This window comes from Denticeps clupeoides, chromosome 11 (genome assembly GCF_900700375.1).
Source record: "Denticeps clupeoides chromosome 11, fDenClu1.1, whole genome shotgun sequence".
In the NCBI taxonomy this organism is placed as follows: Eukaryota; Metazoa; Chordata; class Actinopteri; order Clupeiformes; family Denticipitidae; genus Denticeps; species Denticeps clupeoides.
Window position 1 is genome coordinate 10,609,539 of NC_041717.1, and position 228,318 is coordinate 10,837,856.

The window sequence follows — 228,318 nt, forward strand, 5'->3', positions numbered from 1 at the left end:
TGCAACTCGCCCCTTTTACTGGGGCCCAATCAACGAACCAACCCCAGCTGCCCCCTCCCATCCCCTGCCAGGGTCCCTATCATCTTCTGATCAAATATTAATGCCTGATACTCTGCTTGCTCACTAATCCAAACCCAATTAATATTATCTGTCAATTATTTACAGATCCTGAGGTGCGCCGGCAGGTCCCCAGGGACGACATCGACCAAGGTTCGGAATGCATAATTGACTTCCTCTTTCACCCGAACCACCGACGCACCCCCCCCCACCACCACCACCACCACCACCGTCGCCGATCCCTGCTCTTTCTTCTGTCTCCCCCCACATCACCCCACCCTTTTTCATTTACTTTCATTTGTCACCCGCTTTTTATCTCTGCTTTCCTTTTTTGTTTATGTGTCTCTTTTAAGTCTAAATGGTGGCCTTTTTGGTGTCTTCACATGGGAGCAAATAGGGGGGAGCTTTGCAAAGACATCAATGCGGGCTGCTGTCTGCAGAAGTGAGACACAAGCTCCAGGATAATAGACGCAAAAGGCGGCCGGCTAAAGGCTAACAGAATGTTCTGGGCTTTTAAACACCTAAATAGCGCAGAGGAGCTAGAAGCCGCGGCTGTTGAAAGGATGCGTACTGGGGTTTTCGTTTGCTTTGTCTCGGGCGAAGGCGAAGACGCAGGGGTGTGAAGTTCTTCTTTCAGACGAAATTCAGAAGATGTCAAACCAGTCATAAGGCAGGAATTTTTTTTTATTCTTCTGTCCATTTTAAACTTCAAAGCTGATTAATGGTTTACTTAGAAAAATTTGATGTGGAACAGTGGGGATATTGTGTTTGTTATACAAATAATATTGGCCTAATGTTAGCATTTTATCAGTGTTTTTGCTCTTTCTCAGTGTAAAAAACAGTACAAGAATGGGAGAAAGCGAAAGAACAAATGGCCTTTGGCTTCTTTTCAGCCATAGAGGGAATTCTTCTCTTTTTGTAGAATAAAAATGCAGCACTCACAAGAAAGGGAAAAAAGGATGAGAGATCTTTTCTTTTTTAAAATTCGGTTTCTTTTTATTGTACGTCTGCCATAGCTCGCAATTTCTTCGTTCAATCCCATTCTGATCTGACCTCCAGAAACTCCTAATAATGGAGAAGTTAAAATTGCATTACACTCCATTCTCGTACTCTGAATCATCTATTTCACTCCGCATTTACCAAAACCAGTCCATTTCAAAGAAGCCAAGGATGAACGTTCTTCCATTGCTTCTTTCCGGTTTTAGATATAAAAGAAGGGAAATTCATGGATATTTCTGTGCTTGCGTGTTTATATACGCCAAGGCGAGATTGCGCCCTCTCTATTTTTGTCCCCTCACTGAATCTACATAAAGGTCTGCCTTATTATTTTGCGTGCAAGGCCTCATATCTTGTTTGGGGGAGAAGGGAGTGGTGATCTGATATGGAAATATGTTGTTTGATTCAAAGTGATCGTTTTAATGAGCTGCTTTTCCTGTGACTTTTTTCCCCCTCTCAATTAAAACAAAGCCCCATTAGTCCCTCCCCCTCTCTCCCTCTCTCACGTTCAGACTTTTCACATTTTCATTTCCTCATTGACACAAATTCACGGCTCCTGTATGTTTAGAGTCCTTTAAAGTTGGCAGCTGCTGCATATTTTGGCATGAACTTAATATTACATGCAGTCGTTGTCGTTTGCAGACGTGACATTTGAATCCGACCCTTTTTAATGTGTCGCGTTGTCATTTTGACTCGTATAAATTTCTCCACTGCTTCCAGTCACTAGGACATTTAAATCTCCGACCTCTAACAAAGACAAGGCCAGGGTGGAAAAAGGCAGATGAAATGGCAGGAAAGTTTTCATCTCCCACCGCTTGCATCTCTTCGACTGGGTGTTTGTTGGAATGCTGAGGCTGCGGTGGCATTGGCTGCTTTTTTTCGGGGGGGGGGGGGGGGGGGGTGTAGTGACAGACAGTTGTCACCTGGAAGTTGTGTGTGTGTATAGATAGCAGGGTGGTGAATTTGTGAACAAGGGCAGCAACATGTCTGCCTTCAGGGACGACACATCAGTGCTGATTCGGCACCAGGCCTCACGCTCACGCAAAGCCCCAGAGAGCCTCCGGGACACACCGGAAAACAAACAAGACAAACCTGGCTGAGGTGGCTGGAACACCCACCACCGATGGAGCATCGCGCTGTTTTGACTCTACCTGCTCGCCTCTTTGATGAAGCCATTATAGGCGGATTCAATTTGCAGCGAGGAACAGCTGGTTGCACATATGTTGAGGGGACTGGCTCTGGCTGAAGGATCCGAATTCAGATGGGACGCGCAGACAGGAGTTCTGGTAACTGTAGAGTGAAAATACAGCATGGGGGTAACAATTACAGGAAGAAGCAAAAGTCACTTATCCCTATATAACACAGGGAAACCTCAAAAGACATGAACCCGCCTTTACATTAGAGGGCATGTGTGGTTTACTGTCTACTTTTTCCATTTTTTTTCAATTAATTTTTACTTTAAAGAAAATTCTTGAATTTTTTTTTACTTTTTATTAAACTCTAGAAAATGTTACTTTGTTCTCCACAACATGATATAAAAATCTGTCATTCTAGTTTTACTTTCATATGGATAATTTACAGCATTTATCAGTCGCCCTTATCCAGAGCGACTTACCATGTTCATGGAAATGCATAACTAAAATATCAAAATATGTGCAAAAATGTGTTGATTAAGCCAGATTCCTGTTACAAAAATGATAGTAGGACATCAGAGCCATAACAAATCTTGTAATTTTTGTATGTATTTTAAATACAAATACTTCTGCAGATTTAGTAAAGTAGAAGTGTTAGGGAGTGTCTCTTTGCCTGCCACTGATGATTACAGAGACTAAAGTCATATGACTTATGTATCTTTATTTCTTCCATGCTTAAACAGAGTACAGACAAGGAGGCAGGGAACTTTATTTTATTTGTTTTCTGAAGAGCTTTAAGAGCTGTGCCCAGCATTTTATACCACCTGTGTGTCCGACAGGGCCGCCCCGAGGTCCAGTGAGGGCTGCCCCGGCAGCTGCCCTTCTTCACGCCTGTTTGTCGGGCTCTCTCGGCCGGTCTCGTGTGTGCTGAACTTGAAGCAGAGAAAGAGAGAGAGAGGGAGAGAGAGGAGGGGGTGCGGAGGGAAATGGGATGCTTCCTGCCCTTTAATTGGCCAGTGGCTTCATTAAGGGAACCCGTGAAACCTGTTTAATAGGCTGACATCAGCCCTGGTGCAGTTTACAGCCCGGGAGACTGGGGGTTCCTCCTCCACGTCTCCCGACTCGTGTCCTATTCCCCAATGTCATGTCCTATTCTCTTTCTCTCCCTTCATTTTTTCTTTTTTTTTTTTCGGAATTTCTTTGTCCTTATTACTAAGGTTAACTTTTCCACTCCGGCTTCACAAACTACATCAACTGGACCTTGTTTCCTAGTGGTAAGGGATTCAGGAATTAATTAGGGAACACTTCCAGTTCTCTTGCGACAAAAAATTCCAGGATTATCAGAATCTAGAGCAAAACAGACGATGCCATGGTTTCCTCAATCAGAATTATCGGGCAGTATGTGGTGTAGCAGGTAAGGATGTGGACCACACACTGCTTCCCGGGCGCCTGTCATGGCTGCCCACTGGTTAAAAGCAGAAGACACATTTCTTTGTGTGCACCGTGTGATGTGCTTGGTGTGTATCACAATGACAAAAACAATCACATTCTCACTTGCAGATAATTAATACCATTCGCTAATTGACTGATTCATATGTTCATTCACTTGTGAGCGGCACTGCTGTTGTTTTTGCTAAAATTGTTGTTTTCTGTAGATACAGATGATCGTGTCTTATTTTTGCCTGAAGACCCCAGAGGGATCCGTTCTCTTGCCGGTTCTCTCGCATCAAAAGCCTGTGTTCTGCTACCGTCAACCCAGAATTGGTGCTTCCCCTCCTGACATCACTGAATAAAATATCCCCTCATCTTCCTCCACGCAGGGCCAGCGAGAGGATAATCACTCCTCTTCTCCTTCATTTAATCTCTCTTTCCTCCTCTTTTTGCCTTGCTTCTTTTTTTAAAGATGGGGGGGATGATGGAAGAGACGGTAATGTGCATACCTGCTGCCTGGGCTCCGGATCACAGGTCACTCATTTAATGGGGAAGTTCAAACACTTCTCCGAGCGGATAGGAGCAGGAAGCTGTCATTAACGGAGCGCCGGAATGTTTCAGTTCAAGAAAAGGGACTTCCTCATGTAAAGCTGCCTTTTAAAAAGGGGCTGGCAGTAAAATTCAAATGATGCCATCATTGTAATTCTTCTATGGGATGGAAATGTACACAGGCAGCAGCTCACAGCACTGCTGCATGATTTCAGATCCTTTTAACTTCGGAGAATCTGAACTTCATTGAGTTCAGTTTAGTCAAATTTTATCAAATTTTTTTTAATCATAGACACGGTACAGATGTAAATCCCTGTTGCATTTTAATAAATCAGCTTTGCAATGTCAGTGTAATTTGGATACTGAAAAGCCATGCTGTCAGTGACCATGATTTTTTTCACCGTAAATACATACATTTTCCAAAGAGATTTGATGTATTCATGGTAATAATCCATGTGTAATAACCTCTCATTCATGGTATTCTTTCATTACTTTATCATTCATCATGTTGCCATGCAACATACCAGCAAATGACAGCACTTTTTTCATTTAAGTAGTGAACTCATTTAAAGTGTAACCCCAATAATTTTACTGTGGCTAAGAATGTGGTACGGTCAATCAGAATTTAGAACCAGAACTAATACTTTAAAAAAATGTAATCTTCATAAACGTATTAGGAGGATGAAATGCAATTCTGTTCAATAAGCCTGAGCTGTGGTTGGTGTCTCAGCGTCTGACAGCATCAGCACCACAAAGCCATTGTGTTTTCCAGTTTCATGCATAATTGTGGCCAGTTCAGCCTGACACACAGAGACGTGCACTCTGGGGGGATAAAAGCATGTGACACCTGGACCCCGCTCGGCTCCGCGAGCTCAGATTTTCAGACCACCGCCGTGATTCGCAGCCATCCCTCCTTCCATCCCTTCTCCGCCATCCCTCCCTTTCCTCCAGTTTATCTAAACAAGTCCGACTAATCCCAACTATCAGGGGATCCTCTGTCAAAATGTGCTGCAGGGCCCTAAGGCAAGCAGATCCAGTGAGCAGAGCGAGCGAGCGAGCGAGCCGCTCAGCCCCGGCCTCCAGTGACACATGCAGGGCGAGAGACAGAGGGAGTGAGAGAGGGAGAGATTAGCATAATGCCTTTTGGCGGTGAGATGCGGCTGCCGGACTAACAGAGCAGGATTGCGGCTCGCCGGGCGAAAGAGAGACAGAAATAGGAATAGAGGGGGAAAGATCCCCTCAAACACAGTGGACGGGGCAGTGGTTGACCGTAGCTGCATTTGTGAGCGACGGTAGTGGAGCGTGCTGCAGCTCTGGCCTCTAACTGGGTTCCCAGAGCCCGAGTGAAATCCCTCTCCACTGAATATTCATGGCCTGGACCCTCGGCGATGCCCAGACCTGGTCGGCCCCACCCACCTCCCTTCGGTGCTGGGATCAGTGTTACTAGTGACTCAAAAAAAAAAAAGCTTGGGTTGGGATGGGAGGGGGTCTGATGAATGGCTGATGGCTGGTCTACTTTATTCTCCTAAATTACCAGCTTTTCCGTCCACTTTGCCATGAATTAAATTGGTTGCTCGGAGCATCACATGATCTTTACCTAACCACAGGACAAATGCTTAAGTAATGCTTAATGGGCTGCAGTTATTATACATGTAATTATACTACGGAAAACGCTATTGTTGCGGTTGTTGCCCGTGGATAAAGGGGGCGTGCATTTTGTTCAAGATCTTTAAATGGTTTAAATTAATACCAAAAGAATATCTGTGATAAAAATTTACCCAAATGTTTATATCAACATTACATACTGTGACCCCAGAGACACAATGAGTAAAGATTGCAGGGAATCACTTAGGGGTCAATATTGGACAAATATTGGATTTCTATAATATTTTGTAAATATTTTTGGAAAGATCACTCATTAGATAGAACAGCTTTTTCGCCAGTTTTGCTTTGTTTTTCTCCCTGATTTTAGTAGTGTAATAGTTGGACAATTTAACCCCCAACTTGTCCAAAAAATTCACAGAAAGGCACACAAAAATACGGCCGCTCTTTTTCCAAGTCACCACGCACTAAGCATGGTGTTCCTTTATTGGTGTAAGCTCAAAGGCGTCATTATTGCCACCTCAACAAATACCAACACCAACGCAAATAGTAGTACGCCTGCACATCCCTACTTCCACGAAGGTGTAGCCATATCTGCATCCCACAGCAGACCGCAGCTCCGTACACTGGGAGTGGCGTCCTGGTGTGCTGGGGACGGGGCTGCGTGGATGGCGAGGGCCTCATTATCCGGGCTGGGAGCTCTGGGAGCGCTGGCCTCTGTCAGCAGCTTCTACGCCCCGGGTGGCTCGGCTTCCAAACAGCACAGCTGCTGCTCCAGGGCTTCCCATCCCTCTCAGCCACGGTCAAGAGCCAGTCGCCGAGTCACTTTCAGAAGTGGATCGGGTTTGGACACCAGGACTTTGAGTGTCCATCCAAAGCATTAGGCCATTCGTTTTCTACCGAGAAGCTCTGAATAATTCCCCTTCGTTCTTCCTTTCTTAAATTTAGCTTTTTTTGTTGTTGTTTACTTTACTTCTGTTTTTTCATCTGTACACACTGTCAACTTTTTCTCCCTTTTTAATATTAATGGGCTGACTCCCTCTCTGTGTCAATTAATCCTTAATATTCTTCAGAGCTCACTGAAACAAATGAGGTCCTTGTGTTTGTTATTGCCTCTAATGGGGACATAATGTGTTGCAGTCGGCCTCCTTAATAATGAAGTATCAGCAGTGCTGGCTTTCTTTTATTACGGCTTTTCATCATTGAGCACTCATTTAAAGACGCGAGTTGGAATGGTAGATGCAGGAGAATAATGCGCGGGTAGAAGTAGGTTAGCACGATGGAGAGGAGAACAGGCGAACCGAAAATGCTGCATTCACTGCTCGGCGCTTACAATGGCAATGTTGATATGGAAACTAATAACAGCCAATAAGTACGTCATTTTACAAGTGATTTTGGAATATTCTGGATTGTGAAATTTATTAAGAAAACTTCACTTTTACTTTATTTTCATTATTTACAGTTGAATTATTTGTACTTTACAGAAACATAGTTTGTTAACTTACCACCCAAAATATCCAGCCCCCCTGAACACAAAGTCAAAACGGCAACGGCAAGACTCGATTTTTATTCTGCACACACAAGCAGTATCAACAGCCTTGTTGTTCTTAACAAAGTGGCCAGTGAACACATATATTGAAAACGCTTTACATTAACTCTATCATGGATGTGTGAAAGAAAACGATTCTTCCCAACGGCCCTCGCTCCCCCTGACTGTGATATGATCCTATCCGGAGTCAATAAAGGGGGATTTCTTCACTGTATCTTCGCTCAGCGCCGCTGTCAGTCACTCGCGCGGCCGATGCCTGTGCCCAATTATGTTTGAAGGCTGGGCCATGGGGGCTGTATGTGATCAATGGACTCGCCGGCGCCGTCGATATGGGTGCGAGAACGAGACCTATTGATCACCGAATGCTTATAGACAGGCACGGGCGTTAGCCGGATAATGTCAGCAAGGAGGCGGAGCGGCGAGGGGGGAGGCAGGTGCGCGTCAGTAGCAGTATTGCAGGCTCCCAAAGCCCCAGGGAGAGGGATGTGGAACTGCCCTCACTCCCACTGCACAACAGAAGGGGCAAGCAGCAGAGCCCAAGAGAGAAAGAATCCTGCCCACTAAAAATGTGAAAGAAAAAAAAAGGAGCAGAATACGGCTTCAATGGCAATTAAAAGTCTGGCCCAGACATAAGGCATTTGGCCCTTAAAGGCGTCATACCAGTTTTATTTATTTGATCTACTTGTATTTTGCTTTTCCCCCTGTTTAATTACTTTAGTTTTTATTGTTTTTGCAGTCTTCAACTGCAATTTTTTAAAGTCTGTGTTTAGCCTTTTGTTTATTCTTTGTATTGTGAAGCATTTTGGAATACCTAGATTGTTAAAATGGGCTATATAAATAATGATTGATTGATTGATTGATGAAGATTTGACAGCCAAGCCTGAGACTTGAACCCTGGGACACAAACGCATACACACATGCAACATTCCATACAAGCACAATCACACTTTTACATGTTCATACAATACCCAAGTCCTTAGGTGTGATAACTGCATGTCTTATTTTAGTGTTTGTAAGAGTAGAAGATAAAGACTTATCATATTGTTTCATCAGTTTTATGTGTATGTTTGGCAAATTATCTGACTATTTGGGGCTGAGACAATCAGATATCTTTTTGTTTTATTTTAACTGGATAGACAGCCAAATTGCCCCTCCTCCATTTCTGTTTCGCATTTTGTACCCAGCATCCCTCAGCTACAGCCAGGATAATGATGGACGATTATTACTCTGAGATTGCCTTTATGATGTATGCACTCGTTAAAACTGAGCGCCTGGTTTTTTTCTTGACTAACCTCTCTGCATTTCAGACGTGAAACTAATAATATCTCAGTTAAATTTAAATGGGTGGATCGTCTAACAACTCTAACAAATGCTTAGAACCAGCAAATCATTACAGCATACCCCTAAACCAAAGTCTAACATGCATTTCAAATGAGTGATTTTCAGAGTCTGTGCCTTTAAGAGATTGATTTGATCATCCGTGCAATTGTCCATCAAAAGACACACAATTTGAAAGTTTCGCATTCATCATGTTTACTACGCTCATTCAGTACATTGTATGCTAATCTGCTAAACGTCCTCCATTTTTACAAGGGCCAGAGCAGCAGCACACCTGTTTGTTTACAGAATGGTTACATCCTTCTGCATGAATGACTGCGTTAGTTGTTTGGAATTCATATGGGAGATGTGTGTGTGTGTTGAATATGCATGTGCCTGTTTCAACACACGTCAGGTCTGAAGTTGCACCATCTGAGAGCCCCAGCGTGGCACCCCGGCCAGCGCAGGCCAGGAAATGCGGTGTAGTCGCCACACGCCAAACTAACCACCACCACCACCACCACCACCAGGCATTGTTAGTGTCTGCACCGACGCCGCGCTTGTAGACGGATCTGAGATTAATCTTGCACGTTTCCTGTTTCATACCGAATAGCAAATCTTTTCCCCCCGCCAGCCACCAAAACCCTTTCAGAAAAATTAATTAGCTGCTTGTCATCTAAAGCTGAACTCTGGGAATTGGGGAAGTGGAGGTGGCTGGGTGGGGGTTTGTCATGAAGACGTGCAGCAGACAGCAGCACAATAGAAGGAGGTGGGGGTGGGACCCCCACAATAGGGAGGAGGGGCTGACAGACACGGGGCAGAAGGTTAGAAGGTGGTGCTGGTATTGGAGATGATGGGGCTGGTGTGGGTGTGTCACTGGAGGGGGACAGGGGGTGGTGGTGGTGTGTGTGTATGTGTGTGTGTGTGTGTGTGTGTGGAGGGGGGGTGTTTGGTAGATACGTCTGTGTGTGTGTGTGTGTGTGTGTGTGTGTGTGTGTGTGTGTCGGGATGTGCAGGTGCTTCTTCAAAATTAAGCTGCGACCTGGGAGATTTCCTCCTCATCCAAACCACCCTCATCTATCTATCTATCTATCTATCTATCTATCTATCTATCTATCTATCTATCTATCTATCTATCTATCTATCTATCTATCTATCTAAAATGATAGTTGGTACTTTGTTGGGCTGAACTTGGTTCTTTTCGTTTTTGTCCCGTTGACAGGTGCCTTGTGTGGACCTGGCATGGACCCCCGCATGCAGTGTCGGCCGTGCCCAGTCCGCAGGCTGGTACCCCGGCGCTGCCCCGCGCCCAGCCCTGCTGTTTGCTGGTGCGCTCTTTGTTGTGTGGCTGTGTTCCACTGGCCTGGGGGCTCATGGGTAACAGATGAGTCTAAGGCAGCGTGGCCCTGCCAGCCCCTGGGGCTCCCGCCACCCCGTCTCTTTCACTCGCTTTCTCCCGTCTGACTCGCTCTCTCTCTTTTTCGCTCTCTCGTTTTTTCCGCTGCTCCCCTCTTTCACTGTTACCCATATGGTCCGGCAAGCGCTAACTCCCCGGAGGCCTGTTAGCACCACACAGCCCCAGCCCCTGCTCCCCACCCGTAACCCCCCCACCCAAATCCTGCTCCCTCGACTCTTCCTCTCGCTTACCAGAGAGGGGGTGTGCACCCCCTTCACTTAACCCACACATCCCTCAGGCGCTCTCCACTTCTTCTTTCACCTCTTTCACTTCTTCTTTCTCTACTTTTCATTTTTTTATGGAATATCACTGTCCTGGAAAATTGTCTACCAGTTACATTCTTTCTTTCTTGTCCTCCTTCACTTAATTGATCTCAATTCGTCCCTCCCTTCGTCTCAGCCTTGTCTCTAATGTCTGCAGGCTCTGGCCCATAATGTGGTGTGGTGCAGTTAATACATGGATTTATTGGTCCCATTAGATGTATGAATTATCCCTTTTTGTGGAGAGCTCAGGAAACTCTTCAGACCGATAAATGAGTTCGGCTGCCCTCCTCTCCTCTGGCCGAGCAGACAGGTAGTGTGATCAGGTCTCACTTTTACACGGCTGTCCATCACAGCGGCCCAGCAGAGTCTTTTAAAAGACTGCTGTCTTTTTACTGGTGATTCAGCCTCACCAGACACTGTGTGTGTGTGTGTGTGTGTGTGTGTGTGTGTGTGTGTGTGTGTGTGTGTGTGTGTGTGTGTGTGCGTAGTGTACTTGTGAAAGTTCACAACCAAATGAATTACAGCTCATGAGTTATGGATGAAACTTGGGGGTTTTGGTGGTTATTTGAAACTTGCAACATCACATTTAAATAATTATAATAATAATATGATGTCTATAATAACAGCAATAGAGGATATGTAGTAAAAGCAATACTTTTATGTACTGTGTACCAAACCATGTTTTGCAGAATTACCTTAGTATTTATCCTGAAGTTAAGCCAAATAATAGCTGTGCTGAAGGTGCACTGAACTGACCACTAGCGCCCTCTATTGATGATCTTCCATACCTCCAGTAACAATCCATCTATCTATCTATCTATCTATCTATCTATCTATCTATCTATCTATCTATCTATCTATCTATCTATCTATCTATCTATCTATCTATCTATCTATCTATCTATCTATCTATCTATCTATCTGTCTGTCTGTACTGTTCTAATTGTATTTATTATTGTTGCACTATTGGTATGTGGTTCTCTGCTTTATGTGAACCACTCAAAAGTATCATATGGATGTTGAAGTGTAACTTGAAAGCACAGACTTAAAAACTCCTGCCTGAGGTTAGAGCCGACGGCAGACAGACAGGCCCTGACTCTCTGTGAGTGGGTAAGACGCTCTGTCTGCCTCACTAAGCCTGTCTGTTTCCTGCATTCAGGACCCACTTCATGTCTGTGAAATATACAATGTCATTAAAATGTGGGAATGTGACCTTTCTGTTTGAGATGCAGTAAAAAATCACTCCAGAATGTGTAAATTTGGCCGCGCCGGCGCGTTTCCCACTGGTATGTAACGGCTTTCTTTCCGACAAAGGGACGAATCACTCACATGACACTCAGCTGGACCTTTAATTATGTGCTTGTGCACACATGTGTATGTGTGTGTATGTGTGTGAGAGCAGGAAGTGTGCAGCACGGACCCTGAAAAGGGCCTCACGGCGGGGGGCCACAGGGCCTGTGATAAATCTGCTGCTGCCTCTGCCGACAGGGGCCGCGGCGGCCGTGCATCAAAGGCAAGCGGCTTTCTGTCGACCTGCTGTCAGAAAGGTGAATTATTTATCATCCCGTGCCTCTTCCAATCTGTTCAGGCGCCAGGAACGGGAACGCATGTTAGAACAAACACAAGTTGAGATTTGTTTCGGCCCTGTTTGGTTTGCGGGGACCGTATGGAGGCTTGCTGGGAGCTGGACGCAGCAGCGCTGGCTGGTCAGTGTGGTGTGGAGGTCAGATGCACCAACACTGCAGCCTGTGGACTCAATTTAGACTTAAAAGGGCCACTTAAATCCCCACAGACCATTGGTGACCAGGAGTATCACATTTACAGAACAGCATTAAAAGATACTGTAATTTATTCTGCATTTAATTGATCATAATTTATCATAAATATTTGAATGAACAGTTCAATCTAAATGTGTCAGATGTGATAAATACTGTCTATAAATACTATCACAATACTCATATTCATATTTATATATAACTATATACAAGAAGGACCTGCTTGGTCGTTATTTGTATCTTGAAGAAGAGACTCTAACTACTCTTTTTGTTGGAGTGTTGTTGTTGTTTTTATAACCAAGAATTATGTTTAATGATGATTTTATGAACAAAGGTTAAAATGGGAGGGCCTAATAATTGCCCACTCTCACATCATTAAAGGTTGTGTTTCCTTCTTGTTTTAACTACTTATCTGTGTTAATCCCGAGGACTCCCTTGGCATTACACTTACAAAGCGAACAAGCCCCACACCTTGTGCCAGGTTGAAAATAGTGCCCTTTGTCTTTAAATGACTTTGTCTTGGATTCTTCAGAGGCCTCAAAATCAAGTCAAAAGCAAGTCATAAGTCATAATTGCCAATAAGATGTGCACCTAGAGTGAACCGTAAAGAACAGGTTTTTGCACGCGCTTGCGGTGTAGGTCTCACATCTCCTACAGCATGGAAGAGGCAGGAGCCGGGCTGAAGGTGTGTCCTGCAGCTGTGTCTGGGGGGTATCTTATTTCTTATTGATATGATGGGGTTTGATTGTGCTTTGACAGGTGTCTCCCAGATTTTGGCTCCTGTGCCATCAAATGAGCTGTCATATGGCGGGGGTTTGGTTCTGGCCCAGGTCTTATGGCGGGAGCTGTCACCAGGTTCAGGCGCGTGCATCTCGCCTCCGTCTCGATGCAAAAGCTGTCAAGTGTTTGTTTAAGCTGCCTGTGTCTCGCGGTGAGGCTTTTCATACATGTATGCATGCTGTCACACGCCTGCTTCTGATGCTATATTACATATTTCATTGAAAGGGAGATAGAACTGTCTCTTCTTCTTCTTCTTCTTCTTCCTCACACGTTTCATATGTGGAAGCCATCATATTTTCCTGTTTGCTGAGATGTGGGCATGATAGTTTGATCTTTTTTCTCGGATGGTTATGAATAATTTTTGGTGTGTGTGTGTGTGAGGCTATAAGAGCTGTCACAGAGCTGAAGTGTTAACCTGAGCATGATCTCTCCAAACACTGCCATGGCAGAAGTCCGGTGCCCTGGGAACCCATGAGTCTGCCACTTTGAAACGCAATCTCCCCGGGCCCCAGTGTTGTGTCTCTGAGTGGCGTGTCACACCCCCCCACACTCGTCCTGTCATCAAGTGGCTTATCGTCTGTTTCCCGCTCTCCGGTCTGCTCTCCTCTCTGCTCCTCAGCCCTCCTCTCTGTTCTCCATATGTGTTCGGGGATCCATTGAAAGGTACAGCTGGCCGGGGCGGGTCCGCCAAAGCCGGCCTCTCCTCTGAGCTGCAGCTCTGCAGGGGGTGGGGCTCTGGATTGCACTGAAAGAAAAAAGGAAGAGAAAAACTCTATTAAAAAAAGTGAACAGTAAAAAGTAAATATCTATCTATCTATCTATCTATCCGTCATGCTAGGATGTAAAAAAAAATCATATACATTTAAGCAAATATGGACTGAACAATAGTATAATTAGCTTTGTAGCTTTTCTAAAAGTTGCTGCTTTCAGATTTTCCATTTTGTGTGTGTCTGTGTGCATGTGTGTGAGAATGTGTGTTTTGAATGGATTATTGTTTTACTGAGTGAAATCAGGTGCTGTTTCACAAGCTCTTCAGCACCATTAAATGTGCCGGACCGGTTCTCTCTGCTTCCCACTTGTCCACCACTCCTTCTTTCCCTCTCTCTCTCTGTTTTTTCCCTTCTCTCATCCCATTGCATTTGCAAGGTGTGATATTGCTTTAATTGAGCAGAAACATGTGGAGAGATCATGAATATCTCCTGGGATTAAGGAGAAAAACTGATTTGTTTTTTCTTGATCCTTTTCTCGCTCTCCCTCTCTCTTTTTTTTTGTCTGCCGGACCCTGGGCCTGTGTTGTGGAGTACCAGGGTCTGCTGGGAATGAATGTAGTTGGTGTGACCTCTGCCCCCGAGAGCTGTTGACATGGAAGGCAGCCAAGAAAGGTCTTACAGAACGCTTTTGTTAATCTCATTCATGGCTCCCTGCGATCGGTGAGGCAGGGGGAAGTTGGCAGCCCAGAGCCATGGAATGCGGAGCGTTTTTCCCTCTTTTTTTTTTTTTAATTCCCATGCTTTTGGAGGAAGCGGCAGGCCCTCAACCAGCAAGACTCCTTTAGCCCGGACCTCTTTCCACTCAGCTCAATCGACGCTGACAGTTTCCTGGCTTCGGCTTGCCAGCTGGCATGGCAGAGGAGCGCGGCCAGGACAAGCGGGGTCTGCGAGGGGAGCAGAGGCGATGGTCTGCGGTTCGCAGCCTCTCCTTCTCTGGCCTCGCTGAGTACCAATCAGCAGCAGTGCCGGTGCGGCCCCGCTTCGCCCGGCAGTTGGTCCGCAGAGTACCACCACCGCAGCCCCATTCACACAACTGCTTCTTTAAATGTGTGTGTGTGTGTGCGTGTGCGTCTGTGTCTGTGTTTATTTCCCTAACCCCTCTAGCACAACAGCTGCACTCTGTTACTCAAATAGCGGCCCTAACGTACAGCCGGTGTCACTTCTACACTGAACACGGCACGCTGCGAAATGACAGCAAACCCCGACTCACTGCCAACGTTCACACTGCATTCAGAATAATGCATTTTAACCCTTGTTCTCATGTCATACATCATATTATATGCTTTTCAACATATGTAGCATGTCACTGAATTATTCCTTAATTATTATAAACCAATCACTTTTTTTGTTTTTTTTTTAATCCGGTTACTGTTTTTTTATCCACGTAAATTTTAGACTTTGATTATAATATGAATACTAATAAAATAAATGCCCATTCATTTGCACTTCTGTTACTATTTTTTTCGTTGAGTACATTATATTCTTATACACATACATTTCTTATACATATACATGTTCATTTGTGTTACTTTCCTGTCAGCACATATGCAAGGATTCCATCTTGCACTGTGGTCTTACTAATATGTTGTCTGATGAAAATAAGAACCTACTTGACTTGACTTGACCTCATATGTTGTTTAAAATAACAAAAAATTGCCAGAACCAGGCCTGAATCTTTATAACCTCATGGTGATAAGACATTTTATGGATTTGTAGCTGCCAGGCTGCTTTGAAATGAGATGCCTTACTTCCTTACTTGCTTCTCAGATGTGCAGTGTATCAGTGTCTTACAGCCTGAAAATATAGTGGTACATGTTAATATAACAAACAATGTTTGCAACATTGCTGATAACAACAGTTCAGTTTGAGCAAAGTACAGTGAATGCATTAATTTAGGGATTAATGCATGTGATTGGTGCATTCAATACCCAATGCAGAGAATCTTCACAGACACCCAACGCATTTGTTTCTCATTAGGCAAGCACATGATAACAAAACTCCTAGAAGAATATCATTGTCTCCTAAAGAGGAAAATGAGGTCATTCTGGCCCAATCCTTTGCTATACTAGGCAGGAAGGTCACGGTCAGAGTGGGTGCACGGGACCTTAGCCACGCTGAGGGAAGGGGCAGCGTCCGTGGAAAACAAATCAGGACAGAGGAGCACAGCTCTCAGTTGTACCTAATGACAGCTGGCAGGGGGTTGAGTGGTGATTTTCAGGGCTGAAAAGAAAAAGAAAGAGAGACAAGGCCTGTATGTGTTTAACACATGTTCTCACACACAGAGAGCATCCAGACTGCCTCTGTCAACATCCACCTTAAGTATCAAGGAAATGCAGATGACTTGTCTTTCAAATGGAAATTTACCTAATGGCAGGCTTTAAACATATACAGTCACAGGCAAGAACGCCTTGTTGGTTTGAATAATAGCTATGAATAGGCCAAACCTCGTAAAAGAAATGCCAGAATGAGTACGAATCCACAACCTACCAACTCCCACCCCCTCTGCCAGCTCAGTGAGCCGAGTCTGTTGCACACTGGGACTGGGGGAAGTACCTGCCGTCGATCCACAATGGAGACCCCTGGATTTGGGGCCCTCCTCTTGTGATCGACTTGGCAGGGAAGCCTTCACAGTCTGTTTGGCACAGTGGGCCCTGCTCACGCCCCCCCAGTTCCTGCCACAGCGCTGGACTGAGCTGTCTGCACCCAAACGTGGGGGAAATTCAATGAATAAAACAATATTATTTTACCTCAGTAAACCATTTGTTGAGTTTGAGACTTCTCTCCTCATCTGGTCTTTTCTTATGCTGTTCCTCTGCCCACGCCATACTGTATCTCAGCTGAGCACTAAAACATATGTGAATGGGAGCTGTATAGTCAATACTGTATGTGTCAATCTATTGCAATGGGGTCTCATAAAACAAGAAATAACGCTTTTAAACATGCCGACAACTCAGTATAGCCAAAGGACTAGAAAGCCAACAAACACCTCTTGAGACCTGAAGACGACGCTTCACAATGTCAATTTAAAGGAAAGCAAACGGACTAGAAACCATGAACAGGTGTAAACGCTTGAGCAGCGAAGAGCTAAATATAACAGAATGCACACTGCCAGGGCTGCGCTGTGATGACACAGAGGCATATGAAGCAGAAGACTAGATGGGAGAGCAGTGAGGTTGAAGACGCTGATTTTGAGCTATGAAATATGTATGTTTACGTACGGATGAGATATGAAACGCCCATAAATTGCACAGCCTAGAAAAATTCACACTGTATTGGATATTTGGTTGGACCATCTTTAGATTTTATTACAGCATTTGCTGTTCCATTGTTTTAATAAGTTGTTTTAATAAAAATGTCATTTTAGATTTATTAATGTAGCTTAGTAGCGTGTTTATTCAGCATTTTGTGGAAATCAATTGTCTTCACCATAGTGCTGCAGAATGGGGCTGAACCCAGACCTGACCAACTGAACAAGGTAAATCTGGACTTGTCAGACCATCTGACCTTTGTCCATTGCTCCAGAGTACAACCTTCATAATTCCTAATAAACTGAAGCATTATTTTTCGATCAGACTCATTAACAATTGATTGTTACATAAATTGCATGACATAAATGAATCACCGGGATCTCCCTGAACTCATGCAGCTGGGTGCAACATGCACTTCGTATTCCGACCCTAACTCTGATTGTGTCCCAGCACAGGCGTCTTATCATGGCATATGCAACTTGTTCCATATTTAATCAGCATTCAATTTATTGCCACGCTGAACCTGTAGCAGTACTTTTAACCAAAAAGCCATACATTATCGATTTGAATCAATATTTTAGTAATTTCAGTACAATTTAATTCAGTTTAGCATCTAATCAGTAGTGCAAGTAGTAGAATGAATACTTCAAAAAAAATTATTGACATCAGCAGACAGTGAAATGTTTCTTGTGACCAAACTGTAGTGCTACTGGGAGCCTTGGGTGTTTTTCTTGCCTTTTAGCTGAACATTATGCACTTCACGACACTCCAAATCTCACTTGGGTGTGTGAGTGAGAAGACCTGTTCTCTGTTCATGCCGTCAAAGGGATATTCCCAAAATCTGCTCTGAGTTAACACCGGGCCTTTTTGGCCAGTGATTTACCTGCAGTCCTCCTCTTTAATATCTTCCATCTGTATAACAATGGCCCCGAGAGACCGGCCTAAAACAAGATGTGAGTTATAAAGGTAAGGTCTGTAATGTCCTGGCTCTGGGCTTCTAAGAGACCTGGGGAGACTCCCCACTTCACATCTTCAGAACATCAACTCCAAAACAAGTTCTTTGAGCTTGCACCGAGAATACAGCATCCCTCTGCCAAATGTTGCTTTCTTTCAAGTTTCCTTCTGAGGTTTCTTGCTGTTGTTGCCCATGAAATCCTTGAGGGTACTTTGCAGGCAATGTAAAAGTAAAAAGGAAGAAAAAAATTGTCACTGACAAAAAAAAAATCTTCCCTGATTTCCCTGGACTTTGCATTGCTATTAAAAATATTTTTAAGAAATGAGACACCTATCCCTATTTTCCCAATTCAATTTAACATTAAAAAGCATTTGATTTTCTCAGGTGCTGCATTCACAGTGTTATTCTTAGCTTAAGTTGACACCAGTGAAAATGCAATTATGCCTAAGAGTCTTGTTAATGTTGCCATTTAAAAAAGCAATAAAATGGCATTTCCTGCATTTTGCTCAGTGAATGTTGGATTGCCAGTCATAAAACAGGATGAAAATAAGACTTTTAATTTGTTTCCCCTTATTTTTCAAGTATTCTCAAACCAAACAGAGAAAAAATGATTTGATTGTTGCAGTAGGTGTGTAAATTTTAGTAATTTGTGACATTGAACGTCGTCATAATGGCGTCTTTGACCTGACTGGCCTCCTCCATATTCCCAACTCAATATCTTCTCGAAATGGGCAGAGACAGACAACCAATCCTTTTGGACAGCATATAAATCCCGTCTTTTGTCTCCGTTCCCGTGCCGGCGCTGCTTTATGAAGTCCTCCCGCTGCAGGATGCCGTTAGACTTTCACACTAAATAAACTTATATGTTTATATGAGACGGCTCACCACGGAGGAGCCAGTGGGGCATGTTACCATGTTTGGGGACCGCCTCTCAGGGTGTACGGCCTGCAGGGCAGTAAAATTGTCGGGGGGCCAGAAGCGGTGGCCACGAAGGCAAATGGCGAAGTCAAGGCGCTATAAGAGCTGTAAGAGGATCTCAGTTGTAACGTTTTTTGGACGCTAGCGGGATGTTCCCCTCCATTTTTACAGCCTCCTGTGATCGTCCGCCCACCCCCCGACCCGCCCCCCCAGCTGAAATTCAGATGTAAACCTTTGAACCTGGTGTGTCCCCGTCACTCAGGCTGCTTAATGGCCGACCGAGGCACGAGTTCCTGCCCAGCACCCTGCGACCCCCCTCTGCCCCCAGCCTGCGCTACCATCCAGCCTTCAGCCAGTATTTCCCCTCCTTTATTTAACCTCCGACCCCATCCAGCCCAGCAAGCACCAGAGTTCTGAGGGAAAAGGGGAAGTGTTGGGTTACAAATTAAATATGTGCGTGTCATAAGCCATAAATCCCCGGGCCTGCTGGCCTGGCGCTACTGAAGCGGCATGTGGCACTGAGTGTTTGGTAATAAAGTTTTAAAGCCGCACTTCCATCACTGTCTTTCAGGAAAGAGGACGGAGAGGAGAGAGCTGCTCCACAGAAGCGACCAGGATGTATACCATGTGTCAGGAGGAAACGGGCTGGATATATGCAGCCGTGTCAGGCTGAGAGCTGGAGCCTCATGGCGTAGTCTGTCTCTGTCAGTGGCCCTGTAACACCAGCAGATAGAGCGGCCAGACAGAAGCTGTTGTCTGCCTTTTTTCATTCTTTCCTTTTTTCTTTTTTTTTTTTTTTTTTTTGTTGCCTCTGTCTGCGCTGAGTGTGCTGGTTTGAGAGTCGAAAATTAGTGTCCCTCTGGAGATTCATTTTGAAGTGTCTGAACAAATAATTAACAGATGTTGCCGGCTGAAACAAGTCATCTTACCACTCGACACCAACACTACATCATACTGTATACTTGCTTTATGAAACATCGTTTGAACATTATAATGAAGTTCCTTCTGCCCAGTAGTGCAGAAGTTTCTAAAACTCCCAAAGATTTTTCTTTTTCTTTTTTGGGACTAGCTAGCTGGCTAAATGATATGTAATCACATGGAAATTCCATGTTAACCCTTAATATGTATATTTGAAAAATGACACAGAAAATGCCTCTAAACAAACAGAATGCAATGTTATAACTTTATTATAATGAAATGGAAATATAAGGGAGCCAGAACTGGCACATGGCATAGCCCCATAGCAAATCGTGATTAGACCAAATCGTAGCCACATTTTTTACTTTTTTATTGTAAAAATAATTATATTTTAATGGGATATTACGAGACACAGCAACATTTTCTTTTTCACATATTTCTCAAATGCATATATACTTTATGTTATTATAATAAAAAAAAGTTAAAATTGGTCAAATACAATAATTACAATAATTAAAACACACCATTAAAAAAACGATAAAGCAGAGCTTGAACTTAAGAAAGGTTCAACAGTCAAACAAGGTGAAAGTGGAGGGTAAAATCCACAGTGGTTCTCAAACCTTAAATTTTTCAGTGAGATTAAGATTATTCATTTGTCGCTCATTGTGTTGAAGATTGTGTGTTAGTGTTGATATTTAAAAAGTGATGGACATGGACTGACTGCCATAGAAATACGAATGTATGTTATTCCCTCTGGTTAGAAGGGAGCATTTAGCAGGCTGCAGCAGGTAATGTGACATTCTGACCATTAACATTTTAATAAGAAATTAAATTTAAAGAGATGTGTTCGTTTCTCAGCCAATGGAAATTCATGAATAATTCTACCTGCAGGGTTATGCATAGTTAATAAATCATAGCTCTGCCGTTTATTTACAACTTTAAGCTTCAGTCGGGAAACGTTTTTCCACACAGTGACTGTCATGTGAGTCACTAGACAAGCCACAGCAGCTGCAGAGATGTTCCACCCACATTTCAGCAGCAGATCAATTAATTCAAAAAGGTGAGTCATGTTGCGTCACCCCGGCTACCCAGGCCAAGCTTCCTGCTGCCACAGAGCGCTCAGAGATCCACAGTAATGAAGGAGGATAGGACACCCCCCCCCAACCCAACGGGGTCAGGCCACTCGGGTTAGAGTGTGATCCTCCCCAACAGGTGACACAGTAGGGCCGGCAGAGATGGACAGGGTGAGAACAGCTTGCTGTCTCCATGGTGACCTGACAGAATATTGCATGACCGCAGTAGAACAGCTTCCTGCATTGCCTCTTATAAACCTGGCCTGCTTTTTAAAAAAACGTGTTATCTGTTTTTAACATTTTGTTAAAAAAATCTCTGAAAGGGTGTGTATATATTTCTATATACAGGAGTTGGTTATGTGTGTGTGTGTGTGTGTACACCATGCATACATTGGTGTATAAATCCATTTGAGCCCTGCAGGCTGCTGAGTGACAGTGTGTGGGTGTGAGGTGTCCCACCTGTGACAGTGTTAAGTGTTTGTTGGGGGTGCGGAGCCCCCGGCGGAAGCGCTGTCAGTGCCGTAATGGGATCGCAGGGCAGATATCCCCAGTGGGAGCGCACCAGCGCAGGCAGTGAGGACTGATACAGGCGGACTTATGTTTCTCCACGGCCAAGGGCAGAGGAAGAAGGCTGAAACCCAAAACTGCGCCCACGTCTTTTTTAACCCTTAAGGACCCATATGGTGACACAGGTGTCACAAACCCTTCAAATGTTTTGCAAAGTTCTTTATGCAGCTCCATATTTGATGTTAACTCCCTCGGTGACATATACTGAACTTCCTGGGGTAGTCATGGTATAATTTTTGTCATCATTGCATACCTGGATGGCAAACGCATTTTAAAACACTTGTTCATTGCTTCCAAAGGTCAGGACTCCGCCCATTTGACATCTGTGATACATTCATAACATCCCACACTTAACCTGTTCTAACTGCTAATATTTACAAATGGACAAAGAACCAGGAAACCTCAAGGCTATCGTGCATCCAGCAGGTTTCTTGAGACTAAATAGCAACCTGCAGGACAGGATAAATGCATTGAAATGACTTTTCAAGAGGTCCACACACATCAGTAATTAAATAGTATTCAGTTCACTGTGCTATAATCCTCTATAATTTCCCTTGGCATATATGTGTTTGGGCATTTGTGGGTTAACCACACCCATGTTGCTAGACATTGGTCGAAATGTTTGCTATAATAATTTTTTTTCCCAAAAAGCTGTGCTGTAGTTTGTTTCTCCTTTGGAGGAATTTTTCTCTCAGGTTACATTTCAGGTTAAGGGAATCCCAGGGCTTTCAGATGCATGAAACAGATATGAGAGTGCTCTGCTTTTTATGTCTAAACTGTGTTTTTTCAGTGAAGTAAATCCACAGAAGGCTTTGCATCTAATCCCATTGTCCAGGTAATTTGCAAAAGTCCACCCCATATCTTCATAACAAATATCCTGCCTTTAATCCATTGCTTGAGAGACTTGCCCCCCTAAATATTAGGAGGATAAAAGTGAAAATAGGATTAGTGTGTAATCCCTCTGGATTGTTTGCGTCTCCCAGCCACGGGGAGCTCTCGTCAGGCAGCTTGTTGTTGTCTGGCACCACCGCTGGTGTCAGAGAGAAAGAGACAAAATAGAAGAAGCAGCAGGGAAAAAGAGAAACATTAACATATGGGAAAATTACATACATAGTCGGGAGGAAAGGGACGCCCAGATCATACCCATACTTGCACGTGTATCTGTATCTGCAAGAGTGTGTGTGTGTGTGTGTGTGTGTGTGTGTGTGTGGACTGCTGTCGGGTAATGAGAGTGCAGCTGAAGCGGACACGATGGCGGACAACTGAAGGCTGCAATTAAGGACAGAGGTAGCTTCAGTCAGCCACTTTGGATCTTTTAAATGTAAATACAGCAGTCGCCTCTCAAAGCGCCATGTGAGAAGCCCAAAATTAAAGCCCCCTCACTAATGAGAGAGCTGTGATATCCTCATAGCAAAACTGGGCTGAGTGGGTTTTTTTTAATCCCCTTACAATGTGACACTATTACTCCATGGCTGTGTTACACTTTTCTCTTTTCATCAACTTGGAACATCACTTGAAAATGGTGTTGGTAAGTGTTATATCAGGGAAAAAGTTATCACCAGCTGGCCATCTTTTCATTGTTATTATCATTGTCAGATTATGACCAATGGACAATTTCAGACCAAATCAATGGCAATGCTTGACAATGGGACCAGTTTTGACATAGAAACATTATATCAGTTGCACAGTGACACTATAGTAGAAGTTGTGGTGTTAGCAGGCACCCAAATCTACAGGGCCTGTAGTGCTCATGAGATCAAGCTGTAGCATGATCGCACACTGTCAGCAGTGCCTCGATCAGCAGGCTTGAAGCCCTTCAGTGCTTTCTCAGAACACTCAGAAGAAGGCCCTTCAGCACTCAGCTACACCGATAAGGAGGTCATCATTCCAGCCCACCCAATGAACTCCAGCATTACTGCTGTCTTGTTTGTTTAGCATTGGCCAGTTCGTCTGTGTGTGTGTGTGTGTGTGTGTTATTTTTTCTGAAAAAGCAGAGATAAAAGATACTAAATGAATAATAAATGTTTCAGTGGTCAGTAAATGTCAAGTGTTTCCTCAGCGTTCTAATGTTCTAGCACTTTTCCCCTCAAAGGCTCAGTTTAGCAACATAAGCCAGTTTTTTTGTTTGTGTGTGTATTTTGTTGTCTTGCAGTATTTATAGGGGTCACAGACCTAAAGCCTTAGGCCTTCAGACCGCAGAGGCTCAGTAAAGAAGTTAGCCCTCATCTCCTTTTCCCCATTCTGTGACTTTAATGTATTATAAAAAAATCCCTTCTGTCATATCTCTGTATGAATTTGAAACATATGGATGAATTTTCTTACTTGTTTTTCTTCCACCCTTTTTTACTTGTTTTCTTCCACCCTTGGAGAAGAACAGGGAGAGGAAGCTGCTTGCCTTAGGTCTACATTTCATTCGGCTCGGCCACTGAAAAACACAAAACGCATCTCTGCCAAGGACGACTGCTGGAAAAAAAGAAAAAGGAAAAGCTGGCCGGTGCTGCAGCACCTTGTGAATTCACCCCCCACCCCTCTCCACATCCAACAGTTTAATCCCATAATCCCACGGTGGGCCTCCCATCTACCTAGGATGAGGAGAAATCTTAATCCCTTCCCTCTTCCCGGCTCTGTGACTGATGCAAGGAGGCTGCGGTTCTGTGCAACTCCGAGGCCCGCCGCGCCCCTCAGGATCGCATCTCATAAAGAAGCTGTCTGTCCCGCCGCTTCCGTCACCTCGCTTGACTCTGAGGAGCCGCCACACAGCGAGAATGCACATCGTTGGGTGCTTGAGCATTGTGAAGGCATTAGCAGCGACACCGGTCAACTGTAACAACCGCAGGCTGACACGATAACCCGAAAAATCCCAATTCTGGATTTCTCTGTCCTGTTCTGAATGGCATTACGTGTGCTCTTCATTTAACCGAAAACACCAGTATACATGCTTTTCATATAATACATGCATGCTTCTTTACAGGTCTGGGCCCAGCCATGGTAAAAAATGACAAGGTATTAGAAAAGCTCATAAACAAACAGCAGTTTCGCTGCATCCTTCCTGCAATTCAGCAATTTTTAGAAAAGTTATTTATAATGAGCACATTTTCAAGCATGCAAAGTGAATTTCAATTAGCTAACGACACACCTAAAGACACAAAACCCCAAAAAAAGTAAAGCATATTTGAATAGGTGTCTATAGCATATAATACTTTAAATGTACATCTAAAGCACGTTTCAGGTGAATCCACAGAGTTGTGTTAGTTATGCAAGGACAGAGCTCAGGTAGGAAATAAGACATTCACAGGTCAATGTGCTCATGCCCCTGATGTGAGCCGCATCCCCCCATCAGCAGCGGCTGTAATGCCACCAGACAGGTAACAGTTGTCGGCCTCCAGCAGGTTAGCAGTGGACCCAGCCAATGACCCACTGCTGTCGGGCGAGGTCTCAGGGATGAAGGGGTTTGGAGATCAGGGGCGGCTGGATTGGCTGACAACATGCTTGCCTGACCCCTAAAGGCAGTAGCATCCACTGGGTCTTTTTGTTGCATGATGGGATATTTTTTGAGGAGCTGTTTCGTACCGATGGTTTAAAGGAATGCTGCGGGTCTGCCCCTTCCCATTCCCGGGCCAGTGGAGCGTAGAGGGATATCAAAGCGCAGCCGACAGGGGGTGGTCCCGGTCACAGCTCCAGACTGCCACGCGGGGGGTAGGGGGTCCTGAGCGCATCACATGGTCTATTTACCGCTCTAATGGGGGCGCAGGGCCTGAAGACTGCTCAGCCTCTGCAGCTTCCCAGCCACATGTTGAGCATGGCATGAGCTCTCCTGGCTGAACTGGTGGAGGGAGAGGGGTTTGCAGTGGGACAAGTATGATATCTGACGAGGTCCATGACAGGGAAATGCTGCAGGATGACAGGCTGAGTTCTGGGTTCTGTTTCCTTTTTTTGTTTGTTTGTTTGTTTGTTTTTTCTTTCTTTTTTTTTGATCCACGAGGCCAAAAAAGTTTGATTGAGCTTTTGCCTGCCTTGCAGAAATATAAAGTGCAACTGAATGCAACTTTAAAAGATGCTAATGAACTATGCTTAATTGGTTTAAGAAGGGGGAAAAAGCAATGAAGATATTAACTGGAAAGCCAATTTTACTCACCCAAGCAACACTTGGTGTGGAGGCACGTAGGAGGACATTAAAAAGAAAGACAGCCCAGGATAAGTCTTCCAAGGCTATTTTTACACAAGCAAACCTTAAACAAAATAATGACAGTGGTTACTAAGTAAATTGTGTCCATTTCATAATGTCTCACAAAATGATTGACACATGAGTGCATTAATTGGTGCCAGAGCCTTTTATATTCAGTCGACATGAGAGTAAAACACCCACAATATGCAGTACAAGAACACGCTTGTACATGTTTAGATACCATGGTGGCAGTGGTGGTAGTAGCCTACAACTCACAAATTGTGTCCCTGAGCAAGACCAGTGTTTCTCTGGATAAGGGCGTCTGAAAAATGCTGCAAATGTAAATGTACCTATCACAAATATTTTAACCTACTAAACCATCTGCCTCTTTGGACCCCTGCTACAATATTGTACACACATAGGTTTTTGTTTTTTTTTATGAATTTACCAAAACTTCAAGTAAACTTTTGTTATGTTGTCATTATGGGGTGTTGTGGTAGATTTCTGAGGAAAAATGCATACATAACAAAACGTGGAAAATTTTTTAAATGTTGATATTTACTGGACGGCCCCCAGTACTAAAAGGAAAGAATACTGAGTCCAATTATTATATGGCTCCTCCCATTTTAATCTCTTCTTTTAGAAACATCATTAAAGGTTGTGTTCTGGATGACAGGAGTAACTACAAGGCAAAACAAAAATGGTAGTTAGTTTTCCTTCAAGATACAGATAATTGCCAAGCAGCTCTGTTCATCTGTTTATGGAAATCATGACTGAGCGGATAGCACCAGTTCATAAATAGTGTCCTCTTGGATGTGTATCGATATGATACGTAACACGACACATGGGTCACAATATGATACTGTACATGTTGACTGGTCTGGTGCTTGTAGAGGACTGAGCTGAAATGGAAAATAAAATGTAATATAAAAAAAAACTGCATATGCGCACACACACTCGTTATCATCAACTGTGCAAATTTAAGAAAATAAAACAGACAGTATGATGTTAATAAACTCAACTCAAATATTATTTGAACTCGAGTTCAGCAACTTTAGTTTTTCATGCAGTACGTGGCTGGCTGCAGTGCAAAGTTTGAAAAAGCTTCTCATTCTTCTAACCCTGTCCAGCAATCGGTCCACTGATGGTAGCTTTAATGCGCACTGTGAAGCTAAATTCATGGTGTGAGTAAAGATTTTAAAATGTGGCGTACGCAAAACTCAGCTAAGAAAATGCAGCACAGCACCACCTGGTGGACAAAATTTGTTTACATAAATATCAATATTTGATGTGAAAGTGAAAGTGAAGCGATTGTCATTGTGAGACACTGCAGCACAGCAAACGGTGATACAAAACTAATCGTGTCCTCTGCATTTAACCATCACCCTTGGTGAGCAGTGGGCAGCCATGACAGGCGCCTGGGGAGCAGTGTGTGGGGACGGTGCTTTGCTCCTGGGCGGATGGGGATTCGAACCGGCAACCTTCTGATTACGGGGCTGCTTCTTTAAACGCTAGGCCACCACTGCCCCAATATTGATGTCCCTGTAATGATACACTATAACCACGTAAAAAATATTGCGATACATTGAATATCAATATTTTCTAACACCCCTAGTGCCCTGAGTCTCCTGCAGACCCCTGTCCACATTTCACAGACATACCACAGTTTGAGAACCACGGAGACACAGTGGCATAGAAGCAGGAACCTCAGAAAAACTGACAAATAAAATAATTCACAGTTAATTGCACTGCGTGGATGCACTCTGTGGGCACACTTTGCCCCAAATAATTGGGTGCAAATATGCAGCGTCTAACAAAGTCTGTTTGTGTGCAGGTTTGCTTCATACATACAAACAAGCATTTTGTCTTCTACTGTACGTCAAAACAAGCAAGGCATTTAAGTGGACCTTGTTTTTTCCTATTACTTCAGCCATTCAGAAACATTTGCGCCGCTGTTTTCCCATTTATTTAGACCATCGTTGTCTCTTATGTTCCCCTGCTGAGCTCGATTTTTTTTTCTTACTGTTTATTTCAGTGACATGACGAAAACAATATACGGCGTGGCTTTCAGAGCTGTAGTGGTTACTGAAGTATGCTACTGAAGTCCCATCAGACATGCTCAGATTAAAGTGAGGGTGAGAAAGTGCTTCCTGGCTTTCGGAGAGCTGGTCCGTCGATACAATGAAGGAGGCTCTCAAGCCCTCGCTCGCCCGCTCTCTTGCAGATATAATATGAGATTCTCGTCGATATTATTGAGACGTGCCGCATGAACGCAGACCTCTTTTTCCCATTTCTTTTAACCTGTTAATGTGTATTGATTTGTGCTCTGTAGAGAGAGACCGAATGTGGACCACGCTTTAGGGCTCTTCTGACAGACGGACGGACCTGACTCTGAGGCACTCAAGAGCCGGTGCTTTTTCCGTCAAGGCTTATGAGTCTGAATGCAGGGTGGTGGTGGTGGAAGGGGGTGGGGTTGGGCCGCATCTGAGGGTGTGTAGGGGAGGGTTTATTATGTGTTCTTTAGTCAGCTTCTATGGAAGTAAATGAAAAAAATTCCATACTGGAACAGGAGCATCTGAGTTCCCTGCAATCTCCTCTAGCGCTAGAATATCATATGATGTTTCATTCTGAAGGATTCTGTCTGTGCATGCCATGGTGGGTAGCTGGTTATTATGGTATTAATCTTTGGCATTGCGCTGATTTCTGGTCTTATGAAGTAAGGCGAAACTTCCAATAAGGGCACCAGTACTGCTGTGTCCCTTTTTTCTACTCTTTAATCCATTTAGAATGAAATCCAAAATAAAAGCCTACTTAATTGTTTCTTGGTAAGATTTTTTTTTAATTTTCACTTTGTGAATTTCGCGTGGGTTTTAACTTAATTGAGCATTATCAAAAATGTCTTAACAGGCAAGTTATTAGGCTGGCAGTATCCTAGTGGGTAAGACACTCGCTATGAACCAGAAGACCCAGGTTCAAATCCCACTTACTACCATTGTGTCCCTGAGCAAGACACTTAACCCTAAGTTGCTCCAGGGGGGGACTGTCCCTGTAACTACTGATTGTAAGTCGCTCTGATAAATGGCAAAAGTGTAAATGTAAATTGGCACCTTATTGCTCCTTCGTTCATAGTGGATTACCACCAGTGTTATTCCTAATTACTGATCTATACTGGTTACATACACAGAATCTCATCTTAATGAGCATCTTGGATGACTCCTAGCAGGTTATTGTAGACAAATGTATTTTAAGCCATGCAGGGAACAAGAAAAAACAAAAACAAGATGATGTAATTTATCACATAATAGTTAGAGTAAATATGCAAATAGAATGCTGGGTTTCATGTCCAGGTGTGTGGAGTGCATGGCAGTTGAAGTAAAGCTACGATTATGTGAGATGAGATGATGAGAGTTTAGCAGACTTTAACTTGTGTAGCATCAAACACAGGAGACATGGGCCAAAATGAACCAGGTAAACAAGTTTTTAGAGAAATTTAAATAATAAAACACACATTTAAATAGACCTGGATAAAAATATTTAAAGTTATATATATATATACATATGTGAAGTCATCTTCTTTTTGACGAGCACTAAAAACTTGAGTCCTCTCACATGCTTGTCTCCTGCATGGGCATTGTGTTTGCAACTCAGTGCTGTGCTGTCGTGAGGGGAAAAAATTCTGTCTTGTTTTTGTCTTCTTCTCTTGTCAGCTTGTATTCCTTCTCACTATCTGAGGCCTATATGAGATTCCTGTCTGGAATCCTGTTGGACATGAAAGGCGGCCTGATGGGACGGCAGATCGCAGGGAGGAGAGAATTCCCGGGGGTGCGTTGGGTAGATGGAACTGGAGTACCTTGCAGGACAGGAATATCAGTGGCATGCAGCATGGTGGGTGGGGGTGGGTATACATTCACTGTATGAAATAGGAATGTCGATCACTTTTTAAAAATCCCATGTGTGGATGATTTACGTTGAGGAAAGCTCTTTTCAACATTAAAAGGTGGTATCACCATTAAAGTGCTTTGACAGTAAAGAATTCACTGTGTAAGTAATTTTGTGTAGACTGTAGGACAAAAACATGGAAAAAACAGGGCCTAGCTCATTTCCTTCTTTCCCCCCAAATCATTAGCTATTGCATAAATGGCTAGACTGACCTTACAGCAGAATTACACTGAATAGGCGAGTCAAAACAGACTCAGGTCAATCGTCTTCAAAATGATATCCTACACCCGATATTCACTGTGGGTTTTTCATCTCTAATTCTCTAGCACACAAGCAGCGGTAGAAACGATAAGCCTGGGAAACGGAGCAATTGTCATGCCGCTTTGTGTTCCCCTCTGTAGAGCGGCTATGTGGCACTTAAGTGGTGTCACTCAGAAGAGGCTCGGAGCCGGTTTTGTCTCTCCCTCTCCTTCCTCTCACCTGTCAGTCATGTCAGGGCATTGGCAGCCCGAGGGTGACCCCCGCCCACTCGCCCTGTCACCTCTAACGTGTGGACAGAGCTCATTTTCGAGCGAGGCGGCCACCCGCCGCCCCTGACATCTCTGCCGGCTGCATGGCTCATTAGAAACAGCTTGGCTGTGGAGCATACAGTGCTAATCGAGCGGGCTCTGCAGGGGGCGCGCCGGCCCGACCCTTGCATTGCTCACGTAACGGCTAACACGTCGAAGGATGGGACTGATAAATCACAGCACACACACACACACACACACTTTTAACCGGGCTATCGTCCATGCGCCAATTTCTGCCTTTATTTCAAAGCTGAAAATGGTTCATATTAAAACTTATCACAGGGGGTGGGGAGCGTATCCGTGTCCTCCCTATGGAAAACGAGGCGCTGTGTGGATAAAGATACACGAGTGGGAGAAAGCTCTGGAGAGAAACGTATCCGGTAGTCCTACGGAAATGTCAAATGTCCTTGTACTACATAGGAAAAAAGCAGGCAGACAGTGCGGCATGCGGTTTTTTTGTTTGTCCTTGAGTGTTAATTGTAAAGAGGAGGAAAGATAACTGCAGGGAAGCCACGTTTGATGTTCGCACTTCACCACCTGAAAGTAGGATATGAATAATTAAACCATGATTCGGAAAGAAAAGATGACGATTATTTTGTGCTGCGCGATCGTGCAATTTTGTTTCTCTGAGCGCTCACCCTGCATGTGCGAGTGAGGAGTCGGATGGAGCTGTGAAATTTCATTTGAATATTCATGAGGATGTGTGACCCGGGGCAAGATGTACACCGAGTGCTATCCCAGAGATCCCTGCTGAGTCTTGAGGCGGATCAGATCATGTTTCTCCACCTAACAGGCTGCGGCCAGAGTCGGTGTGTGATGCTCCGAGTCACTGCTGCCGAGGAGCTGCGCACGACCACTGGTGCATCTGCCATTTTCCCCCCACGTGTCGTGTGCGCAGTGGCGTTACAATTGCCACACAAAATGTTGAAATAAATGGGCTTCGTCAGGGCCTCGCTTGTGTACTGTAAAAAGATCACATTTCCTCCAAAAGTATTCTTAAACACATTTTGTGAGAGTATGAAAAAAAGTCTACAGCTGTACTTCATTGACTTCTTATAAAATATTTAATGTATGGATTGTATACTTCAGCATGCACGCAGGAATTTAATAACTTAAGATATTTTACTTCAGGACCACAGACAGCTCCTCTAATGCAGACACTTCTACTAATGAAGTAACAATATGCGTTCAGTGTCTGTTAAAAAATAAAGCTTGGCTCTTTATAACCATGCATTGTTATTACTATTAGTATTATGTACTATAACTATGAATAGAGTGAATGCATTCTTTCAATAATAATTAATCTGTAAATAAGTAGTCGGGAGATAGTTAAGTAGTTAATCCATAACTGGCTGCCTAAAAAAAAGAGGCTATATTTCTTACTTGTGTGGATGAATCAGAAACATAAAGAAACATAAAGAAACATAATGTCACGTGATCCCGCTCACGTGATCAGGACAAAGCGGAAACAAGGTGACGTGACTCTTTCAAACAGGACAAGATGGCCGCTCCCAGGTCACTCAGTCATTGAATATCTTTTCTGGATGACCCAGCTCCTACTCAACTCTTACCAAGTAAGATTGTTCCTTACCCTGGCTGTTTTTTCCTGTCCTACCTCCCTGCCTGCTTTTTTTGTGTGTGTGTTTTTTTTCCCGTTTTGAGTTTTTTTACATGAGTGTTGACATCTGTGGATGTCGGATGAGTTTACACTCACAGATTAACATCGTGGAAACTCAGCAGCCTCCTTGTGTTGTCTCCACACCGGGGTTTTCATTCCACGTACAGGTGCTCCCTGTACTGTCTTGTCTTGTTTTCGTGACATATAAAGCATATGAAATTGAAAAAGTGAAAGTGAAGTGATTGTGAAACACTGCAGCACGGCACGCAGTGCTGTGACACAGCGAAATGTGTCCTCTGCTTTTAACCATCAGCCATGACAGGCGCACGGGGAGCAGTGTGTGGGGACTGTTCTTTGCTCAGTGGCACCTTGGAGGATTGGTATTCGAACCGGCAACCTTCTGATTATGGGTCTGTTTCCTGGCCTGCTGGGCCACCACTGCACCACCATGTTATGCCCATCCATATATTTTAGTATACAAAATGGTTTCTAGACCCAACAACAGGTGAGAGAGACATTTAGGTGTTCATTTGTTTTAAGTGTGGCAAACTCCTATACACAGAGAGATAGTAATAAACAAGGCAAAGGTTTACTTTACTTTACTTTACTTTACTTTACTTTACTTTACTTTACTTTACTTTACTTTACTTTACTTTACTTGGCAGACACTTTTATCCAAAGCAACTTACAAGAGGAAGACACCAGATTTATTCTGCTATGGCCATAGGACGACCAATGAACCATCCAGATGTAAAACAGAGTGTCAGTGGTAACTGTATTTATAAGAAGCATAGAGTAATAAACTGAGTGGGATCAAAAAGCTTTAATCATATTCATCCAAGAACTCTGCTCTGACATCACAATGTGTCAACACTGAAACTGATAAAGTGGCACTGACTGTACTGTGTATTTCTGTAATGAGTGTAAAATACACGATTATAGCTGCAACTGTAATATCCATAAGTTGCATACATGTTGTGTGGAGATAATAAGTCACTTAAGATAAAAGGACTAGTGCAGTTAGTTCATCCTTATCTAGAAAACAAGCTCCCATAACAGGAGACCTGCAGTCAGCGTGACGTCCGAACTCAAAATGAAGGGCCGGGAACACGCAGGGTCGGGCGCTGTAAGCGCTTCTGTGGGTGTATCGGCGAACTTGGTGTTAAGTAGAGCCTCCATCCCTGCCGCTACATGAAAATGCTACGGGAAGACCATTATCTCCGGCCTCGCAGAGGGCCTGGTTTACTCAGTGTGTCGCCCCAGTGCCCTGGCTTCATTTTCCCTGCCAGCAGGTGTGCTCTCTGGGTTATAATAGGCTTTACATGTGTAATTAACACATGGCAGGACTGCCAGGCTCCAGAGCTCTGGCTGTGAGTAGCCACGCCAACAAGGAGAACAGGTTGGGCTCTCATTCGCACTCTCACATTTTCCCTCGTTTTTTTTTTTTTTTTCCCTTCTCCTCTCTTCCTTTCTCTGCTTCATCTGAACACTCACACACACACACACACACACACACATGGACACTTTTTTTATTCACTCACACTGCAATGCATGCACTCACCATACCCCCCCCCACAGACACTTTTTGTTTCTCTTTCCCCTGAACCCCTCTTTTTTTGGACTGGGGCATATGTTCTCTTTTTTTCTTTTTCAAGCCCTTGTCTCCACTTCTCTCTTTTTTTTATAATACTCTTGTCCTTTTTATAATACTCTTGTCCAACTTGCACACTCTCACCTCTTACACTGTCCCGCCTCTTTCCCTGTTGGTGGCTCTGCAGGTCCAATTTTGTCAAAAAAATAATTGCAAATGAGTGCAAATGACATTCAGGGGTGTCCATTTAGCCAATTTGACTTTGTTGAAAATAGACTTCGCACCAGTGAGGAGTGGAAAATGGTTGTCCTATATGTTAATTATTTAGCGGAGAAACCAGATCAGTTTTTAACCCACTCATACAAACACCACTGATCCACTAAATTAATAGATAAAGTGAATTGCATATAAAATAGTCAGGTATGAAGAAATTGTTTATTTTAAATTCATATATTGGCAATGAAATGCAAAAAAAAAAAAAAAAAGATGGTTGACAGCCCCACCCAAAGAACCAAAAGCCGTACATCAAATGCACCTACGGACAGTGTGGAGGAAAAGAGGAGGAAAATGTGATCACTGAAATTGGGCCCTGCATCTTCACTTCTCGATCAACCTTGGCTAATACATGCTCCACAGAGTCTTACGCCTCTGCATAGAGCGCATGTGTATTAATTGTGGTGTGAGAAAAAAAATCAATGCTCTCAAGTATCTCTGTATTGATTTTCAAAAGTGCAGTAGCCAATTTTTAATTAATACTTCACTGGCTCAATGTGAACCATTCATTTAGGATCCCCAATTATGTAAAATTTTATATTTGTAAATGCTGAACTTTCATTGATTTAATTTTTTGCAAATGTCTTTATACTTTTTATACAATTAGATTTTAAAAGGCATTAATCACCTTTCATAGAGTATGACAAAATATGACAATTCTTGCCAATACACAGAACTAAAGTTCCATCAACTGTATCCTTTGTTTATTGTAATTCTTTCTTTCTTTTTTTTAATGAGATGGTAGTGAGAAGTTAGTTGCATTCCGACACCCCTCCCAGGCTAGTAGTAAACAAACGTCTTTTCTAGTAAAAATCCATTAGACCTGAATAATATCATGCTATTAAGCTTGATGGCATTTTTTTGTCTTAGCTCTGTTAAAATGCAGTCCTCGGTGTGTTTAATGGCTCCTGAGTTAAAGCTAACGTTCGAAAGAGCAGGTGCAGACAAAAAGCTCCTCTAGAGAGAAAGAGACTGAGGTGAAAGCAGTTGGGGAGATTTCGGCACGATACCGGAGCGCATGTACATAAGTTACCACCGCCGCCTGCTGCGCGTCCCCTCTAATGCCTTCCAAGCCCCACTCACGGATACGGTAATTACCATAGATACGGTAATTAAGAATTAAGGGGAGAGAAAGGCTGTGGATTAATCGAGGCCGACATGCGCTGTAATTAGAGCTATAGTCACACATTGTGATTTTATGAATGAGTGACTTTGCCAGGTTTTAACGCCTCTTCATTAGAATCCACAAGCCACTAGCTGTTATTTGCATGCGCCTATGCGAAGCAGACAATATGTTTCTGGTCATTTTTCCTGTCCAAACAGCAGATTTTCTCTCCAGGCCCTCAGACTGGGCCACTGTTAATTAGGGGTGTCCAAGGCAAGGAAGGCAGCGGGTGGAGGGTGGGAATCCAATTATTTCTCTTTTTTTGGCCCCAAACCTTTTTCACCCGTGCACAGTTTGCTGCTGGGGAAACTACGTGCACAGCAATGGCAGGTATTGCCCTGGTGAATGCGCTGGAAGGTAGATGAGGCTGTGCTCTAATTTAACATTTGGCTTTCAGAAATAAATAAATAGGGGGGAGAAAGGGTGTGAGAAGAAACCAGTGTGGTGGAAAGCAGAGAGCAGCTTTGCCCTGCTTTTGGCCGCCTCATTATGGCGCCTTCCACAGTGAAATCTCTGCTAATAAACTGGAAAGTAAACAGAGGTGTGCGTCAATGAGTCTCTCTTTTTTTACTTTTTTTTTTGTAACCCCCTCTTAACAGACAGCGTCCCGCCTTTGATCTGTGAAACGCTGGAATTGTTGTCCTCCACTCTGCTGGGATTAAACTGGAAAGATGCTGCAAGGCAGTGAGACTCAGGGACCCTTAAGAGGATATCAATCTGTCCTCTAAAAAGGGCATCTGACAGAGCTGCCACACTAACAAACAGACCTTCCATTAAAATTCCCCTTCCCTTGGTGTTAAACTGCTGCCGGATGCTTCCAGCCTTATTACTCCAGCACTGAGATCCCTGCACTTGTTACCATTCGACTGTAGAGCAGGAAGAGCAGTTTTACCGCTTATGTCACAGTTCTGGTGCTGGAGAACATGGTTTTGATACATTCCCATGACATATTAAAAAAGGGTAATTTATTTACAACATTTAACATAACACATTTGAAACAATGGACAGAACACAATGCATACAATAACCTGGCAACAAGCAAGGCAAATATATACAATCAGGAACAGGTGCACACAATCAGGAATCGGGGGAAGAACATTCACAATATCTCCAGTACCCAACCAGGTCCAACCACGACAGCTTCCCAAACACCAACATCATTAAAACCACTTAATTTATTTTCAGTACAATCATCGGGTGATACCTGCTTGGATCTCCCTAACAAATTGACCTAACTACATATTACCATTTGAAGCTACTCCCATGACAAAATACTAACTCACTGTCTGCAGTGTTATGGAGAAATTTATAATCTACAATATAACTAGTCAGAAACAACTTATGGGAATCCAATGCTGACAATGGCTTCCTTATTGGTTCCTTTGAAGTTTTTTCCTGTTATTGCTCACTGTCACTTTTGGCTGGCTCACTACGGGCCTTGAACACATTAGGCGTTTTTTGCCAATTTGCTTTGTATAAAGCACTTAAGAAATAAAGATTGAATGATTGGTTGATTAATTGATGATTGAGGGATTGGAAATAGGCAGCAAATGACTCTAAATGGCTCTGTAAAGGATGACATTGTGATGAAAGATGATAGCATTTTTTAAAACAGCAGGTGTGGTGTTTTAAGTATGCAGTGGTCAGTACATCCAAAATTCCTGTAAGGGTGGTCAGCAGGTGAAAAGCAACAGAACAATTTGGCTTCTGTTTTTAATTTTGATTCATTTGTTTTTTTATGTTTTTATATTATCCTTCAATTGTGTTTAAAGTTTTCTTTATATTACTGTAAAGTACAGTAGTATTCCAAATAAACTATACAATAATCATATGAATTCAATAAAATAATAACATTAACTTTACTTTACTTTACTTTATTTTGCAGATGCTTTTATCCAAACGACTTACAAGAGGAAGACACCAGCAATTCTCGTTCGATTTCTATAGATTTTGAGTTTACAAAACTAAGAGCCCTGATAAGGCCTAACTTGTCAGAAAAAGAACATGCTCAGAAATTGTTAAGTGCTAGACGAAGAAAAAAAATTATATAAAAGTGTATATATATAACAAATAATATGGTGACATGGGTGTATTTTGGCTGATTGAAGATGAGGCGGGCTGCCATATTTTGGACCATCTGGAGTGGTTTTATGGTGACTGCAGAGACTCCAGCCAGGAGAGAGTTACATTAGTCGAGTTTAGAGAAAGAACGCCCTGGACCTGTAACAAAGTAATAACAAATTAATTCATGGTTATATAATAATAGCAACACCTTATTAATTGAATCTATACACAACATAAAGATACCCAACTGAAAAATACCAAATTAGTTACATAAAAATTTATTCATTTGTAATTTTTTTTAAACATTGTTCTCTGACATTAATATTGACTAACGTAAGTGGCGTGTAAACATTTTGTTAAAAATATAGCCCCTCCCATAAAAACCCACAATGCAGACAGGCTGCTGTTTAAGTGCTACAGTATTTGGACTCAAGCTGAGAGAATGTAACCCTAATGGATACAAGCAGAAAACACACACACACACCCTTGAACACTATTCAACATGCTTTTATCTTTGCTAAAGGTAGGCAATTACTCCCTTCCTAAAAGTTTTCTCCACTTCAGTTTTGAGGCCGGAGGGGGCTCGGAGTGAGGGAGGTTTTCCTAACACATCCAGACAGGCTTGTTTGCTGCAGGCAGCATTTGTTTTCCTCCCAGATTCTAATAAACAAAACAGGAACACGTGGGGAGCAGGTCCAGGGCGTTTCTTCAGGCTGGCTCAGTGCCCTCGGAATCACAGCAGCGAAAGACAAGAGCATCTTTCACACCACTGCCGTGTCGCAGGGGTCAGAGTTCACACGGACATGATTTATGGGACCCACCTCTGTCCGGAAGTCCAGTAGTGCTTACCGTCACTCTTCTTCCCTCTATTCCTCTCCTCCGTTCTCAACACATCGTTTGTCATCATCCCACAGCCATTGCACTAAAGCTGACTTCAAAGGTACTTGGGTGGGGGGGAGGTCACATTGGGCCCGGGCACCTCCCTGTCTGTCAGAGAGGTAACAGGGTCCAATAGAGGCTTTAATCAGAATCACGTTTCCGCATTGATTCCTGGAAGACTTTGTGAGAAGCCTGGACGTACACAGTGCCTGTAAAACTGTATCCATTGTTAGGACGGCTAGAGAAGGGGGTCATGGCAAACAGACCTCTGAAGATGCAGCTGTGGATTCACAGAAGCTGCACAGACTGTGAGATGAAACCTTCCATTGTGACAGCTCAATGGTTTATGGAAGGATTTGAATACTAAAACTATTAATACAAAAGGGTGGGGTTTGTCAAAGCCAATTGGCACATACCGTTTATTCTGATTTTGGGCTTAATTTTCACAACAGGCGACACAACTCCTCATCCAGGCAATGGTCATCTCTAAACTTGACTATTGTAACTCTCTCCTGGCTGGAGCTTCTGCAGTCACCATAAAACCACTCCAGATGATCCAAAATATGGCAGCCCGTCTCATCTTCAATCAGCCAAAACACACCCATGTCACGCCTCTTCTCACCTCTACCCACTGGCTCCCAGTAGCTGCTCTCATTGACTTTAAATCCTTGATGCTCGCCTATAGGGCTGTAAATGGAAGGGCTCCTTCTTGTATCAACATGCTAATAGTTAGCTACACTCCTGCACGTCCTTTCAGATCTTCAAAAGAAATGAGACTTCGATCCCAATTTTTCTCTATTCTCTTTTGTTGTCCCTGGCTGGTGGAACAACTTACCCTGCTCCATTCGACTAGCTGAGCCACCTTTAAGAAACATTTGAAAACCCACTTGTTTAAAAATTATTTCAAATGAGTCTAACAGTAACACACCAACAATGACAATCATTTCAACAAAGTCATGCACACACACTAAAAAAAAACACCTAACAATTTCCTAGCATGTTCTATTATTGACAAGTTAGGCCTTATCAGGCCTTATTAGTTTTTTAACCGAATGAGAATTACTGGTGTCTTCCTCTTGTAAGTCGCTTTGGATAAAAGCATCTGCCAAGTAAAGTAAAGTAAAGTAAATAAGAAATAAAGATGGAACATGTTTGGTATGATACAACTCTTCTCTCAACTTGATGCCTTGATAAGTACACAATGACAATGAACCAACACTCCAATGCAAACAGAACATCAACTTTAAACCAGGGCTTGAAAATGGGAACTTTAATGCCATTAACTTCCATTCACATCTGACTTTCTGAACAGAATTTCCAAATTGTCCCTGAGGCACCAGCAGTTGAAAGTAATCGAGATGAGGTCCAGGAGGAATTGATCTCTATCCTAACCCTATTGGATGCTCGCTCCACTGTTTTTACTGTTTTCAAATCACAGAACAACACACAACAATGAATGGCAACGACTATAGGTTAGGATCTTTGTAGTTTCAAATGCAGCCATAAAAACTCAATAGGCTCAACCACATTAGTTCATCAGCATTTCATTCACCTGTCAGATTCGTATTTACACAGTAAAAACACATTTCTAAATAATAGACCATAGTATGTATAAACCAATCACAGACCATAGGAACCAGTCTATTGCTCACCCATGGTTTTGGTGTTACAGCAATTTTACTGGTCATCCTTTTAGTGGACATTGTGAAGGTTATGAGGGACTCTCTTACAATGTTGTGAGTGTTTTCAGCATCCTCTGTTTTCTCTCCCATTCTTCTGTAAACATCTCAAGACCACCCCACTTTCAGGAACAACGAAACTGAGATGGCCACCCACAAAAGCCTCCACTCACTCAAAACCATTCAACTGGTAATGGCCAATGTCGGCTCCAGCGCCATTTTGCCCATACCTGGGGGTCTGTCCACCTCTAACTGTGACTCTGTAATAACGGGGGGCTTGTTTTTGCCTGAGGCTTCCGCTTTCAGGTGGTCGACACCCTCCATCAGTCTTCTTTCAAGAATCCATTATGACTTTCATCTTTGACAATCATTTACCAGAGAAGCCTCAGCTATTTATACCAGGCTTGTGTTTTTGGGGCTGAATTCAGTCTACTGTATGTACAACAATACCATTCTCCCATCAAGGCCCGTCTCTCGTGGTCCTCTAAAGGGCATGCAGGCAGTGCAGCCGAGAGTGGCTTACTGGTTTGAGGCCATATCTGTTCTCTCCCTGCTGCTGAAGTAGCCTCTTAATTACATGATCAAAGCCCCCAGGAAAGGCGCTAAGTGTTTGGGAGCCACAGAGGCGAGCTTTGCCCTTTGATCAATCAGATGCTATGATATCCCATGCCGGCCATCGCCAGATTAAGAAGGACAGAGAGATTTCCTTTTGAACGTATCTTTCTTTATCTCATAAATAAAACGCCTTGCGCTTGGCTGCCATATGAGAGAATCAGAGTGCATGGGGCTGTTTGAAGTAAAGGGAGAGACTAAATTTTATGAATTGACCAAAGCACAGAGGGGAAAGTCTAAATTGTCCCTGTTTGCTCAGGTCGGGAACGGATTCCTAATTTGGGCAAATTCAAGAAGCATTTGAATTTTAAGCGTTCTTCACTGTCTGTCAAGGACTGCTGGGTGGCCATGTAACGTAACTTCAAATAAGCTCCTTAGGCAGGTGTACACTGTGTTTACTATCTGAATTCAGGCTTTCTGGCTATGTTTGTGTGTCTTATTAAATCTCTAGGCATAGGGGACACTCTCCTGATAAAAATGTACATTTTATACCCAGGTATAGAGTACGCTTTGATGGCACCTCTTCAATGTACTGATTCCTCCCCACCACTCCACAATTTTTAAATACAATGCACTGGGTGTCATGCTTAAAACCTTTTTAGGATTCTTAATCCCCCATCATAGCCGAACTTTCTGAGTGCTCCGGGTCCATGTTCTTGGTTTTTATTATGCGTGTTTTATGCCCTGATTGTATTCACCTGTTGTAATGTGTATAAATGTTCATAGCCCTGGTCCGGTCACTGTATTTTATCCTGTTCCGTGAGTCTGTGTGCCATGTTTTAATTAAACCCCATGTTCGTGAGTCAAGAGATTGTGCTCAGACATCCTCAAATGTCCTCCTCATGGCTTTCTCCTTTACAGATAGTAGGACCTCACGTTTTTTCATTGAAAATCATCTGGTTTTAACACTTGGTAATCTCAGCCCGCACTGTGCCCATGGTTCACACGCCTCTCTTTAAAAAAAAGTCTCTTGAGAACCCACCCTAATTTGATCTGAAATCAGCCAGCCAACATCCTGGCCGACTGCCCATGGTCTGAAGAGTTCTTAACATACTAACATATGGGACGGATAAAGACGATGTTTCTTGTGGTAGGCTGCGGTGTTGACACGTCCAAGGACTGCTGGTGTTAAGCTACAGCAGAGAAGATCCTCGTGCTTTTAACGTTTCCTCAAGATTCTCAGAATATCTCAGCCCAATCCTGCTTTCTGGGCCCCCTAGACCATTTAAACTGGAGCTATAGAGCGTCAGTGGGAAATGAGTCGGAGCCATGTCTTTCTCTGTCTTTTTATTCTCATGCAAGCCTCTGCAGGCTTCTGGATTTCAACACATATCTAAACACATATCACTGGGCTGCAGTTTAGAGCCGAGGAGACACAGATCGTTCTTTCTCCAGTCTCCAAGCGCAGATTCACGCATGCCAAGCCAAGTCACGTTTTTTTTACCCCTCCCTTGTCTAGTGGCACAGCCGTGCAGAGGTCATTTGTTCCTAGCTGCGCATTTAGCATAGCTGGGCCAAGCTCACTGACCATGCACAGCGCGACAGGATGACAGGATGTGACAACACAGGGAGAGCGGAGCAGCACAAGAGAGGAATGAAACATGCACCATTACCCAAGCACATTGTATTCTGCTGGCACATTCACTATATTCAGCCAAACAAAATATTGCTAAGTGTTGCGTATCGGTGCGGAATAATGCCCTGTTCTGTTATTTTTTCTTTTTTTTTCACTGGCAGCTCATAAGCCTTCGTATTAGTGGCAGGAGGAGTGAATTGGCTTGAAGGGACAGTAAAGTCCCAAGAGAAAGAAAATAGTTTTTGAAGGATGAGGGTGGGGGTGTAAGGGAAGTGAGACTGATGTAAGACAACCATGAGGTCAGGGACAAGCAATACTTAAGAAGAAAATGAAATTGTGAATTAGACAGGATGACTTCTGCTCCCAATTCTGAAAACAATAAAAATGATTAGCAATACAATGTGCCATACTGGGAGCAGTGGTGGCCTAGTGGTTAAGGAAGCAGACCCATAATCAGAAGGTTGCCGGTTCGAATCCCAAACCGGCAAGGTGCCATTGAGCACCGTCCCCACACACTGCTCCCTGGGCGCATGTCATGGCTGCGCACTGCTCACTAAGGTGTGGGTGTAAGTACTTGCCTATGAAGTTCAAATCCCACTTACCATTGTGTCGCTCAGCAAGACACTTAACCTAAAGTTGCTCCATGTAACTACTGATTGAATTATAACTTATAAGTTGCTCTGGATAAGGGCATCAGATAAATGCTGTAAATGTAAAACAATAATGTTGATGGGTTAAATGCAGGGTACACATTTTGTTGTGTGCATTGTGTTCTGTGCTGCAGTGTAACACAATGACAATCATTTCACTTTCATTGAGAAACAACTGTAACCAGAAGGCAGAAGCAAATTCTTACAGGGTGCTAGGTGCCCAAAATTCAATGTTCAATGCAACAACAACAAAACAAAAAGACTTACAAAAAGACAAAAATGACTTATTAGCCATAATTAATTGAATAAAGACTTCTATAAGGACTTTTTAAATTACATTAAAGATCATTTAAATAAATTACTACTACAATTTACTAATTTACTACTACTACTGGGTGATTTCAGCTAAACCCCACAAAATCTTTAAAGCACCATAAAATTTATAAAGCAATTAAATTTAATTTAATACCAAGCTGAACTGTTTTCAAATTTCATTTGCAAATAGTTTGCTTTGATTTAATTTGTTTGACCAAATGCTTTTTTAAATTTAACTTTCGCTTTTTATGTATATATTCTTTATCATTAAGTGTATTGTGGATTCAGATATTATTATATTGTATTTGATGAATGTACAATAATATACATGTAATACTGTATTTTACTTGAAAACAATAATTTTATAAACATATTTATTCTCTTACATATTTTCAATCTATATATATATATGTATTGATATACTTTTTTTTTTTTCTTCAAAAAATAGCTTAAAATAGCTCAGCAAATAATTGGCTCACTGCATAACTGTTGTGTCTTTTTAAAGACTTAATTAAAGTTTAGCCAACATTTCTGTATGGCATTTTTGTATTTGTACTTCGGTGCCTTTTCTGATTCTAATAAGCATCGAAACCTATGTGAACTCCCACTGTTTTTCCTCTTTCTTCTCTCTGCTCCTCATGTCTGTCCTGGGTCCCTTTCTGGCCCCGTGCTCCGGAGTGGGCTGGTGGAGCTGAATCGTTCATACATGAATGGTCAGAGTGCTCATGGTCATTATCTGACCCAAGTCTCCCCGCTGCCACACCAATTAGTGTTGACCCAGAATGAATATCAGGGAAGAGGCATACATCCATCCAAAACCTCTTCAGTGCTGTCCCAGCTGCACTCACAAAAACAGGCACAGAAACAATGGAGTTGCACCAAATCGCGATGTATTAACAGTGTTGTAACACAAATGTTAACGGTAATATTGTAAAACATTCAATGGGCAACTCAAAGCTTTTGGTCACACAACAGACTATTTTCTTGAATGGAAAATCTCTCCATAAAGGGTAATGTTCTGATTTGTTTTTAATGCTAATGCTAAAAGTTACAAACAATGTACATATATTACTAATTACATAATTACATAATTTTAATTAACCCACAGGTTTTAGAATTAGGACAATGTTGCACCATAGTTCTCCAAAAGGTTGTACATATGCTTATAAAGCAAGGAAAGTATCTAATCTGCAATGACAAATTTAATAATCAGGAACACATCATTTTTAAAACGTGAACCAAATTAAAAAAAAAAAAATAGTTTTGAAATAACAGTCAACATTTTCATTCCTTGCAGCAGCTGTGACAGAGGATACTGTTTGCAGATTTCCGTTTTGTCACAAAGTCCCAAATATGTATTGTTTTTCATGAGCATGTAACTCCGGTATGAATCCGGCCATCCCACCGCAGCCAAGAACCCCGGCCACAGATGTTTTAAAGGACATAGCCTCTGCATTATTCATTGAAGTGAGCAGCAAAAGCATTAAACCACAGCCACATATTCCCTACCAATCTAAAAAGGCAGGCCCAAATTAACAGATCAAACCACATATTCAACACCCGGTTTCATGAGAAGCATTTCCAGCAGCCCTGTGCCATGGGTGGGAGTCCTGGACATGATGGAGCCCAGTGATGAAGAGCAGCGAGGCCCGGGCATTTAAAAGCATCTGTGGGAGCCTGGAAAGCTCCCAGTCCAGGTAATGAGGTTGAGTCATCTCACGCCCGAGCCATGCTCTGATTTGTAAAGGTAATGATCTAATCTCCAGCCATTAGGGGTCGACGGGATGTAACCTTTTAATGTCTGGCCAGGTGGTTTGGCAGAGCTTGTTCTCAATTAAACAGCCCTGGCGCTGGGGAGCTTTAGGATAATGAGAGGGCTTTAAAACCAGCCATACCTGTGCCGCACTGGTGGCACTTTATTTTAGGAATAAAACACGAGGGGGAAGAGGCGCTGTGGGTTTTTAGTGCCGCCTGGTCTCTGTTCATTCTACACATGCAGGCATGGGTGCACCACATTTTAATAATCTGATTCATTTTTATATGTTAAAATGAGCATTATAATGTAATACAGAACCTTTAAAACTACATGTTGTGCTAAATATTCACTAAACAGAACTTATTCAGATACAAGCAAATTGTGTTGTGTATAGAGGATTCTCAGAACATGATTAAAGATATTCCGTGGCATTGTGCAGTATGCGCGTAAAATGTCAGTTTTTATTAAAATTGAAAAATTTAAATTGTCTGCTGTGCTCATTTGCATGCACATATTACCAATACCTTTACATTTACATTAGCAGATGGTACATGACCTGCAGTCCATCATTACTTTAATTTAATTGTTAATAAAATTAATAGCAAAAAAAAACAAAACACACACACACACACAAGCAGAGCATCAATACACCGACAGGCAGATAGGAAGAGCCTCTGACCATGGCATGTGACAGTGTGTAATGAAGGCCAATGCCTCTGTGTCACATTGCACTCCATCTCGTGATGACCCTGAAACAGACCTGCTCTCAGATCTGCCAACACTCCCCATGCAAGGTAGGTCCTCTGGCCTCCTCAGGCAGAAAATAGACATTGTTTTGTCTCAGTGTCATTATTTTTTGTGTTGCTGGCCTTGTGCATGTTTCCTGACAGTTGGTGCATGAGCAATAATTTACTTTTGTAGCATGTTTTTTAAAAGTATTGTAATATTCTACTCCTCTACCCAAACATTACATATTTAACTATATCCAAATTCTAGATTTTTTTATAGTTTTAATTGCATGTTACGAAATCATGCAAATCTCTACATTAATTGTAAATCTCACTTCCTAAATTAAGAATATATTTGACTACTACTTATTACAGACAATTCCTGTTTTTTGGACAGCCATGTTTAAATATATTGAAGTAGCTTGTTTTAGCATAAAGAAATAAATAATCCTGCTGAGAACGGAGCACCACAGTAACCTCATTTAAATGTCACGCTCGTGTGGCGCGGCCATGTCAGTCATTATGCGATTTGAGATCTGATATGAATATTCAGGCTGAGCTGTTAATTGAAGGGGAACACGTGTTTGCTGGGCGTAACAGGCCTGCGCTGCCCGGGGCCCTGAGTCCATCTGAATACGTCCCAGCGCCTCTCAAGCCACGCAGCCTCTCAGGCCAGTTCCCCGTGCTGGATCCTCAGGGAGAACAGGGAACGCAGTGAGAAGAGTGTTGAGGAGAGGAGAAGGAGGAGGAACATCATAATTAACTGGGAACCAGAGACAGGCAGCCTGCGAGATGCTTATTATGCTGTTTAATGTAAATGGAACTGATACCCATGCCATCTGCAGACACAATTATGCAGCGTTCTACAGGTACCATGCTGACAACGATGTTCTCCATGCCCTGATGGAGGAACATGCGGCTTACGTATGCAGAACGAGGCTGTTATATTAGGGAGATGTGGTGGCATAGGGAAGGAAGGAACACGTGTGTGTGTGTGTGTGTGTGGAAAAAAAGAAGGCCAGAATGCCCCTAAAAACCCCTCAGTATCCCTCACTCCTGCACCATCCAATCCTCTCACGGATCACCCGCTCTGCAGCCCTATTAATTGGCTGTCAAAAATGTGCCGAATTAACGGATTAACGACCTGGGATTTGAATGCTAAAGTTGGGAGATGACCGGCAAGGGGAGGGCAAGGTTTGGGGAGGGGCCCCCCCGCCCCCTGCGACTCCCCGTGCCCCTCCTGTGCCTCTCCGAGTAGTGTTGTTACAGATATGCATCCAGGACATTTGAGCGGATTGCATTTCATTAGTTTGATTTGAGCGGACAGCCCTAAGCTGCTGAAGGCCTCTCTGCTGACAGCTAATTACAGGAATCAGACTTGTCCACTGATAGAGAACAATGGGGTGGGATGAGCCGGGCTCGCCAAGGGGGCTAACTGGGGGATCTTCTATATGCATCTGCGGCGCGTGTTTACATTTACCGCTATGTATGTCCGTGCGGCAAATATTTTATTTCTGAAGGTTGCGACATTTTTCAGGTAATTGTTGTAGCTGGGGCTCGACAGCACAGCGACACAACCCTCTGGAGGCAAGAAGGGAAGTTTTTATACTTCTGAAACATGCGCCAAACGTACAAATCTATACAAACAGACAGACAGGAAGACAGACAGACAGAAGAGGGGGTCGTGTCAACATTATCCACCCAACGCCGTAACCTGGAGACATCCCCCACGAGCCTCTCCAGCAGAAGCGCTCCTGACTGCCCTGCCTGTCTCCATGACTCTCAACCATCTTTAAATAATCAACATTAAAACGTCCAGCTCCACTCATGTGAATGCTCTTCCCCCCTTAAAATGAAATTAAATGGATTACCGCGACCGTCAGTAAATCCAGCGACGCATTACGCTCGCTACATTTGAACGGCAAGCGTATCGTGTCAGAACAATTGGATTAGGGCGCGTTTCTGCTCAGCATCCGCTTTTGTTGTGACTTTTTAGAAGTCCTTATCTGTAGGTTTTTTCATACTTCTTCATCTTCTTCTTGGAGGGATGTTCAGAGCACAAAACATCTTTTGTTTCTTCTTACTTCCTTCCCCAGCAAATAAAGGATGTTTTGAACAGATTGGTGAGAAACTGGTTGCACCCCCCAGGCCTTGTCTTTTGGCCTTGTTGGGCCGGTGCTTTTTTATTTTTTTGAGACGTGTTGTCACTTTGTGTCCAGGTTATGTGATGGCCTGTCACTAAAACACGAATTTGGGGGATGAGGACACTTCCAGATTTCCAGGTACTCCTCTCCACGTTCCCCTGGTCCCTGTCTGTAGCGGTGGGTGGAGGCTTCAGGGTCTCAGTGACTGCGGTGATTGAGGTGACGCTGCGTTCGTTTCTGTCACCTCTGTGTCACATTGACTCAGCGGTCGGTGACCGCTGAACCTTGTTGCCGGGGAGCCCTAGACGAGCACTGGCACGCAGGGCCATTGTCCGGGGAGGTCAGCGGCTTGGCGACGCACTGAATGACAGGGCAGCAGCGGGGATTGTTAGTGAGATTTCTCCCGGCCGGGACACCCTGTCAGGGGCAGCGCCATGGCACCCATGTCACCCGGGGCCTGCAGCGGTGCACGTCGGGACAGCGGCTGACAGGTGAGCTGCAAAGTGGCTCCCTGGCCTTCTAATTGTACCCCCTGGTCCTTTAGTGAGTGGCCGCCAACGGTAATGGGCTGACTGGGCCCTGGTCCTCCCCAGCTGCCCTGGTCCGTCCGTCCCAGCCGCCTTCTCCCCCCACCCCGCTCCCAGCACAATCAGACTCCAGCACCCGTCTCCCGAACGGCAGGTGGAGATGACGGACAGTCCGCCCCTGACAAAACAGAGGCAGAGGGAGTGGTGGGATGCAGAATTGGGGTTATCGCTGCTATTAAGCAGCACTTTTTAACAATAGAAAAAGTTGGTAGTGGCCCTTTAGGACAGCCAATTGACACTAACGGACCATATAACACGTTAAAAATACAACCTGTCCAAGTGGTGGCCCCCCAGATCCTGTCGTCGGCTTCATCCTGGATGATTTTCTCTGTGTCAGATCCCTGGCCTTTTATCGCCGTGCGCTAAACCTGGCAAGTCATGATTGCATGTAATTGTCAAAAGGACCATTAATGAATTCCCTCATGTATTTAGGTGTATCGGCAAACTATAACTTCACTGTCTGCGCCTACAGTATGCATTATCTGATATGAAGCGCATAGTAAACATTTTTGTTATGTCATCTGATGTTTGGATTCAACTTTGAAACTACATAGTAATGAAAATTATTTTGCTGCCGTTCTCAAGATAAAAAAATCGTGTTTGCCACATTCTGTGGTATGTGAGAATTTGTGAGGGTAAGTTTTGACTGGCAGCCCAGAACATCTGGCCGTGGTAATATTTGTTCCTCGTGTGTGAAATTGCACAAGTTTAGACAGGTTGGCTAAGGGAGGAAAGATGTGGCTGGTTTGGTATTGGATTCAAGTGGAAAATATCTGGAAAACAGTGTGCTGTAGTTGTGTGCAAATAAAACAAAGATTTAATAAGACACCACAAAAAGTTTCATGAAGTATGGGCATGCTTAATACAGCAAAAGGTACATTTTATTTTGCCAATTAATTTAAAACAGGGGACATGTGTGTGTGTGTGTGTGTGTGTGTGTGTGTGATGGCTGGTATTGGCAGATGCCTGCAGTGATCCCAGCTCTGTTCCTTCACTAGTCTCACCAGCCTTGGCATGGCCTCAAGAGCTCTCTATCATACAAACACACACACATACACATACACACACACACACATATACAAACAAACACAGTTTCTTCCACACATATACCTCATAGACCCTCATTGCTATGTCTCACACACACTTATTCTCATGTGTGAACAAAGCATGCCAATACATTTAAACTAAAGCTTGTCTTTCTTTCTCTATCTCTCTCTCTCTCTCTCTATCTTTCACACACACACAAACAACTCTGTCATCCATACACACACTCGAACTCTCCATATACATGTTTGCTCAAACAGCCAGAAACACACAGGCACATACATTCATGAATACTCTATATTCTACATACAAACACACACACACACACACACACACACACACACACACACATTCACACCAAGCCCTGGGGCTTTAATTAGACAGCCTGGCAACACACCACAGCGATGGGCCACGCCCACATCACAACACCCCTCATCTCCCATGATGGCAAACAAGGGGAGCACAGGAAGGCCGACATCCTTCAGTTCTGCTACAGGAGAGGAAGAGCACACACACACACACACACACACAGTCGCAAGCTGGCTGAAAAGAGCCACGTTTTGCTGTAGCTCTTTTCTGCTCTGCCGGCCCCTACGCTCAACCACTGCCCTGCAAGCCTGGCAGAACACACACTACCTTTGCCAACCCCACACTGCCATCCAGAGGCCAACTGCGATACTGAGACGGGTTCTGTGTGGGTTTCAAGTGTGCTGGGTGAGGGAGAAGGGCCGATCACTATAATCACAAATTGCTATGCTTTCATGTTTACATTTACTGCAAAGAGTCATGGTGAGAACAAGCATGGGGGGAATATCGCGATGACACAGCCTGGGCAGGGACCGGGCTTCCAAACAATTTCCGGTGGAGGCTGATCCTTGGTGCAGTCGATGGTAATTGACACGTTTGCCACACGTTCATTAGGTAGCCGTGAAAGTGTTACAAAGCCCCTCTCGCCGCACCATGGGGGGTCTGATTGTGGGCAGTCTGCCCAGGCACGTGTGCACAGCAGGAAAAAGATGGAGAGGAGGATGAGGAGGGGCTGCAGAGGTGAGGAAGGGTAGAGATTTTCGATAGGTCTCCCTCTCCCCCGCACTGCCTGGCCTGCAGCCACTCCTGGTCCGGCTTGATCAATCGGCTGATGCTGCTGCCGCTAGGGAACGTTTTTATTGAAGACCTGCAAGGGAAGGAAATGTGTGTGTGTGTGTGTGTGTGTGTGTGTGTATGAAATTGATCCAAAAAAATAGAGAAGATAAACCACTCACAACTGAATCCCCGTACGACAGCCTTTGAGTTCTCATATTACCGCACACAAGAACGAGGTTTCCCAGCCACTGAGATTACAGGCCACCCTCTGCCGCTCCCATGATGCATTGCCCGGGCCTAGCTTGAATTCACAGCACATCCAGGGCTTCACGTGTCTGGCAGAAGCCCAAGGGAGCAGTGTGTGTGGAGACAGGTGCTCTGGCGTGCAAGGGGGTCAGGGAGTCCTCCCACGGTGAGACCTGGTGAGCTGTTGTTTAGTGCCAGAGATAATCCTGCTTCATCATTTTCACCGACAAAGAACAGCTGATGTCTGCCTCGGCCCCCCCTTTACACCCAATTAGCCTCATTAACAGCTCACCTGCACTCTGAACGAGGCTGCTGCTACCTGGGGAGTGCAGGTAAAAATACTTCTCACACACACGTCTAGATGTGTACGTGGGAATACGGTATTGTGGTATATTGTTATATATTTGCATCAGGCATTACATTAAACCAACCTACCTGATAATGTAGGCTTATGGAATTATGGCTTGTTTTCTTCCCAAGGTACATTCAGTATTCTCCTGAATAAATATCCTATAAACATCCTCATATTTATACTGGTATAATACTGCCACTGATCCCAGCACACATAAACACACTGGGAATGCAACCAGGGTGTCATCCAGAAGACCACGCTCACCGTTAATAAGGATACGTCGCTACTCCTAAAGTATCACTCACACCACTACCAGTAACATACTCGCCTGTGTCCCTGAGCAAGACACAAAAAGTGACATGATTGTCATTGTGAAACACAGCGCAGCACATGGTGACACAACGAAACGTGCCCTCTGCTTTGTGTGGGGACGGTGCTTTGCTCACTGGCACCTCTGCATTTTTGGGATTGGAACCGGCAACCATTTGATTACGTGTCAGTTTCCTTAGCCGCTAGGCCAACACTGCCCTACTTAACCCTTAGTGTCTCCAGGGTGGACTGTCCCTGTAACTACTGATAAATAGACATAAGTGATGAAGAAGTGAAACAAATGATGGTATCATCGAAGTTTGAGTTTCCCTCTAGGAAATAGTTTCACATTCATGTCATTCATGTGCTCAAATATCATTATAACGGCAGCATTAGATTAGATAAAAAAGGCAGCATTAGATCATTCACCCACTTGCTCACCGGCTGCCGGAGCCACCCCAGGGTATTCAATGCAGAGTGCAAACCAACACCATTCACTCAGACAAAAGTGATGTGTATGTGGGAATACAGTATTGTTATATATTATTATATATTTGTTATATATTTTCAACAGCCATTACATGAAACCAATCTACCTGATGGAATTATGGCTTGTTTTCTTACCAAGGTACATTTAGCCACTATGTATTCTCCTGATGAAATATCCTCATATTTATACTGGTATAATACTACCACTGATCCCAGCACACATAAATACACTGGGAATGCAACCAGGGTCTCATGCTGTTGGATGGTTGGAGGAAACCAGATCACCTGGAGAAAACCCACATAATCGTGGGGAGAACATGCAGACTTCCAAAGGTTTAGAGGAACTTGATGTACATAAATACAGTGCTGGCTTATTTTTACTATTAGTTGGTAAAATATGACAATATCACTCTTGCCCTTAAATGATCTGAATGCACAAACTAAACATTAATATGTTTCTTACAGGAAACATCTTTTTCCAAATGTAATAAACCCATCTCCATTATAACAAATGTTCACGCATTTTTTACTCTGGCTAACACTGCAGCAAATACATGGGGTGCACTGTCGGCTGGCGTGGGAGGCTCAGAAGGTTGGTGCTTAGGCTGGGGCCGTGCAGTAGCGTGAGAAGGGGGAGCAGGCGTATCTGCGTTCACGAGCGGGATGGGAGCTGCAGGGTATCTCCGTGATGGGAGGTTGCCGTGAGGCCGGTAGGGACGAAGTGGCACCCACCCCAGAGTACTGGAACAAAGGTGGGGGGTTTCGGGAGCGGATGCAATGTCAGAGTCGGGGCTGGAGTCGTAGTCGTGGGCAGAAAAAGTGGTCGTAACGTCGAGGGCAAACAAGAAGCATCAATCCAAAATTCGGCATGTGAGTTCGCGTTTGTTCTTGCTTTCCTCCACTGTTTTATGCTGACTGCTGCCCTTGGCATCAAGACCTTCCGGGCCGGTGAGGCCAAGGTTGCCCTGGCGCCCTCCGGTGGCCCCGGTGGCCCCCTTTTTACCTTACATAAGTAGCCACCAACAAGGAAGGGCTGCTGGGTTGCTGTCACCAAGAGATGAGAAATGAACTGCCCCGTCAACACTTTCTTGTTCTCTTATTTTCATTTTTGATATGCCAATACAGCAGTGACAGGGCATGTACTGCATGAGACAGATAGAGGGAGGGATGGAGGGAGGGATGGACGCATGTGAGCTTTTAGCCCAGCTGGTATAGCTGGGCCTCGTCAGCAGTCTTAGACGCGGCTTCGCCAAATCTCATGACTCCCTTGATGCAGCCTCGGTGTCTAAGGATCACGGGGGTTAGTCTGGGTCTCTCCGCCCCCTCCCCCTCCCTCTCCGTACAACTATTCGGTCGCCTCAGCGAAGTCTTCAGCATGGCACAGCAAGTTGAGATTTTCTCATCGTTTGTCACAATTAGCTGTCTCAGCACATCACAGGTCCCAGTGCTAAATAAAGCAGACATTTTATTACTCTGATTTTTTTCTGCTAAAAGAAAAGAGCTGTGTCCTTAATTGTAGACTTATTAATCTTTGACTGTTTTCTTTTTTTATTATTATTTTTTTTTTACAATACAGGCTTATTAAAGGGTATAATGATGTGCCTTGGTTAGCATCCACCACATTTCCTTTGATGCCGTTTAAGTAATAATTCCTAACAGTTTTTCCAGCATGAATCATGTCATAAGAGAAACATTCCTTCCAAACCCCAATCACAAGACCAACTGCCAAGACCAACACTGTCCAACATGAAACAGGGGAATTCGTACTTGCAAACTTTTGTTCTATATCATTCTGTCAGTGCAGAATGTGCATGGATACATGGAATTAATGGTCTCCTCCATTATTATAAAACTCAAAATCTGTTAAAATGCACATACTACCATTTTATATAGTTATATTTATATTGCATTGCATTATTATAATATTATTATTGTCATTAGCGTATTTAAGTTTTAGTTTGAAAAAAAAATATTGTGTAATGTTACATGTGTATATATATAACATGTGTGCAATACATGTGTGTTTATAAAAAAAAATATTTATTTTAATATTGTACCATTGGGTCTGTGTGAAACAGTATTTCAATACACGGCATACTGTGTATACTGTTGTACTGCCAATAAGTCTCTCTTGAATTTTGAATCTTCTAGATTTTTAACTTCAAGAACATGTAGTTTCTTACTTTAATATGTTTGTGTGTGGCATGGGGGATGAGTACAGTGCACCCAGCTGCTGTGTGTCACACTCGGTTAGTGAGTCGGAAATCTCCCGTGGGGCCATCACACCAAGCCTTTTATCATCATTATGACAACAAGATCCAGACGAACTGTGTGTGTTGCTGTAAAGGCAAGTTTGGTGTTGGTTATTTGTCAGTGTGTCATGCATTATGTGGCTAAGGACTATAAAGAGCAAAATGTGATGCAAAGCTTGGCAGGCACTGATGAGGTCTGCAATGACTAGACCCCATCAACTTATAAGAGTTCATCAAACCTGTGTATGTGTTTTAATATTTATTTCCTGTGTGGGGTCTCAGACTGTGAGACTCTCACTTCATAAAGATGGAGATGAACACTGAGCCTTATTCAGGGCCAATTCAGATGACGCATTTTTTTGTATGCACATTTAAATTATGTTCAATAATGGCTGCTAAGAGCAACCTGTTACATCCTGTCTGAACGTCTTTCCTTCATAGAGATTCATAGTTTTAAATATGCATTATTGCAAGCTTTAGTCTTTACATTTAATCATGATCATGTGATCAGTTTTTAATTCAATCGACAGTATAATAATATATACAGTTCATAAATACACGTGTATTAATTCAAATGCTAAACTGTGCATGTGCACCTGGCATTTTTTGCTCATCTATTTATATGATAAGATACTATCATGCTATCATGCTAAATCATGTTAGATTTAAATTTATGAAATGTATCAGACGCCCTTATCCAGAGCATCTTACAAATCAGTAGGGACAGTCCACATGGAGCTATTCAGGGTTAAGTGTATTGCAATGATAGTAAGTGTGGATTGAACCTGTGACTTTGTGGTTACCCACTAGGCTACAACCACCTTTTAGAATAATTTTTTTTGTTTCATCATTGTCATCCATTGATCATCAAACTTTTACCTCTTGGTGGCTTTGAGGTCCTGTTTAGTTTCTTTCTATTCCATTAAAGGTTCTGGCCACCTCTCTTTATCCACCGTGTGTCTCCATTCATTCTTGTTTTCTGTACTGAGCATGGACACTGTCTGTCTGCTTATCGGAAATGATTTTAGCACCATCAAATATACCTTCAGCCGTCATTTCATACACACAAAAACTTCCTGGGTGAGGAACTACAGGAACTTCTGAAATGCTCCAGCGAGGCCTGCCACAGCGGGATGCAGAATCTCACTGTAGATGCTCCTGAGGTTCCAGGCTTCATAAGGATCCACAATGTTTGCTGTCACCATGATCGGCACTGCTAACGCTACTGGCGGCATTACCACTGTGACCGTTCTCATTATCACCACCTTCCTTTACAGCTGCAACGGCGGACGTCAAAAAAATCCTCCCCTCCCTCTTCCCCTTCCACACTCCACTCTCTTCCTCTCCACCGTCTTTCTCCTACCAACAGCTCTCAAGCATTTTTTCCGCTGTCACAGTGCTGAAGGATTTTCTTTTCTCGCCTTTCATTGTTGCCTTTTCTTCTCCTTTGTTCTTTTTTTTTTTTTTTGTCTCATCCAGTTCTTCGGGCTGCCTTAACGCAGCCCGGCGCTGGTGTGTTGGGGGGTCAGCAAGGCAGTCGGTGCTGAGACGAGAGCCCTGGCGAGGGAGAGGCTTTTTCTCCGGGCCTTAATTGAGACATACTGTCAAAGTGACAAACACATTTGCATGGAGTGTGTTTCTGTTTTTGGAGGCCCACGCGCTGTTAATCAGCTTTCCATCACGGCGCCGGAGCGAAGCTGTCCCCTCTCTGCCTCGTCTCCCAAACCATGACAGATTTACCACTGGTGGGGGTGGGGTGGGGAACGGGAGGGGTGGGGGGGGGGTTGTCTGGGTTGTGTAGGGGAGGGGCCGCCTCGGGCATCGCTCTCTTTAACGCTTTTCCTCTCCGTATCCGTTTTTTTTTTTTTTTTTTTTTTTTTTGAAGCCTCCTTCTCCATGCTTTCCGCTCGCCTGTCCATGCTTGAGTTGAAATCCATGAGTGGAACATCAGCATTTACTTCTGAGGCACAGGTTTAGCAGTTTTCCTCGTCTGGCAGAAGCTAACTGTGCTTTCTGTCCACTGTTTTTTTTTTTTATGTGAATCTTTATCTGCTTAAGACTCTGTGTCAGCAGATTTAGCAATTTGTCACTTCATTAAATTTTGTTCTATGACCTTAAAATTTCCCCTATTTTAACAAGAATCTGTTTTTTCTCTCTACATCTTTAACTGGAGATTGGATCTAGTCCTCATATCACCATGGGCCAACCCAACCCCAAGCTCCACACCAGTGTAGGAGTATGTACGATCAGTTTTCCGACTGTGGGAACTGTACTATTCGGTGTGTTGTCACAAATCAGGTACCGATCAGAATTTTCAGCCTGAACGGTGAATCATGTGACCCTGTCGCTCCGTTCGTGTTCCAAACATGGAGTACGGCAGAATACCTGCTGCCACCGACACACTGGAGATTGATTTCCAGCATCAATACAGTAACATCTTTTTTTGAGCGATTGTTGACCTAATTGGACCACGTTAAAGGAAGAGTCATGTGAACAAACCTCAGATCTGTACAGAGAACCAGAATTGAGCATTAAGGCCTGCAGTGTGAATGTGGTCTGAGATTACACCTTCAGCTTTTCACGCTTTCTCACCATGTCAAGTCAGGACAGGGGTTTCTGAGAGCCCTCCTTTTAACAAAGGAAAAGCCCTAATAATGTAAATGAAATGATTCACGTTAGGTGGCCGCCCCCGCTGCTTAAACGCATTAGCAACATTTGATTTTAAGAAATGGACGAATTCGGGCTCTGTTCCCACTGGCTGCTGGCATGAGTCACATCCCCGCAGACTGACCATAAGCAGGGAGAATATGCATTCATGAATTCCAATGAAATGCAAAGTCTAAGAGCCATTTGTTCAATAGAGCTCTTAAGGAAGTATGATTAGAAATGTGAGTGATACATTATGTGTTATAAATAGCTTCTTTTTTTTTCTCAAGGCCTGCTGTGTTTTCAATATGTATGAGCCTCTTTCATGTCTGAAGGCCAGTCTCTTTGTCTGTCTCAGCAGGTGAGATTTAGGGTCAGTCTTCAGTAAGACTCTATGAGGAGATGGAACGGGCTTGTTTAAGGATTCAGTTTATTGTGATCTGGGCAGGGGGCATCCTTTTCCAAAAGAGCTCTGACATTTCCGGTGCTTTATCTGGGTAATCTGCATGGCATTACAAAAAAAAATGTCATTTTTAAAAGGTCAGTTTAATGTTAATGTTCCTGACATAAGAATATTAGAATTGCCACAGAGGGACAGGAACTACCAATAATATTCTCACATCATACATATAAATCTCAATGCTCCTGCCACTTCTCACACCAGAGGTTAGACCCCGTAAGTAAAACAGTAGACTTTCCTGCTCCCTTCCCCATGTATACACATTCATAGACACATGCAGATGGTCAAGATAAATAAAGTCTGTCCCATTGGACCTCATGTAGACAACCTACCTCCTTTAGATTAGCACAGTTTTAAGATTCACGGTGTTCACAGCCATTTATCCTGTTGTGCTTTTGTCTGAATGTGTTGTGTGTCCTGTTTGTACTGTCTGTATCACCTTTTTTGTCCATCCGGCTGTTATTCTGTCTCTACATATGTGCATGGCTGAGATGACGATAAAGCTCCACTTGACTTGTCTTGATAATAGGACGTTAACAATTGCTGTGCTTCTGTTGCAATACCTCTGTGATAAAATGTGATTTGTTTGAGTTGAAGATTCATGGCTGTCTTGACTGGAATGAAGTGAGGGCCACTTTTGTTAAAGAAATGAAAGAACAATAAAAAATACTGGTCCCGCTAAGTGATGTCACACAGTAGAGGGGCGGAGGCGCTTGCAGCAGTGTGACAAGCAGCCCGGCGCATCTCGGCCCTCCAGCCCGAGCTTTAATTAAACAGCCTTTCATTCCCCCCGCGCCTCCCCTGCTTTTTTTATGTTCCAGGAGGTCCTTAATGAAGCGGTCTCCTCCACTGATCCTGCTGACTGCCAGGCCCCTGCCTCCCTCTCGCTGGCGCGGAGCCATGTGGCCGTGCTCTGTCAGCTCGCCAGGCCTAATTAGCTCTGTTGTTCTTTTGCCTCCGCGAGTTTTGTCCCCTCTCAAGTTCAGACAATCCGCGTTTGCCTCAATCCCATGCCGGCCTTGTCTGTCCTGCCCCCGACCCCGCTCTGACCTCCGCGCCGAACCCCACGCTCCTCCCCTTGGATGCCTCCATCCCAGCGTCTCTCATAACGGAGCATAGAGTCGGACAGCAGTCATGACCCGGGTCGTCACCGCTGAGCCCGGGTGTGTGATGAGGTCTTACCTGCGGGTTTCGCCGTGTCGCAAAAACTATTCTGGACGTGCTTGGAAACGTCCGTTCTGCTTGATCAATCCCAGCTCACTTTTGGGAACGGCTGTTTAGAGATTCCAAGATGTATTAGCATGAGTATTAATATGTGTGTGTGCGTGCGTGTGTGTGTGTGTGTGTGTGGTTCCTATGGTCTCAGGGACGCACTCCTGCAGGTGTAATTCCATTACTGTCTTTAATTAGCGTCCTTCCTCTTCATGAGCGTTACCTTGGGGAGCACAGTGGCGTCCTATTCAAACAGCCCTGCCGCGTCTGCCAGCCCTGCAAATAAAAACTATTCATTAAGAGGTAAATGCGCGCTCGAGCCTCTCCAAGTGCCTTTTTTCAGCTTTCTTCTGTGATTAAAGACCCGAATGTCAAACGGTTCAGTTACACTGAGTTCTGTGAAATGTTTGGAGGTGTTTAATGTTTCCCCCTCTCTTTTCCTGCCCACAGCTTTCAGACAGACAGCATGAATCGAGAGGCTACGGGGTTACTGCAGATCAGACAAATTGCAATGGAGCCGTTTCCCCCCTCTGCAGCGCTCACACCCACTGTGCCAATTTAGCATCTGAAAAGCAGCGAGATACACAATTACATGCGAGGCTGACCCCAAACTATTAGACCAAAATTGTGTCTGCTGTATTTATATATATTCAAATTTATAACAAGACATCTCCATATGCACAGAGAAAAAGAGTGGCTTAGAATTTTTCTTTTGTTTAATAGACAGAATATGACAGAACGGACAACCAGCTGAACCAAGAGGCACCGTTTTTGCAGTCGGTTCTGTTTAATTATGTTCTGTTCTTCCCCATACACTGACCATTTTGGCAACACATCTATGCTCTCACAAGTGCAAAAAAAGATCAAAAAGTGCAAAAGGATTGGAAAACTATTGAGAAAAGGACAGACTTTTAATGTTTCGCTCAATTGAGAGGGCTAGATAATTACCGAACAGATTTTCTTAGTTTGAAGTGTTTATTGTAAAAAGAAATATATAATACTTATCTATTAATATTACACAACTAATACTGCAAAGCATTATATTGTACACTTTTGTTAATAAGGTTTGTGGTGGCAACATTTAGTATTTCATGAGGACTGTTCACAATTTATCCATAGCATTTATCTAGTATTTATCTATAATACAATTTGCAAGCATGATCAATTGATCAATGAAAGCAACTCACTGAATATTAATAATACAATTTCACTCACTCTAAATGTAATGTCTTCTGTTCAGTATAGTAAGAATAATGACTTATCAAATTTTGTTTTCAACATACTTTTACACAGAACTTCTTAGTCATTTGTGTTTACTGTCTGACTAAAGCTTTTTATTATAATAAGCTTTGAACAAGGAGACTACAGTTTGAAATTACTATTAGGCAGGCATAGCAGATATTTAAACTTGTAGTCCGCTAATAGCAGTTGTCATGACAACAGAGCAAATTATACATCTGTTTACTGCAAATATATTTAGCATAAGTTGTTTATTTATAACACGCCGTTCTCCTCAATGTTCTCAGTGAAAGAAATAGGCTCATGGTTCCCCCTAGTGGTGAAAAGGGAACAGAGCAGATATTAGCATGGCCTTATAGAGATGAAGCACAAACAATTAAAACAAACGAGCATAATACTGTAACTTTGGCTGTGTGCCGTTTTTTTTTCCGAAGCAGAGCAACAACACCGGCATTGAGACAGAGCGCCTCAAAACCGAGCCTCTCCGCTGATTCCTCATTTACAGACAGTCACCACGTCGCTCTCTGTGCTACACACACTCTTTCAAATAAATAGATCAGTTAAAATACTTCAGTTATCCCGGGGCCCGCCTCAGCGGCGAATGCAAAAAGCTATTTCCATGAGCCTGTCAGCATTGACAGCGCCATGGAAACCAAACTCTAATCATGGAGCAGTGCGTCAACGGGACGACCGGAGAACACCGAGAATGACATTTGCAAACACCACACAGTCGCCCATCTTTTTTTTTTTTTTTTGCTACATCTTTTTTCCCCCTCGCCTCGGTTCTTCACTCTCACACATGCAAGCTTTCGTGCTCACATTGTTTTCGTCACTACCTCCTGGCAACAGGATCATTTCCATCTCTTAGTGTCAATTAAAAGAGTGAACTATCTGCATTTGTCAACATATCATTTCTGGGCCGGCGTGATGCCCCACTGATTTGTCGGCGATTTCTGACACCGCGGAGGGAGCAGGAGACAGTGATCTCCCTCATTAGAGAGAGAGAGCCGCAGCCATCATGGCTGACATGATACTTACCAGGGAACAGCCTTCGCCTGTCAGGCCTGTCACACATGCCACAGCCCCCCGCCACCCACCCATACCCACCCCCCCACTCCACGTAGACACACAGAGCAGCCCTCTCGTCTACTGCACCCCTATATCCAGCCACCAACGGGGAGTTCTGGGAAGGGAACAGGTGCGATAGGTGTTTAGTTGAAGTCTGTACAAGCGTTGTGTGTTGAGGATTTGTTAGAGTGAGACCTTGTGTACTGTGTAAAAATGAATCTATACTGTTGTGTGAGCATTCAGAATCATTGACCATAACAATTACATTCACCACAGTTCCATAAATGAAGTAAATACAATGAAAATGCATACACTTGTGTTGTATATAACTTATTTTCGTACCCTTTCATGATTTCATTCTCCTTATAAAATCGTGTGATTGGTCACTTGTTACATTTAGTAAAAAAAAAAAAAAAAGAAACTGATCTCCGGTAGGTGAGAACCTCATTAAAATAAATATAAAGTATTATAAAGTATAATAATAACATTAACAAAACATTAGAGAGCAAGAAAATTCATTTAATTCATTCTTTTATTTATTTATATTGTTATAACATTGTTGAAAATAGCATTAACACATCCTGGTTCATAGTTCAGTAATTGTGAATTTTTAAAAGAATTGACCACCTCCTAAAACGTTTTTCCAAAATAATACTAAGCAGACCAAATATATGGAAACACACCTACAGCATTTAATATTACACTGTCTAGATGGTCTAATATTTGAAAATGAGAACAAACCAAGAGACCATATTGTGCTTAGGACAGTCTAACATGAAATGGGGCTGCACATTTGGAATAAATATGCAGCTGCTCTCCACACGGTCATGAAGAACTGGCAGGAATGTTGTCTTACTCCTCCGTTTCATTTCCATGAAATGAAAATACTAACCAATGACTTCAGTCATTCATACCCCCACATTACAGCGATGGTCTCATGCATACCAGTGTTATTCACATCATCATTATTAAGAGTGGATTTTCAAACTATTTTAACCTTGTTACATTCTCACTGCACATTCTAATTGAAACATCTTTAAAGACAGGATATAAATATTTACAGCCAGGCTGTGAACATAAAAAAGCACAGAAAAATAGAAATTCCATTTAGCATCCTAAGAAATTTTATTTCCATTTAGAACTAAACTAATGCATATGAGGTAATTGCATAAGCACTAGCTTATAATTATTTAGAATGATTTATTTTTTTAAATAAAATACATTCGACTGTGATTAGAAATTTATCCAGTGTTAAGACTGCATTAAAGTTGTCTTCACTTTAACACCCTGCAAGAGCAAATTCTGAAAATATATACAGATTTTTTTTAGCAAGGCACAAGCGATTTCAGTTGTGTCATGACATGAAAGAAGCATATTCCTATACAGAGTTGAATAAGAGTAGCGAATATTATTTAAATGTCACTTTCAATGAGCTGCTCATAGCACTGTCTAAAGTCCCCTCATTAATAAAAAATATATATACAAGGTGCTTTTGCATCCATTAATTCATTGTCTCTGGAAAAACACACGTTGCCTATATAATTCTGGTACACCGAAGAAATGCATGATGCTGACAGAGACCAAAGGAGAGAAAAATGAAATGAGAACATTGAAGTGACTCCATTTTCATGACAATCTGAATCTTAACATAATGCAGCGATGACAATATGTTGAGAGAAGGAGACATTCAAAACCATAAAAGTATTGATAAGTATTGGTTGTTAGATAGTTAACGATGAAAGATTAGCTCCTGTTCAGGTGGATCTAAAAGTTTCTTGCAAGTTCATTCAAATGATGATTGAAATAACAGCATTCGAACATTCAAGTAACCATCAGTATAAAAACGAACCAAAAATTCTTTACACAGTAGGACGTCACAGTTTGAGACAGATTTCCTGAAGACATCATATGAACACAGTGGGCCATCTGGAGTTCTGTCATCTCTCCAGGCAGACAGGGACTCTCTTGTGGGGATTCTACCCAGCGGGAGGGAAAGGGAAGCTGTCCTTCAGTCCATGTCCAGCTGCTTCCCCATCAGCCAAACGAACCCTCGTGAAACCGAGGAAGTAGCCCATTCTAGCTCAAATACAACAGCTTCCACTCTCCTTCTTTCCTCTGAAAGCCCAGGGTCCAATCAGCACAGGTCCCAGGCGGTACCTCAGTATTCAAATTAGCCGCTCCTCTGGTGGCACTTTCAAAACGCTTCCCATCTCCATTCGGGCCCCCGCCACCTCCTGGGAGCTGGGGCTGTAGGTGCCTTCTGACTGGCGCTTCCTTCGAGTCGTAAGCACCGTGCAGACGAGCCCCACTCCTGCCAAGATGGCCCCAATGCAGACCAGTGGGATGAGCACCACCACCCATGGCATGCGGTCTTTGTGCATCTCTTTCTGTTGGGCAGGGAAAGGAGGGGAATCTGTTGACTACATTCACGTGACCAGCATGACAACAGTTGAGAGTAACTTACATTCAGCTCACAGTGTTTTCCACTGAAGCCAGACGAACACACACACCGGTACTTGTTGACGTCATTCACACAGGTGGCTCCATTCCGACAGGGACCAGATGCGCACTCGTCGATGTCCACCTCACACCTGAAGAGAAGAAAAGTGAGTGAAGTGATTGTCATTGTGATACACAAAGCAGCACACAGTGCACACAGTGAAATTTGTCCTCGGCATTTAACCCATCACCCTTAGTGAGCAGTGGGCAGCCATGACAGGCGGCCGGGGAGCAGTGTGTGGGGACGGTGCTTTGCTCAGTGGCACCTCAGTGGCACCTTGGCGGATCGGGATTCGAACCTTCTGATTACGGGGCCACTTGCTTAACCGCTAGGTCACCACTGCCCTGGCTTGAATCCTCAGGAGGATTACCTAAAATACAAATGAGTCACTTAACTAACATAGTAGGCAAGTCCTACCTGGATCCGGTGAAGCCACGTTTACAGGTGCAGTTAGCCCCCCACGGTCCATCCGTACAGATGCCTCCGTTAGCACACTGTACGTCCACCTCACACCGCCAGGGGGGGAAACTCCACCTGAATCATAAAAACACGAGATGCGTTATAAAACCCTGGCACCGCATATGCGTCATCGTCATCATAATAATGGACTGCCACTCACTGGCAGAATGGACCAGAAAATCCAGACGGGCACACGCAGCTGTAGCTGCCCACACCGTCCAGGCATGAGCCCCCGTTCTCGCACGCGTGCTCCCGGCACTCGTCCACATCCTCCCGGCAGTCCGTCCCTCCGTAGCCCTGGGCGCAGTCACACCGATACCCAGCCGGCATGTCCCTGCAGGTACCGTGCGCGCAGGGCCTGGAGGCGCATTCGTCTGTGTCGTTTTGGCAGAGCTCCCCCTCCCAGCCAGGGGCGCAGGCACAGCTGAAGGCGTGGAAGAGATCCAGGCAGGTGCCATTGTTCATGCAAGGCATGGAGAGGCACACAGGGGAACCGCTGCAACCCATCTGGGGCGCCACGCCACCCTGTCTGGTAAAGCGCGCTGACTGAGGAGGCTCGTCGTCCTCCAGCAGCGACAGGTAGACTCCGCCCACCCTCACCTCTCCCAGGCAGCCAGTGAAGTTCTCTGCCAGCCACACGGTGGAGTCATTGAAGATATCCAGACTTCCGGCAGCCATTAGGCTGCGCCCAGCCTTCTGTCCGTCCACGGTAAGCTTCCAGCTTGACAAATCCCCACGCGGTTCATCCATGAAGACTTCAACATGGTGCCAGTCCCCATCTGAAAGCTGCACCTCACTGATAAAGGCCAGAATCTCCAGACTGTTGCCACTGCGGAGCTTTACCAACAGGCTAGAGTTCATCAGGGCCAGGCAGAAGAGTTCATTCCCATTAGTTGCCCGAAGTAGAACACCATTTTCCTCTCGAGTACGTAGATCCATAGTCACTGCTGTCACCGGGTTGGACAGTGTGCCATTCGCCCGGAACTGAAGGGCATTGTCTCTGAATGTGGCATTGGTGAGACCTGAGAGAAGAAAGCACAGGGGTGTGATTGTCACCAGAACATTCTGCCGTATCTACATGAATGATTGGCAGGAGCAAAGAGAAGAGAACTCACACTCATATCCATCAGCCAGGTCCACACAGCGGCTGCCCATTACACACGGGTTGCTCTTGCACCACACCAGTGCCTGACAGGTCCTCCCCGTGTAGTTAAAAGGACACTTGCAAGTGAAATCATTCCAAGTAACGCTGCATTCACCGCCATTTTGACAGGGATTACTCTGGATTAGAAGTGTATAAAACATCAAATTCAGCAGAATTTTTGGAACTTCTTGTTCTATTAACCAGGATGAAATGAACCATTTATGATGTGAAATATACAATATAATTATACCTTGCACATTTCATCAGAGAGACAGTTTGGCTGTATGGAGTAAACCGTGTTTGGTAGGTAGCTCGGGTCTGTTTTTCTCACGCTTTGGTTCTGGTAAATGAAAAGCTGCTTGTGGTCCAGACGGATGTCCTGCAGGCAGCCTTTAAAGAATCCTCCCCAAGGAGAGAGATCCTCTCGTTGGGGAAGACCTCCTACGAAGGCCATGTCTCCTGCTTCCACAGCAATGGAGGAAGGAGACATGGTTTGAAATTCTGCTTCTTCATCATTGAAGAACACAAATCTGTCTTTCACTGCAACCGTGTGGAAAAGTTTCTCCCCAGTAGAGACGTCAGTCGAGCCTTTTCTGATGGATGAGTGGAGATTGACATGCAACTTGCTGTCCTGCAGGTAGACACTGAAGTAGACCACCTCCTTCCTCCTCAGCTGAAAGATAAGCCCTGAGGGCTTTATGGAGCGCAAGAAGAAAGACACATTAAAATCTCCTCCATGGGACTGGGTGATAGGAAATGAAGCAAAGCTCATGTCCAGTTCATGGCTGAAAGTCCATGAGGGAAACTCTGCAATGGAAGAAAGTATAGACCCATTAGCTCCAGTTTTACAATAGTCTGAGTCTTAATAGTTTCAATGAACTTTACCTTCAGAACAGCTGTTGCCATGGAAAGGTCTGAAGCAGTGACACCTGTAGTCTGACCACAAATCCACACAGAAACCCTGCTGGGAACAAGGATCTGGCTGGCACCACTCCGTCTTATTGCATCCAATCTGGAAGTCTGGTACCTGGTCCTGAGAAATGCTCTGAGGCAAGATGGGAGCAAAATCTATCAGCAGGTCCTCCATGCATCCAATGAATCCCTTCTTAGATACCGTGTTGTTGAGGTACTCTGGTTGGACACCACCAATTAGAACCTGTTGGAGGTCATCCATGTGGAAGACCAGCAGGTGATTGTGACCACTGTCCTCCTCCCAGTGACTACTGTTCGCATCGTTTCCTACGGACAGCAACAATTTATCTTCCATGGTAACAAAGGCCTGATGCCAGAGTCCATCATTGACAGGTTGGGAAATTTTAGCTTCCAGCTTCTGGTCTCCTGTTTGTGCACTGGCTCTAAGTTCTCCATTTACTATCTCCAAAGACAAGAAGTGGTTAGCTGTGCCTCGGTAGAAGAGAATGAGGTCGGAAAGAGTAGTCCTGAAGCGGAGCTGGACATTAGGACCAGTCACCTCCAAATCTCGGCGGGTTCTGTTGATGCGAGGAAGCTCAACGAGCACAAAACCCGGTTTGGAGAAAGAAAAAGTTGTGGGTGTGCTGCAAAACTCCCCATGGAAACCTGCAGGGCACGTGCAGACGTATTCATGCTGCTCTCCGCTGAGGTGGGGTATACAGGTGGCTCCGTTGTCACACAGGTGATCCTCACAGCCAGTCAGCTGGGTGTTGCAGTCAGGACCACCCCATGGCAACCGGCCTGGTGCCTCCTTCGGACAGAGGCAGGTGTAGCTGTGGACACCATCCTCACACGTGGCGCCATTTTTACAGGGATCGCTTTCACACTCGTCAATGTCAATGTCACAGAGCACCCCTTCAGAAGAAATGAGAACAAAACACAAGAGATTGTTTGTATTTATAACATATATAACCCTTATCCAAAGCAACTTACAATCAGTAGTTACAGGGACAGTCCATCTGGAGACACTCAGGTCTCACTCAGGAATGCAACGTTAGTATGTGGGGTTTGAACCTATGACTTTGGGGCTTATGGTTAATAGGCCATTACCACCCTAAATATATTTGAGACCGATTTGGACAAAACAGACAACCTCCGAGGGAACATTTTTGCCGACTCACCGTGATGAGTTCCCAAGCAGCAAACTCACATCCACAAATAGACAACCCCCAAACACCTCTGATAGGTCATTTTGGCTTCTGTGGATTCTGTGGCAACATTTGAGCCACAGAATCCTACTCTGATTGGTTGACAACATCTAATCATAATGACCCAAATGCAAGGGCCAGCGCGTTCTTAATAATTGGGTTAATCTTGCATGGAGATTAATACACGGCAGTTATGAACCATTACTAGAAGATCACCTGTATTGACTGATGCTGTAGTTATTGGTACAATTATGTGTACAGGAGGCAATTAAACATACAAATTACATAAAACTGAAAATGATTACTTGTTTTGGTTGAGTGCACTGATCAGGGAACAACGGACAAAAAACTTTATTATTACACTGTACTTATGATTCAGTTATTTATAGAAATATTGCAAGAACAAAAACATTTCACTAAATTCAAAAATCAAGCAAATAACTGTAATCTTGTAAAGTTTATTCTAGAAGAATTCTCTAGAAGAATCTTCTTTAGAAGAATTTAGACACTCCCACACCATCACACATCCAGCCTGTGACCTGCACTGCCTGCCAAAGGAAAACAAAGGCCATTCGATACCTGCCAGCACCAGCAACCCACAGCAGATGACATCCAGCCGCGGCATTCTTCTCAAGCTATCGTCCACGGTCTCGAATTCAGACAGAAGCGCAAATCGCAGCAGGAAGACCGAGTCCAAAGGAGAGGAACATCTCGTCCTGCGTTTGTTTCTTAAGTGCCTCTCTTTCCCTCACCCACCCTCATGTGCAGAAACATATACACACACTCCCCGTTCCTCTCCATACCAGACAAGCAGGAGTGATTAGCGATGAGCCCAGCCAGCTCCCCCTCCACAAAGTAGCCTAAGCTGGGCAAGTAATCTACAGGAGGGTGCCCTCCCCTCACAGCTGTCTTCTGTCACCGCTGACACCAGGAATGTTTGTCTTCAGAAAGCACTCGATAGATGGCTGATGGCAAAAAGCAGTTACTGAAGATGTGATATTTGCAATGGATGGGGCTGATGGCTGGATTCCAGAGGGGTGTGCTCATGAAATGGAATAAGATAGAATGACATGGAAAATGTCATCTATCAATTTCATGTTTGTTGATCATACTGCAGAAATATGGAGAAATACTGAAAAATGCTTTTTTAATGTGATTGATAGAGTTGCCGATTTTCCTGGAATTACACCAGTAGAAGTTAGGATAAAGGGGAAGGGGGATGTATCAGATTGGGCCATATTTATTGACTACACTCCGTTAGCTTGATAATAGTAGCTTGATAATCATTTAAAAGTATTCGTATTGGAACAAAACTTCTGTTGTTGTGGTGATTTTATTCATTTAACAGAGATGCTATTGAATGACATATGGCCAACTATGCCCAACCTTAAGGAAACTATTCCATACCTATTCCACAGGCTCTTGTTTCCTTCTGGCTCCTTTGACTTAAGAAGCTTTTGCATAATCTGCTCCGCGTTTTGTAAATTTCACAAAGAGAATGAGTGGCACCCTGAAGTAGGCCAGTGGGCATATGGCAGTGGAGAAGATTTATGGCCCAGTGGGACAGACTGAGACAAAGGTGTTTCCAGACTGGGATTGATATTAGCCAAAGTTAAGATTTGTAAAAATGTATGGTTTACCAAACACGCTATGCATGTAGAATGTCTATTACATAAGAAAAAGGGCTAGTGCTTTAAAAGGTTAGACATACTTTTATGCACTGAATATGTCCCGTTTATTCATAATAAATTAGTTTTTTCAATCATTGCTCAGTATTAGTTTCCAATTAGAGATGGAACTAATGAATTTTCCTTAGTTTCATTAGAGCCCTTTTTGTTGAATGTTCATTTAATTACTCAGTTTACCTGTGAAACCAGGATGACACACACACTGGTATGCACTGATGAGGTCCTCACAAACTCCACCATTCTGACATGGATCAGACTCACAGTCATCTATGTTCACAGAGCAGTTTTCTCCTGTAAGAAATATTACACCATCTGATAATTAACAAGTAATTGCATTACCTTAAAATTGCATGTCGGTGTATATGTAGGCTTTTCTCATGAACTGAATGTGAACAAGGCGGTCGTTCTAACCTGTGAACCCCGGCAGGCAGTGACAGAGAAATCCTGCTGCATTTGCGTAGATGAACTCACTGTCCAGCTCTGGCAGGACACCGTAGTGTCTCTCGTCTGAGCGCTGGAAACACTGTCCACCATTCTCACATGGCTGCAGCTGACATTCATCTACATCAACCTGGCAGTTTTCACCCTCATAGCCTGCCATACAAACACTTTTTACAACAAGTTCAGTGTGTCTTACATTTAGTTGGATCAGTCCTAAGTCAGGCATCACAGATAATTTTTTAACCAATTATTTTTTTAATTGCTCACCAATTCGCAAAAACTAGATGATCAATGGGGTAATGAGTTGAAGAAATAACAAATGGTAAAAACATTGTATGGACCAGCAAAACCTAGAAATGTCAGTCTATCCACATAATTAATACACATTAAGAGTCAAATCCAAAAGAAAAGTCAAAAATCCAAAAAGAAAAAAGTATATCTTTAAAAGAATTAGAATTAATTGCCATGTGTAACCTGCTGATATATTTGCATATAGATCATTACACTGCAGAGTGGCCAGTGTGATTCATTATTTTGTTGGAGTGTAATACACAATCTGTACACTAGAGGGAAGTGTGGCATCATTATTCAACACAATTCAACATCTTCAACAGGTTGTACTACTGTGTCATATCACAGTGATCGTGTCACTGTCCTTTCAATTCTACATAAGAATTGTTACAGCAATTAGAAATGTACTCTTAATAAATTGACTCCTCTGTCAATTCAAAATTGCCCTGGGTAATTGGGACAGGCTGTAGATGAGTTAGGGTTACTTTTTAATACCTGGCCAGCAGAGGCAGGAGTATTGGTTGATGCCCTCCACACAGGTCGCATTATTATGGCATGGCAGGGATGCACACTCAAGGATGTCCTCCTCACATACGTCACCAGCAAACCCCGTGCCGCTGCAGTCACACTCAAACCTGAGAAGTCCAGACAGATTCCCCCATTTCAATACACCTATATCTTAAACAATTCTTGATGATAATGAAAAACCTATTAATGTAGTGCTTGAAAAGTACTTGACTTTTTTGAGCAGCAGTTTCACAGTTTTATTCAGTCCTGATCAACAGTGGTACATAAAAGAAAAAAACCTTGAGTAATCATAGATCTTAGGAAATCTTAGGATCATAAAAAAGTTGGCAGGACATCTGAAATGGCAAGGAACCATGTACGCTAAAGGTTTTGCAATTGCCTCCAGTAATAATCCAGAGCTGACATGTTGAGTGTCCATGTATTTCAATTAGCTTCCTATAAAGTGATGAAGGGGATCGCTCATAATAACTATGGTGGTGAACCTTCTCTCAAACCTTGCCAGACAAATGCCCCCCCAACGGGTTCATTGTAAAAGAATGTGAAGTATGTGGACAGTTCAATAATATGATGAGAATGGTGAGTCAGGATTTGGTTAAAAATTTCTCTTTCCCAGACATCATCTTTGTTCTCTGTTCTTCTGATTTCCTTTTTCTGATTGGTTATTTGTGTTTTCAAAGTTTGACATACCTATTTGGCAGATCAAGGCAGATCCCATGGTGGAGGCAGGGGGCACTAGCACACTCATCGATGTCCACCTCACAGTTGATGCCCTCGTAACCCGCCATACACTCACAGACATACAGTCCCACATAGTCGTAGCAGGCGGCTCCATTCTGACACGGCTCAGCTTCACACTCGTCTATCTCCAGTTCACAGTTCACGCCTTAAACACAATCAAATCATTAGACAAGCTAGGAAATATGTTGAACATTTAAAAAATATATAGATTTACTGAAGAGTACACATAATCATGTATTAAAGCATTGAAATAATGAAAGTGAAGTGATTGTCACATGTGATACACAGCAGCACAGCACACGGTGACACAATGAAATGTGTCCTCTGCTTTTAACCATCACCCTTGGTGAGCAGTGGGCAGCCATGACAGGCGCCCGGGGAGCAGTGTGTGGGGACGGTGCTTTGCTCAGTGGCACCTCAGTGGCACATGGCGGCTCGGGATTTGAACCGGCAACCCTCTGAACCGGCAACCCTCCGCTTCCTTAACCACTAGGCCACCACTGGCCCAAATGTTATTATATTATATTATATTATATTATATAAGCGTTAATCTCCTACTCTCAAAATTATCAATAACCATCGAGAAGTGCAGACATTCATCAGAAAGACATCTTGTAATCTCAAGATTGCTATCTTCAATTTCATGAAGTCGGAAGACAGAGATGTGACATTAAGACTTCTTAGTGACAGACCCAAATATGAAAATATGTAATCCGTCCCTGATTACAGTAAATTTGCTGCATCGTGTAAAACGTTAAGTCAAACAGTAAATCAGTTCAAACAAACTATTATTTTAAAGAAACTAAGATCACCTTAACATAACAACAATTACTGAAAGCAGCAATGGTCATGTTGAGATCTCAAGGGAAAATTGTTCTCGGAATAACTAGATTAAAAAAAGATTCTACTTTTGTAGAAGTAAGCATTCCTTCCAAAAGCAAAACAGCCAACCTGGGACAACTCAGTTATGCCAATAGCAAATTTCTCACTGTTTATTATTTTATATACATGCACATGCGATATGTAACACCCGCTTAACTCGTTTTATGAAGTAGCATAATTTAATCATGTTGCTTTTGTCTACATTTCTATTTCTAATCACTCTTTTTATTTAATGAGTGAGGCACCTTACCTTTAAAACCCCGTGGACACTGGCACACGTATTTGTCTTTGCCATTAATGCAGGTGGCGTTGTTCTCGCACGGTAAGGACGCACACTCGTTGATGTCAATCTCGCAGTTGTAGCCCTGGAAACCGGGCACACAATAGCACTCATACAGCCCCATGCCATCGCGACAGATGGCCCCATTCCTGCAGGGCATTGACAGACACTCGTCAATGTCCTCTTCGCAGTGGTTGCCCTGGTAGCCAGGGGGACACAGGCACTGATACCCATGGCCCGCCCACTCGCAGGTGGCACCATTGAAGCACGGGTCGTCTCCGCAGTGCCTCACATGCTCCTGGCAGTTCTCGCCCCCAAAGCCACTGGGACAATAGCAGGTGTAGCTGTTCACTCCATGCACACAGTAGGTCCTGACTCCCATACAGGGGTTGCTGTCACACTCGTCTATGTCCTCCTCACAGTCGGGCCCCGCGAAGCCCTGGGGGCAAGTGCACTCGTACTCCTCACTACCCAAGGTGGTGACACAGTTGGGGCACTTGGCATAAGCACAGGCGTCGAAGAGCTCGGTGCAGTTCTTGCCCACATACCTCACTGGGTCGGTAGGGCAGAGGCAGACATAATCGCCCATGGTGTCAATGCAGCTACCTCCATTTTGACAAGGGGTAGACAAGCACTTCTCAGCTGACACTGTACACAGGATTCCTGTAAGACAAAAAGATATAAAAAAGACACATTGTCATCATGGTCAGTGTGTGAAATATATTAAGCAGCAAATGAGCATTTTGTACTTGTTGTTGGCATTGAAAACGGTTAAAATGGGCAAGTGTAAAGATTTGAGAGACTTTGACAAGGACTAGCATTTCTTGTGGGGTTCCAGTGGTCAGGACCTACCAAAGTAGGGCCAACCAGTGAACTGGCAACTGGCCTGTGCTGTCTGATTCGAAAGAAGAGCTACGGTAGCTCAATATTTTCTATATTGGAGTGGTGGCCTAGCGGGTAAGGAAACGGACCCGTAAACAGAAGGTTGCCGGTTTGAGTCTCGAACTGCCAAAATACAAAGTACCATCCCTTTCATGGCTGCCCACTGTGATAGGTTAAATGCTGAGGGACACATTTCATTGTGTCACCATGTGCTGTGCTGTGTTTCACAATGACTTTCACTTCATATGCATGTGCATAGTTGCGGAGTGGTCAGGGTTCCCATGCTGACTCATGTCCTCTGCTAAAGCTCCTACATCAGATCTGGACCATGGGGCAATGGAAGAAGGTGACCTGGACTGATAAATCCTGTTTGATTTTGCATTATGTGGATGGCCAAATGTGATTGATCTGTTTTCCTGCAACTGGGATGCACTATGGTAGAGGATAATATGTCCTGCCACACTGCAAGAATGGTTATAGATGGGTTTGAGGAAGACCTAAACAACTCTGAGGTGCAGACTTGGCCTCCAGATTGAAATCCAATCCAACTTGTAGGATGTGCTGGAAAAACAAGTCCGATCCATGGATCTATCTCACAACTTACACGACTGCTACTGGCTGCTTGATACCTAGATACCACAGCATAAGGTCTAGAAGTGTCCATGAATTGAGGTGTTACGGCTGCTGTGGCAGCAAAGCGAATCTACTGAATATTAAGCATGCGGGGCTGTTACAGATAATCAGTCACTCTGTTTTGAGCCAAGACTCTTAAATGTCTTTTTTTGCTTTAAATAAAACAGATAATAAATCCTTTTTGTGTAGAGTATTCAGAATAATCCCAACCTCATATCTGTTAATCAGCCACACAGAGATAAGCCACAACTAAGCCTGAAGGGGCAGGTGGAAAGATTTTAGATTTCTCAACTATGAGAATTTATTGAATGAGAAGTTATTTTTTTATTTTTTTAAATAAAACTAACATTACAATTTAGAATTAGAACACTTTTGACACATCCCAAGAAGATGTCTATCCTAAAAAAAAAAGTAGTCAATCTTGTGAAAGATGGATAAAAGCTTGACCCTATCTTAACCCTAAACCTGCATATGGTCTTAAGGAGGTAACCGTCTTATATTCACTTACTTAACTACGTACACCAGATGCTCCATCAATGGCAACAGTCACTTACACTGACCACGTCTTACTACTAGCTGTGTCAGACTACTATTCACAACTGCAAAGGTGCACCTCCTTCTTTGTGATAGAGATGCTGCCAAACTGACTTATATCCTATTATATTAAATCCAAATCAACTCAGTTATTGCCTCGACCCTGCCAAATTGAAAAACCAAAGAATAAGTAATATGGCATGAAAGAGAGGGTCTTCTAAAAGCCTTACCCAAGAGAATGGTCAATATGTGGCAGGCGTTCAGGTTCATGTTCAATATTCTGTATAGCTCTCCAATGAACTGAGTAAAGTGTGTCATCAGGGCAGTGATTTACTGTACATGACACATCCTCTAATCCCGATTCATCTGGATGAGACCTGAGAGAGGTGTTAAGACACCTGAAGGTAGGCATTTGCCTTTGTTTGTTTTGGATTTTTGCAGATGGTTGATTCACTATTGTTGACCAAATTTATGGGAATTCACGTCCAGTAATAATCTATAATTAAACTATAGTTTTGCACAAAATGACATGCACATTTGGGCCACATACAATGATAAAAGGGCAAAATATTTTAAACAAACAAGACATCCAAAATCCCACTTAGATTAAATATCTCAGGTGGTCTGTAAGTGAAAGTGAAGTGAAAGTGTTTAGTTGTCACATCTGACACACCACAGCACAGCAGTATGCAGTATGTGGGGACGGTGCTTTGCTCAGTGGCACCTCAGTGGCACTACCTGTTGCACCTGGGACATAATGGGTTCATGACACTAGAATGCACAGTTATATATTACATTAATGAGCATAACTATTGTAAATCCACTTCAGTTAGGTTTTACTGAGCTGGAATATTGTTAAAAATATCATTCCACTTATGTTATCAGTGTTACTATCATGGATATCAATCAATATATGACTTTATAGATGCCCACAGTACCTGGTCTCACCCCACAATACCTGAGTGAACATTTAATTATTTACGATTCTACACGTCCCCTGCTTTCGAAGAGTGCGGGGTCACTACGAGTACCCAAATTAAAGGAGGTCACAGCTGGGACCAGATCCTTCTCTTATTAATCTCAGTTGTGGTATGACTAGCCTGTCAGTGTTTGGGACTCAGACACAGTCTCAGTGTTTAAATATAAACTAAAACATATCTGTACACTCTGGCCATCTGTTAATTGACACAGTGTCAATAATTAAATCCACTTTATTACAAAGTCAAGCACAGGCAGTGTTCAATTCACCTTAGTTAGGCTGTCCTGGTTAGGGTACCGGGCCACTATTACACTAATACCACCACCATTATACGTATTTCTGTAACAGTTGTGCAATGCCAGCATTTGCTTGTTCTGCTTCTCTTTGTTCTCTCTGAGGCACTGAATTGCCCAGTGCCCAATTGAAGTGCCCAGACGACCTCCAGAGTCCAATGAAGAGACCATCAGAGGGATCCTAGTCCCTAGCAATGAACTGCTGACGAGACAACTCTGAAACGTACCAGAGGTTCACCACAGCCACCACCACCATAACAACTAAAGCTTTGGGGATCTTCAAATAGCCCAGTTGCATCATAATGAACATGACACTGGACTAAAACCTACTCTACACTGTCCAGTACCTCCAAACATGGACAGACGCTGTACACTAAACTTTGTATGCGGTATACTAGACTTTTCCACCACTACATCTTTTGGACTTTTTTTCTTTTCTTGGACAAATCATCACCAGCCCTGCACTGACACCAATTGCTGGCTCACTCTACCCTGGAAGAGGTCCCTCTCTGTATCACTCCTTCCCAACATTTCTTCCTTTCTTTTTTCTCTCTCCTAGAGTTTTTTTGTGTGGAGTTTTTCGTTGTGTGCAGAAGGGTCAACTGTAGGGCCTGTCAAAACCCATTGAGACATACTGTGTGTGATTATGGGCTATATAAGAAATAAATGTTGATGTTGTTAATCATTTAAACCATGCACAAACCTTTATAATTCACATTTTACACCGAATTCATTCACAGTGTGAAGGCCTCTGTCTTAATTGCTGAACTGTTTTTTACTTATTTATGTCACCTCTTGTCAAAGTGTGTTCCCAAACTGTATGTAAACTATTCACTATTCTTGTGAAACTGGTCCTCATCACCCCAGTTCTTCAATTTTATTGCAAGTCATATCATGACTGAATAACACCATTCTTTTACATTGTCAGTCAATCTTGAGGTTTTTCTCAGAATACATTAATGTGTAACATCTGAGTGAATCCAAGTTGAAGATCACTCCATTCTGGAATTAAGGGGACCAAATCTTGCCTGTTGTTAACTCTGTTTGTCCTTGTGACAAAACCCTTTAGCCTTTAACCTCAGATTACAAGAACCACTTAACTTGAAAAAAATGAAAGGATTACAAACCAGGAGGCCTAAAATGGTCACCGAAAGTAAGAGATGAGCCTCAGCCTCTTAAAGCAAAGAATCATGAAAAGCACACTTTTACTGCAGTTGGATATGACATAACACGTACCAAGACAAAATTAATTCAATATGAATTCATAAAGTAGAAAAATGTAAGGTATTTACTGCTGCATCAAAAAAAATACATGCTTTTTGATATTTTGTATTTGTTTTAAATAATTGGTTCACAGTCTATAATGCATCCTCTTTGTCTAGTGGAACACCAAAAAAATATTAGTTGTGGTAAAAGTAGTGGTAGCAGTGGTAGATGTTGTTTATTATTTTACCTTTAATTAATTACCCTTTTCATAAAATGTTTTAATCTTCTTAGGTTTCTGTGATTTTTGAGAATATACTTCATGCAATCTGTTTGTCATTAATTGATCAATTTGGTTTGATCAAATTGAGGTCATAGAGCTGGTTAGTAAAAACTTGAAGACTCTGATCCTTTGTCTCGGATAATTGAAAAATTACAACCCAGAACCAAGTATTCTGAATACATTGCTTTTTATCTACTGTAACAATACATTGAATACATATCCATGTATTAAGTTTTCAGACAACACTGAGTTTTTGTTATCAGTCGCTGGTGTTTTCTGTAAAATGAGGTATTATTTTTACACAGCTCAACATCTCCAGTCTGATATCATCCAGACTCTGAAGGTGAGGCAGTCAGGCCAACACATTCTTCTGTTGTGTTGTCAGCATTTGTGTGCAGCAGTTCATAGATCATAGATGTGTACAATTCGATGCTGTAGTGTGTGTGAGCAGACAAGCCGTGATTCAAGCTCAAAAGCAACAAAAATCAGTTTTACGATCTACAGGTTTACACTTTCCCTGACTTACTACACAGTTTACACAGCGCAACTTTCTACATCTAAGCAGACGTTTTAATGTTACTAATAACACTGCTGAAAACACTGCTTTGTATTTAGAATACTCGTTTGTTGTATTATGGATTATATTTGGTGCAAAATAACTGCAACAACAGCACACCCACACTACACAACTCACACACAAACTGCACCTGCTTGCATTTAAATACTGACTGGAACATGCATCTGGACTTCTGGACAGTCCCTCTGGAGACACTCAGGGTTAAGTGTCTTGCACAGGGACACAATGGTAGTAAGTGGGGTTTGAACCTGTGACTTTGTGGTCATCTGGTCATAGACGAGTGTCTTACACACTAGACTACCCCCTTAATGGTGACAAATAAATATGACAAATAAAACTGTTTAAAATGAGTTAAAAGTGAGTTTTACTGGTGACCAGCATTTCAGCCACTGGTCTGGCTGATCACTAGCAAAATCAACAGTGGTTCATACAATTTTATTCAGCATGGTGGTAAATTGAAACACATTATTATTTATTGTGACAGCATAATTAATCAGCATAATTAAAAACAGGGTTCTATAAAGAGCACCTCTGCACTTGTTCTTATCATGAATATGAAATATAAGCATAATTTGGTGATGTTTATCATGTCATACTGAAATGTTAATTAACTTATGATCATTAATATTGTCATTTTTTGTATTTTTGTTGTTCAGAAAGAAACCATTGAAGGTTCAAGAGCCTTGCCATGAATGTTGGTTACAGAAACCTGAAAATGAAAAATGAGAAGCCTTTTGCCATCCTGCTCAGAGCCACAACAAAGAGCAGCATGGCCAGGCGTTTGGCTTGTTACCATGGCAATGATAAACTATGCCCCCCTGTATGGAGCCCGCCATGTAGCCTGCCATGTGCCCACACAAAGCTCTCTCCCACCCCAGGAAAAAATAGGTCAGAGCTTTATTAGGGTGGAGCCCACCGGTAATACCATATATTTCCCCAGTCATGCATATTAAAATCTATTTTAATAACAATCATAAGCAATAGTACAGTACCGCATGTCCATCAAGATTTTAGCATATTATTTTTATGCATTACAATATGTGAGAACAACATAAAAATGTAAGTTTTTTACTATTAATCTTTGCTTATCTTTTAAAAAAGAGAGAAAAAAATTTGCATGGTCCTGCTCAGAAGACACTATTGTCCACAATCAAAGAGTCGGTGTGAAAGGCACTGAGACGTTTCTATAGCTTAGAGATTTTCTGCTTACCAGCCACTCCAAACAACCTGACTGCCAGCTGGCCACACTTGTCCACCACCATCCCCTAATACCCAATTACAGCAGCGCGTCCATCCCGTGCTGCCACACTCTTTCACACATGGCGGGGTCTGAAAGGTCTCAAAGCAAGCCTTCTGCTCCAACCTCGTGTGCCCAAACGCCTCGGAGTGCTTGGTTACACTTGGAACACCCACGTTTAGCTTCAACACAAGCATGCACTATGCATACATATCTTTTTTCTTTGTAAAGAGCAACAAACGTGCATGCGGTCAGCTCCTTAGCTTCCTTAGCAAAGTATTTAGTATAATGAGCATTGCAGTAATATAAAACTATTGCAGTATTCAGGTAACTGTCATTCATGTTATACTACAAACACATACTATTGCATGCATAAAAATGAAGGCATACCCCATTTGAACATCATCATCGTCAGGAGCAAAGTTCTGTGGTACTTTGACAATGTTTGCCCAAGATCCATGGCCCAGAAAGTGACCTGAGAGCCCCTTGTATTGAACAGCAGTCATTCCACAGGGTCCTTCTTCAGCATCCTGGGCTGCCTGGTCCTTCTCAGTGGAGCAAGATGGTGCTGGTGGTGGTGGTGGTGGGGCACAGACACTTCATGCTGAGACAGTGTGAGTAGACTAGGGCTCTCTGATCCTCTGGGGGTAGAACAATCACAGAGGAGGCGGGAGGCTAGAAAATGAGGGGAGGTTTCAGTCTCCCTGACAACGTCATTCTACAGTACATCTGTTGCTTTCTTGTTCATTCATTCACTTTCAGACCCTTTTTATCTTTATCTTCTTTCTTCTGTTTTTTGTTTAAGATGTACATGGCTCCTCCCCCTTTGCTGGTCTCTTCATTTCTCTTATTTAGATTTATCATATTTAATACTTTATCCTCCATGTCTTTCTTCTTTCTCTTTCAGGCTTTCACATTGACATTCTGGATCAAAGGTATTGTGGAATAATTTATTTTGCACAAATGGAAAAAAACTCAGTACATACAGTATATAAATATTATTTCTGACTGTTCTGACATGCTTATCCTTTAAAATATTTAAATTCTGTGGACCTACACAAAATATTAACAAAGAGCAAGGATGTGAGACGTGAAAAACTCACACATGACACTTCAGTTTATGCAAAATCTTGTATCTGATAAAAAAAATGTGTCTGGGTGTGGGTTGGCAGACATGGGTCTTAGTGACTTGCTAGGTCCTTTTCTGAATACGCAGCTTATCCCCCCACCGCCTCCTAACACCTCACGGCTCTCCGGGGCCGTCCAGCAGCCGCACAACCCGTCAGACCCCATCCCGGCTTAGCCGCAGCCTGCTGGGATTGGAATGACAAGAGTTTAATTAAATGCTTGGCACGAACCCATGACACAAAGACAGGTATCCTCCATTCACCCAGCACCACGGAACCAACCTCGGTGGCCGAAGACTGCTGCACATTCCTGTGTCAGAATGATCAAGTCTCTATTGGAATCTTTAAGCAGATTTTTAACTGGTGCTTAATGATCTGAAAATAAGTTGAGGGACGTTTTGTTAAAAACATATAAATAAAATAGACAGACGACCCGGATTATCTGTCCGCGCTGTCCAACATGAGCTTCATATCCATTCCATACAGCAGTATGAGACACAGCCTTCTGTGTCTCTGTCTAGGTTTCAAAAATTAATCCCTCATAATCTCAGGGCCATGTGGGCAAACAAAGAGGACGTGAGCAGGAAGGTTGAACTCACACCTTGTCCGCACTGCTCCTAAGGCCATGGGAGCAGTGATGATCAGATATCCCGAAGTGTCACTTACTGTCACATTGTATGGAAATCACTGCAAAAGCCCTCCTTCCTTCCTACTGACTTTGTTCTGTCCCTGTCTCACCTGGGCGTCACATTTGGCATTATATAACTTCCTTGAAAAATTGACTGCATGTGACCGATTTGGAAACTGCGTGAGCAGGAAAGGAGCGGCACTAATAGGCTAATTGGGTGCGTCTGTCAGCTTTAGGACTCCCACAGGAGAGGGAGGAGCACAAGGAGCAATGCTGACCAGCAGCCACCTGTATTTTAATAATTTTATGTAATACAGAGTTGTAACCCATCCAGCATTGTTATATAAAGAAAGTAATCAGGCATGAACCTGCTCACTGTGAGGCAGTGTGGGGGAAGAGGAAAAATTACACTTTTCTAGTTTCTAGATGACAGACAAATTTCTGTTTTGAGTCATTGGCACCACAGTGGTTCAGTTGCGTGACCTGACAGGGTCAGCGTGAGTTTAAATTAGGGCATGGGCGAGGGAGTCCAAAAACTGGAGATGAATGGTCATTCGTCGAGTTTAGGGATTCACAGAGTGCCAAGAGCCACAAGACTGCCCACATTTCCAAACTGCTGAAAACAGGACTTAGTTGAACGGCCGAGGAATGTTTTATATCACACTTTACACACAGACACACATCCACAGACACACACATAACTGAAGAAAACAATCCTCATAATTTTTTTTTGATAGGGGTGTTAATTCCTTGCTGACCTTCCCTAATATCCGGCAATTACATTTATATTAACCTGTACCCCCCTGGCATGTCTTCTGTGAGTTTTAGCTCATTCAGAGGCTTAGTGACAAACTTCAACATATTTACAAACTCAGTTTGAATATGGCGAACAGTAATATAGAACAGTAGTATAAAACAATATTTGATTCAGCCACAGACTGATTGGGAAAAGAAAGCCACTCTATGACCCCGACAATCAGTTGCTGTTTACTGAAATCCTCTTCTATTTCCCAGAATGATGACCACGTGACTGCAGCGAGACATAATGGTGCTAATCTGATTAAGTCAACACAAAAACTCAGACCTGATTTAGGAAGGGAGCAAGTTCCCTACCCCAGTGTCCTATGCTCAGAACAGCCAATGAATCAAGCAATGAATGCTGGCTATGGTCTTTAAGACACTGTTTAATTACTAGTACCAGTCTGCAGAACCTTTATGAACCATAAGATTCTGGGGGTTAAACTAACAAATACCTACCTCTGTGTCATCCTGTATACTGTGTTATTTCTGTTGTATACCACATTAAATAAATATGTGAGGTGTAAGTCTGTAGTAGATGTAAAGGGCTATGGGCCTGTTGATCAATCTAAGGAATAAAAAATGTTGACATATAATATGTATATTACCAGTCTCTGTGTTCATCGTCATGCCATCTTATCAGGCAAGTGTGTCAGACGATCAGAGGAGCAGGGCGGTCAATCCACTGTGGAAAGCATTAGACAAGGACCTGAGAGTCTTTGTAATCCGATTCTCTGTAGTTCAATCTGCTTAGAGTGAAGAGGCCGATGTCTTACCAAACCCCAGCAGTTCTTCACTGGGGAACAGGGGGGAGGTAGAATGGAGCAATGAAACTGCAGTCTTTACACTGAATCTACAGTAAGGGCAAAGCACAAAAAGCCACATGATCCAGATAATTAATAAAATAGCACTGTTTGGTATAATGTAAATACTTAATTATTAAATTACATTAAAAATAATGAAAATAATAATTATTCACAATAGCCAAAAAATAAAAACAGTTATGTAATATTCATGTAAAAGGTTGTCTGTTTGGCGAGAATAGCTCCATATAATTTAATTCCATTTTCACATGGTAATCTAATAATTGGCCACCCTTGCACCCAACAGCCTGGGATTGACTCCAGCGGTTTTATGAACACATATAAAGTATATGAAGTATAATCTCATTACAAACACTGTAGGGTACAGAGCTTGAATTTAAATGCACTGTTTCATCAAGGCGAGTAATAATGGGTGATCAGGAATTGAAGCACAATGCAGACCTGTTACTCCGTGATGTAGCAGAAAGAATTTTCCACTTTCCATTCAGAGTGGAGCTGCTGAAAGGATCGAGGTCACTTGAAGGGCAGAAGAACAGTGCTTTTGCTTTCTGAAATAAGTGTGGATCACTGTATGTATTGTGTTGTTTTTGTTCTTGCACCTTTATATAAATGTGTCGTTTTTCTGAAGAGACAACTGAGGATATTTTTGTCATGTTTGCTGAATTCTGTGAAACAGACAGGGGTCCAATTTTCTGGACCTGTACTCAAGAAGCCGGAAGCAGTGCATGACTCAGACGGGAGGATAATGATTTTTTATGCCTCTTAAGACCCAGTCTGCCAACAACACAGATGAACTCCTTCTCTTGGGCAATCTTAGGAGCTGGGTAATATGAAGGTAACACTCAAGACTCCTAGTAAGGCCTTGGACCCCCAGAAATATTTCAATTTTAACCATTTACCTCCACGCATTAGCCACAGGGTGACCTCCCCACATGCTGGAAAGTAATAAAAAGGGTTGAGCAACTCTAAAGGGACTGATCCAGGTTCGCCCCCCTTGGAAGGTTGAGTTAATGGCAAAATATTGCATTCCATTCAGCTTTTAAGTTTGTGTCTGTACATATGTTCTGTAATAACGCACAAACAGACATGCATGAAATGTCTGGGATTTTCTTTAAGGGGACAAATATTTGTTATACACCCTGAGGAGCAGATCATATGAAATAAGTCTTGCTGACCTATATGACCACAGTAAGATACTGATCAGCATTCAACCCTGAGTCCTGCATAACATTTTCACTTCTGGACAATGTCAGGAAAAAGGTCTGTTGTCCTTGTGTACTTTTAAAATCAGGTTGTAATGACTTCATATGCAACATATAATGCTGACATGGACATGATGCATACCGGTAAGGCAGAGTGGCCAAGGTGGCCAATGTTTGATGTTTATTCAGACCATGTGGGTGCCTCACCCTGCTGTTTGTGATGTAATGTAACATCTGAGTCCTGAAGTGTTTTAGCACAAAACCTATGAATCAAGAGTAACAGAATTTTGCCACCCCTAATGTAGAGGGTCCTTAATTCAGATACAGTGGGGACCATAGGCCTCATAGATGGTAAACCTGGATAAGAGTAGGAGTCTGTTGGTGGCACCTCCTCTGCTTTTTATGGCAAGGCCGTTTTATTTTTGTTAGTATGGTTTTGTCAGCTTGATTCTGTTTTCTGAAGTCAACAGAAAAACTCAGACCTGATTCAGGAAGGGAGCAAGTTCCTTACCCCAGTGTCTTATGCTCAGAACAGCCATGGCTACGATCTTTAAGACACTGTTTAATTACCAGTACCAGTTTTATCTGCAGAACCTTTATGAACCATAAGATTCTGGAGGTTACACTAACAAATACCTACCTCTGTGTCATCCTGTATACTGTGTTAATTGTTGTTTTTTTGTGTGAAAAAGGGTCCCACAGAGGCTGCTAACATATAGTGATAGTTTTCTACTATTTTTATGCTACTACCTTTCATCTCCATGTCCATCTAGCACTCATCCAGGTTCTCACCCAGTCGAGAGACATGAAGGGTACATGACTCGGGGATGCTAAACTGTTCCCTGGAGTGCTTCTATTTAATCATTGAATGTGGTCGCATCAGGCCTGCAGCCACTCCGGAAGATGTGCAGAATGTCAGTTTCTTTTAGGGGAACATGACAGAAAAGTGAATGTAGATTCAACAAGCAACATCATGTGCTGGAAAATTGAAATCAAAGCTATCATAAAGTATAGAAAACCGCTGTCACCATTTCTGGTGTTAACTACACTTGCATAGTTTCTTTGCTAAAAACCTTTATGTTATGATGAGAGCTGTTTGTCAAGATTTTACTACCTCCTGTTTTGACCTGTAACAGGATTTCAATACCATTGCTAAGAAGGGATCACTGTGACTGACGTACACACACACACACACACACACACACACACAAACAGACACACACAGCCTAGTCAATTATTAAACAAACATGATACTATCAGAGAGATCAGAGTGAGGCTGCAGACTGTCCATTTCATGAGAGCCGTGCAGTAAGCCTCAAGCCGTTTCCTTTCCCAATGGAACATTTTCGGGATGTATTCGTGCTCTGAACGTTTTATGGACGACCACCTGGATCTCCTCACCTGCCTCTAGTCTCCATGCTGGATCTTGAATGCCCATGGATCCAGGTAAAGACAGTTTTATCATATCGATGACCTTCAGAAGAAATAAACAGGAAGGAAAGTTCAAGTGTTTTTTGTGTTTATTGTTAAGTGTTTGGCTGCATGTAATTACATTCCTCAATCCTCAATCCAGTCCTCAGAAAGTTTTCAAAAGAAAATATATTAAATATAAGAACACTGAAACACTACAAAATGTTTAAAGCATATTGTAAGTCCATAGTCTGTGACGTAAAGGGTGTGATTAAAGTAAATGGTGACACTTCTGTACAATGTCCAATTTCATGCATTCTTGTTTATTTATTTGTTTGTTTGTTTCCTTGGCTCGTGCGTCACTAAAAAGCTTTACGTGCCAGGCCGCCAGAGAAGGAAACCCAATGAGCCTTAACAAACACAGCCAGCCGCAGATGAGAGTGACACTCAATAACCCTAACAAACACTGTATCCACGCAGAAAGACTAAAAGAGGGTCACTTCGATGAAAACATTGTCAAATTCAATGTATTTATGTGCATTTTTACTCTTCTCATTATAACATGCCACACAGCCAGTCAACCAGACAACCATGAGCTCGCTGGAGAAAGTGGGCGCAGACTTCAAGAACCGGAAGATGTTCCTAGGCACATGATCGCAGCGGAACACAATCCTCGCCCAGTTTACTGTACAGAAAGTATCCAGACCGCCTGCCCTATATACGACACGGCCAGTATCCTGACTGGGGGCCCTCTGAACGACACGGACAGCATCCAGACGGCGCATCAGGCCTATGACACAGACAGCAATCAAACAGCCCACCTCACGTATGACACGGCCAGCAACCAGACAATCAACCCCTCTTCTGACACAGACAGCAACCACACCATACACCCAGGCCGGGGCGGAGGCCCGTGCCAGGCGGACGATGACACGCCAACCACCAGCGGATCCGGGGACCAGCCCCACGCCTCGGATGACCCCCCCCCATACAGCCCACCGGACCCTAAGATGACATACTTCATGTACCCACCCCAGCCACCACACTACTCCGGACAGTCGGTCATCGCCTGCCAGCCGCCGCCCACTCCATCTGGGTTCTACCAGCCCCAGTTCATGCCCTCACCCAGTTACTCACCCTATGCCATAGTAAGAAAAATGTTACACTTACTCTGAATACGAGTAAGTGTAACGTTTTACACACACATTCACTTCATGTAGTTCTGTATCCATTTGCACTCACTGGATACTTTATTTTTAGACAAATTTTTCCTTTACTCCTGGCCAAATGTGTTACACACACACTTACGCGTACAAGTTACGGACTGTACAGTGGCCTGTGGCAGGATATTATATGCATGCGGGATCTAAATTGGAGGATATCAGACACAGCACCTGAAAAACATCCAGCAAGCAGCTGAGGTCTCTATGGTCTCTAGCGCTACACACACAATATGAACATATATTGTAGGTATAAACTGTCATAAACTCTTCATTGGGATCCCAGTGGCATTTCAGTAAGTCAGGTAATAATACATCCTCTCATCTTGTAGTACATGAACAGTCCTCCTCTGGGGGAGGAACAGCCTCCAGTTCCAAAAGACTACCTGGTGGAGTCTCTGCTGGTAACCATCTTCTGCTGCTTGATGAGTGGTCTTATTGCCGTGATGTATTCTTATGAGGTGGGCATTGGCAAAACAAATGATCAGATCTAGGCTGTTAAACAATTTATTCGTATTTTATTATTTTAATTATTTAGCATAAGCACGCTCAAATGAAAAGAAAACCTAATTAATGCTTCAGTAAAATGACCTGACATGAACGTCTCTGCCTGTGCAGACGCGAGCGGCGCTGTCCCGAGGAGACATCAGAGAGGCGGAGAGGGCATCACAGAAGGCCCGTTTCCTGGTGATGTTCAGTCTGATGTTTGGTGTGTTTGTGTGTATGGGATGGATCATATATGCAGTGATTGCTCTCTGTGTGTAGAAAGAATATTTCTGTGCAGATTCAACGCAGTAAAAATGTTTTTAAAAGGACAAGAATCACAGTGGAAACTTTGACTCCAAAAAGGCCTTAAAATTAAATATTAAGAAAACAAGTGGGGGAAAACCTCATTTAATGCTCCTTTTTCATATATATATATATATATATATATATAAAATGCATGCTATATTTATTAATTGTATTTATTGAAGTATTACTTCAAATTGTATTTATTGAAGTATGACACTAGTATTACATCACCCACAAAGATACCGCCAATCAGTAATGTGAGAACAAGCAGCGGAGAAATGCTACTTGCACAAGGACACTCTTTATACAACACAATGTAAATATGTTCTGCGTGTAACTGTCTCTATATTTGTGAAGGAAAATATTGCACCAAATGTGAACAAACCAAAATAAATATGTAGTAATTTTAAGGGGGACTGCAAAAAAAAAAAAAAAGAAGACCAAAAGAATCCTCACATGAATAAAGAATATTTTATTACATTCCATTAAGCTTTGATTCTGTCAGCATGGCTTCAATACAGGCAATGAACACACAAACAGCCCAAGGCAGAGGGGAGGGAGAGAAAAAAGAAGAAAGCACATACACTGGTGTGACCAACAGAGGGCGCCACCTTTACAGCAGTGCAGTGGGGTTTGGGCTCCACCTCCGGTGTGGCACTTTGGTCTGACAACATTCATAAACCTGACTAAGCATTGGGCACTGAGAGGAGAAAAAAAAAAAATTCATGAACACACTGAGCCGACACCCCTGACATTTTTTATTTACTTCATTTCATTAGCTGACAGAGTGCAACCAATTTACACAGGTTAAAATAAATGCAGATTCTTCATATGATCGAGGTGTTGCTGGAATTAAGTGGGGATAGCCTGCGGCACGAGTCAGTGGGTACCATTTTTGTGTCTGTTGTATAAAGGAGAATTCTGCTCTACTTCTGTCTCAACAGTCAAGGTCTTCATAGTTGCAACAGAAGTCTATGCATAGTAGACAGAGAACAGGCAATTTTTATACAAACAAAAGGCAAGAAAAAGGACAGAAGGAGTGGTGGAATGTACTGATATTAAAAACAAAATGACAATGGGGTTTCAAACACGCTGAATTGGGTCAACTGTAAATGAATAGAATGCGTGGTTTACTGTTACGTATTCAGTTCCAGTTCTCCGTCTGGATTTAACTGGATAGCTAAATTCTCCAAACAGGTGCCATCAGTGTTTGTCTGCAACTTAAGCCAACAGTCTACTAAAAAACCCTCACTGCAACTAGTCCATGCCATTTTATCTTAGAAATCCATAGAGAGACCAAAACAATCTTATTATTTAAATAATCTGATTATAATCTGATTCAGTGTGTTAGTAAAGGTAGCAGGGACGAAGCACACTTAGGTGTTTCCGTGAAACACAAACATCATGCTGCCTCAGAACATGGATGGAAAACTAAGGGTGGAGAGAAAAATGTTACCTGTAGTTTAATGCCATATCGTGTTAAAAGGGAAGACTGAGTCATGAACCATTAAAAGTGGATCACTGGCCTCAGATCAGTTTTAAATTATGCATCATTTACTGGCACATGGAGAGTGAATGTGTGGGGTGTGACTGACTGTAGTCAAGTGATGCAGTGGATGTTGCTTTCCATCTGTTTTTTTGGCAACTCATCATGTTTATGTCACTGGTCAAATGAAGAATTTCTGCTGAAATAAATGAGCAAATGAACACTGACGGTTGCCCCGGCAGCAATGAAGATTTTCATCTGTCACTTTTAAGATTCCCCATTGGTTCTCAGTGCCAGGAGATTATTGGAGGGTGGAATAAAAATAAATACCAGTCAGGCGAGTGACCACAGTCACAAAAACAAATTGATCTTTTGGAAGGCATAAGAAATGGTCAAATACTTCTTCCTGACATCTTTGTTAAATAAATAAAATCATAAGATAAAAAAAATGTTCAAACCTTTAGGTTATCTTGGAGTATTTTTTTTTATGTAAACATAAGCTGTTACCATCAGTGGTCAGGTACAAACGTGTACATGGCTGGCTGAGTAGGTTCGTGTTAATGTGGCAGACACGGTGTGTGAATGCGTGTGTATTGCTACACACGTATACCTGAAAAGGGGTATACTAACTATGCAATTGTATGGCGCTTGTGTGTGTGCAATTTAGCTAAGTAGTTCCAGGTACGTGACAGGCACCTTCCCTTTCTGGTTTCCTCTCTCCCCAACGAGCCAATCAGAGTCCATGCCTGGGACGGTGTAGACAGTGATGAGCTGAAAGAATTGAGAGAAGTGAAGAGGCCTGCTGGAACATGAACAATAGTGAACTTCTAGAGCAGGTTAGCAGTAGTACCCAACCTGGCGTCTGCACAATTTCATCGGCGCTGAGGTTACCAAAATCATTTAAAACATAAACATTTATAAAATCCCAATAACACACCCAACAGGATAATCAAAACTGTATAATCCTGTAGGCTAAACAAACTCTTGAAAAAGAACAAAATTCATTTTTGCATATAGAAGTTTGTAATTAATCACTTTATACTTTCAATGCATGTATGTGGGAAAGAATAGGGGTTGGGGGGAGTTAAAGAGCAACCATGTGCCTGGCCTGCTCCAAACGGCCCCGCCTCACCTCGTCAGCCAGCAGCGAGAGTTCGCTGGTGTCCGCCGCATCGTAGTCGTACAGCACCTTGGCTTTCCGGGTGCCGCTGGCAGGAGGCTGCACCTCCTCAATCTGCAGCACCTCCGGTTCCAAGGGAATGCCTGGGCTCACGGCAGGAGCGGGGGCGTTGGCCGAGGAAGTTGCGGAGGGGCTCACCGAAAAGGCATTGGGAAACCTAAGGAAACAAAAGACACACTGCTTACCACAGCAAGACTGTGGTAAACACTGTATATACTCTTGAACTACTGTACCACTAAGCTATACAATAAAATTGATTTCAGGTGAATCTTCCATCCACTCCCCCATTCAATATATTTCTATCACCACCCAGCTTTTCTCTTTTAATCAGTTCCATGCCAATGAGAGAACTGTGTGCTTTAAAGGTCCCCATCATGAAAATTATTTTTACATTAATACAGTTCCCCTGGACTGTCTATGGTCCTGCGGAAGCTAGGAATGGCGATAGGTGTAAAGAGTCTTTTGGCCATTCTGTTTCACCATTCAGAGAGCGGCAGCTCAGACAGTCGGAGCTGGAAGCTTGAAGGGGAAAGGTTAACTCTTTTGCTTTGTCCGTGCAGAGAATTTACAACCCCTCCCCTAAAACAGTATCTCCACTAGAGGTGTGAACCTTCACTGGTCTCACAATTTGATTTGATTCGATTACGATTATCAATGCCTCGTGATCGATGCATCCCATAAATTTTCTACATTGTCACATGATGTTTTCAAATACTGATGTGTTGAAATACTGAACTGCCGGAATTCTGTTTGCACACCAACTCAAACCAGTTACAACCTGAAGCCACAAATGCCAAAAAAGCACCTGGTTCAGACAACCTTGGCATTAGGTGAGCTCTAACTGAACACCGATCGTGGGCTCAGAGCGAGTTATACATGTGGTTTTCTAAACTCCCAGTAAAACTATAATGTCATGTTTTAGATCTCTGAACACTCAGAGACTGTTAAGATCCATTCCTGTTTCGTTTATGTGTTTCCGCTTTGATACAATTGGTCCCACGAAAATACATCACGGCATGCAGCAGTTCAACGCATTTCAACTTTAATTGCAGTGCGAGAATGTGGCTTCGTACCCGGAGCGGTGCTGTACTCAGATCAGGCAGCCACATTCACTACCAGCACTACTTTTTAAGTAGAATTTTTCATGTCACCGCTGGAAAATCATCAAGCAACGTATGGGCAGTGGTGGCCTAGCGGTTAAGGAAGCGGCCCCGTAATCAGAGCTGCCAAGGTGCCACTGAGGTGCCACTGAGCAAAGCACTGTCCCCACACACTGCTCCCCGGGCGCTTGTCATGGCTGCCCGCTGCTCACTCAGGGTGATGGGTAAACATGCAGAGGACAAATTTCACTGTGTGCACCGTGTGCTGTGCGGCTGTGTATCACATGTGACAATCACTTCACTTTAATGATATAATCTATTATGTTCTGCACTGCATCGATGCAGAATAGTCCATATTTTCATCACGAAGCATCAATTAATTTTAACCGCCCTAATCTCCACCAAATTTGTATTTTTCTGGAAAACGCTGAGACAACGTGGTGTTTGGTGAATGGTGTTGATGACATAATTTATGACGAATGCCCCTCATTACTATAGGCTGCGCTCCTCCTAGTTCCGCATCTTTCCTACTCCAAAATGGCCCATCTGGGGGAAAATTCATTGTGGGACCTGCTAAAAGTGGCTCTAATTCTGCACCAAGTCTGAATTTCGGAAAGAGACTTCAGATACAGTATTAGGGGACCACTAAGATCTACATAAATGCAAAAAAAAATAGTAGAAATTAATGTCAGGGGACCTTTAATGCATATAGGTACACATCAGTACAGATTAAGTCATAAACATAAATTGCTTATAATTAACATTTTATGTATGACTCAAACTTTGTGATAAGTGCACGTTGTTCAGTGTATCAAAAATCATCATGCAACCCAATCAGTATTTACAAAAGGTCAAGTGATTGAAGAAAATTGATTTAAAAAATGTAACTATTAATGCTACTGAAAACCCTCATTACTTTTTTTTTTACTTACACGTCTCCATTAGAACTGAAGGCATGGGGAATAAGGTAAAAACAACAGTATTAAGTTCCAGCCATCAATAACTCTGCAGATGTCATTGGACCGGACATGGCCACTGCTCACCTTCTCAGCTCCTTCTGAAGATCCTGCATGTACTGGTGGCACTGGTTGTAGTAAACGGCTTGTGCCTCGACAAACTCGTGCAAACAGCGCAAGTGGTTTACCTGGAATTCAGTACAAATTAATTCCAACTACACACAAATACATACATAAATAATGGTATTCTTTGAATATTGCCATGGTAAAATCTGGGAAAATGTAACAGAACCTCAAAAACAATGGCCAATATTTTCAGTGTGGGGATTGTGAACTAGCGTAAGGTAAGGGGTCCTCAGAATTTACATAAATAAACAGAAAAATTAAGGAAGAAACAGTCATTAATGGTGTTTGTGAATGTGACATATTAAAGGACATGGGTTTACATGGGAAGTAACATGTCTGAGATCATTTGGCTCATTTGGCTCGTCCCATTACATATAAATGTAATTAAAGAGTGTTGTTCTGAGTGACAGAAATAATTACCAAAAAAAAGGAATAGTTTGTTTCTCTCTCCAAACTACAGATAAGTGTCAAGCGGTTCTTGTTTTTTCTATTCATATAAATCCTGAGGACACATTTGTCTTTACATTGGCAAACAAGTCCCATGCTTAGTGCCAGTTCAAAAATAATGCCCAATGACTGAAATATATCTAAAGGCAATGAAGTTTAGTTTGGTATAAGCATCCTGTCTTTATCAAGAACATGTCCAAGACCAGCAGTTGCTGCTGGACGGCCAAGCGAAATAAGCAGCTCCTCAAATGGACTTGTGAAAGGATGGCCCAATTAAATAAGAAATGTGAAAGAATGGAAATCCAATTATACAAGTTATTTTAAAGTAAAATGAATGCAGACCTTGCTGAGTGTGCAGTAAGGGTGTCATGACATGGAAATGAATTGCCCTGAATTTCAAATAATCATTGATTTAGCCAAATTGCACTCCTGAAGTAAGTTCTAAGTATTATGTTCCTTTTTACAACCCCATACTAATGATTTCACAGAAGACGGGTGTAAATATTGCATCTACTTGTTATTGCATTGAGAAACTCTGCATTACATTGACTTTTGTACTTTTGAAATATTGGTCAACATAGGATAAATACTGGTTCATTATATGATCATGTGTTAGTAACGAATCCCGCCCAGCACTACATTCACTGACAATGACAAAGAAACAGACAAAGGAATCTCTTGTTCCCATGAAGTCCATTGTTTGGAGGTATATTCTGTATAGGTGACACCTCCAGTGTTCTCCACACTCACATGTGTACTGCTGATCCCTTCCAGCAGGAGCCGTGTGACCTCCGCTTGTCTGTCGAACTCCGTCTGCGCCACCCGTAGTTCCTGCTCCGCCTGAGACACACCGCAGTTCAACAGGCCTTGAGAAGTCTTTCCTCCGGCATTATGTCTTTCATTTGTCACATGAGCGTGTACAGACAGCAATACAGGAGGACGTTATACTCACTTTGTCTACCTCATCGCTCCAAAGCTGAGAGGAAAACATGGCAGCACAAGGGAAGGGAGAGAAGACATATTTGGGTGTGAACAGTGGAGACAAACATTCAATGCACAAGGACATGGAAGATATCACAGAATCATAATGAATATGATGAGTGAACATTCACATGAGTCCCAGGATAGGGCAAGGCTAAGGGATTAACACAAAATACCTTGGTAATGTAAAAAGCAAGAATACATAACTATGACTACGATTATATTTTATCAACATTTTTGCAGAGTTGTATTAAAACTCAACATGCAAAAAAGGTCATGACAGTTCCACAAAGCAACTGGGTCCAGGTAATTATGATGACAAAGGAGCATTCTGTGCTGAAAACAGACCAATCAGCACACAGCAAGAACTATAAAGTGAAGTTTGAATGCTCCCACCCAACAAGGGTTATGATATCATCTGAAAGATTTACATCTTTTAATGGGGTAAATGTAAAGTAGATGGACAGAGATTAGCAGAGAAAGGATCAGTATCAAATTATTTGACGCCACACAATTGGTAGCAAAAGGGGATAAAAAAAAAGACAAGGAAGCAAGAACAAACAAGGTACATATTTAAACTGTATTATTCATCCAATCATATGATTAGCTCTGATACGGACTTCAAGATTCAAAATGTTCAGGACACCATATGTCCCCCCCATCCAACAAAAAGTAAAAACAGAATTGAACATGCTTTGCTCAACATGTATAACGTTGCTTACCATGGAGACTGAGGTTATAGGTCAAAGTACAATGGAGTCATTTTGTGAATAATATGTCAACAGAAGAGTAGTAGATATTTTACAGATATTTTTAAGACTGCTATAGAGAACATAATAATTGTGTTTTCCCCAAATACTTAAATACATAACAGAGAGGAACCTGGAGAGACAGAAAGACTCCTCACCCACCAGGAGAGGTTATCAGTGCCGGCGTGCCACTGTGATCAGTGTGTGTCTGGGTCGGTGGGAGCACACTTACTACAACGTGTGCAACTGTTCCAGCCAGTACACGAAACTGCGTTCCCAAGCAGAACTTTGCATCAATGACTTATTGTGGCTGGGAGGCGGCACACAGGGGCGTTTATCACATGCTGGCCATCGCACAGTATGATTACTGTCCTCAGAAAGAACCATGTCATGAGAGGAGATGCCACAAGGTCATGAGATTTGTTTTGGCCATAAGCTCTTGAGCTGTTGCAGAATTCATTTAACAGTGTTATATTCATAAAATCCCATTTACAGTTAATCCAGGGGATTCTGTCCCTGTAACGTCTAATGATAAGATACTCTGCATAAAGGAATCGTGTATGCAATTATCCATCTCTCTGTACTGTGCTAAACAATATCTTCAGTCAAGACCACCTAAACCGAGAACAAGACATTACTGAGACCGGTGGGTTTCAATAGCAAGACACTGCCGAGACCTGAGGGTACAGAGACCAAGACCGAGAACAAAAACAGGGCTAGAACAGACATCACATAACTCAGATCAGCTGCAGAGAAGAAAGGCGGTGCTGTAAAGTGTCATTACTTGTTAAATATTATTCGTGTTATATTTTTCAATTATATCTTCTGTCTCATTTAAAATCTTCCACATTTGTGATATTTACGAGGCCTGATATAGAGTGTTATATACTCAATAGGGTTGTAGTAGCCTAGTGGGTAACACACTCGCCTATGAACCAGAAGACCCGGGTTCGAATCCCACTTACTACCATTGTGTCCCTGAGCAAGACACTTAACCCTAAATTGCTCCAGGGAGATTGTCCCTGTAACTACTGATTGTAAGTCGCTCTGGATAAGGGCGTCTGATAAATGCTGTAAATGTAAATGTCAATAACACTCTCCTATAGAGAACACTCAATCCTCTCCTATAATCATTTTATCAGACTTCATAAAGGAAAAGAGATGGGATGTCCTGGATTGATGTTCATATCAATCAGTCTCTGTAACATGATCCTTTGCTTTGAATTGACCACAACGGACATTTGGCTCTCAAATGTTCACTGACACTCTTAAATGGGGCAATGGGGCAGTGGTGGCCTAGCAGTTAAGGAAGCCCCGTAATCAGAAGGTTGCATGTTCGAATCCCGAAGTGCCGAGGTGCCAGTGCCACTGAGCAAAGCACCGTCCCCCCACATTACTTCCCGGGCACCTCTCATGGCTGCCCACTCCTCACTAAGGGTGATGGGTTAAATGCAGAGGACACATTTCATTGTGTGCACCGTGTGCTGTGCTGTGCTGTGTATGACAATGACAATCACTTCACTTCATTAAATACATTTTCTTCTAGCAAATTCATCAAATTAACATTAGTAAGACAGTGCTGGTTCATTGATATACTTAATAACTTAAAGGGTAGTGTATGGAGACCCTAAAATACCATGAACTGCACACAACTTACTCTAAATTGATCTCTTCATGATGGAGAGGACTCAGCTAATCAAGTTTTAATTTTCATTTTGGAATGTCATACAAGGAAAATATTGCTGATTTGCACATAGATATGGGATTCTAATCAGCCGGACTCATTTTCTGTGCATACTGAAAGATAACAGGCTCAGCCGACAGAAGGACAGACTTTGGTCATGTTATTGAATTAATCCAGAAACAATTACAAGGTCTGGGGAAAATTCATGGTTATCGATGAATGTTCACAAAGTGCAGAGAAAACGTCCTCAAAAAAAAGAAGAAGTTAGAATCATATTAACTGATTGAGACAAACATTGCCATACAGCCAGGCAAAAATGGGAAATAGAAAACCAAATAATTATAATTATTAACAAAATAATTATAATAAACAAAAATAATTTTGATGATGCCCATGATGCCACCCTGGGTCACGGCCCATGTCAAAAAATGACTTTGTGGACATCTCCAGACATTTCTTTGCCAACTTTGCTAAGATGTGATGTGTTTGGACTGTAATGTGCAGACAGTGTCCATTGAGAAAATGTTACAAAGTTTTTAAAACAGATGCATCTGACTGATTGCATTTGAATTTAGGAACATAATAAAAAATGATGCTGTTCTGTTAGAATGCGCAGTTTTCTCTTTCGTGGATCGAGACCACAAAAAAATGGTCTTGAGACCAGTCTCAAGAACTACAAGACTAGTCAAGGTCTGGTTAAGTTGGGTAGAAATTGGAAAAGATTGCCAAGTCCCTGCTCTCTTCACTTTTCCTTGATTCTGAGTCTGCTTAGTGAATCTTGGCTCTGACTGCAGTATTTTTTTGGTGGCTAGAGATGTACATGTATTGGGAGCACAACTGAATTATACCAATGGCTGGATTAAAGTAGATTAAAAATGAAGCGGAATGGTGTTACATGAGGTGCAGTATCTCAGCACTCCCAGAATACTTTTTAGCTAATTACAATACAAGGTGGGAACAAACAGAGCTTTGGTAGCGAATTCAATACATTTACTGCACACAGTGACAAGCACAATGGCTGCGATCAGGGAATCAAATTCTAACCGCCGGTTTCATTGTTTTGTGGCACAGCGTGCAGGTCTGAGAAATTAAGGACAGGGTGTGTTCACAGTGCAGCAATCGCCTCCTTACCGCAGATGCACTGGCAGACAGGACATAATTACGTGGTCTGGTGTCCTGAAAGTCTGGCACGACCTGAAGGCAAAGGAAAACACAGTGTAACTTAGCACATAGAGTGAAAAGCAGAAACGCTGCAACACTGCGTTCATGTTCCTGTAACTTCATATAGGCCGAATACACTGGTCCCTTTACCAAAGGACCTGAATACAGAATTTTGCATTTCAAACTTCCTGGACCACATAAAAGCAAAACTTTTAACAACAGAAATGTAAGAAAATCCACCACAATGTCAAGCTGATTAAGCGTCAGTCCACTTTCAATGAATATTTATAATTGTTATCAAATGTATTTGGGAAATAAAATGTTATTGCAAGAAAACAAACATAAGTTTATGTACGAGTTTAATGGAAATAACCTCCACACACCTTTAAAGTGAAACACACAGCTGATATGTCTTGTTAAAAAACGAATAAATAATGTCTTACAACAGGCAATGAAATATTGAAAACCAGTTAGTTTCATATTTACAAATGCTTGTAAATATGGTTGTTTTTTATTTCAAATTAAGGATGGTCTCAAACTGCGTGCATTTGCAAGGAGTGAGCACAAGATAAAGCATAATCTAGATATTTTAAAGCAGAATGGTGCTAATGGAGAAATCAAAATAATCGGATTTCCAAAGGTGCATGAAAGACATTCCCAGCAACTCATGCATATAGGAAATGAGGTTAAAATCAAAATCAGGTTTGATCATATTTTACTGCACAACTGGAAATAATCAAATCTGATCCTTGAGCATCTTTGAGTGGAGAAATAAATGAGTAAAAAACATATATAATTCATGCTAAAAATGGACTTCCACGTGGATCTCAGACATGGTTTTCATGGGCACATGTTATATAAAATCTATTTTTTAGTGTTTTTATCACATTCCGGATTTCTCTGTGACATGGACTGGTCAGCTGATGTAACAACCAGCTGGAAATAAAACTATTACACTAATGGGTTTTACAGGCATTACAATTTAATGACGACCACGTCATAATTTATTCATTTTGGCTTACCACTCCTTGTGACATGCAAAAAATGGAATTGTACAGGGGTACAGAACACAAAAAAAAGAAGAAAAAATGTTAAATATGTATTGAAATTTCAACCGATACTCACTTCTCCCTCACACTGTAAAGATTAGAGCAGAAATATGAGTTAGGAAGTATTAAACAGAAGCCTCTTTTATGATCACATAAGCGAGCAAATGAGTGGAACTGTAAAGGAGGACACGGAGGAAGGACACCGGGGGACAAAGGACAAAAACTCACTGCAGCTTTGGCCTCTGCTGCCTTCGCTTTCTTCAGACGGGCTTTGCAGGCATCCAGGTCCAGGCGGCGGTTCTCCAGAAGTCGTCTCTCTTTCTGTGAAGGGCAATGGGAAATAAAAAAAACATAATCAAATAACCAATCATGCTTCTGAGCTAGTAGGATGGCAACTAGACCATTCACCAAATTTCTAACTGATGAACTGATGGGGCAGTGGTGGCCTAGCGGTTAAGGAATCAGAAGGTTTCCGGTTCGAATCCCGATCCGCCAAGGCGCCGGTCATGGCTGCCCACTGCTCACTCAGGGTGATGGGATAAATGCAGAGGACAAATTTTACTGTGTGCACCGTGTGCTGTGCTGCTGTGTATCACATGTGACAATCACTTCACTTTAAACCTGCCTATCTAGGCCAGAGCCTCAGAGAGGCTAGACAATATCCCAGCAATCACTGTGAGGAAGTCTGGAAATGGCTACCAATCCACTAAAACACATCAATCCAGACATTCCAACTGAACTTTGAATGTCTGGGTCATGATAATAATAAAAATTTGCTCTGAATGTTTTTTTTTTTCACGAGAGCGTACCATGTTTCAAGTGTCTGCATTTTGGTTTGATTTTCCAAGGAGTCACCCTTATCATTAAAACTGATCATATGTTTCCTCAAATATATGAAAAAGTGAAAACTGTGCAAAACACTTACATTCATGGCCAAGGCAAAAAATCTATACTAGTAGATGGTGCCAAATATGGCATTAAATCTATTAAATATTTGGTTTGCCTTGCAGAAAAAGGTGATATTATTATATTCCAATCAATACAGTATTTTGGGGTTGGGCTATACTTTTAATGCACTCTACATAACCCACAGGTGATAAGAATCTGAACTCACTGATATGGTCCGCCAGTCCCCTTCCAGAAAGATCCTGAGCGGCGTGAGGTAGCTGATGGCCGAAGTGTGCAGGAGCTCTTGCTCCGCCCCTCCCAGCCTCCTCTGGCACTCACCCACTTTGATCAGGGTGCTCCCTGCAGAGCGGTACCACAGAAACAAGCGCAACCAGGGTAAGAATAAGATGGGCGTCACGAACATGGATCCATTTATCACACCCCATTTTTTACAGATGCATCCAGCACCTCATAACCTCTTCTCCCAGCAGTGTTTAAAACAGATTGCTGGCCTCTGCTGTTTTCCTCAGACCTGCAAATGAATAATTAGCGAGTGGTCTAAATATAGACAGGCAACACTCTCTCATGTGAATTGGGGGAGGAAAGAGTTGAGAGCAAACCTGTTTATTCTCCACATGCTGCCCGTGCAGCGATAGCAGAGCAGTGTAACGGCAGTCATCAGACCTGATGCGAGGAAGTCGCTGCTGCCCATAAGATCAATGATTAACCATGTGCCGCCACATTAGTGAGGCCATCTGTGATTTCACAGAGCAGCAGTTTATGTATGATAACTGCGCACAGGCTGCTGCTGGAGTAATATGAGTTGAGGTAATTAAAGCAGGAAGAGAAGCTAGAGCGGAAATTAAAATGTCACATTTCCCATCGGGAAATACTTATATACATACATACATACATAAAATATGTATGCATCTATGCTTCAATCAGTCAAAAAGTGTGGTTGGTTGGTCACAATACTTGTGAAATCCAAGCTATAGCTTGTATCCCAACAAAATCATCCAAACTGACATAAATAAATAAATACATTTATGACAAAATCAGAGCACCTTTTGAATAGCACTAAATGCATAATATTACTGTATTAATGTCTAGAAAAGTATTAATCTTACATTCATGGTCTAGAACAAAAAAAAAAGAAAATAATGGCAAATATGATATTTTATACTATTTTGTACTATTATTCTTGAAAAAAGGGTGGGGTGGTCTTATTTTTGGGTCAAATTCGAGAGAACTGTTTGCCACTCAATCACAGTTTTGCAGTAGTTAATTTCTCACAATGATAGAGGGAATACAGTAATACCACATATAATGTAGTGAATGGTCTGGTTTCCTGAAATGAAAAGAAGATAGGTAGAATTTCCACTGCATTCTCTCAATAACAATTCAATCTGTGCACCCTGAGGCTTTCCGGCACTTCAGATGCCTTTCAGTTTAACAAACCATGGACCTCATACTACACTTTGGCTGATACTGAAGTCCTCACTAAAAGCAGGGAAAGGGAAAGGCCACTAATGACCCATTAATAGATGCAGAGTGCACATCGGGTCGAACATGAGGGAAACGGTTGACATATCCACAATGATATTTAGAGCATTTAACCAAAAAAAAGAAATAGACAAGATCGTGACAGGAACAGAACATTGTCTGACATCATCTAACACCTATGAAGTTATATACAGTCACAGTTATTTATTTAATTCTGTGTATATGCATTGCCTATGACTGTCTAATTAAGTCCAGTATCTAGGCTACCAATTCAACCCAATTAATGAACCATTCGGCTTTGGAATAAATCAGCCACAGGAGACTGCAACCAATACAACCCAGCAGCACTAAATGACATCTGACCTCCAAATAGAGAACAATTGATCCTACACTATGCCGGTGAAGGGGGTGGAACAAGATTAAAAAAAAAAAAAAAAAAAGCCCAGAGAGACATACTATATCTAACAAAAACAGGCATATTTAGTGACTGAAAATTTGAGGAATGTGAAGCGGATAAATGCAGTTTAACATTTTTCAAGAACAGTTTGAAAAACATGACAAAGACAAGAGGCATTGACTTGGACATCAAATTCTCAACATCTCAATACATTTGTGAATCCATTGGATTTGCGTGGAAAACAAGTCCGATTCATGAAGATTCACAACTTCCAGGGCTTAAAAGATCTGTTGCTAACATATTGGTGATGGAAACCACAGCACACCTTCAAGGGTCTTGTGGGTTCAAAGCAATTTTCCTTTATGGAGGTTTGATATGCATTATTAATAATATTGGGTGGTTTCAATCTTGTGGTTGATCAGGGTAGCTATGGCAGTATATTTTGCTCTAAAGTGTTCTTTCAAGGAAGATGCAAATTTGTAAAGAATAGAACTTTCTATCAATATGATCAACTTTTTCAAATTCTGGATACAAATTGTAGGTAAAGACTGTAATGACAGACTACAGAACAGAGTTATGTCACGGTATGGGTTCTCAGTCAGAGGGGGTAAAAGAAAGTTGTGTTCATTGATAAAACCACAGGTAAGATTTGTGGACATAACAAGCAGCACACTGATCTGATTTAAGCCAGTGTCACTCTCACCATATGGAGTTCCGGGGCCAAAGTCCTTGGCTGCTTCTTGCATGTACTGACCCAGCAACTCCCCATTAGTGGGTTTGAGAGGGACCTTTCTGTCAAGCTTCTCATAAAGGAACTCCTCGATTCTGGCACCTAGGAGAAGAAGGAAAGAAAAATCTCCAGGGTGAAGATGAAGAAATCTATGGAGTCATGGAGCCAGGAGCACAAACAGATATAGATGTTGTATATCAAAACAGACATCATAGTGGTCACACAAATTTCACTAATGTACAGAGAAAATATAATGACGCTCGACCAGAGCATCATGAGAAAAGGGACATGAAGGTCAGGGGCATTCTTAAAGGTTATTCACCATTCTGGAGAGACACTGAGTAATGAGAGTCTTTATTTATACAGTCCACTGCCTTGCATAATGAAAAGGACTAAGACATGGTCCACAATGTCTCTCAGATGGTTAGCAAATAATTAAGTATTTCAGCCACTGAGTAGTCCAAAGACTTGCCAGATTTTGCCACACAAAATTATTTATAGCATGTAATTAAAAAGCTACATTCATGTTACATGTTAAAATATATAATGAAATGAAAAAAAGAGACTAGTTGAAGCATCTTACATGTCTTAAAACAGTAGATACCATTTTGATTTGCAGACTTTTTTTTGTCTGTGACTGCCATTATTAGCTATTTAATCTTGTGATTAATCTTGTATGTCAGTGGTTACAATGGCATGCACACAACTGAAGGAACAAATTATCATAAAGAAGTTTTAGTTTAGTAGTCAGATTTCTAATCAAAGTAAATTCAAAATAAACAAATAAATCTATTTAAACAAATGCACTTTCATTTAATATTTTTTTTGCCTGTTATATATATATATATATATATATTATACATGTTATTAACATTGACCATATTACTGTACTTACAACACATTTCATTATTTTCTATGCATTCATTTGCTTTGACAACAAAAAAGTAACAGGGTATAAGTGTAGTATTTGCTCACAGGAGTGAAAATTAACTACAACTGCCCAACTTTGCACATCCCACACATCCATGCATGGTTAAGGAAGTCACATTTTCAGAAGATATAACATTTTTAGTATAGACAGCAGACAAACTAGTGGAAATTGTCTGAGTAATAAACTTCTTATCAAGTTCACAAACAAGTTGGCACTTTCTTTTGTTTGCATTTCGGAAAATCCACATGATGCAAACTGATTCAATCAAAATGTTCCCCATGCACCTTGACTTTATCATGTAAACATCAACGCTTCCTAAAATGATTGTAAAGAACAAAATGTACTTTAAACAGGTCTTACAGGTCTATTTTTTATATTATAGTTTCCTGGCTTAATTTTAGTTTTACTCTAGCTTTTGCATCCAACTGTCATTTTAGTCACGTCCATACTCACTTTAGTCAAGTTTTAGTTGACTAAACGTCGGACCATTTTAGTCAGAATTATCCATTAATATTTTTTTGTAATACAATTCTATTTATACATACATTACAGGTAGCTAGTAAAAGAGACAAAAAACTACATTTTCTTTTAGTCAAACCAATTTCATAATTAAAACAAGGTTATCTAATTATAATTTTATTGTTAACTTATAGACAACTACATCTATCAGACACAGAAGACGCTCTTATTTGTTCCATGCTTTTCAACCACACATTGCATTTGGTCTGCACATGGTGGGAGACCAACTGTGTTTTATTGTTGTTTAAGCAAAAACATAATTAATATTTTCTACTCTCCTGTGAATATGTGCGAGATTTCAATAAAATATCGGTGTGAGCTCAGCACTCTGATGCACTCCGTTAAAAAAAAGCCTCGTGAACCTGCCAATTATTGGCCCTGTAGGTGCACTGCTGTGGCTTTATAGGAAATTTACTTATCGTTATTATTACTACTTAATAGGCTTTGTTACACAGGTAAATTTATGTGGTCTTTATCTTTTCATATTAAGACACCTTTGTTTATGCTGCTGCCTGGATGGATGGCACCCTTAGCATTTGCCTATGAAATCCATCTTATTTGCTTCTTAAATTCATTTTTTTCCATTTTAATTCTTCTAAATTCCATGTTTTCCATTATAAATGTATTTATTCACCTAAAAGCTGAGTGATTATGGAGTGGAAAAAATAACAAATGCAATATGACAAATGACATTTAAATCACTGTGCTTTTGTAAACCACTTACATGTAAATATTACACATTCTTCTTTTTGTAAAATAAAAGTGCTTAACCTCAACATAAAAAACATATCAAATAAATAAACTTTGGGGAGACCAGGAATAAAAAATAAAATTTGTGCCCACTTGCATAATTAACTGGAAGCATGATAATATAAAGTCACGTTTTGAATAAGCTGATTTGTTTGTATGACCAAAAGTTTGCAGAGTTTGTGCAAGGGGTCCAGATTCTGCAGTGACGGCCTCTTCACCATCGCTAACCGGGCGTTTACGTTAAATTAGTGTGTGAAAGTGACGCCAGAAACGGCAATTATCCGCGTTTTACGACAGATCTCATTTTATTTCCGTGTTGCAGAAGGGAGGTGACATTGACTGGTCTTATTTCAACTCAACTCGAGTACCGAGTCATACATTTCGTTGGCAAAAACATCGCTATACAGGTCTAAGCAGGGAAGCAAAATCACTCCTTCCATTCCCCTCCATCTGCCTGTATAAAAGGTAACTAAAGTTTCATTCCCTCCATGACTCATCAAATCAGGAGGTTCGATGCCAGGCTAGAATTCAAGCCATGCAGACCATCTGGCTCTTGAGAATACCCCTTTCGCAAAATGCACCCAGCAATTTCCCATTTTGCATGGTACATTTAACACAACAATGTTATGTGTGTGTGAAATGTGTGTTTCTTCCAAAAAAACTGAAGCTTCGTTGTGCATTTCAGAGGCCTTAACAACAAGCACAATATTCAATTATACTCGGTTTTTATTAGGCATAATATAGATTGTATAAGATAGACTAAAAAAATTGAGGCTAAATTCTTCTGAACATAAACGCACTTCATTGTAACAACCATTATGATACTGGGAAAGAGTATGCTGGTTCAGACATCAAAAGATCAGCCTTCAGAAGCTGCTTGTTTTTTATTTAATTTATACTTTATTAATCCTGAGGGAAATTGCTTCTCTGCTTTTAACCATCACCCTTGGTGAGCAGTGGGCAGCCATGACTGGCTCCCGGGGAGCAGTGTGTGGGGACGGTGCTTTGCTCAGTGGCACCTCGGCGGCTCGGGATTCGAACTGGCAACCTTCTGATTAACCGCTAGGCCACCACTGCCCAAGCAGGTGATTGCAGGCGCTTGTTCGCTGTGTATCCTCTTTCTAACACACCAACTCCACACAAATGTGGTCATGAACGTGGTCAGGGATGTCCACTGCAAGAAGGCTCAGGCGCAGGAATACTTACCAGTCTGATCAACTGAAGCATGGTGGGGGTCAGAAAGACAGGTTAGAGCCCACTGCTCTATAACGTTGCCATGCTGTTAGACTGAAAACCATCTTAACAGTAACAGTCCAACTCTGTCTGAAACTAGAACTATAAAATACATAGACATGATATCTGAGATTTAGATGTCAGTGCAATGTTTGAATATTAAACATGTACTATATTAAAAAAGAATCTCAAATTCACTCCAAATTGCACTGCAAAATTGTAATAATCCTTTTCTTCTAGCCTTATAATAATAGTACCAATGCTTTTCGCCCCTGTTGGTTCATCATATCTTCAACTAAAAACCTTTCAAATGTAAACGGTTCAAGTGAAGGCGCAGCCTAAACCTGGGACTGGCTCAGATTTTCCTTTCATATTGTTTAAGACTATAATACAACACAATAGATTTCAAAGGATTATCTTACAGTATTAGTCCAGTATTAATTTCAGTGGATGCTTACTTCAGTGGAAGTAACTTCATAATACACCGTTTCATAGTAAATATGTCCCTGACCAATGTAAGCCTGCAGAAACAGTTCAATGCTCTTTGTTTTGTTTGCTGTATAACATGGAAACTGGCTGGGCAAGTTCAAGTCGGCCGAAGACTTACTTGGATTTGGCTGCAGCAGGTACTCTGTCTGTCGGAAGATTTTCTCAGTCCAGTTCCTTGTACAGTCCGCTCTGGCCAGCAGGTTTTCGAAGTGGGCGTCCAACTCGGTCTTTTCTGCCTGGCCTAAGTTCTCTTGCGTGAACTACAACACAGATAAGAGCGAGTGAATCAACAGCAATTTCACAATTGGCCTCACGAGTATGACGAAGGGAAAAAAAAACTCCAAATAGCTGCTAAACTTTCAAAGGATAAACAGAGAGAAACAAACTAATAAACAAAACCTTAATGCTAGGCCATATGCTGCGTTTCAAATTCATATTAATATTTCTACAAATGCATAATTCAAATTCATCGTTTGAATCTTGGATCATGACAAATGGAATACATTTTCAAGGGGTGCTTAAAGTCAAATAGCTTACTTTTTACACTACATTATGCGAAATCTGTCATTGCTCTTTACTTGTGAATTAAGTAAACTATTAATAACTATTTCTTGACATGTTTTCTACACGCACAGCTCTGTCCTGAGTCTGCCTCTGACAAGCAAAACAACACAGACGTTATCATCCCTACATACAATATGAACCATATTAACAGCAATAGTAAATATATGTCAAGACCAGAAATATTTTAGTAGAAGTTATTAAGTCGGATTGTCATAAAAATGGGCAGGGCAACGAAGCATTTTGTAAACCTCCTCTCATGTCTACTGCAGCACATTTAGCAGGTAAACACGACACCTACGAACACGGCAAGCCCCGCCCATGACGTCATCTTTCTTCTGAACTTATACAAACACCAGCTGCTATTACCAGAAATCGGACTTGGCCAGGTTTCTAACTAAACTTTGCCTGTTCTCAAAGCCATTATTCAATAGCAAACATGTTTCACCCAATGGGAATTGTTTGCCTCAATATTTGTGAGCTCATTTTAAATGAACATCAGACCAATGAAAGACATTCTTCTGTTAGCAGGTGTCGTGCCAAAAGTGACCTAAAAATGATTCGATTAAGCAAGAGCTCTTTTACAAAATACTAGTAATAATAACCATAATAAATACATACATTTACATTTAGTACTTAAGTACATTTGAAGGCAAATACCTTTGTACTCAAGAGTTAATAAAAAAAAACAACAGTTTTACCTTGTGTATCTCCACTGTGTACAGATATACATAAACAATTTAATTAATTAATCAATTTTTTGGTGATTAATTCATTATTATGCGGTTATTCAAACAACTTACAAAGGAGAATTTATGTATCTTTTTATGTCATTATTTATTTATTGGCTTTAATGGATCTCACTTCTCTGCTCATCTCGTTACATTATCTCTCACACACACACACACACACACACACACACACACACCGTTATGTTCCATCACGACAGGATATTCTGCCTCGTCTGGGAAAAACCACCGGGGGTGTCGAGAGAGAACGTGAACGGCGAGTAAACGTGCACTTCAGACGGCGCGACGGTGCAGGGAAGCCCCCTGCCCGGACCGGGGAGATAACCCCTACCTGCACGGCCCTGGAGAAGAACGCCCCGGCGTCCGAAGCCAGCTTCTTCACGCTAAAATCCATGACGTCGGCGGAGGCGAGCGGCGTGTCCGGCGCATCTGTGGCGGCGGCGGGTCTGGGTGCGCGCAGGCTGCCGTCATCGCGGTCATCGACGCTCGACTAACTCGGCCTGGATTTAAAGGGCGACGCCCTGTTTCAGACAGTGTTCAACTCGACATCATTTGAACGACAAAAAAAACGATCTTCCACATTTAAATATTAGTTTTTAATATGTGATTATTTGTCCTTGGAATATAACTATTAAAATATTACGATGACCATAATGTTTGGTATGGCAACTGCAAAACTTTTGACAACAGAGGATGGTGAAAAGTGAAAGTGAAGTCATTGTGAGACACTGCAGCACAGCACACGATGACAGAACGAAATGTGTCCTCTGTTTTTAACTATCACCCTTGGTGGGCAGCCATGACAGGCGCCCGGGGAGCAGTGTGTGGGGATGGTACTTTGATCAGTGGCACCTCAGTGGCACCTTGGGGGTTCGGGATGTCCGTTTCCTTACCCGCTAGGCCACCGCTGCCCCGAAGACAGCTGAGAACATCATTGGGATGCCTCTTCCACAAGGCCTGCAGGAGTATGCGGGACCCCTCACGTGGACTTTTTACTCTCCTGCCCTCCAGAAGAATATACTACAGCATCAGTGCATTTATCTGCTTACTCTCTTCCATATTCCTTTATTCATTCATGACGTTGCATCATTATCCATATAGCCATCCATATGTTGGTCAGCGAATTTACATAACTCTTTGGGTGTAGGCATCAAAGTGGGGTGATAAATGGGAATGATTATTCAGGGCTGGGTGTGGGGCCTCAAAGCCTAAAATACAGCTTGGATCAAAAGGAATGGAACCCACTGAGACTGCATAGATGCAGGGCCCAGGGTCTTGTGTAAACCCCTGTTAATCGGAACCCAGCTGCAACGCTACTAAGGATACATCAATTATGGATAGTCAATGAGAGATTGAGAGTGTATATTTGTATATTGTCTCACATAAAAAAATTTAAGTATCAATTGTTATTGGTACAGGTAAAAGTCAACTGTGTTTGTAATATTTCATATGAAAAAATACAGTTCTGTGAGACTTTAGTATATGAGTCTATTCTAAATAAACCACTGGAACACCACATCATGGACGTTGTTGTTACAAGAACAATGCATAAGGTAAATGAATCGGGGCTTGTGGACATGCGCAGCAAATGTATTTCATCGCCTTACAATCAGTAGTTACAGGGACAGTCCCCCCCTGGAGCAACTTAGGGTTAAGTGTCTTGCTCAGGGACACAATGGTAGTAAGTGGGATTTGAACCTGGGTCTCCTGGTTCACAGGCGAGTGTCTTACCCACTAGGCTACTACCACCCTAGTCATTGCACAGGCTGCAAAAAAAGCCCCTACAAACATGACAGAAAGCTAATTGTATGTGTTTCGTTCAGATTCATGGCTGGAAAAAAAATATTGTCTCTCTGTTTGAATTAATAAAAAAAAAAAACATCAAAACCACTTTTCTCCACTTTACCACTTTTTTTTTTTTAAACCTTTCTTTGGCAGCACCCCCCTTGTTATTTAGAGAATGTCTGATGCATTATACATTCATGCTTCTGTATCAAATGTGCATTTAAAAGGTATTAAACTGTTTGTGAGCCTGTCGTTTGCGTAAAAGCAGGATTCGCTTTAATTAGAGACTACTTGAGAGAGAATACCTTGGACCTTTAGGAATCTTGCAGCCAGACTGAACTAAATATTTGTGCCTGCAGTCCCTGTTTAGCAAGCAGTCCCTATTCCCTCCAAGCAAGAACACAGCCTGGTTCCCCACACAATGCAGGGCCAAGTATCTCTTTTGATGTTCTCTCTTGTGTTTGGCCAAATTTTGCCTTCTTCCATTTCTCCTTCAACAGTTCCTTCAGCTCCCACCAAGAAGAGTGGCTGTATTAAAGTGAGTCACTGCAAATGCATCATGATGGACGGCTCTGGGGTCATAGATCTGGCGACGCTCGGAGACCCAGACGGCTTTTTGGAACGCTTCAAGCCCCTGCTATCTGAGGGCATGCCAGCTTCTGCCGAGGTGCTACTGTCCTTCAGCCCCTGTCTCCCCTTCTCTGAGCCAGAGGATTTCAGCGCGACAGACTGCTCCGCTGTGGCCGCCTGTCTGAATGTCAGGTAGGATGCTGCCTCTGACAATAGCTGAAGAATATATATTAATTCTAGACAGACATTGCCAGAAAACAGATTACAAATTGTCAGTGATTACTCTATAGGAAACAAAATATTACAACTGAATAACAGAACAATTGTTAAAATGTTAAATGTTTGCTCAAATTGAAATCCTTTCTTATTTACATGTAGTGTAAATTAAATTGCACTGAATGTCAAAAACCAGCTTTTGATGGTTAGAATGACTGGCAGGGCAGAAATTTTATTATTCCATGGACCTTCTACATTGTCCGAAATATAGTAGACTTGTGCTGACCAACATGACCAGTGTCCAAAATTAAATTTCCAGTAAGAGTAAAATGACTTTGTTTCTCATATACCAGCTGGGTTTGGATCATGGTCCTCAATCATTTTACAATTACCACAACCTCTGCAAATGTTTTGCTCGGATTTGCTGTAGCATAGGTCTATTTAACCAACATAAACTGTATTTTATTCCTAACATGAATGTTATTTATTGTTGACTGTCATCCACTGTCAATTCTGCAACCAAATACACAACAAGTGAGGATAATCTCACAGATGCTCAGTGTTTCACTAAGAGTACCACGGTTTAAGATCCAAGGTTCTACCTGTTCTGGGTCTCATATATATTATTTCTGCATGCATGTTTTCCTTAGCATAGCATGATCACGATTGGTCACATGAAGGGAGGTGTTGAACTATCCTGTCTTTCCAGAATTCATGAAGATAAAAGGTACATCAGCAACTATATTAACTACGGGAGACATGTTGACAATAAATTCCACTACAACAGCAGCATGAAAACACTGTCCGTGTCCTACTCAGGTAAGAGACAGTTTTCCATAAAGGGTCATTCAAAAGAGTACAAAGGTACTTTACCGAATTACACAAGTATTTATAAAAATACCAAGGTACATTACAGTGTAAAGAATTGCGTTATATATACATAATCACGTGTGATATGATCTCGATAAAGAATATATTTTTAAAAACAAGGGTTACTTCTTTGTATTTCAACGTAGATTTACTTTTGAAGGACCTCAGCTTCATGTCTCAGTTTTAGCATACAGTCGACCTCTGACCGTGGTTCACTACCAGTGCAGCACCAACCAGTCCCTCACCTACAGCCAAAACTTTGACCAAGACCCACCCCTGCAAATCTGGGTTCAGAGCCCCTGCGCGTGTCCTAATGCCTGCGCTGTTGTGGATGTGGGACCTGGAACCATCTTTCTCATCATCCTCTGCCTCAGTGCCACTGCTTACTTTATCTTAGGTATAAACTGTACACTGTCACAAGTGAAAAGTTGAATTCATTTTGCCAGGAATGAAACCTTATTAAAGTCTGATGCACGTGAAACCTGATGCGCTGTTCCTCCACACAGGTTCATGCGCCCTGAGGCCCTTCAGAACAAGCAGTGGTGTTCAGATCGCCCCCGAGGACAGCATGTGGTGCATGTTGTGTTACTTCTTCACTGAGCAACAGGGGAGCCAGCGGAAGAGATACTACTCCATAAGGGATGATACCCTCTGAAGTCATTATCTGTATTTTTTTTTAAATGTGGTTTGAATATCTGAACTGGACACACTCATAAACAAACTGTTAACAAATCCAATAATCTTGTAGAAGATTATGTTATTATTATTAATGCATGAAATTACTGGTCCAATAAGGGTGTTTTATTGGTGCGTGTATTGCATAAGCTGTACCTGTAAAAGAACAGTGCTGATCTCAGAAAGTATCAAGATATGACGCACCTTCACCATATTTATGTATAAAGCACTTTAACACAAAGAAAAAATAAAAATAAAATACAATTACCAGGAACAAAACAGACATGAACAAAAAAAAATGTTAAAAATTAAGAACAAAAGCAAAACAGAATAAAATAAAACATGCAGCAATTTGAATTAAACGTGGGGTTGAATAAAACAGAGAATATTTAAGACAACATATTAAAAGAGTTAAGAAAGGACTGCATAAGAAGCCACATAAAATACTGCATAAGAACACAGTACAAGAACCACGTCACACTGGGTTAAAAGCCAGGTTGTAAAAGTGAGTTTTTAAACGAGATTTAAACACAGTGATTGACACTGATTGGTAGGTCATTCCATAGACATGGGGCGGCTACTGCAAAGGCCCTGTCACCTTTGCAGTGGGAATTAGGTTATGGGAAAAGATATTAGGTTAGAATAGAATTTATTTCTAGCCACATTCACCACCCTCTGATAACGCTGCCAGTGTTGGACCATTTCAAGGGAAACCTAAATTTTCGCTCAGCACTCCTACACTCTCGTCTGACAGCGCGAGTGGAGGTATTTAACCATAGTTCAGATTTTGGCCTAGACTGTTCAGGTTTAAGTGGTTCTACCTGGTCCAAAGCATCTTGGCAGGCGGAGTTAAATCGGAGTAATACTTCCTCTGGGTTGCCAGACAGTGAGGGTTGGTTACAAGTAAAAGAGCAGTTGAGCAGTAGAGGAGGGTTTTAAAACCCAGCGGAGCAGAGCAGAAACACGTGGCTTTACGGGTTGCACAGCAGGATTAAATTGAAATAAAACAGGTTTATGATCGGAGAACCCCACATCTCCAATTTCCAGGTTACCACAATAATAACACACGTGTTAAAACAAGGTCCGTTCCGAGTGGGCCCATTTACAGATTGTTCTAGATTTTAAAAAAAATAAATAAATAAAATTAAAACATAAATAAAAGTCTGTATGTTGACCATTCACAAATATTATAAATTTTCACAAATTATTTTAATGTTATTATCATGGTACCCTATTCATAGAGGTGAAATATACAAGGAAAGTCTAATACATTACTTGGACAAATATATATGAAAAAAACCACACACACCCTATATTTCATTTTTAACATTTTAATATTGAAAAAATATTCCCCTACACATTGTAAAATACATAGAATTTGTTAAAATTATAGAAATTTGCATCTTTAAGTTACAACTAAAATGAATGTTAGCTTATGCATTGGAAACAAGTGTTTTGTGCATTTCCTCGTCAGAGATATCAGAAGGTTAATTTTGTTTTGGCTGAAGTGCTGCTGAAATGTATATCATTATGTAGCCTGAGGCAAAGAACCTGCTGCAGTAAAAATGAATTCAATTGAGGATTGCAATCTTTACACACGTCATATTAAATCCACAGAGACACACGCACACTCTCAGGATCAATAGAAACCTGCTGATGGTTCTAAATTCATGATTAAACGAGGGGGGTTGTGTCCATAACAGCACAGTACAAGTCACAAGTACAAAAAAATGATAATACCTGCAGGAAACCAATTACTAACTCATTGTAAAACAAGAAACATGAAGAATACACCATGAACTGACAATTACATTCAAACTGTCATACTTAGAAAAGAAATTAACAAAAAAAAATCCAGCCTGCTGGTTTGTCATATGGCATCAAAAGTGTAATTGAGTATGGAAAAGAAAAGAAAAGGTCTCAACCACATTCAGATTTACAGCAGGGGCCGAACATGCTTCTAGTTGGCATGATAATCCATCCTCACCACAAGTGCTGAATGTCACTGAACAGAGCATAGCTTTTATTTCATGTTCAAATCTTAAACATTTTGACCCTAAACTCTTCTACAAATTAAAAAAAAATTCAAAAAAAGCCACTGCCACAGATTTCCCAAAAGGTTAAGGTGGACCAGCCACCGGTCTTATTCCATGGAAAGCAGTAAAGAGGCCACTGGGTGTGAGGGTTGGGGGTAACTGTGTGGGACATATAGTGCTGTCACCCCCAGCCTCCACACAATTCAATCTAGGACAGGAACCTTAAAAATTCTGTTGCCCTATAATGTCTGCAAGGCGAAGGAGCCAGTCAATCAATTTAAAAAAAAAAAAAAAAAAAAAAAGAAGGAGTCGTATGTTCTCCCCTCATGGCAACTGAACCCGCCAGCGCTCCAGGAAAATCAGTATGGAGGCTCATAACCATGGCAACCACTTCATGCTCATCACTGCGCTTATGCACAGGTGAGATCAGTGCTGTCCCAGACGTATACAGGCAGGTCATAGGCCAGCAATGCACATGTTAGCAACCATTATTTGACCCTGAGAAAATGTCTCTTTATGCAGGATGCATCCAGTTGCAACTGTGACCTTTCACGTGCATGAGTTTAGAGGTGAAGCAAATGCTACATTATAAAAAAATGAAAAGGGCTAAGCGGTTTATGGAAAATGTGTAAACAGAAAAAAAAACATCTGACTTTACAATGCACCTCCGTTACTGTGCTTATTCAAAAACAGTGGTAATCAGCTTAGTGCACAGTGTCAAGGAGTGCTTCTTTAAAAATTGTGCTCAAAAAAATTATATCCCTGGAAAGGTGTGAATCTAATTAAGCTTGTGATATTAGTAGAGCAACTAAATAGTTTGTATTGTAGTGGTCATGACCTTCCTTTCCCCCTCATTAGCTGGGGCCTGGTCCGGGCCTAATGACTCTCAATTACCACAGGTTCATACACACCAGCAGTCACCCTGCACAGAGAATGAACACACTCAGGTTAACATATCACAGTGTGTGTGTGTGTGTGTGTGTGTGTATATATATATTTATATGTTGTGCACTCAAGTTAACCAACAAGACACACACACACATATGGATTTTATCTGTAAGCTTGTAAGGTATTTTAAAATGGAACAAATGACAGAATACATGCCAATGTACTCTGTATTCTGTACCAGCTGGAAAGCTGGCAAGACAACATTAAATCTTGCATTGATGTTAATCGATTTCTTCCTCAAATGTTAGCTGCTTTGCCTCACGTTTCTCAAGTTAAACTATTGAACTGAATAGGTCTTGAGAAGGGAACACCTAGTGGCCCAATCACAGATGTTGGACAGATGTTGTGGTATTGATGTGCTATGCATGGTTCCTTGCCAGTTTGACCAATGAACCTGGTAAACGTGCAGTTATTTTTTTTATCAGTAAATGTGTCTCCTGTGCCTAACCTGTTGTCCAGATGGACGCCACTCAGAGCTGTAGTCCCATCCCTGCTTACGAGCAACCTGAGGTTGCTGTCTGTTCAGGGTGAGAGGAAGGCAGACAAAGAAGGAAGGAGAGTGTCAGAGCGACAGACAGATTGAGCAGATACTCAAGGTTTACATTAACGCTGAGCCTCTGCTCTGCTTTTTTCTTTTACCCGCTTACCTTCATTGTTGCGGTCAGCAAAATTCTGACTCTGGACAATCTTCTCCACGATGTCGTCAGCATCAATGCGCGTGTCGTTCACCCAGGATGGGTGGCTTTCAACAGAATCCTGTTTCCTCCTGATGCACGCATACACACAGCAGAGAGCGTTCAGAATTCAGAATTCTTTTCAAAGTAATCAGATCTTGGGAAGGGGTTTACCTAGGGGGTCTGTTGGTTGGCAGAACAGGGCGTGGGGGTCTCTCTGCACTCCTCTCCCCCTCTGAGGGGATGTCTACACTCAGCCCACCGGATGCGCTGCTGCCAGTGGAGGTGTTCCTGCGGTGGGTTAGATCGGAGAGACTGGACGAGCAGGAGTGTTCTGTGCTGTAGCCTGAGGAACACACACATATTACCAACAAATACATTTTGAATGGTAAAAGTCATTGGTGATGAATGCAACAGCATATCAGTGGCCAGAAAAGCTCACTGAGATCCTCATTATTACCCACCTATTTTTCTTTCTTAATCCACTAAATACAAACAAACATTACATTAAATAAAAAAATGCAAACAAATTTGACATGGAACCCAAAATAATGCATATAAAAAACATTGATAGAAAAAGACCTGATAGCTTGCTGTGCTGGCTGGTGTAGCTGGAATTGCGGGAGTGGCCGCTGCGGAACGTCTCATCCGGGCTGGACTGGCTCAGGTCAGGGTCCTCAGTCAAGCCTGTGACACAGTCCCAACAATTATAGTCTTCTAAAGCTGACAAATATGCATTGCCTGTTACATGTAGTGTATATCCAGAGCAATTGGTATAGTGTATTTCTCAACATTCTCAACATGTAGGTGGTAGTAGCCTAGTGGGTAAGACACTCGCCTGTGAACCAGAAGACCCGGGTTCAAATCCCACTTACTACCATTGTGTCCCTGAGCAAGACACTTAACCTTAAGTTGCTCCAGGGGGACTGTCCCTGTAAATACTGATTGTAAGTCGCTCTGGATAAGGGCGTCTGATAAATACTGTAAATGTAAAACATTTTTAGCAGACTCCCTTATTCAGAATTACAATTTTTTTCTCTTGCTCAGGTGGGTTTGATCAAGTGACTTTATATTTACAGAGTGACTTACAATCAATATTACAGGGACAGTCCCCCTGGAGCAGCTCAGGGTTAAGTGTCTTGCTCAGGGACAAAAAGTGGGGGTTGAGCCCAGGTCTTCTAATTCATAAGCAAGCGTGTTAAGCATAGGCTACTACCACCCATTGTGTGTGGTCCTCTGGATCATAGGCAAGGCCACTTCCACCCAGAAAAAAAAAAGTTGACTGCTGCAGATACCTGCAGTGAGCACAGAAGGCCTTGGCTTGATGAGATGAGGTTGAGATCCTTCTCCCATGCCTTCCCCTTTACAGTCCAGCTGCAGGGATGGGTCTTGGCCAGGCACTGAGATGGACTTGGCTGTGCTTGATGGCCTGAGGCAATAATATATTTAATGTAATATTTAAATGTAATTTTTCAGTATAGTTCAGTATAGTTGCATATACACCACCACATGGGATATTTTAACCATTTATAATGATTTGCAGTAGGAAGCAGCCATATAATTTCAAAGAAAGTTTTGCAATTCCGACCACTAGAGGGAGCGAAGACTAACTAAAAGCGTAAATAATATGGCACATACGTTTTAAAACATGGATCTCCAGACCGGAGGGTCATTCCTATGGTCACCTGTTGAATGCAAGGCAACATTAAGGCAATATTCAGTAAGATTGTTTAAATGCAACACACATCAATACTATTCTCACTTTTAGAATGGAGTTATCTTGTCGGGTGTTCTTGGTGTCGTAGCCCTCCAGGAGAAAGCAGCGCGATATGAAGCCTGAACCAGCAAACTCCGCCAGGTTAAGATCAGCAAAGCCCAGCTAGAAACAAACAAATAAGGAAAAACCTGCAGTTAACAAATAAACATAGAAAATGTCACAGACTAAAAATTACAAAACTGATTGGCTGAGTCAAATACTACAGGAAAATACTTAAACACTGTGGCCTGCCTTTCACTTCAACATGAGATTATGTTCTGTGCTTTTTGGTGACTATAGGTTCAAGATAAATGCTGTAAATGTAATTAAATTGCTATTAGAAAAGCAAAAATGTAATAACTACAACCATAAGCATGGTTAACCACGATAATAATATACTATGTGTGGCTAGTTTGTGAAATAATTACACTACAAGTCAAAAGCTGACACCTAATAATTTTATGGGTTTCTCATTTTAAAATCCTCAAAAGCCTCAACATCTTGGATTCTGTCAACTACTGGCTTCAACAACAGGGACTATTGGGACGAGTAGGTGTGTCTGGACATTTTAGACCAGTGGCAGAATCACATAGAAAGTGGTTTATTGCAGGTGTAATGATCCTGAAATTCAGGCGCAACTGGGGATGAGGAGACATTTAATGGGTGACAATTGGGGGCACCAACAGTGTTAAACTAATTAGAATTGTAGGGAAGTCAATGACTCAAAAGGAACACACTCTTCCTCTTGGATACCACTCTGGAAAGTCTATTTTTTTTTTACATCCTCTTTGTCTTGCCAGTGCAACCCCTGCTTCCTGCTTTCCTGTATGCAGTGAAAGCAAACAGAGCTCTTGTGAAATATGCATAGTGCAACACCGGACTTCCCTGCCCATTTTCAGTCGGCTTCCTTTCTAATCAGCCGCTTTATTTACAGTAGGAGTAAGAGAAGAGTTGGAACTGACGTAAGAGTGTGATGGGGCAGTTACTAATCAGGTCCGGTTCATTTCCTTCAGATTTTCTTGCTAATTCGTTTACTTAAGGAAGTCGCCTCCTCTGGTGTTGTAGTATATTTAGCTTAAGGAACTCCGAACTTAGATTGTTGGAAAAACAAAAGGAAGAGTTTTTTTTGGCAGCACATGGATGTTCCCAGTAAAAGCATATGGTCTACATAGTGTAACTGTCACCATGATGTTATCAGACACTGCCACACTTTTGAACTGTTCACAAAAGCACCAACCTCTACTGCAGTTATGTGACAGTTTTCTATGAAATATTAATTGTGTTTGAAAGAGAACATTTGTTTAATCCTGTCTAGTAGGTTTAAGATATGATTATGAGGTGAATATAAAGAATTTCACAAGTCTAATGCTGGAAGGAGTTTGGGTGCCGTTTCGTATACAACATACATCCCAAAACCAGGATTCTACACTTCTAGTTAAAGGCATAGTTAGACATTATAATACTTAATTCATTACATTCTGTTTTCAATTGTGTGTCTTCTTCTGCATTTGCTAATTCCAATAGCCGTATTTTTTCATTTACCACATTTATCAGCATTGTGAAATTTATTATTGGTATTCAACTGTAGGTCCGACGTGGGGCTGACATCAGGTGATGCTCTTGTGTTTGTATCACTTCATGTTATGCCAGGCTATGGGTGTGTGCTGCAAAAATTCCCACTTACCTTTGAATACGCTTTTCCTCCCTTGAGTTCCTGTGATGAAAACAGGAAAAGAACAAATGAAACAGGAGCATGCAGAAACGAGGAGAGGTGGTGCGCAGGGTCAATAGGCACACTTGCTTGGCAGAGGGCACATGAGCAGTTTCAGGGTGTATGCAATAATAACAAGGAAGCGTGACAGCAAAAAAAAAAAAAAAAAAAAAAAAAAAAAAAAAAGCATCAATAAAGCTATGGAGATAACAGGAGATGGCTGTCACCCCCTGACCCATCAGCACCAACAGTGGCATGTTTATCCAGCTTGAACACTACAGCTTCTAAGATAATTTTAGTCTTTAGAGAGAAAGTGAGGTAGGACATTAGACATTACTTTTCAAAACAGATGGGAAAGGACAAAAAAAAAAAAAAAAAAAAAAGTTTTACGTTCACCATTTAGACCCTTTAGTCATGAGCGGCCAGCATGTCAGCTAATAGTCAACTCATTAAATCAGATGAATTGGGCCGATCATTGGCATTTTGAGGTACAATGTTTTCTATCTGCACAATTCTAGACAATTCAAGACAACTGCATTAAACGTTGATGTTCAACAGCAGTTCATTAATTAGTTTGAATCAAATTGCTATACTGCAACAAGGAAAATACACTAAAGCCCCAAGGCATCACATGCTGGCCAATTAAAAGCACAGGTTGACCCATCTTAACCCGGTCAGGAATGACACGCAGGGAAATGATGGAAATGATAAATAAAACACTGACAAGACATGACAAACGCATGGTAGTGCAAGTGTCACAAACAATTCTGCAAACTTTAGTTTGTCCCAATTTACCACCCTCAACAACGGTAATACATTCCAAACCTATTCGTTTACGATATTGTTGTGAAAAATGTGTCACTGTCAATATCAGGCCATTGAACAAAGTAAGACACAGAAAATCCAATGTGACCGGTATATCACAAGAAAAGGGTGGTAGAAGCCTAGTGGGTAAGACACTCGCCTGTGAACCAGAAGACCCAGGTTCAAATTCCGCTTACTACCATTGTGTCCCTGAGCAAGACACTTAACCTTAAGTTGCTCCAGGGGGGACTGTCCCTGTAAATACTGATTGTAAGTTGCTCTGGATAAGGGCGTCTGATAAATGCTGTAAATGTAAAAAAAATGGTAGATCACCCATAATACCCCCATAAAGCTTGGTATGTGTAAAATATACAAATACCACAGACTGCGATGGAGCCACAGACAAGCTTACCTTTCGAACAGACACCCTACAGATACACGGGTCCAGAATCCCTGTGCTGGGGTTGGCACTCATCTTGCAGACAAAGGAGAACCTTTTCTTCCAGCGAACACAGTTCTGCTGCACCTCCTCTCTATATCACATGGAAACAGGGTGGCGGGTTCAGTCAGAGGATAAAACACATGGACATGCTGCACATCTTCATCAAAGAGGAACCGGCAAGGACATAAAGCTGTCAAAACCCATATTAATTTTGGTTTACTCAAGAATTGGAAATCACAACTGAAATCGTAAAACAGGCAGGAAGATTTGCAGCAGAGCATAACAAATGTCACATGTAGGAAGAGTTATCGTTTCGGCACTTTTGATAGCCCTCCTGGTTATCACGGTTTCTATCAGAACTCCCCAAAACATCTGCCACTTTGAGTCACCGCATTCAAAACTCCTACACGGATTACTTCACCACTCACAATAACATCATTGAAGCGACCATGAGGCCAAGTTAAAATTAAGACAATACAGAGAAGCGAAAAAAAAAAAAAAAAAAAAAATTCAAATAGACTGTGTTGTAAATTACTATGCCATCTGAAATTAAGTTCACCAAGTCTGTTGCCTTAAGTTTCATTGGGTTCAACTACATCATTTCTAACTTAAGGACTTTCTCATTCGTTTTCTTACTTTCTATTCAAATCCAAACATTCTATTCAAATCCACGCTTATTTCCTAGGCACAGAAGGCCACTGATATTTGTTAACAATAAATTAACAATAAGATTAACATAGTAAAACTCAATCCTCAGTCTTTGCAATTACTAATAAAACATTCCATTAAATTAGAATAAAATATCCATGATTATGCAGGCACAATTGTAGCCCTTTAAATGTTTCTAAAACTAGATTAGAAATTGTGCCTGACTACATGGGTGTGTGCAGGACAAATCATGAATTGTCCAGATTTTATGATAGAAAAGGGGGGGGGGGGGGGGGGGGGGGGGGGGGGTTGCTGAATATGCATGAGGGTGTCACCATCTGCTATGCAAATAAACATCTACAGTCGTGCCCAAAAGGTTTGAGAATGACACAAATACTGGTTTTCACCAAGTTTGCTGCTTTGTGTTTTATATTTATATATATATTACACATGTGGACAAAATTGTTGGTACCCTTCAGTCAATGAAAGAAAAACTCAAAATGGTCCCAAAAATAACTTGAATCTGACAAAAGTAATAATAAATAAAAATTCTATGAAATTTAACTAATAAAAGTCAGACATTGCTTTTCAACTATGCTTCAACAGAATTATTTTAAAAAATAAACTCATGCAACAGGCCTGGACAAAAACGATGGTACCCCTAGAAAAGACTGAAAATAATGTGACCAAAGGGACATGTTAATCCAAGGTGTGTCCACTAATTAGCATCACAGGTGTCTACAATCTTGTTATCAGTCAGTGGACCTATATATAGGCCTCCAGGTAGTCACTGTGTTGTTTGGTGACATGGTGTGTACCACACTCAACATGGACCAGAGGAAGCGAAGGAAAGAGTTGTCTCAGGAGATTAGAAAGAAAATTATAGACAAGCATGTCAAAGGTAAAGGCTATAATACCATCTCGAAGCAGCTTGATGTTCCTGTGACTACAGTTGCACATATTATTCAGAAATTTAAGATCCATGGGACTGTAGCCAACCTCCCTGGACGTGGCCGCAGGAGGAAAATTGATGACAAAATCAAAGAGACGGATAATACGAATGGTAACAAAAGAGTCCACAAAAACTTCTAAAGAGATCCAAGGTGAACTTCAAGCTCAAGGAACATCAGTGTCAGATCGCACCATAGGTCGTTGTTTGAGCCAAAGTGGACATCATGGGAGACGGCCAAGGAGGACACCCTTGTTGAAAACAAATCATAAAAAAGCCAGACTGGAATTTGCCAAACTAACCACAAAGATTCTGGGAGAATGTCCTATGGACAGATGAGACGAAAAAATGAACTTTTTGCCAAGACACATCAGCTCTATGTTCACAGACGGAAAAATGAAGCATATCAAGAAAAGAACACCGTCCCTTCTGTGAAACATGGAGGAGGCTCTGTTATGTTCTGGGGCTGCTTTGCTGCATCTGGCACAGGGTGTCTTGAATCTGTGCAGGGTACAATGAAATCTCAAGACTATAAAGGGATTCTAGAGAGAAATGTGCTGGACAGTGTCGGAAAGCTTGGTCTCAGTTGCAGGTCAACAGGACAATGACCCAAATCACACAGCTAAAAACACCCAAGAATGGCTAAGAGGAAAACATTGGACTATTCTAAAGTGGCCTTCTATGAGCCCTGACCTCAATCCTATTGAGCATCTTTGGAAAGAGCTGAAACATGCCGTCTGGAAAAGGCACCCTTCAAACCTGAGACAACTGGAGCAGTTTGCTCATGAGGAGTGGGCCAGTGTGGGGCAGTGGTGGCCTAGCAGTTAAGGAAGCGGCCCTGTAATCAGAAGGTTGCTGGTTCGATTCCCGATCCACCAAGGTGCCACTGAGCAAAGCACCGTCCCCACACACTGCTCCTCACTCAGGGTGACGGGTTAAATGCAGAGGACAAATTTCAGTGTGCATCGTGTGCTGTGCTTCTGTGTATCACATGTGACAATCACTTCACTTTTAAATACCTGCTGAGAAGTGCAGAAGTCTCATTGACCATTACAGGAATCGTTTGATTGTAGTGATTGCCTCAAAAGGTTGTGCAACAAAATATTAAGTTAGGGGTTCAATCATTTTTGTCCAGGCCTGTTTCATGAGTTTATTTTTTTAAATAATTCTGTTGAAGCATGGTTGAAAATCAATGTCTGACTTTCATTGGTTAAATTTCATAGAATTTTTATTTATTATTACTTTTGTCAGATTCAAGTTATTTCTGTGACCATTGTGAGTTTTTCTTTCATTGACTGAAGGGTACCAACAATTTTGTCCACGTGTGTGTGTGTGTGTGTGTGTGTGTGTGTGTATATATATATATATATATATATATATATATTGGTCAGTTGATTCTGTGGTGTATTGAAGTATTTGCAAGAACTTTACACATTTCAAAGACTATTACATCAAGTTTGCAAGGAGTCAATATCTGCAGTGTTTGGGCCTTTTTTTTTCCTTCAAGAACTCTGCAATTCACTGTCAATGCTGTCAATCAGCTTCTGGGCCAAATCTTGAATCCTCCTCCATAATCAGTGCTTGGAGTTTGTGGGTTTTGTTTATCTTCCCGCCTCTTGAGGATTGTTCTCAATTGGATTAAGGTCCAAGGAGTTTCCTGGCCAGGGACCCCAAATTTCTATGTTTTGTTCCCCGAGCCACTTAGTTCTCACTTTGGCCTTATGGCGCGGTGCTCCATCATGCTGGAAAAGGCATCGTTCTGCACCAAACTGTTCTTGAATGGTTGGGAGAAGTTGCTGTCGGAGGATGTTTTGGTACCATTATTCATGGCTGTGTTCTTGGGCAAAATTGTGAGTGAGCCCACTCCATTGGATAAGAAGCAGCCCCACACATGAATGCTCTCAGGATGCTTTACTGTTGGCACGAGACAGGACTGATAGGTAGCGCTCACCTTTTCTTCTACAGACAATCAATTTTCCAGATGCACCAAACAATTGATAAGGGGCTTCATCAGAGAAAATGACTTTACCCCAGTCCTCAGCAGCTCCAGTCTCTGTACTTTTTGCAGAATGTCAGTCTTTTTGTGTTTTTCTTGGAGGGAAAAGGCTTCTTTGCTGCCCTTCTTGACACCTTGTGTGCAGAGGCACTCACACCTGCCTGCTGCCATTACTGAGTGAGCTCTGCACTGGTGGCTCCCCCATGCACGTTTCCTTGCAGGTAACCATGGTTAACAGAGGAGGACCAATGATTTCAAGCATCACCCTCGTTTTAAAAGCATCCAGTCTGCTATTCTAACTCAACCAGCAAGACATGATCTCCAGTCCTGTGTTCAACATCCTCTCCTGAAAACAGGTTAGCATCACTGAAATTATCTAAACACTCTTCATAACATTCTAGAGTATATGCTAAATGGAATAATAAAACTTTGTGAAATCCTGTTTGTGTCACTCATAACTTGGCCATGACTGGACAACAGCACAAAAAACATCTTGCATTAGAACAGTGTTTGACTCTGCTAGAACATACAAACTGGGAAATACTGCATGAATCAGGAAAAGGCCATTAGTCTTTGAGGCGAATTTAGTCCTCCAGGGGAAGGACCCTAAGGGACAATTAGCGGGGTTTTATAATAGATACTTTTATTTTGAAACAAGAGAAGTCCAGACAAGGCGGAGTAAAGTGTGTGCTTTACAATCCAAAATGCTTTTCTAATAGTATACCTCTGAAACCAAATTAAGATTTTTATAGTACTTCCCAGTTGAAATGACAGGATGGCCCAATGCCAGGAAGGGCATCTGTTCTTGATCCTCTGCCATGCCAGACCAGTGGCACCACAATAACAGAGCAGCTGCAGGTTAGTAGGGGTGCAACGACACACAAAGAGCAATCATACTCCAAATTAATGATAATCAAATACACAGACGCCCCCAGACTGCTTCTTGACTACTTCCCCTAGACTACACGACAAATACGCTAGAAAATTTCATTTATTCGGGCCATATTTGCAGATGGGATTCTAACATTTTTTCTTCTAAACAGAGATTAAATCATAAAATCAACTTAAAAATGTGAAAATTAATAGTTAAAAATTAAAGGGTGTGATTGGTGTGGAAAGTAGCTGATTTCTGCTATTTCTTTTGAGAAAGTGACAGGCCAACCTTGCTAAGAGCCAGAGAAACCAACAGGATATTTTAAAAGCAGGTTATTTGGTCTAATATTAGCTTATCTGTGCTTTATTTCAGATCTAATTTGTCTACAGTTTGGAGAAGGAGCCTCCCGCCCCGAACGAACATCAACTACACGCCCCAACAAAAGGCAGACTGCTGTCTGGCTGGTATGTGGAACTAAATCCAGACAGGAGTATCATGTCACACTTTCCTGAGGCTTATCGGACCCGCTAAAAGGCTAATCGCAGTGCCTCAGTTCTCCAGCTCGCACCCCCAACCTCTTAATTCGTCCAACACATTCCACAACCCGCCTGCCTTTGTTGGGTCACTGAGGTAACCACAAGCGCGTTGTGTCCATGGCAACACTCAACAAAAACAAGAGCCAGCAAAGCAGAGATAACGGAACATAGAAGGTCGTTCTACAAAGTATAAGGAATGCTCAAATTATCAACTAAAACAAAGAGAACACATTGGAATTTTTTCAGAAATAAATGAAAAATGTTTTTATTGGGTAGTAGCATGGTGGGTGACACACTACAGAAGACCACAAAGTCACAAGTTCAATCCCCACTTACTACCATTGTGTCCCTGAGCAAGACACGTAACCCTGAGTGTCTCGAGGGGGACTGTCCCTGTGACTACTGATTGTAAGGAGCTCTGGATAAGGGCGTCTGATAAATGCAAGCAGTCAAAATTAGATCACAGTCCATTTTGGCCAAAATATTTGAACTTGTTTCCAAGCATTAACCTGAACCACATCCAAAACAGTTTCAAAATAGTCAAAAACATGTTGAACCCCTGGTGGTGCAGCCTAGTCTCTGAGTAGTCAAACTAACACACAAAGACAAATAATATATTAGTTGGAACAAATAGATTCACCAAATAAATTCTCACTGTGAGTTCTTTTCACCTTTAAACTAAGGTCTTGTCCCATTTATCCTTCCATGGTGTCAAAATGGCAAGCTGGCAGTGGAGGGACAATGTGCAACGGGGGGCATCGACATCTTTTTGAAGGTTTTGGTTTAACCTTTTGTGTCTATCTTTGTATGTGGCATGGATGTGCCTGCATGGTCTCACAGAGAAACAAATGGATAAATTGATTTATTATGAGGATGACTGAACAAGGCTACTTCATGTTCTCCAATGGCAAGGAAACCCTGCCAGAACACTTGAGACGTCAGGTTGAACCACCCCCGATCACGGAGGCTCAGGGACAGCATGTCCAATCGAGTTACACAAAGCACGAGGCTCTCAGGACTCCCCACCACGTCCACCGCGGTTTCGGATGACGCAGCCAGTTAACTATGTGCCCTGGCAGCATCCTTATCTCCAGCTTTGTCCAGAGTGGTGCTGCTAATGTCCTCTCCCCAAACCCAGCGGTGGGCCTCTGCCAGACCAAGCCACCCGTAATACAAACCTCACCAAAAACAGCAGGCTCCAAACGCAGCCCATGTGGTTACCCTACAGCACCGTCACATACCATCACCCTGGAAAACATCAATTGAGGCTGACTGTTCAAAATGATGATCGGAGATCAAAGTGATTGAAGCGCTGACAGATCAGTTTAGCAGTAACAATATTCCTACCATTAACCATACTGATGAAATGCCTAAATGAATAGCAACATGGGCTGTCTGATCACCCCTCCCATGGTCCATTGTGCCCTTCAATAAGCTCATATTCCTCCTGCAGCTATAACTTAGCATGACAATGCGTAGTGAGACAGATGGTCTTCATACTCACTATTCAACAGTTTACTTCTCCAGCCCACGTCTGTGCTTAATGTAGACCAGGAACATTTAATGTTCTCCAAAAGATTAGGTTGCAACCTCATATGAATCATGAATCCCCTGCTCTAGGGTTCTTCTGGCCCTCCAGCCATCCTCTACCTGTGAATCCGGTGAAAAGCTTCAATAACCAATCCAATCAAAACCATTAAGTGCCTGGGAGAGTTGAAAACAGAATGCTGCAGGCCACCCAACTTTGAAGTAGTATCAAAAACAGGAATCAGCAGATAGTTCCCTGAATCGTCATCGGGATGAACCCGGTTCCCTTCCAACAGGAAAAGCGACGAGCAAGTGGGAGGCCAGCTGCGTACAGACATCAGGGCACAATACCACGTCTGGCCCCCGAGTCCCGCGGCGGCACGGGGCCAAATCTGATTTCAAACAGGAAGCATATTTAATCAGCCTCTGCCGCTCAACATCAAAAGCGCACACCAGACAGTCCATTAGGGCTCTCGTGTTCTAGGAATTAAACAAACACATATGGGCACTAAAGTAAAAACGTATGTGGAGAGGTCAGAGAATTTTTACAGAGACAACCCCAAACTGCATTGTTGGTGCTGATTGGTGTTGTGTTCTCAAAAGTAGTTATGAACGTGACGGGAGATGGGATGAGGTGATTCCTGGAAACAAATAATCTTAAAAGTCTCATATTTGTGTCCTCCTCCTTCCACCATGAAGCCGGAAATTGGAACAAGGCTTGCAATAATGGTTTATTGATTAGATGAAATGTGGAAGCGCATCCGGCATTAAAATTCTGCCACGCCAATCATGCGGACAACCCGATTGGCTGGTATTAGGACCCCCTAATTTTCAACAATGTATGTGATTTTTGGATCCAAGTTATGAATATAAACGGGGGTTTTTTGCGTAAACTGTCGTACACCTCAGGGTTGTGTTGTCCTAAAAGTGCGGCGCCAGAAAACACAGAGCTCGCTGCAACCTGGAGAAGATGGATCTGAGAGAAGAACAGGGCCACAGGCAAGTATCCCCCTTCCCAACTATCACTACATTATTAAAAGTTTGTCTTTTAAAAAAAAAAAAAAAAAAAAAAAAAACTGGTTCGAATTAGTTGCAGAGGAGGCGTGATTGAGAAAATCTGCAGAATTGACGACGCAGCCGGCTATGCGTGCTCCTTCCTGTGCCAAATCAATGCAGGATAAAGGCTCCCACACACGGCAACAAAAGGACCTTTGGTTATAGCCTCTTCCGACCGCTCTAAACGGGCTTGTTCTTACTCAACGGAGCGCATTCCACATGCACAGTTACATAACTAACAAAATCACCCCCAAACACGGGGGGGGGTGTGACCCCAGCCCTCCCCAGATAGCCTTCACAATTTCTGCAGGCCCCTTGTTCTCTCTGTGATCTAGACGTGCAGATACTAGCACCAAACGCGGAGAGGACGCCGGCCAGAGAGTTATGTAACGTAAGCTCCACAAAGAAACAAAAAGTCATGTTACCCAAGGGTGAAGAATGGCCCTGGGTGAGATTACGGGAAAGGGCCATGATAATCCCTCTGACGTGAGCAAACAACTCGCCCTGAAAGATGACGGTCCAAATTATCAGAAAAAGATGACCCGATTAGGATTGTAGACTGTCTGTTATGACATACTTGTTCGATTCATGCCTTTAGAAAGATTAGCAGCAGATGGAAGGAGACGGCAGAGAGTCGTAGATCTTTCTACACGCGACAACAGTAAACCACTGGCGTTTCCTTCTGCTGTAGTCGTCCCTTCATGAGAAAGAAAGACCAACCAACCTCATCAAGAAACGGCTCCATAAATCTGCAAATTAGATGCTGATTTTGAGAAGCCATAACAGCGTCATGCCCCTCAAACGGGTCACATGATGGGAAAGGGAAGAGGACATGAAAATGTTCCTTTAAAAAAAGGTTTACTCACTGCTTACGGCCCATCAAACCCACGTTCGCATTCTCTTCATTCCCTACGGGCTGGATCATTTTCACAGTTACGCCGAGTCCAAGACCATGCGCGAGTGTGTGAGATGTTCGAGAAGGTCGTACATACAAGCACTACATCTACTTCTAGCCAAGGTCAAGCAACACCAAGAACTACGTTTGGTATGTTGACCTAAACCAACCGGCAAATCGCACCTCTCCTGCAAAACCACGAGGAAAACGTCCAAAATATTTCATTTTGTTTAAAGCTGTCGAAAATGCAGTGTAGACATCGGTGTAAACTGTACTTGCTGATCTATAATGGCGAGCGTACTGTGAGTTACTGTAATAAGGGGTTTGTGGCTGACATGTTAATTAGAGGTTGCAGATATAGCCGTGCACAGCGACGACTCATTACAACTCATTAAATATTTTTTTTAAACGTCCTAGCATGCCCGTGTGGTCTATAATCCTCTTTTGGTGCTAAAATGGTCACAGGGTTTGGTTGTACTAAAAAAAAAAAATGTAAAAATTGTACAGCTTGTTTTTTGGCCCTGAACTAACAGGGTCGGGCAGATTAAACTTCAGTGTGGCTTTTCTGTCCTTAAAATTCGTAATAAAATACATAGTGGATTTATGAAACCATTTTAACAAGCAGGGTGTGCAGGATGTAAAATCCATTCTTAGACGCATCTCAGCGTGGTGGAGGACCGTTCTGAGTTTATTCACAATCATCAGCCATGGCTGAGCGAGGAATCTGGCTGGTGTTACAGGCAGATGTTTAGTCTCGTGTTAATAACTGATTCATTATTGCAGCCAAGACAATTTTAATCAAAATCACATAGTGAGGTTTATTACATACTTAAATTACTCCAAATCGTATGGGCTGCGTGGCTAATAACTTCTAGTGTCTTCCAGGCAGTCTTTCTCTTCACTTCGGACCCCAGAAAAGTCCCACAATCGACAGTTCTTCCATTTCTGTCCAGCACCCGGCTTCCTGGGTCTTTTATTAGTTTTAAAAAAGGTACCAGAACACATGACCTTACATGTAATGTATATCTTTAGGAATCTCTATCTTTCCCATCTTCCGGTTTAAACAGTCTTAATTTTATGCTTAAGATCTTACAGCTTGCAACTAAGGAACCCACAAATCTCCTCCTTGAAAATGTGTGGTTGAATCCAGCCCTTCCCCCAACCCTTTCTCTCCTTTCCATCTCAGCTCAAAGCAGAGTGAAGACAACACAAAAGCTGTTTATGCGATTCAGGAGGTGTGTGTGGCAATGAGGGGTAAAAGGAGCGAGAGCGGGAGTGTGTGTGTGTGTGTGTGACTTGAATGGGAAAGCCAAGTGGAGGACGAATGATAAGAGCGCAGAAACCAAACTCGGAGAGGAAAACGGTGAAAACGTCCATTTGCTTCTGTAACCTGTTCAGCATACAGGCTAAAGCAATGGTGATCATGCACACAAGCGCAGGAGATTTGTCAGGGTCACCAGCCGCGCAGCCAGAGAGCGGCATCGGTACGGATGGTCCCGTCCTACAGGTCATTCAGCGAGGTCTGTCACGTCCTTCGTTCTAAAAAGGACGTGCTGATCGTGATCCAGGACAGGGAAGGAAGGCCAGGATGGTGCACCTCCCCTCAAAGTCCTGACACGTCTCCATGAACAAAAAAAACTGATAGAACGTTTTTCCTTTTCATGTTGCTGCTTCTATTAATGGGTGATTGTAAAAGGTGACAGTGACAGTGTCTCAGTAGGGTTAGATATCGTAGACCAGAACTGTAGATACACACACATACACAGAGAGAAAGTCTGTTGCTACGCCACCTCGTGCTTTTTGGCAACCGGGACCTACTGACCCGTGCAGGAGGATGGATCCAGCACAGCAGGGTCTCAAGCAGATGATGCCCAACCGGCGCTGGAGTCACATTCCGTTCGTGCAAGCGCTGCATTAAGCGTTAAAGAGATGGGGCTGAGCGGAAGCGGGCACCCCGTACAGAAAACAGCGCAAGTCGACATGGTCGTAGTCACCTGGAGGACGATGTGGCGAAGTCTCCGCCATCCAGGAGCCGGATCTTGCAGAACAGGAGCCCATTGACAAAAGGCACAGCTGTCAGCTCCTCCAGTGCAAAATGTGTGTGGAACTTGAATTTCTTCTTTTTGACTAAGAACGCCATGTGTCCCGACCGTCAGCCTCTTTCGCCGATCCACGAGAGAAAGAAAGAAAGAAAGAAAGAAATCCCCACGACCACTCGGGACGGTTTAACATGCAACAACCTGCAAGAAGCATTTTCATCATTTCAATCAGTCCGGCAAAAACAGAAAAATGAATGAAACATTAAGAAATAAACGAATTTAAGAGACATAAATATGTTCTGAATGGGAAAATAACAGTTAATGGGGGGAGAAAGATGGGAAATCTCGGCTAGTGTTCGAAGAGAAAACGAAAAGTAGTTTGATGAGAGATTGACGACGGAAGGGAACGGCCGGCCGCGGACATACTTACACGCACCGCCGGGGTCATTTCGCCCGTGCGGAGCCGCGCAGACAAACGCCGCCGCCGCGAATTTCTACTGCCGTCCGGGTCATTTCGAGTCCTTCTTCTCCGCCACACACACACACACACACACACCACAAAAACGCAAAAGCGATTAATTAAAACTAAAAAAATTAACTCTTGAACAAAGGATTGTGCCTGACGAACACTGTCCACAGTGATGTTCCGACCAAAAGAAATAAATGAATAAATAAAAAAATCAAACACTGTGATGGTTACGTTAAATAAATCTTACTGGGGTTTTCACCGCATCATGAAGCAGCCAGCGGTTTTTAAAACATATATAAATCTGACCGCTGCGTAGCCTGCGTGGCGTCGTGGGGACGCGAAACGGCCATTCCGGCGAACGCCGCCTGCCTGCCCGCCCGTCGCCCCGCTGCTCTGGAGCCGGGAGAGATGAAACTCGGCGGCCTTCCCTAAGCTCCGCCCACACGCCGCGTCACCGCGGCCGCGTCACCGTACGGAGGGCCGCGCGTGCCACAATCCGCGTGCAATTTAACGCGGCGAACACGTGAGAGAGGTGCGTGGTTATCTAACAAGTATCGTTCATCTGATTGTTCGTCAGCTCTTGTCCAATGTAAGCCCGGACAGTCAGACGTTGTAACGAGTCTCCGTTGCAACGCTGCTATTTTGTTTCAGCGAGCGCCATCTAGCGGCTCTTAGACGTACAAATCCTGGTTAAAAAACGGTGTCCAAGAGGATTAAAATAGTTATTTATATGAATAGCAACATATTTGTTGCAATGTTTATTAATTCGTAGCAAACCAATAAGCAAAAGCAGCATGAAGGCATCACTTCTGTGAGGTGGGAGTTTTTTTTTTTTGTACCTCAGATTAAGACAAGGCAGATTTAAGGACAGAAATTAGTGTTTTTATGGAGACGTCATCAAAAGTCATGCCATATATTTATTATTTGGCTCATTTCTTGATTTATGACAATTATTCACATTTCTGTTTTTTCAGGAAGAAGAAAAAAGCAGCCATTAAAAGAGAGCCATTAAAAGCAGCCATTAAAAGAGAGATAATACAGTTTAACAAATTTTATCTTTGGCCAGATCAATCCTGAGAATTACATTTGTAATATAATACAGATACATCTTTACGTTCTGCTGCCTGTACCTGGACCTGAGATTGCTGGAATCGATGGATCATCTTGAGCAAGTCGTTCTGGGCAACGTGCAGTTTGGTGACTTCGCTGTTCCTGAAACGGTTTGGCTGAGTTAAGGGCGACACAGTTCTTCAGCTCCTGAGGTTTGACTGAGCCTTAGGCCTAGGCTGTCAGAACCTGCGTAATTAATCAGAGTAGACATCCGTCTCTGGAGTTAAGAATTCCACCATGCCTTCTTCAATTCCACCATGCCTTCTTGTGTTTGTGCTACACAGACATATTCTCTGAAGAAATGCATCCTGTCATTTTAACAGTCATCCTGTACCTGCTTAAAACTAATGAATGAAAACGTTCATTAGGTAAGCATCTCTTTTCACACATCCCTTTTATTGTACAAAGAATTTTCACCATATTGCCTCAATGAGCTTAAGGTTTTAAGAGGGGCACTAGAAAAATTACAATAAAATTCTACTCATTGCCAGCCAGTTCTTGAGTTGTATCAGATGTGGTTGAAGGATCTAGGCTGTGCAGGGTTGGTGACCCCTGCTATTTAGGTACATCACAGCCATGTTGCATTGTGGGACAGCAGTGATATGTTGTGAGGCTCTTGTGACTGCTCCATTATATGTCTATGTTTATATGTCTATATGTCTTCCCTTCTAAGCTGTAGAAGGGAAGAGATAGAGAAATAGACCGAGAAAGAAAGGGGACTCTGAATATATATAATGCTTTTCACAAACCCAATGCCACTTTACATACAGGAGAACAAACACTGAAAACAAAAGTTTGGTCAACAGAACGTTTTCAGCTGTGACTTGAAGGTGGGGGCAGAGGAGCAAGACAGTTCCAGAGCAGCGGGACCATGTTGCCGAAGGACCTGCCCCCAAAGAGTGTTTAGAGCTAGGAGCTGAGGAAGGTAGGGATGGACCAGGTTACATCTGAAAACCAGAATATCGATTTTTTTCCTAGATTAAGCCAGTAAGTAGTGAAGGAGGGAAGAAGCAGTCTGAATAACTTTTAAAACCAATTTATTTGCTAGGATGCAGAACATATGACAGAAATCATATGGCCAAGTGGATCCTGTCCTGAATGATTTTCATTATCTGCCCATATTTAATTTCTTGTTGAGATATGTGAAACACCTTATGTCTCTAGTATCTAATATAGTCTGTAAATGGCATAAAATAAAATGAAAACAACATTCACAGCATTGAGTAAAACATGATACAGTTTAAATGTTTGCATCTTGGTCTGTGGCCTGCTCAAACCATAAGTCTTCATCAAAGAAGTTCAATTTCTCAATTATCTCCTAACTGTACATAAATCACAATGCTTTTTTTCTTATGGAAGAAACGGACAGAAAAAAAACTATAAATAAGGAAACACTGATTATAGTTGAGCACCATTGTTTACAAGCCTTAAAATTCAAGAGATCATCGTTCGGTGTCAGCCTTTACAGTTGTCATTTACAATTGAAAAATATAACTAAATACATAATGTCAATCACACATGACTTTATAAGCATACACAAGTACACCCATACAAGTCAAGCAACTCACAAACCCCCATATCCTCATTTACACATTCACATTATACAGTGCTACACTTTATTGTGCATCTTCCCTTTGTTGCGGAGGGTTTATTTTTTCCTCACCACCCTCAGCGCTTGTCCCTGGGTTTGAGTTGTTGGAACTCTGCAGAAACTTTCTCAGGTCCTTAAGTGCTGGTCTGAACATCTGAATGAGAGCAAGGAGTGCAGCCTGTGTCCCTTCTAGTGCCTGGGCCTGCCTTTCCTGGGCACAGGCCTGAGCCTCCTGGGATCGACGGATCATCTGGAGCAGGTCATTCTGGTTCTCCATGTGCTGAGCAATCTCACGGATGTGCAGGTTGGTGACTCTCTGCTCCTGAAGTAGTTTGGCCGAGTTAAGGGCAATGCGGTTCTTCAGCTCCTGAGGTTTGACTGAGCACTCAGCCTGAGCGGTCAGAACCTCCACCGGGGTTTCAGTCGTTACAGTAACGGGCGTCTCTGCAGTGCAGTATTCCACCATGCCTTCTTCAAGTGTGTGGTAGGTGGTTTCAGCTATGGACACACACAATGGTCAAGTTAATATTTTCAAAACGTCAAGATATTGTGATAAGAAATGCATGCAGTAAGTGCATACCTTCGTACCAATCTCATATATTCCACAGGTTTAAGGCATAGCGAAACATTTAAATTTGTTTTTCTCATTGATGTATCTGTGCAACAATAAGGCATGCAATGATGAAATCTGTAAATTGGGGCAGTGGTGGCCTAGTGGGTAAGGAAAAGGACCCGTAATTAGAAGCTTGCCAATTCAAATCCTGAGCAAGGTACCATCCCCACACACTGCTCCGCGGGGGCCCGTCACCAAGGGCGATGTGTTAAATACAGAGGACACATTTTGTTGCATCACCATGTGTGCTGCTGCAGTGTTTCACGACTTTCATGTAAATGGCAATGGTAAATCATTTCAAGTTTTGCCACCTTTAGTAAGACCTATAACCTGTACAATTTAACCTGTTAGGGAAAAATACCAAAAGGGCAAAAAGTGTCCAAATAATATAGTTTAACACTGATGTAATCACCTTTTATATCCTGTATACATTGGACAGTGAAGGATTCACTGGGTGAGTCTCTTAAAATCCTGATAATTATTGAATGTTGGATCATTTTGTAAAGAGCTCAAGTTGATAATGTGATTTATAAAACAAATGTTAAAAAAAAAAAATTTACACACAGATTTTATGCATGTTAATTTTTTTACACGAAGCGTGCGAGAGGGTGCGAAAAAATTTAATGTGGCACAACATAAAAAATACGAATGCAATCAAATCCTTGTTGTTGAACATGACTCAAATTATAACCATTCCCTCATTCCCCTACTTTTTATTTTAATAAGTAATCAATGATTCAAATGGGTTAAAAGTCTGAAAATGTTTGATCATTTTGTAAAGGCCTCAAGTTCATAAAGCGATTTATGAAAAAAAATCAGAAAAAAATATTGATGTATTGAGGATTTTTATATCAGTTTTCGTGCTTGTACATTTTTGCAAGCAAAAAAGGGCGAGAGGGTAGCCCTGAGGAACGGGGCACAGGGGTTAAACATACTTGTTGCCTTGTATGTCTTATGATCTAGTCTAGTATTGAAACAAGAACACTTAACGATCTGACATACCCATATCTCCTGCTAATCCCACCATGTAGTATGAGGAAGGGTTCAGTGAATGGAAAAGTAAATGGCCCTATATTTTCTACAAAGGCCTACTGCATGTCCGTCAGTACCCAATCTGTGCTGGCTGCTCAATATGTTCTCTACACAGATGGGATTCTACAGATGTAGTACAATAATGTCTTCTTCTGGCTGTAATCCTGTGTGTAACATACAATTGTATGTTTTTACATTTACATTTACAGCATTTATCAGACGCCCTTATCCAGAGCGACTTACAATCAGTAGTTACAGGGACAGTCCCCCCCTGGAGCAATTTAGGGTTAAGTGTCTTGCTCAGGGACACAATGGTAGTAAGTGGGATTCGAACCCGGGTCTTCTGGTTCATAGGCGAGTGTGTTACCCACTAGACTACTACCACCTGCATGCATTTTTACAAGATCCCGTTCCTTACAAATACAGCCCCTACCTCCTTCAGCTATCAAATTTACCACAATTATTGTAACCGTTGTAAGCATAGTTAAAGAAAAAACATTACCTTCCAAGGTTTTTACTTCACAAGCTGCAGGAGAAGCTGCCTGAATATCTGCTGAAGCACACAAAATAAATCACACTAAATAAAATGATCTTTTGCAGCATTGCATCACATAACACACGCCCATCATTTCAGTATATAAGAATTAAACGGGAAACAGCTGGAGGGTTTACAGGAGTCGTGATTAACAAGCCCTGACGTTGGGTTACGCTGCTTAAACCCCACGGCATTCACAGCGCACAGCGAGCCGGCCGCAGCGCCTGACGCTAACGTAAATGGCTTACTTTGCGTCAGAGTCACCGTAGTAGCCGAGCTCATCTGCACGGGAACCGCGATCTCGGCGCCGGCCTCGCCGGCGGGCAGGCTGATGATGGTCGCTTCTCCCAGGAGGTTGCAGATGCGCTGCTGCATGGAGGTCAGGATGACCGGGACCGTGGGACAGTCCGCGGCCCCCTCCATCGCAGCCCGCGCTTGGGCCACTTTTCGCCGGACCTCGGTCTTTAGGTCGGACCATTTCTTCTTAACCTCGGCGAGTTCGCGCTGACAGGTAGTCACGGCGTTCACTCGTTTCAGGATCTCGACCCACGCGTTGTTTTTAGTGATGTGCGTTACGCCGGCGTTGAAGTGGTTCACTAAAATGTGCTTTTGTTTTTCCATCTCTTCTACTATGATTTCCACTTCTCGTTCCGAGAAATTCATTTTCCTCTTTTTTGCCTGTGACGCCATGGTATTTGAAGCTAGTTGTTTTATAAAAGAATAAAACTGCGTAATATACGCAAAAATAGTAAGTTTTTCGCAATTGAACTGCGCAACGTAATGGCTTCTAGAATCGACTTCTTCCTCCTGCAGCAACGTTTGCGTCCGTAATGGCTGAAATCCCGCCTTCAAGCATTCGTTGCTGTGATTGGCTGAGCCAGATGGCTGGCGCTATCAAACAGCATTAGGATTCGCTGGCTTTGCAGTCTCTCAAACACTGTGTGGGCGGTACAGATTTGCGTAGACATTGCGCCGCTTTTTGGCCGGTGTTGTACCGAATCCTGTGACCCGTCGAATTCCGTGACGTTAGATGGCGCTGTGCCGCGTAAGACCGTGAACAACGTCAAAAAATAATACACGATAATTGTTAGATGAATTTAATTATTGTGTAGAATGAGAGCAATAAATAACTAAGTGAAACACGCAGCCTTGTTAGTAGCCTAGTGGGTAACACACTTGCCTATGAACCAGAAGACTACGGAGTCACAGGTTCAAATCCCACTTACTACCATAGTGTCCCTGAGCAAGACACTTAACCCTAAGTTGCTCCAGGGAGACTGTCCCTGTAACTACTGATTGTAAGTCGCTCTGGATAAGGGCGTCTGATAAATGCTGTAAATGTAAATGTAAATGTTGTTATTATCCAGGAGCGCTCATTAACGAGGTTAAATGGAGAACTTCTTTCATCCTCTAATACCTATAACTACAACATTTGCCATTCTAATCATGAACGAGAACCAGGGACAAGACGTCACATTTTTTTTACAGGCGCTGTCAGGTATTGTGGCCGTGCTGTAAGTAGGATCCTAAACATCTTTCGCGGCACAGCGCCATCTAGGGTCACGGAATTCGACGGGTCACAGAATTCGGTACAACACCGGTTCCTCTTCGCTGGAGCTCTGGAATAACGTTCAGTTGAAGTTCCAGTGGACGTCGCCACTAGACAGGATACAGTGATGTGATTGCCTTTTTTGCCTGATATGGTGGTGCATTTGCATTTATGGCATTTAGCCTTTTCCAGAGCCACTGCAGTTACAGGGAGCAACTCAGGATTAAGTATCTTGCTCAGGGACACAGTATGTGCATTTTGAATTTGTGACCTTTTGTGTCTACTTGTTCATCTATGAGTGTGTTACCTGCTAAGCGACCACCCATTTAATTCCCACAAAACTGCTTAATTGGGTTTATTGGCTCTTTCTGGATTTAACTTCTACAGGATCTTTATATAATTTGCCTTTTTTAATCTGTTCTTGTGGACATACAGACATCCATTTACAAAGTTTTTGTTTCTATATTGTTTTTCTTTTATTTTACTTTTTGTTAAATGATTCAATGCTTTATAAGTAAAATGTACCTTATTTTTATTCTTATTTGCTTTATGGAACTATTTAGAAAATGAGAAATTGTGTTTTGTTTTAAACATAAGCCTAGGTAAGTCACTAAGATGGAGACCATCCAGTTTGTACTAGAGGGGGAACTAGATCTTACTTACATTTCTGAATACTCTCCTGAAAGATCCAATCCTGTCAGAATTTTTTTTTGTCTTGATGAGAATGACTTGACCTTGAAAGTAGCTATATACATAGATACAACCGCTCCAGCACTTGTTTGCGCGGCCTCACACTTCTGCCAACTGGGAAACCTTATTGGTCTATTGCAAATAAAATTTTTACGATGACATTCCCATCTACATACTTTAATCAGCCAGTTCAACATTAGTTGTTGAGGAATCAGAGTGAAATTGTACATCCAAAGCTGCAAAAGGCACATACTGCAACAAAACAAATTATTAGCTCCAAAAAAATATTTAAATATCTGTATATTAATTTCAGGTTAAATCTTCATTGGTTAATATGTAACTCATTTCAGAAAACCCATGTATCTTTTTTTATATATAGCATTCAAAATAGTACATTTGTGTGAAAACCTCCTGATACATTTCAGAACATTAACATGCTGTAATGTTCTTGAACAGAACATTGTGATAATGAAAAAAGGCCACTGGGTCATTTGATCAAGGGGGAAATGCTGTCTTCCTGTTCTTCATCCTGGTAGGCTAATTGCCATTTGAATATTATATTCTGAGCTTGCAAGCAAATGTTGGCCTTCAATGGCCATTTATATTTGGACAGAGCAGGTTGACAAATGCATGTCAGAGTACAGAACACACTGACATTTACAGTGAAAGCATGATTTAAAGTCATCTATCTGTGTTGTTGTAGAACACAAAGTAGTGACCAGCACACATGAAGTGTACTGCTCTCTTCAGAGTGTCACAGGATCATGGGGAGCAGTCAGATTTATTACGGCTCTTGGGACTGCCAGTACCCAACAGACTATTTTTATCTGATGATTAATATAGGCCTTAGAATGCAATTACTACATCAAATATCAGGTAAAACTATATAATTACTTTCTTGAGTGTTTTAAAGTTTGTCACTAAATTATGTACTTTTTTTTTATTTAAATATGCTGTTAAGTGTAGTATCATTTCAGATTTTTAGAAAATGTGTCCCTTTGTTTTTTTTTTTTTTTGTATGAAGTGGTTTGAAGGATTTTTTCCGATATTTAAAAGGGGAGTCGGTATCTGTTGTTATCTTTTTTTTTTTCCCCGGAGTGCTTTAAAAGAACTGATGTTCTATTGCTGTGTGTGGCAGCGTCACTGCTGACGTCCAGGTGAATTGGACGTCGCGGAATTGGAATGCACCACTGTCTCGTGGAACCTGACCTCACAATGATAGATGTTCGCTGCGGTTAATATAAACCCTTTCACCAAAACATGTTTATCTTTTGTTGATTTAAAGGGATTAAAGCGAGGCTGTGCAAGAAGGCTGGATCAGCAGTTAAACTCAGTAAATCATTTAAATGTTTTCTATCTTTTCAAAAGTACAATCCCCCACGACAGACATAAGTTTCTTTCCATTTTCAACTGACCGCACATAAATTCCAACTTGCATTTGCAGCATGTGACATGATCCAAGTAGCAACGTTATTAGTTAATATGCATTGGAAATCTACTGGATTAAGATTTTGTTGGCAGTAACGTTGACTTGATTTGACACATAGCACATCTGACTGGCCATGTGAAGTTTCTGGCCCTAGCCCTCTGCTCGTCCACCTGTGTGGCACCTCACTACTGCATGGCTATTATTAGATCCGGAAAGCTCCAGGATCAAATGTCCCTGATTTATCGAGGACGACATCAGGCCTAACCCGTGACAGGGGCGATAAATTATTCAGAGGACCCCTCCATGCTTTTGTACCTGTCTCTGTTGCTGATGTGCTTTCATTCTTTGTGGGGATAGTTGCACAACCCATAAATTAACAACATTCACCGTGCAGAACGTGACACTGAGATGCACTGATTTAAATGTACCTAAACATAATATCGCTTCTATGTGCTGGAAGATACCAGAAACACAAATTGTGATGTAATATAAAACGTAAACGTCGGCACAGCAAGTACAGAACAAAATGGGCGTTTCTTATGCAGTGATCGAAACGCCCGTGACCCAACCCGACCGGTCTGGGGGCTGGACCAAGCCGTTGATTGGCCCGAAAGAGTGTGACGTTGGCAGTGACGCGCATGTGCGTATTACGTCAAGGCGCGGCTCCTCGGCCAATGAAAAAGTACAACCGCCGGGCGGAGCGCAATAAGTAGGCGGGGCTTCTGCTGGTTCATAGAACGTGCCGCTTCCCTACCGGCATCTCAGAGTCGGTCTGACCGGCGCGGTGGAACGTCTCCGCGGCTTATTTATTTATTTATTGGAACAGTCTCCCGCGGTTTTAGTTGAAAATGTTGTGCCTGTGTCTTTATGTGCCGGTTCAGAACCCGGATCCCGTCGAGGTCGAATATTTTGAGTCGAACGGACTACCGTCGGAGCTGAAGTCCCTCTTCAAGATCAGCGTGTTCCTTCCTTCTCAGGAGTTTTCTACGTATCAAAAATGGAGATCGGTAAGATAGATTTTATAACTTCATTATATTAGATATGTATATTTTTGTTTTGATGTCACTTGACATTTTGAGTAAAGATGTTTCTCCCATTTTTACATTTTTTACGTCTGACTCATATCGGTTTCCTGTAAAGAGATCTTTTTTTCTTTTTTTCTTTTTTTTTTCTTGTCTCGAGCCCGCGCGCGCGCTCCCCCACTGGCCAAAGAAGGAATAGCCTTCGGCCAATCCTCTGTTAGTCAGCGTCGTCATCGCCTTATGTCGTAATAATGATGACTGGGGTTCGTGGACTAGTGTTAAAATTAACCTGTATCGTGCCAAACACTTTTGTGAAGAATCCTCCCTTCACCCCTCCACACACACACACACACACACACACACACACAACTACAGTATCTGGGGAAATGTGTCTTGGAAGCATCCTGTGTGCCAGACTTCCAGGTCAATGTTATGTCTTCCTACCTGCAGTGATGCACAACCCACCAATCATCGGTGTGCCATGGTGCATTGAAGTTCTGCTTGCTCTGTTCTGATTTGGGTTTCAAGGGTCTTAATCGGCCTAGGTGACTGGGGAAGCCACTTGTGATTTGGGGTGTGTGGGATGGTTTTGTCAGGTCCTTGGTTAGGGATTTATGCCCTAGTTTATGAGGTATGGCCGTGATTCCACCTGAAAGCGATCCGTGGTCATAAGTGCTTCCTGCGTGTGTAGCATTACGAGCCAGTTATTTTGTGTCTGTGGCATTAGGGTACAGACTGTATGGCATTTTGGTCATTTAATCCCGTTGCCCCATTTTTACATGGGGTGTTCCATCTGTAGGAATTCCATATGTGATTTTACATGGTCTTTACCTAACAACATTTCTCCCTACAGAAAACGGTGAAAAGGGAAACCAAGGATCTGGATGGACAGTTAGATTTTGAAGAGTTTGTACACTACTTGCAAGATCATGAAAAAGACCTGAAGCTTGTCTTCAAGACCCTGGACAGGAAAAATGCTGGTAAGATGAGAGAGGCCTTTTTAGGACCATTTGACTTACCTTTATATGCATATTTAATCATAACTTTTTAAAAATACATGAATGTAATGTGTGATGTTTTCTCTGTGACTCCTTAATCAGGTTCTATTGATGCAAAGGAAATCATGGAGTCACTGCGAGATCTTGGTGTTCACATCACACAGCAGCAAGCTGAGAAAGTGCTTAAAAGGTGGGTACTGTCTGGATTACCAGGCCTGATATTGCATGAAATGTCATGGACAGATGCAATGCTAAATCAAATAAAAACTGAAATAAAATGCAACTAACCCGATTGTATTTTTAAAAAAATAATAAAAACTGATTGTGCTGTTGCTTGCTGGTGAGAGGTTAAGACTTCCAGGGGAAAAGAGGTGTCTGGGTACTGTCTGAATTTGTTTGCCTTTCTTGCTCTTGCTTATTTCAGGCAGAAGGGACCAATCACTGGGTCCCTGCTGCTTTGTAAGTAATATCCTTGCCATTTGTTTTGTTTGCTTCCCTTTCCTCATAGAGCACTAATAACAAGTTGGTTAATTTAAATGCATGAGATGCGCTTGACCTGGTTTAAATTTGTTTTCTTCTTATATCTGATGTTTTTTTTTTTTTTTTTTATGCATTGTACATGCAAGTTTGTTTGAATAGGCCTTATGTATTTTAGCCTAGACAAGAATGGCACGATGACCATTGACTACAAGGAGTGGAAGAACCACCCATCGCTGAAGCCTGCAGAAAGCCTCCCTGAAATTATTCTCTACTGGAAACACTCCACGGTAAGACACCCCTTGATATTTTGGCAATTCTGTTGGCATAGTGAATGGATGTTGACTAGCAGTACATGAATCGCGCAAGTTCATTTATTCATTCTGAAGCTATGGAAGTAGAACACCCGGCAGGTTAATTCTTGCTATTAACTGCTAAGCCTATTAGTGCATGCCAATACGCTGCCCAGACTGTCTGCCCTTAGCTGTCTATTAATAAGATGTGCCCGCACGTAGATGGCTAGGCCAAATGTCAAGCCGCTTCTGTGCCTCAGTTTGGATCAGCCCCGCTTATGTAATATGATTTTTAGCATTTTGCACTTTTGTGCATCTGGGCCAGAGCTTTTATTACTGAGGGAAGTTGCTACTGCGTGAGTATGGCACATAGTTATATCTCTTTACGTTGAAGGTTTTGGCCCCACTACCCACTAACCTACATAAGCGCTTGTATAACCTTCCATTTTTATTAAAGGGAACGCCTCAGCCTAAGGCTTACTCCTTCACCTTTGGGACATTTAGTCTTATAAACACATTGCACATCTCTGGCTGAGCTGGTGTGGACCCATAATGATCACCCAGCACAAACTAGATCAAACTAGATCTTTTGTCCCGTGTCCAACTTCTGAATTCCCACATCAAAGTGCGTGCAGCCAGCTGGACTATGATAACCACCTTTGGTCCACTTAGCTGCTGTTCTCATGCTGAGTTGATAAAGGCCCACATGTCTTGATTTTTAATCACTTGAATAAAAAGGAAATGTATGAAATCCCAAAAAAACGAATTGCCGTTTTGTTCTAGATCTTTGATGTGGGTGAGAACCTCATGGTGCCTGATGAGTTTACCTCAGAGGAGAAACTGACTGGCGTGTGGTGGAGACATCTGGTTGCTGGTGGAGGTGCGGGAGCTGTGTCTCGGACGTTTACTGCACCTCTAGACCGACTTAAAGTGCTCATGCAGGTGAGGCTCTAAAGCTTCAGCTTTCCCTTTCGCTCCCACTCTGCTGTCTGTCTGGTCCTGTTATGCAACCTAGATTCTTGACTTTGACATTTTCAAGATTAACTGATTGCCTAACTTCTAATGTTGAAGGAACATTCCCCATTAAAAATTAACTGTCCTTGTTGCAAGAAATATTACTTAAGACCATTCATTGGTTTCAGCAGATAAATAAGTTAATGAGTATGTGGCCCAGAGATTTCCTACAGCCCACGGCGCTTCTTTCAGTTTACCCAGCCAATCATAAACGCTGTGCACTATGATTGGCTCCTATGCAAGATGTAATTGTGGGTATATCTAGTGACGAGTGAGGTAGCAGACTTTAGATCTGTGTCATTACAACACACTTACGTCAGAGCCCTTATTTGTTCAGGGTGGGTCAAGTAGGTTTGTGGACTGACCAAAAGTACTACCTTATGAAATATTCAACTTTGCTCTTGTGGTGCCAATGCACACCTTGTCCTGGGTACTGAACAGAAGATTGGAATTTGAATATCTATGTGTAATCATAAACAATTTAACAAATTAATGATTCCTTTTTTATTTTTCCTTCATTTTGTCAGGTCCATGGTTCATGCAGCAGCAACATGTGCATCATGAGTGGCCTTACTCAGATGATTAAAGAAGGTGGAATGAGGTCATTGTGGAGAGGAAATGGCATCAATGTAATCAAGATTGCCCCCGAGTCTGCTCTCAAGTTCATGGCCTATGAGCAGGTATTGCACATAAAGGACCATTCAAATGTATTTTTATATAATATCTGCTAGTTTAAGACAGATTTAATGAATAAAATTGTCGTCTCATCTATCTCCATTAACAGATCAAACGTCTAATGGGTAGTAGACAGGAGAACCTGGGGATCATGGAGCGCTTTGTTGCTGGCTCTTTGGCAGGTGTCATTGCTCAAAGCTCTATTTATCCAATGGAAGTAAGTACATGCTCTACCCAAACTTGATCTCTACGATTACTGACCTACACTGAACTTGAAGTATAGGATTATTTTTGTTTGTCTAATTGTCTTCTCGTCTCTAGGTTCTGAAAACTCGATTGGCTTTGAGAACGACTGGGCAATACAAGGGTATCTCGGATTGTGCAAAACAGATCTTCTTGAAGGAAGGCATGGCTGCCTTTTACAAAGGATATGTGCCAAACATGCTGGGCATCATACCTTATGCTGGCATTGATCTGGCTGTGTATGAGGTGAGTGTTTAACCCAGTGATGTGCAGTTAATTTGCCTCGCCTTTTATATACGTGTCTGAAGTGTTGACCATTTACTACCTCTCACTGCAGACATTGAAGAACACCTGGCTGCAACGCTATGGCACAAGCAGGACAGACCCTGGCGTCTTTGTTCTCCTGGCCTGTGGAACCATATCTAGCACCTGCGGCCAACTGGCCAGCTATCCCTTAGCATTGGTCCGCACTCGTATGCAGGCACAAGGTGAGTTCCTCCGAATGAGAAACCCATTCAGGTTACCTAACATGCACTGAGCACACCAATAACGATAATTAATCCTCTTTCTACAGCCACGTTGGAAGGCAACACCAAAGCAACCATGTCTGGCCTCTTCAAACAAATAGTCCAGACAGAGGGCCCTTCTGGTCTGTACAGAGGTCTGACTCCTAACTTTCTGAAGGTCATCCCAGCAGTCAGCATCAGCTACGTTGTGTATGAGCACATTAAATCAACGTTGGGGGTGCAGTCGCGATGAAGTGAAGAGACATTTCATAAAGATGTCCACATTTCACACAAAGTGTAGAAAAATGCAAGTAGTGTCTATTTCAGGCTTTCAGGCCTGAAGGACAGATGAGCCATTCTCATTCTGTGAATGTCCAAGGGCTTATGACATGGTGACCAATGGAAATGCACAAAGCGCATGTATGGGTATGAGTGTGGGCATAGAAAGTGGGGCTGATACCTCCATTTTAACTAATGTTGCTGCTGTTATTTATGAGGTTTATTACTATTTTTAATAATGTTGTGACTATGGTACTGTATGGAAAGACTTTGTCAAGGTTGACTTGAGGGACCAGGTGTATTGCTGTATGTTTTGTCTTTTTGTGTGTTAACACTGATCTGTTTAGGAGTAGCACTTGGGCGGTGGCTACGGTTCTGTCTCACAGGGGGGAAAAAAACTGAATGTTCTCCACGCTTCACACGTTGCCGCCAGCCAAAGGGGTGTCAATCTGCATTAGGGCTTTTAAAGCAAGAAGAGTATTTATGTGGACCATATTTGATCAAATGCATTTCTGCTGGCCCCATTCTTGGTGTGTACATGTAATGTAGCATCGAATAATTTCCCCAGAGGGAGATTATGTGATTTTGTAGACCTGTATACGAACCTGTTATCTGGCATTAACACACCTTTTTTTTTTAAATATTCTGCTGCTTTAAAATTTTAGAAATGCAGATTGAGCTTGTGAAGCTTTTGCCCCTTTTTCCGTATGCTGCTCCATGATGACAGAACTTATTTAAGAATGTAAAACATATTTATTATGTCAGTGTTTTATATGATGTTTAAACTAATGTTCTGTTGTCACAGTCCCCAATGTGGGGGGGCACATATCAGTTAGCCCCTCTCATTCTGCTGTTCTTAAAATATATTATAATGGTATTGCATTGTTTGTTAGTTCTGGGGGGTTCTGCCTCTTTTATGAACAAACTTCATGCTTAGAGCTTCATATACTCAATTTTTTTTTTTTTTAGCCTGAAACTGTTTAATTTACCTGGGATGGCTTAAAGTTGTGAAATGTCAGTATAATTAAAAATGAATGCACTTTAAAGGCTTTAGTCACTTTTAAATGTTCTGATCTAATTGACTTGTGAATTAGATTTATAGCACAGGGTATTTCACTGAAGCTCATTTTTTGGTGGACTATGTTTGTTCCACAACTTAAAGCATCAAGTATTTTGCATTACATGGTTCTGACAGTTCATTGGTGAAAACATACAATGCTGTAAAGTGAAATTAAAATAAATAAAAGATTATTATTTTTGTGTCAAAGTTCATTTTGGTCTTAGGTCTAATGTGAATGTGTTACAATTTCATTTGAGGCAATGCAATTTTAAGAGGTTAACAAAACTATTTAGAACAAGTGAGTGAAGCTAGAGATTTCACTAAAGACCATATTGGTTCATTTTTAAGGTATATACATAACAGGCCAAAAGTTTGGACACACCTTCTCATTCAATGTGTTTTTCTTTATTTTCATGACATTTACATTGATAGATCCTCACTGAAGGCATCAAAACTATGAATGAACACATGTGGAGTTATGTACTTAACAAAAAGTGGAGACCTGGTCTCCACAGTGACTGGACCTACATTTACAGCATTTATCAGATGCCCTTATCCAGAGTGATTTACAATCTGGGTTAAGTGTCTTGCTCAGGGACACAATGAGTAAGTGGGATTTGAACCTGGGTCTTCGGGTTCATAGGCGAGTGTGTTACCCACTTAATGGAGATGGTTTGGGGTGAGCTGGACCGCAGAGTGAAGGCAAAGGGGCCAACAAGTGCTAAACACCTCTGGGAACTCCTTCAAGACTGTTGGAAATCGAGAGAATGCCAAGACTGTGCAAAGCAGTAATCAGGCTATTTTGAAGAAACTAGAATATAAAACATGTTTTCAGGTATTTCACCTTTTTTTGTTCAGTACATAGCTCCACCATGTGTTCATTCATAGTCTCAAGCAAAGCCGAACAATATGAAATGTGTAGCATAGAGCGGCGCAACGCCAAAACAACAACAAGAAGAATAAAAATCTGGTTTGCACGCTGGAAGCGCGCCGTTTGAGGGGGGACGCCGCCCTCTGCAGTCCTCGGCCGCGCCGGCTAACAGGAGGGGAGCGGGCTTAGCTGCGTCCTTTCAGCGCGTCACAAGCAGCCACGAGACGATGAAGAGTTTCGCGCCTTATATTTACGGCAAAAAAAAAAATGAAATAAAAATAACTTTCGTTGCGCGTTCAACAAATGCACGCTGTAATAAATCTTTTTTTTTTTTTTTTTTTTAAATTAGCCAGACTTTAGCCGAACGGCTAGGCTACGGCGGTCGGTTCGACGTCGAGATTCTCCCGGAAATTGGCCGGACCTGCCGCGACAATGTGCCAGAGAGTATTCCGGGCCGGCTGCGCGGTCCGGGCCGGGCACGTCGCGGTCACCTGGGTCGTGAGCTGGACCCTGTTCCTGCACGACACGGGTAAGCGGCCACGGTGGCGCGGCGGCCGACGCCTCGTGGGCGGAAGCGCGCTGACGGTGACGGCGGCGTGCGCTGCTTCTGCCCTTTTTGAAAGATCTGCGGAGGTGCGAGGAGAAGGGGGAGCTCGCCCGGCCGGCGGGGTTCGCCCTGCTGGTGCTGCTGTCCGTGCTGCTGTACTTCGCCGCTTCCCTCATGGACCCGGGCTTCGTTCGCGCAGACTGCGAGCTGACGGTAAACGTACAAGCGACGTGCGGTTTTCCCGCGTTAACGCCAGAGCTTGTGTCTGAAATGCGGACGAGGCTGCTTTTAATGGCTCCAGCCCTTCCAGGTCAAGTGGTTGAAATGAGAGTCTGGAACGAGTTAAAATGATTCCCACATGTGACTGATTTCAGGCAACCTCTGATGGCCATGCAGAGCTGGAGGACATGATGCCCGGAGCTTCTACGTCATGCCAGCTTCGGAGGTGTGGATACTGTTTACTCCTGGTATGGCGGTATTCATCATTTCCCAACTTTTACACATCCGGTAGCTGACCAACGCCTTTTCCAAAACAGGTCCATTTCAATTGAAAGTGAAGTGATTGTCATTGTGAAACACTGCAGCAGTGAAACGTGTCCTCTGCTTTTAACCATCACCCTGAGTGAGCAGTGGGCAGCCAAGGGTGGTAGTAGCCTAGTGGGTAACACACTCGCCTATGAACCAGAAGACCCGGGTTCGAATCCCACTTACTACCATTGTGTCCCTGAGCAAGACACTTAACCCTAAGTTGTTTCAGGGGGACTGTCCCTGTAACTGCTGATTGTAAGTCGCTCTGGATAAGGGCGTCTGATAAATGCTGTAAATGTAAATGACAGGCGCCCGGGGAGCAGTGTGTGGGGACGGTGCTGTGCTCAGCGGCACCTTGGCGGTTCGGGATTTGAACTGGCAAACTTCTGATTACGGCTCTGTTTCCTTACCCTCTAGACCACCACTTCCTCATGCTAATGGCACATTTATATATATTTATATATTTCTGTAAAATAAATATATAAATTGATCTCTGTCCTCATTTTCATGTAGCAGCCAATGAGGGCCAAGCACTGTCGGGTGTGCAAGCATTGTGTGAGACGGTATGACCACCACTGCCCTTGGATAGGGAACTGTGTTGGTGAGAGAAATCACCGATGGTTCCTCCTCTACCTTGTTGCCCAGCTCCTGGCGCTGCTCTGGGCTGTGCAGACGTCTTGGTAAGCACGCTGGTCTCTCTCATGCTGTTAACGTGCAAAGATCTCAGTGCTCATGAAAATAACCGATCTTGTTCGGTAGGTCAGGCATCATCTTTGCACCGACATGGAAGTTGTGGTTGACACAAAATGTATTTCTCTTGGCGGCTCTGGCCTTCACTGGAGTCTTCTCAGGTGTGGTGATTCTCCTGCTTGGCTCCCATCTGTACCTGGCCTCCATCAGCACCACCACCTGGGAGTTCATGTCCCGCCACCGTATTTCATACTTGAAAAACTTTGATATGGATGAAAACCCTTTTGACAGGGGAGTCATGTGTAACCTGTGGAACTTTTTTTGTGTTTGTCGTACTGTGACTTGGGAGAAGGTTCATTCCAGATTTAGTAGAAACTCATTGTGACTGCAGACACACTACATACAGCATAACATTAAAACTTTTGAGTATATGCAGATATACAATCACAGAATACAAAACAATGTTTGCTCGTGGTGAACCTTTTAAGAATCTTGTTATAAAATGAGTAAATGTTAACTTTCATTGTGGACTTTCCCTTTACCACAATGTCTGCTGAAAATGAATTTTACAATTTCTTTGCTGAACTTGGAATTTCCCTGCAGATGCTGCTTATGCTTTGAAACATCATGGTTTGTAAATACATGTTTATACATAATAAAAATAACACACAATATTTCCTTTGTTTTTGTGTTCATTGATCTGCCTGATATTTAAAGTATGTTATAAGACGTTGGGAATTGGGAAGCAAAGAAATACTATAAAAATAAAATCGTTCAAGCTGTTGTGGTGATGTTTTGTCGCCATTTTAATGCAGGAAGAAACCAACGATAATCTTGGAAACTGCGCAGTTCCATCACAAGGCTGATTATTCTTTTCCTTTTCTTAATCAACGCCGTCGGTCACTCCGCCGCTCCTCGAACGCCCCTCCCCCTTCATTGCTCCACGCCCCCCTCCGCCAATCGGAGCGCGAGCGCCAGGGCGCTCCGCCAATCCGGGAGGCAGATCGCGACGCGGGGGCGGGGCCACGCCCCGGTCCGCGTCCCCGCGGAGGAGGGAGCGCGTGAGCGAGCTCGTGCGCGTTCGCGTCCCCCCCCCACCTCGCTTCTAAACCGTGTGGCGGAGCGCGGCGCGACGCTTCTGTTCCCTGTTACTCTAGCGGAGGGAGGACCACCGCGGCGCAGCGTAGCAAAAGCGAGATCGCTCGTACTCTCTGACCCAAACGCAGCGAGCAGCAGCCATGTCGGCCTCGGCGGCTAAAGTGAGTAAAAAGGAGCTGAACTCGAACCACGACGGAGCGGAGGAGACCTCTGGTAAGGAATGGCGGCCTCGTGTGCATTCGCCATTTTCGCTTTCTTTCCCCCACTCTTCCCCTCCCCACGTCGCGGCGGACGGCCGTGCTGCGTTTAGGCGAGGCGACGGGCGATTTCACACGTCGCGGGCGGACGCGATCGGCCGGCGCCACCGCCGCCCGGTCGGATGCTGCGAGCGCGTCTAAAGTGGTGGGAGAAGCGCCGGTGGCGGCGGCCATGTTGCTACGCTAGTTAGCCTAGCCAGCCAGCCACAATGCTCGGTTGACTTACGTTTAACCTACGCGTGTGCTCCACCGAGACGTCCTCTGCACACAGGCGCGATACGCGCGTTTAGTTTGGCGCGAAGGTGCGGACAGAAGCGGGCGCTGGCGCGTTCAGCGGTTAGCCCGGTCGGCGCTGGCCGCGGCCACTTTATTGTTGTTTTTGCCCCGCCGCCATGATGTCGCGAGCTAGCGTGCTGCGCTGTTGTCAGCGACCGAGCCGAGCGACATGATGGACGCTCTGCGCGGGAGAGCGACGCCGGCTCCTCTTTTTTTTTTTTTTTTCTTTTTTTTTCCGGGGGGGACGAGTTCGGTCGGGCCGCGTAAGGTGGACGTTGGGGGACCGGCTCGCCCGCGGCTACGCGCTGCGCGTCGCGGCTAGTTTGCGGCGCCGAGCGGGCACACGTTTAAACCACGCCGCCCTCCCGAGCAGCAGGAAGCCGCAGAAGTGGAGATGCGCGTTGCAGACACCTGTACCGCAATACGCTTCTGAACAATTTGATAAATATATGTATGTTATTATTTTATTTTTTGTGAATTTAATTTATTTTTTGCAATTTAATGCTATCAAGTTGGTGGCTCTAGTGCGGTAGCATGTATGTACATATATAGTGTGCGTCTATATAATGTATATATTTATTGCGTTTTTTTTTCTTTACTCGTTATTATGGTTGATACAAACAGACCACTGCTGTCATCTAAAACTTTGAAATAAAATATATATATAATGTGTGTATGTATGTAAGTTTTGTTGTTAATTTAGTTGTTAATTGTCAGCTAATTGAAATATGAATGTCTCTTGTGTGTACAGAAAAAGAGCAACAGGAAGCTATTGAACACATCGACGAAGTACAGAATGAAATTGACAGGTATTGCGGTTGTGTACCTTTTTGGTCATGCTCACAAATGTGTCCCACTAGCTTAAACAATTTTTTTTTTTTTTTTTTTATTCAGACTGAATGAGCAAGCAAGTGAGGAAATATTAAAAGTTGAACAGAAATACAACAAACTTCGCCAGCCATTCTTTCAGAAGAGGTCAGAACTGATCGCCAAAATCCCAAACTTCTGGGTCACAACATTTGTCAACCACCCACAAGGTGAGACGGTATAATATATATATGTGTGTGTGTGTGTGTGTGTGTGTTTTTTTACGTTGTCATGTTAATGTAATAAACTTTCTTACCCCCCACTCAGTCTCTGCTCTTCTTGGAGAGGAAGATGAGGAAGCACTTCACTATCTGACCAGGGTGGAAGTGACCGAGTTTGAAGATATCAAGTCAGGATACAGAATAGATTTTGTAAGAGATATTTTAATCATGTAGGGATTTGTTTAATTACATTTTCTCTGTAGAGCTCATGTATTATAAGCATGTTTAGGTATTTGCTTGTGGTTTGTTGTACCAAGCCAACCAAGATACCTCTGGTTGGCTTTGACATGTCCAGATTTATTTATTTTGTTAATTTTTTTTTTGGTCCTAGTACTTTGATGAAAACCAGTACTTTGAGAACAAAGTTCTGTCCAAAGAATTTCACCTGAATGAAAGCGGAGACCCTACTTCAAAGTCAACAGAAATCAAATGGAAATCAGGAAAGGTGAGACCACTCTTTGGGACTTTGGGAATTGTTATGATTGTGGAATTGAAATTGTATGTCAGCTAGTTATATTGTATTTGTCCGATTTGAAACGAAGGATAATAAATCCAGTTAACTTTTTTTAATCAAAATTCGTTGGTTATGGGGAATTATTCTAATGTCTCTTCTTTCTGTCAAGGACCTCACAAATCGCCCCAGCCAGACACAGAGCAAAGCTGGAAGAAAGAGGCAACATGAAGAGCCAGAGAGCTTTTTCACCTGGTTCACAGATCACTCTGATTCAGGAGCAGATGAGTTGGGAGAGGTCATCAAGGATGACATCTGGCCTAACCCATTACAGTACTACCTGGTGAGAAAATAATGACGAGAGCTTTAGTTAAAATAGTAATTTTCATAGATGGGAGTGTATAAACTTTTTTTTTTTAATGGTCAAAGTTTGCGTGATTTGTGTATTCTTGCAGCATTGTGTCATATTGTAACATTTACTCACCTACTTTTAAGGTGCCCGATATGGACGATGAAGGTGAGGGTGAAGATGACGACGATGACGAAGAGGGGCTTGAAGACATAGATGAGGAAGGTGAAGATGATGGTGAGGAAGATGATGAGGATGAAGATGGAGATGAAGGAGAGGTATTACATTTGCCCCAATTAGCCAGTTACTAGTTACTAGCTAGTGTTTATTATAACAAGACGCTGACTTTTTGTTTTTCCCTTCGCTTCAGGATGATGATGGGGAAGATGACTAAACATGAAAGGATGTATCGCTCCTGCACCAACTCCTCTGTTTTTTTTTTTTTTTTTCTCCCTCAAACCATCATTTTCTCCAAAAAAAATTTCTTTTACCCCTTTAGTGGAGGGGGGCGCAAGATGCTTTTGGTTTTTGTATTATTTTGTGCTCCTCTTCGTCCCTGTTCAAGAGCCTCTCCTGACCGTGCCATGTTTAAGTTGCCCCCCTGACGGACTCTCATAATAAACTGACTGCAAAATCCTGCCTATGTGGCATTCACCATCTCAGTTCCAAATGTATTTTGAGGTAAATGATGAACCTAGTATCCGCACGCCACCTGGAGTAGACATGAAACTAATAGCAATTTATATATATGTACAAATATGTATGATTTTTCTTCCTGTTAAAGGTTGTGTGACAGATGAACAAAAGCCATGGTGCAGTGACCTGCTAGTTTTAGCAACCTTACACAGTTGTTATTATTTTTTGCGCAGTATGACATTGGCACCCTTATAATGTTTTTTCCCCATGTGGTTTAACATACAGTAATTTCCAGCTCATTCCTGTCACCTTATAACACTGTTTTTGAGCTAAACTTGGGTGGGATGGGGTCGTTGAAGGCTATTGTTGGGGGAATGGGTTTGACATCATTATTTGAAGCTTTTGTTTTGATTTTTAACTGTTTTACAGACATCCACGAGATTTGAAATGGCATTTTTTTGATACAGAAAATAAAACTTAAAACGGAAAAAAAAATGATCATGCTTGTAAATGTTGCCCCCCCCCCCCAGTACAATCTCAGTAGGATCTGATGGAATTTACTCCGCTTTCCACAGGTGAAAGGGTTCAACCTTGAAGCTGTTCCGTTACTTTGGTAAAATAAAACTAAATGTGGACACAAATGTTTGTGAGTCTTCAAACGTTGGCCATTAGTTGCCCGCAGTATGTCTGTGATGTGTTGCTAAGTGGTTCTGAAGTCGCTTGTTTGAATAGTGTGTGTGTGTGTGTATGAAACGTACAGCGTAGAACTACTGAGAACGTCGGTCTCGGAACATCACTCTAAATATCATTCCGCCTGAACGGGCTGTATTAATGTATTTTACAGCCACGAACACGCTTTAAATCATGCACTTAGATTGCGAAAAGGAAAACTTTAGCGTCTTTTATTGGAGGGCGTGATATAGTCTTTTTAACAGTCGGTGAAGGCAGCGCGGTTCTCTCAACCCTGGAATGACTTCGGCCTGAGGAGAAGGGACGCGGCGAAGTCCTCCTGCAGGAGACGCTCAGCGACCAAGGCGACGAACGTCTTCTCAGAGTCTTCGAACTCCGCTTTAGTGACCGTGCTCGGCCACTCGCTCGGCTGAAACGCCCAACCTGGAAGACAAAGAAAGGCGAGACGACATGAGCCTTCCGCCGGACGCCGCGCTCGGATCCAGGCGGAGGTCCGTACCGAGGTGCGCCTTGCAGCGCGGACAGGTGGCCACGGTCCACGCGTAGCCGGGGAACCAGGTGAAGTGCGCGTCCGCCGGCCAGTGCTTCAGCACGTCCGCCCGCCTGAACGTCACGACGTGGAAGCGGCGTCCCCGCGGGTTCTCGAACAGCTGCACGGTGACCCGCCTGTCGCCGGCCGCGGTGTCGTTGCGGTGGGACAGCGCCAAGCGGCTGGGCACCGCGCTGGCGTCCGACTCGAGCGCCACCTCGTGCCCGCAGGCCCTGCACAGCAGGAAGCCCGTCTCGGCCGCCGGGGCCCCGCACGCCGACGCGGTCTGCAGGCCGCGCAGCGCCACGAGCAGGAAGAGCTGCAGCCGCCTCACGCCGGCCATCGTCGCGCTATCATCGGAACACCATCCGGCCTCTGTCCCACAGCCGCCGGACACGAGGTTTAAATGTACACAGATGCGAGATAAGCGTCGTTTACGTGACGTGCACTCCGTGGGAAGGAGCCTGTTGGGACGCGTGCGAAGTTCTGTAAAGGCGCCCCCTGTAGGTCGGAGGAAGCATGCCGCTCAAACGCTTCCCATCATTTGTTGACGAAAGCAGGAGAATCGGATCGTATTTAGTCAGCCAATATTATGTGGCATAGTCATATGAAACCTTATTTTATTGATCAGGAGAAATAAATGACTGGAAATACATTCAAGTTGCAATTGGGGTCAAAAAAACCAAACACACTTCTCTAATAAAAATAAGCCATTTATTATGACCAGGAGTCATATACAAAATTCTATGTTTACTGTCACTACGGTTTTATGACCTGTTACATATAGCAAGTGATGAAGAACTGTACGTTGAAATAGTACGTTGGTAACGACATAACTTGCATATGTAATTTCATAATTCCATGCCAATTGCATCACTGACTGCAGCTTAAAACATTTCTGTGATTAAAAATCTACAGAAACAAAATGGGTCTTCAGTGTGCTTCTGAATTTAAATCCCTGTATCATATAAAATCATATAAACACACATGCAGATATAAATAAAAAATTATGATCTCCAGAAGCCTGGGTCCAGATGACCTTTGGGAGGCAGGATTCTTTTACTTCTCAAGGAGTCCTGAGAAGAAAATTTGATGCATTATAATACCTGCCATATTAGATGCATGCAATATTTCAACCCTAATGGTCGTCAGGTTTACAGTTAAGCAATTCTTTTGAACTCTTACCTCCAGAAACTGCTTTAGCCTTATGACTGCACCCATTTGGTCAGTGCTGGTAATGGCTTCAATCCTGAAACAGGTCACAAATTTTCAGTTCCAGAACTCTAAGCATTAGATTGAAATCAGGTTCTGTGAAAAAGTTTGATGAGTAAAACTTTAGCATTTAATGAAAACAGTCTTTATATTCACATTGAATTGAAGTAAATAGCTCAGGCATCCAAAGAACATACACCTGTACTTCCCAAATATGGATAAGGCTGTATCAAGTATTTAACTGTGCAGTTTTATTGTATGATTAGAACAGCCTTATTCAGTGACAGGCCAGATGTTACCTTGGGAAATAATCTTCCTTAAGGAGAAAAAGCAGTTTCCAGAACTGGCCCTGGTACTGATTCATGAGGGCATAGCCACATACCTAAAGAATAATCGATTAGACAGGTAAAACAACCATTTGCTCTATAAAACCAATGTTCTTATAATCCAGATTCTAAAATGGTTAAAAATTACCTCAAGGAAATCAAATAGCAGTGTAGCAGTGACCTCAGCCAGGGGCTCCATGTTCAACATTTGGGCTAACCAGCGCCATGCATGGTTTAACGAATGAGGATGAGGCTGCGTAATAACAGGAGAAACTACATGAAATGTTAAACAATACTAGGCAACGCTTTATAGTATTAAAAATACTGTTGGGAACGAGTGATGCATACCACTTGTTTATTGCCATGGGGCCATCTCAGCTGGATGATGGCGGCATACAATCTGATCATGCCTGACATCCTTTTTAGGAAACTATCCTGCGCTTCAACACCAGCGGCATCCACACGATATCCCAGTTTCCTAAAAAAATCAAACAAGATTTAGCAAACACACACCTAGTTTCACAGAATCAAAATATATGTAATGTCCTCAGCTTTTAGTGTGTGGGGATGGTACTTGGGGGTTCGGGATTCAAACCAGCAACCTTCTGATTACGGATCTGCTTCCTTACACTCTAGGCCACCACTGCCGACCAATAGAGTGCTGCTTCCCTCCATGCGAAATTAGATTTCTCACCTTTGGTAGTCCTCCAGTAAAGTGCCTTCTTTCATGGCCGGATAATATGGCACCGAATAAGGACACTTCTTATGGAGGTGAGCCAGAAAAAGCTCACCCACCTTTGGGTGGAGTTCCCATATCCCAGATGCAACTACGGCAATGGGAAATGCAGCTTCGTGATGGGATGCCACTTCTTCCTCACCTTGTTTCTGAAAAATATTTCAGATCAGTCATAACCGTTTTGTATTGCATCATTATTATAATATTTTGACCGACAGTTTTGCCAACTTGCCAGTTTTGTACAGTTAAATCTGAAGCAAGAAGACACTCACCACAAATTTCTCTGCCAGTTTGTAGCTCACATAGTTCAAGGCTTGAGGGTGCTGGGATACACTTATTGACCTGCCACCAGACACCAAAGGTCTGCCTGACAAAAGCTTGTCAAGCTTGTCAAACACTTCCCTCAGTTTTGATCCTAGTGGTAAAAAAATGCATCCCAATCTGCTCATGGAACAACTGAGTCATGAGCAATAACATATTATTCTAATTTATAAATTATTAAATCAAATACTCTCCAGTAGCTCTACCTGATGTACTGGATATCTGACTGACTGGGATAGTAGCAGCTTTCTGGAGCTCCATCCTCAATTTCTTTGTCTGGAACCAGAAATGACAATACGCAGGATAAAAAAATGCCTATACCATCCAAGTGAAAAGAAAGAAACAAAACAAAAAAAGAAAGAAAACCTGCATGTCCTTAGTGTTGTTAATGTCTTCAATGAACTGTGCACACTGGTTGGAAGCATCCTGTAAATCCTTGTAAAACTTCATGGTGCAGTCATCAGCGTTGGTTTGCAATCCTGTTAAGATCCCATGTTACACAGCAAAAAAATCAGCCCGTTAAGGTTAAGCAGAGGTATCTCACTTGTGAATTTAACAAACATATTAACTATTGAAAAACCAGTGTGTTGTAGACACTATTCCGATCATACCCTGCTTCTTGGCTTTAGCTTTAGAAAGAGCCGCGCTCTTCTTCTGCGCCTCCTGTTGGGCCTGCATCTCTGCTTGTTTACGTCGCTCCTCCTCCTCCATCTGCTCCTTCTTCCTCCTCTCCTCAGCCTGTGCCTTCTCCTCCTGCAGTGCCCTCACGAGTGACCTCATTTCCTGTAGAGCTCGTTCCACCACAGACATGTCCTCCATGCTTGGGAAATCACCCTGCATGTAGCAACAGACACCACCGGGGCCCAGTCCATCAGACACCATTTTCGCCACAGTTGAGATCAGTCAATGTTCTAACCAGCATAATCAAAACATGGGAATGTATACCACAGGTCAATATTAATGTCTCTATAACAGTGAAATATCAATATATTAAAATATCACTGCTATAAGGAGGCATTTCACTTGGTTTAAAATTGCATTTAACTGACATATCTATTAAATTAAGATATTACTTGAGTCACTGCATTCATCCTCTCCACTTGTTACCACCCAGTTCTTGAGTTGAATCAGGTCGGTGGGACACGGAAAGATCTAACCTGGGGGATGACTACAGACTACAACCCCAACTTACCCCAACGGTGGCTCGCACCACTTCAGACACCTGAGAACATAGCTGGTTTCCCCGGGTGATGTAGGAGGCGTGGTCAGTAGTGGGTGCAGTCTGTGTGGAGGTGGCTGGTTCCAGGAGCTGGTTGAGCTGCAGAACCTCCTCCTGGATGGCGTTCAGTGTGCGCAGCCGCTCCCGGCCGTCAGCCTGTCGTTGCCGCTCTAGCTCAGCCTCCCGCAGGCGTTGCTGCTCTGCCTCTCGCATGCGCAGATTTAGGATCTGACCAAGAGACAATTTAAAAAAAAAAAAGTGGTTTGAGTGTTCAAGTTGGTTGAATAGGATTATGAGAATTATGAGAAAGAAGGTGACACCTTAATTCTTTTTTGTTGTTCTTCTTTTAGTTTCTCCTGACGACCAAGGCTTTCCTGGGTCCTACATAACAGGAAGAGAATTCAATCCAATGCATAGGTAAAAATGCAAATGAGAGAGCTATTTCGAAATATTTAAAATGAAATAAGACAATTCCACATAGATTCATATTGAGTTGGTTGGCATATGCATACTCCTTCTCAATCATGTCCATCATGCTTTGGTGTTCTTGTCTCTGTTTCAACTCCATTAACTCTTCATATCGCTTCAGCTGCTCTGATTCTCGACTAGCTACTGCAGCCATCATGCGTACTTGGAGCTCCTGCCTTAGGTTCAGCTGTGCCTGTGAATGAACAGGATGGAAGGATCAGAAAGATTCGTAAGACAAGAGTTAGTTATACTGGTTAGTAGGTCTTATAATGAAAACCGGGAGGCTAAAAAAAAAAAAAAAAAAAAAGTAGCCCAGTATTGTGTAAAATCTACAAAACCTTGGCTTGAGCACGTTGATTCTCCTCACACATGCGGATGAAGCCAGCCATTTGTGTTGCTTTTGGGGATAGCAGGGAAATGGTGGGAGGAGGAGAAGAGGCTGGCACTGGGCTGAAGTCAACATTTGGCTCCGGTGCATTATTTTTATCATCTTCTTTCTGCTCTCCACAAAGAAAATCATAAACGATAATTGGACCGGTGGTTCAGTTGTCCTGCCGAACGCGATCCCATAATGTAATGTGCACTTTGCTGAGCCCAATTTGCACGACACTTTGGTGACTTTGAAGCATGAAAAAAAGAATTTGCTTTGATGTGGAAACAGCTCCTGTACAGATTCCGATTAAGCTGATTGAAGAGATCCGTGCGCTCCGATTGTAAACTTTCATTGGTTTGTAAATCCTGCTGTAGGAGTTTCTGTGCGGTAAACATTAATAATTTCTAAACGTGTTGAAATGCATGAGATTTGAGAGCCCTGATCAATGTAATCAGTCTACTAGGAAATCGGGCAGTGACAAAAGATTCCCTTTCCTTGCGATTAAATGCGTTATTTTTCCCCCCAAATTAATTAATCGCAATATATAAAGACAAGTAAATAACATTTAAATGAACAGCATCATAGAAAAACAAAACCCAATCCTGACCGATGTGTCATTCCCTGTACTGGAACTTGGCGGAGGGGGGGTACACGGAGAAGCTGGAGACTCAAGGCTTTGTGGTACGGCGTGGAAGCCAAGCGATGCCTCCGACTGCGCAGGGCTTGCATCACGAGTAGGGGAAGGCAGGGAGAGGTTCTGACGGGAAACACGACTGCTCAGCCGCTTCAGGATGATTTCTGACTGAGGTGAAAGGCTGGGAGACACATTGCAGCCTGCCAAAGGATCCTGGAGAGAAGGGTGGCGTTTATTAACGATGTTCTTCTTATAAATATCTGTAATAATACCCAACGCATACTCATTTCACTCTGCTCCACAGCTACTAGTGGAACAAACTTATTTACATTATTTCTGTTTGTCCTATATAACATTTAAACTACTAAATAACATCTCAGTTGTACACTGTATGTCGTTTATGAGACAACAGCTGAGCGTGAATAAATCTTGAGAAAGGTTTAAGCGAAGCTTCATGGGCATAAGTTCGCGCCAAGGAGGAGACTTTGAGGTGGGAGCTTCAGTTTAAAAAGAACTAGTTCTGCACGGGCCATGTACGCGACTGTGACGAGTTCTTCATTGAAGGAAACTAAATAGAACGTAGCCAGCGAGTCAACCAGAGATTTACTTCGATTTCTTCAGCAGTTTGTCTGTTTTAACTCCTTCCTTTAAGCGCGTTATCGTTCTCTTCTCTCCTTGCTGATATTAATACCGCATTGCAATGTTTACTGGGCAAATCCACCGTGACAACGCTAACGCGGCATGAAAGCTGAATAAGTTCTTCCCGGACGAACTCCTACCTCTCCCTTTTCGGCCCAATCCTTGTAATACTTCAGCTGTCCCTTCGACGAATTCTTCAGCGCTTCGATCGTCTGGAATCGTAAACTCTCAACAGCCATGACGGCTCATCAGGATCTGCTGACTGAGAAGGATCTGGCTGCAGCCACTGTGGAGCTCCACAGCAGACTCGGAGCGGGCAGCTTGTCACGTGAGGAAGTTTGTGCGCGCGGCGTCACAAGGAACCCGGAAGTACTTTCGACGGGGACCTACGGAAGTTTTTCCCCTTCCGTTGTGAGGTTTTATGCCGTTTTATGGCATTTTCGACTATTTTGACGCTACAATGAAAAAGGCCAATTCTACGTGGGAGTACTCCCATGGGCTTCTGCGTGGGCCTGGTTTTAATTGATTTTGTCAGTAATAGGTGACTGTGGACATTACATGTTAGCTGCTAAATTTCACTGACACGCCACGGTTTTTTGTAAATCATATAATTTTCTGAAATTCATGTGTTTGAAGTATTTTAATGGAAAACAAAAATAACAAGTTTTCTGGTGCCTACAAAATATATATATTTTATTGTATGTACACCTTGATTGATAATTTCCCTCACAATCAATAAAGTAAGAAGAACACACAATGTGCTCGAATCTATAATCTTAAAAACATTGCAGACAGCATTTGATAAATTGTGGGAGGTCATTTCAAGTGTGAGATGTGTACAGAGAACTTGTTAGAAGGGGATCCCCAAACACATTGGTATAAGAGGACGTCAGGTAGTGAACGTGATTTTGCAGACTGCGGTTTGAGCTGTCAGATTGATCCAGTTTGCCCTTCATGTCCTGCAGTTTACTCTGCAATCGTCGCTCCATCTTCATGAAAGAAAAAAAAAAGAGCCGATAAGAAAACTTTACAGTAAAGCTAGTTAAGTCACACAGCGCTATTGCATTGTAAAAAAGTGCTCCCTCCCCCATTATCCAGCAATCAACCATTGTGTTTTCAGAAACTGACACACCTTAACTCCTGGATTATAGTTTCTCATTCAAATGTGCATATGTGGTGGTGAACGTATGATAGCCTCACAACATCAGCCCCATACCATAGTGCATTTTATGTCATATTCCTCTATAGTAGTCTATTGGATATAAATAAGGTGTAAAAAATCTATTTAACCTCCTCTTTGCTCCGTCGTAGTTGGTTATATTCAGTCTTTGCCAAACTCAACTGGGTCTCTAGATCAAGGACCTTGGACTGCATGGTTCGCTCTTTGGACAATGACCGCTCCCTGCACTGGTCTATCTGTAAGTTGCATATGAAGGATTAATTCAAGCATACTTTTCTTACTTTTAAGTTTTAACAGTAAAACTGACATGTCTTCTGATCACTCTGACCTGTCTCTTGGTTTCCTCCCGACTGTTTTCAACTTGTTTGGAGAAGACATCACACTCCTTAGACCGTTCCTCCAATCGTAACTGAATGCTGTGCCTCCTCTCCTCATTTCTAGCAGAAACTTCTGCCAGGTCTCTGTTTCGAATGTTTGCTTCCTCCAATTTTCTGCCCACAGAAAAGAGAGATTTAGGAGAACAAAATGGAACCTGAAATCATGGGCTATGTGCTGGCAGTAGGAAGATCAATTCAAACATACAATTATAAGCACATTAGTGTCATATAATTGGTATAAGTTAGATGTCAGTTCCAGGTCTGACTGCTCCTTCTGACAACACAAATGACAGAACCAGTGAACAATCATTGTTGCTGTCAAGCAGATACTAACCCAATATTCAGGTCTGTGCTCGGCAAAATGTTTGAGATATCGTCTAATTTGTTGAATTGATCACTTATCATTCCGGTAAACCACTTTGAATAAAAGTATTTCGTTGTGGAATACAGGTAAAGGCTGTAGCCGGACCGACCTCTCAGCACTCTCAACTGAGTGTCTCAGCTGCTTATTCTCCTCCAGCAGTTGCAGGTGCTTGTCATGTAGGGTCTCGAAACGAACACTATGGTGTTCCGCCTGTGCAAATCACAAAACCGTGAGACCAACAAAACTATACAGAGGATGAGTGATTGTACAGAACTTCATTGTTCAAATGAGAATGTGCGGAACCTTGTTTCTAAGCTCCAGTATGGTTTTGTGCTGCTCAGTGTTTCTATTCTCCAGTGTTTGCAGCTGCTCCCGCGCCTCTTTCAGATGCATATCAGATTGTTTCAGTGCTTCTGGCAACGGCTCCAGATCCTTGAGACGACCCATGAGCTCTTTATGCACCTTCTCCACCTCCCTGTCAAGTTTAGCCTGGGCACTCTGGGTCTCCTTCTCTGACAGCTTCAGTTTCAAAGAATACTCTTCAGATTCCAAACGTGTCTTCTGTAACTAATGTTGAGTCAGGGTTGAAGAACAACCATGCACTTAATTTAAAATATTTAAGAACAGTGAGTAGAGTCTGTACTTTTAATTTGAAATACCTGACTTTTGTAACCTTCTACTAGTTTTTCAAAATCTCTAACAGTGGTCTTCAGCTGCTGGGCCTCAGAATGAGATAGGTTCAATCGTTCTTCTGTTGTAGACAGCACCATCTAAAGAAAAATACATTAACAAAATATATACTTGAAATCTCATTACCCACTGGGTATACCATGTGTTTCATGGTGCCACTTCCAAGCCTGGGTAAATGGGGAGGGTTGCATCAGGAACATTAGGCATTAAATGTTTCACCTTAAGTCTCTGGCTTTCAAGTCTGGTGGAAGAATTCTCAGAGGTGATTCGGTGCAGCCTCTCCAGCAGCTCCTCTTTCTCTATTCTGGCTTTATCCTCAACACGTAGCAACTCGTCCATCATCTCAGTTACTCTGCTATATATAAACACAATACAGACAGGTCACTGTTAATAACATCCAAATTCCCAACCCTGAACACCTGCTCTAGAGAACTGAACTGGAACATTGACATGGATATTTGTCTTCTTCGTGGCTCACTTACTTCTTCAGAACAGTGATCTCCACCTCCAGCTGGCTCTTCTCCTTAACCTCTCTGGTATATCGTGAATGTAAGCCTTCAGACCTGAAAAGGGCTTCTGCCAACTGTGCTTCCTTGAAGAATGGGACAATAATCGATATATTTTCAGTGTCAGATAAAAAACCTCCGTTTGGATGCACGAACAAGCAGATTCGAGCATACCTTCTCCACCAGCTGGGCAGATAGCTGCCCTGCAGTACCCTCACTACGCTCAGCACGCAGCTTCTGGGCATGGCTGGCCTGCTTCAGGGCCTCCTTGTCTACATCACACTGTTTCTGAAGCTCCTGGATCTGTTCCTGCAAGCCTCGGATCTCCTCCTCTTGCTGCTTCAGCTGTTCCTCCATGGTCTAAGGAAAGATGCCATGCCAAAAGGGTGAATAAGAAGAGGTGCAGGCACTTCTACTAAAGTAACCAGTAAGCTCATTTTGGTGTGAGAGAGAAATGCTAATATTTAAATAGCTTACTAGAAGCTGAACACCCAGGCGACCATTTTCTGCCTCTTTTTTATGAAGCTGGGTCTGTAGACATGCCCGGGTAGACTCCTGCAATTTGGAAAGCTCTCCAGTAGTTTTTGTATGGGCCTATAATGAAGAATAATAAGACAACAAGGATGACGCAAGGAAGACTATGAAGATGTAGCGTAACAGAAAGGAAAGTGGATACTGAACCTTTTCTGTCTCCATATACACCCCTAGCTGACTAGACTCCTTGGCTTTGCTGCTCAGCTTATTTTCAAGTCGCTAAATGACAACAAGAGGGAGAAGGCAGATTGGAGCAAACACAACCATTCAGGAAACTCAGTTTAGTAGCAAAAAAGTTAAAAATAACACATGGGCTGCCCATTGCTATCCCTATTTGTATATGAAGAATGTGCCCACCAATTTCTCAGCCTCGGAAAAAGCCAGTCTCTTCAGCAGGGCTTCCCTTTCTTCCGAGAGCCTGAGCGCATCTGTCTGACAATTCAAGCATAGCACAATACTGTATGCATACAGAGCAGTAATTAAATAAAGGATATCCTCCCACAAAAGTATCTTAATTAATTAAAGTCTCTTAATTAGTCAATTAAAGAATCTTTACTCAGCAATACCAGGTTCATATGGGTGTAGTGACCATACCTGATGGCCATGATGTTCTCTCAGGAGGTGACGGAGAATGTGAATGGTGTTCTCGAACATCTCCAGTTTCTTTGTAAGCACACGGTGCTGACGCCGAAGTAAGGTGGTGTCAGATTGTGACATCTTCTTATCCTACAAGAGAAAGTAGCAATTAATACCAATTACTCCGTTATTACCTGATCCATTTTAAAATTAAAGAATGAGATCAAGCTGTAATATTGTGGGGAAAACAAAGAGTGTGTGTGTGTGTGTGTGTGTGTGTGTGTGTGTGTGTGTGTCTGTGTATATATATTATATTTGCCCACCTTTGTTATTTTGCCCATAGTGTCTATCAGAATAGATACTTGTTTGGCTGCACCTGCCCCGTCAATCTCAGCTTCCACCAGCTTTTTCAGTAGTGTGTCTATGTCATTATGACCTGCCCTGTAGAAGACAGACGATTAGAACATAACCTAGACCCAACATGTCCAGTTGTACAAGAACATCACCAAGCTGTATGATCAGAAAGTGTGCCATTTTTACCTCCGCTGCCTAGTCTCTTCATGCATCCTGCCAAGCGTGTTTCTAAGGTCCAGATTCTTGTGTTTAGATATTTTCAGCTCTTTACTGGCCTCCGTTATCTTTTCTTCCTGTACATCGATCAAGTGCTGACAGGAACTAAGTTGATCTGTTTGCCGTTCAATAAGCTGCTGCCTCTCTTTCAACTTCCCCTTAAAAAAAAACAATAAATCATGAATGGTCCTTTCCCTTTATTGTATGGAGCTCCAAAGTGTTCAAAATTATATAAATAAATACAACATAATGAAATGATAAAAAAACATTAATAAATAAGAGAATGATATATAATAGCAACATACAATTGTGAAATAATTCCTGTGCTTTTATGTTGTGGCTTACTGCATTGGAGAACATATTGAAGCAAGAGGTCTAAATCGAAACTTCATGTGCTTTTGCTTATGTCTGAGCAAAGGAACAGCCAATCACACAACTATCACCTCCCTGTATCTCTTGATTAATTGACAAAGTCATTCTGCTGAAAAGTTACATTATGGAGAAAAAAAAGGCCATCGGAAAAACGCCATTTTTAAAAAACTGCTGAAATGAAATAAAAGACCTCTGCAATAATCTGTGTTGTTGGGTAAAATAATGACCATGAAATAACATTTGACAATAATAAGTACATTTATATAGCAGAATGGAAAGTATTTCACATTAATGAGCTGTATATCAAAATGTGTTCAATTATTTCACAATTTTATGTTGCTGTTATATATCAATCATTCTCTTATTTATTCATATGGTTATATATTTCAATATGTTGGGTTAGTTCCATATTATTGTGCAGACATGTACAAATGATTTAAGTCTTCTATGTGCATTTTTGTTTCAGATGACCAAGCTCACCTCTTTCTTCAGTGAGCCTGCGTCTGCCATAAGTGTTTCGACCTGCTGCTCATATTTATTGGAACCAACGTGCCTTCCCTCTTCCTCCTCGCCTTCATCATTTGATAGGTCTGCTAACCTAAGCGGAGGTGAGGATTCAGCCTCTGGCACTGACGTGATCTCCAAACAGTGAGATGGTGACTGAGACAACATAACATCTTAATTAATAAATACACAGAGAATGAAATAGAATGCAAAGGCAGCAGTTCATTGCACGAATAAATGGGGCACATCAAATAGGCCCAATAAGAAGTAAATAGCAAAGCATGTGTGTCAAACCTCCCACTTGTGGAAATCACGGCGGCCCGATGCCCTCCCTGGTGGAACCCAGGGAACTCTGGCTCTAACCGTGGCAGTGTCACGAAGAATCTTCCTTTCTCGTCCATTCTGCAGATTCTGATTGAGGGTGAAGAGCATTAAGTAATTCCACATGGCCCTGTCATTTCTGCTCTAGATGTTCAATCGTCGTGGCTTTTAATAAGGAAGTTTTGTATTTTTTTACCGGTTGCGCCTTGGAAACGGAGCAGCTCTGGCTCTTCTTCAGGTGGACATGGACCGAGGTCGACTCCGGTACGTGCACATGGATGGGTGGCGAACACTCGCGTGTTTTCATCTTTTATCAACAGCTTGAAAAAAAATTAACTCCGCTGAATTAAACCTCGGATCTGAATTAAAGTGAACGTTGACGGGCTACGCTAACATTAGCAACGCGCAATTAGCTAGCTCCCATCAGGTGACGGCTCCTGACTTCCAGTTATTTATCGGCCAAACGGCTTAGCACGCGCCACCCGATCAAATGCGACCAGTATCTATAGCGAGCGCAAAACAAATGCTACGTCTCCCAAAGCTTTACGAGTGCGTCGCGTCGTGAGAACGATTTGTTGTGTTGTTAGAAGTGGTCGTCTCTTCCCAAGCCGGCGTGGCTTCGCGCTGATTGGCTGGTTTCAAATGTTGCTCACGTGGCTGCTAGTCGTCGCCATGGCAGCGGAATCATAAGAAAAACCGGTGACACTAAATTTGTCATTCAAAACAGTGCAGAAAAACATATTACGTATTGAATAATAGTATAAATAACGCATATTAAAATCATTATTAAAAATATTACATTTGGTTTAAATAAATGTTTGGTTCCTTCTGACCATCATTACAGTTTAGCAAGTGACAATAACAAGTACAAATAAATTAACTCAAGAGCATAATGAAAAAGATTTATACTTTCAACATTTCCAAAATACATTAAAAATGAAATTACTTTACAGAGCAATTGTAATATGAGCGACACGTTTTTCATTTACTTATTGCATTTTATTGTTTTATGTAAACAAAATGTGTAAACATGTTTTGAATAATTTAAACCAGAGTTTAAATATTAAATTCTCATTTCTCCTCACCAAATGAATCTCAAAATGAAATGGACACCACACAACTTGTATGAATTACATTCCATGACTTCTTTATTTTAAGTTCACTCTCTTGGTGAAATCATAAATTAGAACTTTGGAGAAATGTTGAAAGGTAAAGGTGAATTAAAGTTACATACCAGACATTTGCCATTCTGGTGAATCACCACAAAAAAATGTACAGTGCTAAAGTTGTTGCAGAAATATAACAAAACAAAAAAAAATATGATATTTCAATCTCATATTAACATAAGATTACCCCCAATGTCATCTCAATGTTTTATTGCAAATTCTTCCCCCCAGTTTTCAGGCATGTTTATCAGTTTGAAGCCTTGCTGATATTTATTGCATTCTCCATACGTCGGTACCAGTACCTCGCCTTGGTGTTTTCCATCATGTCGTCAAAGGCCTGCAGGCCTTCCATTACTCTCAGAACCCCAAACACTGCCTGTAAACAAAGTGTATTGTAAAGTCTACTTTAGATGTATAGTATTGAACAGGTTGTTAATTTAATAATTACCCATTCAGACCTTGAGGACCATGGTTTAAAGAACCCTGATGTATAGTATTATAATTAAATATTTTTAAAAAAAGTCAAATTATTATTAAATTTTTACCAGGTCTGCAAGATTGGGCTGGTCACCTCCCATGAACTTCCTAGTCTTGCCAATTGCTGCCAACCAATCATTCACAGCTTTGTAAAGATCTTGCCTCACATCATCCTGCAGGTTGTGTCTATGTAAGAAAACATGACAGCAAAGTGTAAATCAAAGGTTGTGCCTATATGAAACACTCATTAATCTGTCAATGTAAAACATCTTTTAAATAATCATCACAGCACCAACTATAAGTGGCATCACCCACCTACTTTTCAGTCTCTTTGAGATGAGCCACATGGCAGCGGCTCCAACATACTTCGCAAAAAAGCCCTCAAGCATACCAAACTTGCCCTCTCGGACAATGTAGTCAAAGGAGGCCAAAGCCTCTGTTGGGGTGCGATACACGTTGGGGGAGATAAGGTGCACAAGCCAGTCATCGGCCCACTGCCGCCACTTAATCTCCTCTCTGTGAACAAAATCAAATATGCATGCTCGGTTATGCCAGAAAGGACACCAAATCTGCAGTAGATCAGGTGCAACCAGATGAAAATGTAGACCAGTTTGTCAGTGTTGCATACGTGCACTTTACGTCAGTATGTAACTTTGTCTAATCGTTCTAATGTAGCACCAGGTTCCAGAGAAACGTTATTTAGTTTCACTATGTACTGTTTAACTGATAAAACTTCAACTTTAAAATGTGTAAACTCACACAGTACCATGTGACATAGTTAATTGATTGCAAAGTGTGCAGATTTTTAAAATCATTTGGCAGCCATCGCTATTCCAGCCCTCAATGTCGTCTTGACTTGCTAAGAATTAAAACTCTTGAATCCAGCATGACCCTTCAGTTATTTTATTTAATTCAAGGCATAGTACTTATGCATTCCTTCTTAATAAAAGCAAAGCATGCCCACTGACCGAGTGCAATCCATTCACTTACTTCCTGGACTCCTTCCCCGGATACAGCTGCATAGAGTCCGCTTCATTCAGCATCACCCAGTACTTGTTGCAATACTCCACGACTTCTTTCCCACTCTCGTTCTTAGACTTCAGCTCTGGATAGTAGGAGATGATTTCGGGTATTGTTTTCTCTCTGTGCAAACAGAGGCAACAACTCGTTAAGAAATCTGTTAGCGAGGCTCTTTAAGAGCTGCAAGTCGTGTGCATATTTATATTTTTTATACCCACTTGCTGATCATGAAAGTCTTCAAAGCGCTAATAATCACAGATGAATCATTCAGTTGCTAACGGGAGAAAAACATTGTTACAAAGTCCAACACAGTGTAAAAAAAAAAAAAGGAAAGGAGGGAAAACTTTTCTTTACCATTGTGCCGTCCACCATCAGGATGGGCACTTTTCTGTACGTGGACCACTTAATCTCCTTCCGCATAACAGGATTGACCTCCACAATCTCGTATGGAAGTCGGTGGTAGTCCAGAAAGGCTCGTACCTTGCTACAGAACGGACAGGTCTTGTACTGGTAGAGGGTCAGCGTCACACCGTTGGTTGATGTTGCCTGATAAATAAAATGCGTTTCTATCACAGACTTCACTAGAACATCACGCCTGATCATTTTTCATCCTATTAGATAAATGTAACCGCACATATTCTCACAACCAGCTGAGAATACTGCATATCCTGGGCAGTAACCCCCCTGATCACCAGAAGTGTAAAGGTCAGGAAAAATAAAAGCAGGTTGCAATCCTCAGGACAACCTGCTAGTCTACAACAAAGCAGGGACCAGTGGGTCAGACATCCATAAACCGCGAAGGGGTCTTCGCGTAAAAGGTACCCTGGACTCCTCCTCGGCGAGGTGACGCTGCCAGGTGAGTTTGGCCGTCTGGTACAAGCCGAGACCGCCACCGAGCAGGAAGGCACATCCCACAGCCCGGCCGCTGCTCAGCTGCGCTGCAAGGGAAGTTCTGGAGCGGAACCCCGCCGGGCCGGTCCCGTATGTGCGTTCGGCTCGTTTCAGCAGAGCCCTGGGAACCAGCGCACTCGGGTCACTTCGCCGGCAGGACGGCGTCTCGAACACCCGCCTGCCGACCTTACTGAGCGCTCTGACACAGGCGGCTGCCATCTTGGTTTTTACATAAAGTCCACAAGGCAGCGTGAACGCGCTCTGCAGAGGCTGCGCTGATAATCTCGATCCTGATTGGCAGAAAGAGCGTCGTGTGCGCGCTACGTCACGAAGGCGGGCGTGGATTCAGCGGACCGCAGCAATCGGGCGGAACCACGCCCACTTCTGCTCCGGTCTGCGGTCGATCTTCTGCTTCGTATTTTTATTTGTATTTTTTTAAAAACGAAAAATCATAGTAAAATATCTATTTTTCGATGATTTGTCAGCCAACACTATGTAATAGCTACTTCTTGCCTCATATAGGAGACTCCTGCTACACCCTTTTTAATCAGGTGCAGCCGATCTTATGCAGAAAGGTCCTGTCTAAATGTGGGTACGATTTGAGAACCTCGCTTTATCTGAACCTGCTGTGAACAGTAGGTGGCATTCTCCCCTTCTCCTTAAGCATTTTCCATAACCGAAACATTTCCACCTACACCAAGCCAAAATTGTCCCAATAAATGCAATTTGTAAGTAAGATTGTAAGATTGTTAATATTATTTCTGAATGCTGTCTTCTTGCTTACAGGCATAATTTACTCATAAATTCTGATGCTTTTTTGTAAATAGCCTTACTATTCAATAACGAGTATGTTCATATATAACAGGGCCTAGAAAAGAGGACCCTGCCCTCTTCTTTGCCTGTTTTTATTAAGAACGTGCCAGCTACTCTCAACAAGGAAACTTGGTTTTCCTTGAAAGACTTTTTTTGGAAAATTCCTTCAGTACCAAATGGAAGGGAGCCCTCTATTGTCTCAGCAGGTCACCTTGCGGACAAATAAACACAGGTGACTGTGCAGGAAAAGAACAATCCATATACCTCTTGGGTCTTTGATTTATTACTGTCTAAGGAAACATGCTGGGTCGTCATGATGGGACTCCGTATCATCTGACCATGTAAACAAATGTAGCGGCAGACTCTCACTTCCGTTTATGACCAGAACAGCACGGATGTGCGTCATTCTCTTTCTGATTTTCCTGTCACCATCAGCTTTTTTCACAACAGGAGCAGAATGAAAAAAGATGAATATTCACTAAAAGCATTGATGTTTTTTTTTAATCATGGTATTTTTGCTCATATCAATGTCTGAATAATGACTAATGGTACTGCAAGGACTCTTCCTGCATTCACTCCTCTGGCTGCGTGGACTCCCCCCCACAGGCCGACTGGCGACAATAAACCTTCTCTGATGTTTTCTGACCCGGTTTGTTCCCGTCTTTAGCACAAAGATTTCTGAAAGGCTCCAGCTTTACCGCAACCCTGCATTTGTAACTATTTGCAGTTTTTCCGTTAAGGCGAGGCTTAGCTAAGTGGCCCTAACTATTTGACAGGCCATGCACTTATACATTATACGAATATAGCATGTCCCACATTCCGACCAGAAGGCGATGTCTGCGGAGAAGTCCTGCTCAAATTCCTGCATGTGCAATGCTACTGGAATTCATCCCGTCTAGAGGAATCTGTGAACTATTTGTGACTTTTGTGCCAGGGAAGACATTTATCTGGCCACAGAGCCAGCAAAAATACCAGACTAGTAAGCTTGTGTGAGTGTAAATTGTGCATTGTCTACATCATAATACATACTGAATAGTGATTTATCTTCTGTGCATCATTATTAAGCATCTTTATTAAATTCATTTATAAGGCTCACTGCATGTTACAGTTTTAAAAGTATCTTGTTTTCACAAGTCTGTACAGTTCTGATATTTGGAGTAGACTTTTCTTAACAGGTCTGAGATTCTCTTTTAGCCTGGACCCTCAGGCAGACTGAAGTAAAATTCGGCTTTGTTCTTTTCCAGTACCACCCTGTCCTGTCTTTGTCTGTAGGATGGAAAGTGCTCCCAATTGATCCAGTTGTTGGATTATTATGTACACAAAGATTGTTGTGCAGCTTCCTGTTCCTCCCATTTAGATCCTGCTTCTTGTATAACGCTATTTTACATTCCATGTCCAGGTGATTCCATGTCCAGGTGATATGCACAACTTTTCTGAACAATAATATAATTTCTTCAGCACAACTAACACTTTAACATTTATCTACATTTACATTTACAGCCTTTATCAGACGCCCTTATCCAGAGCGACTTAGAATCAGTAGTTACAGGGACAGTCCTGGGTCTTCTGGTTCATAGACGAGTGTGTTACCCACTAGGCTACTACCACCCATTCTACTACTACCAACCATTATCACATTGTCACAGTCACACCGGGCCCACAGAAGGTGCACAAATGACAGAGGAGACCGTCACCCAGAAACGGAAAGAGATGGGGTCAACATAAGAGCCAGGCGGCCATCTTGAACGCTGCCCACTCTTTGTGAAATAATTTCACAATGTGAATAATTTCACATTCACGCCCCATCCTGAGAATGCCACGAATGATGCCAGCGTTCTCTTCCGGCCCTGACGGTTCTACCGCCTCAGCCCCTGACACACCGGATGTCCCCGGATTTGACCCACACCCTCGAACGCTGATTAGCGTTTAAATCCTGCTGCCTTTAAATTCTCCCCAGCCCTGGTAAACCCAGACTGTGCCCCTTCCCAAGTGTTCTCCCCACGCTTCAGTGCCATACTGCCCTCACCCCCATTCTCCCTCTTTGCCCGCTGCTGTGTCCTCTCCCTGTCCCCTTGTGTCCAGTGTCTTTCCCAACAAGCGCTATGTCGGCTAGTGCGCCATCGGACTCCCGCGATGACACTCATACAACAAATTACTATGACTTTATTAAACTGAATTTTTGTTTGTTTCAAAGCATCATGATAGTGGCCTTGTTTACTAATATCAGGTCAAGTACATCATCAGAATTTACATAAATAAATAGCTCTAAACAAAAAAGGACTGTTTTTTAGTTATCTGAAGACAAACTTCAATGGTGTTTTCATAAGCAAAGATTAAATGGTGAGAGCCCATGGTGACAAATGACAGCCATCACACATCCTGCTTCCTCATTCTGGACTGCAGGCACCTCAAGCAATTTTCCCCACAACATTAAACACCTGTCACAAGGTCTGTTATGGCTGCATAACACTTCTAAAATACCCAGCTCACTGTTCAAGAGAGCTTTAAAAACATAACTGTAAAACATTCTTTTTTATTCTAATAGTCTTTGGAGAGGTTTGTCACAACGTCTGAGATGCTGTCTCATTTTCATCCCGGACCTGTGTTTATTGCCAAAATTATAAATAACGCTGCCAAAACTTAAACTCTGTCCTACTTTGTCTGAAAAATGAACATGAATTTGTTATTTGCACATGAACTGTACGGAGAATGAAGAGCCAAACCGTCTAACACTGTCTAATTTGCTGTAAATGCATATTTTTAGGTGTATACTGTTTCACTAGACATGCACAAAGCAATCGACTGAACTGAACTCTGTTACACAAACGCTGACGGTCACATTTCACCGAAGTGCAAGTCTATTGTCTCCAGTCTAACCAGAGTATAGATTAAATTCTGAACAGGTTCCGAATGCATACTGCCACTTCGTTGTACTACATTTTCGAGCATAGAACAATTGTTTTTGCTGCTTTGTGTCAATTAAGATGCGACAAGCCTCACATCTGCGATCAGCCATTTCAAGGGTCCATTATTTTGTTGCAGACATCTGTACATCAGTAAAATAGATTGCATTGAAAAGGTTCAATACAAAATACCCAATGAGGAAGACTTCATTTCTTTTGAGAAATCGTGATTGTATAGAGGTTCCTTTTTTCTTATCTCTGCTTTGAGCACAAGAAAGGTTTTGTGACCTAGATTTTGTCACCGGCTTCTGCTGAACTCTACCATCTGTTTGTATTCCCAGTGCATTAATAATAGAGCGTAGTGCATGTTTGAGTGAACGATGGTGCATGTAGTTATGCGTCCTGTTGGTTTAATTAGACACACATTCATGATACCTGGACTGATCAAGATGCTCAGGTTAATGCATCCTCTCTTATCAAAACTGTTTTAATGTTAATTTTTTTTTTATCTAACTGGTGTCCGTTTGGGGTCCTCGCCAGAAAACCAGGAGCCTTCAGAGTGTTTTAGACCCACACCTTGTAACTATGGAAAAACGTACATGTGAAGGGTCCTCCTTAGGCTTCTAAAGGAATATAAATGGCAATTTACATGGCATCTGTAACCATTACATGGTACTGGCTCGTCTGTAGATGTAAAAATGCATGACATGAATTTGTTTATATATGTGCTTCAGAATTCTGCAGAACACAACACCAGTGTAAATAAGGCGTAAGTGAATATGTATGCGTCTGTGTAAATGCGTACAGTGTGGAGAACAGGAAGAGCATTACCTGAGATCAACTGATCTGTGCTGAATTTGTTTTGTGTCTGGGTGTGTGGGTGTGTGCATCTTTCTGTAGAATGAAGAACAAGAGGGGCCAGTTGCTGAGAAACATTCACCGATAGCACTGAGTAAGAGCAAGACAGAGCATGTATGAATGAGAGAGAGAAAGAGAGGGAGAGGTGGGAGGGAGGGGGGTAGGGAGACTCAGACTCAGATTTCGCTTCTCCTCTTGATGCAGCAGCAGTGGAGAGAGAGTCCGCAGGAGTCGGCGGCTGCTTCCCACATTTCCTTATTCTGTGAGTGAGAGATCAAGGAATCGTCCAGAGAGAGAGAGAGACAGAGACAGACACTGCAAGACCAGCGATCTGTTGCTCAACAAACAAGAGGGGAGCGGGCTGGGGGTTCATACTGCAGCCTCTCCGGACGTATTATTTACCATGGAGCCCAGGTCTCTTTTCAGCTTGCAGAATGCCCTGGCTCAGCCGGTGAAGATGTGCATGTTCGATTTCCCTGTGTCTATTCTGGACGACCTGGTGAGCGTGCCCATGCTTGTATTTGTTTGTTTTTGCCCGCTGGTGTGTCTGGTGCATGTGATGTACAGTTCTGTCTTGGCCGTTGAAGAATCGAGGAGCAGAAAAACAGTTTGAAGGTCTGTGGGCTTGATTGAGAAAGACCCTGGATGTGGGCACTTGAGCAACAACATTCACATATATGTGTGTGTGTGTGTGTGTGTGTGTGTGTGTTTGCTTATATCTGACAGAAAGAGGTGTGTCCCTGCACTCACACCGAAGCAGCAGCTTCTGGGTTCAGCTGTTCTCTGTCCTGATGGCCGCGAGCCAGGAGGTGTTAGGCAACCCTGTCCCAGTGAAATCAACACAGTAATGCATGTTGGGTCTTGTCTAGCCATTTTTTTTATTAGAAAAATGTACAGTATATTCGTGGCTGTGGTTCAAGTTCAGAGGAACTGTTCTGGAAGGAAAAATCTGTTTAATCTTTGATTGACTGCTCCATGTTACATTTTACTTTTATGACATTTGACAGATGCCTTGGTTCAGTTCTGGTTCACTAGGACCCCAAATATGAATACAATCATTCTATGTTGTAGTTTTTCTTACATATATTATATTACAAGACGCTTATTAAAGCAACTGTCAGTGGATCAGGGGTCTTCATATTCCCTATTTTAATAACAGCCAGAGCAATAGCGTGCATGAATTTAAACAGCTTCTTGATGCTGCTTAACTTGGTAGATCCGAGCAGTATTGCCAAGTGAGAGAGATGCCACTGAACACATAGTCCAAGCAATGTGATTTTAATCTGCGTGTGACACAAAAGTGTAAACTATAGAGCACTATGCCACTTCCCAGTGTGGGAATGATGTCTATACTGTTACTTTTATATAGATATCAGATTCATTTTCACACTTTTGCAGCTCTTTTCAAAGTACATAATGGAGTGTTCTCTAATGTTTGTCAGATTAGGGGTGGTAGTAGCCTAGTGGGTAACACACTCGCCTATGAACCAGAAGACCCGGGTTCAAACCCCACTTACTACCATTGTGTCCCTGAGCAAGACACTCAACCTGCACTGTCCCTGTTCCTACTGATTGTAAGTCGCTCTGGATAACGGCGTCTGATAAATGCTGTAAATGTAATGTAAATGTAATGTCAAGTGTGTCTATAGGATTTGTATTTTGGAGTCTGCATTTGTGTCTTGAACCAGAGGAAATAACCACCCACCCAGCCCCAGCTCTCATTCCTTCCAAACCTGCCCTCAACAATACGTCACACAAACAAAAATTATCATTTCAATATGAATTTGTTTCTTTTTGTTCAATCTCACAATGAGTAAGAAAACTCCTTCCTTCTCTTTGTCTTGTGTGGTACCATCAGCACACACCACAAATGTGATCGTGGCTACAGACAATCCAGACAAAAGAAAAGAGATGAAGGTGGAAAAAAGGAGGAATATTTATCATATTACAGATTCTTTAGCAATGATATTTCTGTCTAAAGATAAAGGTCTAGGAAGTTCTGCCCACATTTCCACGCACACACTGAAAACGATTTTTGTTATTTTTGAAATATCTGAGTGTTTCAGACGACCTTGGTCTGGCCCTTCTGACAGAAGGACTGCCGGAAAAATCCCACATCTTACCAAGAAAATACATTTGCTCGGCACAAAGAGAAAGGGTTGCACACTTTAGTTTCACTTTCCATTTGATTGGGTTCCACGGGACTGCACAGTAATTTCCTTTTTCATTGAGCTGTCAGCACCACATGCTGGAAATACCTGACAGACCAGAAAGTGCCTTTTCCTTCCAGTCAAGCAGTAGGAAGCCAGAGCAGCTCAGCAGTCTCAACATCGCAAGTCCCAAGTTAATGTTCTATGGTTCTGATCCAGCGTTATTGACACAGCTGTCAGGGTAAACAAAGAATGGCGAGAAAGGGAACGCGACACGTCATGGCGTCCAACCGGAGCTCATGACAAGGACCCTGATCACAGAGACGTTCATATGCCAGTCCTGGCCTCTGGAGGGTTAGTGCCGAATCGGGCGAAGATGCACTGGTCTGAGTGGATGTGTGGAGTCTTGAAGAGGTGCTGGAGGTGTGAAGGCTCAGAGGCATGTAGTCCAGTGAGATACAGAAGTGCTGAGAGAGAGGTAAGGATCATGCTGCTCAGCCTGGTCTATTATGGGGCGCTGTGTCCAAGTGACGGAGTCTTACATTGCTTTCTCCATTCTGTAGCACTGAAACGAGTGAAGTCCTCACATGTTTAATGCATATTCATGGTGTCTTGCTATAAAATGTTTGTTAATAGTCTACAAGTCAGTCATTTATAGATGGGCTGTGAACTTACAATGAAAATACATTAGAATGGAGGTTGCTTTTCTCAATTTTGCCCTTTGACATCAGGGACATCAAGCCCTGACATGGTTGGCCACAACTTTTCTGTGTTTGTGCCCTCGTGAAACTCAGATGCTATCTTCCATCTCAGTGAAAGGCTGGTTTTGTTTCGTTGTGTTATTATGATATACAATTGCTTCGACTTTTAGAGCGGGATCAAGTCTTTTTCCTACCCGTTAAATTCTTTAAAATTTGATCAAATTCTGTGTGTTCCCATGTGTGTATTGTGTGTGCTCGCGTAGCTGACTGATAGAGAGGAGAGAAGAAGCCAGCGGGAGTGAGGACAGAGAAAGGATCCTGGGAGAGGCATAAATCATGTGCCTGTGGGTAGTGTAGAGAAAGCCATTGTGCATTGATCTCCGCAGACAGTGTGGCCAAAGGAAGGAGCGGTAGAATTAAATTAGAGCAGGGCAAGAGGCAGCGGCGGGATGGGACACCACTGGACTGCGCCCAGCGGCCTGCACCTGCCACACAGAGTTACAGAGTCACTGCCAAGTTTACTCTGCATCGCTGGCACTCAGGCAAGGGCGAGAGAAAAGAAAAACCCTCTTGAGCTGAATAGTTTATCTACAGACAGCAAATAAAAAGCTACTTCATGCAGTGTGAGTGCGCCGAGTGAGTGAACTGCATGGAATTCAGTGGATGTCATGGCCCAGCAGGGCAGATGTAGGGGTGAACGTTGTCCTTGGGACAGATGGGTCGCTCTGAAGTGTTTGTTCTCGGTGAAAACAGCTGTGCAGTGTCTAGTGCTGTGTGTTAAAGTGATGGGGTCACTGGGCACGAAAGCACATGCTTCAGTGTGAGATTTGTGTCCCACAGTTTGAACAGGATAAATGCACCACATCCATACCTAATTTACTGTTGGTGACTCACACAGATAAGAAGCCACTTATGTGTTTTTTTATTGAATATGATTAGGGCAGGAATAAATGAGAGCAGCATGTTCCCACATCCACACTACAATACTGTTACTGCAGTGCACAAGGAACAGGGGACAGGGGACATGGGAGGTAGATCTGAAGTGAATGAACTGCCAAACAGTGGAGTTTGAACATGCAACTCAACAAACAGTGTATGAATTGCAACATCTCTGACAGAACATAAACTGAAAAAGGCCCCAATTCCAACACTGAAACACAGAACTGGTGCCGATCAACACCAAAGGCTTAAAATGAGTGTCCGGATCAATTGTTGTGATAGATTTTTCTTGGAGAGTTAATAAGGCCTCACCTTGCAAAAGAAAATCTGTCACAAACAGTGCTGAGATCAGGACTTTGGTACATTATTACACAGTGTTTCCACTGTTCTTAAGGGCAAGGATTTAGTGAAATACTGGTGTCCTGGTGATGGAAGGTAGATTTTTCAGAAATTCAAAGCAGTATCTTTATGTTTTGTTCTTACTATAAAGATGTTCTCAGGATCTAAGGAAAGCAGAATGAGATGGATTTGTCAGGAGACAGCTAACATTGTGCAAAAGCAGCGGTCTGTGTTTGTAGAAATTGCAGTTAATGGGCTGTTATGGGCTAAGTACCCATCTTCTCAAGCTCATAGTACATGCAGCTGTTCCTCTAATCTGTTTTTGGGACTCACTCTTATTAATACCAGATGTGGAACAGCTGTTCTTCATTCATTTGAATGAGGATATATTAATGAAGTGAATTGATTGTCACTTGTTATACACAGCAGCATAGCACAAGGTGCACACAGTGAAATTTGTCCTCTGCATTTAACCCATCACCCTGAGTGAGCATGGGGCACCCATGATCAGGCGCCCGGGGAGCAGTGTGTGGGGACGGTGCTTTGCTCAGTGGCACCTCAGTGGCATCTTGGATTTGAACCGGCAACCCTCTGATTACGGGGCCGCTTCCTTAACCGCTAGGCCACCACTAACCCATATTATGAGTGAGTGCTTGCTCACTTTTGTATTTCCCCTACTGGCCACTAGGTGGCAGCAATCACAAGAGCGCAGAGCCACAGGGCATTTTGCCGTCTTCTTTCCACTCAAACCATCCGTTTATGTTTCTGAAGGCTGTCCTGCGAGGTGCGTAGTTCTTCTGCATTTCCCTTACACTTTTACACATATTAATGAAACAGAATTCGTGTTCCTCCTCTTTTCATAAACCACGTCGCCAAAATAAATACAAGGTACTTCGTTCATTTATTAATGCCGTTGCAAAATATTTATTACTGAGCATGCCATTAATGCGCAGAACACATTTCTTGAATGGAAAAGTTGTTTTTAAACGATGGCAGCTCGTGGGGCATAATTAAGTCTACTTGACGGTACCGACTCAACCAGACTGGGCGCATATTTAGCCCGCTTTGTTATCACCCTGTCCGTCCCGCTTCGGTGGGCGTGGCCTGGAAACGCCTGTGGGCGGGGCCGGGCTTTCCCGAGTCTCCCTTTCAGCGCGGCGTCACGCGCGTTCAGACCGCGCGTCAACGCGTCGGGCGTGGAGCGCGGAGATCAGCGTTCAGCGCTGGTATCAATTCAGTTCCCCCTCGCGTCTGTGGACGATGGTGTACGTCGTGGGGATGCCGTCGGAGGTCCAGAGCCTCCGGTCCGACTGCCCGGACGAGATGTTTGACGCGAGCGCGTGGAGGGTGCGGAACATCTGGGACGCGGTGAAGTTAGAACTCGCGACAGGAGAGGAGAGTCCGGTGGTGTTGAATAGTTTCACCCATCTGGACCCTGATCTGCCTTTGCTGGAGGTAAGAAAGCCCAGAAATGGAAGTTGACGTGGTTACCAACAATAACAAAACTACACCATAGCCTGTGTTGTGTCAGCTATATCACAGATTAATTAACGTGACATAATTTGTTTTTCAGTTTTATACTACCATTATACAGTACGTTTGTGCAGTATTAAAATGAATTCAAAACTGATGTTATGGTAATAATACTGTCATTAAACAGGAAATGATTTGCTCTCAATGTCCTAAAGTGTGCTTTAGAGTAGATTGTGGCTAGGGAGAATCATTACCCTTCTGAATTTTCCATGTGTTTAGAGCCTTGGAAAAAGTTCCTGAGTTTTCCAAGGAACACTTCGCTTGTGAATGGCGTCTCCTTCTTGACCTAAATTTGTTGGCCTCAAAAATGGCAAAATGTTGTCTTTGGACTATCTTCTTGTACCCTGGATGTCCCCAGGCCGAAGCACGTCTTTGAGAAGTTAATAGTTGGCTGAGATCCTTTTGCTTTCAGGGATTTAATGGCAATATTGTGTTTCATGCCACGGGATTTGTGCAGGGAAATTGCCTCAGTAATGGATCAACTGTGCTTGAACGTCTTCATAAATTATCCTGGACCAAAATCAACGTAGACCAGCCCTAGTACACTGTCCTTCTTAGTAGAGCTTCGCAAGAGCCTCACAAGTTCAAGCCCTCTGTGACTGCCTTCGACAAAATGGTGTTTTGTCACGCAAGTGTCCACGGGCTCTCTAAACGTGCCTATAAACCAGGCAGTGTCACCAAAGAACAAAATAAAAAAAAAAACAGGCAGAAAGAAGGCCGTGGCAAATCTACTGTCACCCACCGTATGCTGCTGCAGCAGCTAATCTGCTCTCATAACACAATTAGCTAAGAGCTAATCCCCTCCCCTAACCCAGCCACATCTCCACACACTCTGCCCTCAATGAGGCCGTGCCCGCGTTAGGGCTTCGGCAACACGTGTAGAGAAACCCCGAAATGTGTGTGTATGTGAACGGATTAGCGCACCCAGAAAGTGTAGGCTGTGTTGGCTTATAAGCACATGTAACCGGCTATTTAGAGTGTTTTGGACTCCGCCCTGCTTATTATTACTAGTTGGATTTGGTGCTGGGATGTAAGTACCACAATGACTGGACGTGGTCTGTTAATATGTTGCGTCGGATATTGAACCCGGGTTCAAACCCCACTTACTACCATTGTGTCCCTGAGCAAGACACTTAACCCTAAGTTGCTCCAGGGGGGGACTGTCCCTGTAACTACTGATTGTAAGTCGCTCTGGTAAGGGCGTCTGATAAATGCTGTAAATGTAAATGTAAACGATGGGTCGGTCTGCACCGCTAGACCTGGCCTTGATAAATTTGTTCTGACAAAGATTCTTTGTCTGCATGCTTAGCTGCCGTGCTTGGGTCCTGGCACCGGCCGGCTCTCCATCTTCTTCTGGATTCAATTTCACTTTTAATGGTGCTCAGAGAGATTGAAATGCGGCAGAATCGTGCCGGGGCTGTCCTTATAGACGTCTGGGGTTTTAGTTCCATCAGACCTAAAAGGTAATCCAAGACACATCAGTGTAAACATATACAGCAATAATGCGTCATTGTAGGCATTGGACTGTCAAAACCAAGTAAGATGAACAAAAAAGGTCATTTAAAGATTCTCATAGACTGTTGTGGCATCTGTATGTGTAACATGAATTCAGAAATTGTTGTTGTGTAGTTATATAATAGTAGAATGTGTTTGTTGACTGCAGATAGGATTTCTGGCTGTGGTGTAAAACGTGATATAATGAGGGGCCTGAGTGGATTTTTAAATGAGAGGCACAGAGAGGCTTTTGTCACAGCCTCGCAGCAGAATGGGGACAGGGACCAGGGAAACTAATTGGACACTGTGGAATTAGAAAGGATGTTTAGCTTAGGAGCTGAGACATGTCATTTTTTTTTAAACTGTACACATGAAATAATTTTTATCATATTATAATCATCAATCACTTTCATGCTTATCGTCACATTTGACGTTTTCTTATTTTGAAGTCACAAATACACCAGCTATGTCCCAGTTGAGTAGCTGATGTGAGGTTCACCAAGTCCTGCTTAGAGACACTAAACGAGAGAAACAGACTGGCCTGTGGAATTCTCCAGGCCTCGGCCTGGAAAATGTTGCTCCGTGCTTTTTTTTCCAGACCCTTCCCCGGAGCATCTGCTGCCACGCAGAGTTCCCGCAGCCGTGGGCCGGACTTGCACATGTGTGTGCTTGTGAGATGCTTAGCATCTCGATCTAATGGATAAGCATAACCCACCAGTTTTAAGAGTATTCTTATCCTTGACGCATTTCCCCAGGAAGCACAACAATGCTAAACAATGACGACGCATTTACTAGACGTTTGGCAACAGCTTGTCTTTTTTTTTTTTTTTTTTGCAATGAATGTAACGTGTGTGTATTTGCGTGCATGAGTGTGTGCACCTCCGTGTCCTCTACCGGTGGGGTGTGCTGTCTGCAATCCCACAGTTTAATGTACTATGACCAGCCTTTAAAACTCAGGCAGCATGGCCAAGACACACAGAGCAGCGTTCTGGCCCCACATACCCCATCTCTCCACAGGCTAATAACTGGAGAGGTTGCAGGACAATGAAATATAACACTTATCTTGCACCGCATAAATCTGCCCTGTAGACTGGTGGTCATTAGAGTTAAACCTCCAAGCAATGAAAGCAACTATTAATGGTATACAGGATAATTAAAAAGTTTTATACATAGAAATAAACAGATATATTGCTATATGATAGCAATCGAACATGTGCAAAATGTCTATGACATTTTAATCATGAATGAATAACAGAAGAAATGCATGAACGCGCTCAGCAGGAGAGTACAATGTTCCTTGGTTATCATTTCTGACTTTTATTGCTGACGCCTCAGATATCGGACTGAATTTTTGCATTTTTTTTTATTGTTTATTCTTGATTAGAGAATTCACTGCGGCACTTCTAATTTAAATGCATCATATCTGCTGAGAGATGCTGTTATGCTTTGTAAAAGATGCATATATATTTATCTGTGCTTTTCATGCAGAGGATGAGGATACATCTGTGAAGGAAGTTAGATAATCGATGCCAATCTTAAAAGCAGTTCGCATTTCAGCAACCATTGTCTGACAGAGGAAGCCCCATGTCCACACTAGGTCAAAGTGAGCTCTGTTTTTAGGCACTGTTTGGGCTCTGGTACCTGCAGTTGAGGTTAAGGGCCACTGGCATTTAGAAGGGAAAAGGATTTTCCTTCGTGATGCTTCCTGAACAGATGGAAAAGCTGAACCTGTTTATGGACTAAGCAGCTTGTGAAGGGGTGAATCAGATACCCTGAATCATCTACACTAGCTTTGAAGGTGCATTCGAATGTACAGCAGAAAATGAGCTGTAAAAACAGAGTGATCTGAGCGGTAACCAAAGCCTTACTTTTGGAAATTCAAAGCTGAAATTAAATGATTAAAGATATAACATATATTAATAAGTGAAATAATACTTTTTTTCTCAATAGGAAATAGCTCGCCATTCGAGATTATTGTTAGTATTCATAGCTGCAGTCGATGACAGTCAATGGTTAATCATATTTTGAAATTAGGAATAAAATTTAGACCAGTGAAACGATTAGGCCTACGCCACTATAATGTTAGTCATACTGGTGGCACATTGCGAGGCAAAGAAATACTCTTATAATGCATTTACATAGGGCAGGACACAAATATGCTTTACAGAGAATAAACATTCACACAGCACTATATAACGTTAAAAAGAATATATTCAACATGCAGTATAATACAATCCAATTCACAATTCAGTGATGCAGCGCTCTTCATCTACTCTGACGTCAAAATCTTTTGTGTTTAGGCGTGTTCTTTAAGCTCTTGCTTGCCTACATTTTTAAAATGGCACTATAATAATAACCCTTTGTTGGCACTATAATAATAACCCTCCGTGCAAGATCATGGCAAAAAGTATCCCGAGCCTGACACTAGGAGGGTCCCCAGAGTGCTTTGTTGCGTGGCACTGTGTTTTTGTGTACAGGCTGCCATAACTACCGCACACTGCACGTCTTTGTGCGGCCAATGTGATTCATTCAGCCGCTACACGTGAGCCTCGGTTGGTGACTGAGCGCTGAGCAAGTTAATGAAGGGATATCCCCTCGTATGTTTGGCTGCTGACCTCAGAGAGACTCTCGATTACACTGGTCCACTGGCGTTTCCATGGCGACTCCGCACAGAGCAGTAAATAGGCTGATGTAATATACTGGTGCCAGTGCGAGGACACAGTCTACGCTGTACATCCGTATTGCTCACGTCTTTCCACAGCCGGTGCGGCGTTCACTGGTTTATCAGTGTTGTAAAATATTCTCTGCACCAGTCAATTCTAGTGTACAAATCTTTCTTTGTTATTTATTTCTATTTCTACTGTCATTTTGTGCAGTGACGTATTTAAAAAAGATAAAAGATAAGTGTGAAAGATTACTTTTTTTTTTTTTAAGTTTAGCCAGTGATTTTTTAATACTTTTTACAGTATATGGATGCACTGATAAAAGTAAACCGTTGTTTGTTTAATGTGTTTATTTCTCATTAAAGAAGTTAAAAAAAGCAGTCTAATTTATGCTCATGAGTAAATAGTTTTTTTTTTATTTACCATAATGCTACTGACAGCAGGTTTATACACATTATGTGTTTGGTTTATACACATTATGGCAATGCTAAACTATTAGGTGTGACAGATTAATTACATTTTTTTTTAGGTTTATCCAGTGTTCACTTTTTTCACTGTGTGAATAGAGACATATTTAATAGACATGTGTCTATTAAATGGATTCAAATTTTGTAATAAGCAACAGTCCTGTTTTCTCACAGGATGCCAAACAGGATTTGCCTTTTTGGGTAACCTAAGTTATAATTATTGCTCTAAAAATACTGTGCAGCCATGCCAAGAGCTTTGGCAGAACAACTGATATGGGGTCAGCGGGAGGTCCGGTACACGGGTGACTAAGGCCGTTTGGAATGAGGGAAGAGTTTATGGTTGTAATTGCTGCGAAATTTCCTTAATACTAGATAAGGCTCTTAAAGGAGACATTACTGGAATTGCATCTGAGTGAAGCTGGAATGCTTCTCCCGTTCCCCAGAACTCAACTCAGGAGATCGGCGAGGAGGCAGAGGATGGCGCGATCTACACCATCACCCTGCGGAAGGTGCAGCTACACCAGACGGCCAGCAAAGGCCAGCGGTGGTTGGGCATGGAGACGGACTCTGCCCTCAGCCTCTATGAGACGTGTAAGGTGCGCACCATCAAAGCAGGGACCCTGGAGAAGCTGGTGGAGTACATGGTGTCAGCGTTCAAGGGCAAAGACTCCACCTACATCACCATCTTCCTCTGCACCTATCGCTCCTTTGCCACGACCAAGCAGGTGTTGGACCTGCTGCTCAACAGGTACAAAAACTCCCACTAAGTAGCTATGGCTAAGTAATTACTCGTCTCTTACATTAGTAAATGTAGTCAGATTGTGGGGCAAGTGGTGGCCTAGCAGTTAAGGAAGTGGCCCCGTAATCAGAAGGTTGCCGGTTCGAATCCCGGTCCGCCAAGGTACCACTGAGGTGCCACTGAGCAAAAGCACCATCCCCACCCACTGCTCCCCGGGTGCCTGTCATGGCTGCCCTCCGCTCACCAAGGGTGATGGTTAAAAGCAGAGGACACATTTTGTTGTGTCACTGTGTGCTGTGCTGTGTATCACAATGACAATCACTTCACTTTTCACTTTCAAATGCACAGAACTACACATACCATGACATCCCGGTAAAGGCAGCCTTGCACTGAAACATTCTCTCTGTTCATCAGGTATGCAAAAATGCAGCAACCAAATGCTGAGAGGTCACATGATGATCGGACAGAACTGAAAAAGTAGGTGCTCTATTTTTATCAAACTTGCAACACACCTCCATACACGTTGCACTGACTCATCTTTGTTCAGATGTTGGTAAATGGTTAATAATGGCAGCTGACTAAGAGCTGTCCACACTAAAAAAAAAATTCAGGACGTTTTCTATATTTCAACTGGCGATGTGGCAAAATTGATCTTTTCACCTGGGAGGATCACGGCACAACATGAGTTATGTCATTTGTCTCTCTCCTCAGCACAATCGCATCTATCCTGGGTGCGTGGCTGGACCAGTACTCTGAGGACTTCTGGAGCCCTCCGGAGCACAGCTGCCTGAAAGGCCTCATTTCCTACCTACAGCAGAACTTCAAGGGTTCCGACCTGGAGCGCCGCAGCCAGAACCTGCTGGAACATTTCCAGCGCAGGCAGCTGTGTCAGACAGACGAAGAAGGTACAACAAAAGTAAAACAGTTCGTGACACTGAGCATTTCGATGTCACATTTAGGCTTCGTATTGGGTAGTTGTTGGGATATTACAAGATGAATTGTGTTTACAACTCTACAGGAATCCCTGGTTCATGTCCCATAGCCTCGCCGGAGAAAAACGTCTTTGATGATGAAAAACCTGCCTTGGACTTCCTCTTCTTTGACCCAGTCGTCATCGCTGGACAGTTCACTCTCATGGAAGCGGTGAGGCCCCAACTGAAAGTTCCTGTGGGTCAGAGGTCATTTTCACTGCTTTTATCATAGTTTTCTTTTGTGGCTTATCCTTTCCCCCCTTTAGGAACTTTTCAAGAAGGTTGTGCCTTACCACTGTTTGGGGGGCATCTGGTCTCAGAGGGACAAGAAAGGCAAGGAACATCTGGCCCCGACTGTACGCGCCACAGTCGCCCAGTTCAACTGTGTCACCAACTGTGTCATTGCCACCTGCCTGGATCGCCGCGCCCTCAAACCCATGCAACGAGCCTGCATAATCGAACGCTGGATAGAGGTGGCCAGGGTGAGCTTTGTGCAGTGCTGGTGACTTTTTAAGCATCAACGGCACAAATCTGGACTCTCACCGGTGCTATTCCCCCTCCCAGGAGTGCCGGATACTCAAGAACTTCTCGTCCCTCAAGGCCATCCTGTCCGCCCTTCAGTGTAACTCTGTCCATCGCCTCAAACGCACCTGGGAGGAGGTGTCCAGGTGAGGAACACGACATGTCTAGTTTGGACTGTACAGTAGCAGACCAGAGTCCCTGATTTCTGGCAAATTTGCCATCATTCGCTATAAAAATATCTACGAGTCCTTAACAACCTGGTCAGAAGTCAGAAAACGTTTACGGTGAATTGTACATTCGTCCCATTCATCAGTCGGTCGTGTGAATTTAACACGGCTTTCAGACATCCTTTTGCAATTGCTGTAATTTCCATAGATTGTGGCGTTTGACGCTGTTCTTTGTCTTGCTAATAGGGAGAGCTTTCGCACCTTTCTTGAACTTTCTGTGATCTTTTCTGATGACAACAACCACTCTCTCAGTCGGGAGCTACTTGTGAAGGTGGGTCAGCGGTCTTGACAAAAAAAAACTCTCCTTGGATTTGCATCCATGACATACAATGGACTGCGAGTGAACAGGATGCTTGTTGTGTCAGAGGAACAAGCTTTTCCGCTGGGAAAAGCTTCATATCATACACATTCTTTTTCAGAACTAGATTTGAGCTGCGTATCGAATCTCATTAGTCTTGCTGTGGGTTTAACAGCGAAGCTGGGTTAGTAATTTAGTTTTAAATTAGTGTCATTAGTAATTTACCCATAAACCCCAGCTCCCTATCATTGAGTTCAAACATGTATTTGTATTTCAATGAAGCCCAGAGCTGTGCTCTTAACATTTAGTGTTTCCTGCATCTTAAATTAGAAGCTGGCCCAGCCGGTAAAAGTTGCAATTTGCCCAAGTAGCCGTTAAAGACAGAAAGGAATATTTTGGTGGACGGAATACCATGCATTTCATTTAAGACAAATGACACTTCCTCTTTCAAACTCCCCTTTTGCAGGACTTCCTTGCATGCGTTTATCTGCCACATTCCGTGCTCTGCGTCAAACCCTGTGCAGAATATGATAGTGAGCGTCAGCAGCTCTGGGCGTGGTGAAGGTTTTAGAGGAAACTAACCCCGCAGAAATGTTTTGGTCTGAGAAACATGACGGAGGATCGATAGAAAATGCTTGGTATGTGTGCCACTGGTAGAGGTGAGGGTGTTGTAGCTAAAAATTAAACCTCTGACATCAGGCCCTAGGTCTTTCACAGGGAATCCCTGATGACGTCATAGAAAATTCTGTTTCCAATGATAAGATATTTCTGTGGGTTTTCCAATGCAGTGTTGCCATCTGTATCTCCTGACAACAGACTACTGATTAGACTTTCTGAAAAAAAAAAAAAAAAAGAACTCTTATTGCAGCATATTTGAAAGGCAAAGTGTTACCTTTTTGTACTTTTGTAATATTGTAATATTTTTACCAAATATGTATACAGCTAGAATTTGTGAATACATGTTTGGCCCCATATAAATAAATCTAAACAAATATGACAGCAGTGCGTAACATCGGTGATTACATTTCTCTACCGGCCCTTTGCATATTCTGTATGACATCTGGCTTCTGTCTACAGGAAGGCACGTCAAAGTTTGCAACCATGGAGATCAATCACAAACGAGCCCAAAGGAAACACCAGAGGGACTTGGTAGGTATGGCTAATGGGAGGCTCTGTGGTGTTTCTTTAGACCCAACAGTGCCACCTCCTGGTTAGAAATTAGAAATTGAATACTGTTTGGCCTGAAAAATTAATTTGCAATTAAAGTGTTAGTTCGTTTTAACCTGGATTGTATACGTGGAACAATATTTATCACATTGCTGATGGCAGATACATCTTCAGCTGATCAGAAAACCACATAAATAAAGTACTAATTTACGAAATTAAAATAATATTTATCCAATCAGATTTTGTCTTGAAAACCAAGAATACATGAAATTGTAGAAAAAAATTCACTTTTCATTTCCTTTTTAACAGGGAGTAATGCAGGGCACCATCCCCTACTTGGGAACCTTCCTTACAGACTTGGTCATGATGGATACAGCCATGAAGGATTATACTGAGGTGAGTGATTATGGTGTTATAAATGTATCTTTTATACTTAATGCATTCCTAAATATATATCATTCGTTTGTAGGGAGGACTCATCAACTTTGAGAAGAGGAGGAAGGTGAGTAGTATTCTATAAAGATCTCAGTACTACTGCAATGCTACATAGAGTTGAATGCTTTTAAAACCGTTCTTAAAATATTTTTCACCGTCGTTCAGGAATTTGAGGTAATTGCACAGATCAAGCTGCTTCAGCTGGCCTGTAACAACTACAGCTTCACACGAGAGTCACGTTTCAGGGAGTGGTTCAGCGGGGTGGAGAAACTCACAGAGGCCGAGAGGTGAGCAGACGAGACAAGAAACATTTGAGATTCAATACATGGCTTTCCAACATCTGTATTCAATAAAGACTGATGCCCTTTTCAACTGAACATATGCTGTACTCTAATTTACTTTACTTAATTTACTTTGACCACAGTTACTCACTCTCTTGTGAGATTGAGCCACTCTCAGAATCTTGCAACACGCTGAAAGGCAAAAAGAACGGTGCAATTGTGAAGCGTATGAGCGAGTGAGTGGCCTGTCTTTTTACCCGGTGTTGCACATAAATATGAGCTGTTATGCTCTATGCAAATAATGTCCAGTTCCTGCTTTGTGTACAAATGTTTTTTTTTTTTAAATCCTTAGTCGGCAGTCTGAAAGTGGAGAGGCTGCAGGCAGCAGTGCCGGGCCACCACTCTCAAAGTCCTTCGACCAATCCTCCTCTCAGGGGTGCTCCAAGGGAAGTGGATGGGATGCCGGAGACTCAATCAGTGTCACTTCAGCCGGATCCAGCAGCTCTGACCTGGAGGGAGCCAATGACAGCTTCCTGTCTGACTCGCCTGAGACTCAAGAAAGAAAAGTAATTCATTCACAGCTGTGATAGTGAATTGCTGACATGCTGAATTGCTGATTTGAGTTAAAAAAACACTTCCACTGTCTGATTCTGGCTCTGCAGACTTCAGCATCCTCACCCACAGTGAAGCATTCTGCCTCTGCATCGGAGCCCATGCTTGACTGCAGTCCCACGGTAAACCAGTTTTCACTCTCACACTGGGAATTGGGGACGCTCGGAACTTGTTTACTACATGTCCTAAAACAGGAACCAACACAGAAACAAACCATAATGCTAGACCCATCTTGATGTATATTTGAACATCATACCAAAGTGAAAGAGACAGTGACAGGAACCTTTGGTTTTGGCCAGTAAATCATGCAGTACCAGTTTAGTGGTTCTAAATTGCGTCATTGGGAACAATTTCCTACTGTTTACATAGTGGGCTAAAAGATGGAATGTTCTGTATGCTTGGTGACCAGGGTGGCTGTATATAAGTTCTTTTAAATCACCTTCATGTAATATTATATAATCAGCTAGACACCATATGATCCACAATTACTGTTTTAAAGAATGTCCTTCTGTGTTCTTACCAGTTATGGGAGTCAACCTCACTGTGTTCTCTGGAAACGTCCGGTATGGGTTCTGGCTCTAGTTCCAGCTCATCTTCCTCCGTCTCCTCTATGCCCATCACCGCCTCCCGTTCACACAAGCGCTCTGTGTCGGCGGTTTCCACCTGCTCGACCGTCTCACTACCAGTTTACAACCAGCAGGTGGATGACTGTTGCATCATCAGGGTCAGCCTGGATGCTGATGATGGCAACTTGTACAAGAGCATCCTGGTGAGTGAACGAGGGAGAACAACTATGGAGATGTGCCCGATTCAGACCTCTGGGGAAAGGAAACAAGACATTCTTTATTTTTGGTATGTTTCAGGTCACCAGTCAAGATAAGACCCAAGGGGTCATCAAGAAAGCCATGGCCAAGCACAACTTGGAACAGGAGAAACCTGAGGACTATGAACTTTTTCAGAAGATCTCAGAAGACAAAGGTAATGTCACAGCCTTTCTGTCCTATCTTCCGTTCTGTGACTTCTTTCAGTTTTTGTGTTGTGTAAAATGTTGTGTTTGTCTTTCTATAACACAGAACTGAAGATTCCTGACAAAGCAAATGTGTTTTATGCCATGAACTCGACAGCTAATTATGACTTTGTCCTGAGGAGACATGGTGTTCCGAGGACTAATCGCTCCAAGAACCCCACCACATCTACTTTGCCTCGAATTAAGCAAAAGGGGTTGAAAATAGCCAAGGGCATCTTTTGAAGCTACACTTGTTGTACAAATGTTGACTAGCACATTTTGTGCAAAACCCAAGGAGATGCTTGCTGCTTGCTGAGGCTTTGCTCGGTTTCAGAAGAGAACGTTCCACAGAGGATGGCAGAGAGCTGGTCCTAAAACCCTGGAAGAAGCCCTCCAGAGTAGCCCCACTCTCTCCCTAAAGAGGTCATGTGGATGTTGGGGCGTGCCCGGGAAATGACGTGCACCATGTGGCATGTCTGGACCAACACACACACACAAACAAGCATGAGTGCTTGCTACGGTGGATGATACATGCATGCACTTTTTCTACAGTGCTTCTACATTTTAAATATGTTTAACATGTGGAGAGCCTACCGGTCTGTGCTGTGCTCCCTTTATTTAGCTGCTTGTGGTCTCACATCACAGACAAAACACATTCAGGTTTAACTGTAGAAACCACTACAAAACACGACAGTGGCCATGAAGTTGGACTTTTTAAACATTTTGTTGACCATATCCCTATATGGAAAATATTTTTGCAGTGTTCGGAATGCAAGTAACTAAGCTTTCAATTAGAACATAAGACCTTTTAAACTCTTTTATTATGTATTTTTGACCTGCATTGCTTGTGAAATGCAGCTCATAGTTATTGTTTTAAACCAACTGGAGCATGTGAGCCATTTGGTAGCCGATGATTTACTTAATGGAGGAATGAAAAAAAGAAATGACAGAGGCTCTAATACAAGTCTATGCAAGAGGAGAATGTTTTACACAATGAATATTGGACCTTTTGAACAACAACGTGAAGTGTACAGGTTTACCGCCATGAACAGTAAATTTGTACTTTTATGATATGAACTTTTTTCCTACCGCTAGCCTTTCATTGACATTGGTCTTGCCTCCTGTTCTGTCTTTCGTGCAATTTCTGATTGGCTGCCTCCTGTACAGAATATGCTGCCTGATGCTTTTGCTTGGCTGAACACTGGGACGGACTGACTTTTCAGAATTGTCCCGACCACTGTGATTGGATCAGTGTCCTCTGTCTCTTTCTTTAACATGTTTTGAGGCACACTGCGTGGGCAAACCTCAGATACTATCGGTGGAGCGAAATGTTAAAGACCGAATGTTTTATGCCAGGCCATAACCGAGGCATCTGGGGAATCACAGGCACACGTTTACACGAGTCCTGCAGAGAAATTCTTAATATGTCTCATCTCACAAATACCAAAGAAAGAGGGATATAAAGAGAGAGAAAAAGATCTCACATTGTGAATCAGTGACTGTTTCTCCCTCCCCTCTCCGCAAAGCAGGACTTTTTAATTGCCTTGACAAACTAAGCTAAACATCACCACACAAATGTCCACAAGTAATATTTCTTACATCTTCCCTTATTGGACAGTGTTGTCTTTTGTTGTCTAGACATCTGCGAAATTGTGAAACAACACACAGAAAAACACGCCCTTGCCGTTCCAATCAGAGGAACCCCTGACACCGTGCCTGAAGATGCTTTTAGAAAGTACTTTAATATTGCAATGACTTTATCATATTGAAGACCTTGTCATCTCAAATTGACTACAGCTCTAACCTACATGAATGGTAGTAGGTCATGCTACTTGGTGCCATATCTGGTTGTGCAATTTGTACCGTTGTTTTGTGATTTGTTGTTATTTATTGATTTGTAAATATCGATTGATATGGCATTGTACATGCTTTTATTTTGTAATTAAATTAATATGTGTACATTTACAAACATACATGTGTATAAAGCAATGCTAGGTTTATAAAAATTAATAAAGTGTTTTTTCATACCTCAAACATTTCCCTTTGCATATTATGAACAGGGTTGAGGAGAGATTTGAATATGTACTCTGGAATGCTGGTTTTACTTCTGCTGCACTGATCTGGGCATATTCTGTCCTCAGAAAATACTACGGTGCCAAACAATGCGTGTAGTAGTCTCTGAGTATTACTTTCTTAACAATTAACACACATTCCACACTAATAATAAGCACAGGGTCTGACCATGAACCCATATGTGGTGCCCCGCGAAATTGAGAACAATGGCAGCTGACGTCATCAGTCAGCGCCAGCCAACGCGCAGACTCAGAACGCCGCTCTCGGTCTGTTGTTACGCGGTCGACATGGCATTAAGTAAAACATTCGGTCAGAAACCTATGAAGTTTCAACTGGAAGAAGATGGGGACTTCTACATGATCGGGTCCGAGGTTCGTCCCGCGCCAACATACGAATCCTGTATTGCTGCTAGCCGGACTAGCATATAGCCCGAATAGGCCACGGTCTTCGCCGCCACCGAACGAGCGCTTTCTTCTGATCAACTCGGGGTGTTTTGTTGCGTTTTGGGCGTTTTTAACACGACGTTCTGCCGCTTGTCGTTGTCTGCAGGTGGGGAATTACCTGCGTATGTTCCGGGGCTCCCTGTATAAAAGGTACCCGTCGCTGTCGAGACGGCTTGCTTCGGTGGAAGAGCGGAAAAAGATCGTCGCATCGTCGCACGGTGAGTCGTCCACCTCCGGCCCCGCCGGGTGCTCCACTCCGGTTGGCTTTTTAGTTGTACTTTAGTCGTCGACGCACCCGATGCTGTATCGGCTGTAGCGAGTTATCTGCTCATGGCAGTAGAGTCGTCAGTGTTTTCTTTGTGTTAGATCACGGTTACACAACTTTAGCCACCAGTGTGACTCTGCTGAAGGCGTCTGAAGTCGAAGAGATCTTTGAAGGACATGACGAGAAGTACAAGGCGGTCTCCATCAGCACCGAGCCCCCAGCCTATCTCCGGTAAGGATGCCCTTTATTTACTTCGTCGTTTCAAGCGCCTGTCTTATTAATTGGCTGGGCTTTCTGATTCAAATATGATGATCAAATATGATGTGATTATGATATTTATGATCAAAATAAGTTATGTATAGAAACTACAAAAAAGTGAATAAAAAGATTGTATTCATAGTTGGGGGTGCTAGTGAACCAGAATTGATCACTTCATCGATGGTAACAAGGAAGCACGTTGTAAGTCGCTCTGTAAGGGCGTCTGCCAAATGCCTTAAATGTAAATGATGCAAATTTCATTTGTCAGATGTGTCCATTAAAGTCTTCACATTTCCCTGCGGTACATTTTTTTGCATATTCGATTTTTTTTTTTATTTTGCAGACAGACGTTTGATTTCTCTGTGTTTATACCTGCAGAGAGCAGAAGGCGAAGCGGAACAGCCAATGGGTTCCAACCCTGCCAAATAGCTCTCACCACCTGGACGCTGTGCCCTGCTCTACCACCATCAATCGCAACCGTTTGGGTCGGGACAAAAAGAGGACCTTTCCACTTTGGTGAGTCCCCCATCAGGACACTGCAGATGGACACACATAAAATAAATGAATGAATGAAGGAATTATGGACTGCTCTGCATGCATTTTATACCTGCGGGAAATAAGGACATGGTTTTTATGTGCCATCAGAGTAAAAAAAAAAACGAATCATGGTCAAGGAATTAGTATTTTATTAATTCTTTGCTATGTACAACACTTACATTTATGGTTGTGCTTACGTGGTGTTAGAAAAAGCTACACACTGACTTAATATGCATGTAAACTAAATTGAACTTGAGAAAACACACCCAGATAATGTGATCTGGGTTCATACATTTAGTTGGACCCTTACTGGCCTTTGCGCACAATACAGATTTCCACAATTCCCCAAGAATACGTCTACTTTCAGATAATCTGATTTGCAAATGTGAAATGGAAAATTGTTTGTTTGTTCCAGCTTTGATGACCATGATCCTGCTGTTATCCATGAGAATGCTACCCAGACTGAAGTCTTGGTGCCCATTCGACTGGACATGGAGATAGATGGGCAAAAGCTTAGGGATGCTTTCACATGGAACATGAATGGTAGCTTGAACTTTTGTCTCTAGTTTCTCTTGGCTCTGAGTACTACGGAATCTTAAGGAGCTGAAACTCCTCCTAAATTTCCAAGTAGCTGTACATCATAGTGCAGTGTTACCCAATATCTTCTGTGTGCCCACAGAGAAGCTTATGACCCCAGAGATGTTTGCTGAGATCTTATGCGACGACCTGGACTTGAACCCTTTGACCTTTGTGCCAGCCATTGCCTCTGCAATCCGGCAACAAATTGAGTCCTACCCTACTGATAGCATCTTAGATGAACAAATGGACCAGAGGGTCATCATCAAGGTAACACATTTTCCCAAAGTAAATTTAAGACTAATTCCTCTTAATGTGGGAGTCTGGCAAAATGAAATGAAAATGGTGGGTGAACTAGTTTCTGCTTCTTTTCCCTTCCCTGTAGTTGAACATCCATGTGGGGAATATCTCTCTGGTTGACCAGTTTGAGTGGGACATGTCAGAGAAGGAGAACTCCCCGGAGACGTTTGCACTGAAACTGTGCTCTGAACTAGGATTAGGGGGAGAGTTTGTCACCACCATTGCCTACAGCATCAGGGGTCAGCTCAGCTGGCATCAGAGGACCTATGCCTTCAGGTACCACTATTACGCCAGCTTGTTCTTCCCCACTAGATGGCAGCAGCACCTTTACAAATAAGTCAACATTTGCTTTGGGAGCTTTTTGTTAATCTATAGCAAAATATGATAAATAAATAGACTACAATGTCTAGATTTTCAGAAATACAAATTAACTTTAAACTGGTACACTCTACCAAGCCTGGACACTGAAATAGTCTCTTTCAGTTCCACTGGGGTTGCAGTGTAGATTTCAAAATATTTTTTTTTTGGTCTGTACTACTCAATGCAGCAAGGTTATTCAGGTCAGGATCTGTGATTAAAAAAATCTATTTATTTATTTTAGCTCTCTGTTCTAGTTCAGTATCAGTTAAGGATTTTTTTTCTTTATTTCTGACTAATGACCTAATTTTCCCTGGGTGCCTTATAGTGAAAACCCGCTGCCCACTGTGGAGATTGCTATCAGAAATACTGGCGATGCAGACCAGTGGTGCCCTCTGCTGGAGACACTGACAGATGCAGAGATGGAGAAGAAGATCAGAGACCAGGACAGGAACACCAGGTGGGCACTTTTCAATTCTTCAGTTCAAAACTTTTGTTAGAGGTTTGTGTCAAACGCTTTTGCTAACAAATGTTTTTTTTTTTTTTTTTTTTTTTAAAAACCTCTAGGCGCATGAGAAGACTTGCCAACACTGCACCGGCCTGGTAATACAGAGAGACACAAGACAGTCAGATGTTTTAGCGAACGTGGCTGTTCGCACGTTTGTATTGCTGCAAGGCTCCTACGTTGGATACAGAGACATTCCATTGGCAAGTCAAACCATGCTGGGGACTACTTGATCCCTGGTCCCATTAGACTAAAGTCTCTGCACAATATCCCAGTCACATGCCCTCATCGCCCCACCAGTGGAGGAGGTCACTGAGAATTCTCTCACTATTTTATGTTGTCATGTTCTGTGTCTGTGAATAGAACCCATTTTTTGTAAACTTGATTTATTTGCTCTTTTAAGTAAAATAACCATTCCAAATAATGGTTTAGTTCCTATTTTTTTTATTACTATAAGGGCGGCATACTCAAATAATGAAGATGAAGTGAAATTATTTTATGTTTATTTTTTTACCAAATCGGACAACAGTAGGTCAAATCAAGCCAAAATACTTCAAGTGTGTGTGTGTGTGTGTGTGTGTCTCTAAATTTGCACCATCATTATTAAACAGGCCGCACGTGGCATTTGTGCTTTGTTGCCACACGTGCTTTCCCCATTTGGATCCTTTTGTTTCTGATGCGCAATAGCCACAAAAGGCCAGAAAATGCAGACAGTGCAGCTCTCTTGGTGGTTTTTCAGACCATTGGCACATTTGTCAATGAGTCAACAAGACTCGTTCTGGGCCATCAACACTCCCTCTGATGTGAAAAAGTCAAGACACAAACGAAAAAAGGTGCCAAAATAAGTTTTATGATGCTGTTCTTCATTGCAAAAATATTTGTCGACCTTTCTCTGACATTAGCGATCTGGAAAGGTCAAGTTCCAACCAGACCAAAATGTCCCTCCTGCCGATGCAATAAAAAAATTATTCCGATGGGCACCTGCAGGGATCACTGTGCCAATTCACACGAATCTTTGGAAAGACGTGATTGTGGGTGGAGGCACGTTGCAGAGTTGCTCATTTAAAAAAAAAAAAAAAAAAAAAAAAAGTAAAACCTCAGTCCAGGAGAAGCAGCACTGACCTCCTCCTGCGTTCATCTGGTCTTTGGGCCTCTACCCATCTTGTAATTGGATGTCCTTTCAGAGTAAGTCTCCACTACTCTTCCTCATCCTCCTCGCCCCTTTGGCCCTGCCTGGGAATTTCCATCGGGTCTTCCGGGAGGGGAGAGTAGTCAGGATCCACTTCAGGACCGTCAAACAAAATTTGTCTTCAGGAGAGAAAAAAAAAAGTTTGCCTTGAGTTTGGTTCAAATTTTTTTTTTTTAAGTAAAAAAAAAAAAATACGATCATACATCAGCATCTTTCAATATTGGATTTGTTTTTCAGTCTGCTAAATTTAAAACCAGAAAATACCAGTGACACAGGACCACATTGTTCGCTCCGAGTCTTTAAATAAATCAAAGGGTGGTAGTAGCCTATTGGGTAAGACACTCGCCTGTGAACCAGGAGACCCAGGTTCAAATCCCACTTACTACCATTGTGTCCAAGACACTTAACCCAGGGGGACTGTCCCTGTAGCTACTGATTGTAAGTTGCTCTGGATAAGGGCGTCTGATAAATGCTGTAAATGAAATGTTTATACTCACAGCAGTCCAGGCGTTGCCAGTAGTTTCCTGCCTCCCGGCTGGTTTGGGAACACGTCCTCCAGAAAGTAGTAGATGTGTCCCACGCCGATGCCTGTCGTCAGAGATGAATTACTTCATTTGCTGAGCAGGAAGGGAAAACAAACTGAGCAGAATAAATATTTTGTCCGGGTCCGTTAATAATTACCCTACCCAAAAGATCGACCACAATGGAGTTGCCCAGGAGCAGCGAAAATCCCATGAGCACCCAAGGCAGAAACGGTGCCTGGAAGTTAAGCAGGCCGAAAAAGTTCATGCGCATGTAGGGGTTCCGCCGACTCCACACGTACACCAGCATGATGGTGAAGGCCTGGCCCAGGAAGAACAGGTTGGAGAACAGACCGAAGAGCTGCAAGCGTCGGTGAAAGGAGAACGTCTGATGAAGCTTACATGTGCACCACCAATCCAGGCTGCATAAAGTTTAAGTTTGGGGTCATTTTTATATATTTTTTCCCCATGATGCTCTACTGGTGGGAATTTGACCAGTTGTATTGCTTCTTTACTCAATGCAACTATTTTCAGCGAACACACCATCATTACACTAAAACTCGTTGTTACTGATAAAGCGCGAATTCCACCATTAACAGACAATTCCAGCTTCCAGAGTGATTTACACCATCACCAGTGTTTATAATGCACCCAACATTTATTTGCATTCCAAAAAAAGGCCTTTTTCTCTGCGTTTGATCTTATTTCTTAATTTGAACATTATGAAGGCGTGAGGAGGATACGGTCATGAGAAGGCCACCGAACAGGAACATGTAGACGAAGTCTGCGGTGCGGCCGCGGAAGGAGCCCTCCTCCAGCATGCGGCAGTATCGGTATCTGTTCTGTCAAGGACACGCTCCAGTGAAAATGCAGCTGCAAGAAAGAAGCTGCCGAGCTATGAAAAAAATGATCATCTGCTTCACGAGCACATTACAGGTTGTTCGCTTCACGTTCTCAAATGATCTTTTTAGGCAAAAGAGCAGCGTTTTGTGGTGAAATTGCCATTCAAAGGATACAGAAAGATCATGTTGAAGAAGAAGCTGAAGCCGAGGGGGCCAAAAAAGAGGAAGTTGGTAAAAAGGCGCCATAACTAACAGAGAGAAATGCCAATGATGACCTAATAAATGAACAGAGTGGAACAGGCACTTTTTTTTTTTGCTCTCATACCTGGTACCTGTGGAGGATCAGGTCTGGATTGAAATAGAGCTGGAAGGGAGTGATGAACTCCAGTTGCTGTGAAGAAACTTAGCATCAGGCCAGATCCAAAACCTTACATCACCATTACATCATTTGTCCCAAAATAAAACACATGGAACAGATTTGTGTCAAACAGTGCTGAAATTTACCAGTTACCAGTTTCAAAGCATGAAATTAATTTATTTTTTTAAATCACCCACTTCTCTCTCTCTCACACACATGCACATTATATATAAAGTAAATTATATTTCTCATTTACTTTACAGATGGGCTTAATTACTACATCAATAGCTGCCAAGTCTACTATCATTACACCCTGTGCTCCGGACTAATTTCAGACATTTCACGCTCATACTGTTGTCTTGTGCATATAACATTGTAAAATATGACATTTTATTTTAATATAGTTTATTGTATTGCATGTGTTAACATGCTTGGCTTCTTTATTCTGAACTGTCAGCATGAAAATGTGCGCATTGAACCTCGTGCTGATGCACATGAAAGGAAGCGACAGCAGCGGAATGAAGACGCTCAGGCGAAGATCCCCCATTTCGGGATCTTCTAGCACGACGATCTGTAACCTCTGCGCTGATCGAGCCTGCGACGTGATTGGCTGGGCAGGAGAGGACGTACCACGGCGGCCGTGGTCAGCACGCACGCTGTGGTGTACGCCCGCGTCACCGGGGGCATCTGGAGGTACTCCTGGGTCACGCTGTTGGCCATCGTGGGCACCCGCCCTGGCGACGCGCAGACGATCAGCCGGGAAGCCGAGCCGAGCCGAGCCGAGCCGAGCCGAGCCGCCCGCGCGTTAAATCCGTAACGAACGGCGAGTTCCGGCCACGCGTGGGCTGCGCGCGACTTTATAAACAGCGGCAGAGGGGGGCGGGGCCTCCAGGCCAGACGCTCACGCTCCTCCACGTGGATTTGATCCGTGGGCCGATAGAACGGCTATTCTGATTGACAGTGTTTCGTCCAATCACACTGCTTTGAATGAACGCCTCGTCTTTTCTTTTTTGTTTGATGGTAATCGAGTACCGAAAACCGACAGACAGAGAGATATTTAACATTTTCTGTCATCTTCCTAATACGTTTTTTACCAAAGGTGCTGAAATCTGACAATAATAGAGTTTGTATTTTATTTAATGCTCATTCTTAAATGTCTTTTAGGACTTTTTCAGTCCAAAACATCTGTATTACAAATGAATCTGAACTGAGGACAAAATAAGCAGAAAAATGTGTGTCTAAGTATTTTATTTGTACCAAAACAAAGTACAGAACAACAGATTTGTATTTACATAGTAAATATGAATCGAAAAAGTCATAAACACATTATTTTAGTGTAAGAATACAAACACAGGATTTCTTTATACTGCCATCATCAGTAGGCTATAGTTACAATGGCTGAAACATTAAAAAAAGGTAATGCTGGAGTGACTATTGGAGTCATTTCCTTCTAATAAAACCACAAAATTAAAATTAATAACACAAACAAAAGTGTTCAAAAACACGAGACCAGTGTCCTGCACCGAGAAACAATACAGCTTAGTGACAAACCACATGTTTAACAATACAGTCCCAGATTAGCAATAGGAATTGTGTTTGGTGGGCTCATCAGTCTATGATTGGGTGCTTCTCATTGAGAATGATGTTCATTGCAATCGTTTCTGCCTCTAGTGTCCCTGATAGTTCTGCTCTTAGCACCACTCGAGAGGGGGGGGGGGGGTGCGGCCCTCTTTTAGCTGTGAACCGACGCGAGATGTGTAAGCAGAGGAACTGGTAGTGAGTTCCTGAATTTTTTTTTTCAGGTTGCGCACAGCCCATGCTTGACACGCCAAAATAAATACAAGCGTAGCTGCACACGAGTGCACTGTACATGGTTCAAACGTGCACAGTATTCCTGAGTGAAAAGACAAAACCACAATGTCTCCAGATTTGATGAGCAGAAACAGGTGAGAGATTTACAAGTGATATGAATAAAAGACACACGCAAACACACACACGCACTGAGACTGCAATTAATGATGTAGTTTAACGTAATTCATTCATGTTGCAGTTAAAAAAGTCCATGCCCACGTAGCGAGGGTATCCCTCCAGAACTCTACGCTCCACTGGGTCAAACTTCCAGTACCGTCGACCGCTGATGAAGATGCCATAACCTGCAAAAGGAATATGTCACATTTTGTTTATTTCATCCTTATGAGTTACGGATTGCAAGATTATTTTACTATAAAATGATGTCATCTTGAAAAAACAAAAATAGTAAGAAGAAAAACTGCATGTGCTGCCATTAGATGGTGCATAATATGTATGTTTCAATTAGTCTTGAAAAAAGCAAGATTGTGTTATCATTTTCCTGGGCAATATAACCATAAATATTAGACTATTATATAAAATATAATACATGGAGATCCAGTGCATCCAGAAAAGAATTCACAGCGTATCACTTTTTCCACATATTCTTATGATACAGCCTTATTCCAAAATAGATTAAGTTCCCCCACCCCCAGAATTCCACATACAACATCCTATAATCACATGTAAAAAAAAAAACCCTGATAATTTCATGTACATAAGTATTCACATCCTTTGTCATGAAGCTCTACATTGAGCTAAGGTTCCTCCTGTTTCCTCTGACCATTGAGATGTTTCTGTAGCTTCACTGGTGTCCACTTGTGGAAAAAACTGTTGTTTGGACATGATTTGGAAAGACACAGACCAGTCTAAATACGGTCCCACAGTTAACAGTTCATGTCTAAGCATAAATTAAGCATGAAGAAATTGTCTGTAGTCAATGGCCAGTGGTGGCCGAGCAAGTAAGGAAACAGACCCATGATCAGAAGGTTGCCGGTTCCAATGTTCAGTGTCCCTGGGCACCTGTCATGCTCGCCAAGGGTGATGGTTAAAAGCAGAGGACACATTTGGTTGTGTCACCGTGTGCTGGGCTGCAGTGTCTCACAATGACAATGACGTCACTTTCAATTTCACTTTGAGGGATTGAGGCACATGAAGAATAAGCAAAGTGGCCTCCGTCGTCTCTAAATGGAAGAAGTTCAAAACCACCAGGACTCTTCCCAGAGCTGGCAACCTAAACTGAGCAATCGGGGGGAATCAGGGAGGTGACCAAGAACCTGATTGTCAGAGCTCCAGAGGTCCTAGGTGGACAGATGCATTTAAACCATTTTGGAATAAGGCTGTAACATAACAAAAAAGTGGAAAAAGTGATGCGCTGTGAATAGTTCCCAGATGCATTTGGTAGCACTGTTACCATTTGATGATGTCGGAGCGATAAAAAAAAAATTCACCACATGTAGGCTACAGTGATGTTAAGCCCTGCTGCTACTGGCTCAGGAGTTGGGCAGGGGCAGAAAACGAGAAGTTATGAATAAAAGGACAAAAAAAAAAACTTTCATATTTGATGTAAAAAATATAATTTCAACACTTTTCAATTTGTTGAATTTAAAGAAAATTTTACAATATTGTAATTTACGTCACGTCGCCCAGCCCTAGGGTGATAATAATAAAATATGAATAAAGGGGACTATCGCTTGTGATATTTACCATAGCGATCCTGGAAGGCGGCATCTATCTCATCGGGAATGCCGGGCCAGCGCCTCTGTATACTCTCTGGGTATGCTGAGTCCACGCGGCTGTTCAGGGGGTTGAAGCGCCAGTAGCTGCCGGATTTGAAGAAGTAGATCTGGTGACTGTGGTCCTCTTTCCAGTGCAGCGCGGCCTGAATGTGGGAAACCGGGAGGCCCAGCCACTGCAATGAATCCGGTCCTGAGATCTTCCGCTCCGCATCAAACACCCAGTAGTTGTGACCTGCCAGCAGTGGGTGAAAAAAGTGCTCAAACACCTGGCCTTGTGTTTATGCATGCTTGTAGATCTTAAATTTATGAGATCTAATGTGTGGCATGAGCCTAACGCTTACAGATAAATTCATTTTCAGTCCAACTGTATGACAGCCTCAGGTAGAGGATAAAAAGCAAACTTCTGCTTAAGCGAATCATGGTCGACACAAAATGCGCGGTGGATGCTGCACCCTAGTGGCTGAACACAAAACAAAACGTCAAAGTCAATTCAGAAGTTTAATTCTAACCCCAATTAAAACCAGAGCTGTCACGGGGTTTCCCCAATAAACATCCGGTCGACATCTTAGTATCACGCCCCCTCATCAGTCGTGAACACCGATTTGCCTTGTTTGACTTTTATTTTGAATTCTTGTGCCCAAGCCCTGACTGATCCGGTCCCCACCATGCCTGTTGACCCTAGTCTACCGCCAGCTCATTTCCTGTTTCACCTGGCCACGGTAAAGACTGTACACCGTGTGCCACCCCTGCCCTGATCATGCCTGTCTCCCTGCCCTTCCTCACGCCGCTTTGCGCTGCGTCTCTTCAAAAGACCACGCTCCTCGTCTCCCTGCTCCCCTGCTTCGACAGCCACTGGCGACATGTCCACAAATGCACCCCCTGGGTCCTCCCGTGATAATAGCATTAATATTAAAATCCTTACAATCATTAGAACCTCTATATGGGGGCATTTCACACAACAAATTACTAAGACACTTTATTTACTATAATTTGTCACCCATGCATGGCCACTGGATTGAACAGGACAGACAACAGATGCCTAAAATCGGACTGTCAGCTCTTTCTTTATGACCCAAATTAAACGTTTGTCTCCCAATGATAGTGCTGCACCCTCACTGGACAATGTATAATTTATGGGCATCTCCATCCCTGTGCCAGCGTGGGTTTTTTGAGCATGTAAGTATGTGACAGTTTCTATGTGTGTGTGTGTGTGTGTGTGTGTGTGTGTACAGTCTTGTCCCATCATGCCCATTTAAGTTCAGAGTATAAATCCAGATATATGGGTCATGGGGAGCTTCTGAGTCACTTGTCTACAAAGATCTTTATACAGACTTGCCCGATCCTGTTTCTACTCACAAAACCACAAGAAGCATCCCAGCCAAACATCATCTTGGTGTCATCACTCACCTTGAAAGAACCATATTTTGCCAGTTTTGTCTTCAAAGGCAGCGTCAATGCTGTGTGGAATCCCCTTCCAGTGCCGGAAAGCCAAGGCAGGGTAGCCCCGCTGCAGCTTGCCGTCCCACATGCGCCATGTGTAGCCGTCTTTAAAGAAGAAGAGCTCCCCGCGGATCATAGATACGGCATCAAAATCTGTGTCGCAGGCATCAGGCTGCCGCCACATTGTAAAATAGAACAATACAGAGATAAAAAAAACATTTTGAGTTGCACAAACAAATCTACTGGTATCATTGAGAGCACCGGAGCACTCTCTGATATATTTAGGGTTTCTACTTACAATTCTGTTCTCAACTGAATTGCCTGTTGACGCTCTTGGGGGTATGGGAGTTGGCTTAGCGCCATACAATTTTTGAATGCCCGCCTTGTCGTCGTTACTCAGCCTTAGCGGGTAGGAGAAGCTGTAGAACGGGGACATGATGGCACCCTCCTCATGCGAGTGCTGCAGACCAAGAACATGGCCAAACTCGTGGCCGGCCACCTGAAGCAAATCTGTACCTGTATGCAGCACAATGGCCCATGAAAACCAAGTCTGCCTTCAGAAACCCCATCATAATCTGCATTAAGGTGTCAGGTGACAGCAGATTAGACCCATCTGCCGTTATGATATCTGCTGTAATCTTCCCTTTATTTCTGGCAGGAGCCTGCCCCCATTAATGCGAACTGTGTGTTGCTTAGACTTGCCTTGTCTGTGTGTGTGTGTGTGTGTGTGTGTGTGTGTGTCTGTGTGCTGACACGGCACATTGTTAGTATGCTAATGCTTAAACAACTATAGGGATGTGGGAGTTTCAGCAGCTGCCAGCTCTCACAGTTCTCACCCATTTCATTGCCAAGAGTCCAGGACTCATCGTAGTCAAAATGGACATTGCCCTCTAGCTGTGTTCCAGGGAAAAATGCATGAGCCAGAATCCCTCCAGGGCCATCAAAGGGGAGGGTATCTTCATGCCAGTATCTGGTGATTATGAGGGAATTCACAGTCTGTTCTCATTTGTAATTTATATATATTACATTGTTATGTCTATAATGGCATATCTAAGAAATTAACTTTTTTAATGCACAGATGGTCTGTTATACAATACATGTCAATGTCAATAAGGGCACAGTGTGTCACCTTCTTGTTCTCTAGAAGTGACAGGGTGGAGACGGAAGGATGGAAGGACAAATGTGGTGTGTAAAATAATACCATAATACCAAAATGTGCAAAATACCATGGTACGTCATGTCTTGTGCATGTGACGTATTGACAGGAAGGGGTTTAAACATAGTTCATAAAATCAGATTTAAAGGTCATAAAATAAACTTAAAATATGACATAAAAAATAACATTAATACAATATCCCATATCCTGTCTATGCTCCTGTAGTGGCTAGAAATGGCATTAGGTATAAATAGTGCTTCTGGAAGTTGGAATTTGTCCCCTTATGTCCTCATAATTATTATTGATTAATCTCATTGTGGGACTGGCTCAAAGTGGCTGTAATTCTGCACCAAGGCTGAATTTTGGGAAAAGACTCCAGTATTAGGTGACCACTAAGATCTATATAAAAGCAAAAAAGGGGAAAAGTTTCAGCATTTTTTTCTGGGGAAGGTTAATGTGAAATAAGTGAAAACTGCAAATCATCTTTCATTTGTTTTAAATTAATACATCAAAAATATTGAAATTAAGCCATTTTAAATAGTTTGTTTAAATAAATGCACTGGTAAACTGTTTTCAATAAGGTGATTCAGAAATGGTTATATGGTCTATAATAACAAACAAAGTCAGCACTTGCAGCACTGTCATTTGGTTGAGTGATTTGGTTACACATGTCTCTAACTTTTCGTGAGTGCTTTGCAGTAGAAAAATGGTTTTCAATTGACTAAGTTCGTTTGTGTTCTACCACAACAAAATAGAAAAATACAAAATAGTTTATCCCCACTATTGTGCAGAACACTTGGAAACTGTTGAGCATGATCCTTGGAGGATGCGCAGCATTCCTGTCACACACGTCTGCATGTTTGGTAACATGGAAGTAAAACTGATTACATTTGAGTGATGAAAAATGCACGAAATGCTGCAATATGTCAAAATTGCAAAAAACACAAATAAATTCGCACAGATTGGCTGAATTTGCATTAATTGTTGTGATCACAACATCGCGAGTTCTTGGAGGGATTGATATTATGTATATGAAAATGTCAGTTTGCTCATTCTTCTTTCATTGTTGTTGTCTAGATCAGTGGTTTCCAACTTCATAGGCACGAACACTGGCTCCTGGGGGACCCCAGGTCGGGAACCACTGGTTTAAATGATCTCTAATTCCTGTGCAATTGTAAAAAGTGACCTCTGACCCCCATACCTTACAAAGTCAACAACAATGTCGGCCTCTGTGTTCCAGACCTCAGTGAAGGTAAGCGGGGTAACGTCGCTCCAGACTTGCAGAGCCTCCTTCAGAACACGTCGCACCTTGTCCTTAGTCATCTGCCATGGGAAGCGAACTATCCTGAGGGGAAACAAAAGAAAAAAAGAACCACCACGAACATCCATATTAACACACAAAGCAGTAGCCAAAAACAACAGCACTGTGGCTTTCATTTCAGCCTATTATGCCATCATCATAAACAGCCTGTGGTTATTATTTTCTCATACCACAGTTTGATTTACATGCCCCTGAGATAATGATCTGCTCGTGCTTTCAGTTACTCTTATTAAAGCTGTGATTACATGACATGAAATCTCAGGCAGGCCGGCTCCTCTCCAGCACAAGTGGTAGCTATGGACAGACTTAGCACATTAAGAACACATTGTGGCTGTTTATCCGCTCACAGCAAGAGCTGATTAATTTCGGGGTTCATACAGAAAGTGCACACTTGCACTTTCGCTTGAGCACCAGCTGATTACAGTTTCTCCGCCGTGATAGCCAGTTGTCACTGCTGACTGCAGAAGGAATAAGCAGAAAGCACAGTTCTATAATCTTCACCTGTTACTCACTGGGCCATAAATATGTCATTATCAGAAGCAAGAAAAGCATGGCCTGCAAAAAGACCCACTGCCCTGAGAAGGATAAACACTTCACGTCATGGCGAACCGTCCGATTTCCAAACGGTTTCATTGTTGCAGGCGAATTTTCCCAAGTCGGAGCTAAATCGTGAGATTAGTGGCACACTCCTGTTATCTCCATCACTGAGTGTAAGATGGGTATCGGCGCCATGTCTTTTTCTAGTCTTGTTATGACACTATCAGACGTGTTGGATTTTATCTGAGGTCTTTATCTGGTTCATGCAAATAATTAGGCGCATTGACAGAGGTGGGTACTAATGAGTTAAACTTACTCTGTTACATTTACTTAAGTAACTTATCTTTTTTGACAAAAAGATACTCCTAATATACTGCTATACTTTATACTTGAGTACTTTTGTGAATTTACATTGGGCAAAACTCGACTCGTTACTTTTTAAAACCATTCATATGGTTTATTTTTGCCAGACAGATGCCGCCAGATGATCTAACACATTTAACAATTCAGACGTAGCAACAATAATCACATGACATTGATTCACCAATCAGATGAAGCCATGCATTCTCATGGCTGCACACTTCAAGTGGCAGCGGCACAAACTCATCAGACAGCAAAGAAACGGAATTAAAAATGGAAGATGTGAATGTCTCCACTGCTAAAACTAGGGCTGCAACTAATGATTATTTTATTTATTGATTGATTAATGAGAGAATCAGATAAAAAAAAGATATATTTCCAACCCTTTAGAAAGCACCCAAACATGTTGCTCCTTCAGCTGTTTTAATAGTAATAAAATAAAATAAAAATGGACTAACACAAAACACACACACATGTATGATTTACATATGCCAATTATATAGACTTTTTTAATAATAAAGTTCAATTTGAGCTGCCAGAACAATAAATAATTTATAAAAAATTAAACAACAATACAAATCAGAAAATTTAACAGAATTTGTTTGAAAGTCAGATCTTGCCTCTGCACATTGATCACCAACCAGTAGATGAGCTCTGGCTCAAACTAAGCCAAATAATCGAGGAAATGGGAAACAGCACAGTAGTATTGTCAGTAATATCCCTGAAATAGCTTGTTGCTGTAATTGAATTGCTTTTTCCTGTATCCCTATTTTATTATTTTAATTGGAGAAAATATCTTACTTTTTGCTTCACAATGTTACGCAAAAACTCTTGTTCCTTCTTACTAATGAGTGGATAATAAATCAACAGGTCAGAACTTCGTACTTCGTCCACCACTGCCAACAAGTCCCCTTCAGTCATAGGACTTATATCAAGTGAACGCCTGCTAGACATTTATCTAAGCAAACACGTTCATGCTGGTTGGACAGCCCGTTCTCCTATTACTTTACAAGAAGACGCACATTTTACTCCAGTAAAATGCAGCCATTATATAATCAGGCTGCTCACAAACACAACGTGAGTCAGCTGGGAGATGATTTATTGGGTGGCTTCCCATCCACCCGCGTGTGAAGTGGCGTTCTGGTCTGAGCAGTACGGAAGACAGACAGACAGCAGAGGGCCAGACGCGGAGGCAGCTGTCTGCAGACGACGTCCAGTCGCTCTACGCTGGGCGCCTCAGAATGAGGTGCTGTAAAAACACAGCTGATTGTTCCTTGTTCTTTTAATGGACAGAATTCGTCTGGTAAGCTGAAAAGTGACGAAGCCGCTCGTGCTTTCTGCTCTCCCCACGGGGAAAACCATGAAACGAGCAGCATGACATATTTCCTTAATTAAACAAGAGCTTGAGTGATGGAGTTGCCCTGCACTTTCATCCTCCACGCCCAGATCAAATACTCGGGGGAGATATGTGATATCCCCGATTATGGGTATGCATAAATCTTCTGTGGCATACGCTAGAAAGTGCTGCTCATTCTAAACAGGCTTTTTAAGATACATATTGACCTTGGTGCACAGTGATGTTAAGTGTATTTGAATAGAGGAAGAGGCATGTATTATAAATATGTGATGCAGACATTCCTGGATGCAGAACTATAAATCCAGAGCAGAATTTAGATTGAACCAAGTAGCTAAGTTCAGGATCGAATTCACTGCTCAAAAACCTGGTCTGGATTTGTACTTTCAGATCCCAGAATTCCCATTGATCCAAAACTTTCCTTACTTATAAGTGAGGTCGGTCTTGTTCCATTTCCTGCCGAAAAGGAGGTAGCGCTTTTGCCGATGCTTCCTTCCGTGGCGGATCTCATTTTGATTGGGGTAGTCCGGAACCCCGCAGCGTGGACGGTTCGAGGGGTCGGAGCCAGTGTGGTTTCTCAGCGCAAAGTCTGCAGCAGGCCAGGCGAGAACTTTGACAGTGTCCTGGGATTGGGGCTCCCTGCCTCTCTTCTTCAGGCCATAGGGGCTGGAGTTCTGAGTCCATGTCTGCTGAGGAAAACAAGTGGATAACATGCTCGTCAGTGGATACATGGAGCCTTACCCTTGAAGACTATCAGATGTGAAGCTACAGAAAATTCCAGATTGCATCAGTAAATACTGAAGAAATACATCAGACAGCTGGAATGAAAAATATGTTTTTGGAAATGAGGAAAGTCCGGATCTGCAGATCTGCAGTATCACAGGGCACAGGATCCCAGATAAATGTCACTTTATTAAATACTTTATCAACGCTGCATATTTGACTCAGATCGAAAGATCGTTCAGTTTTTGGTGACAGTCAAAGCACATTTGCTCATTCATCCAGGCTAATTGCAACTGTGGTTTCAACTATTTTGAATAAAACTGTTTTGCGCGCCAGAGAGCTCATGAAACCATAAAAAAGTCCATCATGCAGTAAAAATGCAAAATACGTAACCTAAAGTTCAGTTCATATATACTAAAGTGAATTAGTGAAAAAATCCCTCAGTCTGCCTATTATTTTTGTCCCTCTTATAGACCACTGTCTATACTTGTTTATACAATCAAACAATACAACATGCAGCAAACTATAATAAAATACAAGATTATAAGGCATAATAAAACAAGCTTAAAACATATAATAATTTTAATTATAATAAATGATTACAATTGGTAAGGCAAATTTTGAATGATTCAATCTGTGCATGCCTCGTCTTGATCTCAGTGTTTACACCAATAAATCTTGAGATTTCACAGAGGGTGTACTTGACATGCACTTGTAAATCGGGCTTCACAGATGAATGGCAAGAAAATGTTTTATAAGAAACGCTGGCCTCAAATATAACACGTAAACCAGCCAGGAGAAGGTCTGGACTTTGCCGTGCAGCTGATTTCACTTGCTGTTAGGTGATTATTTCATGACCACTGGTACAGAAACGCCCAGATCAGAGCATGAAGGAAATGTTCATTAACGTAAATTAGAGAGCAGGAATTCGGGTTGTGGTTCGTTCAGTAGCTTTGTGTGTGTAAGTGTATGTTTGCACGTCTGATGGTTTCCTTTTTGCCTCCTTCTGCAGTGTTATAATTTAGGAAGTTTTTAATTTTTGACACTCTTAAATCACACATTTGCCTCCTAAGGCATCAAATAACATGAAGTTTACAAGCCGACCTCAGGCATATCCTGAGTGTGTGCACAGTGCTGCAACAGTAAAGTTTTTTAACTGCCCCCCCCTTCATACATGTTTAGCTGTACAGTTTTATCCTTTAACCCTTTATGTGGTGTTTGCACATGTGGGACCCAGTTCAGTGTTTACCAAAAAAAACAAAACCAATGAGACAGAACCCATTTTCCATGAAAACAAATGAATATCACACAAAGGTTAAATAGGGTAAGTCCCTGTAGAGACCAACATTTTTTGGAAACGTGCATTAAAATGTTTTTCATTTTTTGTATACCCTATGGGGTACACATGTATGGCCTAAAATGTAAAATTGCAACAGTACAGCCACTGAAAAATCAAGCTTTGTAGACCATAAAAAATCTATTTTTTCTGCCCTATTCCACCTCATTAACCCATGCCCACTCTTGTACGGCAACACAGCTGTAACTCCTGATCCGTGAGGTGGACTGACCGGGTGAGGGGCTGTTGGGATAACAGGGACAATGCCCAGCAGGAATCATGGAATGTGCAGTGTGTGGAGACGGCCTCTCTAAGAGCTAAGCGCTCAGGCCCTTAAACATGCCACTCAGATTTTTTACCATGCAGACTGTGCTTGGCTTGCTCAGTGTTTGGGACCAGGAGGGGGTCTAGACTGTAAAAAACAATTCTGGAGATTGGAAAATATTATCCATTCAAGTTGAGTAAAATATACTTAATTATATTAGTGAGTGAGCTAAATCTAGAAGAATTAGGCAAAAAATTAGGTAAACCGTTCCCACACTACCCATTTTAAAGGTAAGAGCGGCTACATAAAAAAATATGTTCTGGACCAAAATGTGCACATTCTTTATGCAGAGCATGACGTGGAGTGGGGTTGTTTTGCAGGGGTTAATTTGCATGTGCCCGCCTACTGGGGATATGCAGACGTGGTTTATGCATTGTGTGTCACTGTTGGTGACGTTGTGGGGACAGTAGCACTCATTACTGCATTGTTGGAGAAGGGGAGCGGATCGCTATTAATGACCCGAACAAGGAGGTTACTGTAGGTGGTTGCCAGTTCAGTTGGTGTCTGTGTGGTGGGATTGCTGTGTTAGCGTGGCAGTTCTCATGTCTGCCATACTATTATTTGGCTCTATCTGAAATATGCATTGCATTTAATTATATGCAGAATTAAAGATTTTAACATTATCGGCAGTGGTAAATCTAAAACTCCTTGAAAACGTGGGGGCTAACATATTAAACGGATTAGTTTTAGTGAATGTTACTAAGTAGGTATAACAAATGTGTACAAAATAAAAATCTACTCAATTTATTAGTTATTAGTTATGTAATGTACTGCTAAGCATTAGATTTTTACCTAGTTTACCTATTTATTATCATTATAAATAAGGTACTATTTATTAATAATATGCAGATAAGTGTTGGTTAGATTTGACCCTATTTGCTTTAGTATTTCCTAACTTTAAATGTAAGATACTATTCACTAAAAATATTGCATATAAATTAACTAAACAAAAAATGTGTACAAATTGTTCTAGGTTATTTTTGATAGTGTAGAGCACAAAAACACGCATAAACATCACAAGGACTCCACTTTAAAAGCCCACATGCACCCGCACGCACATGTAAACACACAAGTGAACCCGTGGACCCCCAGTAAAATTGACACGTTAAGATACCATTTGAGTTGCAAGTCTGCACAGCAGGCCCGAGCATTCCTGGTGAACACTGTTTACCTGTTGTTTACCCACCCATCCAGATCCAGTCAGACATGCCGATTCAATAAGACCTCTAACTCGGCACCTTTTCTGGCACATGCATTTATGTGCGGTGGTTTCCACACTATCAATTGCCCCCCTACAGCTGTTTTGGCAAATGCCATCTAGACCGTTTCAAAACAATAGTAGGCATGCTTAGACAGAATTCACGGTGCACGGGTACAAAAATGTACCGCAGGAGATGTGGCTGTGTTCCTGCTTACTGTGCACAACACCCTGGACACTTTTGGGCCTTTTCCAAGGCTTCCCGTCAGAAACGCGGCCCACCGTGGGACGGCAACTCCGGCGGTGGCTAACCTCCTCCAGAGCACGTCCGAGATAAAAGTGGGTCAAGTTCATGCACACGGGACTTGTTTTGCTAAATGAAGCGTACATCCCACCGATTGCAATCTGGGGGGGGGGAGGCACATCCATCATCATCGAAATTTGTGCTGACCAATGTGGACCACAAGGAAAACAAACGAAAACAGAGATCGAGCGAGGGGGGGGGGGTCAAAGGTCGACGTCTGGAGTCAAAGTCTTTTTTTTTTTATGGTGTCAGCTGCTTATTGCAAACAGTCCAGATTCTTTTACTCAAAGGTCTGTGACGATTGCATAATGGCCATCTAGGCCTGTACTGGTGTGTTTGAAAGGGTTGTTTACAGAGCCGTTTCATGTTCTAAACACTACTTTCCTGAACAATGAGGTAAGAATAGAGCACGCTCCAAAAAAAGAACCTCTGTTCTGACCCATATCATTTTGAAACCTTTTTGTTTTTCTCCCCCTATATTTCCCTGCTATAAAATGTCCAGTTATCGTCATTCCCCTCGTTCTGCCAGCACACAGTGGCGGCCTCATGTGTTCCAACTTGAACGAGAACGCAGGAGGAAACCCTGATAAGAGCTTCTGGCACGGTGCGAGTGAAACCCTGAGGAGAGCCATGTTTATCCGATCCATCATCTCCCAAAACCGTGCCAGAGAGATTACACAGCAACCGCGGCCAGTGTTACGTGAGCGCATATGCGTACGGCGCGGGCCGAGGCGGTTGGTTTTTTTTTCCCCGCGTGCAGACATATGTCCCCCAAGACTCCGGTGATGACAGGACGTTGTAAGTCAGCTGATGGATTTGGTCGGAGTGGCGTTCCCAGCAAGCAGACAATATGTCACAGGGTGGCATGACAAATGACAAACAGTACAGCAACCTTCCATGCAAACGTTGGAGGTATTACGTACTACTGCATCTAAGGGAAACAGAATGTGATTTAAGTTTAGAATCTTTCTAGTTTATAATCTTTCATAATCTTTTTATATAATTATTTTGTTTTATGTAAATGATTATGTCTGATCCAGAATTTCAAATTATACGATCCTGATCAATCAAAAAGGACATGAAAACAGGAAGTTTACAATTCTGAAAATTTGCTGAATGACACCATAGCATTTATTCATTATTCATGGAGATTCTAAGGGTATAAATACATTTTTATTTGGCACAGCTACCGAGAATGGGCCTTGATGGGCCGCAGATAAAGTAAATGACCGTTAGGCATGAGAATGAATTATGCTGGAGGAATCTGACTTGGGTAAATATTTACAGCCGTCGGGAATGGTGGAAGCGATTAGACGGAATTGAGTTCCTGATAATGGCTATCACCTCGATCGCGGCTCGAAGCGCTTCCACCGCCGCTCGACACGGGAAGGACGGATACTGCCAACCCAGTTCGCCCTGATGGTCAGCTACGGCGTGCTTATGACACATTCCCCTGGTTTGACCCTACCTTATACTCACAAGGTGGCGTGGGTTGGTAGTTTCACTCGCGATTAGTCAGCGAAGCTGAGCGAGAGCCAAGTCTGTGCCTATTACCTTGTGTGTTGTGCCGCGAGCAAAGCCCTGTCGGGCGGAATGTGTAACAAGGTTACGCGTCTCTTTGTCTGGGTCTCTGCTAAACCTTCGTTCAAATATGCGTTCACATCCTGTGTATTCTCAACGTTGTTTTGACAATTAGCAATTATGCTGCACGCTTATTTAACGTGAGCCATGCATTCTTGCGTAGCTGTATGAACATTGTTGTGTGTATGTATATGTGTGTGTAAATAATATATATAAAATTCTATATATATAATATGTATGTATGCAGGATTTTCGTTTTTTTTTTTTTTTGAAGACTGAAGGTTCAGGCTAGAAGGAGGAAGATTTTGTTGCTTTTTACAGCGTGAGCACAGAGATTCACCAATAATCCGAAAGCATGCTATTAGTGCTTCAAAACAAGAGCAAGGCATACCCCCTTCTTCTTCTTTTTTTTGCAATGGGAGCAGTAAAAAGAATGCCAGGTGCAGGAGGAAAAAACGTAAGAGAAACTTGCCCATGCTTGTATAATCACTCTCTCTTTTGACAACAATAGGGAACAAATTGACCACACTTCAGATTAAGTTCATGCTCCGAGTCGCAGGAAAGACAAAACACAGCAGAAAACGTGTTTCTGGCTGGACAGTTTCAGCAGGTGCCGCTCTCTTTAGACGACACCTTGGTTCTGAGGGCTTCAGCTGGAGCTTTTTGAATATTGGATTGAATTACCAGACGTTAGTAGATTAAATAGATTCCTCATATCCAAAGTGTATATCTGATGTGTTACACAGATGATGTGTTAACTCATGAAGGAAAACCCTTCACCCCCCCCCAATACTTTAGACGATTAGGCTCTGATGTACATTTACAGCATTTATCAGACACCCTTATCCAGAGCAGTAGTTACAGGGACAGTCCCCCCCTGGAGTAATTTAGGGTTAAGTGTCTTGCTCAGGGACACAATGGTAGTAAGTGGGGTTTGAACCTGGGTCTTCTGGTTCATAGGCGAGTGTGTTACCCACTAGGCTACTACCACCCTGTACAAAGAACAACACCGGTAACACATGTTGCATCTGAGTAAAAGTTGAAACAACTAGGACGCCCACCTACTTATTTCCTCACCTGGCGTTGCTGTAGGACTTTTTTTTTTTTTTTAAACGTTTTTAAAACGTTGTAAGAACGTTCTCCTGTTTTTTTTTCCTCCCCCGCGTCAGAATAAAGTTGGCGTCACCTTTACTCACCCCGCGACCCGCGTGCTCGGCGACGTCCCGGCGGTCGCGCGCCGGCAGGCCGCGCGCGCTCAGGAGAAGGTGCAGCGCGAGCGCGTGGACGAGGAGACGCGAGCGCGGGCTCATGCTGCCGGATCTGCGCGCGGCGCCCACGGACGCCGCCTATTTATATCCTCCCGCTTCGCTTTGTTCTCTCTCGTCAAATTACAGTTTTTTTTTTCCTCCCTTCTTCTTCTTCTACTTCTTCTTCCCCCCGTTCTGCACGGGCCCCGGTGACAATATCTCTCACGTGACTCCCTTAACCCTTTTCCCGCTGCCGGAACGCCGGCTGCCCATCCGAGCGTGCCATGCAATACTTTTACATGTTATATTCAGTTCTGAAAAGTGTGCGTTTCGAGAGAGAGAGAGAGAGAGAGAGAGACAGACATGCGCACTTTGCATGTCAAAATATAACCCAGGGTTACAGTTTCATACCACAGGTAAACCGATTGTTACTTACACGTTTAAAACATACAGTACAGGCCAAAAGTTTGGACACACCTTCTCATTTAATGTGTTTTCTTTATTTTCATGACCATTTACATTGGTAGATTCTCACTGAAGGCGTCAAAACTATGAATGAACACATGTGGAGTTATGTACTTAACAAAAAGTGGAGACCTGGCCTCCACAGTCACCGGACCTGAACCCAATCCAGATGGTTTGGGGTGATCTGGACCGCAGAGTGAAGGTAAAGGGGCCAACAAGTGCTAAACACCTCTGGGAACTCCTTCAAGACTGTTGGAAAAGCATTTCAGGTGACAACTCTTGAAGCTCATCGAGAGAATGCCAAGAGTGTGCAAAGCAGTAATCAGGGCAAAGGGCGTCTATTTTGAAGAAACTAGAATATAAAACATGTTTTCAGTCATTTTTGTTAAGTACATAACTCCACATGTGTTCATTCATAGTTTTGATGCCTTCAGCAAGAATCTACCAACGTAAATGGTCATGAAAATAAAGAAAACACATTGAATGAGAAGGTGTGTCCAAACTTTTGCCTGTACTGTATTTAGCTATATAATACAGCTATATGTTAGTATACTTGATTGCACCTGTATTGCTAGCCTTAGGTGCATGTTATACTGGTAACGTGTTGCTTTTTTGGTAACAATATCGGTTCATCATGGCAGTTTTGTTTTGGACGATAAGGTGAAAAAAAAAGCAATCCTTTCTGATGTTGTCAAACCCTTTGAAATGCCCGTAAGGCAGTTCATTTGACACCCATAAAGTGAAACGCTCCGAGAGGAGTTTAATTGAAACCACAATCAGGTCTGTAATTACTTTAGCTGGGGAAGAAAGGAGGCTGGCTAAATTAGGCACAAGCATGTTCGAGAGTGCTCCTGGGAGATCTGTGCGGCCTTCTTGATCTGGTTTTAACGTCCCCTTCTGAGGGCACAGGCACAATTATTCTCCTGACGGCTCCGAAGACGTGCCATGACTACACTGCAGCGGAGCGCCCGGTTGGGACGGCCCAGATGGTCCACGGTCATTATGCGGGGGGGATTTTTGTGATTCACTAATGAAACACACACAGACACACACACACACACTCAAAACACTCACAATAAAATTCTTGCTTTCTTCCTAGCGGTGACCTAGTTTCCGCATGTGTTTGCAGAGCTTAAATCACCTGGTTTTGGGGTGACTCCACTCACTGACAGGAGGGTTAAGGAGAAATTTGACGGCCACAGTTAAGGTCAGCTTTACAGCCGGGGTGTTGTGGGGCTAAAGTGGCTGCGGTGCGGTCCTCTAAGGGACTGCTGTGATGTGGGTTTTTATTGTAAGGGGAGACAAATTTTTCATAGGTAATTTAGTGGCTTAATAGCGATAGATGCGGTCGGAGGGTTAGCCAACATGAAAGATCAGTACAATTAGAGCCGGGGCAGCTGGGATGACGCCTGCACGCCGATTTACCTGGGAGGTGGATTTCCCCTCATGACTCAGGCCGCAGGAGAAAGCTTGGATTGTTTTGACTCGGCAAGCATGCACTTTTATATTGGATTAGCCTTTTTTTTTTTTTTTTTTAAAGAGAGAAAGGGAGGACAAATGGGTTACTTGAATTCCTTTATGGTGAGCGGTGTCAAAACTAATATTTTGAAGAATGTCACCCGTGAAGAAATATCTGCGTAGTGACAGTCACTTTTTGATCACCTTAAACACTTATTAACTTCAATGAATACTCTTTCTTCCTTCTTATCTATTTGTATTAAAAGGTTGATTCTTTTGTTATATATGAATATAATCAGAATAGAATCAGCATCATAAGGAAATCTAAACTTGGAAAAATCCAAACGAATCTCTGTCTCCTTCTTGTAGCGCTCCTTCTGCCCCAAGTGTGATGGTTATTCACATTCGTCAGATACTGGCATCATGCCGTGCTTACAGTTCACGGGAATGGTTTTGATCTGGACCAATGAGCTCATAAGAGTCTTCACCTGCACCTCTCCCCACTCTCAACACTTGCAAGCCCATCGTACAACACAGCATGGAGACCCTCTTCCAAAGCAGTGTTTGAACTAGTGTTTGATAAGCACTTCTCAGTGTGGAAAAGTCTATTTTGGTCCATGAATTGTATCACCATCACATTCCTTCGTGGCTGAAGCTCCTAATGTGCCCAAGTCTTGATGTAATGAGTAACTTACTGAAAGTCCCAGAGAGAGCAAGTGGCTTCCTGGTGGCTTTATACAAAAATGGCCAAGGTGAGCTTGTTCTTTTCAGCACAGGGAACATGAACTGTTGTGTCAAGTGCTTACAAGTGCAACACAATATCATTTCCAGCCAAAAGTCAGAAGTTGAGTTAGAAGACCTGGTTGGAGACAGTAAATACAAGCTAATGCCTCTATTGCTTCAAAGGGTGTATTCTTGTGATGGGTGGTTAAGGGAATGTTTTCCAGTGTTGGAGTGGAACACATGTCTTCTGTTTGGCTCAGCTAGCCCCTGCAATAAACCCTGGACCCACATGCCTTCTCAGATGCAAACCAGACCTGTGATGGAGCTCCGCCATGGACTTGTGCAGACAAAACTGTGTTAAGGCGACAGAGCTTATTACCCAAAAGCCCTGGCCACTCGCTGAAAGGGGGTCGCTGGAGATTTTAAAGTGATAGTGATGACAGATACGTGCATGTGAATGCAAACTCGTGATGGAGCTTGCTTAAAGTGAGCAGGATTTGGTCATGCTGTCCAGATAACACACAAAGGGAACTGCAGTAGAAGACATTGGGACTGATTAATTTTTTGGTGAAGTCTTGAGCAATGTAATTAATGATTAGTTATAGTGTTTATAGCACTTTAAAAATGGAACATATGCATATATATTTAATGTGTTGCAAAGGTAGTGTGACCTTAAAGTACTTCTGAAGGGGCAAGAATGGGGAAGGCTCGGGTTGGGGGCCCAAAGGGACAAATTCAGCTGGTGTAACACAATGCCATCAAAAGGGGTCTGGATATGATTATTTTTCCCTCTGAAGCACTGCCCGTACCCACTTCCTCCTGGTGTCTCTGGTGTAGTGATTTACTCTTACGTTCGGTGGGGTGAACTCCAATGTGATTACAGTGTTACTGACTCATGAAAGAAAACATCGTCAGTTTGTCTGAAGTTCATCACATCTCCGTTGTCAGGGACAATAAAACCGTGAGGGATTTAGTGGACCTCTCTGTGTGTGGGTTTGTCACAAAATCGCACAAAGGAAAGTTGGAAACAACACCATCTGTTTACCGTTAACACCATAATGGCCCCTCAGTCCTCCTTTAGGGGTGAAGTGTTCATATTTGGAACTTTTCATATTTGTTTTTAGCATCAATGTTTTACCACCATTGTGTCCCTGAACAAGACATTTGAGTCTCGCCTGGGGGACTGTCCCTGTAACTACCGATTGTAAGGCAGCTTCTGAATTAGCTTGTCTTGTGTTTAATTTCTTTATGCAGAAGAGCTGCCCCTCACACTGGGGTTCAGGTCTCTGGTTTGGACATCAGCTTCCTCTTTGCATGGCTGTGGTCGGACTTGACCCAAGGCTTCACAGAGATGCTCAAAATGGCATCTGTCTTATAGCGCCACCACGTGGCCACTTCAGGAAAAAAACAGTTCCCTGATCTTCACGAATTAATTTTTTTTGCTTCACACATTAACAAATGTCTATTATAATGATTTGACCTGTCAGTCATAATAAAAAGAAATTCTAACCAATATACGACAAACTGAGTATATATCCCATCATAATATATTCCCCTAAAAATGCACGCTTGTTTACAGTAATACATACACATACATAATAATTAAATTAAAGTTCAGACACATTAAAGCATTAAAAAATTTTCTCATTACTTTGCCTCCAATCAAGGGGTGTGATATATTAAATTATATTAGATCCCAAGTTAAAGGTCTATTTGAAGCAAGAACAACGGGCAAGTTTAACAATCTGAGGTTCACCAACAGTACTGACCTGTGACCACCACCAAAGATGACTAAACAACGCATCGGAAAAACAAAAACTTATATAACAACTTATACAACTTATATATATATATATATTTCTTATATAGCCCAAAATTACATACAGTATGTCTCAATGGGCTTTGACAGGCCCTACAGTTGACACCCCCCACACTTGACCTTCTGCACACAAAAAAAACTAGGAAAGAGAAAAAAGAAAGGAAGAAACCTTGGAAAGGAGTGATACAGAGAGGGACCCCCTTCCAGGGTAGACTGAGCCTGCAAATGATGTCAGTGCAGGGTTTGTGATGGTTTGTCCAATAAGCGAAAAAGTCCTACAGTTGTAGAGGTGGAGAAGTGTAGTCCAGTGTCATGTGTGCATTATGATGCTACTGGTCCATTTGAAAATCCCTGAAGCATTAGATGTTACAGTGGTGGTGGCTGTGGTGACCCTCTGGTTCGTTTCATGCTAAGTCCTTGTTTAGCAGTTGTCAAGAACCAGGATTAATCTGCTGGTCTCTTTACTGGAGTCTGCCAGTAGTCTGTGCTCTTGATTCAGTGTCTCAGAGAGAACAAACAGAAGCAGCAGCAGATAGTAGCGTTGTACAGCTGATATTGAAATATGTGGTTATATGTGGGTTAGAAGAAGATATAATAATTGTCTAAATTCATAATTTATATCATTATAAAGATATGGAGGAGGGAGTGTGATACGGGGAAACCTTAGGTCTAAAAGATCATGTGGATGTTACTTTGGAATGTATCACCTGCTAAAACCATCTTGTCGTGTATCCACACCCCTTCATGGATATGGTATTCCCCTGATGGCATCAGTACCTATACTACCTTTAAGTGGTATAATGCAGATAATTGACAAGTCTGATCGATGGAGACCCTTCCTCTGAAGTTAAAGAACTTAAAAGATCTGCAGGTGAAATCTTTAGGCCAGATAACACAAAACACCTCCAGAGATCTGGACGGTTTCATTCTGATTCTCAAAGGGTAAGGGCTGTTCTGGTAGCACACACAATAATGTTTTATGTTGTAGCTGACGAGTGTAGGTATATTTAACTTTACATAGTTTTATGTGTTAATAATTTTTTTAATCCATAATGAGCTGATCACATTGAAAAAGTGGTAGTGGGTAACACACTCACTATGATCCAGAAAACCACACAGTCCACACAGGTTCAAATGCCACTTAATACCTTTGTGTCCCTGAGCAAAACACTTGAGTTGCTTCAAGGGGACTGTCCCTGTATGCTTGAGTCCTTGATTGTAAGTCAGTGGTTGGCCTAACAGGTAAGGAAACAGACCCGTTATTGGTAGGTTGCCACTGAGGTGCCACTGATCAAGGTACCGTCGCCACACACTGCTCCCCGGGCGCCTATCATGGCTGCCCACTGCTCACCAAGTATGATGGTTAAAAGCAGAGGACACATTTCATGTATGTATGCACCATGTGTTGTGCTGCAATGTTTCTCAATCACTTCACTTCTCTCTAATGGTCCCCCCACCTGAGGCTGGATTGGCCTGTAGGGGGAGCTGTGTGCTTGCGTAGAGAACACAGCTGGCCAGCAGTATGCAGCTGTTGCAAGACACTAAATCCACAAATGCTTTCTGCTGTTTTTTTCTCTCTCACATGCACCCCTTATATAGCAAACGCAAATATGAGGCCCCTTGACCTGAAGAAATATGCCCTCTTTTAGAGCCACCAAGCTGATGTTCTGGTCTGTTTTGTGTAAAGTACTCATCAAGGTACAGTATCAGGGTATTGATTATGTATACTTAAAAATAGAAAAAAAACAATCCATTTAAATTGCTTAAAATATACCTAAATTTAATCTGTGAGCTAAATCCAAAATAATTAGGTAAATCATACCACACTACACAATTTTTAAGTGTAAGTGCAGCTACATAAAAAAATAGAATAACATTTACTAAACTAAATGTGTTCTGGACCACAATGTGCACATGCTTTTGGGGTTGTTTTGCAGGGGTTAATTTGCATGTGCCCACCTACTAGTGATATGTTTATGCATTGCGTGTCACTGTTGGTGATGTTGTGTGGACAGTAGCGTTCATTACTGCAGTGTTAGCATTGGAGGAGGGGAGTGGAACGCTATTAATGACCCGAACAAGGAGGTTACTGTGAGCAAACACCATTTGGGTGATTGCTAGTTCAGTTGATGGGTTGGTGATTGTGTGCAAGTACATTTAAGAAAGAGCAGAGACTATGCACTGAAATGTACCATGCTTTCCTAAAATTTATCTCCATGTTAATTTGATAATTATATTAAATGAGGAGGATGCCTTTAAAAGTTAGGTTGAAGTTAAATCTAACACTCCCTGAATGGGTGGGGACTAATAAATTAAACCGATTAGTTATTAGAGAATGTTACTAAGTAGGTTTAACAAATGTGTACAATATAAATTCTATTCAATTTTTAAGAATTATTAGTTTTGTAATGTACTGATAAGTATTTGTTTAGTTATTTCTTATTGTAAAAAAGGCAATATTTGCAGATAAGTGTAGGATTTTACCCTGTTTGGTTGAGTATCTCTTAAATTTGTTACAGTGTAGAGCACAAAAACACGCATAAACAGCACAAGGACTCCACTTTAAAAGCCCACATGCACCCGCACGCACATGTATACACACAAGTGAACCTGTGGACCCCCAGTAAAATTGACACATTTGAGTTGCAAGACTGCAAGTCTGTTACCTCAATTTTATTCGGTAAATTCTATAAGTGTATAAAGTTTTATAATGTATACACTGACCCCAGAATGTAAGGTATGGATATCTGACAAATAGCAAGAAACTGAATATGAAACAATTAATTTGAACTGTTCCAACCGCTGCCTTGTTTTTATTTAAATATGACGTTTGTTAAAAGTAAATCTTCACACTGTTACAGCAGTACCTTTGGTCACTTGTTTGGGACTGCTTTTTTAACCATTGCTCAACATGCGCTGATTGATTAATGTGTTATGGTGTGGACTTTATCAAGGGCCACTGCAGGTTCACCTTTTTCTTACTGAGCCTTTCTTCATTTTCTGGCCTTGCTCCCATTTCTTCAGCACGCACCCTGCTGCATTTTCTTATACTGCATCACATATATCCTCCTCTAGTCAATCAATCTCGCGCAGATCAGGTAATAAAAACATGAGAATTAAAAATGTCCCCAAACTACAGCTTTGGTTCTCATGTCATACTTGGCACTTGATATGAAGGCATTGTGCAACCCTGTTTGTTTTCCCGTCACTCCCCAGTCCAGCAAGTACGGCTGGCTGGAATTACTGCAATTTTACACCATGTGCACCACCTGATTTAATGTTACACGCAGCACTGAAAGAAATGTGTTGTTTGCCAAAGATACCTGCATTTGGGGTTTCCTGCTCTGGACAAGGAAGCAGCAGCGTTGTGGGTCCTGACAGTCTGAGGTCCTAGGCACTCTGGAGAAGGTTTTAGTCCCGGATATCCCTGTACTTGACCGAATTCATCTTTCCCTCAGTTGCAAGTAGTCGTTCTGTCCCTGAAGCTGCAAAACACCCCCACAGCGTGATGCTGCCACCACCATGCTTCACTGTTGGGACTGTATTGGACAGGTGATGAGCAGTGCATGGTTTTCTCCACACATACCGCTTAGAATTAAGGACAAAAAGTTCTATCTTGGTCTCATCAGACCAGAGAATCTTATTTCTCAGTCCTTCAGGTGTTTATGGCAAACTCCATATGAGGAGAGGCTTCGGTCGGGCCTCTGCCATAAACCCCCGACTGGTGGTGGGTTGCAGTGATGGTTGACGTTCGACAACTTTCTCCCATCACCCGACTGCATCTCTGGAGCTCAGCCACAGTGATCTTTGGGTTCTTCTTCACCTCTCTCACCAAGGCTCTCCCCTCTCGATAGCTCAGTTTGACTGGACAGCCAGCTGTAGGAAGGGTTCTGGTCGTCCCAAACGTCCTTCATTTAAGGATTATGGAGGCCACTGTGCTCTTAGGAACCTTTGTGTAACCTTGGCCAGATCTGTGCCTGGCCACAATTCTGTCTCTGAGCTCTTCAGGCAGTTCCTTTGACCTCATGATTGTCATTTGCTCTGATGTGATTGTGAGCTGTAAGGTCTTATATAGACAGGGGCGTGGCTTTCCTGATCAAATCCAATCAATATAATCAAAGACATCTGGACTCAAATGAAGGTGTAGAACCATCTCGAGGATAGAATCAGAAGAAATGGACAGCGCCTGAGTTAAATATAGTGTCAGAGCAAAGGGTCTGAATACTTAGGACCATGTGATATTTCAGTTTTTCTTTGTAAATAAATATGCAAAAATGTCAACAACATATGGGGTGCTGGGTGAACATTAATGAGCGGAAAATGAACTTAAATTATTTGAGCAAATGGCTGCAATATAACAAAGTGTGAAAAATAATAACCAAAAAGCCGAACGTTATTCTGTTGTTGTTTAAGTGCAACACTTAACTACTCTGGTTCCATGTCAGAAGTCGCCATGAGACTTTCCAAAATTCCAGAGGCTTCGGGGAGGAGCTTGTTTGTCCATAAGTACCCGTTATCGCTGGAGGCCATCCCCCGAACGTTCTCCGGGTCTCCAGCGCTCCTCGCCAGCATGCCGCTGGAGCTCTTCCTCGACCTGCATTCCCAGCCCTGCCGCTCGGTCTACATCTTCGCCAAGAAGAACAGCGTCCCCTTCGAGCTCCGCGTGGTGGACCTGACGACAGGTAGCGGCCCGTCGAGCTCTCCGTCGATCTTCTTTCGGGCTTTTTCCTCGCCGCCGCAGCAGATGCTGGCCGAGATTGGTCTCCTTCCGACGTGCGGCGGAGGAAATGCCACAAGAGGGGGAAAAAAAAGAACTTCTGGGCCGCTCCTAGTGTCGCTGTTAAATAAAGTAATGAGAAGACGCTGACACACGCGCCATATACTATTTTAACCAAAGCGTTATTTTTTTATTTTTTTTTTACTCTTTTGCTCTTGCGTGGAGTATGAAACAGAATAACGCGATAAGGTCTCCCTGCACATTCCCATTTTTATTACGTAACGTGACCTCCCAAAGTTCACAGTCCACACTTTTCACCCCTAAATCCTGGACTCAAGCCAACATCAAACGACCGACCGTATCGTTCCTTCATCCACTCACTCGCTCGGTCGCTGTGGAACGCGCGTCTGACTTTTTATTACCTCACAAAATGTTAGGTGGTTTTAGCTGGCAGCTACACAGAGCAAGTGGCCATATTCACCGTACTAAATTGAAAAGATTAACAAAAATCGATCTGCAGGTGTAAATATGATCTCCTTGTGAACCACTAGAGGGCGACACAGTTTACACACTCCACAGTTTGAGAACCAAGGCCTTACACTATAATTTACATGTATATTTACATTTAAGGCATTTGGAAGAACCCTTATCCAGAGCAACTTACAACGTACTTCCATGTTACAATCGATTAAGTGATCAATTCTGGTTCACTAGGACCCCCAACTATGAATACAATCTTTTTATTCACTATGTTGTAGTTTCTATACCTCAAGGGGAAGTTCATTCCACCACAGAGGGGCCAAGAGAATTCCTTAGCAGGCTTCAGTAATAATTTGTGGTACACATTTACACACTTTTTTTTAGCAATGCTGCTTCATTTTTGCCTCCAATCCAGGTCAGCAGTATGGAGAAGAGTTCGGAAAGATTAGTATGGTGAGGAAGGTGCCTGTATTAAAGGAGGATAACTTTGTCCTCACTGAGAGGTACAGTCGGTTCTGATGACCATTGTTTGATATGCTGTGATTCGTTTTTTTATCCACGGTCAATTTATTTTCTGTAATCTCCAGCATAGCCATTCTGAAGTACATGGCTGAGAAGTTTCGCACTCCTGACCACTGGTACCCTGCAGATTTGCAGAAGCGAGCACTGGTGAATGAATACCTTGCATGGCAGCACTCGTCCGTAAGGGCACATGGGTCAAAGGTGTTCTGGTTCAGGGTAAGGGCTGAGTAAACATCTGTTAGGTAACACCACGTGGTGTTGCATTTTACTGCCTGTGCAACCTTCCGAATTCCCATCAGTTCTGTTGTTAAATCAGACCATGGCACCCTTGATAACTGGGGCTCCAGTCCCTCAGGAGAAGATGGACTCAGCTGTGGAGGACCTCAATGCGACTCTGAAGATCTTCGAGGAGAAGTTCCTTCAGAACAAGCCATTTATAGTTGGGGACCATATCTCACTTGCTGACTTGGTGGCCATAGTGGAGATAATGCAGGTGATGTCTTATATTCTTATCAAATTAACCAAATAATCTGATCTTTATACGTTAGCTCAATAAAACACAAAAATAACTCTTTCTGGAAACAACTGTTTGCCGAAGAGTGAGGCTAAAAGCCACTCATTGAACATTTGACAAAACTCCTGAATAACAAGTTTAACAAGTGTCCACTTTTGATCCTGCACATCTGTTTGGTTCAAGATATTCCCCCTAACTGGTGCTCTTGCGTTTTTGCAGCCTGCAGCTTCTGGCTTTGCTCTGTTTGAGAGCAGACCAGTGCTGTCAGCATGGAGGGACCGTGTCAAGAAAGAAATTGGTGAGGCTTTGTTCAACGAGGCTCATAAGACCATTTTCGACGTGGATAAGCTACCTCAGGTCTTCGAGAACAATCAGATGCTGGAGATTCTGAAGCCAAAACTGCTCAAGATGTTTAACTGATGAACACAACCATAAATGATCTCTATACATTTTTTTTCTAATTGATTAAACAATTTTGACTATATTAAAATGCTATCAGTTCTTTCTTTTTGTAACTTAAAATGAACAGAATTACCTGGTCCAGTTGCAATAGGAAAAAAACTCAATGTATTTAATATCAAAATAAAAGAACTACCTGAATTTTTTTATTTTTTTTTACTTCAATGCTATTTAATTTGATTTCAGTTCCATGTAGAGATGAGAAGACAGCAGGTTCTTTATTATGAATTAGATCAAATGAATGAAAGACACAGTAAAAACAGACAGATGCAACAGCAAGTCAATATTGACAAGTACTTCTAAATCCAGAGGTTCCTCTTCTAAAACCACATCTAGTGCTACTGTTAAATGTCACCTTTGTTCCAGGTGCAGTGGTGAATGTTGAAATCAGGTTACTTCAGTATCAGCCGTCTGACATTTCCCTGATGTGTCCGGAGGTTCCTTACAGCACAGAATCTTCAGCAACTTTTCCTTCAGGAACTTGTTTGAAGCCGTGAGAAGCGCTCCTGACATGATGCAGTAGAAAGTGCAGCTGCAGATGATGATGTGGTATGAGACATTGCTCTGAATGAGCTCGGAGATGAAGTAAAAGGACATGATGATGAGGGTGGTGAGATAAATGCCCACAAGAGACACGGTGAGCTTGCACACCCTCAGGTAAGAGTCCAAGCTTTGGCACTGAGTCTGGTTTTGGTGCAAGGCCATCACATGTTTGCAAAGGTGCACAACCAGTCGCAGGGATGTGGGCAGCATGATCATCAGAGGCAAGGGGATAAGGAAGCACAGAAAGAGCATCGTGTAGAGATCTACGTTGATCCATGAGGCAAAGACTAAGTTCGCAGAGTAGGAGATGTTGGTGGTGTTGGTAGTGGAGGGGACGTTTAGCATGTCTATCTGAAGTTGAAGGGTAAAAAAGGGACTGAATAAGATGTAGGAGCCCAAAACTGAGATCAGCAAGGCCTTGTTGATGACGGACGAGATGTTCCTTTTCAGTGCTCTGAAGAAAGTGGTAGTGAAACTTACCACCTTCATGCAGTAGAACAAGCTCAGCCAGGCAATGGACCAGAAGCTCACACAACAGCTGCCCAGCCAGAAGAACAAAGATGCTTTCAAGCCCGGCTGCACGACTTCGTTGATGATAATCATGTTCATCCAGACCAAAGCGACCAGCCAGAAGCAGGACAGCTCCACCACAATGTTACTGAGGGAGATGGAAGAAATAAGCCAGCCCACTGTCTGCATTCCCCCTTCTCTTTGCTGATGAAGAACCGTCTGGATGTAGTTGAAGGCGTTCAACTGGACACCGATGCACACTGGTATAATAGTGCCTCCCAGTTGAAGGCCCTGGCTACTCAGGCTCATGATGTGTCTGTAGAGGGGACAATTCAGCTGAATTTACACTCAGTCTGAAGTCCCTCACTCTCTTATAAAGATTCGCACTTGGTTATCTATGGAAATCAGTTTCGTGACTCATGCTCCAAGGCTAACAGGGATCAGGGTCCTTTAATTATCATGGGAACATGAATTTGAAAAAACAAATCAGGCTCAATGACAAAAAAAACATGGGGGTTGTAATGATATGTATTGTGGTATATAATAATATGTGCTATGAGGTTATGGTTTGGGTCAAAATTCGGTTCCATTTCACTGGGGTCGTATTAGGTTCCATTCAAGTACAATTAAGTGAATGTTAATGAGGCATTTATAAACATTACATACAAAGTCACATTTTTCTGTAGTTTATCCAAACCAGTCACAAAATGTTTTGAATAATTAGCAAATTCACACACATGAAATAAAAATCCCAGTAAAAGCTACATCTCACGCCACCTAAATGAACATGTTTTTGTCGTTGTTTGTTGCATTTCACTATTCAAATCTTTAATGGACAACATTAGTTTAATGGAGACACCAGAATTGCATTTGCTGTGGATCGCTTACCATGCAAATTGTAATACATGCCAGTTGTGTTTCTCACTGCGAGCAGATGATGATGCTAGTAAATAAGAGCTTTAGCTAAAATACATTACATGACAAATACAAAGACGATACAGAGCAGCATTACATAATATTTCACATTATCTGGCTGAATCTTTGACAATCTGCAATGATTGCAACAGTCATAATTTAATACTAAATACTTGTTTTTTTTTTATTAATTTTGTGCTTAGAGAATTGTAACATGGCATTTATCCAGACAACCTTCTGTTTATTGAGAAAACGTCCAACCAAGACAATACCACTGCAGTCCCTTAGCAAGAATTAATCAATGCTTTTTCAGGAAGAAGAAGAAGTGATGGAAAAGGTTGAATTTCTGCCAGTTTCAGTCCTATTGCTGGCTGGAGAGGGTGTGTTGAAGTTTTATTTGGCATGCCACCAAGGCCATCCGCAAGCATTACATTTTTTTATTGGGGGGGGGCTCATGGAGGAGGTTATTCCAGATGTCTAGAACCAGAGGTTCCCATGGCTTCCTGACCAGTCTGCAGGCATGTCTAGAGGAGTTGCCAAAAGGGCAGACCATCAAGTTCTTTTAAATGAAAACCAGGTTTCTCATTCTCCCTCATGGATGAGTGGACCATTTTTGCAGCTGGGTGGGTTTGTCCTCCCCACAGAGCCGGGCCTGCCAGTAATGTGATCCTTCCAGTGTGAGCTCCTTCTAATCACGCAAATTTATTATATTGTTTCACTTCTAATGACCTTCGTGTTCAGCAATTCCAGCAGTTTACATTTAAGGTGGAGCTTCAAAGATTGTAAAGCAACACAGACTCTCAGTATTTCTGCATAAAACATGATACAAAGAAAACTAAAAATAGGAATTATAATATTTTGTAATAATGTTACCAGATTTTTTCAGCAGATTTGTTATCTACTGTAACTGACATTAACGGCCTTCTGTATAGACACGGGCACGCTTTTTGTACGTGGAGTGTGGAGGAATGTCTCACTACTCTGTTTGCATGTTTTCTCCTTCCTCTTGCTCTTCCTCAATGAGTCATATAGAACCTATCAGTGTTGCTACTGTCAAAACACACGTATTCATAGCATCAAGATTAATATTTTATCCCGCAGTACATACCTCCTTAAGAATCACTTAAAACACTTAAAACAAAAACCTTCAGACCAGACCATTTACAGAAATGTAGACAAATACACCATACATGCATATATAATTATAAAAACATTATTAAGAATTCAAGTTTTAAATGAGTTCAAGATTAATCTGTGCTATGGTGCTGAATATTATAAGTATTCTTCTACCTGCTATAAGTATTAAATGTGCCTTCATTTCGCTTTGAACTTGGGTTTCTTATTATGTGTCCTGACGTATATTCCAAAGGCTTTCGATCATCATCAGCTCACGTTTTTTGCAGGTCTTTTAATTTGCTTCTAGTTATTCACACATATTTATGAGAGTATTTGTGAAAAAGTCCCTCAAATAAACATGGGTTACATGCAAAATTTCTCTTTTAAAATACGGATAAAAACATTGTGTATTATCTTTATACCTATCTGTCCCAACATTATGACCACTGATGTTAAAATGCAGTGTGGCAGTCACCAGAAGACCCCAAAGTCAAAGGTTCAAACCCCACTTACTATTGTCCCTGAGCAAGACTCTTGACCGGGAGTTGTTCCGGGGTTAACCGTATATTGTAAGTCACTCTGGACAAATGCTGTGAACATAAATGACATTGATTACCTCGTTACCATGGCACCTGGCTGTGGTTGGTATATGTCAGCCAGAGAAAAATCTCAAGTGAGTGGACCGTAGTGACTTTGTCAAGTGCCAACTTGGTTCAGGAAGGTATCGGGGTCACAGGTCATGGCCGGCAAGGCTCACTG

At 42.6% G+C, this 228,318-nt stretch overlaps 19 protein-coding genes and 1 long non-coding RNA gene across 43 annotated transcripts; 8 read left to right on the forward strand and 12 right to left on the reverse strand.

Annotated features, from left to right (window-relative positions):
- Nucleotides 1-60,581: 60,581 nt before the first annotated feature.
- crb2b (crumbs cell polarity complex component 2b) lies at nt 60,582-78,309 on the reverse strand. Of its 3 annotated transcripts, XM_028996517.1 has the most exons (14): nt 73,418-73,545; nt 71,109-71,801; nt 69,926-70,121; nt 69,206-69,345; nt 68,390-68,572; nt 68,156-68,269; nt 65,056-65,997; nt 64,609-64,977; nt 64,421-64,572; nt 64,142-64,307; nt 63,187-64,048; nt 62,985-63,101; nt 62,532-62,658; nt 60,582-62,454 (listed from the first exon to the last, which is right to left on the reverse strand). In XM_028996517.1, the coding sequence occupies exons 1-14, from the start codon at nt 73,503-73,505 to the stop codon at nt 62,233-62,235; spliced, it is 4,371 nt and encodes a 1,456-aa protein (XP_028852350.1). In that variant the 5' UTR covers nt 73,506-73,545; the 3' UTR covers nt 60,582-62,232. The 3 variants fall into 3 exon arrangements, with proteins under 3 accessions (XP_028852350.1, XP_028852349.1, XP_028852348.1); XM_028996516.1 differs by lacking the exon at nt 73,418-73,545 and adding an exon at nt 78,150-78,309 and having other exon boundaries at nt 64,421-64,977; XM_028996515.1 differs by having other exon boundaries at nt 64,421-64,977.
- A 5,299-nt stretch (nt 78,310-83,608) lies between these two features.
- Nucleotides 83,609-86,171, forward strand: prrt1b (proline rich transmembrane protein 1B). Its single transcript, XM_028996867.1, has 4 exons — nt 83,609-83,784; nt 84,322-84,896; nt 85,301-85,429; nt 85,587-86,171. Exons 1-4 carry the CDS (start codon nt 83,769-83,771, stop codon nt 85,731-85,733), a joined length of 867 nt encoding a protein of 288 aa, XP_028852700.1. The 5' UTR covers nt 83,609-83,768; the 3' UTR covers nt 85,734-86,171.
- A 44-nt stretch (nt 86,172-86,215) lies between these two features.
- sh3glb2a (SH3-domain GRB2-like endophilin B2a) lies at nt 86,216-105,909 on the reverse strand. 6 transcript variants are annotated; one of them, XM_028996218.1, is made up of 14 exons: nt 105,761-105,909; nt 104,238-104,379; nt 103,604-103,615; nt 100,171-100,299; nt 97,794-97,927; nt 96,908-97,000; nt 96,756-96,767; nt 95,601-95,663; nt 92,008-92,031; nt 91,806-91,895; nt 90,570-90,670; nt 90,459-90,473; nt 88,379-88,583; nt 86,216-88,017 (listed from the first exon to the last, which is right to left on the reverse strand). In XM_028996218.1, exons 1-14 carry the CDS (start codon nt 105,821-105,823, stop codon nt 87,910-87,912), a joined length of 1,191 nt encoding a protein of 396 aa, XP_028852051.1. In that variant the 5' UTR covers nt 105,824-105,909; the 3' UTR covers nt 86,216-87,909. The 6 variants fall into 6 exon arrangements, with proteins under 6 accessions (XP_028852051.1, XP_028852052.1, XP_028852053.1 ...); XM_028996219.1 differs by lacking the exon at nt 103,604-103,615; XM_028996220.1 differs by lacking the exon at nt 96,756-96,767.
- Nucleotides 105,910-107,607: 1,698 nt separating this feature from the next.
- LOC114799653 (uncharacterized) lies at nt 107,608-109,525 on the forward strand. Its single transcript, XM_028996448.1, has 4 exons — nt 107,608-107,976; nt 108,710-108,819; nt 109,052-109,267; nt 109,377-109,525. The coding sequence occupies exons 1-4, from the start codon at nt 107,636-107,638 to the stop codon at nt 109,523-109,525; spliced, it is 816 nt and encodes a 271-aa protein (XP_028852281.1). The 5' UTR covers nt 107,608-107,635.
- A 1,335-nt stretch (nt 109,526-110,860) lies between these two features.
- Nucleotides 110,861-129,314, reverse strand: eeig1a (estrogen-induced osteoclastogenesis regulator 1a). 3 transcript variants are annotated; one of them, XM_028997144.1, is made up of 13 exons: nt 129,153-129,314; nt 128,867-128,960; nt 128,392-128,637; nt 117,887-118,007; nt 116,644-116,673; nt 114,966-115,082; nt 114,842-114,888; nt 114,499-114,632; nt 113,786-113,890; nt 113,378-113,549; nt 113,177-113,295; nt 112,978-113,047; nt 110,861-112,503 (listed from the first exon to the last, which is right to left on the reverse strand). In XM_028997144.1, exons 3-13 carry the CDS (start codon nt 128,535-128,537, stop codon nt 112,458-112,460), a joined length of 1,107 nt encoding a protein of 368 aa, XP_028852977.1. In that variant the 5' UTR covers nt 128,538-128,637; nt 128,867-128,960; nt 129,153-129,314; the 3' UTR covers nt 110,861-112,457. The 3 variants fall into 3 exon arrangements, with proteins under 3 accessions (XP_028852977.1, XP_028852975.1, XP_028852976.1); XM_028997142.1 differs by having other exon boundaries at nt 128,392-128,960; XM_028997143.1 differs by having other exon boundaries at nt 128,392-128,963.
- A 1,721-nt stretch (nt 129,315-131,035) lies between these two features.
- On the reverse strand, nt 131,036-134,608 carry naif1 (nuclear apoptosis inducing factor 1). Of its 2 annotated transcripts, none has more exons than XM_028995959.1 (3): nt 134,035-134,608; nt 133,754-133,801; nt 131,036-132,104 (listed from the first exon to the last, which is right to left on the reverse strand). In XM_028995959.1, exons 1-3 carry the CDS (start codon nt 134,474-134,476, stop codon nt 131,632-131,634), a joined length of 963 nt encoding a protein of 320 aa, XP_028851792.1. In that variant the 5' UTR covers nt 134,477-134,608; the 3' UTR covers nt 131,036-131,631. The 2 variants fall into 2 exon arrangements, with proteins under 2 accessions (XP_028851792.1, XP_028851791.1); XM_028995958.1 differs by having other exon boundaries at nt 133,754-133,804.
- Nucleotides 134,609-137,137: 2,529 nt separating this feature from the next.
- slc25a25a (solute carrier family 25 member 25a) lies at nt 137,138-144,231 on the forward strand. Of its 2 annotated transcripts, none has more exons than XM_028995956.1 (10): nt 137,138-138,461; nt 139,330-139,456; nt 139,577-139,664; nt 140,130-140,241; nt 141,028-141,186; nt 141,786-141,938; nt 142,043-142,150; nt 142,255-142,422; nt 142,514-142,664; nt 142,751-144,231. In XM_028995956.1, the coding sequence occupies exons 1-10, from the start codon at nt 138,303-138,305 to the stop codon at nt 142,933-142,935; spliced, it is 1,410 nt and encodes a 469-aa protein (XP_028851789.1). In that variant the 5' UTR covers nt 137,138-138,302; the 3' UTR covers nt 142,936-144,231. The 2 variants fall into 2 exon arrangements, with proteins under 2 accessions (XP_028851789.1, XP_028851790.1); XM_028995957.1 differs by lacking the exon at nt 137,138-138,461 and adding an exon at nt 139,899-139,933 and having other exon boundaries at nt 139,439-139,456.
- An 836-nt stretch (nt 144,232-145,067) lies between these two features.
- Nucleotides 145,068-147,386, forward strand: zdhhc12a (zDHHC palmitoyltransferase 12a). Of its 3 annotated transcripts, XM_028996487.1 has the most exons (6): nt 145,072-145,126; nt 145,242-145,421; nt 145,516-145,652; nt 145,814-145,906; nt 146,481-146,647; nt 146,727-147,386. In XM_028996487.1, exons 2-6 carry the CDS (start codon nt 145,325-145,327, stop codon nt 147,040-147,042), a joined length of 810 nt encoding a protein of 269 aa, XP_028852320.1. In that variant the 5' UTR covers nt 145,072-145,126; nt 145,242-145,324; the 3' UTR covers nt 147,043-147,386. The 3 variants fall into 3 exon arrangements, with proteins under 3 accessions (XP_028852319.1, XP_028852321.1, XP_028852320.1); XM_028996486.1 differs by having other exon boundaries at nt 145,068-145,421; XM_028996488.1 differs by having other exon boundaries at nt 145,068-145,421; nt 146,484-146,647.
- A 334-nt stretch (nt 147,387-147,720) lies between these two features.
- seta (SET nuclear proto-oncogene a) lies at nt 147,721-151,453 on the forward strand. The gene is made up of 8 exons (XM_028995290.1): nt 147,721-147,968; nt 149,040-149,097; nt 149,183-149,325; nt 149,423-149,526; nt 149,708-149,821; nt 150,000-150,170; nt 150,323-150,454; nt 150,547-151,453. The coding sequence occupies exons 1-8, from the start codon at nt 147,896-147,898 to the stop codon at nt 150,568-150,570; spliced, it is 819 nt and encodes a 272-aa protein (XP_028851123.1). The 5' UTR covers nt 147,721-147,895; the 3' UTR covers nt 150,571-151,453.
- A 244-nt stretch (nt 151,454-151,697) lies between these two features.
- On the reverse strand, nt 151,698-152,522 carry LOC114799084 (protein cereblon homolog). Its single transcript, XM_028995291.1, has 2 exons — nt 152,002-152,522; nt 151,698-151,925 (listed from the first exon to the last, which is right to left on the reverse strand). The coding sequence occupies exons 1-2, from the start codon at nt 152,372-152,374 to the stop codon at nt 151,771-151,773; spliced, it is 528 nt and encodes a 175-aa protein (XP_028851124.1). The 5' UTR covers nt 152,375-152,522; the 3' UTR covers nt 151,698-151,770.
- Nucleotides 152,523-152,728: 206 nt separating this feature from the next.
- gle1 (GLE1 RNA export mediator) lies at nt 152,729-158,297 on the reverse strand. Of its 5 annotated transcripts, XM_028995287.1 has the most exons (16): nt 158,100-158,297; nt 157,294-157,533; nt 156,652-156,810; nt 156,358-156,506; nt 156,166-156,226; nt 155,819-156,073; nt 155,238-155,460; nt 154,993-155,105; nt 154,833-154,902; nt 154,578-154,720; nt 154,264-154,454; nt 153,918-154,047; nt 153,718-153,822; nt 153,543-153,625; nt 153,217-153,280; nt 152,729-153,107 (listed from the first exon to the last, which is right to left on the reverse strand). In XM_028995287.1, exons 1-16 carry the CDS (start codon nt 158,196-158,198, stop codon nt 153,039-153,041), a joined length of 2,154 nt encoding a protein of 717 aa, XP_028851120.1. In that variant the 5' UTR covers nt 158,199-158,297; the 3' UTR covers nt 152,729-153,038. The 5 variants fall into 5 exon arrangements, 2 of the variants coding, with proteins under 2 accessions (XP_028851120.1, XP_028851121.1); XM_028995288.1 differs by lacking the exons at nt 152,729-153,107; nt 153,217-153,280 and having other exon boundaries at nt 153,539-153,625; XR_003751182.1 differs by lacking the exons at nt 152,729-153,107; nt 153,217-153,280 and having other exon boundaries at nt 153,567-153,625; nt 153,718-153,842.
- A 392-nt stretch (nt 158,298-158,689) lies between these two features.
- LOC114799079 (outer dense fiber protein 2-like) lies at nt 158,690-164,582 on the reverse strand. Of its 2 annotated transcripts, none has more exons than XM_028995285.1 (18): nt 164,150-164,582; nt 163,927-164,043; nt 163,609-163,788; nt 162,727-162,914; nt 162,510-162,627; nt 162,205-162,336; nt 161,968-162,042; nt 161,758-161,829; nt 161,554-161,670; nt 161,251-161,436; nt 161,053-161,162; nt 160,790-160,925; nt 160,540-160,650; nt 160,184-160,447; nt 159,990-160,090; nt 159,468-159,630; nt 159,250-159,375; nt 158,690-158,948 (listed from the first exon to the last, which is right to left on the reverse strand). In XM_028995285.1, the coding sequence occupies exons 1-18, from the start codon at nt 164,258-164,260 to the stop codon at nt 158,781-158,783; spliced, it is 2,475 nt and encodes an 824-aa protein (XP_028851118.1). In that variant the 5' UTR covers nt 164,261-164,582; the 3' UTR covers nt 158,690-158,780. The 2 variants fall into 2 exon arrangements, with proteins under 2 accessions (XP_028851118.1, XP_028851119.1); XM_028995286.1 differs by having other exon boundaries at nt 163,609-163,726; nt 164,150-164,285.
- A 497-nt stretch (nt 164,583-165,079) lies between these two features.
- Nucleotides 165,080-167,764, reverse strand: ptgesl (prostaglandin E synthase 2-like). Its single transcript, XM_028995289.1, has 7 exons — nt 167,439-167,764; nt 166,971-167,162; nt 166,835-166,890; nt 166,587-166,739; nt 165,912-166,112; nt 165,665-165,782; nt 165,080-165,495 (listed from the first exon to the last, which is right to left on the reverse strand). Exons 1-7 carry the CDS (start codon nt 167,724-167,726, stop codon nt 165,367-165,369), a joined length of 1,137 nt encoding a protein of 378 aa, XP_028851122.1. The 5' UTR covers nt 167,727-167,764; the 3' UTR covers nt 165,080-165,366.
- Nucleotides 167,765-172,278: 4,514 nt separating this feature from the next.
- On the forward strand, nt 172,279-190,659 carry ralgds (ral guanine nucleotide dissociation stimulator). 5 transcript variants are annotated; one of them, XM_028995130.1, is made up of 19 exons: nt 172,279-172,696; nt 172,808-174,709; nt 182,811-183,115; nt 183,521-183,583; nt 183,818-184,011; nt 184,125-184,249; nt 184,344-184,559; nt 184,642-184,745; nt 185,013-185,097; nt 186,202-186,273; nt 186,601-186,687; nt 186,761-186,793; nt 186,892-187,013; nt 187,151-187,243; nt 187,360-187,573; nt 187,670-187,741; nt 188,143-188,388; nt 188,483-188,597; nt 188,693-190,659. In XM_028995130.1, the coding sequence occupies exons 2-19, from the start codon at nt 174,563-174,565 to the stop codon at nt 188,866-188,868; spliced, it is 2,469 nt and encodes an 822-aa protein (XP_028850963.1). In that variant the 5' UTR covers nt 172,279-172,696; nt 172,808-174,562; the 3' UTR covers nt 188,869-190,659. The 5 variants fall into 5 exon arrangements, with proteins under 5 accessions (XP_028850963.1, XP_028850962.1, XP_028850965.1 ...); XM_028995129.1 differs by having other exon boundaries at nt 172,279-172,580; XM_028995132.1 differs by lacking the exon at nt 172,808-174,709 and having other exon boundaries at nt 172,279-172,580.
- LOC114799025 (uncharacterized) lies at nt 187,053-191,604 on the reverse strand. Its single transcript, XR_003751172.1, has 3 exons — nt 191,260-191,604; nt 188,140-188,437; nt 187,053-187,804 (listed from the first exon to the last, which is right to left on the reverse strand). It is a non-coding gene; the product is annotated as an uncharacterized LOC114799025 (long non-coding RNA).
- Nucleotides 190,923-194,363, forward strand: smarcb1a (SWI/SNF related BAF chromatin remodeling complex subunit B1a). Its single transcript, XM_028995134.1, has 9 exons — nt 190,923-191,069; nt 191,248-191,359; nt 191,529-191,637; nt 192,043-192,180; nt 192,617-192,744; nt 192,881-193,047; nt 193,163-193,353; nt 193,763-193,894; nt 194,002-194,363. The coding sequence occupies exons 1-9, from the start codon at nt 190,986-190,988 to the stop codon at nt 194,039-194,041; spliced, it is 1,101 nt and encodes a 366-aa protein (XP_028850967.1). The 5' UTR covers nt 190,923-190,985; the 3' UTR covers nt 194,042-194,363.
- derl3 (derlin 3) lies at nt 193,946-197,720 on the reverse strand. Its single transcript, XM_028995135.1, has 7 exons — nt 197,480-197,720; nt 196,817-196,882; nt 196,666-196,739; nt 196,393-196,486; nt 195,815-196,010; nt 195,626-195,716; nt 193,946-195,247 (listed from the first exon to the last, which is right to left on the reverse strand). The coding sequence occupies exons 1-7, from the start codon at nt 197,567-197,569 to the stop codon at nt 195,136-195,138; spliced, it is 723 nt and encodes a 240-aa protein (XP_028850968.1). The 5' UTR covers nt 197,570-197,720; the 3' UTR covers nt 193,946-195,135.
- A 360-nt stretch (nt 197,721-198,080) lies between these two features.
- mmp11a (matrix metallopeptidase 11a) lies at nt 198,081-213,532 on the reverse strand. 2 transcript variants are annotated; one of them, XM_028996054.1, is made up of 8 exons: nt 213,268-213,532; nt 207,031-207,293; nt 204,234-204,377; nt 202,713-202,846; nt 202,175-202,392; nt 201,844-202,048; nt 200,405-200,668; nt 198,081-199,002 (listed from the first exon to the last, which is right to left on the reverse strand). In XM_028996054.1, the coding sequence occupies exons 1-8, from the start codon at nt 213,379-213,381 to the stop codon at nt 198,875-198,877; spliced, it is 1,470 nt and encodes a 489-aa protein (XP_028851887.1). In that variant the 5' UTR covers nt 213,382-213,532; the 3' UTR covers nt 198,081-198,874. The 2 variants fall into 2 exon arrangements, with proteins under 2 accessions (XP_028851887.1, XP_028851888.1); XM_028996055.1 differs by having other exon boundaries at nt 207,031-207,290; nt 213,268-213,531.
- Nucleotides 213,533-222,278: 8,746 nt separating this feature from the next.
- Nucleotides 222,279-224,500, forward strand: gstt1a (glutathione S-transferase theta 1a). The gene is made up of 5 exons (XM_028996311.1): nt 222,279-222,465; nt 223,396-223,483; nt 223,568-223,718; nt 223,819-223,995; nt 224,236-224,500. Exons 1-5 carry the CDS (start codon nt 222,354-222,356, stop codon nt 224,434-224,436), a joined length of 729 nt encoding a protein of 242 aa, XP_028852144.1. The 5' UTR covers nt 222,279-222,353; the 3' UTR covers nt 224,437-224,500.
- Nucleotides 224,501-224,862: 362 nt separating this feature from the next.
- Nucleotides 224,863-225,837, reverse strand: LOC114799655 (taste receptor type 2 member 40-like). The gene has a single exon (XM_028996450.1). The coding sequence runs from the start codon at nt 225,835-225,837 to the stop codon at nt 224,863-224,865; it is 975 nt and encodes a 324-aa protein (XP_028852283.1).
- Nucleotides 225,838-228,318: the final 2,481 nt, after the last annotated feature.

Coding starts and splice junctions, on each gene's coding strand:
- ptgesl (XM_028995289.1), bottom strand. CDS start 167,726: ATGGCAGCCGCCTGTGTCAGAGCGCTCAGTAAGGTCGGCAGGCGGGTG. Junction 166,740..166,834: donor AAGACTTTCATGATCAGCAA/GTGGGTATAAAA, acceptor CTGTTTGCACAG/AGAGAAAACAATACCCGAAA. Junction 165,783..165,911: donor TCAAAGAGACTGAAAAGTAG/GTGGGTGATGCC, acceptor TTTCTTACATAG/ACACAACCTGCAGGATGATG.
- gstt1a (XM_028996311.1), top strand. CDS start 222,354: ATGCCGCTGGAGCTCTTCCTCGACCTGCATTCCCAGCCCTGCCGCTCG. Junction 223,484..223,567: donor AACTTTGTCCTCACTGAGAG/GTACAGTCGGTT, acceptor TGTAATCTCCAG/CATAGCCATTCTGAAGTACA. Junction 223,719..223,818: donor CAAAGGTGTTCTGGTTCAGG/GTAAGGGCTGAG, acceptor TTGTTAAATCAG/ACCATGGCACCCTTGATAAC.
- LOC114799655 (XM_028996450.1), bottom strand. CDS start 225,837: ATGAGCCTGAGTAGCCAGGGCCTTCAACTGGGAGGCACTATTATACCA.
- mmp11a (XM_028996054.1), bottom strand. CDS start 213,381: ATGAGCCCGCGCTCGCGTCTCCTCGTCCACGCGCTCGCGCTGCACCTT. Junction 200,669..201,843: donor CAAAATATGGTTCTTTCAAG/GTGAGTGATGAC, acceptor CACTGCTGGCAG/GTCACAACTACTGGGTGTTT. Junction 199,003..200,404: donor CGCCTTCCAGGATCGCTATG/GTAAATATCACA, acceptor TTCCTTTTGCAG/GTTATGGCATCTTCATCAGC.
- LOC114799653 (XM_028996448.1), top strand. CDS start 107,636: ATGCAGGGCCAAGTATCTCTTTTGATGTTCTCTCTTGTGTTTGGCCAA. Junction 108,820..109,051: donor ACTGTCCGTGTCCTACTCAG/GTAAGAGACAGT, acceptor TTCATGTCTCAG/TTTTAGCATACAGTCGACCT. Junction 109,268..109,376: donor CACTGCTTACTTTATCTTAG/GTATAAACTGTA, acceptor TCCTCCACACAG/GTTCATGCGCCCTGAGGCCC.
- naif1 (XM_028995958.1), bottom strand. CDS start 134,476: ATGGCGTCACAGGCAAAAAAGAGGAAAATGAATTTCTCGGAACGAGAA. Junction 133,805..134,034: donor TACGGTGACTCTGACGCAAA/GTAAGCCATTTA, acceptor TGTGTGCTTCAG/CAGATATTCAGGCAGCTTCT. Junction 132,105..133,753: donor TGAAGTAAAAACCTTGGAAG/GTAATGTTTTTT, acceptor GTGTGTCCATAG/CTGAAACCACCTACCACACA.
- LOC114799084 (XM_028995291.1), bottom strand. CDS start 152,374: ATGGCCGGCGTGAGGCGGCTGCAGCTCTTCCTGCTCGTGGCGCTGCGC. Junction 151,926..152,001: donor GCGCTGCAAGGCGCACCTCG/GTACGGACCTCC, acceptor TTTGTCTTCCAG/GTTGGGCGTTTCAGCCGAGC.
- crb2b (XM_028996515.1), bottom strand. CDS start 73,505: ATGACACACTTTACTCAGTTCATTGGAGAGCTATACAGAATATTGAAC. Junction 68,270..68,389: donor CTGCCTGCCGGGGTTCACAG/GTTAGAACGACC, acceptor TATTTCTTACAG/GAGAAAACTGCTCTGTGAAC. Junction 64,308..64,420: donor TCTCTGATGAAATGTGCAAG/GTATAATTATAT, acceptor CTTCTAATCCAG/AGTAATCCCTGTCAAAATGG.
- zdhhc12a (XM_028996486.1), top strand. CDS start 145,325: ATGTGCCAGAGAGTATTCCGGGCCGGCTGCGCGGTCCGGGCCGGGCAC. Junction 145,422..145,515: donor CCTGTTCCTGCACGACACGG/GTAAGCGGCCAC, acceptor CCTTTTTGAAAG/ATCTGCGGAGGTGCGAGGAG. Junction 146,648..146,726: donor TGGGCTGTGCAGACGTCTTG/GTAAGCACGCTG, acceptor CTTGTTCGGTAG/GTCAGGCATCATCTTTGCAC.
- derl3 (XM_028995135.1), bottom strand. CDS start 197,569: ATGGCCAACAGCGTGACCCAGGAGTACCTCCAGATGCCCCCGGTGACG. Junction 196,011..196,392: donor TCGGTGGCCTTCTCATGACC/GTATCCTCCTCA, acceptor CGACGCTTGCAG/CTCTTCGGTCTGTTCTCCAA. Junction 195,717..195,814: donor CATTGTGGTCGATCTTTTGG/GTAGGGTAATTA, acceptor CTCTGACGACAG/GCATCGGCGTGGGACACATC.
- gle1 (XM_028995287.1), bottom strand. CDS start 158,198: ATGGCTGTTGAGAGTTTACGATTCCAGACGATCGAAGCGCTGAAGAAT. Junction 157,534..158,099: donor ATTGGGCCGAAAAGGGAGAG/GTAGGAGTTCGT, acceptor CCTTCTCTCCAG/GATCCTTTGGCAGGCTGCAA. Junction 153,823..153,917: donor CCCATGGCAATAAACAAGTG/GTATGCATCACT, acceptor GTTATTACGCAG/CCTCATCCTCATTCGTTAAA.
- smarcb1a (XM_028995134.1), top strand. CDS start 190,986: ATGGCATTAAGTAAAACATTCGGTCAGAAACCTATGAAGTTTCAACTG. Junction 191,070..191,247: donor TCTACATGATCGGGTCCGAG/GTTCGTCCCGCG, acceptor CGTTGTCTGCAG/GTGGGGAATTACCTGCGTAT. Junction 192,181..192,616: donor AAGAGGACCTTTCCACTTTG/GTGAGTCCCCCA, acceptor TGTTTGTTCCAG/CTTTGATGACCATGATCCTG.
- eeig1a (XM_028997144.1), bottom strand. CDS start 128,537: ATGGCGTTCTTAGTCAAAAAGAAGAAATTCAAGTTCCACACACATTTT. Junction 115,083..116,643: donor GAGGAAAAGCGTATTCAAAG/GTAAGTGGGAAT, acceptor GTTTGTTTCTAG/CTGGGCTTTGCTGATCTTAA. Junction 113,296..113,377: donor CCAACCAACAGACCCCCTAG/GTAAACCCCTTC, acceptor TGCGTGCATCAG/GAGGAAACAGGATTCTGTTG.
- sh3glb2a (XM_028996218.1), bottom strand. CDS start 105,823: ATGGATTTTAGCGTGAAGAAGCTGGCTTCGGACGCCGGGGCGTTCTTC. Junction 97,928..100,170: donor TGGCCCCGGAACTCCATATG/GTGAGAGTGACA, acceptor ACCGCTCTGCAG/GGAGCACCCTGATCAAAGTG. Junction 97,001..97,793: donor GGGACTGGCGGACCATATCA/GTGAGTTCAGAT, acceptor TGCCCTTCACAG/AAAGAGAGACGACTTCTGGA.
- LOC114799079 (XM_028995285.1), bottom strand. CDS start 164,260: ATGAAAACACGCGAGTGTTCGCCACCCATCCATGTGCACGTACCGGAG. Junction 161,163..161,250: donor CTGCCCAGCTGGTGGAGAAG/GTATGCTCGAAT, acceptor CCATTCTTCAAG/GAAGCACAGTTGGCAGAAGC. Junction 160,448..160,539: donor TAGAAGGTTACAAAAGTCAG/GTATTTCAAATT, acceptor ACTCAACATTAG/TTACAGAAGACACGTTTGGA.
- slc25a25a (XM_028995956.1), top strand. CDS start 138,303: ATGTTGTGCCTGTGTCTTTATGTGCCGGTTCAGAACCCGGATCCCGTC. Junction 142,151..142,254: donor GCTCTATTTATCCAATGGAA/GTAAGTACATGC, acceptor TCTCGTCTCTAG/GTTCTGAAAACTCGATTGGC. Junction 142,423..142,513: donor TTGATCTGGCTGTGTATGAG/GTGAGTGTTTAA, acceptor CTCTCACTGCAG/ACATTGAAGAACACCTGGCT.
- seta (XM_028995290.1), top strand. CDS start 147,896: ATGTCGGCCTCGGCGGCTAAAGTGAGTAAAAAGGAGCTGAACTCGAAC. Junction 149,098..149,182: donor GTACAGAATGAAATTGACAG/GTATTGCGGTTG, acceptor TTTTTTATTCAG/ACTGAATGAGCAAGCAAGTG. Junction 149,326..149,422: donor ATTTGTCAACCACCCACAAG/GTGAGACGGTAT, acceptor CCCCCCACTCAG/TCTCTGCTCTTCTTGGAGAG.
- prrt1b (XM_028996867.1), top strand. Junction 84,897..85,300: donor GTTACTCACCCTATGCCATA/GTAAGAAAAATG, acceptor CTCATCTTGTAG/TACATGAACAGTCCTCCTCT. Junction 85,430..85,586: donor CCGTGATGTATTCTTATGAG/GTGGGCATTGGC, acceptor CTGCCTGTGCAG/ACGCGAGCGGCGCTGTCCCG.
- ralgds (XM_028995128.1), top strand. CDS start 177,471: ATGGTGTACGTCGTGGGGATGCCGTCGGAGGTCCAGAGCCTCCGGTCC. Junction 183,584..183,817: donor GATCGGACAGAACTGAAAAA/GTAGGTGCTCTA, acceptor CTCTCTCCTCAG/CACAATCGCATCTATCCTGG. Junction 187,244..187,359: donor ATTGTGAAGCGTATGAGCGA/GTGAGTGGCCTG, acceptor TTAAATCCTTAG/TCGGCAGTCTGAAAGTGGAG.